This window comes from Lagenorhynchus albirostris, chromosome 8 (assembly GCF_949774975.1).
Source record: "Lagenorhynchus albirostris chromosome 8, mLagAlb1.1, whole genome shotgun sequence".
In the NCBI taxonomy this organism is placed as follows: domain Eukaryota; kingdom Metazoa; phylum Chordata; class Mammalia; order Artiodactyla; family Delphinidae; genus Lagenorhynchus; species Lagenorhynchus albirostris.
This window is the reverse complement of record NC_083102.1, coordinates 5,942,020-6,215,321: the sequence shown is the minus strand read 5'-3', so window position 1 is coordinate 6,215,321 and position 273,302 is coordinate 5,942,020. Positions and strand designations below refer to the sequence as shown.

Below are 273,302 nucleotides of genomic sequence, written 5' to 3'. Positions count from 1 at the left end.
AAGCCCGCGTGCAGCAACGAAGACCCAACACAGCCAAAAATAAATAAATAAACTTTAAAAAAAAAGAACTCATACAACTGAATAACAACAACACAATTAACACTCGGACTGAAAAATGGGCAGAGAAACTGAATAGGCATTTTTTCCAAAGAAGACATAGAGGTGGCCAACAGGTGCATGAAAACGCGCTCAGCATCACTAATCATCAGGGAAATGCAAATCAAAGGCAAAATGAGGTATCACCTCACACCTCTTAGAATGGCGTCGTCAAAAAGACAAGTGGGGGCTTCCCTGGTGGCGCAGTGGTTGAGAGTCCGCCTGCCGATGCAGGGGACACGGGTTCGTGCCCCGGTCCGGGAGGATCCCACATGCCGCGGAGCGGCTGGGCCCGTGAGCCATGGCCACTGAGCCTGCGCGTCCGGAGCCTGTTGCTCCGCAATGGGAGAGGCCACAACAGTGAGAGGCCCGCATACAGCAAAAAAAAAAAAAAAGAAAAAAAAACAGACAAGTGGTAAGAAGTGTTAGGGAGGGTGTGGAGAGAAGGGAACCCTCCAACACTGTGGGCGGGGATGTGAGTTGGTGCAGCCACTATGGAGAACAGTACGGAGTTTCCTCAAAAAATTAAAAATAGAACTCCCATATGACCCAGCAATCCCACTTCTGAGTATATTTTCAAAGGAAATGAAAACAGGATGTGCACTCCCAGGTTCACTGCAGCATTATTCACAATAGCCAAGGAATGGAAACAACCTAGGGGTCCACTGACAGATGAATGGATACAGAAGATGCGGTGTATGTTTACACACTGGAATATTATTCAGCCATGAGAAAGGAGGAAATCCTGCCACTCGTGACAACATGGGTGGACCTTGAGGGCATTATGCTGTGTGAAATAAGTCTGACAGAGAAAGACAAATACTATGCGATCCCACTTTTATGTAGAATCTTTAAAAAAAGCCAAACGTGTAGAAATATAGAGTAGAATGGTGGCTATCAGGGGCTGGGGCATGAGGGAAATGAGGAGATGTTGGTCAAAGAATACAAACCTCCAGTTAGAAAATGAATAAGTTCTGGGCATCTAACGCGCAGCATGGTGGTTATTGATACTGTGCTGTATACGTGAAGGTTGGTAAGAGAGCAGATCTTAAATGTTCTCACCAGGAAAGAGAAATGGTCATTATGTGACATGATGGGGGCATCAGCTGACACTACAGCTGGTCAGTTGTCATACTGCAATACGTAAGTGTATCAGATCAACACATTCTATGCCTTAAACTTACCCGCTGTTGTAGGTCAATTATATCTCAATAAAGCTAGAAGCGTAATCTAGTCGCAACTTCACCATGGAGCACGTCTTTTCCTTAGAATGCCACACAGCAATCCGTCAAGACTTTTCTAACCTCTGGGTTCTAACATCTCTTCTGTGCCCCTTGTGTCCGCATGATCTGTTCATTCATGCACTCTGAAAACAAACCTCGAGCCCCTGCCGTATGCCAGGCCCTGTGTTGGTCTCTGTATATTTGAAGAAATTAAGACACAGTCCCTGAGCTCAAGGAAGCAGATAAGAAGAGACAGACCTGTGAACAGAGTTATGAGCAGTGAAGGAAGGCCATGGGGGAATGGAAAAGGGGTTGAAAGAGGGGCCTTGGCATTGAGCCTTGAAGGAAGGAGCTCGGTGAGTGAACAAGGAGAGTGAGAGAGAGCTTTCAGACAAGGGAACGATGTGGACCAAGCCCAGGAGGCCCTGTGGGCCTGGCCTGGTTGGGAATGGCTGGAGCACGGGGCCAGGTGATGGCAAATTAGAGGGAAAGGGATATTCCAAGAACAAAAGGAAGGTCAGGGCTGGGCTGGAAAGGGTGTTTAATGCCAACTCAATAGTATGAGTGTTATCCAATAGGCAACAGTACCCCACCAACGCGGGGAAGGCCCGTGGTCAGATTTATTCTTGCAAAAGCATGAAGGCCAGATGGGAGAGGCCCCAGCGGAGAGTCAGGGAGTTTGAATGCTATTGTATAATAGCATCCAATAGAATAATAATAATTTCCAGGTACAAATCATGAGGGTTTAAATATAGACCAATGGTTCTCAACAGGAGGGCAATTTTGCCCCTCAGGAAAGACTTGTCAATGTCAGAAGACATGTTTATTTGTCACAACGGGAGCGGGGTGGGTGCTACTGGCATCTAGTGAGTGAGTAAAGGCCAGGGATTCTGCTAAACACCCTAGATGCACAGGACAGCCACGTAACAAAGAGCGACCAGGCTCGAAATACCAGTGGTGCCAGGACCCCTTTTGAAAACGGTAGAATTTTCTCCTTGTGAACCAGTCTTCCCTAATCAGGGATGCAACCCATGACGGTGGCTTCATTAGTCTAGAGAGCTCATCAGGCGACTTCGGTGGTGCGGCACCTGCGGAACTATTTCTTTCTCCTGGTTCTGCAGAAACACTCACGCTCTCTAGACTATCGCAAATTATCTCTGATGTGTTGTGACTTTTCCAGAAACAAAATATCAAGAGTTAGCAATGGGGAAGCTGTGAGCTGTGGCCTCTGGCCCACTAACCACAGACACTGGATCCATCCTCACCTGTCACGCTGCCCCTCCCCAAGACTGGATAATCCGTCCCCTACAACACGGTCGTCCGCAAGGCCATCATTTCTGCCCCTTTAAGGGAGGCAGGCAGCCCAGAACTTCAAGGACACAATCTTTGCCCAAGTGTTATCTGTAACTCTCACCAATCATTAACACCAAGAGGGGAGGAACCACACCTCAGAAATCAAGGTCATGTACAGGAGGGACCAGCAGCCAGACAGAGACTACGGTGAGCGGGGAAAACAGAGCAGGAAGCCAGGTAGCAGAGCCCAAATCCCAGAATTCCACACCTCACTACCCTTGGCCCCACGTGAACAACCATAGCTTCACCCGACACCTCTGCCGGCCCCATTCTTTTGTCTTTCCTTGAGGTGGTTCTTAAAGACGTTTCTCTCCACGGTCTCCATGGCATTCCCTCAAGTCCCCCTCTTCGTCCCACTTTTCCACAGACGTGCACAAGGGGCTCATGGCTCTAACCACCTCCTCCCAGACACCCCACCTCCACCCTCCTCGGCACAGTAGCAGATTCTGCCCAGGACTCACACCCCAGCCGGGCTCCTGGGAATACACCACCCATCTCAGCTCTGCAGCTCTGCTCCTACCTGGCCCCCCAGGGCTTTGTGGAGCCCTCAAGGTGGAGCAGCTCACCTGCCCTGAGCCACACACCTGCTAGGGCAGGGGGTGGGGGGATGTGAAGAGGGTGTGCTGGGTTGGATAGCGTCCCCCCAGATTCTTGTCCTTCCTGGAGCCACAGAATGCGCCCTTATTTAGAAATAAGGTCATTGCGGGCTTCCCTGGTGGCGCAGTGGTTGAGAGTCCGCCTGTCGATGCAGGGGACGCGGGTTCGTGCCCCGGTCCGGGAAGATCCCACATGCGGCGGAGCGGCTGGGCCCGTGAGCCATGGCCGCTGAGCCTGCGCGTCCGGAGCCTGTGCTCCGCAACGGGAGAGGCCACAGCAGTGAGAGTCCCGTGTTCCGCAAAAAAAATAGTACAAAGAAATAAGGTCATTGCAGATTTAATTAGATAAAATGAAATTATACTGGAGTAGGGTGGGCCCTTAATCCAATGACTAGGTATCCCTGTAAGAAGAGGAGAGACATAGACACGGGGTGGGGGGGCGGGGGAGAGGGGGGAATGTCATGTGACCACGGGGGCAGGGACTGGAGAGATGTGTCTACAAGCCAAGGAACCCTGGGACACCGGGGATTGCCGGCAACACCTGAGGCTGGAAGAGGCAAGCGAGGGCCCTCCCCTAGAGGTTTCAGAGGGAGCCTGGCCCTGCCAGCACCTTGATGTCAGCCTTCCAGCCTCCAGAACCGTGAAAGAATAAACTCCTGTTGTTTAAAACCACACAGTGTGTGGCGCTTTGTTACAGCAGCCCTGGGCGTCTAACGCAGGGGAATCTAAACAGAGCCGCAGGCCCTGAGAAGCCGGCAGTCCTGAGGGCCAGCTCCTTCTGAATCCTGCAGGATCCCAGTCGGGCACAGCTCCTGCGGCACTTATTCTGTGCTACCCTGTAACATTTTTATCTTTCTATGAACATTTTTTGTACTCCTTCCAAAACAACAGTGAAATGCGCACTTGTACGCCCTCCCTCCCTGCCTGCACAAAAGTAAGCGGTGGCCTCACCATCCTTCATCCTCCAGGAGTGAGCCCTGCAGGGGTACCTGCTCCCGAGGCTGTTTCTACCCTGCGATGCAACTACCTTGTGCCCGCGTCCTGGGGATGGCGCTCCAGAACGACTGTGTCATCGCATCCCCTCCCTCAAGCACATTTCCCTACGTCTCTGCCAACACTTGGCGTCATCCAGCTTTCTCATTTCTGCCAGAAATGGGTATAAAATTATATCTCTTTATATCTTTATATCTTTATATCTCTTTAGGCTTCCCCTTCTGTAAGTTACCCTGAGATTCTTCACTCGTGTTTCCATTGGGATGATTTCCTCTTTCTGGTTGATTTTTTAGGAGTTTTGTGTGTGTTTCTAGATATTAGTCCCTCTCGATATTTTTTAAAAAACAGCTTTCTTAAGATAGCATCCTCTTACTACACAATTCACCCATCAAGTAAATAATCGGATGGATTTTAGTATATTCACAGATATATACAACCCTCACCACAGTCAATTTGAGAACATTTTCATCAGTTCAAAAAGAAACCCCACATCCATTTGGTATCACCACCTGCACAACCTCCCCTCCTCAGCCTGAAGCAACCACTAATCTACTTTCTGTCTCTATAGATTTGCCTGTTCTGAATTCTTCATTTAAATGGAATCATATAATAAGTGGTCTTTCTTAACTGACTTCTTTCATTTCACATGTTTGTTGTTTTTGGGTTTTTGTTTTTTGCGGTACGCGGGCTTCTCACTGTTGTGGCCTCTCCCGTTGCGGAGCACAGGCTCCGGACACGCAGGCTCAGCGGCCATGGCTCACGGACCCAGCTGCTCCGCGGCATGTGGGATCTTCCCGGACCGGGGCACGAACCCGTGTCCCCTGCATCGTCAGGCGGACTCTCAACCACTGCGCCACCAGGGAAGCCCCATTTCACATGTTTTAAGATTCATTCATACTGTAGCATGTATCAGTACTTCATTTCTTTTGAATGCAGAATAGCATTCCATTGTGTGGATACAGCACATTTTGTTTATCCATTCATTAGTTGATGGACATTGGGCTGTTCCCACCTTTTGGCTATTATGAATAACGCTGCTATGAACATCCATATACAAGTTTCTGTGTGAGCATATGTTTTCATTTCTCATTCACTGAAGAGTGGAATTTCCGGACATACAGTAACTCTATGTTTAATCATTTGAGGAGCTGCCAGCCTGTTTTCCGAAGTGACTGCACCGTTCACATTCCTGAGGATTCTGTAGAGGGTTCTGATTTCTCCACATCCTTAACCAGCACTTGTTATCTGACGTTCTGATTTCTGAAATTGCAAACAAGTATTGGGTTGATTAACAGTTTTCTCCTTCCTTCATCTAGCTGTCAGTAAATACTGAAATGACTTGCAAGAAGCAGGAAGATAATGATGAGAAAGACAAAAGGCGTGTAATAATAAAAGAATAAGCCGTCAGGAATCGGTGAGCAAGGGAATGGTGTAGCTTGGTTCTCCAAGCCACACAATGTTCCTGACTGTTCTTTCCCTTTGACCAAGAGCATCCTCTCTGCCCAGTTTTGCCCTTGCCATCTAACTAAGCCACTCTAGTACTATCTCCCCTCCTGGCACGGGTACCTGCCCCATCCCACCTGCACTTCCCTTTTCCCTTCTCTGGGCCACAGCCTCAGCCCTCCCGATAGACTTTCTTCCCAGCCAACTCCTCCCTCCTTCCTGAATCCTGTCAGGGTCTCAGAGATGGCTAACATGACTTCTTCTGGAGTCTCAGCTCAGTGGCTTCTCTCTCCCAAACTATTCTGTCTCTGATTCTCCATTTACACATGGGTTAAATTCTCTGGTTTTTGTTTTGGTGTCCGTCTCTACCAGCTTCTGCCTCCGTCCGTATATCTGCTTCAGGTGAGACTACTTGCTGGTAAATTTCTCCTTTTCCTTATCTCCGGCCTCTGAAACTCACCACCTACTTTAACGGACCTTGGCACAGCACAGATCATAACAGAGGAAACACAGACAACTCCTGTGAAAGGTGTCCCTGCAGAAGGAGGATGATAGGGAAGCAGATCTAGGGCACAGGTGTTGTTGGGGAGAACAGAAGTGAACCCAGCTGCTAAAGTGGTGAAGGACTGGGCAGTTTCCAAACTTGGGTACTTGGGGTAACAGGCACCTTTTGGGCTGCAGCCGCCAGAGCCCCGTGCACTTCCTTGTACCACTGCCCTTGCCCATTGTGGAGCTCCTGAGCTGTAGGTCACCACCTTGGTCAGCACATGCCTCACCCTGTCCCTCCCTCCAGGGCGGGACCAGTAGAGCCATAAAGCTCAAGGAGTCAGAGACAAAGTCTGGCAGCAGAGGTGAGTCCAGAGCAGAGCACACAGGTATGTACTGATGGGGTATCCGGGGAGAGTCAAGCAGGGGTTGACTGGGAAGGAGGGAAGCAAGGGAAGATGGACATGGAGTGAAGGGTCAAGAGAAACAAGTACACAAGACACAGCCCAGAAGGTGTCACTCCAGGGCACAAGCCGCCCGGGGGCAAGACGGGAAATGTGCCGCGAGGAGGCGGCTTCTGTGCTTCGGGTGCTGGAGACGAGCAGTGGGGAGGAGAGGGCGCGTTTCACATCTCCCAGCATGGAGGTCTCACTGGCCACTAAGTTCTCCCTTCTCCCATGGCTTCATTGTCCACCTCACCCACTGCCCATTTGGACATTGGACAAGAGGATGGTCCTGGGAAAGGGAAAGGTTAAAGGAATCGCCAAGTTCGGCTTAAAGGACCGCAGGTCTCTTCCTCATCTCCCTCCTTAGCGGAGCAGAAAGCAATCTGGGGATAAGAAGTGTTGATGAAAATTCAGTTAACTACCAAGTTAAGAAGGAAAAAGGAGAATTTGATGCAAGTCAAACTGAGGATTAGAACTCAGGGAGCAGATTCTCAGGAAGCTCTGAGAGCTGCTCTGCCAGTTAGAAGTGGAAGGCACAGTCACATACATTTTCAAGACAAAAGGATCATACATCAAAATGCCATATTGACATTTTACATAAAGTTCACCAAGGATGCACAGTCCAGGTAAACACACAGGGAGCAAAGCCGCAAGTCACCATGACCCCCTGCAGAGCCGGGAAAGCACACTCTTCTTATAAGCAGTTGCATTGCTAGCGTCAGAAGAAAGGGGGAAAATTGATCGTTACGGTCCAGCAGGCACTCCCATCTTTGAGGACCTCTGGTTAATGTGTAACGCAGATGCACCTTGCATTTTAAGGAGGGAAGGAGGGAGGCCCAAACAAACACAGAGAGAGAATTCTATGTTTAAGTCTTTCTTGCCCTACCTTAACATGTAAATTTTATTTCATTATTTCCCCCCTTTAAGATCATTAATCTTTCAGTAGAAAGCATTTGGTGAGCAAATATTTGGTCCCCCAAGGCCAGGAGGGTTGCTTATCTGCTCTGGATCCACCATGTCCCCCAAGGCCCTGTCTTAACAGCCCAGTTCTTTCCGTCCTTTAAGGGGATTAGGCTAGTAGAATGCTTGGCATGGACTGATAGGCAACTCTAGGTTGTCCGATAAGACTTATGCCAATTTTACTCTGTATGTGAACTGTGCGTGCCCACTATTTTATATAGAGCTATAGATATGATCGGTAGTTTCAAGTCGTTTAGACATCGGTATTTTAGGTGGAGTTTTGAATATACATCGAGAGGCACAAGAGATTATTACTCTCTAAATGACATAGAACACAATCAACATGGCCAACAACAATAGCAAAGTCAGAAGCAGAGATTTAAGCTACGAGTCCCCAGAACTGAGCCATTTATTCAAGATTTCATTTAGACTAGAAAGGGAATTCCCCAGGGCAGAAATCTGGCTTCTTATGTGAGTCATTAGAAGGTTATGTTAGAGGACTCATCTGGTATGAGCATAACGCTGTCTGGATTATAGCGTAAGTTTTCACCTGCAAAGCAGTTTTAAAAATCAAGTGTCGTTTGATTTTTCAGCAGGACTTTCTCATCATAGAAACTTCAGAACTGAGTAAACTAATGGAATGTAGTAAACCAATATGGGGGTATAGGCCGATGGGGAGACTTTTTATAGATAATAGAAACATCTGAAAAGTCAGTGACAGAAAGTTATGTTGGGTTATCTCAGCCTTGTGTGGACTTAGGAATTGGATGACAAATCCAACCGCAGCTAAATTGCCCCTAGTCACTATATTCTGTGACAGTGTCACTAAAGAGTTCTCTTCCTGTCCTGAACTTTGGGGCAAAAACATAGCTAGAAATAAAACAATAACTTTTTGATAGAGAGACAGACTTTTGGTAAACAGTACAATTGAACCGGTAGGATGGGTCTTACAGGCCTGGTTTCGACTCTTGCTGTTGTCATCTTCTTCTCATCCTAGCTTGGTGATGCTTGCCTTAGTTGAAGCCAGAAACAGGGATCCAAGTCCATTCAAGTGGAGGGGTCTTTTTAAGACGAGAGGTGTGAGTCCATGAATTAGTGTCTTTCAGTTTGGCTGTGCATGGATTAGTTAATAATACTGATACTTGATAAGGTTCTTTCCATCATGGCTGCAAAGAATCTTTTATCTGATGTCCTTTCCAACAAACAAAATCTCTAGGTTGTAATCCACGATCCTTTGCACCTCCTGGGAGCTTGCTGTAAAAGTAGTTACCGATTTTTTTAATTGTCTCAGTAAGTCCCTGTCAATAATACAATATATTTCCTCTGCACCACTATGGGTGAAGTTTTCCAAAATATTGTTTTCCCCAGAAAAACCTTTTTTCAGACACCCAGCAGGTTAAAGAATGTACATGTTGGAGTAATAGCCATTGGGCTTCAGAAGACACTATAGGTTTCATTTTGTTTTATCAGGTCTAAACCATATTTGTGTGGAGGGGTCAAAATTCCCCCTTTTTGTTGCCATATCTGTTTCTCTCCTTTAGAGGTGATTTCTGGAGCCTGTAGAAAGAAATCTTTTATTGAGTTAGCAGGGTTAGCGGACAGCAGTGGACATTCCGGAGGCTGGACAGGACGAATATTAAAGCTGCCCATTTGGCGGCAGCAGCCGCAAGCTGGTTTCCTTTAGCTTCTGCAGCGTCAGATTTGGAATGCTGTGTTGTTTTCCTAATTGCTAACTGTTTGGGCAGTTGTATAATGATTAATAACTCTTCAACCTGTTTTCTATTCTTTTTAAGTTGTCCTGAAGAGGTTTAAAACCTCACTGTTTTCACAGCATTCCAAAGTTGTATGCCACTCCAAAAGTATAGCAACTGTCGGTATAAATATTTGTTACCTGGGCTTCCCTGGTGGCGCAGTGGTTGAGAGTCCGCCTGCTGATGCAGGGAACACGGGTCCGGGAAGATCCCACATGCCGCGGAGCGGCTGGGCCCCTGAGCCATGGCCGCTGAGCCTGCGCGTCCGGAGCCTGTGCTCCGCAACGGGAGAGGCCACAGCAGTGAGAGGCCCGCGTACGGCAAAAATTGTTACCTGGGCTTAGCTAGTTGACAAGCTAGAGATAAGGAGTTAACTTGGCTTGTTGTGCTGACTTTGTTTCTGGTAAAAAAAAGTTTTCAATTATGTCCATTGTGGACGTTATTGCATACCTGGCTCGGCAATGTCCCGTTCATCCCATAAGTAGGACCCATCTATAAATTAAATTAGGTCAGCTTTATCGATAGCAGCTTCTTATACGTCATTCCTGGGAACAAGAAGATAATCTGTTAACAAGATACGGTCATGGTTGTTTTCTTCCTGTGCTTCTGGAAGTAAAGTTGCAAGGTTAATGCTATTACATCAAACCAAGGTAGTATTAGGAGCAGAAAGCAACAACTTCATAAGTTAGCTGGCTTACAGAATTGTGCTGAGTGTGGTGAGAGTTTAAAAGAGACTCAGCTGAGTGTATGACATAAATAGTTAAAGGAGACCCTGTTACTATTTCTTCAGTAGCCTTACGAGAGAGCTGGTTCCGAAATAACCCTCATACCAGGTGGAAGTCCTTTTGCTACCGAGTTTAACTTAGTTTTGGAGCATAAAGCAAGTCATCTACAGGCATTTTTGTAAAAGCATCAGGTTAAAACAATAACTTTCTATAAATGACAAAAGACTTAAGAAGCATGGTTAGGGCTTCCCTGGGGGCGCAGTGGTTGAGAGTCCGCCTGCCGATGCAGGGAACGCGGGTTCGTGCCCTGGTCCGGGAAGATCCCACATGCCGCGGAGCGGCTGGGCCCCTGAGCCATGGTCACTGAGCCTGCGTGTCCGGAGCCTGTGCTCCGCAACGGGAGAGGCCGCAACAGTGAGAGGCCCGCGTACCGCGAAATAAAAATAAATAAATAAATAAAACAAAAAGCTCGCACTTCTTGAGTGCTTCCCAGGAGGCAGGCTTTGTTCTAAACACTTTATCCTTATTGTCCAACCGATTTTTCCATTTATTTCCATTTCACCGTTGGGTGAGTGGAGGCCCAGAGAGTTTAAGCAAGGAGCCCAAGGCCACACAGCTGTTCCCAATGGTGAGATGTACTAGCACTCGAAATCTGGCAGCCTGGCTCCAGAGCCACATCTTTGAACTTCTACGCTAAATTTCAGATTTTATCTACATAAAAAATATCGTGTTGTATCAAAAATGCAGTTTTGCCATCAATACCCATGGCACAATAGGCATTTTGTGGGATTTGAGGGGCACTGTGAATCTCCGAGTGACCTAAAGCTGGAGAGATAAGAGCTGTCCCGCAGATAACGCACAGAGAAGGGGAAAAGGAGTTTGCACAAGTAAGAAAATCTACGGGACTAAAAGAGGTTTACGGACCAGGGAGGAGACAGCAGAATTAAAGTCGAGGGACAGCAGAGACCAGAGCAGTGTTGGGAGCTGCGTGCGTCCCCTGCTGCCACTGAGGGCTGCCTCGAGCTGGGCGGGGACGAGCCAGGAAGTGAGTCTGTGGGAAAAACACGAGGCCAAGGGATATCGTAGTCCAAGACCCGACCTGGTGGAAACCCATTTCCTCCCATAAAACTAAGTTCATCTATTCCACTGCATTCCAGACCATGGGGCGGAAGACCCTGGCCCTCGGCTGGGCGGGTGCTGTCATCCTGGTGCTACAGACATTGGCCGTGGCAGAGGGCTCCCCACGGACCCCGGGCAACAAGGGCAGGGTGTTTGCGGACCTGAGCGCCCAAGAGCTGAAGGCCGTGCACGGCTTCCTTTGGTCCCAGAAGGAGCTGAGGCTGCAGCCAGCCAGCACGTTGACCATGGCCAAGAACTCCGTGTTCCTCATTGAGATGCTGCTGCCCAAGAAGCAACACGTGCTGAAATTTCTGGATAAAGGCCGCCGGGCTCCCGTTCGGGAAGCGCGCGCTGTCATCTTCTTCGGAGCCCAGGAGCATCCCAACATCACCGAGTTTGCTGTGGGACCACTGCCCAGGCCCCATTACATGCGACACCTGCCCCACAAGCCCGGGCACCAGGCCTCCTGGGCCTCCAGGCCCATGTCCAAGGCAGAGTATAGCCTCCTGAGCCACACCCTGGAGGAGGCCAGCAAACCCCTGCACCAGTTTTTCCATCACACCACGGGCTTCACGTTTGGAAACTGCCACGAGCGGTGCCTGACGTTCACAGACGTGGCACCCCGTGGCCTGGCCTCCGGCCAGCGCCGCTCTTGGTTCATCCTGCAGCGCCATATGGAAGGCTACTTCCTGCACCCCACGGGGCTGGAGCTCCTGGTGGATCACGCAAGCACGAACCCCCAAGACTGGACGGTGGAGCAGGTCTGGTACAACGGGAAGTTCTACCGCAGCCCTGCAGAGCTGGCTCAGAAGTATGACGACGGAGAGGTGGATGCGGTAGTCCTGGAAGACCCGCTCGCCAAGGACAAGGATGGAGAGAACCTACCAGAGGCAGCCCTCTTCTCCTTCTACCAGCCACGTGGGGACTTCGCCATCACCAAGAACGGCCCCCGCCTGGTGCAGCCCGAGGGCCCCCGCTACAGCCTGGAGGACAACACTGTGCTCTACGGGGGCTGGAGCTTCGCCTTCCGGCTGCGCTCGTCCTCAGGGCTGCAGGTCCTGGACGTGCACTTCGGAGGTGAGCGTATAGCCTACGAGGTGAGCGTGCAGGAGGCTGTGGCGCTGTACGGAGGACACACGCCCGCGGGCATGCAGACCAAGTACATAGACGTCGGCTGGGGCTTGGGCAGCGTCACTCATGAGCTGGCCCCTGGCATCGACTGCCCGGAGACGGCCACCTTCCTGGATGCCCTCCACTACTACGACGCCGACGGTCCTGTCCTCTACCCTCGAGCCCTCTGTCTCTTCGAGATGCCTACGGGGGTGCCCATCCGGCGGCATTTCAACTCCAACTTCAGCGACGGCTTCAACTTCTACGCGGGCCTCAAGGGCCAGGTGCTCGTGCTGAGGACCACTTCGACGGTCTACAATTATGACTATATCTGGGACTTCATCTTCTACCCCAATGGGGTGATGGAGGCCAAGATGCACGCCACCGGCTATGTCCATGCCACCTTCTACACCCCCGAGGGGCTGCGCCACGGGACCCGCCTGCACACACACCTGCTTGGCAACCTGCACACCCACCTAGTGCATTACCGCGTTGACCTGGACGTGGCAGGTAGGACTCGGGCTCGGAACCACCCTCCGGGCCAAATGTCCACATCAGAGCAATAACTTACACTCGTGGGAGATGGTGCTTAGACCCCCCCTGGAAGCGCAATACCAGGAGAGTTTACCCAGCCTGCATGCGTGCAACCTGCAGTGCTAGAAACCCGTGTGCCCCTGCAAAATGGTGAACGTGAATAGTGCCAGCTCTTCCCCTGGTGCTGCATTGACCCCCTAGGGGGACGGACCGGAGAGACAGGCGTGCACAGGGCGGGGGAGGTGACAATGCCCAGTGGTGCTTTGAGTGGATGCGGTGACGTCGGGAATACTCCTCGTGTCTCCTGAGTTAGTGGTGTCACCTTAAAAGATGTCACGGGCGTAATGACAGGATTTGGCCTGACATCAAATCACATGTTAGAAGAGCCCCCCGTGACCAGGTGGGCAGCTTCTTCTCACTCCGCCCCTCTTGCCCCTGGGCCCAGAGGGCACTGACATAGTCTCTTCCCCTGGGGAAAGGCCAGCTGCCCTTTGCTGGGACCAAGGCATAGTCTCTTCCCCTGGGGAAAGGTCAGCTGCCCTTTGCTGGGGCCAAGGCCTCAGCAAACAGACACAGAGCTCTGCTCTCAAGAGGAACTGTGCAGAGTCGCGGTGGAATCACCGCAGCTGCCGTGCCCGACTCTGAGCTGTCTGCTAGCTCCTCGGTCCCTTCCCTCCACCACCGTCTGGCTCAGTGCACGCCCCGATACCCTCTCCACTCCCGTGGTTTGTTGCTGGGTGTGGTCGGGAAGGAGGGCCCAGGGCGGAGCGCTTGACTCTCCTCCTTCCCTGCACACACTCAGGCGCCAGGAATAGCTTCCAGACCCTGCACATGAAGCTAGAAAACATTACCAACCCCTGGAGCCCGAGACACCGCCTGGTCCAGCCGACTCTCCAGGAGACGAAGTTCTCCCGGGAGCGTCAGGCGGCCTTCCTCTTCAGACAGACTCTGCCCAAGTACCTGCTCTTTACCAGCCCCAAGAAGAACCCCTGGGGCCACAAGCGCAGCTACCGACTGCAGATCCACTCCATGGCCGACCAAGTGCTGCCCCCGGGCTGGCAGGAGGAACGGGCTGTCACCTGGGCCAGGTGAGGGAGGCCCAGGGGGCCGGGAGGGCGGGAGGTTCTTCTCCGTGTCCCTGTGTTTCCCTGTGTCCATGCGCGTCTGTGTTTCTGTCCAGGAGATTCTGAGTCTATGCTGTGGTGTGTCTGGGCGTGTGTGTGTACGTGTGCACGTGTGTACGATCTTGGTCACGTGGCTCTGTGTTTCGGGAGGGGAAGTACAGAGCCCTGCGGAGCCCCGGAGCCTCTGTTGACAGTGCGTCCGGCTGACTCCCAGGGGATGATCCCGCAGCTGAGCGAAGGCGGTAACTTTCCCCCATCATTGGCCCTGAAGATGTTCCCTGGGAGCGGCTGGAGGCTACCTTCCTCTCTCTGCCCGGACAGGTATCCCCTGGCAGTGACCAAATACCGGGAGTCGGAGCTACGCAGCAGCAGCGTCTACAACCAGAACGACCCCTGGGACCCACCTGTGGTCTTTGAGGAGTTTCTTCACAACAATGAGAACATTGAAGATGAGGTACCAGCTCTGCCCTTTCCAGCCCCACCCTGAGACCAGATCCCCGCTTAGTCCCAAGATCTGTGCCCGGTCCCAGGATGGTGAGGGCCGGCCTGCTGCTTGGGGAGCAAGCCCGGTGGTCACTGGATTTGCCCCTTCCTTAAACATGGGGCTTAGGGGGGTTGCCCACCCCTTCCCCTCTGAACATCCTCAGCACCGCCCACCCCTCTCTCCTGTAGGACCTGGTGGCCTGGGTCACAGTGGGCTTCCTGCACATCCCCCACTCCGAGGACATCCCCAACACGGCCACGCCCGGGAACTCCGTGGGCTTCCTGCTCCGGCCCTTCAACTTCTTCCCAGAGGACCCGTCCCTGGCGTCCAGAGACCTCGTGGTCGTGAGGCCTCTGGAAAATGGCTCCACCTATGTCCAGCGCTGGATCCCTGAGGAGGATGGGGGCTGCTTGATGCCTCCCCCTTTTAGCTACAATGGAACCTACAGGCCTGTGTGAAGGCCCCCTCCCCCCACTAACTCCCACCTGAAGCCCGAGTGCCCCCCCTACCCCAAGCACAGACAGTAAACCCCCTCAGGCCTCAGCTCCTATGCTGCCTCCTGCAGAAGGCGTAGCAGATGAGGCCATACACCAGGCCGGGCGTGCGGCACACACACCGATGAGAAACACAGGCCTTGGCCTCCACCCCAGAGAAGACCTCCATCACTAAGGCGAGGACACTCACTGAAATACTAGTTGACCTATCAGATCAGTTTGGAGAATCTGAGGCTGACGGCTCCCTCTCGGGGGGCTGTGGGGGACCCTTCTGGGTGGCTGACAGGCATGCAATAGTGCAACCACAGGAAGACACTATGGAAAAATCGAGCAAAATTGCCAACACCTTTACCCTTTGACACACTGATCCAACTTCTCGGAGTTATCCTGGAGATCTACCTACAAACAGAGGAAGAATAGATGTACACAGTAATCCACTGCAGTACTGTTTGTACTGGCAGAGCCTGGAGACGACCCAAACGTCCTTCTACAGGAGAGAGCCTATAGATCTGAATAAAGTACGGAGTGTCCACACAGTGACAGTTTAGGGGATTGTAAAAGGAACGAATGAACAGGGGCATTCTCTAGACGGATGGGGAAAGATCTTCAGGATGTACTAAGTAAGAAAATACGTATAGAACAATATATAGATAGCATGCTAATCTTCGTGTAAGAGAGCAATATATGTATTCATAAAAACCCAAGAAAAATACACATGATTCTAATATAAGTGGTTACCCATCGTCTTCGTCCATTCAAGCTGCGGTAACAAAATACCGTAGTCTGGGGGGCTTTTAAACAGCAAAAGTTTATTGCTCACAGTTCTGGAGGCTGCAAGTCCAGGATCAGGGTACCAGCAAGGTCACGTGAGGGGCTTCTTCTGGGTCAAAGACCTGTGACTTTTCGGTACATCCTCCCATGGCAGAGGGGTGAGGGGTCTTCCGGGGTCTCTTTTATAAGAAGATTAATCGACTCGTGAGGGCTCCGCCTTCATGACTTAAGCACCTCCCAAAGGCCCCACCTCCTAACACCATCACATTGGACATTAGCGGGGACACAGGCGTTGAAACCACAGCACTGAAGACACAGGGAGAAATGGGATGGCTGAGGCAGGGAAGGGAGAAGAGATGCTCCATTTGGCTGGGTTTCTTTGTGGGCTTTTTTTTTTTGAGTGAAGAGAGCCTGAAGGGACCCACAGTGGGGCGGGCAGGGTGTTGGGGAGGGGCGGGGTCTCCTCCCTCCCTCTGGAGGTCGAGGGAGCCTCCAAGTGTCCCGGCCACAGCGCAGTCCCAGGTCGGTGGGTCCCCAGGTGCCATCACCCCCCACCCCAGTGCTATGTTGTTTTTATCTTTTAATCATGGGAACATATTACCTACTCAAAATAATAAAATCTAAGTTTTAAAAGAAAAAGAGAAGGAGGGAGGAAGGAAGGAACTCTTATTGCTGATTAACGGGATAAAGCAGCTGGCCAGGATGGACGGATAGACAGACTCAACCCCCCACAAAGATTTCCACATTCTAACGTCCCTGGGACCTGGGAATACGTCACCTTACACGGCAAAAGGAAGGCGTTCTGCAGGTGTGATTAAGGTAAGGATCCTGAGATGGGAAATTCTCCAGGTGGCTCGATATCATCACAAGGATTTCTCAGCGTAAATCTTCCATATTGTTCTTGGGTCTGGGGTGGGTTTTTTCCTTCTGAGGGTCCTTCCCGGTAAGAGAGAGACAGGGGGTCAGAGAGGAGAGAAGCTGCCACACGCTGGCTCTGAAGTCGGGGAAGGCGCAAGGAGCCAGGGGTGTCGGCGGAAAAGGCAAGGACGTGGATTGTCCCCGAGAGCCTTTATTAGCAACACAGCCCTGCAGACTCTAGACGGTAAGAGAATAAACGTGTTGCTTGAAGCCACTAAGCTTATGGCAGCTTGTTTATGGCAGCGATCGGAACCAATACAACAGGTGTGGATTTCCACCCAGACGACTGTGGCTGGAAGGAAGCAGAACAAGCGAATCCTCCGCTGCCCCCTCACCACCACCTATGTGTCCCCATCTCTGCTCGGAGCTCAGTCACCCAAGCGAGCCCAGGACCAGGATCTGCCGACTGGGAACCAGGGCACACAGGGGGAGGGGGCCGAGTCCTGGCTTTCTGACTGGATGTTAATTATACAGATTCCAACCTTTCCCCCAAGACAGAAGATCGTAATTGGTTTAAGGGGACCCAGATGAGAGCAGGTTAGAAACCAGAGGACAAGGGGCTCCTTCACATGTGTTTTGTTGTGTGTGTGGGACTGTTGCATCCCCACCCACACTGGGGCAGCTTGAAGACCAAAACCCATCCCTCACTTACCTCTGTGTCTCTTCATAGCAGGTCTGATGGTGTTCTGCATTCAGTGGCCCCCAGTGGTGCTTGTTGAGTGGCTGAGTCACCAACAGCCTAAGAAATGCAAACTCCAAATACACCTACTCCTCGTGTCCTCTTCCCCCCACCCTGTTCTTGTTCCCTGGCCCTAATAATTTGGGCCATTTCCCTGGCTACAGCACCGCCTCCCCACCTAATGAGACGGCAAGAAAACCTGAGTGTCACACCTAAAAAGGCAGCCCCAAGCACCCCAGAGTCTTCACCTCCCCCTCGTGCAGGCTCCAGACCCCTGGTGGTCCTTGCAGGCAAACCACTTTTCAACCTCCTTGCTTTGTGTGATAATACCACCTGTGTGATAACTGGCCTGCTCTTTTGAATTGCACGATTCCCTGTCCTGGGGCCACTTTGAGCTCCACATCCCATAATCTGGAATTTCTAATGGATGAAACCAGGGTAAATCTGATAAAAATGAAAACATACCAAGTGTAGATGTTGGATCCAAGGATTTGGCTAGAAAGTTAAAAGGACGCCTACCAGGGAACTCCCCGGTGGTCCAGTGGTTAAGACTCTGCACTTTCATTGCTGAGGTCACAGGTTTGACCCCCATTCAGGGAACTAAGATCCCACAAGCTGTGCGGGGCAGCCAAAAAAAAAAAAAAAAAAAACACCTACCAAACCCACAGGCTTATTTGCTAGAGCTTTCAAGGGTTGGTTTGCAAAAGTCACAGTATCCCCCCATCAATGCCTGAGAATTGATTCCGTGTTACAGTTACCCACTGCCACATAACAAACTGCCCCAATTTAGTGGCATAAAATAACAAGTAGTTTATTATGCTCCCAAACTCTGTGGAACAGGGATTCAGACAGGACACACCAGGGACGGCTTGTCTCTGCTCCATGATGTCTGGGGCCTCAGCAGGGAGGGCTCAAAAGTTGAGAGTATCTCAGAAGACGAGGAGGAACATCTGGAATCTTCTTCCCTTATGTGTCTGGCACCTGGGCTGGGATGACTCGAAGGCTATGCTCAGGAGGGACTATAGACGGAGCACTTATGCATGGCCTCTCCACGTGGCTTGGGCTTCCTCACAGCATGGTGGTCTCAGAGTAACCAAACTTCCTAGGTGGAGACAGGGCTTCAAGAGTGGGTGTTCTAGCAAACAAGAAGGAAACTGCATGCTTCTTATGACCGAGCTTCAGATGTCACATGACTTCACTTCTGCCATACTCTACTGGTCGGTGAAGTCACCAACTCACCCAAATTGAAGGGAAGAAAACACAGACCCCACATCTCAATGAGAGGAGCATTTATTCGTATATAATTTTTGTAATCTTGAAAAATGTTTAATTATCCAAAACTAGAAATTCTAATATATGACAAAATAAAACTCAAGACCAGGAAATATCAAAAGGGACAAAGAGATATGTCATACCTATATATAAAAAAGGATACTGGAGGGAATCCCCTGGTGGTCCAGTGGTTAGGACTCAGCGCTTTCACTGCTGTGACCTGGGTTCAATCCCTGGTGGGGAACTAAGATTCCACAAGCCTTGCAGAGCGGCCAAAAAACCATTTTTTTTTAAAAAGGACACTGGATGCATATCAACTAATCATAATGTATGAATCTTATTAGGATCCTAATCTGAGCAAAGAGAATCAAAATATTCATGAGACAATTGGGAAATTTGAACACTCATTGGATATTTAACGCTACTAAGAAATTATTATAAATTGTTTAGGAGTGATGATGGTATTGTGGTTATGTTTTAATAAGAATTCCTTACCTTTTATAGATAGGTGCTAACGTATTTACTAATAAAATGATATGATGTCTGTCACTTACTTCAAAATAATCAAGTAGAAGGGCTGTGGAAGAGTCCGTGGGGTATAAATGAAATGAGATTAACCACGTGTTGTTGAACCTGGATTCAGGAGGGTTTGTTTTATTCTTTTCTCTACTTCCGTGTATGCTTGAAAGAGGATGATACACCCTGATAAAAGAAACAAGAGATGAAGGAGATACAACATGTGTGCACCTAACAAGATTATCTCAAGTGCAGGAAGAAAACATACTTAGTACATAACTCAGAAACTGACAGGTCAAGCAGATGAAAACTAAGCAGAGATATAGATTATCTGAATAATACATTTAATAAGTTCAAACGTATATATTGATATAAACCTCTACACTCTACTTGAAAGTTGCTAGGAGGGTAATTCTTTTTTTTTTTTAATTAATTAATTTATTTATTTTTGGCTGTGTTGGGTCTTCGTTTCTGTGCGAGGGCTTTCTCTAGTTGCAGCGAGCAGGGGCCGCGGTGCGCTTGCCTCTCACTATCGCGGCCTCTCCTGTTGTGGAGCACAGGCTCTAGACGCACAGGCTCAGTAGTTGTGGCGCACGGGCCTAGTTGCTCCGTGGCATGTGGGATCTTCCCAGACCAGGGCTCGAACCCGTGTCCCCTGCATTGGCAGGCAGATTCTCAACCACTGCGCCACCAGGGAAGCCCCGAGGGTAATTCTTAAAAGCTCTCATCACAAGAAAAAAAAATGTAACTATGTGAGGTGATGGAAGTTAACTGGGCTTGTTGTGGTGACATTTTGCAATACGTACATGTATCAAATCATTATGGGTACAGCTAAAACTCATACAATGTTATATGTCAATTATATCTCAATAAAACTGGTGAAAATTTAAAATAAAAAAATAAAAGGATATGGCATGAGCAAATATGTGATGGGGATATTTCACCAAGTCTCAGCTTCCTACACGCAAAAGCTGGATCATAAGAACAAAACACTGCATCTGTGTAATTCAGCAATTACTATTTTACTAAAAATAAGGAAGACACGACCCAGGAAAGAGAGAAAAGCATTATCTTGAAATCTGCGGCGCCGCATCACCATATTTTATAAGAATACATACGAAATCAAGGGTATATGTCAAATTTAAAAATAAAGGGGGCTCAGGCTGTCCCTACGCTTCTTCTCCTCACCATCTTCATGCCCTCCTTTCGCCAAGGCTTCCCAGGCGCTGAAGACCCGTTCCTTCAGGCCTCCGCATCTTTGCTCCTTTGGGGAGAAAGAGCTGAGATTTCGCGGCGCCGCCGCCGGTTGGGCGCTAGGTGGCGCCGCTGCACTTCTGCGCCCACCCACACCCTCCCTCCCATCCCCGCCACGACGCCGCCCCGAGCCCGAGATCCCCTCCAGACCCGAGGCTCCTCCGCAGCCCTGCTGTATGCACCACTGGGTCCAAATTCAGCGTCCAGACAGGTGCACCTGGGGAGGCCTGGGAGTGATGGCAGGCTACAGAGTGGCCAGACGCCTGCCTTCCTGCAGGGAGTGTCTTCTCCAAAGCCCAGCATTCACGTCTTATTACATATTATTCACTTCCCTTACTCCTTCCTGCCCCCTCCTCGGGGCCCGTTTCTCCTCCAGGACCTCTAAGAATGTGCCTTCAGCTTATGTTTCCAAACCTCCTGGGTTGTCTCAGGCCGCCTACTGGCTCCATTCTGAGTCGGGAGAGCAAGCAACACGTTTGCCAGAAAGAGCACCGCCAAAAACTACAACAGGCCTCTTATTATCAGGGAAAGAAGCACCGGGTTGTTGCATTAGTGGGTTACTTTAATTCTGTAGATTAGTCTCACCTTGTCTGTAGCTGAAGTAACAGAACCATCTCCAACTCGCGAAAGCACGAATGGAGAACGTACTGCCGGCATGCAGGGCTGTCTCTACGTAACTGGCCATAATAGAGAGGGCATTTGGGCTGGCCATGAACTAATTCTGGAATCCTGGTACCACATGCGCATTAGCCACCTCCCGGTCCAGGGAGGATAACCAGGGGCAGGCAGGGATCACAGCAGTGGCTTTAAGAAGTGACAGGCTCCACTCTTTGGCAGCCTTCCAAGGTGTGCAGCCAGGCTCCTGGCCGACCAGACTTGGCCATCAAACTGAGTAGGTTAACAAGGGACAAAGAAATGTAGAGAATGCAAGCTAGAGGAGAAGCCTGCTTCCTCCTGGGCTGCCACCTTCCCCAACCTTCTTTTCTGTTTTCAAGGAGACATGGGAAAAAATAAGCCCATGGGTGTGGTTGGTTTTCCCTTCCCTCCCCTCATGCCTCGGAATGAAGGGCTAGTGCCGTTTCCACCTGGGAGATGGGCCAACGCTGCCCATTCCTGTTCTACCTGATCATCTATGGAAACTGGGGCGGGAGGGAGTGGACAGCAGACCAGCACACCTGTCATCTTTCTCTCCTCCCTTCCACACCTGCATCCAGCTGGTGGGAAAATCTGAGACAGTTTGGGGTGAGAGGAGACTCACGGAACAGCCCTCCACTCTCTGCTGTAGTCTCCCCTAAAGAGATTAGGGCCACCCCCAGTTAACAATTCGTGTGAGCTCTCTTGCCTTTGCTCCTGCTTGCCTACCCCTAACCCCAGGACTCCAGTGGGGCAGGTTCATTCCGGGTTCCCTGGTGCCGAAGGAATGTGAATTAAGCAAACAAAGTTTCACATTGTGCTTAATATTCCAGAAAACTGTCTGAATACCTTTTATTTTTCCAGCAGTAAGGAGGTAAATCTTTTTTTTTTTTTTACTGTATGGTTTTATTTATATGTGGAATCTAAAAAACAAATGCACAAACATAACAAAACAGAGTTATAGGTACAGAGGACAAACAGGTGTTTGCCAGAGGGGAGGGCAGCAGGCAGAAGAAAGAAAGAAGTGAGGGAGATTAAGAGATACAAACTTCCATTTGCAAAATAAATGAGTCATGGGTAAGAAATGCACCCTATAGGGAATAGTTAATAACTATGTGATATCTTTGTAGGATGACATATCCGTAACTAGACTTATGGTGGTGATTGGTTGGAAATGTATAGAAGTATCAAATTGCTGTTATGTAACAGAAACTAACATAATGTTGTAGGTCAATTACACTTCAAAAACAGACAAACGGGGCTTCCCTGGTGGCACAGTGGTTGAGAGTCCGCCTGCCGATGCAGGGGACACGGGTTCGTGCCCCGGTCCGGGAGGATCCCACATGCCACGGAGCGGCTGGGCCCATGAGCCATGGCTGCTGAGCCTGCGCGTCCGGAGCCTGTGCTCCGCAACGGGAGAGGCCACAACAGTGAGAGGCCCGCGCACCGCAAAAAAAAAAAAAAAAAAAAAAAGACATAGAAAAATAGATGAGATTTGTGGTTACCAGGGGCAGGGGATGAGAAAAAGGGAGATTGTGTGAAGGCTGTCACAAGGTACAAACTTATAAGATCAATAAGTACTAGTGATGTAATGTACAACATGATAAAAATATAATTAACACTGCTCTACATTATACATGAAATTTGCTAGGAGGGAAAATTCTAAGTTCTCATCACAAGAAAAAAATTTTTTTTTTTTTTTTTTGGTACACGGGCCTCTCACTGTTGTGGCCCCTCCCATTGCGGAGCACAGGCTCCGGACGCTCAGGCTCAGCGGCCATGGCTCACGGGCCCAGCCGCTCCGCGGCATGTGGGATCTTCCCGGGCCGGGGCACGAACCCGAGCCCCCCGCATCGTCAGGCGGACTCCCAACCACTGCGCCACCAGGGAAGCCCCACAAGAAAAAAATTTTTAATTTCTTTAATTTTGCATCTATATGAGACGACAGATGTTCACTAAACTTATCATGAATCATGCTTCAAACCTTAAACTTACACAGTACTTTATGTCAGTTCTATCTCAATAAAACTGGAAGAAAAAAATAAAGTTCATAATTGTAGTTTAAAACCATTATTCCAATTAGCCAAATATGTTTCAAGGTTTAAGGAGGTAAATCTTAAACCTTTCATCTTAACACCATTAAGGCAAGTTTGTTATAGGATTTGGACAAAGCACTTTTATAACAACTGATCCAATATTTAAAACATCAACAGTTTTTATCCTAGCCATTGTTTTTTAATTTTTGAGATTATCTGAACATTGTTTCAAAGCTTTGAAACTACTAAAAGACAAAAGATGATGAATGTCTGTAAAAGGAAAAGGAAGGTAACAAATCTTTTAGCATTAGGGGGAAAATCTAATCTTCTTAAACACAAAGAGTTACAGTTCAGTAGAAAATAACTTCTTGCAAAGAGGAGCCAGGAAATGTATTTGCTTTGAAACTTTTTACTTTTAACCTTCAATCTTCCTGAGGAAGCTGTTCACTGTGCTTAAAAAAAAACAAAAACAAACAAAAACTTCTTTTAACTTCTGATCATAGCTTCCTTGAGTTAAGAGGAGTGTCTTCAACATTAGCTGATATACTTATTAATGGCATCCCACATCTGAACATCATCTCTAACACCTGGAATATTCTATGATTAACTCATAAGTTAACAAAACAAAACTCACAGAAAGAAAGAAAGAAAGGAGGGAGGGAGGGAAGGAAGGAAGAAGAAGAAGAGATCCACTTTCAAAATGGTGGTGTGAGGAGCTCTGCAAACCTCCTCCGGAGCAAAACACTCATAACTGGTAAAAAATATATTTAATTGTATTTTTTAAGCATTTAAAGTCTCTGGGACCTCAGTTCCTCTTGCCTCAGTTTGCTTGTAGGTCAGAGATTTCATGCTGGGAGCAGCAAGCTGAGAAGACCAGAGCTATTGCTTCCACCCAAAGCCCCACCTTGTAAAGCAGGGGCGTCACTCAGAGAAGGAAGCCACTGTCTCTGCCCCCAGCTCTGAAGCAGTGGCTCAAATTGTGCCATGGAAAGAGAAGGCCATAAGAATAGAGAGCTATGATGTGAAAGAAAGAAAGAGAGAAAGGGAGGGGGGAGGGAGGATGGAAGGGAGGGAAAGAAAGAAAGAAGGAGAGAGAGGAAGAAAGAAAGAGAAAGAGAGAAGGAGAGAAGAAAGAAAGAAAAGAAAGAAAGAGAGAGAAAGAAAGGATGTAAGAAAAGGAGGAGGGAGGGAGAGAGGAAGGAAGGGAGGGAAAGAGAGAGAGAGAGAGAAAGGAAGGAAGGAAGAAAGGGAGGGGGAGGGAAGGAGGGAAAGAAAGAAAGGAGAGAGAGGAAGAAAGAAAGAGAAAGAGAGAAAGAAAGAAAAAGAAAGGAGAGAATAAAGAAAAGAAAGAAAGAAAGAAAGAAAGAGAAAGAAAGAAAGAAAGAAAAAGGCAAGCTGACTTTATTTAGAACAAAATGTTGGGGAAGTTCTAGCATAAGGGTGCTCTTGAAAACCATGGAGATTTTGGTGGTAAACAGTGACGAGAACACTGGTAGCTCCATAAGAGCAATGAGCTAAACTGCAGGTCAGCTAGTTTGTCAGAGAAAAAAAAGAGAGACAGTGAAGACTCCTCCAGAAGTTAGAACAAACCTCAAAGGCTGGCCTCAAAAAACCACTCCCACGTATGAGATTAGAACACTCCCTGACACCGTACACAAAAATAACTCAAAATGGATTAAAGACCTAAATGTAAGGCCAGGAACTGTCAGACTCTTAGAGGAAAACATAGGCAGAACACTCTATGACATAAATCACAGCAAGGTCCTTTTTGACCCACCTCCTAGAGAAATGGAAAGAAAAATAAACAAATGGGACCTAATGAAACTTCAAAGCTTTTACACAGCAAAGGAAACCATAAACAAGACCAAAAGACAACCCTCAGAATGAGAGAAAATATTTGCAAATGAAGCAACTGACAAAGGATTAATCTCCAAAATTTACAAGCAGCTCATGCAGCTCAATAACAAAGAAACAAACAACCCAATCCAAAAATGGGCAGAAGACCTAAATAGACATTTCTCCAAAGAAGATATACAGATCTCCAACAAACACATGAAAGAAAGCTCAACATCATTAATCATTAGAGAAATGCAAATCAAAACTACAATGAGATATCATCTCACACCAGTCAGAATGGCCATCATCAAAAAATCAACAAACAATAAATGCTGGAGAGGGTGTGGAGAAAAGGGAACACTCTTGCACTGCTGGTGGGAATGAATTGGTACAGCCACTATGGAGAACAGTATGGAGGTTCCTTAAAAAACTACAAATAGAACTACCATTCAACCCAGCAATCCCACTACTGGGCATATACCCTGAGAAAACCATAATTCACAAAGAGTCATGTACCAAAATGTTCATTGCAGCTCTATTTACAATAGCCAGGAGATGGAAACAACCTAAGTGTCCGTCAACAGATGAATGGATAAAGAAGATGTGGCACATATATACAATGGAATATTACTCAGCCATAAAAAGAAACGAAATTGAGTTATTTGTAGTGAGGTGTCTGTCATACAGAGTGAAGTAAGTCAGAAAGAGAAAAACAAATACCGTATGCTAACACATATATATGGAATCTAAGAAAAAAAAAAGGTCATGAAGAACCTAGGGGTAAGACGGGAATAAGGACACAGACCTACTAGAGAATGGACTTGAGGATATGGGGAGGGGGAAGGGTAAGCTGTGACAAAGTGAGAGAGTGGCATGGACATATATACACTACCAAACGTAAAATAGACAGCTAGTGGGAAGCAGCGGCATAGCACAGGGAGATCAGCTCGGTGCTTTGTGACCACCTAGAGGGTGGGATAGGGACGGTGGGAGGGAGGGAGGGAGACGTAAGAAGGAAGAGATATGGGAACATATGTATATGTATAACTGATTCACTTTGTTATAAAGCAGAAACTAACACACCATTGTAAAGCAATTATACTCCAATAAAGATGTTAAAAAAAAAAAAACCACTCCCATAAAGAGGCCCAAATTTAAACTGGATCAGACAGTGAGGCACTGTATACCCCAGGCATGGTTGAAAACAATAGAGCAGTCAGCCAGTAGTCAGTGGAGCCTAACATCTGAGTGTGATGCCAACAGAGACAGAAGGTTTAAGAGAGAGGTCAGGGGAAGAGAAAATCAAGCTACTCTCGTCCAGGGTGATTGTGCACAGGCTGAGTCTGCACCTTCTGAGGAGCAACATTAGAGCCTTCACACTACGGGTAAACACACTCCACAAAAATAACCCAGCAAAGTCACCAAAGCAACAAACCAGCAACAGCAAGAAGCCCGGGGGCGGGGGCAGGGGCAGTGTCCAGTATCAGTGCAAGTTTGTCTTAACTGTCTTAATGGTCTAAAGAAAAAATATATAAATTTGACTTCACCACTGTTAAAAACTTTTGTTCTTCAAAGGACTTTATCAAGAAATTAAGAGGACACGGGACTTCCCTGGTGGTGCAGTGGTTAAGAATCCGCCTGCCAATGCAGAGGACACGGGTTCAAGCTGCGGTCCGGGAAAATCTCACATGCCACGGAGCAACTAAGCCCGTGTGCCACAGCTACTGAGCCTGCGCTCTAGAGCCCACAAGCCACAACTACTGAGCCTGCGTGCCACAACTACTGAAGCCCGTGCACCTAGAGCCCATGCTCCGCAACAAGAGAAGCCACCGCAATGAGAAGCCCGCGCACCGCAATGAAGAGTAGCCCCCGCTCGCCGCAACTAGAGAAAGCCTGCGCGCAGCAACGAAGACCCAATGCGGCCAAAAATAAATAGATAAATTTATTTTTTAAAAAAAAGAAAGAAAGAAAATAAGAGGACAACCTACAGAATGGGAGCAAATATTTACAAATCATATACCTGACAAGGGTCTGATGTCCAGACTCTATATGTGTACGCGTGTGCACGCCCACACACACACACTTTATCAATAAAAAAAGACAAATAATTAAAACTGGGCAAAGCATTGAATAGACATTTCGCCTAAGAAGATGTCAGATGGCCAATGAGCATATTAAAAGATGCTCAACATTATATTAGTCATTAGAGAAATGCAAATCAAAACCACAAAGAGATACGATTTCACGTTCACTAGGGTGCTAAAATCAACAAGACAGACAATAACGCATGTCAGCGAGCATGTAGAGAAATGGGAACCGTCATACATTGCTGGTGGAAATGTAAAATGCTGCAGCCATCTTGCTATTTCTGTAGATTAACGATTGCCTAGGGCTGGAGAGTGTTGGGGAGAAATTTGGAGTGATTGCTAATGGGTGTACGGTTTCTTTCTGGAGATGCTAAATAATGTTCTAAAATTTAATGTGGTAATGGTCACACAACTCTGTGAAAATATTAAAAACCACTGAATTGCACACTTTAAATGGGCGGATTGTATGTCTGTGCATTATATTTTAATAAAGCTGTTATATTTTTTAAAAAAGAAGAGAGGGGGCTTCCCTGGTGGCGCAGTGGTTGAGGGTCCTCCTGCCGATGCAGGGGACGCGGGTTCGTGCCCCGGTCCGGGAGGATCCCACGTGCCGCGGGGCGGCTGGGCCCGTGAGCCATGGCCACTGAGCCTGCGCGTCCGGAGCCTGTGCTCCGCAGCGGGAGAGGCTGCAACAGTGAGAGGCCCCCGTACCGCAAAAAAAAAAAAAAAAAAAGAAGAGAGGAAGAGACGGGGCATAGAGAGAAAAAGGAAGGAAAGATTAGGGTCTTTTTGCTTTTCATCACTTCTTACATTTTCCTACAGGATCTAGAATTAGGAGTATTTTCTGCCCCAAGCCACAAAGATCTCCGATTCCACACTGGAATTCCTGGCTGTGATCCACGTCAACAAGAGGGAAGAAGTGTCAGCATGAGAGTGAAACCCACATGACCTGGCTGCTGGCCCTCCGAGCTGAGTGTCCGTGGCCCAGCAGGAGGCTCCGGACTGGCCGGTCAGGTCACTGCCAGAACAATTTATAGCCAAAAAGAATTTGGAGAGATTTAGACTTGACCATAAGCCTGAGCAGATGCCTGAATTCTCACCCTTAGGGAAGCTAGTTAGAAAGAAGGATGAGAAAAGGCAACTGATTACGGAATGGGGCTTTTCCCGCATCCACAAATCTTTGGTAAAGCCCAAAGCTGAAAACACAGAGTATCCCCATGCATTGGAGGCCCTGAAATTTCATGTACTGCCTTGACACCTTTGGGCGTCACAGGGCCCCAGAGGCCCAACCATGAGTTCCCAGCTGTCTCCTGTTCGCGCCCCCCAGCAGGCAGGAGAGGGTTCCCATACAGCTCGCTGCACTCCACCTGGTCCTTTTGGGTGCCACGTACCTGCTGCTTGCCGTCCTGAGCCCGGGGATGGCAGGAAATGGCCCACAACAGCAGGGCCAGTTTTCCTCAATCCTCATCCCACCCCTGCCTGGCCCTGCCCCAGTGGGGGGAAAGCAGACCCTGCCCATTCCCAGGCCAGGACCCATGGACCTGGGATCCAGCAGAAGTGGGAGGAAAAACTTTGAATTGGATGTCAGATAAGAGTTTTAAATCAACTCGACAGGGTGTTTAATACCCGAACATAATAAAAAATCAATGGTGGGGGCTTCCCTGGTGGCGCAGCGGTTGAGAGTCCGCCTGCCGATGCAGGGGACACGGGTTCGTGCCCCGGTCCGGGAAAATCCTACATGCCGCGGAGCGGCTGGGCCCGTGAGCCATGGCCACTGAGCCTGCGCGTCCGGAGCCTGTGCTCCACAACGGGAGAGGCCACAGCAGTGAGAGGCCCGTGTACCGCAAAAAAAAAAAAAAAAAAAAAAAATCAATGGTGGGATCTGCTCCCAGGTTAAGGCCAGGATGAAAGGCCCAGCAGACATGGCTGTGGGGAAACAGAAGCCCTGGGGCACTTAGCACAGAGACCCATGAAGTTAGGGACCTGGTGGCTTGGGTGACAGAGGTGCTAAGAAACAAACAGGGGCAGGCATTCCAGAGACGGCAGTTACAGCAGACACGTCCAGCCCGGGAGTGGGGGACAAAGGGAGGAAGAGGGGCTCCCAGACCCAGGGGCCAGGTTCACCCCTGGAAGCTGGACCCTGTGGGCGTCTGTCCACAGACGGAGACGGATGGGGATGACCCACCCCAATCTCCCAGCAGGGCCTCCCGCTGGTGGAACCTGCAGCGTGGAAGACACAGCCGCAGGGCCTGTCCCCAGAGAGACAGACGGAGGAGGGAGGGAGAGGAAGTGTCCCAGGACCTGCACGGCAGGTGGAAAGGCAGCAGGTGGAAGCCTCCGTTTCTTTTTTTTTTTTTTAATTTATTTATTTATTTTGGCTACACCAGGTCTTAGTTGCTGCACGTGGGATCCTCCTTGAGGCATATGGGCCTCTTAGTTGCGGTGGCATGTGGACTTTTTTAATTTTTTTTGCGGTACGCGGGCCTCTCACTGTTGTGGCCTCTCCCGTTGCGAAGCACAGGCTCCGGACGCGCAGGCTCAGCGGCCATGGCTCACGGGCACAGCCACTCCGCGGCATGTGGGATCTTCCCAGACTGGGGCACAAACCCGTGTCCCCTGCATCGGCAGGCGGACTCTCAAGCACTGCGCCACCAGGGAAGCCCCGGAAGCCTCCATTTCCACTTCTCGCCCCTTCTGGCTCAGACTGTTCAGTAAGTTGGCTCATGTCACGTTGGCCCCCAGGAAACAGGACCGGCGGTGCTCAAACAGGGCTGCCAGGGTGGTCTGACCCAAGTCACATCTATGAAGCTAGTGTCCAGGAGGAGGACCCTGGCCGCATCCTTTGGGGTAGGCAGACTGCAGCCTGGGCCGTGGGTGTGTCCTGTGATTTGCCTCCCATGTGGCCAGACTGGCCCACGGTCCTCTGGCGGCTCAGACCCCAGAATATAGGGGCTGCCTGGCACGACTCTACGTGTGTTTGGTTGAGGGAGAAGATGTACCGAAGAGGGAGACCATGTTATACACACCTTCCCCCATCGGATCCGTACCTGCCGAAGGCTTGGACCCCGGGATGGGGGGATTGGTCCTATGCATTTCCCCCAGCTCTGCTGGAAGCATTGCTGCGGGGCTCCCCCATGCCAGGCTCGGCAAAGCTGCTGGCGGGGCAGCGACAAAAGGAGAAGCACGGGAAGAAGGAGAAGCACGGGAAGAAGGAGAAGCACGGGAAGAAGGAGAAGCTCTGAGTGGGAAGAGACACCGCCCCACCAGGAAACTTCCTGGACCATCGAGAGAAGAGGAGAGAACAACAGGTTCCCCCTCCCTCCGCTCCCCCTCCCACGTAAAGCAGATTGTCATTTTGTCTGTGGCCCCTCCTCTACCAGGTGGAGATGCAAATAGGAAAAAGGGAGAGAGGACTAGATTGCTTTACAGAACGACAGAGGATGAAGCCAGAAGATTTAGGGAAACAGGAACCTGTTGCTTTGAGAGGCCTTCCAAGAATGGGGCACAGATTAAGGCAGCCCCAGGGCAGGGAGGGAGAGCTTCTCTGGGAAGGAGGGGCGGGGGAGGGGGTGGTGGGGGACCTCCTGGCCCACACGGAGGAACCCCTGTCTCAGAGCAGAGTCAACAGGTGTAGGGTTTCTTTAAGAATGTTCTCATTTTTCTCATTTCAATTATAAAAAGGAGAAAGAATTACAAAGCAGAGCCTTCCCGGTCATCTGGGTTCTGATTCCAGGGAAGCAGGACTCTAACCCCAGGGCCCCTCAGGCTGGAGCATCCTCCCCGGAGGTAGAGAGCCTGGGCCAGCCCAGCTCTGCCAATAAGCGCCGTGCGGTGCAACTCACACACGACTCAGTTTCCTCGGCTTGACACTCATTCCTTCCTTCCAGCCTGAGGGTCACAACTTCTGGACTGGGGGTACCCTTCGTCCCCCTCTCCCTTCCCCATAGACCTCATTCCCTCTTCCAGCTCTATCTCCTCCATACTCACTGCCCCACCGCCCTTGACCCTGGAGCTGTGCTGCCTGCCCTCTGGCTCTCCTCCCCCCACCGCATTCCCCCACCCCGGCCTTACAGGTCCCCTGCCCCCACCCCCGGGAAAAACCAAGGACCTACGTCAGTCTGCTGAAGTCCACCACTTCCTAGGTGACATTGACCTCCCCGCATGGCAGGCGTCTCATTCCTGCTCCCAGTTAAAGCTGGAGAAGCCGTCTTCCTGCTCTTGGTATCTGTGCTTCTCCCCAAAGCCTACGCGGTCTTGCTTTAGTGACGCAGGGCCACACTTATTACAGAGGCCTAGGCGGCAACACAGTGGTGTCCCAGCCACCTCCTGTTCCAAGTGAGGCCAGAGAGAGAAAGTGGGCCCCGGGTTACACACCGCCCATGACCAGACTGGGTGTAAACCTGTGTGTCCGGGTGCCAGGGATCTTTCCACCAAATCTCTGGAATTTCTAAACCTCCAAGACTCGTTTTTGCAATTTGAACTCTACTTGGGACATGGTTGGCCATTGAAGCTTGTACCAGCGGTCAGCAGGAGGAAGCAGCCGGCAGCCTGCCCACTCCAGCCCACTTTGCCTGTGGCTACAATGGCTACAAATCCATTTGTTCGCTGCGGCTGGCAGGTTAGGCTCCCTTGGTGTTCATTTCCCGCTCGGAGAGGCAGTGAGTCATCTCCCTCCCGCTTCTCCTCCTTTAACGATTGCTTTGAGACCAGAGTCTGCGGGAGGAGAGGTCACATGGAATCCTTTATTTAGTACAGAAGTTCTCAGCTTAGGGGCGGGAGGACCCAGCCGGGGTAGCTAGAAACAGCCTCATTAGTTCTGAGAACACACCCGGGCCAAAAAACTCAGTGCGGCTGGGAATTCCTGGAGTTCTCAGAGGTCCACTGACGTTCAGGACCCTGGAACGCTCATTTTGTTGCTGGCTAAAAGACGACTTGGGGTTGAGGTCAATTTAGCAAGCTGGGGTGCAGACCATTGGGAAAAGCCAGACAGCCCAGAAAAGCATCCCGGCTTAAGCAGCTTAACGCTGTGCTTCTTTGAAAGGCGTGCTGTCTGCCGTGTGTCCACCAGGTGGCACAGCACACCTTAGCTGTCAGCTCCCACAGGCAGCCCGGTGTTCACTGCTAACCTCACCGACACTGGAAATGCCCACAGGTGCAAGGCTAGAGCTTGACCAATAATGTGCTCATTTGGACTACCTAAATTCCGCCAAATTTAACAGAAAAATAAAACAGTGGCTTTGGCGAGAAAGAAGCTATATTTGTTTCTATGTGAAAAGCGCCCTGGGCTGGTGTAGGAGCTCCACGAAGGTGTGTGTCCAGGAGGCGGCCTCCTTCCTCTTCAACACAGACCCCTAGGATATGGCCTTCAGCCTCCTACTCCAAAGTGACTGCTAGAGCTCCAGCCATCACATCTGAGTACTATGCTGTAGGATAGAGGAGGGGAGAGAAATGCATGGCCCCATGCTCTAAGGAGCTTTCCCAGAATTCAGAGACATCGTGCAGTTCTACTTACAATTCATTGGCCAGATAGGGAGGCCGGAGACTGGAATCTTTTACCTTAACATCACTACCCCCAAATAATTTCAGGGTTCAGTTTGGAAAAAAGAATGTGAGAATGGAGAGCTGAAAGCAACCAGCAACCTCGGCCACCTATTAACATAGGACGCTGAAAATTCCTTTATGCCAACACAGCATACTTTCCAACCCCTTTATTGATATGATTCACAAATGTGTGTCCCATGTCCAGAGTCTTCTCCTAAACTCCAGGATCTGCATGTTTACCTAAATGTCCTACAAGAATCCAAGCCAGCTCCCCACCTTCCCACCCCGGTCCCCGTCCACCTGCTCTTCCTCCCGTGCTCCCAGCTCCAGGACTCCATCCTCAAGTCCCCCACCTATGCCAAGGACCGGCAAGCCATCCTGGACACCCTGCTTCCGCTACACAAACACCATCTCCATCTCTTTACCCTTAGACCTCATCTTCTCCACGTTCCTGGACCACACCTCAGAGACGGGGTGCAGAGGCCGCCAGTCCGGATGCGCCCGAGATTAGTAGGAAACACCAATCCCTGAGGAAATAACTGGAAGTCTTGGTGGGGCTGCAGAGAACTCCCTCCCGGGGGGCCGGGGTGCGGCAGGGGTGGAGAGGGTCTGGCAGAGACTGGGGGTCTAACTGAGGCACAGAGTGGCCCAGGCAGGGAGGAAAGGGCTCAGGCAGGGTGGCGGCTTGAGAGGAGGCCCAGAGAAGGGAATCGTGGTGCTCTGCGCTGGGAACTGCAAATTCCTCTGTGGCTGGAGCGGGAGAAGAAGGCGGGAGTTGCCACCTACCCTTCCGAGGGCCCTTGAGATTTCCTTGGGGCTGATGGGCCCTCGGCACTGCTCTCCGCAGGGCAAGACGATGGATCTGTTGATTGTACAAGATGACAGCCAGGAGGGTGGGTTCGAGAGGAGCAAACATAGAGGCAGAGAGACGATTTACCACGCAAAGTATTCATACCAGAGACAGAAGACGCCAACTCAGGCAGGGGCGGGAGGGTTAGAAGGAGAGGCAGATTCCAGAACACTCCAGGAAGTTAAGCACCGCGCATGGCGATGGGAGGTAGAGAAGGATGGAAGGGGAGCAGCTCGCGGGGCTTCCAGCCTGACTGTGGAGATGTGCCGGCACCCCCCAACCCCGCCGAGCGGGACCCCAGGGTCGGGGGAGGGCAGGGAGGAGGGGGGCCTGCTGTGGACGAGGAAGAGGACGTCGGGCCAGGAGCACTCACAGAGCTGGAGCCCTGGGTGGAGAAAGCCCCGCTGGGGGGGGCGGTGGGGAGGTGGACAGGCAGGGGTGCAGGGGAGCTGAGAAGCGGGATGGGAGCCTGGGGAGAACTCATTCCAGACAGTGGGGGCCAGGGGGGAGAGAGGGCTTGGACAGACGAGCCAAAGTGAGACACTGAGGCTGAGAAAATGAGAGACAGAGAGACAGGGACAGAGAGACAGAGAGAGACAGAGAGAAAGAGAAACCACAGAGAGACAGACAGACAGACACACAAACAGACAGAGCCTCTCACTTCAGCTCCTCACAGCCACTCGTATCTGTCGTTCTGAACTACTCAGGACTGTTTTGGTTGCAAGTGATAAACACCCAGCCTGAATCAGGTTGAGGAAAGAGAGACAGGCTTTGAAAAGCCATCTGGGTGGTGCTTCCAGCGAAGGCAGGTTAAAGGACCAGACCTTGGAGAAGGACAGATCCCCTCAGACCCGGGACCAGCCCGCCGCCAGAGGTCAACGTCCACGCCTTGTGCCTGAGCCTCTGCGGGGAGTCCATCCTCCCAGAGGGAGCGCTCCACGTGCAGGACTCGCGGCCCCCAGACTGACAGGAGGTGATGCTGTCCCCAGGGCCAGTTTACAAACTTCCCGGAAGGACATCTATTGGCCAGGATCCATGGACCGTGAGGCAGTGGGCAGGATCTGTAAGGAATCTGCACCCACACTCAACCTTACAGCTGGGGTAGAAAAGGGCAGCGCCCGGGAGAATGTGCCAGGCACCGGGGACAAGAAAGGCAATGGCGGCCCTAAGTCAGATGGCCCCGAGCAGAAGCCGCGTCCCCAACCGGGGCTCCTCTCTCCCGATGCTCCTCTCCCCACCCCACCCCCCCCCCCGGCTCTGCTTTCCTCCCCCATCCCTCTCCCTCTCCCCCTCCCTCTCTCTCTCTCTCACTGTCTTCCTCTCTTCTCCCCTCTCCTCCTCCCCTCCCCCCCCCACCGCCCCGGGCTGGGAGCCCCTCTGCTTCTCCCAATCTGTCTTCACTCCCTGTCTGCTTTTCCAGCCCTGTTTTCCTCTAGACTTTGAGGCCCTCGCACACTTACATTTTTGTTCCACCATGACATTTAAGATTCCCATGGTTACCTATGCCCAGAGCTAAACAAAACCCTAATCTAGACGGGGTCTGGCCAGTGCCAAGCGTGGCAGGGCCGTTACCTCCAGCTCCGGGCACTGGATTTCTCCTGAGACAGCCAAAGACAGCACTAGCTTTCTTGGCCAACTTGTCACAGCTGAGTCACACTGAGTTGTTTGTTTCCATAAAACATGTTTTAAAGGTTATAAGAGTAATCGTGTGCTCATTGGAGAAAAATGTGAAAACACAGAAAAAAAATCACCTATAATGCTTCATTTTGATACATTTCTCTTCAGTCTTTTACTTATGCAGATTTTAAAACACTGTTAAACAAATGTTGACTTAGTTTGTGAAACCTGCGGCTTTCGCTTAACGTTTTATCAAGAGCCTTCTGCATATCATTCAAAGTCCTGTGAAAATATTTGAATGTGTTACTGACTTTCCTTTCATGGTTACAAAGCCAATAGCTGACAGTTACTACTCTCTGTCGAATGCTTTTGCGGATTATTTTATTTGACAACCTACCAAGTAGCTTCCCCGGGAAGTAGGTACCCTTATTTTCCCTATTTTACAAATGAGGAAACTGAGGCTTAGACAGGTTAAATAATTTGCCACGGTCACACAGCTAGCAAGTGGCCGGTTGCAGTTTCAAACACAAGACAGCCTGATTCACAGTGTTCCCTCCACGTCACCTCCCATCTAGGCACTGGGCCCCACAGGTGTGCCCAGATGATGTCTGTGTGTAGTAGGAAGGTGTCATCATCTCCACCTGGGCCGAGCTGCGATGGAGGACAGGACAGCAATGGAGGGTGCTTCCCATGAGTAGGGACATGCTATATGTGTTTGACTTGGAAATCTTCAAATCATGAAGTTGCAATGTGGATCCAATGGCTGGAGTGTGGCTACACCACGTGGGCTGGGGGCACAGGGATGGACAGCCCTTCCCGGCACAGAGTCACAGAGTAATTCGGAAAACCAGAATTTGAATGAAACCACCTCAACTTTTAAAGGCTGTATATGAAAACTCCACAACAAACATCATACCTCATGGAGAAACTTTGGAAACATTCCTGTTAACATTGGCAACAAGATAAGGATGCCTGTTAGCACTGCTATTATGTAACAAAGAACCAGAGGTCCCGGTCAATGTTATAAAACAAGAAAAAGAAATAAAGATGTAGGAGCTGGAAGGAAAGAGCTACAAGTGTTGTTATTTGTGATCAATATGATCATCTACATAGAAATCTGAACAAAGTATTAGAACCGAAAAGAGGGTTATTGGATGAATGTAAGATCAACTTACAAAGATCAATAACACTTTCTCTATACCACAATAACCACCTAGAATACAGTACAAGACAGGGTACCATTCATAATAGCAACAAAAGCTATAAAATATCTTTAAATATGACAAAAAATACATCACTCTCAACAGAGGAAAATTTTACCTTCTATTAAATGAAATAAAAGATCTAAATAAATGGGACAGGGACTTCCCTGGTGGCGCAGTGCTTGAGAGTCCGCCTGCCGATGCAGGGGACACGGGTTCATGCCCCGGTCTGGGAAGATCCCACATGCCGCGGAGCGGCTGGGCCCGTGAGCCATGGCTGCTGAGCCTGTGCGTCCGGAGCTTGTGCTCCGCAACGGGAGAGGCCACAGCAGTGAGAGGCCCGCGTATCTCAAAAAAAAAAAAAAAAAATGGTTAAGATGGTAAATTTCATGTTGTGTAGTCTACCACAATTTTTGAAAAGAAAAATAGGCAAAAAAAAAGTCTCCCTCTCCTCGTATCCAGGAGGCAATCAAAAAAGAGTTGTTCTGCCAGGGACACCTGGGCGATTCTGTAGACGTGGTGGGTTGGGGGATGACCTTTGTCCATTTGCCAATTACAATGTTTCCGTCACCTGTGAATGTATGGATTTTGAAAACCATCACTAAGAGAGACTGGTACCAAGGCCTAGGATATCCTGGTCCCACAAGACACTTCATGGAGTTATAACAAGTGAATAGAAGAGGGCACGAATCTTCTCTTTTTCGGCAGAAACTTTCAACTTTATTTGGCCAATGTGTCCAACTCCGATATTGTGGTAGAAAAGCCTGAAGACCTGTCAACATGTGATTCGGCTCCTTGGCGGTCTTCCAGCCTGGAAACGGAGGGTCCTGGTTCTGCCTGGTGCAGGCCTCAGGCCACCCTGGACATCACAGAGCAATGAGGACCCTGGCTCGGGGAAGGAGGGGCTGCCAGGCCTGTCCTGGGCCCAGCCGCACCCTCCAGTTTTGGGGGCCCCTGTGACAGAGGCCTGAAGTCTCCGTTTAACCAAAAGATGCAGGGCCACGCTTGGCCACGGCAACAACGCATGAGGTGAGGGACCCGTCCAGCCCGGCGTGGTTCCGCCCCACACGGGGGACAGGAGTCTCCAGGGAGGCCAGGCCGCGGTGGAACAGACACCTTGACATCCAAAAATGTCTAAAAATCCCACAGATGGAATTTTTTTTAAGTGATAGTATAAACCTAACAGGAATGAGACATCGCCAGAGTGAGATACGGAATCTTCTTTTAGTCTTTATGTCTTACACTGTTTCACTAGAAAACTTTGCATGCTAGCTACTTTACAATATCTCTATGAGAGATCAGAGGAAGCCTGCTTCTCAATTCCCCTGCGAGGACAGGAATATTGAAATCCATCGTCATCACTGTCGATCGACTTGGGCAGAAAGAAGAGGTGCAGCTAGCCTCCCTGGAGAAAAGCAGTGATGTGTTTATACCCATTAAGTGTCCCGCAGCCTCACCTCTTTTTGCCTGCCTCTCCTAAGTGGGGAGAGTGGAGACAGGTGGGATGCTGGGTGCTGTGCAGAGAGACCACTTCCACAGAGAGGCTGAATGCCACTGAGGGTGGGATTATTACTCAATGTGTGCTTTATTGGAAAATAAAGGGATTTGGTTAAGAAAATCCATTCTGACTATTGTCTCTCTTAGAAAGTGGAACCTTGTACGGTTTCATAAACAGAACCCCAGTTGAGCCTAACTTGGGTCTCCGAAGAAGGAAACCTCCCCTGAGAGTGGTTCCGGAAAGGTGAGATTTGGACTCTGGTAGTTTCCTAGGGCTGCCATAACAAAGGACCACACGCTGGCTAGTTACACAACAGAATTTTCTTTTCTTACATTCTGGAGGCTAGAAGTCCGAGATCAAGGTGTTGGCAGGGTTGACTTCTTCTGAGGCTTCTCTACTTGGCATATGGCCGGCCGTCTTCTCCCCATGTCCTCACATGACCTTCCCTCTGTGTGTGTCTGGGTCCTAATCTCCTCTTCTTATAAGGACACCAGTTATATGGTATTAGAGCCCACCCCTATGACCTCACTTTATCTTAATAACCTCTTTAAAGGCTCTATCTCCAAATACAGTCACATTCTGAGGTACTAGGGGTTAGGCCTTCAGCGTATTCATTGGTTGGGGAGAGGTGGCATAGTTCAGCCCATAATAAGAGCTTAAGAAATGCCGCAGAATCTTGAACAGCTCTCGTGGAGCATTTATTAGAGAAAAGGCAGTGGTTAAACCACTCTAAGCAATGTCAGGCCCCACTGAAACTAGAGAGCTTAAACATGTAGAAGGACGAGTCAGCAGAACGACCTTGGAATGCAGGGATCACACAGTAGGAAGCAGTGTGGCCTGGAGCGCATGAGTGAGACCTAGGCACACTTGCAGAACCCTCAGAGCCAGCAATCCGCTTCCAGGGATTTCTTAAGAGATAATCAGAAAAGTTCCCAAAAATATTTACCCAAGACATTGTACTACAGCCCTATACAGAATATCAAAAATTAGATACCAACCGAGGATTTGTTGGCTAAATTATAGTAGACCTAATTAAATAACAATATTTGAATATTAAAATCGCTACAATTAATAAGAGAGATCTATATTTAATCTGACAATAGAATGGATTTTCTAAACAAAATCACAGGAATGATGTCCACAACTGTCAAGTGAATAGCAAGTTACAAAATGCAAATCCCTTTTATGTCAAAACTGTAGTATCAACATTTGTGTTACATAAACGAACGCCTATGAGGACATTCACTACTGTGCAAGCAACGGTTATCTCTGGGTGGTAGACTTTAGAGTGATTTTTTTCTTTATTCTTTACGTTTCACCTGAATTTTCACAAAATATATGAGTTACGTTTATGATCAGAAGAAAACCAAGAGGCATCCCCAGGGCATGACCACCAGGGAGCCTCACAGATGCTTCACCTTGTGAATTAACCACATTCTAGAGTCTTGTCTGCTTTGCCGGCTTAGAAACTCCACTTAGACCCTGCACCAATGAAGACTATATTCTGCTCTAAATGGTAAAACGCCCAACCAACTTTGGCCTAAACAGATAGTGGCTTATTTTTCTAACAGTCTCTGGAGGAAAGCAATTCAGGGCCCATGCAGCTGCTCATGGATGTCATAAGGAGCCAGAGGCCCCTCTATCTTCTTTCTCTGACATCCTCGGGTGTGACTTTTGTCCTTGTTGTCATAAAATGGCTGCTGTGCTTCCAGACATCACAGCCATGTTCTAGTAGATAAAAGCGGAAAGGGCAAAAACACTTTCTCCTAGTAAGGCTTTCCTTTCATTCTCCAGAAAACAAACACACTCCGAGGGACTTCCATCTACGGTGCATTGGCCAGAACTGTGGCACGTGGTTACCTTTAGCTGCGAGGGAATCAGGGGAAGTAAGAATTTTTAGGTGGACACATGGGATTCTATTAATAAGGAAGAATGGAAAATAGATAGGAAGGCAACTGTCTGTGATGCACAGTACCTATGGGTGATGGGAGCAGGGAACATTTGATATTTCCCAACTTACATAGACTAAGATATTAACCAGACACCAACGTCTTCATTCGCAGAGCAGCGGATCCCATTCCAGTGACCAGAATTCTCATGTTTCCCACCAGCACATTCTCCTTCCCAGTATCAGGGAAACAGGAAGTGAAATTATTCATCTGAACACTGCTTGATGAACGTGGAATCAGATTAAAGGCAGGTGGCTATTACTGGAGGATGTTTCACCCAAGCCGACCGGTTGTTCCATGACCTGATTGTTCATAGTACTCAGATTCAACGTCCAGTCCCCCGACTGTACCGGACAGATGCTGTCAGCTTTCATCTCTCTGATCCCCCATTTTGCATCTATGCCCAAATCCCCTTTTCTCCTGTCATATTATTTCTATAGCTCTGTTAATGCCATCTCTTTGGTTTGTGTTTGACCCAGAAGCACTCTTACCATTGGTCTGACAAATGGCCTCTTACCATTTGTGTTGATCGATCAAGCCCCCGGAGCCTTGAGGGGCTCCCCCACTTCCTCCCCACGGGGGTAACCCAAGGTTGAAGCTCTGCGGGCTAATGAGATCGGTGGCTTCAGGCCACTGGTGAGGGCTGCGGTGCCATTTGCTGTCAGCATCTCAAAATTACACCGTATAAGGAGTTACTGAAGTATTGGGCATCGTTTTGCCTGGAGAAGAAGAGGTTGAGGAGACGAAGGCATCTGCCTAATATATCTGAGTCATTGTCAGGGGGTTGGTGAAAGAAGAACTAGAACCAATGAAACAAAAAACAAAAACAAAACTTTTTTTTTTTTTTTGCCGGACGCGGGCCTCTCACTGCTGTGGCCTCTCCCGTTGCGGAGCACAGGCTCCGGACGCGCAGGCTCAGTGGCCATGGCTCACGGGCCCAGCCGCTCCGCGGCATGTGGGATCTTCCCGGACCGGGGCACGAACCCGCGTCCCCTGCATCGGCAGGCGGACTGTCAACCGCTGCGCCACCAGGGAAGCCCAATTTTTTTAATTTTTAATAAAATCTAGCCATCTTGCTATTTGTTAGCTGATTGGTGAAAAATATTTGTTAGTCACGTCTCTATGTCTGAGAGTCCGTTTCTGTTTCGCAGGCAGGTTCATTTGTGTCATATTTTAGATGCCACATATAAGTGATATCATATGGTATTTGTCTTTCCCTTTCTGACTTATTTCACTTAGTATGATCATCTCTAGTTGTATCCATGTGGCTGCAAGTGGCATTATTTAGTTCTTTGTTATGGCCGAGTAGTATCCCACTGTATATATGCAGGGAACTATATTCAATATATTCAATATCCTGTGATAAACCATAATGGAAAAGAATATAAAAAAAGAAGGTCTGTATGTGTATAACTGAGTCACTTTGCTGTAGAGCAGAGACTGGCGCTACACTGTAAATCGACTATACTTCAATAAAAAATAATAAAAATATTTGTTAGGAGTTAAAACAACACTTAATCAAAATAAAATTATATATCATACAAAGAAAAGAAAAGAAATAGAACCGATGGATGGAATTTGCAAGAAGACACGTTTAGCCTAATAACAGACATTGTCCAGTAAAGGAGAACGCGCTCCATTCTTGGTCAGAGGTCCATCCATCTGGGATAGAGTGGAGGGGATTTTCACTTCGTATGGATATAATGGAATATTCCAAGAGTAAGGAATTTATATTTAGCACTAGCCCTGATTCTTTCCCACAGTTTTTCCTTCCTATAACCTTTTTCTTATTTCCTTCATTTCTCTGATGTATTTAGTTATCTCTTTTAGAAATGTCTTTCCTGCTGCAGCCTCAACACTACGTCCTCTAGGTGATCCCAGGTCCTCCCCCCAATCCTGGCCTGAGTCTGAAAGTGTGAACACCCCTCTTCCTGATATTACAGCTGAGGCAATGTTGGGATGCACTACAGGAATTGTTATGAGATAATAATTCAAAGGAAAATGAAAAGGCAGAAAGCTATCATGTTTACGGAGTAAAGAACTGAGATGTTTGCTCAGATATTGGTGCTCACCAAATATGCCTGTGCCGGTTCTTCAGTGTTTCTCTGGGAGCTGGGCATGGACACTCAGCCTAGAGCCTGAGCTTCCTGTCTTGGCAACAATTTTATAAACAGCTATTCTCTGTATTGAATGCCTCTTGGACTGAAATAGCTGGAGCTGCTCCTTTTGCCTGCAACTTAAGTCTGCCCAATACCCCTGTTAGAGAAAGGAATAGAGGGAAAGCAGGCTAGACAGATCTAGTTCCCAGAGGAAGAGGAGAAATCCAAGGGAGGAAGACCAGAAGGGAAAGAAGAATGTGTTAAGATACACAGAAATGGAAATATACGTGCAGTGACAGATACAAGTGCCCAAATGATCCAAAAGCACCATCCATTAGAGCCCCAAGAAGATGTTCCATATAAGAGTAAAAGGAGGGCTTCCCTGGTGGCGCAGTGGTTGAGAGTCCGCCTGCCGACGCAGGGGACACGGGTTCGTGCCCCGGTCCGGGAAGATCCCACATGCCGCGGAGCGGCTGGGCCCGTGAGCCATGGCCGCTGAGCCTGCGCGCCCGGAGCCTGTGCTCCGCAACGGGAGAGGCCACAACAGTGAGAGGCCCGCGTACCGCAAAAAAAAAGAGAGTAAAAGGAAGACCATACGGCATCTGGCCTTGGATTGCTAGGAACAGTGACGTGAGGTTGAGAGATAACTGGCTGATGATATGGAATTGAGAGGCCGACTTGCTGTGAGGTTGATTCAAAGTTGGTAGGAGTTAGTAGAAGATGAATAGGAGACTGATGAGAATGGTAGGGGATAGTGAGGGACAGACTGGGTAATTATGTGATCTGGAGAATAAGCAGCTAACTCTACCCGGCCAGGCGGCCTCAGGTCGCAAACGTTCAATGTGTGATGTCCAGCAGAGTTAAAGCTCCTGGAAAAGCTCCTCAAATCCTTTCAAAATGATGCATAAAGGCAAAGGGCACATTAATCTGGCCTAAGACCATGTCAGCAAGCTAGGAGACTCCTCCCACATTGACTGTGAAGCGGCTGCTGAGGTCCCAAAAACACAGAACGCTGTCCAGAAATGATGGATTGGAATGGAGCTGTTGTTATTGTTACTACTGTTGTTAAAACAGACTGATGAGAGCTGGGCCTTGGGGTGAACAAAGGAGAGATGGTTATAACAATTCTATTTATAAGCCAGAAAAGTTCTTTGGGATATTTCTAGACTGCTGAGAATTTGGCGGACACCCCCATGCAAGAGCCAGGACACCGAACTACGTACATCCAACTAATTAAATAACCAACGCATCCACCTGGGTTGGTGGATGTGACTGATGTGCTCTGAGCTGCCGAGTGAGTGCCTGTAGGCAGTGGAATAATGGCCCCAGACAGACAGAGAAAATTTATAGCTCTTGGCACGTATTCTGACTCCTTGCTTCCTTCTCTGCATGTGTGAGGGTTTCAGGCTTTTAAAAAGAAGCTCAATTATAGGAATTCAATGGTCAGGAAAGGGAGCACAGAACAGTTCTTTCTGACTTCCCACCCACTGGGTCCAGAGATAGAAGGCTTCTCTATGACAGCTTTTCAGATTACGGGCTCCCTAAAGGATGGCAGGGAATTAGGCGCCAGCCTTGTGCAAGGGCCACGTGACGATTAGCCCAGAGGAGACCTCCAAGGGCACAGTGGAAACTCAGGAGGAGTCCGGAGCTGACTGGAGGGCACTTGTCTCTGAGGCCCTGGCTGAGTCATGAGGCACGTGCCTCTTGCTTGATGTGGAGACGGGAAGAGCTTACATCTTCTGACTCCCTTCTTCGGGAGACATATTTCTTTCTCTTTATCCAGGAAATCCTCCTATTATACATTTATTTAGCCTAAGACCCTTGTACTGAGTTGAATAGTGTCCCCCAAAAGTCCATGTCCACCCTGTACCTGGGAATGTGGCTTTATTAGAAATAGGGTCTTTGCAGAGGTAATCAAGGTAAAATGAGGTCATATTGGATGAGGTGGGCCCTAATCCAATGACTGGTGACCTCAGGAGGAGAGACACAGACACAGACAGAGAGAACATCGTGTGAAGACAGAGGCAGAGATAGGAACTGCGCAGCCACAAGCCAAAGACTGTGGGTAACAACCACAGCTGCAGGAGAGGCAAGAATCCTTCCTTAGAACCTTCAGAGGATGTGTGGCCTGGAGAGGACATTTCTGACACACAATGGTTGGTTAGCATTTCACTAATACCACCAGGTACCTAGCTACATTTAAAATTTCCTAATAATTTCAATTAATCAAAAGGATGGGAGATGAATATTAACGGCCCATATTTTTTTTAACATCCCCAAATCTCCACAGCAAAAGAGAACAGAACTGGAATAACAAAACCAAAACTTCATGGACAACATCTACAGCAAAAACGGCGACAGTGTATCCCCACGAAGGCTGCAAGTCGTAGGTGAGAAGAAGGGACCACCACACCATGCCAGAGAGACCTGGGCCTGTGAACTCGCAAAACTAACACCAGAGCTCCCTTCAAACCCAAACCCAGCGCTGAGGGGGAAACTGCTAAGAAAAGAATCTGAATTGATCAGGTCAGGGCCCACAGGGGCAGAGGGAAGAGAAGGCCCAGTTAATAGTGCAGAACGGGTGAGAAGACAGATCTCAGAGCACAGGAGGCCATATTTTATGAACCTTGGTGAAGAGAACAGAAACAAAAGCGCTGGAGTCGTGAAGTTCAAAACAGCTCTCTTGGTCCAAACTTCTCCTCCAGGAGTACAGAAAATTCATTTTACTTGAACATGAGCAGTGGAAGATAATTTCTTTCAAATATCACAGTAAGTTAATTTAAGAGAAAAGATGTGAGGGGTAATGAGATATCCCCACAGCCCACGAAGACACAGCAGAATGACGTGGCCAGACGCAGAGGAAAACTGGTCACTTCAAAGGGACTTTCCTGGTGGTCCAGCGGTTAAGACTCTGCGCTCCCAATGCAGGATGCCCGGGTTCCATCCCTGGTCAGGGGACTAGATCCCGCACACCACAACTAAAGATCCCGCATGCCGCAACTAAAGATCCCACATGCCACAACTAAAGATCCCACATGCTGCAACTAAGACCCGGTGCAGCCAAATAAATAAATAAATATTTTTTAAAAAAAACTTGCCACTTCATATTGCAAAATGAGCTAAAATAAATAAAAGGAAAGGAGTATGAAAGAACATCATGAATCAGAATTAGAAAAGCTCAGAAAGGAAGTTGAAGAAAAAGAGTGTGTGAAAAAAAAGGGGGGGAGGGAGAATGAGATACGAAGTAAAATGACTTTACTAATGAGGACTGAGCCAGACTCACAAATGCACATAAACACAGCGGATAATGTCTTAAGTGAAACAGATGAAAAAGGGAAATGTTTCAGTCAAAAGGAATGAGTAAGAAGATGAAAAGACTTCAAGAGAAAGTGGCAGGAGATATAGGCAAAAAATCAAATATTCATATAATAGGAAACCTCAAGAAGAAAACCAAAGCTATAAAACAGGATAGTACTCAAAATCAAAGTTTAGAGCCTTTTTCCTGAAGTAAAAATACTTGAAACTGCACTTAATGTCCACCCAGGACAGTACACAGTTCGCTGAGACATATGCTAGTAGAATGATAGGACCTTCAGGACGAAAAATGTCTTTGGACGCTGGTTAAATAGTCCAAGTCACTTATAAAGGAAAAAGTATAGGAGTGCAGTTGATGTCTCAGCAGCCATACCGTATGCCAGAAAGCAGTGGAGTGAAATATTTGCTACTCAAGGAAAGAAAACGGGAACCAAGCCAACCTTTAAGTGTCAAGACCATAGACAGACTGCTGTAAACAGTCAAGAATTCGGGGGCTGTTACTCTCATGAGCTCTTAATAAGGAATCCACGAGAGAGGAAGCTTCAAACAACAACGCTGACTGGAAAGACATCAGTGTGAAGCCGGGCAGCAAGCTTGGCACCAAGACTAAATGACAATAATAAGGGACAACATAGGGAAGGAAATGGCTGTGCTCCAACACGGTGGATATAACACAACTCTCACAAACAGGGGAGGGAGAGCGTGGGAAGGTACATGAGAAGCAGAATCAGGGACATCCCTGGTGGCACAGTGGTTAAGAATCCGCCTGCCAATGCGGGGGACACGGGTTCGATCCCCGGGCCGGGAAGATCCCACATGCCACGGAGCCACTAAGCCCGTGCGCAACAACTACTGAACCTGCTCTCTAGGGCCCGCAAGCCACAACTACTGAAGCCGGCGCGCCTAGAGCCCGTGCTCCGCGACAAGAGAAGCCACCGCAATGAGAAGCTCGCGCACCGCAACGAAGAATAGCCCCCGCTCGCCGCAACTACAGAAACCCGCGTGCAGCAACGAAGACCCAATACAGCCAAAATAATAATAAATTTTTTTTAAATAGCAAAATAACTCAGGAACCAACCTGAATAAGTTCTCTCGAAGATGGAAACGTGAGCATCAATAAGAATAATAACTACAAAAGATTGAAATATTTTTTGCTATCCATGAGCTTAAAATGTTCCTAAAGGCAACTCATTCTTTACTTTGGGGGCATGCCAGGGAACCATATTTTGAAAAGCCGGTAACAAAGGGAAAGAATCAAGCACTGATAGTGCCTTTAATCTATGAACTGCAGCTCTGGGTAACCAAAGAGTTGCTGAGAGTGTTTCTCTAATAAAAGAAGTCCGGCTAATAAATGGAATGGGAAGGTAGAATGAGAAGGTCACCATTCTTCAACCCGTGCTGAATGAATGAATATAAGCCGTGGTCGTTAAAGGCTGTAATATCACAGAGAGAGAGGCAACCAGCTACTTATGTGTCTCCTGTTGGAACTAAAGCACCGCCCACTAGGGGAGAATCCTGCCAGAAAACTAAACCTGAGTCTGATAAAGGCTCTAGCTTTAACTACCAACTTATGAGAAATATAGATGACAGAAAAAAAAAGTTGGGTGACCAACCTGATTTGCTAAGGACTTCCGGATTCGAGCACAGGGCAAACTGGGTTGATTGGTCACCCTAATATTAAGCTACATCACGGGGACAAAAATCAGCAAAACCCAGTTGTAGAAAACTCTAGGAAAAAAACAACCTAGATCCTTCGATCAAAACCAAAAAAGCAAGGGAAAAATATGGAGGGAGACGCTGTCTATTAAATGGTACTTTTTTTTAATTTACCAAAAAAGATTTACAAAAACAATATGAAAAGAACAAATCCATCATTTATAGATCACTGCCCGTACTCTTGGATCTCCCTCTGGCCGAGGAGCAGGTGGATGTCTGGTCCATGTAAGGGTGTGCCAATTGGTCTAACTGGACCCTCCTGCTATGGTTGGTCCATTCTGCTCTGAACTGAATGTTTGTGTCCCCAAAACTCATATATTGAAACCTAATCCCCAAGGTGATGGTATTAGGACGTGGGGCCTTTGGGAGGTGGTTAGGTCATAAAGGTGGAGCCCTCATGAGTGGGGTTAGTGCCCTTGTGAAAGAGGCCCCCCAAGAGCTCCCTCGCGCCTTCAGCCACGTGAGGGCAGCCATCTATGAACCAGGAGGCAGACCTTGCCAGACAGAATCTGCCAGTGCCTTGATCTTGGATTTCTCAGTCTCCACAACTATGAGAAACACATTTCTGCTGTCTACAAGCCACCCGGTCTGTGGTATTTTTGTTACAGCAGCCTGGATATCGTAAGACTCCTCCAGCCCCTCGCAGACCTCCGGGTGCTGGCGTCCGAACTCCTGTTGCTCCCGCATCTCATTCCCAGGTGCCCGCACAGAGCCCCCAGAGCTGCAGTTCTAGCGACCCCGCCCCACGCACAACTGCGCATCAGTGTGTGGCTTCAGCTGAATCGTCATCAGACTGGCCCCGTCTGAGGAGCCAGGGGACAAATGGGACCCAGGTTTGGATTCCAGTCTGTGGATTTCTCTTCTATGTGGGACAGTTTTGTGCCACAAAGATTTTAGAAAGTAACGTAGTGCTGGTGTTAACTACCGAAGCCCCTTTTCAAAGGGGCTTTTTAGAGCAAAGAGAATGCAACCTGAGTCCAGAAAGCCTCTGTCCCGGCTGGCTTTGCGGCAAGAAATGAAAGTCCCATCCTTTCAAGATTTATCTGGGGCCACCGTCTGGGTGTGTGGGTGGCTAGTGAGATCAGAATCCCAGGTGACCAGAGAGCACATGGGTGGCCCTAAAAGGAAATTTCTTCTAACTTGAGTTTACCTCAGTCCCAGGCTACAGTTCACGCAGGACGCTGGTCCCATGTGGGGCAGCTTCCAACGATCTTTTGGGGAGACGGGGTGGAGAGGACTTGGAACCAGAGACCTGACAGTTAGGGGAGCCTCTGCTACTGAAGAAAGGGGGAACACTCTCCCCAAATTACCAGCTGTACTGGACCAGCACAGAGCTGGAGGAAGGACAAGGCACAGACACACTGTGCCCCCATGAGTCAGGGGGCATCCTGCATCCAGGGAGAAAATCAGGAATTGAGAAAACTGCGGAGAGACCACACTGTGGAGAGGCTAAATGGGGGGGACTACCAGGTGGGTCACAGCTCTTTGTCACCACCCCCTAAACAGCGGGCCTCCCCAATCCCATCTGTGAAGACCCCACAGGGACGCCCCACCATGCAGCAAGTCCAAAAGGATGTGTGGGCTTCCCTGGTGGCGCAGTGGTTGAGAATCCGCCTGCCAATGCAGGGGACACGGGTTCGAGCCCTGGTCCGGGAAGATCCCACATGCCGCGGAGCAACTAAGCCCGTGTGCCACAACTACTGAGCCTGTGCTATAGAGCCTGAGAGCCACAACTACTGAAGCCCGCGTGACTAGAGCCAGTGCTCCACAACAAGAGAAGCCACCGCAGTGAGAAGCCCGCGCACCACAAAGAAGAGTAGACCCCGCTCGCCGCAGCTAGAGAAAGCCCACGTGCAGCAACAAAGACCCAACGCAGCCAAACATAAATAAATTAATTTATTTAAAATAAATAAATAAAGTGTATGATTCGATGTTTTTAAAAAAAATAAAATAAAACGATGTGCCTGTTTTCAGGCAAAAAGTCTGGGAGAGGACAGGTCATCATGGAGGAGAGCATCTCCACCCACATTGAAGAGGCGTCCCCCTAAATCCCAGCTCTGCGTGACCTGCACACACAGCTCTTACAGCTAAGAGTCGTCACCGGATGGGGCAGCATCGCATGTCACAGGAACGCCACGGACAAGTCTTCGTGGAGAAGTTCAGCTGCGAGGCTAGGCTTGGCAGGAGCGAAGGACTCGAGAAGGAATACAAGAAGCTCTGTTGGGCCCTCAGGAGGGGACCTTCACTATCTTCTTCCATCTCCCTCCCGTGTTTCCAGCTGAACTACAAGATACTGAAGGCCGTGGCTGGGTCTCATACAACCGCTGTTGGGATCCACCCAGCGCCCGGCCTGCAGCAGGCTGTGGGGCAGGAAGCCATGTTGCCCTGAACTCTCCGGCCTTTGGCAACTCTTCCACTGAAAATTAAAGGGGACACACTCTGTTTTTTAAGGGCCTTTTTTTTTTTTTTTTAAGGGCCTTTCTTGACTTTCTAACATTCTGGGTGGCGCTCAACAAAAATATTCCACTTGAAAATTATCCAGCTCTTGGTTGAGGTCAAGCTGGGGGAGGCTGTGGTCGTGAAAACCCCAGACAGTTGAGTTTGCTCTGCTTGGAGTCTAGGCCAACGGGCCAGGACCCTCAGCCGCGCTGCCCAGGCACCCGGGGGGCTAAGCAGGGTCTAGAGCCAGGGGGACGCCAGCCGGGGAGGACGGAGTGTGGAGAGAGAAGTGCTGGTCCCGTCGGCGTCCATTCCGTCCCCCTTGTCCAGCATTTAGTCCAAGGAGCTGCCTCTTTTCCAAGGTCGCTTGCAGCTCTTCCTCATTTTATGCATTTCCAAACCACGAACTGGACAGTGACTCAGAATATTCAATGTTGGCCAGTCAGTTGGCAAAAAGTTAGCAGGAGACCACGAGGACTCTGTCCTCGAGAAGCAGCCCTTTGCCCCTAACCCTTCCTCAGGGCCGTGTCTGATGTGAGGTGGTTCTCTAATAAGCAGTGGCTCCTACTGTCCCTTCCTGAACCCACCCCTTCCAAACACCCGAGGTCCCACGAGTCTGTGCCTCTGCGAGAGGGAAGCTAATTGGCTCGTGAAGAGAACTTCCTGAGACCGGAACAGCTCAGGCCCAAACCAAGCGTTGACTGCACGCCCTTCGGGATGCCTGTGTGGAGGGACAGCGGCAGAGCCGAGCGGTCCTCAGATCTGCCCCTCTGGGCTCTTCGCCTCCCACTCTGCTGTTTGCTTTGCATTTTCCTCACCTCCTCTGTAACCCCCATCTCTGCCCCTAGATGCCCTCATTATGCATCACTAATTATTATTGCAGGGACACTGTTTGCTAATCAAAAAGAAGGAAGGAAGGAAGGAAGGAGGGAGGGAGGGAGGGAGGGAGGGAGGGAAGGAAGGAAGGAGGGAGGGAGGGAGGGAAGGAAGGAAGGAAGGAAGGAAGGAGGGAAGGAGGGAGGGAGGGAGGGAGGGAGGGAGGAAGGAAGGAAGGAGGAAGGAAGGGGGGACTTCCCCGGTGGCACAGTGGTTAAGACTCCACGCTCCCAATGCAGGGGGCAGGGTTCGATCCCTGGTCAGGGAACTAGATCCCACATGCATGCCTCAACCAAGAGCTCTCATGCCACAACTAAGGAGCCCACAAGCCGCAAATAAGGAGCCGGCGAGTTGCAACTAAGGAGCACACCTGCAACAACTAAGACCCAGCGCAACCAAGTAAATAAGTAAATATTAAAAAAAAAAAAAAAAAAGGAAGGAAGGAAGGGGGAATTCCCTGGTAGTCCAGCGGTTAGGACGCTGCACTTTCACTGCTGAGGGCAAGGGTTCAATCCCTGGTCGGGAACTAAGATCCCATAAGCCACGCGGCATGGCCAAAAATAAAAAGAAAAGAAAAGAAGGAAGGAAGGGAAAAGAAAGCCAGCTTCACTGCAGCCCCCTCTCTCCGCTAGGGGCACGGGGAGCTCACTCTGGGTCTATCGGGTGCGTGTCTGGATAGCATCCCTATAGTCTGGAAGGGCCTCAGAAGGAGAAGAGTGGTGCCCCGGGCAAGGTCAGCTAAGAGCAGCCTGGAGACACTTGAACGGATCTGCCCGAGGTAGTGAGGGTAAATGTGGGGCAGGCCAGGGAAGTGGGAAAAAGAAGAGTCAGAGAAGCGTCTTCAGAAAATGGGAACTGACCAAGAGGGTCTTGGAAGGGCTAGGAAGGAGGTCAGCCAATGAGAAAGGCATCAACAAGGAAGCAGCCAAGAATTTAGGACTGGAATGTCTGGGATCATCTTTTAGGCTGTTTTCTGGGCTGTACAGTGAGATGACTTCCCCAGTGTTCACAATGACCTCCAAGATCTTTACTAATCAACCGCTACGTGCAACACCTTTAATTAGTGGTGCTTTGGGATAATGAAGAGGAGGGGTGTCCACCTTAAGCCCGAGTGCCCTGGAAGAGAGGTGGCAGCAGGCACAGGAATTACCACACACTCAGGGGACAGGTGTCTCACAGGTCACAGGGCAGCTAGCCTAGAGCAGAAGCCTCACCCCCAGGGCATCCCCAGAGACCCGGGGAGGCACTAGGCACACCCTACTCTCCCCTGGATGGGGCACCAGCCACTTCTCAGCACCCTAGGGGAAGGGCTCCCTGGGGGCTGGAGGACGGAGGGCCTCTGGGTCATGGCACAGTCACTGTTTAACCTCGTCCCCCCACGCTCCTTTCACCGGCCCTGAGAATAACGCTTCTTTATGGCCGCTCAGAGCCTCACATCAAGCCAAACTTCCCTGCGGGACAGTCACAGTTCTGGGGGCCCAGGGAAGATTGACTTTAACTAAAGCTCTCTACTCTCATTTTCCCATCTGCTAAGGGTTTCATTCCACTTAGGCCTCTTGAGACCATGAGATCAGCTTCACTTGACCTTCCTGGTGTCCCTGACCAATGCGTTCCCTCTGCTTCCCCAGCTGTCATCACCTGGCAGAACAGAAAGAGGAAGCCAAGCCGTTACCCTCTCCAGGCTGTTTCCCTAATGACTGAGTTTCTTGCCAGTTAGCATCTAAGCCTTTTGCAGCCAGACCTTATGCTATTGCTAATTTTAAAATAATGGTAAGACGGCTGAGCTAAATTCTTCTGCTCTGGTTTCTAAGCGATGGCTCTTGCCAACTTCCAACTCACTTATAAGGTGTGATTAGAAAATAATGAAGCTGATTATTTAAACAAATGCCTCAGAACACGTTCTTTTTTTTTTTTTTGAAAGACAGAAGTTTGCCAAAAAGAGAAGAAAAGGGCTTGACCTGTACTTAGACTTTTAGAAAATAAAGTATCAAGAATCACTTTATTTTAAATGATACAATAAGATGATCAAGATAAATTGAGTCTTTACGGGGTTTAATAACATGCACCTACGCGGCTTAAAAAAACCTGTTACTATTCAGTCTTTTACTAAATCTTATTGATTTTTACACCAACCACTCTTTTATGATATACAGTTATCTAAAATTGTTTCCAAATAGTGACCTTGAAAGGCCCTATGATTCAAATTTGTTCCGACAGTTTTGAGCACCTGAGATAGACGAGACCCACTACTTGTGTGCTTTTGACGGCCCCTGTGTGGTCGGACCACCGTGTGAGCCCTGGAGGTCACCCTGAGCAGCCAGGCTGAGCACCCTCCAGTTCCCACGGGACTGGCCACCACTGGGGAGAAAGGCGGATCCTTCAGACCTGAGGTTGAAACAGAAAAGCCCTACGAGAAATCGCTCTCAGCCTTGACCATCAAAGGACAAATGAGCGGCCACACAGAGGACCGTGGGCAGGAGCCCTCCACGCAGAGGCCCGTTGGGAAGTGGAGATGGAGCAAGACACACTGGCAAAGGGCCTGCCGTCTCCCCGGCCCCACGACAGAGGCCTCCAAGGGAGATGAGAAGATGGCCAATACTCAGCCAGTCCTGTTTCGGATGACAGACAGGAGAACAGGCAGGGTGTGTGGAGGCGCTGACAAAGGCCTGAGCCCAGTGCAATGCGAGGTTTAGATCCACTGAGGCACCTAGAGAGGACATCCTGGAGGAGGTGACGTGTGAGCTAGGACTTGAAGGATCGGAGAGTTTCTCCAGGCCGGGAAGGACAGAGCCTGTTTCCAAGAAGAGGGAAAGACAGGCAAATGCAGGGAGAACTCAAGCATAGTTAACAGGACGTGATCTCATGAGGCTAGAGTATTGGCCACGTGGCAGCAGGAGATATAAAGGCAGGTGAGTCTGGAAAGGAAGATGAGAACCCTCTGTGCCAGGCTGACGTGGAGGGCTCTGTCCTGCAGGCAAAGAGGAAGGAGCCATCTGTCACGTCAGGACCTGGGCATGCTTCAGCCCATCTGCTCCTGCGACGTGGGCAGGGGGGTTGCAGGAAGGGCCTGGCACAAGACCTGCTGCCCTGCACTGCGGCAGAACAGAGCCTGGAAAAGAGGCCTGCAGGGGCTGCCCCCGGAGGTATGGCCAGGCCAGGGACCAGGCATCTGAGAGGGTGATGAACTTGCTGTGATGGGAAGCAAAGGCAGGGGCTCCCCAAAGCTCAGGTGAGCGACGGCCATCACGGGATATCCAGCTGTGCCCCTAGATGCCCACCGGGAGGGATTCCAGGTGGCATCAGAGAAGTTCCCTGATCGTAACCCAGAGCAAGGACCAAGCCCCAGGCACTGAGCTGAGCCAACAGAGTGGGGTAGAAAACGTAAACCCCGTGGGTCCTTAGGGGCCAACCAGACCTCACGTCTGCCTATCAGCGGAGGCGGCTCAGGGAATGCCAGCTACCCCAGAGCCCCCTCCTCAGCCCTCACACCCCAAGCCTGGCTGCACAGGAAGTCACAGCCCCCAAAGTCAAGCACACGGGCCCTTTGGATATTAAGGATTCTACTGCTGGGCTTCCCTGGTGGCGCAGTGGTTGAGAGTCCGCCTGCCGATGCAGGGGACGCGGGTTCGTGCCCCGGTCCGGGAAGATCCCACATGCCGCGGAGTGGCTGGGCCCGTGAGCCATGGCCGCTGAGCCTGCGCGTCCGGAGCCTGTGCTCCGCAACGGGAGAGGCCACAACAGTGAGAGGCCCGTGTACCGCAAAAAAAAAAAAAAAAAAAAAAAGGATTTTACTGCTAATCGCTCCCCAAATCCAGAAACGTTCATTCAGTAAACTGTTGCGTGCTCGCTCGGGGGAGCCACTGCGCGTGGTGCTGGGGGACAGAGACAGGGACGGTGTGGCGCAGAGATGACAAGCCCCTGGATTTGGCAGTCCAGGGTAGGGAAGGCGGGGTGGGGAGAGCAGAGGGTGCTGCAGGAGCATAGAGGGGGCCCCAGCCCGAGGGAGGGGGCGCACCAAGCAACTCCTGGAAGAGCCACCCAAGGACCAGCAGGAATTCACCAAAGGGCGCTCCAGGCAAAGGAACAGAAGGTACAGAAGCCTGCAGGGGAGAGAGGTCCTAGAAATCGCAGACACCTGCAAAGGTCTCCTAGTCCCTGTCTTGCCTAAGGGAGATGGTGTGCCCCAGGCTCGGGCCAGCCCGGGGGACTCAGACTGCCCGGGTTCATGCCTCAGCTCCACCCTCAGGAGCTGCGGATGCTGGCAGGTTCCGCGAGCCTCTGGGCCTCGGGTTTCAGGCAGTCAGAATAATGCTCACCGCAAAGGATGGGCTCCATGAGTATCGATGACTCTTACTTGTCACTGAAACGTGAGAGCTGCCACTGCCTGGACGGAGAGGAGCGGGGGTCCACGTGAGGACAGGGCGGGGCGCACTTGCACCTGGACTCCGGGCAGTGGCTGAGTCACGCGGCCAGGAGGCACCACCAGCACCTCACTCCGCTCCTGGACCTTTAGGTGCAGAGGTGGAGGTGGGGGAAGGCAGGCCGGGCCTGCCCCGCGGTTCCTGTCCCCCGCCCCTGACCAGACTCCGGCTCCAGGCTCTGCCACCTGCCTTCCTGGGCATCGGCTACCGCGTGGACCTTTCCTCGCCCGCCACGGCCCCTGCAGTTCCCGCCCCACCCCTCTGGCCCTCTTGGTTTGGGAGAACCCTCCAGTCTGCACAACAGCCCACCCCCCGCCGTTGGTGACTGGCCCTGCAGGAGAGGAGGGGACTGCACCCTCGCCCTGCCCCCCCGTCACCAGAGTCCTGTGGCTCCAGGAGCCCAGGTGACGGGGGGGCGGGGATCAGGTCTGGGGCAGCGGGCAGTTGCCACAGAACCGGGCAGTGCAGGCCGGAGGACAGGAATGGAGTAGAGCATGGTGACCCGCGGGTCCAGGGTGAAGGGCCAGAGCCCCGCACAGATGCCCCGCTTCTGCTCCGCCAGCCGCAGGAGGCCTTCCCCAGCCCTGCTGGCCAAGCCCAAGGGTCTCCGTCCCGGGGAGAAGGGTTGTGCTTCCTTCGTTCATTCAGGAAACATTGCGTACATCCCAGTGCCCGGCACTGCTCGGGGGCCCTACAGTCACAGTAGCCCCACCCACAGGGAGCTGACAGTCCAGAGCTCACTGCCTCAGGCCGGCAGGGGAAGCGCCCTTCATTTGACCATGGAACCTGTCCTAGGGTGCAGCGTGGCGGCACAGTGGTCCCCACACCTCCTTCTTCCCTCTCTTCCTGAGCCCCAGGAACGAGATGCCCCTTAGGCATCCCTTCTCCCAGCCTCCCAGGCTACTGGCTTCTGATGGTCCTTCATCTTCCTTCCAAAGCATTTTTACTGATTTCTATTTAAAAAAAGAAAAGATGAGGCTGGACCTTAGAAGAGTGGGCAATGCATCAATGCATGGTGAACAAAGGTGGTCCCTGGAGGGAAACAGCCTGCTGTACCCCCAGCCGGCCCCCAGCATTACCACCCACCCCTCCCAACACACCTGGGAGCCCGCCTGGTCCCAGGGACGCAGCAGGACCCCATGAGGGCTGGGGCCCCCCTATGGGTTCTAGGCAGCCTTCAGCCTTGAGCAGACCCTGCCCGAGAACTTGCCCCCGCCCGACAGAGAGCTCCCGGGTCACAGGCACAGCTGTGTTTCATGGTACCCTTCGTGCGCTGGGTGGAGCACGGTCCCAGGCTGGCAGGAGGGGGTGTGCTTCCACCTGGCCAGGGCAGGGGAGGGTGGGGCAGGCTGGGAACGCAGGCAAGCAGTCTCCTCGCTGGGCTCCACACTGGGCTGCACTGCCCATTCACTGCACCCCCGCCGGCCTCTCAGGTCCCCCAAGGCCCAGGTCCAAGCCCATACCCTGCGGCCGGCCAGCGTTAGCCCCAATGCTGTGCCCTGAGGGTCACTGCGGCCCCTCCAGTGAAGCCCGGAGCTGCGCACGACCACCTACCCGCAACACTAACACTGGTCAGTTGCCGACCCTCCTCACGTGGACCAGCGGCACCCACCTCTGCGGGGTGTTAGGGGTTAAATGACACAGCCGGGCAGGTGGAACCATCGTGAATGGAGCCACTGTGACCGCTGGCCTCCGCCCCCTCTCAGATCTCAGTGGTGGCTCCTGGTAGGGACCTGGCACTGGTGTCCTGGCCATGCAGAAAAGCTCCTTCAACCGGACTGAGCAGCCCAGCCCCTGGGCACCCACATGCTTCCATCGAGGACAAGCACAGAGAGGCTTCCCCTCTGCTGGGCCAGCCCCCACCGTGAGCACAGACATGTGCGTGTACACACACACACACACACACACATCCCTGGAAGCGCACACATCAGGCCTCCAGGCCCAGGCAGGGCACTCCCCTGGTGGCGGGCAGCTGACTGTGGACGCCGGCATGTGCCCCAGAGAATAACCAGCGTCAAACGTGATACAAAGCCTAGGGAGTGCGGGCCCGGGTTTCACCTCCTCTGCTCCCCACGCCCACCAGCACGGGGCCCTGACTCGCTGCGCCGGCCCTCAGCCCCTCCCGCAGGCTGTCCCAGGCTCCCCCAGCCCTCACCGCCACACCTGGACAGAGTGCTGCGAATCGGGGCTGAGCTCCCAGATGAAGGTGCTCTAAGGACGGGACAGATGGTAAGAAGGATGGAGAGAGTGCCGGAGAGCGGGGACTTGGCCCAGCACCTCGGTCCCCGCGTGCCAAGTGCAGCGAGCTTCGTCTGTCATTTCATTTCTCACCATCAACCTCACGGGGGCCTCTGCCCGTGTCCGGGGCTGAGATCCTGACGGCGTCTGCTTGCGCCCGTAATCCGTGAGCTGACCCTGAATCTAGGGCATCCCCCCAGCTAGAACCCCACCCCACGCCCACACACATCAATCCACCAGGGAGGCCTGCGTGTGCGCTCCCAAACCATGAAGAGATGCACGCTCACGCTCACGTGTACACCGCGTACACACGTGCCAGATTCCGTTGCACAGAGCTGCCCTTTCTGCCTGGCCCACGTCTCTGGGTCACCCCTCCCCACCACCGGGGTCTATTCCCCCACCTCTATCCCCCGTGCCCATCTTCCGTGCCCTGTCCCCCAGGGCACGCTGAACTCACAGGGACCCCTCCCTGGTCCCACCCTCTGGTAGGGGAGCCAAGGCCCTGCTGCAGAACCACCAGGAACTTCTCTCCTACCCGCTCTGGAAACAGAGCACCCTCCAGGTGGCTCAGAGACCAGGGTCTCCTGCCAACCCCCTCCCCATCCCGGGCACGGGCAGTAATGGGCTCTGTTCAAAGCAAGGCTAACACACCCACCTCGGAGGGTCAGGGATTACAGGACTAAGCGACCCTGGAGGCCTTGGGCAGCACTGTTGCCCATCGGCCCCTCCTGCTGGCTGACAGCCGCCCTACCACGGCCACTGCACGGCAGCTCCTCTGAGACGCTGGGTGTTCGCGCAAGACCAGAATGGCACGTGGCACGCAAGACCAGAATAGCACGTGCACACGCGCACACTCACGAGCACACGGATGCACACGGCCACCGCCCTTCACTGGCCCCAGGACATCTGTTCTGACTTGCCCCTCCGATACTGGGAATGAGCCGCCTGAAACTTCCACCCTCTTCAGGCAGCTCCGCTGGTCGGGGATCACAGGTGACCAAGTGACGGAGGTGACGGAGGTGAGGCCCGTCTGGAGCCAGACACCAGGGGGCGGGGGCTCTGGTCAGGGTAGAGAAAACCGGCGTGCCCAGAGTTGGTTTGCTGTGGGGGGCCAATTATATAGGATCCGCGTGAGTCTGAGTCAAGGTCAAGAGAAGGCCAAGTTGGGGGCTTGGCCAAATACAGCCCCAGGTTAAAATCAGTACGGGCTGGGCTCACGAGCTGTGTGAGGGAAGAGTACAGCCGCCAGCAGTCAGCCTGGGGCCAGCTCTGGGGGCCAGTGTGCCACCCAGCAAGCCACCATGACCCTGAGGGGCGGGACCCCAGGCCTGGCATCCCATTAGGACAATCTCTATATGTAAAAGAGTCCAGGTGGCTCTCTGCCATCCTGAATCCAGGACCACATGGAAGCAGGGCGCTCCGGAGGCCAGAGGTCCTGGAGGTGACTTGTGTCAGCCCCGAGGGAGCACCCCGACGGCACAGACTCCACACCCAGACGTCGGAGCTGCCCCTGCAGGCCCTGTGCGCACAGACAGATCGGCCTGGATTCCCTCAGAGAGGCCAGTGCACCGGACACTATGAACGTGAACACGGGGTACAGCGTGCTGATGGCGGCACCCTCCCAGCACCCCTGGAGTCTCCTCAGGATAATTATTTATTATTCATAGTCATCAGCATCTTCATTAATTATTCATATGATCCTTAATTATTATCCTTAACAATAAGAGCAGTAAATAGCAGAAAAGTCCTTGAGGTGCCTGAGGCCCAGGGCCGGGTGCCTCCGGCAGTTAGACCGGCTACTGCCCCCAGGGCAGTGAGGGGACCACAGACCCCCATCTACTGCCCGGCCCTGTCCCTGCCCCTCCCCCCCGCAACGGGGCCCAGGGGACCGCAGGAGGAGATGGTCCCAAGGGCTGGAGGAGGAGCTGTGCCTTCCTATTCCTCTCCCGTCAGCGGCCAGGGCCTCCCGGGCAGGGCCTCCACAGGAGGGGCCCAGGCAGCGCACTGAACCCTGGGTGAGCCATGTGTCCACACTGGTCAGCCCCACTAACTTCCCGGGTCTGAGCCGTGTCTGTGCAGGGGCTGGGAGGTGAGGGCCCCCAGCTGGCCCGGCAGGGAGAGGCGTCGAGCAGGGCCGTCTTGGGGTAGCTCCTCGCACGCCATGAACTGGGAAACCTGCAAAGAAACCGGAGTGTGAGAAGCTAGAAGCCAAGGGGCAGGGGAGGGTCAGAGGATAGAGAGGGTCAGGAGACCCTGGTGACAGACAGAAGAGGCCTGGAGGGCACAGGAGAAGGGCCAAGGCAGACAGAGCACGACTCCCACGGGCTCTGGGGGAAACGCGCTCTGGGTGGGCAAGAGCCAGACCGGGCATCTGGGGGCCTCGGGAGCTTCTGCCTGACTTGGGGAGAGCCTGAGGCCACAGCCGCTCCCCTCCCCAGGGAACATGGCCGCTGGGTTCAAACCCCATCCAGGATAAGGGGCCCTGAGCTGACACAGAAGCTGTACAGAGAGAGACAGGGTTCTCTCCTCCAATCTAGAACTCAGGGACCTAGACACAGAGGCAGGCGGGCGGCCAGGCCTCGGAAGGCCAGGCAGGGTACCAGGGCCGGCAGGGGGGCTTTGTGGGTGCTGGCGAGTCTGCTGTGAGATCCCTGCGGAGGAGGCTGTGAAGGGAGACTGGTACATTGGCTGCCGTGGGCCCTGGTGTCTGCAAACAGGAGCAGACGCCAGAGGGAGGGAGGAGCAGATGCCAGAGGGAGGGAGGAGCAGATGCCAGGCCACCTCTTGTCGCCAGAGGAGCCCCATTCTTGAGACCCAGACACAGCTGTCCTGTCAGGAGGCCAGGAACACAGGTGTCCACTTAGGAGAGGACAAAGGGCAACAGAGGCCCATCCCTGGCAGGAGGGGAGAGATGCGGGCCGGAAGTGCTACCCTGGGGCTTAGCCAGAGCCTTCAGGACAACCCCGCAAAGCGCTGAGCATGAGAGTCAACGGTTGGCAGCAGAACCTGACCCAGAGGGTATCAGTCGCAGCAGGGGCTTGGGACCCTATCCCAAGGGCACGCTGGCAGCCAGCACCCACCGCCAGGCCCCTGGCTCAACAGTCCCTCCACCCACAGCCATGACACAGGCACCCTGAGTAGATATGGCCATTCAGGTGACACTAGGGGAGCGAATGCCACTCGGCCTGCTGGCTTCCTTGGCCCAGCTGTCTGGGGGCTTAGTTGGGGGCTCTCCTGCTGTGCTCTGTGCTCGCAGCTCCTAGGGCAGCCCTCCTCCAGGAGTACAGCCTGGGATGAGGGCAGGAACAGGGTGGGAGGCGGCTGGGGCCCAAGGCCAAGCAAAAAGGGCAGCAAAGCCGGTCTGGGGTGGAATCGGTGCAGAAGAGGCAGGGCTGGGGTGCTTGGAACTTACCTGAGAAAGCGAGTCCAGGGCGAGGGTGGGGATGGGGCTGACGGGCAGCAGAGGGGAGGTGGAGGTGGGGCCGGGCCCCGGGGTGGTCACAGCACTGTAGGCAGGCGGGACCAGCGTCACCTGCCTCTGCAGCAGCTGCAGGACAGTGGCCATGTCTGCACTCAGCCGGGTCTCCAGCCTGGGGCGAGAAGGAGGAGGACGCCCTGGGTCTCAGGGAAGTGGAGACACCAGTGACTGCAACTTCAGGACCACCCTCTGGACAGCCAACTGGTCAACCCCAGGTCCACTCTTCATTCTAGGTGTGGCAGCCCCTGGCTCGGCTCTGAACACAAGGAGAGGGTCAAGCTGCTGGACACGTGGACAGGCCTAGACAGAGCAGACACCCACTTCACCCTACAACACTGCCCGAAACCCACAGGCCACACTGCAGTATGCCCATGCCCCACCCCTACTAGCCCGCACCCCTGGACACACACAGCCGGGCCCAGGCTGATCCCAGGGACCACCCTCACCTGTTGAGCTGCCTCTGGAGGGCATCCAGCCTGCTCTGCACATCGCCCCGGGGCCGGCGGCCAGGGCTGGAAAGAGGGATGTTGAGGAGGCTGGGGGCGGGGGCGGGGCAGCGAGGCAGCTCCTGGTACTGGCGGCCCCGGCTGTCCCCCCAGAAGCTGAAGATGTTGGACACTCCTGAGAAGGCGCCTGGAGCCAGAGAGCTGGGTTGAGGCTGGGACAGAGGCCACGCCCCGCCCGCCTGCCCAGGGGGCCCTCGCCCTACCTGACAGTGGGTTACAAGTGTCGCTGCTCTTCTCTCCATCCTCAGTCAGGGGGTCCCCACCCGGCGGCTCTCCGGGGGGCCTGGGGCTGGAGAAGGGCACCAGGCGGAGGGGGCTGGAGCTGCGGCCTGGGCCCTCATCCTCACTGCTCTCAGGGCTGGAGGGGCCGCTGGACAGGCTCTCCCCCCACGGCCCCCCCTGCCGGTCCCGGCCACTCAGCCCTGCCCCCGCCCGGCTCGGCCCCAAGGCCGACACCTCCCCTGGCTGTTCCGGGTCTGTGGGAAACAGAGAAGGGGCCTCAGAGCAGGTAGGAGGTACAGAAGGGAGGGGAGGGGAGGGGAGGGGAGGAGAGGGGAGGGGACTGGAGCAGGTCTGGGAGACAACTATGGCTGGACGCCCTGGTTTGTCCCCAGTTGTTTCTTCTGCTGTCTTTCCCCCACTTTCAAGAGGACTGAGAACTCGAGGGCGGGACCAGGTCATCTGTGACCACTGGCTGCCCAAGCACGGGCAGTGGCACTGCTGGGAGGGGCTCTCTGGGACCCCGGGCCCTCAGCCCCCGTGCTGGCCTCCTTGCCCTCCTTTGTCCTGTCTTTCCTCCCCTCATCAGTCCAAAGCAGTGCCCACCAGGACACCAGCCCTGTGAGGACCAAAGAAACTTAGGCACGGCCCTGCCTTGGAGGGTGGAAGAGGGCTTCCTGGAGGAGGCGACATTTCAAGTGGGCCTGAAAGGATGGGGTGATGGGGTGGGGGGCGGGACACTGAAGGTAGGACCGGAAGATCTGTGTAGCCTGGGGGGAGCAGACCCGCCGGACCCGCGCTCCGCCCTCAGCCCCGCCTCCTCTAGACCCCGCCCCCACCCGCCTCCCGGCTCACCTGGACCCGCCCCCTCCCCTCCCCCCGCCTCACCCCTGTCAGTGCGCCTGCGGAAGGACAGCTTGCGTTTGCGTTGCCGGTGGAAGCCGCCCTCCAGCTCCGCGCTGCCGGGAGAGCCGGGGATCATGTTGGTCTGGAACCGAGAACGGTGTCAGGGCCCTTCCGCGCCCACCCAGCCTGCCCGGTCCCGGCCAGACCCCCTGCCGAACAGAGAGGGTGGGGTTGGGGGTGTGAGCTCTGCCCCAGGACCGGGGCTGAGGCTGGGACGTTCACAACCTGGTCTGACCCGGATACCATTTGACAGACAGGGAAACAAGCCCAGAGAGAAGGTCACACAGCGAAGGGGAAGCCACCCAGCATGCAGCGCGGCCCACTCACATCCCGCAGGTTGAAGGTGATCTCCAGGCTGGACCAGAAGTGGTCGGAGAACTCGGGGTACATGTCCAGCACCTCCAGCAGGTCATCCCGGTGGATCTTGTGCAGGTCACAGTAGGTGAGGGCCCGCACGTCCCCGTTGGACTTCCCAGGGCGCGCATACAGGTTCAGAGGCTCTCCGAAGATGTCATTCTTCCCTGGAGGCCACCGAGAGGGGGGCTCAGCCCCTGGGGCGGCAGCAGAGGCAGCAGGCACCTGACTTCCAGGCATTCTCACCCTGGCCAGGCGCCTCCCCTCAGTCTGGTCACCGACTGCCGGGCCCCAGCCCGCAGGGCCAGGGAAGCATCAACCAGCCCATCCTCCCCCAGCTCGCAAAGGCGGGGCGTGCGGGCCAGCCAGCAGCTGCCCGTGGCCCTGGCTTCCTCCTTGGGTTCTAACTCCTCTGGTACCCCCCAAAGCCCACGTCCCAAACACCCTCCTGGCCAAACACTGCACCCCCCATAAACAATGTTCTTCAAACTACAGATCAAACACAGTAGTGAATCAAGACCAGCATTCTGTTTACTGAAAGAAAACAGGATAGCACAGCTTAGCACAGCATAGAACAGGAAACACCAGAATGTAGTTAAGGCGACCGTTGTTTAGCAAAACTTTGGTTTCAGTTGTGTTTGGGGGTGTTTGTGGCATAAGCATGTGTTTATGCCGAACTGAAATAAAAAATCTATAAAGACCCCCCCCCCCGTTGGCACATCTGCCCTGAGGTGTCCAGGGCCAAAGGAAGGACAGGCAGAGGGCAGGGAGTCCCAGTGCCCAGGTACACCTGCCCACGTGCACAGGTAGGGCAGAGAAGGAGCGTGAGGGGAAGAGCGGCAGGACTCCCTTTGCTTTGGAGGTGAAGGCTTGGTTGTACTGCCTGAGGCTGCACAACCTTCCTCCACTGTCTACCCTGGAGCATCTGGATTTGGTCCTGTTTTAAGGAACAAAAGTGTCACTGCCCGTGAGAGACCCTGAAGGGAAGCAGAATCTGGAAACCCCCCGAGTCCTTTCCACCGACCCCTTGGAAGGCCTGAGCTTGGGTGAGTTAAAGGAGCCCAAGGTCCCTGTGGGTAGTCCCGGGGCCACAGCTCCTAGGGCTGTGTCCTTAACGGGCTGGGTGGGACCCCTCCAGGCCTCGGTCCCTGCCGTACCCAGGATGGCCACGACAATGTCGCCCCGCAGGATCTCGATGGAGCCCCGGGAGATGAAGTAGAGGGCGGTGAGCAGGTCCCCAGCGTGCACCAGTGTGTCCCCTGGCGGCGCGTGCGTCGTCTTGAACTTCATGGCCAGGGCCCGCAGGCAGCCCTTGGTGGCCCCTCGGAAGGGCTTGCAGTGCTGCAGCAGCGAGCGATTCAGGTGCAGGCAGATGTCGGCCTGTAGGCACTCGGGGAAGCCCTTCAGCACCTGGAGGCAGGGGGCAGCTCAGCATGTCCTCTCCCAGGACCCCACTCCCACCCCCACCCGGAGATCCAGCGGGGAGCACCAGGGCGTCCGGTATCAGGAGAAGGACCTGGGTGCCCACTCCAGCTGCACCCCTTCCAGCCGTGCCCCCTTGGGGACGACGCCTCACTGCTCTAACCTCCACGTTCTAACGCGTGAGGCTCGGAGACCAGCTCCTGCCTGGGGCTGTGGTAAGGATTAAACACGATCACCCACAGCCTGGTCTAGCACCTGCCCCAAAGCGACCGCCCACCCAGTAAACGAGCTCCATGGGCAAAAGGAGGGCAACGTTCCTCTCAGGGTCCTGCCTGGCGCTAACTGGGACCACTTGAACCACGGAGGAGGGTGACTCTGGCGGTCTGAGACGTGCCCGCTACATCAGGAGGAGTCCCTACCATCACGCGGCTCCCTCCAGCCCACCATCAACCAGAGGCCAAGCCCAGCGGCCTCACCGCATTCATGTCGATGCCATTGGTGTAGGACCAGGCGTGCTGGAAATACTCCTCGAGGCGCTGGCGCAGCGGGTTGGGGATCTGGTGGAAGCGGATGAACTCACGCACGCGGAGCATCTGCGTGTGGTAGCGCGCCGTGCCCGAGTACAGCCGCTGGATGATGGCCGACACGTTGCCGAAGATGCTGGCGTACATGAGGGCTGGGGGCGGGGTGAGCGGGGCCGTCAGCGTCTGAGGGGCCCCGCCCGCCCCTGTACCGGGTCAGCAGCACATGCAGTCACGTCTCATTGTAAGCACACACGCGAGATGCACAAACACAAAAGCCCAGGCACACACACCCCTCGGCTCTGCCCTGCGCCTCTGCCCTGGTGTCCCAGCCCCAGACATGCCATGTGGAGGCCCCTGGGGTCTCTAAGGCCCAGGGCCCCGCTCTGGCTCCTCTAACACCCACCCTCTCCTCTGTCTCGGGCCCTTCCCAGACCCCGGGCCCCTGGCTGGCCCCCGCGCCCGCCCCAGGGGTGCACTCACAGCCAATGAGCATGACACAGATGGAGAAGATCTTCTCCGAGTTGGTGTTGGGCGAGACGTTGCCGAAGCCCACGCTGGTGAGGCTGCTGAAGGTGAAGTAGAGGGCGGTGACGTACTTGTCCTTGATCGAGGGCCCGCCCAGGCCGCTGCTGTTGTAGGGCTTGCCGATCTGATCGCCCAGGTTGTGGAGCCAGCCGATGCGGGAGTCCATGTGCGGCTGCTCCATGTTGCCGATGGCGTACCAGATGCAGGCCAGCCAGTGCGCGATGAGCGCAAAGGTGCACATGAGCAGGAAAAGCACGGCCGCCCCGTACTCGGAGTAGCGGTCCAGCTTCCGTGCCACGCGCACCAGCCGCAGCAGCCGTGCCGTCTTCAGCAGCCCGATCAGCTATGGGGGTCGGCGGATATTCAGTGGGGGAGGGGGGCAAACGAGGAGCGGGGGCGCTGCAGTTCTCGCGGGACATCGGAGGCGAGATCCCCGAGGAGCTCTCCCCGGGACCTCCTCAAAATAAAAGCGCCTCCCACTCACTGGGCGCAGCACGGAGCCCATTCACCTTCGTGCCAGCTCTGTGACAAAGGGCTCACGGTTCCCAGGGCCAGAATGAGGAAAGTGGGGCTCGGAAAGGTGCACCCCCCTCAGGTGCCCGGCCAGAGCTCCCACTAGCTTCCAGGGCACTTCCATGTGAAGTAAAAGACAGTGGCCACTTTGGACACAGACACATTAGGAAAAGGTGAGCCCTCTGGACCGCTCCAGCTGGGGAGTGGCTCACATGGAAAGGGGAGCAGGTGCGGGTTAGCTGGGGCTCTGCCATGCGTCTGCCACCCTCCCTCTGTCCCCACCCATCCCTTCACCCCACCACCCGCTGCCCTCCCCTTGCCCCTGCCTCCTTGCCAACCCACCTCTTCAGAGCCAGAGCCGAAGATAAGCAAGTCAAAGGGGATGGCGGCCACCATGTCGATGAGGAACCAGCCCTTGAAGTAGTGCACGGCGATGCGGCCGGGGTGGCTGACCACCTCCTCGTTGGCGTTGACGTAGGTGGTGCGGAAGTTGATGAGGATGTCCACGATGAACATGATGTCCACGATGAGGTCCACCACAGCCAGCGGCTGGCAGGCATAGCCACAGTCGGGGGCCGGGGGACCCTCTTCCGTCTCCTTCAGCAGGAAGGCGGCCGAGTAGGGCGTGAAGACCGCCGTGTAGATGACCAGCAGCAGGATGAGCCAGTCCCACACGGCCTTGAAGGGGCTGTAGTGCAGGATGGTCCAGCGGTGAATGCGCGGCGCCTGCAGCTTGTACTCCGGCAGCACATCGGCCCCCAGCGACAGGACCTGAGCCGGCGGGGAAGGTGCAGGTGAGGGTATGATGTCCAGCCAGGGTCTGGGCAGGGAGGACAGACCATGGGGCCCTCCAGGGTAGGAGCAGCTAGCATCTCTGCTGGGCCCTCCAGAGAAGAGGCCACGCAGAGTAGGCGGGGAAGCCCACCTCAGACAAGCGGACACGGCCACTCACCAGAGTTCCTTCCCCACGTGGCACGGGACCTCCTGGCTGGCTGAGTCCAGGGCACCGAGCAGTAACACCCACAAGCACTGCTCCCCACCAGCAGTACAGACCGATAACTATGGATATAACTCCCACCGTGAGATCTTACCCACCCCCCCCAACACCACACACACGCGCGCACGCGCGCGCGTCCCACATATACTACAGTCTCTGTCCAGATAATGCTCTAAGGACTACAGCTTCCGGCCTGGGCGATGTAAATGGTGGTGGTCACTGCAGCTCCTTACAAGTCCCATTGCTGGTGGCCCAGGGACTGAGGGCCTAAATGTCCCCTCATGCCTCTGGCCCAAGGATATCAGCCACCCAGCCTCAGGCCCTTTGGCATCCCGGAAAGAGAGACCATGACACTCACTCCCCCTCCCTCCTCACCCTGGCCCAGGGCAGCCATTCAGAAGTGACCACCCAGCCCCACACCGGCTCACCTCCTGTCCTGCCCCTTCATCACCCAGGCAGAGGCAGGCTCGCCATCCGGACCAGGTGGCAGCAAGTCACAACCCTCTTTCCCCCCAAGCCAAACTAGAGGAGCCGAGACCAGCTTTCTCGCGCTGTCCCAGGAGCCTCTATCTGTCCCCCTGCGGCCTCCTCCTGCCCCTCAGAATCCCCAAACTCTCCCAGCCTGGCCCTGCCATCCCTGGGCAGCCAAACCCTGGGCGGGGCCTCACCCGCCCCCTTGAGAGCCAAGGTTGCCGGCCCTGCGGGAGCAGCGCTAAGCGCCAGGGCCCCGCATCCTCAGGCCTCTGTGCTGGGAAGGGCCGTGGTGGGTGGAGCCGCAGACTCCCATTCATATTCAAGCTGGGGACCCCCTGGAACCACCCTCACCAGATGGACTGTGTGGAGACCCTCATTAGTGGAAGTAACCGGAAGTTAAGATGGACCATAGTTACGGGTTTGGCCACAGGGGCTCCAGAGGCACAGGATGGGTGGGGTGGGCAGCTGGGGCCTGGGGCAGGAGAAGGGGCACGTGGCTTCTAGGCCCCCGCTTCTGCCCTGCCCTCAGCCCGAGCCCCTTGCTCCTTAAGGCAGAAAACATGGGCGGTGAACTTTCAGGGGTCAAGTGGGGACTGCAAAGGGCCCTCAGAGACAAGGAGGCAGGAGAAGGTTCCCGGATGGGGCTCCTCACCACACCTGAGAGGCCAGGGCCCCGGAGGCGGTGCTGAACCACACCTGACAGATGGGATCCTGCCCCCTACCTGAGTCCACCCACAGCAGGACCAGCACCGCCCAGGACACGAGCACACATGCCGGGGGCAAGGCCAGGGCACGAGGCCCGGCCCCGCAGCCCTCCTCTTGTGGGGGCCGGCCGGGCTGCTCAGCTCTGCAACCACCAGCTCGCCACACGGCCTTGCCGGTATCTAACCTCCCCTGTTACATAACCTGTTGTCACACAGAATACTGAAGCTCATTTAAGCCAAACCCCGGGCCTCACCTGTGGCTGCAAAGAATCCCCTCCCACACCTGTCCCCCAGCTGGGAGGGTCACAGGAGCCACAGCAGAGAGTTTAGGTGCTGGTGGTGGCGACAGGGGTGGGATTCTCAGACCCACCGTGAGCCGCTTCCAACTCCCCGGGCCATCCTCCCTGAGCTGGCTTCTGGCTCTCTGCCAGAAGCCCCCCAGGGGCTGGAGACGTGGCTCCCAGGAGGTGCCCATAGAGTCGGCAGCCTGGGGGACCACAGCGTAGCCACCAGCACCTCAGGCTGCCCCAGAAGAGGTGGACCCGGTGCCCGGCTCAGCCTGCCCTCACCACTCAACCAGTGGCCTCTGACCCCAGCCTCCTCGGGTCCCAGCCCCCCAACCTAGACCCCCGAAGCAGCCCACGCCTCCCTCGCCCGCCGCAGGGTCCGCTCACGACACACAGAGCGCTGGAGGGGTGGAGCCCCTGCGCCTCTGTGCCAGGCCCAGCTGCTGCCCGCTGGCTGGGGGAGGTGGGGTGGGGGTGGAAGCCATCCTCTCCTCCCCCGTCTCCCCGCCATCCCCTCCGCGCACCCACTTCGCTCCTGTTCTCCCCTCTCCTCCTTGTGCGTTTCGAGCTAGAAGGCTGGGCCACGGAAGCCCAAGGAGAAGGGAAGCACTGGCAAGAAAAACACTGTCCACCTAGGCCCAGCGGGTCTGGAGCAGAGCGAGCAAGCCGGAGCCAGGAGTGGGACGAGCGGGGCCACAGATCCCAGGGCTCCCAAACCATCCTGCATCTCAGAAGCCCTCTCCCGGCCTGGAGCCAGAGCCCTCTGGGCCGCATCCAACTCGGTGCCCCCGCCCCGGAGGGAGGGGAGGGGCTGGGGCGGTCACCTACCTCCTGGGCCACCAAGCTGGAGATGCGCACGGCCCGCCTCACCCGGCCTTTCTGGGCCCTGGGCTGCAGAGCCCCTGTCCTGCTCGCCTTCCCCGCTGGGGCCGCCATGGAGGACTTGGCTCCCCCCAGCTTGCCTGCCCGGGGCCCAAGGGCCCAGCCAGCGCCTCACCTGCACCTCAACAGCAGCCTCGGCCCAGGCTGCGCCCCAGCCGCTGGCGGCCTGGCTCCCAGGGCAGCCTCTGGCACGAAGCCAGGGTCACTGGGGCTGGGCCTCGGGGCTGGGGTCACCCTGGCAGTGAGCGCGGACAGCAGCCCGCCTGGCTCAGGCCGCCCATGGCCCCCTGGTGCCGGCCGCGCTGCCAGGGTGCTGCGCTCTGCCCGCTGCCAGCCCAGCAGCGGCAGGGCACCGCGGTAGGAACCTCGGCTCCTCCAGCCGGCCCCTCCTCCTCCCAGGTCCCCACCCCCGCCCCGCCGGCACCGGGCTCCCGCGCCCCGCCCGCCGGCCAGAGGCCCCCTCCCCCGCGGCCCCCCGCTGCTCCGGGCTCCCGCTGCAGCCACTCCCGCGGCCCGTGCCCCTCCCCCTCCCCCCGGCAGCCCGGCCTGTCACCGCAGATTAATGGTCTCCCCGACACCCCCGCCCGCCGGTCCAGTGCCCAGCCAGCCAGAGTCAGACAGACACCCAGAGATGGAGCGACCGGCCGGCCACCAAAGAGCCAGGAGCACAGGCTCACGCTGTCGCGCACAGACCACAACACGACAGCACACGCTGTGGGCACAGGGGCAGGGCTCCAGGTGAGGACGAGAGAGGCAGAGGTGGGAGGGGGTGAGGCCGAGGCAGCCAGATATGGGGCCTAGGGTGGGGGGGAACGTTCTGGAGTCAAGGCCAAGGGGCCGGAGACCTGGCAGGGACCCAGAGAGCCAAGGCGGCAGCGGAGCGGGGCCAGGAGGAGGGCTGAGGAGGCCCACGGCAGCGCGCGGACAGCTCCCTCACTCGGGCGGCTCAGGGAGCCCCAAGGAGCTGGAGGGGGCGGTGGGACTGAGGCGAGCCAGGCGTGGCCCGGGAGCCCCCTCCGTCCCCGGCTTCTCAGTCCTGACCTTCCCCCACCCCACCCCCAGGCCAGGACGGGAAGGAGCTGGGATGGACTGGGCAGTGGGGCTGGCTTGCTGCCAAGAGGGGGCAGGAGACCAGGCTGGCCCTGCCACTGGGCAGTGTTGGGCAGTGCCCCCCCCGGGCTGGCAATCTTCTCTGGTCTGGAACTCGGGGACTCGACCCCTCTTGTATCTGTGCGCCCAACTCCATACCCTCCCCTCCCGACTTGGGAAGGAAAACTCTCCTCTCCCATGGTCTGGGGACAGGGGTGGGCACCTCTAGGCCACCCTGGCCCTAGCACCGGGTTCCCACCCTCTGCCTGGCTCATCACACTTGCCTAGAAGAATCAGGACCCCCAACCTTGACCTCTGTGGCCCCTTCTAACGGGAAGCCTCCCGTTGGTTTGCGCCCAGGACTCTGTTGTGCCCCGTGGCCACCTTCTCCCACCCACCCTCACCCTGCCAGGTGCCCGGCCTCAACTGCCCTGTCCTCCCTGAGCCCCATCCACCTGTCCTCTGTATCTGCTCCTCCCATGGGCACCCCCTCCAGTCTCCCTTGCTCCAGGATCTCTCTCGTCCCAGCTCTGAAACGCCACCCTCACCCCCAGCCGGCACGTCCACCACCTTCAGGAGGCCCTCACTGACTGCACCCTCCACCCCCCCTTTTGACCACAGTCCACTCCCACTCCACTCCCTCCAAGCTCCTCCCACGTGAGCGGAGAGCCAGCGAGCTGGACACCTACCTGGGTGACCTTCTCAGTGACATTATGGGTCCGCTCCTTTATCTTGGGGGCTATGATCTCCCGGTCGCTGGTGGGCGAAGCCAGGAAGGGGTCGCCCTTGAGGTCCACAAAGTTGAGGGTGATTTGGGGAATCTTGCTAATGGTGCGGTAGCGCACGAGGTCCGAATCTGATGTGGAGTTAAGCAGGCCGCTGCGCAGGGGGTGCATGGCCCCTGGGGTGGAGGGGAAAGGGGGTCAGGGTGGCAGGCAGGCAGGGGCAAAGGCCGTCAGGTCGACGACACAGAGCTGAGGTGGAGACGGGCCCTGCAGGAGCCAGGCCGTGGGGTTCACTGAGGCCAGCTCAGGAAACAGGAGTGGAGTCCCTGAGAAACAAGTGAGGGCAGGCCCCTCCCCACCGTAAGGAAGCACGCCTGACGCAGCTATGAGATGACGAAGGGGAAAGAGCCTCTATGCGGGTCTGTTCAGCAGGCACTGGGAGCCTGCCAGAGGCCCAGATGGTGGCAGGGACCCAGATGCCTCTCCCGCCTTCCCGACTCCCGTGGGCATCCCCGCTCCAGGCCAGCCTGGGAGAGCCAGCTCCTCGGGGCCAGCACCTGCTCTGAGAGTGGAAGAATGCAACGGGATGAATGCACGTTTAATGGAATAAAAGGCTACTTAATGGGATTAAGTAAGCGCTTAATAGGATTTCCATCTCCCAGGCACACAGGACAGGGCGGAGAGGGAGGAAGCTGAGGGCCTGGAATGGACAGGCCCGCGGCTGAGGACGCAGCCGGGCAGTTCCTGCAGGGGTGGGGCCGACCCTCACCGGTGCTGGCGTGGCGCGGCGGCGGCGGGGGCAGCGCCCCAGCGCGCATGGCCTCGATGTCGTCGGCCGAGGAGGCGCGGCGCACGCTGGCGCAGCTCTCTCGGGAGCGCGTCCGGGCCAGGCTGCAGCTGGAGCCCGAGGCGTCAGGGTTGAGGCTGTGCGCCCGGGGCGACGGGTGCGGGCCGGGCGCGCAGGCGGGCGGCGAGCCCGGGCCCACCAGAGCGCGCCGCTCCTCCACCGGCCCGAGCCCCGCCACGTGGTTGTCCATGGCCGTCACCTCGTCCAGGGCCAGCGACTCGCTGCTGGGCGCCGCGGGCGTCAGGTCCATGTCCACCACCACGGCCCCCGGGGCGCCGGCGCCGCCTGCGCTACCCGGCCGCACCGACGTATCCCGGGCGGTCAAGGCCAGCAGCGCGGGCAGCTTCAAGCGGAAGGTCTTGGCGCGGCCTGCGGGGAGAGGGGAGGTGCGTGGCGCCAGCAGCCCGGGAGAGGGCCAGGCCTAGCAGCTGCAGCCCAGTCACCAAGGGGAGGGAGGAGGGAAAGTGGGAGCCCCGAGAGCCGCCGGCACCCCTCCACCCCCACTCCTACTGCACAGAACTCAAGTCTCCAGAAAAAGTCTAGAGTGCCGTCGTATCTAAGACTCCGCCAATAATAAACCACCATTTCTTGAGCCTCACATCACCGGCAGTCTCTACATAAACCACCTGTGGCTCTCACAGCTGCACCCATCGGGTATCATTACCTCCATTTAGACTTGAGGAAATTTAGGCGTCAGCGAGTTATGTGATTTGCTGGAGGTCACACAGTAAATGGCAGGGCCTGCATCCACATGGAGGAGTGATGCCACGGGTTCCCGCCGTACCCTGCCACCTTGGAGGTGGTACCCATGGAACAGGTGGGGCCAGTGTTACTAATGCTGCCACTTTAGAGCTTGAGAAACCAAGAGGTGGTTTCCTTTCCCATGACTCTGAGGGAACATTTAAAATTAAACCCAAGTGGGGCTTCCCTGGTGGCGCAGCGGTTGAGAGTCCGCCTGCCGACGCAGGGGACACAGGTTCGTGCCCCGGTCCGGGAAGATCCCACGTGCCGCGGAGCGGCTGGGCCCGTGAGCCATGGCCGCTGAGCCTGCGCGTCCGGAGCCTGTGCTCCGCAATGGGAGAGGCCACAGCAGTGAGAGGCCCGCGTCCGGCAAAAAAGAAAAAAAAAAATTAAACCCAAAAAGGACACGCAGGGGGAGGAGGAGATGTCTGAGCCTTTGAGTCATGGGGGGATGAGGTGAGGCCTCCACGCCTCCAGCCACAGGGAGGAGTCCCCTCACATCCTCTTCTCAAGTAGCCAAGGCCACGGCAGGGAGCTGACCCGTCCGGGAACAAGGACCAGAGAGAGAAACTTCACAGAGTTGAGTCCATGAGAGACGGGGCCTTCCCATGAGCAGAGGGGGCTGCCCCGAAGTAGCCAGGGCCATCTGGGAAGGGTGAATCCCCCATCCCTGGGGCTGGAGAGAGGGTCACTCCCAGGGGATGCTGTGGTGGGACTCCAAGCGGGTAAGGCTATGAAACCAGCCATGCTCCTGCCCCAGGGACCTGTGAATCTGGGCTCAGTCACTCCACCGCATCTGTCCATGCTGAGCTGGAGGGGACCAGCCGTGTCCTCCATGTTCCCTCCCCCATCCCTGAAGGGATCCCCTCCGCATCCCTTCCTACAGAGCACTGCCCTCGGGCAGCCTCACAGCCCCAGGGAAGGGAAACCGTGTATTCCTGCACCAGCCCAAGAACACAGCTGCACTTACCGGGGGCCAGCCAGCTGGTGGGAGGGGCACGGTGATTGGTGTCACGGTCTGGGGACCCCACCATGTCCTTCTCCATCACCACCTCAAAGTTAAGGATGAACATGATGACAGCCCCATCTTCGTTCTTCACGGGTACCACATCCACTAGGCACAGGAAGCAGCTCCCTGCAAAGCGGAGACACGGCCGCTGTGCTACCAGGCGGAATGCACCCCCGAAACCTGAAGGGGCCTGTCCACTTCTGCCTCCCCCACGGCTCCCACACACAGTCCTGCCCCTTCTCGCCATTGCCTCCTGCCCCACCCCCTCCTCCTGCCACCTGCCGGCCAGAGCTGCTTCCCTAATCTGGCCGCTCCAGCTTTCCGCTTTCAAAGCTCTCCCTTTCCCTCTCTGCTTGCCTCGGTTCTCCAGCCCTCTCTCCCGAGGTGCATTCTCCTCACACGGCCTTCTGCTCCTTTCTTCCTGGGTTGTCTCACCTTTTTCCCTATCCTCTCGCACTCTATCTTTGCTTTTCCTCATGCAAGGCAGTGCAGCCTGGAGGTTAAGCCCACAGACTTTAAGCCCAGGATCTCAGGGTTCAGATCCCAGCTCTGCTGCCTTGTCATTGATGCATTTTTCTTACGTTTTTAACCTCCCTGTGCTTCATTTTCCTCATCTATAAAATGGGAACGATGATAATTCGTTCCTCATGAGTTGTAAAGATTAAATAAGTCAACACGTGCCAGCTACCTAGGGCAGTGCCTGGCGTGCGCCGAACACTAGAGACAGGTTAGCCATCACCCTCTGTCTCTCTGTCTGTCTTTGCTCCTCTTCGTTCGTACCCAACTGTTGTGTCATCCACAAGAAGATAAGTTCAGAACTTGAGAGCAAGAGCTTCAAAACCTTTACAGCAATTGGGCATTGCCGCAAAACCCAAGCATGTGATTTTTGTATTTCACACAAGTATTGGTCTGTGACACGTTAGAAACAAAACTGATCCTTCACCAGAGTTGAGAGGCGCTGCTTCTAGATCTTTCATCTGTCTCTCGTCTTTTTCTCTGTTCTTGATTTTTTCTTTCCCCTCCCAATGTCTCTCTCTGGCCACCAGGCCCCCTATTCCAGCTGCTGTCAGTTCACCAGGCCAATGTACCTGTTCCGCCTCTGCCTTTGACCAACGCACGGCCCCCACACCCTCCTCTCTGCTGATTTCTGAAAGAGACCCTGGTGCGCTCTCAGGCTCTGCCTAAGGCCCAGCTCAGAACCCCCGCCTCCAGGAAGCCCTCCTTGATGCAACAAGAAGGGGCATTAACATTCTGTTCCTCCATGGACCTGATGGGGACCAAGCATGTTCCTCATCTTCTCTTCCCAGGGCAGAGACTTCTTTCCTGGTGCTCATCTGTCTTCTCTGAACTGCCGGGTCCTAACTCACCAGCATCTGTGTCCCCTCTGAAGGGCCTAGCACCCAGAACAACGCACCAGGGAGCAGGCGCTGGCCAGTGGTGTTGGTGATGGGGTGGGGCTAACGGCGGGGGAGGAGTCAAGGATCAGGGCTGGTGGAGAGGACATGGCTGGGGTGAACTGAGTCAAGGCCAACCAGCTGGAGGGGCCGAGGGCCAATGAGCCCTGTGGGCCAGCCCTGGGAAGTGCAGCCGCAGGTCCTCCACAGACCTGAGAAGGCCAGGCGTAAAGGGCCTGATTCCTAGGAGATGCTGGCCGGGCTCCGGGGCGATTGCTATAGGGACAGGGCCGAGAGGGAGCGGCAGGGGAGCAATTCTAACTGCTGTGGGATTAATCTGGTGGAAGGAGATCCTCTGAAACCAACGGAAACAGGATGGCACTGGGATGAGGGGAGCTGGGCCAGGGCAGGGGCTGGCCAAGAATTCTCTGCCCTACCCCAACGCCCTTCCACTCACCGCGTCCCAGGCCCTCACGGCTTGGCCCACGGGACCGGAGCTGGGGGGCTCTTTCAGGGTCTCTTTCCAGTAGCTGCTCCTGTCCCCTGACCTCCAGCCTCTGACATGGCCTGGCTGAAACACTGCCGTGGTGTTGGGAGCTGCAGGAGGCCGGGCCCAGCTGGAGACCGTCTGGCACCTAGACAGCCCGCCTAGAGTTTATGCCCTAATATGGTGATGGCCGGCAGCAGCCTGAACAGGGACCGGCCCTCATAGGGACTAAGGAGAGGCCAGAGACCAGGAAACCGTAGCCCTGGAGACCCCCCCCAACACCCACCCCCTCGGAGCCCAGCGATCCAGGCCCCTGGTCTTGGTTCCTCGCTGGGAAACTCGTCTCACATAAGTCCAGAGTCTGGAACCCTGATGAGCCCAACCCTGCAGGATGGCCTGGGGATCCTGCCCCCAGGGCACGGCCTCAGGATTCTGAACTGGAGGCCTCAACACCCCGTGCCCACTTCAGTTCCAGCTTCTCAGCAAGAGAGGCCAGAACTGCATTCTGCAGCCTGGACAGCCCAGCACCCTGACATCCCAAATTGCGCCCCCCTTCACGCCAGGCCGCAGAAACTCCAGATATAAGCCCTCTTACGGCACAGGCCCACTCCCGGCCCTTGGACACAGACACACACTCACACACGGAGCCCCCTTGGTCCTCTCCCTTGGTGGACATTCAAGGAATTTTCCCTTTCAAATAACCCTGTAAAAGCCCTTGTTATACCGAAAATGTGAACTGGAGCCCTGCCTGATGGCTGGGGGGAGGCGGGGTGTTAGGCTCCAGCTACTATTTTCGAGGGGCCACGAAAGGAAGGAAAGCGGGTAGCCCCAGGTCAGCCAGGGCTCCGAGAGGCTCTGCCTCCCGCCCATACTGCCTGGCTGGCTGGGTCTTCCGTGAGCTGCCGTATCACCCACCCCTAGCTCTTCAGCCAGACCTGCCAGGGGACCCCATCCCATCACTGGCTGGAATTCTGGCGGGGGGGGTCCCTGAGGGCAGCTGGAGGTCAGCAGGCCAGGGGTGGGGCACAGGGACAGCCAGAACTGAGCAGCGGCACATCGCGGCCTGCAGGCTGCGGGGCTGTGACCTTCACACAACTTCTCAGCAGAGAAGAAATGTTCAGAGTCAGTGTCTGGGCCGCCTCCCCGGAGCCCTGGGCTGGCACCGCACGCCGGGACCAGTGCCTCGCCCCCCATGAGCCCTGCTCCTACGTACCCCAGACCCCGCTCTTCCCTGACTCTGTTCCTCTCCCGCCTCCGCCCCGCCCCACCCCCGCAGAGCAGCTCCGCGGAGCAGAGGCTGACTTGAGCCCAGAGCTGGCGGAGGCTGCAGTTCCGCCGAGAGCCGCTCTGTGGCAGGAGCGGCCCGCGCTCCCGAGACAGCCGGAGTCTGGAGCGCCCGGGGAAGGAGGGAACGGGGAGCGGAGGGCCCCTGCCCGGCCCGCAGAACGGCTGTGGGGCTCCCGGGCGCGAAAGGGCGGGGCACAGGCTATGGAGTTAAGTGGCCTTTACTCATTGCATCAGAATGACTTTGGGCGAGTCACCTGCCCTCCTCCAGCCCCAGGGAGCTCATCTGCAATACGGGACGATGACCACGCCCCACTGGGCTGGAGGGATGAATGACAGAACACTGTGAAGCCGGAGGGCCCAAGGGAGGTTTTTTTGTTTGTTTTTGCTTCTGTTTATTTGCGGGTTTTTTTTTTTTTTGCCACGCTGCGCAGCTTTCGGGATCTTAGTTTCCCCGACCAGGGACTGAGCCTTCGCTCCCTGCAATGGAAGCGCGGAGTCTTAACCACTGGACCGCCAGGGAAGTCCCCCAAGGGACATCTTGGTAACTGGAGAAGGAGGAGAGGGAGAGGGCCCTTGGGGCAGCCTGGCTCACGTGGCTGCTGCTGAAGAACACCCGGCTCACACCCCCCCCACCCCCCCACCCCCGACCCAGCCCCAGCTGAAGACATCTGGGCACCCAGCCTCGGCCTGCCTCCTGGGCTTGGGGCACCCTGGGCCCTGTGAGAATGAAGACCGGGAGAGGAGAGGTGGTCATGGATTGACAGCCCCACACAAGGACAGGCTCCTCTGCGCCTCGGATCCTAAGGGCCGCAGAGGTCATGCAGCTCACCACAGGCCACTGAGGAAGGGGCAGGGGGGCAGTGGGAGGGCCTCAGGGGACCAGGTCTGGCTACCTTCCAGGTGCAGCCGGTCCAGTTCCTCCTGACCCCGGGGAAGGGAGCATCTTCATCAGAACGCAACGCTGGCTTGCTTTCACCTGGTGCCAACCCACACCCGACAGTGCACCTGGGGCACCGTCCCTGCCCTGCACCCCAACCCACCCACGGTCCCAAACCCAGCTGCCCACCTCTGGGAACCCCTGGCTAGTCGCCAGGCAGGAGCCGCCGTCGGCTTTCGCGGGGGCAGGCCTTATCTCTTGGGGCAGCACCGGGCAGGTGGGGAAAGGGAGGCCTGCGGGTGACCTGAGTGTCCTTGGACAAGCTCCCCAGGTCAGAATCTCTAGTGGCTCGTCTGCACACTAGGTGTCATCGAGCTCCTTTGCAGGGGGCTCTTCATCCCCCTGGAGTATTCACTGAGCACACGCACGTGAAGCGTTCAGGGCCTCGTGAACAAGACAGGCGTGGCACCCACCCTCACGGAGCCGGGGAGTCAACAGGACCCCCAGTTTGGAGTCCGGGATGAGTTGGCAGAGAGAGGGGTCCTGGGGAGCTGAGCCGAGCTGATCTGCCCCGACCCTCAGGAGACCTGGGCGATCGCTGTGTGACTGTGGGCAGGTCAGCCACCTCTCTGGGCTTCAGACTCCCTGTGGGTACTGCAGGGACAAGTGACTCGTACTCTGGGTACCAGACGAGATGACAGATGGCCTTGTGGAAGCATTCAGAGCTGTAACGAGGCGGGGTGCCGGGTCCTTGCAGGGAAGGTGACCTCGGGGAAGCAGCCATCCTCGCCCCGGTCGCTGTCCTGCCCTGCTGGGGCAGGAGGCTGGGGCTCCAGTCGGCCTGTCCGCCCCCAGGCAGAGGCTGTCTCCGACGGCGGCGGCCCAGGGCTGTGCAGTGTCAGGTTATATTTAGCCTGGTGGCGGCGACAGGAAGATGCAGCAGGAGCTGCTCCTGGCCAGGGGCCACCGTGTCGCTAACGTCGCTCTCTCGGGCAGTGGGGACCTAAGGAAGGCCAGGGACACTACAGGCCCAGGGGACAGAGCGGGGGAGCCTGAGAGGCCAGCCAGTGAATGAGTGTGCACGTGTATGTTCGTGTGTGTGTCTGTGTGTGAGAGAGAAAGAGAGGCCAATCCTATCCCCATGGCTCCAGGAGCTGAGTGGGACAGACTTCCCCAGGAATACCCACTTCAGGGCTGGGGCTGGGGAACCACGATCCAGACCCCAACTCACACAGAAGGAGCATCTCCAGACAGACCCCCCCACGAGCCCCTCCAGCCTAACACCTTCCCAGAGATGTATAGGGCCATACGGGGGGCCTCAGGGCCTCTGTGGGTCATCCAGGTGCCCGCCCAAACCCATTGCATGTGGCCTGTCTGTGCTACCTTTCCCAGGGGCCACTGTGATGGCCTCGGGAGAAGAGCTCTTTCTAGAAAAGCTCTGGGGCTCAGCCTTACTCGACCTCCTTTGGGGCTGCAGCCTCACAGTCTGTACACTGGGAGTCACAGCCCCGGGAAGGTGAAACGAGGCCATGTTTATTCGGGGAAAGCTTCCCTTACGGCATCGTCGCACTCCCCACCTCCCTGAGGCCTCCACACTTAGCCTCCCATCCCCGGACACGCAGGCTGGCCCCAGTGCCCCCTCCAGTGCACCCCAGCTTCACAGGCCCTCCCACTCCCCACGGCCCCACCCCGCTTCCTTCCAACTCCTCCCGTCCCTCTAGGCCCCCGAAGGACCCGCTCTACAAAGATTTTCTGGCCACAGGGACGTCTCTCGCTGAAAACTCCTCTAACACTGGCTCCTAATGAGAGAGGTAACTGTACACTGGCTTCTGGGGGAGCTTCCTCCCTCTGCCCAGAGCCGGAGGCCTGAGGCCAGCGTTGGGCTGGCTTCACGGGACAAACTGGGTGAACAGGGGTCCAGTCGATCATGGACTGGGGCAGGGACCTGCCCAGATGGCAGATGGGGACAGGGCCATCTCCCCATGCTTTAAGCTCCCTTTCAGATCCAGGGGCACTGACTGACTACACTTTCAGGACAGGATTGGCCCATTTCAAACCCACCCTGAGTCTGGACAGCAGTCAGAACCCTCAGAGGAATGAGGTGGCGTCTTCTGCTGAAGCACTATTCAATCTAGTCAACAGCACGGAACACGGAGGCTGACGGCCCAGGAATCCGGGGAAGGGGGCTGGGGTATCTCTGAGCCTCAGACCCCTACCAGCCCTCTTCTCTGTGACCCTCACACAGCCAGCCACGGGCAGCAAGGGCACAAAGGGCCGAGGTCCGCTAGGGGACAGTGGGGGTCCCTGCCCTCCTCCAGGGCCCCGCAAGCTTCTAGAGTGCCGCTCCCACCTTGGCTCCCGGCGTACCCCAGAAGGCCTGTCCCATCGGTCACCCAGTCGGCCGCAGCTTCTCAATCATTAATCCGAAACTTGCAATCCCTCCCTGACTCACCCACCTCACAGGACTCCAGCAAATAAATACAAGTGCATGTGAAAGCCTGCTGAAAAGGCAGATGGAACGTTCCAACGTCAACGCATATGGCAATGACCCAAACATACACAGAGAAAACCAGCGTTATTCACAGATGATAGGATCATCTCCCTAGAGAACCAATAAAATCAACAGATAAACAATTAGAACTAGCTCATGAGAGACTTCATCCGGTGAGGCTGCCAGATACAAGATCAGCCCCCTCTCCACCAGCAGAAGGCTATTAGAGTAGGTAGTCAGAAATAAGATCTCCTTCGGGCTTCCCTGGTGGCGCAGTGGTTGAGAGTCCGCCTGCCGATGCAGGGGACGCGGGTTCGTGCCCCGGTCCGGGAAGATCCCACATGCCGTGGAGCGGCTGGGCCCGTGAGCCATGGCCGCTGAGCCTGCGCGTCCGGAGCCTGTGCTCCGCAACGGGAGAGGCCACAACAAAGGCCCGCGTACCGCAAAAAAATAAAAATAAATAAAATAAATAAATAACATCTCTTTCGTAATAGCAACAAACACGATGAAGTGGGGACTTCCCTGGTGGTCCAGTGGTTAAGACTCCACACTCCCAATGCAGGGGGCACAAGTTCAGTCCCTGGTCGGGAAACTAAGATCCCACATGCCGCATGGCATGGCCAAAAAAAAAAAAAAAAAAAACTATGAAGTGTCTAGGAAGTGACCAAGAATGCACAAGGTCTCTATGGGGGAGAAAAAAGAAAACCTTAAACTAATAAAGGATGCAGAAACCATCTGATAAACGGAGAGACGCTACAGACTCTCAGATGGGACAAATCTTAGAAAGATGTCAATTCTCCCCAAATTAACCCATAAAACCAGTCTAGTTCCAGTCAAGATTCTGGTGGGGTTTTTCTTCCCAGGAACTTGATAAACCTTCTCTAGAGTTTGCAAAGGAGAAGAGAGGTCCACAAATATGTATGTCAACCTTTCAAAAGAAGAGCAGAGAGGGAAGATTTGCCTTTGCAGATACTGAGACATACTAACTGCCGTATATTTTTAATATGGTTTTGATGCAGGAACAGACAAATAGTTGGAACAGAACAGAGAGCTCCAAGACAGACGCATGGATATACGGCAAATTAACCAGTGGCAAAGGTAGCCCCACAAGTCAACGGAGAAGAACAGGCTGTTTACTAGATGTGTTGGGAAAATCGGCTCAGTAAACAGAAAAAAACACACCTTGATCCCTGTCTGACACCACAGACAAAGGTAGGGTCAGGATGGATTAAAGACCCAACTGAGAAAGGTAAAACAATTAAGGTAACAAGAAAATGTAGACCTCTGCAACCTCAGGACAGTGAAGGATTTCTTAAACAAAACTTCAAAAGCATGAAGAAAGCTAAAAATCCATGTATTTGTTTGTATCAAAGTTAAGAATTTTTGTTGGATAAATTTGACAGACGACCGAAGGGGAGCAGATATTTACGAACTCTTGATTCAACGGGGATTAGTATCCAGCATACACAGTGGATATTTAACTGTATGCATTTGTGTTTCTAGAATCAATAAGCCACTCTTGCAGATCAACAAGAACGAAAGACAGCAGCTTCATGGAAAAGTGAGCAAAGGATATGAGCACGGAATTCACGGGAAAGAAACCTGAACGGCTGCCTACAAGATGTTCGACTCGCGTGAAATCAAAGAAATGCAGATTAAAGCAGAAAGATATCACTTCCACCTATTAAACTTGCAAAAATGAGAAAGGTGGGTAACGCCACGTGTGGCCGGATTGCAGGGGAATCCCGTGCTCTGCTCAGGAGGGTGGCAACAGATGCAGCCCTGCTCACGCACAGCCGGACAGTACTTGGTTGAATTAAGTGTCCACATACCCTGTGATCCAGCAGTTCCACCCCTGGGGAGAAAATCCCAAAGACATCCTCACATGAGTCCCAAAGGGGCCAGGCATGAGGAAGTTTACTGCAGCATCATTTATAGAGGCAACCTGGAGGGCCCTCCCCAGGAGAGTGGACAGGTAAAACGACGGGGGAGCACACCAGAGAACACGGAGCTATAGGCTCAAGATCAAGGAACAAGCTGGCTGGACTTAAAGGCGGACTCCTGTGCAACAAAAGTGAACACCAGAATACAATATATAGCACATATCATTTACATAAATTAAGCCCATATGCAGTCAGACAAAACACACGTTTTGCAAGAACATATGCAAGCAACACATTCACAGGAAGTACATTTGAATGGCTGCCTAAGGGGAGGGTAACGGGACTGGGGAGTGAGAAAAAAGGAAAAGGAGAAAAACCAATGAGAGAGAAAGAAGAAACCCGTAACACAAACACCCCTGGTTTCTATGATTTGTGGAAGAAGCGGGAGCTGGCCCAGCAGAAGCCCGTGGAGAGAGGCAGAGAGGCAGGCCGGGGCGGAGCAGGGCACAGGGTGGTGGCCGTAGGGAACAGGGATGCTGAGACCCTTGGTCAGCTCACTTCCTTGGTTGACTAGAACCTGCGGCCACATGGGTGACGCCCTGCCTGATGGCGAGTAGAATGCCAAGAGCCTCGGCACCCGACACTGCTTTGCACCTACACTCTTATCTGCCGAACCTCTCCCAGCAGTACGCGGGAGGACAGGTGTTTTGATCCCACTTAGCAAATGAGGAACTGCAGCTCTGGGAACCCAAGCTAAAAGCCAAATTTCCTGGGGCTCTGAGCCCATCATGACCCCAAAGGGCCCTCTGGGGCGAGACAGCCTGTGCAGTGGTGTTCCGTGTTGGGCAGGACTCGAGTGGAAAGAGGAAAACTGGACTGGAGTTCCCACTCAGGTACCTGCCGGCTGGCTAAGACCCCGTGAGTTCGGCACCTGTAAAATGATGGCAAGGAGGCCCCATCTAAGGACCACCTGCCACAAAGCATGCGTCCCAGCTTGCAAACTATAAGTGCAGTCACAGGGGCTTCCCTGGTGGCACAGTGGTTGAGAATCCGCCTGCCAATGCAGGGGACACGGGTTCAAGCCCTGGGAAGATCCCACATGCCGCGGAGCAACTAAGCCCGTGCGTCACAACTACTAAGCCTGCGCTCTACAGCCCGCGAGCCACAACTACTGAGCCCTCATGCCGCAAATACCGAGCCCATGCGCTACAATTACTGAAGCCGGAGCACCCGGAGCCCGAGCTCCGCAACAAAGAGAAGCCACCACAATGAGAAGCCCGCGCAAAGTGAAAAAGACCCAACACAGCCAAAAAAAAAAAAAGGGCTTCCCTGGTGGCGCAGTGGTTGAGAGTCCCCCTGCCGATGCAGGGGACACGGGTTCGTGCCCCGGTCCGGGAGGATCCCACATGCCGCGGAGCGGCTGGGCCCGTGAGCCATGGCCGCTGAGCCTGCGCGTCCGCAGCCTGTGCTCCGCAGCGGGAGAGGCCCCAGCGGTGAGAGGCGCGCGTACCGCACACACACAAAAAAAGTGCAGCCGCAACAGTGAGGGTGCCAATGAGTGCCGCTGCCACCACCCCCTCCTCCAGCTCTGCTCCCCCATCCAGCCCTCCTCCGTCCCTCTATGAGGCAGGAAGGCTGAGAATCCCCAGATGCCTTCCCTGTACCCCACAATGTCCCCCACACGGCAGGGGTGGAAGACTTGCAGCTCTCTCAGTGGCCACCTCAGGCCACCTTCCTCTGGCCCCAATAGCCTCCCCAACCTCTAAGACCCCTCCCAGCCCTGGCATTCTATTATTCTAAGGCTTTTCACAGAGGGAGAGACCGAGGCCCAGAGATGGGAAGTGATTTGTCCAAGGTCACACAGCAAGTCTATAACTAAACCAGAAATTGCTCCCAAGGCTCTGACTCCTGGTATAGGGTTTCTGCAACACAGCACACTGCCCACCACATTCATTCAGTCCTTCATTCAGCGGGAGCATGAACTGAGCTCCCACTATGCGACAGACACAGAGATACAACAGAGAACAAAGCAGGCCGCTGTCTACCCTCCCAGAGCTTCCAATCTAGTGGGGGAGTCAGACACGGCAGCCTTGCCCGGAACTGTACGTGAGGGAGACGGTGGGTTAAAGAGAAGACGCTGCCCAGCCCTCAAGGTGCTTCTACTCCAGTAGACACGCGACCAAAACGGAAAGAAGTCCGTTCAAGGCCAACCACAGTGCACAGCGTGGAGATCTTTATGGGCCCCTGGACTAAGGACAGGAAGGGACTTTAGGGGGACAGCGGTTCATCCAGAGCCTCTCCCACACTCATCACCTGTCCCAGGTGTCCCTCTGTGCCCCCTCTTCTGGCCCTGACCCCATGGGCCCCTCCCCATGTCAGGGAGGAATGATTCTGTGAAACTCCTTCACACTGAGGGCGAGCTATTTCCACACTCCTCCCTGCTTACAGGGGAGGAGTGATGAGAAGAGAATGTCTTTTTTTTTTTTTTTTTTTGAGAATGTCTTTTTAAAGAAAAAGGTTCGTTCTCCACCCAAGCTAAAGGTTCCCAAATAGAGGCATTTCAAGCACCCTCGGGGAAGATGTTTAATCGTGAAAGGACTTTCCTGGACCCCTTGAAGTCCCACCACCCTGGAAGCCACCACTGGGCAGAAAAGAGGCTGAGGCTCACCCGGTCTCACACCCCCATGCTGGCCCTCCTGCTGCCCACGGCCCCCCTCCCCAGAGCCCGAGGCCACTGTCAAAATCTGCTCCCATCCCAGATGCCTCTGCACAAATATTTACATAGCTCCTCTCAGGGGCTACGGCAGACACAACACAGAGGAGCCACCCGCCCGACACTCTCCAGACCCCAGAGAAGGCCAGGAGGGCCCACACCCTCGGTCCTGGCAGGCCCGCCCGGCCCCCAGGGTGGGGCTGGGACAGGAAGCCCCCGTGCAGGCCAGGGCACCCTGCTCCGGCTCAGCTGCCCTCCCTGGAGCCACGGAGCGAAAGCGAGGCTGGGCTCGGACGCAGCCCCCGAGCCCTGCTCCCGGCCACCACGGTGCAGGTGTGCGCACCTGCCGGACTCCTGACCAGAAGGCCCGAGGTGGAGGGGCCCCTCGATGGCTTCCCCACCGCCCCTAAGTAAAGTGCTGCCTGTGTCTAACCTCATTCCCCCGGGGCTCACCCCGGCCTGCTCCACCTCAGGACACAGAGCACACGCAGGGACCAGCCTCCATTTGACCTGCCTGCCAGCCTCAAAGTACCCAAGGGCTCCTGCAGCAGCCATCCTGCCTGCTGGGGGCCTGGGGGCCTGAGGATCACAGCTTGGAGGGGACAGGGCTGGGAGGGGAGGAGTGGATGTCTGAGCTTGGGGCCGTGATGGAGGAGGGGGTGGTGTGGGAGGGTCACAGTGCAGAGTCAGATTTCAGCGACCAGGGAGGAGGCAGTGAAATGGCCTGGGGTGTGCGGAGAGTCACTGGTGCCAGGAGTACCTGCGCAAGCACCTGGGAGGCTGAGGTCCGAGTCTGGGGACCACAGACCAGTGGGTGTGGGGTCACCTCTGGGGCTCTGGCTCCCCATGGGCTCTGGGGAGCACGCTGGCCCTCTGTCCCCACCCCTCCCCCAGCCCACAGCTCAGCTGTTGCAGCGGGGGGCCCTCTGACCCTGTTACCATGACAACCGGCCTGCAGCTGGAGTGGAGAAGCCAACAGACTCTTCTCTAGAGACACCCCCATCCCCACCCACGCACAGCCTCCCAGGGACACAGGGACATGGAGACCAGGCCAGGACAGGCAGAGGTACGGGGAGCCAGACAGAGACTTGGAGATGGAGCCCAGAGAGGCGGGGGCCACCGGGGCAGAGGGAGAGAGGCAGGGAGGAAGCCTCGGGGGTACTGAAGGGGGGGAAGAAGACAGCTGCAGGGAGAGGGAGATGCAGACCGCGGGGGACAGAGCCGGCAGGGAGGCTTGAAGCAGAGACCACGGCACAGGCGGCGCTGAGCATGGCAGGGGCGGGGCAGAGAGGTGGGAACAAAGAGCAGAGAGAACACGAGGGCCAGAGGGCAGGGGACCTCCCGAGGCCTGGAAGAGGAGGGGAGCGTGTGAGGAGAAGCCATGGTGGAAGGGCCCGAAGCCTCCCCGGGGCAATGTGGGAACGCAGGTGTGCACCAGCATCACTTCCTGCCGAGGCACGGCCCAGAGCCCCAAGGGGTGCCGCCACTGCCGGCCCCAGGCTGCTGGGCCCTGATTCCAGCTGCACCTTACTCCCAGGCCTGACCTGAAGGAGCACGGACACGGGGCCAGTGAGGGCCTGGCACCTCGCGTCTCTCCCTCCAGCCCACACCCCCCAGTCTGGCCTCCCCACCTCCCAGCAGTCCCAGCAGCTAAATAATGGGGCTGTCTGGCTCCAGGCCCTGAGGCTGCACAGAGCTAGGCTAGAGGCACCGACACAGCACAGCTGTCCACGGTGGTGCCTGCCAGCAAAAGGCCCCGCCTCCTTCCCAGCCACCCACCTCCCTGGGGCTAAAGCCCAGGGACCTGCTCTGCCGTGGCCGGCCCAGGCAAAGACCCTGAGAAAGGCCTGGACAGAAACAAGAGGTGGCATTGGGCTTCCTCACATCTACACCCACACACACACTCACACCCACACACACACACACACACACACACACACACACACACACACTCACTCACACACTCACACACACACTCACTCACACACACTCACACACACACACCGCCCGGGTCAGGCACAGAGATCTGCCCAAGGGACTGAGCAGAGGGAGAGGGAGGGGAGGCAGAGGAAATGTCTGCACCCGAGGCCTCAAGTGCCAGGACAAGTAGCGGCCCACATAACCTGGGGGCCAAGGCCAGCCTGCTGGCCACCAGGAGACACCTGATCCCCATGGAAACTAGGTGAGAGCAGAGAAGGGGGCAGGCCGAGATGGCCGGCATAGGACCTTCTGGGTCACAGCACCATTTGGAGCAGTAACCTGGGGTGGGGAAAGCGCTTGAACTTGGGTGGGAGGCCTGGGTTCTAGTCCCACACTCCCTCCACTGATTCGCTGGTAACTTGACCTCTGCTTCTCAGGTTTTCCATCTGTAATTTGAGTGGGCTGGATTAAGTGATCCCCAAGGTCACCAAGATTCCATGAGAGCACCTCTGCAGAAGGGGTCCCACGGCCATCCTCTCCCAAGGGAGCCAGCCTGGGGCAGGAAGGAGGGAGGGCAGCTCCTCACACACACTCCAGGGAAGACAGAATCACCCAGGCCCCTGCCGCCGAGGGGTCCGGCGGGCACACTATCCCAGAAGTAGAAACGGGCTCAAGGCAGTAACCAACTTGATCCGCATCACAGAATTTCTGGTGTTAGACCTGAACCCAGGACGTGTGTATTCACATTCTTCTCGTGACACCAATGGTTTGCGAACTTTCAAAATAAAAGTGCGCGTAAAGTAACGTGCGGTTTAGAGACATACCTTCAACCATTTTGCCTCCTTTTTAATACATGACAGCAGAGCAGACTGGACAGGGCTCTGATCGGACAGACAGGGTTCCATTCCCAGCTCTGCACTCGCTACGGAAGTTTCTTAATTTTCCTGAACTTCAGTTTCCTCAACCACAAAATGCAGAAAAAAGAGTATCTACCTCCCAGGGTTGTTGTGAAGATTCCATGAGATGATGCAAGTGAAACATTCGGCCCAGTGTCCAGCGCATAGAAGGCACCCACTGATATTAGCTAGTACTAGATAGCCAGGCAGATATAAAAGCACATCTGCTCTGATGAAGGTTCTGGGGGGATATCAGTGAAGAACCAGAAAGGAGGCCCTGCCTTCAGAGTTTGCATCTAATCTCCCAGCCAGAGGCCCATTTGCCGTGAGCAAACCCTCTTCCACAGGTCCCCAGTGACTGTCCCCGACTCTGATTCTGTCCAGGGATCTCACAGCTGGGCACCCCTGCAAAAGCAGGGTCATCAGGGCATGTAATCCTTTGCAGCCAACCCTGAGCATAGCATACAGGGGAGGTTCCAAGGGACAGGGCCAGAGGCACACGGGGGCTGCTGGCTCACTGCCCCCAGGAAGAGACAGAGAGCGCTGTCTACAGCAGGTAAGCTTGCTGTGGGCAGGAACCTCCTCTGTCTTGAGCACTGCTCCGTCTCCAAGACCTTGCTGCACGTGGCTCACGGGGTTCGGTAAATGCTCATCAGATACACCCTGGTGAGCGACAGGGTTTGGGCACCGATGGGCAGCCCTGCGGCACCTTCCAGAGCCCCCTCCCCAGCCTTCTGATACCTGCAGGTCCCCCCAAGCCCTGCGGCACTGCCCTCCCTGAGCAAAGGCCACCCCACCAGGGCAGGGGCGGTGTGGGAGCAGCCCCGCCCATGGCTCTGTTTATCCGCTCGCTGGAAGACAGCGCAGCTGGGCGGGGAGGCGGTGGCTGAGCAGACACCTGGCGCAGGAAGGGGTGGCGGGCGGGGCGCTCAAAAGATGGGACAAAGGGAACTGAGGTTGTGGGGAGAGGCACACACCTCCCGCCAGGTGCAGCTGAAGAGCAGAAGAGAGAGGGGGCAGGAGAGGGGCGGCAGAGAGCCAGCCAGAGTCCTGCAGCCCTTCCCCGCCTCGCCCTCAGCGACGACTCCCCAGACCAGTCAGTCACCTGGCAGAGGCGAGGGTAGCTAGAGGCCTTGTGGGCGGAGGTCGGCGCCCAGCCACCGGCCTGGACTTCCATTACCTCCATCCATGCACGCACCTGCCATCCCGGTGCTGCCGTCAAACTCCAACCCACCTAGCTCAACGTGCCCACATCTGCCCAGGGAGGAAGGAACCAGAGACTCCAGACCACAACCAAGCAGCCCCTTGGGGACCCCGTAAAGCACCCCACCAGAGTGCTCGGGGTAAAGAGAGCCAATACCCAGCCCGCGCCTCCCACCTGGCGCACCCCATAGGTCCCTGCTGAGGTCACGCCCCCCTGCAACAGGCCGGGGCTCCGGCCAATCGCCGGCCGCCCCCACCCCACCGACCCCGACCCCCACCCCCGGCCTTTCGGCCCCGCCCCGCCCCGCCCCGCCCCGCCCCAGCCCGCGCCTACCATCTTTCCGGTAGAAGGCGATCTCCACTTTGCGCTCCTCCGCGCCCAGCAGGGCCTGCGCGATCTGCGCGGCGGCACGGCGCTGCGTGCGCGGCCCGTGCAGGAAGTCGCAGGTGCACGGTCGCTGCATCACCTCGGCCCGCGAGTAGCCGCACAGCTCGCAGAAGCCGTCGTTGCAGTAGATGACAGCGCAGTTCTCCACCCGAGCGTTGGCGATGATGAACTTGCGGCCTGGGGGGCGGGGATAAGCAGGCACGTGAGCGGGACCCCTGCCCCCAGGGTTCCCAGCCCTTCCCCGCCTTCTCTTGTCCTACACAGTTGCCCGCCCGGGGACTCCCCGCCCCAGGAAGCACAGCGGGCCTGGGGTCCCCAGCAGGGGACGAACGCAGCTGTGCCCCGACACAGGTGCTTTGGCCGGCCCGGCCCGGCGGCGCGCCCCCTCCCCCGCCCGGCCCGCGGGCTGGCTGCGTGGCTTCCCCCGGGCGGACAGCCAGCGGCCCGCCGCCCCCTCCGCGCCCGAGGCCGAGGCCAGCCTTGGGCGGGTGTCAGCAACGCGTGTCAGCAGCCGCGGCGGAGGGATAAACACTGGGCCTGGAGAGGGAGCCTGAGAAGGGCCAGAGATGGCGGCCAGCATTCCCTTTGCACCGCTCCGGCTTCTCTTCCTGACCCCCGCTCTCTAGACTGGGGGGCGCTCCCTGGGCACTCCTTACCCCGGGGACCCCTAGGAAATCACTCCCCCAAGTATCTGTGGACCCTGCCAGGTCAGTACTTCCTAGGACTTCTGCGACCCCTCCAAGGGCAGTCAGGAGCTGGGGAGTGGGCGCGTCAAAGAGGACGAGGGAAGAAGTACCACGTGAGCACCTACGATCCTTTCTCTCTTTTAATACTCTGACAACCCCATCGTTATCCTCGTTTTGTAGATGAAGAAACTGAGACTCAGAAGAAGTTCTTGCCCTCGTCTTGCAGCTTGTAAAAGATAGAGCCCGCTTTCGAACCTAGGCCTGGCAGCTGGTGAGGAATAAGCGGGGCACTGGCGGAGGCCCAAGGTCATAGGGAGCAAGGAGAGGGACCTGCAGCTCCAAACCCTGGCAACACCTGGAGCCCAGCCTGGCCTGAGAGAGGGGCCCACTTGTAAACAGACCCATGAAAGCGGCTCTCCAGGGATGTGAGACCTTCCTCAGTTCGGCCCCCTCAAGGGGAGGCCCCAGTGGACCCACTGCAGCTAGACTTGGCTCGTTCCCTCCACACATGCCCCAAGAGCCAGGCTGGTGGGTGAGCAGCAGGCGGGCGGCAGCCCCAGCTTGTGTCAGGAGAGATGCTCTGAGGATAGAGGTTTTTATAAACACAGAAGTTTCCGGCCACTTTGGCCTTTCCTGCTGGGGCTTTGGGTAGCAGTCGGAACGCTGCCCTCCCCCTTCCTAGTGGGCATAGCCCTCGGGCTGCAGCCCTGGGCAATCACATGTGCAAGGCCCAGGCTGCTGCACCAGGATCTGGCCTCGTCCTGCCTTCCCCTCCCTTACCCTGGCCTCCAGGAAATTACTTTTTTGAAGTTGGGTCATCTTTAGGTCAGTTCCCCAGGCCCCCCAGAACTCTCAGGCAGCCATCAGCCCCACAGGCAGGGCTCCCGGTCACAGGAAAAGACTCCTGACTGGGCCCGAGGCGGTCCCTCGTAGCAGCCACATACCAGCCACGTACGCACCATCTTCAGAGAGGAAAAACCACCTGGGCCCCGCTCCCAGGCCTGGAGAGGAGAGTGAGTTTCTTCGAAGGCAGGCCCCACCCCTGCCACCCCCCCACCACCCCGCCTCCTTCCCTGAGCTCCTAGAATAAGCGAGACAGAAGGGACCTGAAAGGCCCCTCTGGCCGCCCCCTCCTTCCCAGATTCGGAAGAGAGTCACTCAAGGTCACGCAGCAGTCAGTGGCAAGGTGGGGCCAGAGGCAGGCCCCCAACCTCCAGCCTACAGAGCCTCCCCGAGCCTGTGGGAGTGAAAGCCCCGGCCTCACTGCCCTCCACCACCGCAGTCTCCTCCCCCTCAGGATCACCCTGTTCCTCTGCTTCAGACAATGCTGCCCAGCGCACTGACCCCTCCCTTCCCCCACCACGGTCACAAGCACACGTTGTCCTGTGCTCACAGGGTCATGGGCAAGGAATGTCACCCCCTCCCAGAGCCCTTGGCAGTCACACCCACCAGGGCACATGCAGCCTTGGGGACAAACATGCATGCCAGGAGGGTGCAAATACCCACACACAGAACATTCACCTAGCCCGGGACACTTCTGGAAGGCTCCCCTACCAGGCCAGCATTAGGGCTGCTGTAGTCCCCATAAAGGGGCTCAGGACAGGAAAAGCAACAACATAGGGTCATCGCCTGGAGACTGTTAGGCCCCCAAAGGCCAGCTTCAGCCCTGGCTCCCTCTCACCCCAGGGCCCACAGTTCCCAGCCTTGTCAAAGATACCTCCCCACCGCCCGTGCAGGGTCAAAGGCATGGATGACACACAGACACCCCACACACACCAAAGAGCGTGTTAGGCACTGACCCTACATACTTGGCTTTCAGTCTCCGGCAACACAGTCTGGACGGGCACATGCACGGTACTCTTCGGGGCCCACAGTTTGGGCCAGATACATTCTCCCCTTCTTGCGTCCACACAGCCCCATTCACACATCCAGGCACCCAGAGTTAAGGATACCTGCACACTCCCATCCCACCTCCCTTCCCTGCACACTCAGGTTGTCACATACACACACTCCCCGATCCCGGAAACCTAAGCTGAGCTTCCTGCTGCGCTCCCCAACACCAGGCCCCTTGGCCCCAAGCCCACGGCACCCAGCACCAAGCCTTGACCCCGCGACCCCTGGCCAGCGCCTTGGGGTCACCAGCCCCCGTAGACTCACTAGCAGGACGCACACGGCCCGGGCACGCCCCCCCATTCACACTCTGGAGAGCTCGGCCCGCCCCCAGAGCCCCCTCCCCGCCGGCCCCCTCCCCCACTCACTCTGGCCCTCAAACTTGCGGATGATGGTGTCCAGGAAGGTGTTCTGCGGCGCGACGTGGCCCCTCCGCACCGGCATCCTGAGCCCATGGGCGGGCCGGGCGGACCCCCACCCACCCCGGCCCGGCCCGGCCCAACACAGGCTTCCGGTGGCCCGGCCCGGCCGTGGTCCCCGCACCCCGCGGCCAGGCAGAGCACGGGCGGGGCCCGGACTGGGGTGCGGGCGCGGGGTCTCCGCTCGGCGCCGGCTCCGGACCGTGGGCCCGGCCTGGAGCTGCCTGAGCTCGGGCCGCCCGGCCGCCCGCACACCTGTCTGCCGGCCCCAGCCGAGCCGCGGGCCCCCCTCCGCCGCGTCTCCGCGCTGCGCTCCGCCTGCCCGAGCGCCGGGCTCCCGGCTCCCGCCCGCTGCGCCGACAGCCGCTCCGGCGCCAGCGGCTGGGGCTGCGCCTGCTGCTCGGCCCGGCCGCGGAAGGGTTAACGCGGCGCGCGCCCCTCGGGCTCCGGCCCCCGCCTCCCGGCTCCCTCCCGCCCGCCGCGCGCCCGCAGCGCCGCCCTCTCCCCCCACACAAGCCGCGCGCCCGCCCTTCCCATTGGCTGAGCCGAGCCGAGGGCTCCCCCGACCCCAGCCCCTCGCTCAGCCCAGGAGCCCCCGGGACTCGCGCGCCCCAAGAGGGGGAAGGGGCCCTTAGGTAGGGGAACCGTGAGGACAGGTGCGACGGCCGGCTTTGAGGCGGCCAAGGAGGAGCCTGGGGATTCCGCCCCCGCCCCGCCTCCCCCCCCTCCCCGCTGGAAGGACCGAGGGACCTGACTTGAAGGGAGAGGGCCGGTCCTTTATGCCCTGGTCCCCCACCGCGCCGAGCACGGGCTCCTACACACAGCTTGCGCTCAGTGCCCGCTGCAGGTGACACGGGCGAGGCCTGGGCCCTGGGAAGACGAGCCCAGGGTCAGGGGAGACCCGAGAAATGTGAAGGGCAAGACAATCTGGGGGCCTAAGGCCACCGAGATTTGAAATAAGGGTGGGTGAGATTTAGGAGGGGCACGCACCCAGAGCAGGGGCGCCCGCCACCCAACGCGCGCGCACGCACACAGAGCCCTCCCTGGGGTTACTCCAGGCCCTTCTGCCCAGAGCGGGACATTGTGACAGGAGTTTCAGCCTCCTAGCCTCGGGATCAAAGAGAGGCCTCTGAACGCGAGGTTCCAGCCTGGGGATCCCCTTGTGCGAACGGCCCGCCCTCCCTCTGCTGCGCGGGGCCAGCGGTGCAGGCCCAATCGGCGGACTCGGGGCCCTGCGGCGCTGCGGCGGCCCAGCCCCTCGGAAAACCCTGGCCTAGCCGCAGGCCCCTCCCCGCGGCCGGCTGGCTCACTCCAGCTACAGCTCCCTTATTTAGGCAAGGAGGCCTGAGGATGCTCAAGGGCAGGCAGGGTGTCTGCCTGCCGCCTGCCCACCGCCTGCCTGGGTCTGACTGAGGGTCTCCGGGGCACAGTGTCCCCGGCCTGAGCAGCCAGGCGGGGCCTCAGGACGGCCAGGGCCGGCAGGCGAGTGTTGACAGCTGAGCTGGCCGGTGGGGCGTAGTCGGCAACTGAGCTGCCCCCCGCGGGTCCCCTCCCCTGCAGCCCAGATCAGAGACGGGCCAGATGGATGGGGCCATGTGGGGGCCCCTGAGGGTTTGCAGCTGCCTCTGTCCTTGGAGCAAGGGGGTGGGTCTTGTCACCGGGGAGAACCATCCTGGGATGCAGGGTGGGGGGGAGGGGAGGAACAAAGGGCAGAGAAGGAAGCAGAGTCTGGCAAGAGAAAGGCCCAGGGGAACAGGTCTTGGTGAGACCACCCTACCCAGACTTTCACCTTCCACCCAGGAGCAAAAAGAGCCAAACCCGGGGCCAGATGGGGCGACTGGCCAGCAGATGACACCCCTTTTTAATTTGCTGGTGGGTGGGCAGTGACTCAGGGAGGCAGCCAGTGGGAGAGAAGGGGGTGGTTCCACCAGCTGATGCTAAAAAAGACCAGAGGCTCTTATCTGTACAGTCATCCCCTCGGCCCGCTCCACCTCCGGCAGCTTCCTCACTCACACTTCAAGATGCCCCAGGCCTTCTGTGGCACAGACTCCCCTTCCCCTGTGACCTGGCACCAGGCACATCACCCGTCTGGGTACTGCGAGGAACCTAGTTGATGACTGGTCCAGCTCCTCCCCCGCCCCGGGACCACCCCCTGGATGCTGCTTTGACTGCACTAAGTCCAGCGTGATTAACCTACGACTGGGGTGTCTTCCCCTCCAGGTCAAGGGATTGAGAGAGTGAGAAGGGGCCTGCAGTGAGAATGGGCATGGGAAGAGAGGCAGTAGAGAGGGGCATCTCATCTAGCCTGGCCAGCTGTCCACACTGAGGTTCCCATGTTCCCAGGACAGGCCTCTGCTCTTATCCCTCGGGGGGATGAAGGAATCAGAGGGACCACTGATCCTCCCAACAGAGAGGAGACTGGACACAGAGTAGCCCTCGTCCTGTGTATTCCCTCCCTCTCTCTCTCTCTCTCTCTCTCTCTCTCTCTCACACACACACACACACACACACACACACGCACACACGCGCACACACCTCAGAAGTCAGAGCTGAATGCAGATCTCCGCCTTCCTGGAGGCTGAGGAGAGAGCCTGAAGGAAGCCTCACGGAGCCCCTCCCACAGCCAAGCCTGGGACAAGCAAGAGAGACTGTGAGATGGGGATGAGCTCCCCCAAAGGCATCCTTCGTGGGGCCACAGGTACCAGCCCCCAAGAGGTAACGGGCAACAGAGGAGCTGATAGAGAAGCCTCCCTGCCACCCCCTCCCCACCTCCACTAACCTCAGATCCCTCAGAGAGAGGAAAGTGCTCAACCTTAATACCCGAGCCGCCAGAACCCGCCCCGGCCCCGCTGGGGCTCAGTGAGCCATTTGCAGGAATCAGTCCTAGGAAGAGCTACCCCCACCCGGCCTGTGATGTGACTGTGCTGAGGCAGCGGGAGGCTGTACCAACTGTGAGACCCAGAGGCACTTCCCAGCTCCTAGAAAGAGACAGTTTGGGGAGAAAAGCCTTTGGAAAACATCCCGCCCACCCCACTCTCCACTCCTGTTCAGTGTGAGGTATCCTGTCCTGGGAAGTGAAAAGGGATTGAAGCCTGACCCTGCCGGTGTACCCCCAAGGGACGGGCCAGGCAAGATGCAGCCAGAATGGGACCCAAGAGAGCAAGTGACAATCACAGGGGGCCAGGAAGCAGTCCCAGGTAGGTGGGCGCAGGAAAGGCAGCTCATGGAATGGCTCCTCAGAAACCCACGGGGAAGAACGCGGGGCCGCCCCCCGCTGTGCCAGGGGAGGCTTAGCCAGCACAGCGGGCCTGTGAGAAGGAAGATGTTCTCAGAAATGAGCCGGGGTTGGAGGAGAGGAAGATCAAAGAAACAGGATGTTTCCCCTCCGGAAGTGGGTGCTCAGGGCTTGCTGAGAAGAAGAGAAGGGACGGAGGGGGGGGACCCACCACAAAGCCCTGGCCAGGAGCCAGAGCTCTGTCCATTCGTGGCCACCTGCAGCTCCACGTGCAGTGATCGTGTCAACTCCCAGCCACAGGCAAGGGCTTCTCCCACCCACCTGATACCCTCCACTGATGGGGCTTTTCCCCTGCCGTGGTAATATCCAAAGAAGCAAGTAAGGCACCGGAGAACACCTAACTTTCAATTCTGGTTCTGCTACTAGTCGCATCTACAGATGTTTACTGGGGGCCTCATATGTACTGGGCCCTCTGCGAGATGCTGTGAGGGACAGGAGGGACGAGCCAGGGCCCCTCCTCCAGGGGTTCACAGAACACTGAAGCTCGGGAGAGGTGGTGTGCAGACAGAAGCTGTGCCATCTGAGGTAAGCGCCGTGGGAGTGCGAGGAGGCGTTGATTAGTTTCCGCTGGAGGAGTCGGGGCGGGGGGCGGCCTTGTGAGGGGACAAGGTTTCAGAGCGAAGGTCCTTGAAGGTTGAGGTGGGACAGGGCAGAAGCACTGCAGGGGCGGGGACAACATGAACAAAGGCATAGAGAGCAGAGGATGGAGATCAGATCTGGGGACAAAACAGTTTGGTGTGGTGGCGGTGGGTGACAGGCTGGAACCATGAGCAGAGGGCTGAGGAGTGCGGGTTTTCTTCTGTGTGCGAAGGAGCAGTGGCGGCAGCTGACATGTATTGTCCTTGAATATAGAAGTCATGTCTGTCTTTGCACAGATCCTAGCATATGGTCAGTGTCTAATAAAGGTCTGTTGAATTAATGAAATGTGCATGATAGTTTGGAGAGACTGAGGCAGATATAAGGTGTTTCAATCATCCCAACCCTCAACGACTTAAATCAATGACAGCATTTATTTTGCCCATGGGTCTGCCATTTGGGCCGGTTCCACCAGGACCTCACTTGTGTCTGTTCCACTCAGCTTGGGACTGAAAGGCTCATTCACTCACATTTGGTGTCTGATGCTGGCTGTCAGCTGGGCTCTCAGGACCGGGGCCAGAATGCCTACATGAAGCCTCTCCTCGTGGCTGCCTGGCTTCCTCACAGCGTGGTGGCTGGGTTCCAAGGGCAAGTGTCCCAAGAGAGGTCCAGGCAGCAGCTGTACCACCTTTAATAACAACCTACAAAGTCACACAAAATAACTTCTGCCGTAATCATGGCCCATCAGATTCAACGAGAGGAACATAGACTCCTACTTCTCAATGGAAGAGTGTCACTGACGTAAGAAAAGCATGTGCAATGTGATCTACTGGCGTGAGCACCTTGGAAAAATATAATCGGCTACGTGAAGCTGTGCAGTAGTCCAGGGAGAGATGCGGGAGACGTGAACGAGGTCAGAGGTGATGGAAAAGGGCCCGTTTGTTGGGTCATTGTAGGAGGATCGCTCAATCTCACTTTCCTTACCTGTAAAATGAGGAGACCAAACAAGCTGATCTCTGAGATCCCTTCCAGTCCCAACAGTGAGTGATTCTTTAATTCTACACAACCACATCCTCCACCCATCAGCCGACTCTCCATTTTCCCTCAATACCCGCCTCCACCTCCACCTCCTACCTTTGTTCTCTGATCGAGGTGCCCTTGAGGCCAGTGGTTACTCCACAGATAGGACCCTGGTCCATCCTACCTGTTTATTTCAGACTAAAAATAAGTGGAGTGGGAGACACCTTAAGGGCAGGTGAGAAGACCAACAGACCCATCCATCTTCCACTCCACCTTGCCGTGTGCTCCTCACTGGAGGGTCTCTTGAAAACAGACAGACATACAGCACGGACTCCACCACAATCTAACTGGGGAGAGAGAACCAATGGGCATGAAGTGTCATGAAAACGATCTGGTGTGACACTGTGCTGTTGACAGTATGTGCAAGGGAGTCCAGAGGAGGGAGGGCTCTGAGTGGGCGGGGGAAGCCAGGAGGGCTTCCTGGGAATACTGGGCCCTCCTGGATTGTAAGAGTTTTCTCAGGCACAGAGGAAAGGAGTGAACGTCTTCATAAAACGAGATCCCATAGGAGTCAGGTGTTGAGTTCTCACATCCATCTACTTACCCCCAAATGACAAAGAGGAGGGGCCAGTTTAAGTTTACTCTGCCTGAGAGCTTAACAGCCATCTGTCCCTTTGATTTAAGGGTGGGGCTCAGCCTTCTCAGACACAAGAAGGGACTTAAGCGAGGCTCCAAAACGCGGCAAGTAGCAGAAGCTCCGGAATTATTATATAGGTGCTGATGGGGAGGGACAACCTGATTAAAAGCGGGGGGGGGGGGAGACTAGGGCACTCGTCTGGAGGCTGAATTTTTCATATATTCTTTAAAAATAAGTATTTACAAAGCACCTACTATGTACCTGACACTGTTGGAGGATATAGTTGTGGTGGGTGGTGGTTGTTAAAAAATGCCCTCAGTTTGCAGCACAAGTGCACGGTTTTGACGTAGATTGGGGGGTTATTTTAGAGTGTCTTTGAGAGGCTGAAAAAAATTAAGGAGCAAACCACGCTTTGGTGCCACTCCGCCAGGGAAGCTGGCCCGGCAGGAGATCCCAAGCGCTCTTGGCTGCCCAGGAGCTCTGTCTCTGTCCAAGGTGCTGAAAGCCCTTCATGCCAGGCTCAGCAGAGAACGAGGGAGGGCAGCTCAGGGGACCAAGACTGGGGCTCTCCTCCAGACACAGTGAATTAGACAGTCACCCCAAACCATGGAAATGCTTCTGGAACTGGACAGCAGCTCCAGGAGGAAGCATCTGGTGAAGCAAGAGCTGGCTTTGCCAGTCGGTGCTGGGAAGCCTGAAGTCTCTCTTCCAAACGTCCAGAAGGTGCCTCCCTTCCTCACCTCCATACAAGTCATCAAGGAAAAAATATGAATCCTCCTCTGACCTTTACGCCTGCACCTCTCTCCCTTGAAGGCTTCTGTTGCTTTATGAAATATTAGAGCCAGAAAGAAACACTTTCATATTTTAGGTGAGAAAACAGATTCGGACCAGTACAGGCCCTTCCTCAAGGTTGTGCTACAAGTGAGAAACAGAAGCAGGTCCCCCAGTTCTCAGTCAAGTGGTTTCCCCATCACGTACACCAGGCCCGGTCAGGGATCATATGCCACATATAAAAAGAGCTAAAAGAAATTGAGAATTCAAGATTGTGTGTGTGTGCGTGTGTGTGTGTGTGTGTGTGTGTGTGTGTGAGAGAGAGAGAGAGAGAGAGAGAGAGAGTGAGAGAGAGAGAGAGAGAGAGAGAGAGAGAGAAGATACAAGACCCAGAGACCTCTAGATACAGAGGTGGCTATGTCAGCTCTCCAGAACTATTCCTTGTTCATTCTGCTAAACTCATCAGGCAGAATTTAGAGCCTACCCCAGCCTGGGTGGGAGAGATGAGTTTGGGAATGCTAACCCAACACTAGCTCCATATCCTGAAGGGTATCCATTCCACCCCATGAATCATCAGCCAACATGAAGGACCAGAGAAGAGAACTCACATCCAACCAGGTCTCTCACTCCATCATCTCCCCAATCTACTCACAAACAATCATCTGTCACTTTCTATGTGTCCCATGCTGTGAGGGACCCCTAGAGAAATACATGGCATACAATCCAGCCCCCGGGCCTTAAAAAGTTTGCAATTAGTTGGGAAGAAAAGATGCTTACACGTGAATAGACAATATTACAGCAGCCAAATACAAAGAACGGCAGCCAATACGATGAGTCACATGGTCCTAGACCCCAAGCGCCAGGTAATGGTTCAGACAATGAACGCTTTGACTTCAGAACAGGTTGAGATCATTTTCAGGCTGGAAAGGGAAGGAAAGTCTTCACAGAGGAGCAGGGCTTGAGAAGGACATGGCTGAGCTGAGAACAGCGGTCAGGACACTTCATCTCTGTCCCTCTGAAGGATATCAGTCCAGCGTGGGGCCTTCTTATAGGAAGAAAAAGCTGGTGAGGTTGTGAAAGTGACAGCAGAAGCCAGTCATGGGGCAGGGGCCCAGAATGTCCAGGAAGCCAGGATTCTGTCTTCCTCCCCTGGGGAAGAAAAAAGAAGGGCTTGGAGCGCTTCCTCTTCTGGGGAAGGGGCAGAACACCGTCTAAATCAGGCTCCTATAAATCAGAGGTGGACCAATTCCTGCAGCAGCCTAGACTAGAATTAAGGAAGCCAGACAACAGAATGAGGACCCAGGAGAGTCCCGGATCACCGTCGACAGCAAATATACCAGGAATGGCTCGTTTGCTGGTCATTGGGCATCAGGGGGCTTATAATTTGGTTGGGAGGATAGGAAAAAAGACAACAGAATGACTGAAGGTGTATCGGGGTTTGGAATCAGGGTCTCTCTATCTCACAAATCAGTAGCAGTGATATAAAGTCTTCTCCTCCCACACTGGTTTGGAGAGAGTGCCTGCCCCCACCCCGGGCACCTGAGAGGCAGGGGGAAAGGATTCTTCCCAGCCAATCCCCAGTGATGGTTGCTACAGAATTTCCATGCTGGGCACACTTTTTGCTCACAGCCCTAGTTCCCGAGAGACCAAGCACCACAGCAAACCACACCAGCAAACTGGGCCAGACTGAGGGACTGAAGGAGAGGAGGAGAGGGGAAGGGGGTAGGGCCCGTCAGACTGAGCCCTGACATCCATGGCCTTCTACACAGGGCCCCCATGGCCTTCTACATCAGGCCCCCATGGCCTGACATAGGGCCCCCATGGCCTCACATAGGGCCCCCATGGCCTGACATAGGGCCCCCATGGCCTTCTACATAGGGCCCTCATGGCCTCACATAGGGCCCCCATGGCCTCACATAGGGCCGCCATGGCCTCACATAGGGCCCCCATGGCCTTCTACATAGGGCCCCCATGGCCTTCTACATAGGACCCTCATGGCCTGACATAGGGCCCCCGTGGCCTGACATAGGGCCCCCATGGCCTTCTACATCAGGCCCCCATGGCCTCACATAGGGCCCCCATGGCCTTCTACATCAGGCCCCCATGGCATCACATAGGGCCCCCATGGCCTTCTACATAGGGCCCCCATGGCCTTCTACATAGGGCCCCCATGGCCTCACATAGGGCCCCCATGGCCTGACATAGGGCCCCCATGGCCTCACATAGGGCCCCCATGGCCTTCTACATAGGGTCCCCATGGCCTGATATAGGGCCCCCATGGCCTCACATAGGGCCCCCATGGCCTGACATAGGGCCCCCATTGCCTTCTACATAGGGCCCCCATTGCCTTCTACATAGGGCCCCCATGGCCTTCTACATAGGACCCCCATGGCCTGACATAGGGCCCCTGTGGCCTGACATAGGGCCCCCATGGCCTTCTACATAGGGCCCCCATGGCCTCACATAGGGCCCCCATGGCCTGACATAGGGGACTCCATGTTCATCAACCGAGAAGCCTCAGCCTGGCCCCAAAAACTCCTCGCTTTCACTCTGGATCCCAGGAACAAAGGACATTTTCAAGTCCCCAAGGATGTGAAAACATTTATATCCACCCTGATGTTCTCAGTCCAAATTAGCTTTGGAAGGTCAGGGACCAGAAGGAGAGGCAGGTCACGGACTGAGCCCCAGGTCACGCTGCCCAAGGGTACATGCACACGCAGACACACAGACACATGTACATACACCCTCAGATATACACACACATCCATGCACGATCACGAATACTCATACTTACACACACACACACACACACACACACACACACACACACACACACACACAGAATGCACTCAGGGCTGCAGTTCAGAAGCAAGAGTCTAGACCTCAAGGAGAATCAAGGCCTGGAGACACCCAGGTTTCCTTCCGGAAGTTAGTGCCCTCCCCCCAGGAGCTCCCAGAGGTCGACGGTTGCTGTCACTCCCAGGGCAAGGTGTTGGGATTCTCCCATGACTTTCTTACCAGTCTGAGAGCCAGGAAGCAGAAGTCTGCAGAACAGGGCCCATGTGCCCTAGGGAGCCCACCTGTGGGATGGGGTGGCATCTACAAGCACCCTAACCCTAACCACGACTCCCCAGCAGCTGCCAGAACTGCGTCCTCTCACGGGAGCCAAGGGGCACCTGCTGCCCACACCCCGGGCCCTGCTGGACGTGCTCCCTGCGCTTTCAACTCACCACACCCCTGGGGTCTGTGCAGAAGCAGGGGGGTTCCCAAGGGAAGGTCTGGGGGTGGGCTGGTCAGAGTCATCATCAGGAACTTCAGGCTTACGCAAACGAACCACTTCAGGGTCCCAGAGGGGTAGTGTGGACCCACCACCCAAGCTGGGCCAGAGGCACACGCCACTGTCCCTCCAGCAGGCTGGGTCTCATTGTCTGAGGGTCTGGGTGTCTGAGCTCAGGCCTCTGCTCCAATCTCTTGTCTCCAGCTCTCTGCTGCCTCCATGTGGCTTCCTCAAGAAAGGCCGGGCTGATTGACGCTGCCCCAGTACCAGCCAGGAGCCCCTTTCCGACAGGCAACGTCTCCCGAAGCCTGAGCCCTGAACACCCCAGACCCTGTCCAAAGCCCCTCCCCAAACACCCAGCCTCCGCCTTGCAGTCTGGAAGCTCAGCAAACCTCTCTGCTCCCAACAGGAGTTACATCCTGAGGAGGACAGGGGCCTCCCTGGGCCACAGAGGGCTACCCCACTCCCCTCTGCCTGCTTTCCGGCCTCCCTTCCCTCGGCTTCCCACCCAGGCTTGCCAGCAGGCAGGAAGGAAGCTGTTCATAGTGGGGAGGGTGGGGCACTTCCAGCTCACACTGAACAACCCCGGTTGAGCTATAAAGAGCAAGGGCCTTCCGCTCCTTCCCCCTCCACCCGCCACCTTCCACAGCCCCTGCACACACCCCAGGAGCCAGGCCCTTCCCTCCCCCAAGGTCAGCGCATCCCCCAAGCCCTGCGCAGCTTCCTGCTCCAAGAGGGAAGTCAGGAGCAAGGCTTGTTGCCTTCTGAGGGGGCAGGAAGGGCCAAGGGCCTGGCTACTCACCCACAGAACGTCTGTCACCCTCCGGGACCAGGACTGATGGGGCTGGGGCTGGGGGCTGGGCTGCCCCCCGCCCCCGCAGTGGCAGAAAACACCGCCACTGTCAGAGACCGAAGGGCTAGATTCCCAAACAGATCCTCTGCTGGATTCCTTTCAACAGATTCCAGCTTGAAATACCATAATTTGAAATTAAAATTCTTGGGAATTCCCTGGCAGTCCAGTGGTTAGGACCCAGTGCTTTCACTGTGGGGCCCAGGTTTGATTCCTGGTCGGGGAACTAAGATCCTGAAAGCCGTGCAGCGCGGCTAAGAAAGAAATTAATTAATTAATTTAAAATTCTTTCCTACCGGTGGAAACTTCAACTCTGCGGGTTTTGAAATTATTGTTTTTTCAGCAATTACTTTTTTTTTTTTTCTGGCCATGCGGCATGTGGGATCTTACTTCCCCTCAGTTCCCTGACCAGGGATAGAACCCCGCACCCCCTGCAGTGGAAGGGCGGAGTCTTAACCACTGGACCGACAGGGAAGTCCAGCAGTTATTCTTTAAAATGCAATAGCTAAGAAGAGCAGTCAGCCGCTGAGCCTTAATGCCCAGTGGGGATGGCTGGCAAAGAGAAAGGCAGGGCCTGGGGAAGGATGGGAAAGGCCCCATCCCAGAGGTGGAAGAGTCAAAAACCGTCGGGCATGCCAGAGTCCGTTCTGATGAAAGTTAAGACACGCGGGGCAGCGCCCGCCAAAACTCCAGGAAAAGCGGCCGAAGGGAAACCTCCTTGTGGTAAAAACCTCACCTCTGATTCTCTAGCTCTACTTTCTCTCCCTGTCTTCCTAAAATCCCTGCTGTGGCTCCCTCTACCCAGATCCCCACCCAAATTTCAGGGCCCCCTGGTCCCCGCCATCAGTGCAGCTGCACTGAACTGTCCCCAGCCTCTCTGTGGCCAGAGAAGGGCCCCTCTTGCCTCCTTCACCAGCCCACCCCGTGCCTTCTGCCCACCGCGACCCGCCAGCCCCGCTGACTCCCTTCCCAGCGGCCCCTCTCCAACTGCCCCTGGAACACTGTTGCGGGCCCCCGGGGGGCTGCACACATCTGCAGCTGAACAAGCCGATATTCACAAAACACCTGCTTGGGGCAGGAGATGCAGGCCCGAGGAGAGCAAATGAGCAGAACTTGCCCTGTGCTTCCAGAGCACACAAGTTCATCTGGAAGAGAAATCGGACAGGGCAAGCTGCCCGAGAACCGCCGCTGGGAGGAACCAGAGCAAGAGATATTCCTGTGGCCCGGGGAGCCTGGAGAAGGGGGCTGGAGGAAGGCCTCACAGAGGAAACATCACGGGGCCGTGTGCTGGTCGGATCCTCCAGGAAGTACACCAAGAAGGAATTGGAAGCATAGGAGATTCATGCCTGCAAAAGATAACGGGGAGGGAGGGAACGCCTCTGGAACAGGATGCAGGTCTGACACCTGTGAAAGGAGAGGTGGGGGGAGGACCGGATGGGAACAGCCTCAGACCACAGGGAGCCCTGAGATGGTCTCTTCAGGCCAACAGGAACGCGGCAGGAAGACCACCTGGAGAGGCCCCTGGTGGGCAGCGACGTGAGCCCACGTACCTCGGGGGCTCAGGGACTTTCTGAAGCCTTGGGGGAGCATGTGGTCTTGGGTTGGCTGCTGGGCAGAGTCTGAGGGCATTATACCTGCATCTCCTGCAGCAGGTCCTCCTGGGCTGCCAAGGCTGGGCCATGAGGAAGGAAAAGAAAGATCTCCTTTAGTCAGAAGGCTAAGGGAGAGGAGGAGGGGGCAGCATAAGCAAGGGCCCAGGGGCAGGAAAACACAAGGGCAGTTTGAGAATCTGTGAGGAAGCCCATTTGTCTAGAACAGAGGGTATGAGTAGCACATCTGGGAAATTGAGGGCTGGGCCAGTGTGTTGACCTTGATTTGAAGGTCTCGGGGGAGCCAAAGCATGACGTTAGCCCTGATTTCGAGATGAATCTGGCCGTAGTGTGGAGCGCGGATGGGAGGGGAGACCCCAAGGTCCGGAGTCCACAGGGAAGGGCTATGGTCAGTGCTGCAGGCGAGAGGTCGTGAAGACTTCAGCACCTGATGCTTGTTGCCACCTTGTCCCAGGGGAGGCCAGCCACAGCTCCATGAACTGGAATCCGGAAAAAGGAGTCATTCTCAGTCACGTGCGTGTTAGGTGGTGGCTGAATGGGAGCCAGAAGTGGGGTCTGTCTGCCTCAGCGCCTCAGCCATGGTGGGGAAGAGTACCTGAGAGCTAGGCGCCTGGCTCCCATCTCCTGCCTCCCTGAGAAAGGAAGGCGAGCGGGGTGGGGCCTTGGGCTCCAGGGCCATGGCGGGCAAAAGCCGGGATGAGCACAGGCCCTGTGCTTCCACATTTCACCTGCCCCTTGGCTGACGGAGGGGCAGCCAAGTTTTCTGGAAGCCCAGGAGCTCAGGCTTGTCCGTGTCTACAAAGCCCCCTCACCCTCCTGCCTCCAAACTGGCAGACCCCACCTTCTTGGTGTGATCCCAGAGCTCCCAGCACGGCCCGTTCCTTCCGGCTGGTCCGCCTGCCCGCCCCCCACCCAGGCCCACACCAATCATATCCTCCACTGCTTTTCAAAGTAGTCCAGCCAACACAAATATACATGTTTGTTTGTCTGCCGGTCTGCCTCTCCCTGTCTCTGCCTATCCCAGTCTCTCAACTTCCGTTTCTTTCTCACAGTTTCTCTTAGTCTCTGTGGTCTCAAATCCGCCAGGCTTGGATCCCTGTAGACCCAGGAACCCCAGCTCACGGCCTTTCTCCAGCCCCTAGATGGCTTAGAACTACAAACCCCAGCATGCACTACTCCTTGAGGTGCCTGAAAAGTGCCCATGTGTACCACTTGCATTCTGGGAATTTAGTTTCCCTTCACCCCCACCACCCCCACCCCGCTCTTGCTAGGGCCCCAAGATTTCCCCAGTGGTCAGTCTCTGCCCCAGCCCTGACTGCTGGGTCTGCCTGCTGACCGACCTCCCCCAGGGAAGCATGCGTCACGGCATGACAGGGTGGGCGTGGAGGCCCTGGGTGGTAGCTTCCTGCCCTTTTGTGTCCCCCACTTGAGTCACAGGGGGCGGGGGTTCCAGGAAATTGGGGCTGGGATGGAAAGGGATACCCTAATGCCAGACCCAAGGACAAAGGGTCACGGTACCCTTGCTGAGCCTGTACCCCCAAGAACCCCCAAAGACTCAAAGGTAGGGGTCCAGGAGCCCTTAGATGTAGGGAAGGTGGTGAAGGAGGGCACCGGGGTGACCCTAGAGGTCCCTGTGGTCACTAAGAGCAGGGACTCATCGCCAGCCACTGCCCCAGTGCCCCCCTTCTGTCTGACCCCTCAGGGCAAGGCCAGCAAGGGTGAGGTGGAAGACCTGCCCTCTGGTCAGATACCACAGAAGGGTCTTGCTGGCGCTCTGGCTAGCCCACCCCACCGTCCCCCTGCACCCCAGCTCCTGCACTCCGGCCCCAGGGGTCTGCCAGCACCTGGGTTCCCACTTATCTTCCCTCGTCCTCAGAGCGGAACCCAGGCGTCCGGCCCTCCACCCTCCGGGCCTGCGGGCATGGAGCCGAAGCTTTCGAGCCTCCCAGCTGGGCTTGTTCCTGTCCCATTGTGTGTGGGACAGGGGCGGGGCGAGGGCCAGCAGTGCAGAGCCCCCTCCCACTGCCCCCTCCCCTTCCTAAGGAAAAGGCTGAGGCTGTGCCGGGAGCCACAGAGCAGACGCGGCCGAAGCCGACATGGGCAACTTGAAGAGCGTGGGCCAGGAGCCCGGGCCACCCTGCGGCCTGGGGCTAGGGCTGGGCCTCGGGCTGTGCAGCAAGCAGGGCCCGGCCTCCCCAGCGCCCGAGCCCAGCCGGGCGCCGGCACCCGCACCCCCGCCCGCGCCAGACCACAGGTGAGGGCTGCGGAGGCTGGGAACAGGCGGCAGGGGGGCAGGTCAAGGCCTAAAGGCCCAGCTTGGAAGGGCTGGAGCCTGCAGCCCAGGCAGGAGGGCCAGGTCGCCCACCCAAACGGCTGTCAGCGTGGACAGAACAAGATGGTCAGGGAGGCTCAGACAAGAGGCCGGGATCCAGGCCGGCAGGCGACAGGTGAAGGTCGGGGGTAAGGGTGCCGGTTCACCAGGTGCGAATGGCCAGGGTTTGAACCCCGCTCTGCTGCAAGAGCTGTTCGACTTTGAGCAAGTTACCTAACCTCTCTGAGCCTCCGTTTATGCAAGATATGGAGATAGCAGTACTTGACCCCATGGAGTTGCTGTTAAGTTTCTAGTTCACAGCAAGACTGACAGACAGCCATGATTATTTAACAGGAGTGGAAAGGAGCTGGGGAGAGGTAGGTGCAGGGGACTGAGAGGACGGGGGAGAGACTGAGGCCCTCGGGAGGAACTGTGAAGAGAGCAGCTAGGCCCTTTTCCCCTGCTCCAGACCCCTCCTCCCACTGGCCATCAACCCCCAAACGGACCCTGCAGCCCCAGACCCCAGCAGCGGCGCCCCTGGGGCAGAGGTCCCTGGAGAGAGTGAGGACGCAGCCCGAGGCCAGGTGGGGTGACAGGCCAGCCGGGGTGGCCGGGCTGCAGGCAGCTCTGCGCGGAAGGGCGAAGGGGCCGGGGGCCTAGCCGCACAGGCACGCGGGAGGCCTGCGTCCCTCCCTTCCTCCCCAAGGCTGGGCTGGCAGCCCTGGGAGGAAGTGATAAGGCCTCTGAGGCCGGAGGGAAATCTGGGCTGAGGAATCCCTGCCGGGGCTTCCTGGGGCTCCGTCCCCTCCAGGCCGGGCTCATCTCAACCTCAGGGGGCTGGACACCCCACGTCCAGAGGAGGCGGTGGGGATGAGGACCCGGCCTTGGGCCAGGGCCTCAGGATCCCAGCGCCGCAGCCCCGGGAGCCCAGGGTCTGGCTGAGCAGCCAGAGGAGTGCGGGGGGCCTGGGTGGAGAAGCGGCAGCTCTGCCCGTGCGGCCCTTGGCGAGATCCTTCACTTCGCTGAGCCTCAGATCTCTCATCTGTAAACGGGGTGCAATAGTGCTTACCTTCCAAGGCTGTGGCGAGGGCTGGGAGGAAGGGTGAGCTAGCACGTGGCAAGCAAGCAGGCAATCACTGGACACTCAGTGCTGGCGGAGAGGTCTCTGGGGCACGTCCAAAGGGTCACACGCTTCTCTCCCATGACCCCAGCCCGGCTCCCAACAGCCCCCAGCTAACCCGGCCTCCAGAGGGGCCCAAGTTCCCTCGCGTGAAGAACTGGGAGGCGGGGAGCATCACCTACGACACTCTGTGTGCGCAGTCACAGCAGGTAAGGCCTGGAGACACCCCCCCTCCCCCCCGCCCGTCTCCCAAGTCAAGGTCAACATGGCTGAGGCCCGTCCCCTCAAAGGGAGAGGAGACCGAGAAAAGCCTGACGAGCTAAGGAACGTGCACTCTCAGCCTCCCTAGCCCAGCCCAACCTCCCGGCTATTTCCAGTCTTGGGGGGTGGGGGGACCCAACGCACACCTCCCGGGACCCTCCTTCCCTCTGCCCCAGACTCTGCCTCCAGGCCCTGCCCCCCAGCCCCGATCTGGTCCTGATCTGATGCTCCCTGCTCTCTCGGCCACCACCCCCCACCCCGACCCAGGACGGGCCCTGCACCCCCAGACGCTGCCTGGGCTCCCTGGTGTTTCCACGGAAACTGCAGAGCCGACCCTCCCAGGGCCCTCCGCCCCCTGAGCAGCTGCTGAGCCAGGCCAGGGACTTCATCAACCAGTACTACAGCTCCATCAAGAGGTAAGCCCTCCCCCGAGACCGCAGCCCACCCTCGGCCCTGGTCCTGCTGAGACCTAAAGGCAGGTGGCCCTTCCCCCGGGGCCCCTCGCATTCCCCCCATCCTGGTACCACGTGGGGCCGGAGCTCAACACCGCCACCCTCGCCAAACCCTCACCAAGCCGGGGGGGCCCTCCCCCGCCCACGGCTTCCTCTTGCTCCCCTCTCCTCCCCAGGAGCGGCTCCCAGGCTCACAAGGAGCGGCTTCAGGAAGTGGAAGCCGAGGTGGCGGCCACGGGCACCTACCAGCTTCGTGAGAGCGAGCTGGTGTTCGGGGCCAAGCAGGCCTGGCGCAACGCCCCCCGCTGCGTGGGCCGGATCCAGTGGGGGAAGCTGCAGGTGTGGCTGGCTAGCCAGCACCCAGTGTGGGGACAGGGGGACACGGGAGAGGAAAACATGGGGTGCGACGCTCCTGAGGCTTCCCGGGGGGTTCCCGAGCAGTGGGGAGACCCCGCCCATTCCCTCTACCCCAGGGGAGCCCACAGCCCAGCAGCCACCACCTGGTCGTTAAGCCCCATAGCAGCGCCTTGGCTGTCTGGGGGGGAGAATCACCCAGACGGACAGAGGGACGCACTGAGTAGGTGAGGACAGCTGAGCGGTGATCCCGGGGGGGTACGGTCAGAGCAACAAGAGCAGTCTTCCAAAAAAGGCCCCCGGGCTTCCCTGGTGGTGCAGTGGCTGGGAGTCCGCCTGCCGATGCAGGGGACACGGGTTCGTGCCCCGGTCCGGGAAGATCCCACGTGCCGCGGAGCGGCTGGGCCCGTGAGCCATGGCCGCTGAGCCTGCGTGTCCGGAGCCTGTGCTCCGCGGCGAGAGAGGCCACAACAGTGAGAGGCCCGCCTACCACAAAAAAAAAAAAAAAAGAAAAAGGCCCCTGCTTGCCCAGCCCAGCGTCCTCACCCCAAACACACTGCTCCCTCCCAGTCCCCCGGAGCCTGGGCCTCACACCCTCCTTCACACACCCCGCCATGTGACTCAGCTCCCGTGGGCTACAGGAACAGCCTGTGGCCTGGCTCTACCAGAAGCGAGCCGACCCACAGGGGAACTGGATCCGTGACCTTGGCCTCCTTAGTTGTAACCGGACACCAGAGAATTTGGAAAAAAGCCATGTGCGGAGTAAATCCCAAAGGAGGCGCAAATAAAATCAGAACAATCCTGCCTGACACTTAACAAAACGCTTTAAGTTGTTCAAAGCTCCAGCTCAACTCTGAACCCACCAGAGGTTCCGTATTTGACCCCGCTGTTGGCCCCAGGCCAGCCACTGTCACCGCTGCCCCTATCACCAACACGAGTCCCCTCCTCCCTGAAGCAGGAAAGGGACCTCCCAGCCCCTTGCTGGGACCTCCACCCCACCAGTCAGGATGACTCCTCCTTGCTTCGGAATGTCAGGATGGGCAGAGTCCCCGGAGGCCACCTACTGCAGCCACCCCCCTTCTCATCATCAGTGTGCTCAAGGAGAGTCAGAAGACTGGCGGGGGTCACCTGCTTTTGCTTGAGCACCATGAGAAATGGGGAGCTCGCCACCCACACCCCCAGGCGGCATCCCCATCATTTGGTGCCCTGCCCCGATCGTCAGTTTGACAGTGACTGGGTCCCTCCTCTGTACCAGGTGCCGAGTCAGCTTCCGTAGGGATGGGGAGACACTTGCCCCGGCGAGCAGATAAGGAACAGGCCAGACTACGCCGGGTGTGTGGGGTGCAGGGCAGGAAGGGTCAGTGTGGGTGCAAATGGTCAGGGAGGCTCCCGAGAGGAGAAAGAACCATGGTTCGCAGCTTGTGACCCGCCCCCCGCAGCCTTCGAAGGCTGCAGACAAGGTCACTAGTCCCTGCCCCGCGTCCTTGCCTTCTCCTGGGGCTGATACTCAAGACCCCCGTCTCCCTCCTGTCTCCCTGCCTCGGATGGCTCAGGTGTTTGACGCGCGGGATTGCAGCTCTGCACAGGAGATGTTCACCTACATCTGCAACCACGTCAAGTACGCCACCAACCGGGGCAACCTCCGGTGAGTGCCCCCCACCCTGCTCGAGACCCCACCCCCTCCCCCAGGCACAGGCAGTGAACTTGGGCTCTGACCAGCTCTTGTCCCCACGTCAGTTCGGCCATCACGGTGTTCCCCCAGCGCGCTCCGGGCCGCGGAGACTTCCGCATCTGGAACAGCCAACTGGTGCGCTACGCGGGCTACAGGCAGCAGGACGGCTCCGTGAGGGGGGACCCAGCCAACGTGGAGATCACCGAGGTGGGCGTGGGCGGGTGGAAACGGGGAGGCCAGCCCGAGGGCTCTGGGAGGAGGCCAAAGGGTCCAGTCAAAGAGCGGTCAGCGCCGCAGGGAGAGGAGACCTCACTGAGACGAAGGACGGGAGATACCAAAGAAGCAGGTCCCTGAGGAGGGCACAAGGTTGGGCCCCTCATTCCCATCTCCGGCCCCTCTGCCCGCAGCTCTGCATCCAGCACGGCTGGACCCCAGGAAACGGCCGCTTTGATGTGCTGCCCCTGCTGCTCCAGACCCCAGATGAGGCTCCAGAGCTCTTTGTTCTGCCCCCCGAACTGGTCCTCGAGGTCCCCCTGGAGCACCCCACGTGAGCACGGGAGGGGCCGGGACGGGTGGAGGAGAGGGCTGCCCAGGGGCTGGCCCGGTAGGCAAGGCTCCACAGGGCTGATCCCACGCCCTCACGCCCCCAGGCTGGAGTGGTTCTCGGCCCTGGGCCTGCGCTGGTACGCCCTCCCAGCAGTGTCCAACATGCTGCTGGAAATTGGGGGCCTGGAGTTCCCTGCAGCCCCCTTCAGCGGCTGGTACATGAGCACGGAGATTGGCATGCGGGACCTGTGTGATCTCCACCGCTACAACATCCTGGAGGTGAGGACCTGTGGGGCGGGGGCCTTGGGGGCACGTATAGGATGTCGGCAGCACGGAGAATCTGAACAAGGTCAGGTCCGGTCGGCCTCCCGACCTAGAGCTGCAGAGGAGGGCTCTGGAAGCACCAAGGTCAGGGCAAAGGGCGGTATGTACCTGCGTGCGAAGATGCAGTGGTTTTTCTGGGACAGGAGCTGTAACTGTAACCTTCGTCAGTTTCTCAAAGCATATTTTGATTCAAAACATGGTAAAACCCATTTTAGAGATGAGAAATGAAGGCCCGGGGCTGAGATGTGGCCGGCCCCAGGGTCCCTCTCTGCCCTGTGGAGCCTTTGCAGGCAGGAACCTGAATCAGCCCCAAGTGAAGCACTCAGGCCTCCTGCTGGCTACCCACCCGCCCTCACCCCTTCCACTCACGAGCTGGAGACAAAGATGTTCTCCACCCACCCTCCCCCGCCCCCTGCCAACCACTGCCGCACACCCCTGCTCTCAGGACGTGGCCGTCTGCATGGACCTGGATACCCGGACCACCTCATCCCTGTGGAAAGACAAAGCAGCCGTGGAAATCAACTTGGCTGTGCTGCACAGTTACCAGGTACACAGGCCCCGACTGGCCAGGAGCACAAGAGATCGGGGCTGGAAGAGAGGGAGGCACTCAGAGACTGGGCCGGGGGTCAGAGAAAGCTGGAAGGAGTCTGAGCGCCACGGGGCGCGCCGGGCCTGTAGTCCCAGGCGCTGTAATTATGGGAACCTAGCTGATTAGTGCATGCTCGGTAATTCTGGCCCCCAGGGCATACTGCGTATTGCAGTTTGTGGGACCCACTGGATTCTGGAAACTCTAATTCCAGGACGAGGGCATGCTGGGCATTGCCATTGGAGGAAACTAGTGCCTGCTGAGTACTTCTATGTGGTCTCGAGGGTTTCGGCTATTTGGGTGTGGGAGGCATACCGAGAGCACAGACTGGAGCTCCTTTTGCCTGCTGACCACGCGTGCCGCAGTTAGGGGCGACACTGGTTCAGGGAAGACGGTAGATGTTAGGTTTGGGGTGACGGAAGCGCAGGGTCTGTGGGCTGAGTCTAAGCCCGTCCCTCACCCCAGCTTGCCAAAGTGACCATTGTGGACCACCACGCTGCCACGGCCTCCTTCATGAAGCACCTGGAGAACGAGCAGAAGGCCAGGGGGGGCTGCCCTGCCGACTGGGCCTGGATCGTGCCCCCCATCTCGGGCAGCCTCACCCCAGTCTTCCATCAGGAGATGGTCAACTATGTCCTGTCCCCTGCTTTCCGCTACCAGGTGCCCACCCCACTGGCTCTTGCCCACCATGCCAGCTCTGACTGAGCAGCCCCAGGGGCCTCCAATCTTCTGTTCTCTCTCCTTACCTCTCCCTCCACTCCTGCCCCCCCATCGCTTCCCTGTAGCCAGACCCCTGGAAGGGGAGCGCAGCCAAGGGCACCGGCATCACCAGGAAGAAGACCTTTAAGGAAGTGGCCAAGTAGGTTCCCTGGGAGTGCTGCCCTCCCTCCCACATACCCAGACCCTCCCCCCATCGCCAGCAGTGGTCTGGGCACTCCACCCCTCCACACCCACCAAGACCTTGCTTGGGTCACTCACCTGGGGAGGCCCCGTCTCTGTGCGCCCGGGACCCCTTCACCCCACCCTTGCCCACAGTGCGGTGAAGATCTCTGCCTCACTCATGGGCACCGTGATGGCGAAGCGAGTGAAGGCGACGATTCTGTACGCCTCCGAGACCGGCCGGGCCCAGAGCTACGCACAGCAGCTGGGGAGGCTCTTCCGGAAGGCCTTCGACCCTCGGGTAGGACTGAGCCCAGAGGTCAGGGATCTGAAAAGAAGGGGGGTTCTGCCCCCACCTTCAGACACAGCCTGGAGAACAGGAGAGGGTCATAAGGCAGGGCCCACGAGGAACCCCGGGATCCTCAGGGATTCAGGGATCGAGTCGGGGCCTGAATCTTGCCCTGCCGGGAGGACTAGAATAAAAACAACCAGAGCAGCGCAGCACAGGTCCCCAGGACATGGTCTTCTCCTTGCCCACAGGTCCTGTGCATGGATGAGTATGACGTGGTGTCCCTGGAGCACGAGACGCTGGTGTTGGTGGTGACCAGCACCTTTGGGAACGGTGATCCCCCAGAGAATGGAGAGGTGAGGCCTGCCAGGAAAGGGGCCGCTGGGAACGAAGGGAGACTCAGAATTGGAATGGCTGGGCAGGACCCCCAACCCCATGATGGAAAGCAGAGATGCCGTGAGAGTAGGAGCGTGGACCTTCCACTGGGACCCAAGGGCCTACACAAGCCACACTCCAGGCCCACCCTTGCGGCTGCCCCCCCACACACACACACACAGACACACCTGCTTAGCTGGGTCCCCAGGTCATTTCCATTATCAGAGCAAGTGTTTAATACACGGAAGGCACCTCCTGGCTGGCCAGGCACTGACAAATGGGAAAGACGGCACTTAAAGCGAGATCTCAGCTTTGTCATTTCTTCTTCTCTTAACAAAAGAAAAGAGCACTGCTCAGATGCCCACAGAGATTAGGAAACTTCACTTTCTGAACAAATCTTGAAAGGAATAAACTGGAGTCCCACCACTGAATCCTTTCCTGTTAATAACTGTCCTTCCTGCTGCTCTGTCTCTGGCCGTCCCCAGGAACATTCATTTCTGGAGCCCCTATCTGCTTCTGTTTCTAAATGCCTTCTTAGTGCTAAGTACCTCCTCACGTCCCCTAGAGCAGAATGCTCGTGGAAGCCTTCTCCCCTGCCTCGCTGCCCATTCAGCCCTGCTTCTGATCTGCCTTTTAAAGAAACCAGAGTCACTACGTTCTTTTAGTATAAAAGTAATAGTTACCTCCATGTGACCCACAACCCCATCAAGACAGAGAACACTTCCATCACTTAGAAAGTCCCCCTTGTCAACTCCCCAAGTCAATCCACCTCTCAGTCTCCCCACCAAAGGCGACCACCGTCCCGATTCCCGTCGCCTGGTCTAGAACATCATAGAGAGGGGAGCACGGTATTCTGGCTTCTTTCACTGCCCCCCGCTTTGGAGGTTCATCTCGCTGCTGAGTGACTCAGTGGCTCATTCCTCTCCATGGCTGAGCCACGCCCATGGCGTGAACAGTTTATTTCTCTCCTTCTCTGCTGACGGACACCTGGGCCGTTTCCAGCGCTTGGCTATTGTGAATAAAGCTGTTATGAACATTTCTGTACAAGGCTTTTGTGGCCTTATGTTTTCATTTCTCTTGGATAAATACCTAGGAGTGGGACTGCTAGGTCAGTGGGTAGATGTTATGTTTAACTTTTTTTTTTTTTTTTAATGAAACTACCGTACAGCCAAACCGATTGAACTGCACCCTTAAGTTCCGTGCGTTTCAATGTGTGTACATTCTACCTCAAATGTTTCTAAAGGGAGCAAACCTAGGAATTTGCCCTACAGAAAATGGTATATATTTACTAACAACACAAACAAGAATATTTAGAGCAGCACTGTTCATGATATCCCCGCGCTGGAAACAGTTCAAATGACTCTCAGCCATAGAACGGATAAATACATCGTGGTCTATTGAAATGCAGTGCAGCCATGAGGGTGAACAAAATACAACCACACACAACAAAATACAACCACACCCAACAAAACAGATGAATCTCAAACATCACGCAGAGGGAAAGAAGCCAGACACGAAAGAATCAGACCATGGGACTCACTTTGTATCAGCTTCAGGAAGAGGCAGAACAATTCCGTGGGCTTTTAATCAGGAGACCGGGTGGTTACCCCAGAGAGGGGGTGGGGAGTGACTGGGGTGGGGTGACACCAAGGTGACTTCTAGGACGCTGGTGACGTTTCTTGATGGGATGCTGATTACACAGGTAGGTTCAGTTTACGCAAATCTGTAAAGCTGTGCATTTATAAGGTGGGTGCTTTTCTGTATGTACATTACACTTCAAGAAAATGTTCAAGAAATAAAATTAAGGTAGTCCATGCTAATTACGGTGAACCTGTAGGCTCACCGTCTAAATGCGTCTACAGTTAACCCTAGGATATTATGGCCTTGCCGCGTTTTGGGTTTTCCTGTGTAAAGATTGTCGTGTGTGGTTCTAAGCTATTTCCGTGGCAGCGTATGATACGGCCCAGCTTTCTAGAAGATATCAGTGCCACTAGGGATCAAGGCAATGCAGGGAGACTGAGAGCCATTTCCCACCTATCAGATTGGACTGGTCACATCCAGTGTGGACAGGACTGAGGAAAGAGCATTCCTCTATCCTGATGCTACAGGACCATCTGACCACGCCACCAAGCTTTTAAACCCTCTGACTCAGCAGTTCCACTTCTAAGGACTACCCTGCTGAAATATGCAAAGGAGGAAACAGGCGTATATGAGGGTTCCAGCACTGTGCCTAGACCATCCAGATATCCCCAGGCAGGGGGAAGTCTCCATGGTACCTACAAATGATGGGATGCTGTGTAATCATTCGAAAGAATGAGATCTGGGACTTCCCTGGCAGTCCAGTGGTTAGGACTCTGTGCTTCCACTGCAGGGGGCCCGGGTTTGATCCCTGGCCAGGAAACTAAGATCCCACAAGCCGCATAGTACGGCCAAAAAAAAAAAAAAAAGAATGAGGTCAATCTTGGTGTGTTGACCTGGAAGGATATCCATGATAGGTTATTGACAAAAAGCAGGTAAACATAATAGGATCCCATTTTTACTTTAAAAAATAAACTATAGAAAGTTTAACATCTGTCCATGGTACACATGCCTTGGGGGATGAGACTGGAGGGAAGGGAAGGGTAGAGTTTCTCTTCTATTACTTTACACGCTTCTGTAATGTTTTCAAAAAGCCAATACCTCTCTTTTGAAATGTTCAAAACAAATTAAAATTTAAGGTCATAAATAATAATAACAAGGGCCAGTCCAGTGTAGAATGAAATTTTGTATAGTTTGAAATAAAACAAAACTAATCGTGATGCCAACGTTTGCCCTCGCCAGAGTTTTGCGGCAGCCCTGATGGAGATGTCGGGCCCCTACAACAGCTCTCCTCGGCCAGAGCAACACAAGTGAGTAGGATGGGAGTTTTGGGGGCGGGGGGACAGGGAGGCATCTGGAGACACAAAAGGAAAGGAGGGGGCTTCCCTGGTAGCACAGTGGTTGAGAGTCCGCCTGCCGATGCAGGGGACGCGGGTTCGTGCCCCGGTCCGGGAAGATCCCACATGCCGCGGAGCGGCTGGGCCCGTGAGTCATGGCCGCTGGGCCTGCGCGTCCGGAGCCTGTGCTCCGCAACGGGAGAGGCCACAGCAGTGAGAGGCCCACGTACCGCAAAAAAAAAAAAAGGAAAGGAAAGGAGGTCTAAAGAGTTCTCCCACGGCTCCGCACTCATTTTCCCAACGAGCTGGAGGACAGCTGAGCGGGGCCTCAGGACACCCTCTTCCTTGCGACCCCCCAACTCCAGGCCCCGGGGCTCTAAGGGGCCGTCAGTCCTGAGGTCTCCTTCAGAGACAGGAGGGGAGGCAGGGCCTGGAGGCTCAGAGACCCCCTGGGGCCGCAGCCCCGATCCCAAGCCTGTTCCGGAGACCCTGAGGCTGTACCCTGGCCGCGTCTGGGCCCCGCCTGGTCTCCAGTCCCCTGTGACACCCCGTCTCCCTCCTCTCTTGCAGGAGTTACAAAATCCGCTTCAACAGCGTCTCCTGCTCAGACCCGCTGGTGTCCTCCTGGCGGCGGAAGAGGAAGGAGTCCAGTAACACCGACAGCGCAGGGGCGCTGGGGACCCTCAGGTCCGGGGAGGCTCGGTTAGGGGAGCCACGGGGGAGGGAAGCTGCCTGGGCCCCGGGGAGCGGGGGACGAGGTGGCCTCCGCTGACGGCTCCCTGCACCCCAGGTTCTGTGTGTTTGGGCTGGGCTCCCGGGCGTACCCCCATTTCTGCGCCTTTGCTCGTGCGGTGGACACGCGGCTGGAAGAGCTGGGAGGGGAGCGGCTGCTTCAGCTGGGCCAGGGCGATGAGCTGTGCGGCCAGGAGGAGGCCTTCCGTGGCTGGGCCCAGGCTGCCTTCCAGGTGAGCCCCCGGGCCCTTCCCGACGTCTCGCTCCTGCCACCCTGCCCCCCGAATTCTGAGTCACTCCAGCCTGGACATCTGCTCCCAAGACCTGCCGTACCTACGGAGGCGGGGTCCTCCCCGATGCCCGGACTCGTTGGGTTCTCTGGCCCCGTCCTGTTCCTCCAAAATCCACCCTCGTTTTGCCACTGCACCGCCAGCCCTTCTGGCTGAGTCCCGAGTGGTGAGGGACGACATGGCCCTGACAGCACGGGTGGAGCAGCTAGGGCCTCTGCAGGCGCAGGCCGCAGCCTCAGGCAGGCACGGGCTGCCCGCCCCCTCCCCCATGGGCACAGAGGGAGGGGTGCAGGGCAGGATGGAGGGAGAAGGGAAGGATCAAGAGAGGGTTAGTCAGAGGCGAGGGCTGAAGCTGAGGAACTACAGGAAGTCAGAGGCTAGGCAGGTTTGGGGCCGCGCCTGGACTGGAGGGGGTCCTAGGCTCGGGGAGTACAGGAGGGGCCAGCCCAGGGCCATGAATTCCCAAGCCTGGGCTTCCTCCAGAACAGCTCTGCCTGGTCTGGGGATCACGCCTGGAGCTGAACGGGCCTCCTTCTCGCAGTCCTAACACTGCTCCAGGGCAGCGCTGGCCCCGCCAAGGTCCCCAGGCTTGAGCTCAGCAGGTCTGGACTGATGGGAAGGAGGCGGGCATCCCAGCAGGAGGGCCGGCCAGCACAGGTGCAGTGTTTGCTGGGGAGAAGAAGAGGGAATGGGAAACAAGACTAAAGAATCCAGACAAGGGACTCGGCAGGAAGCTGGGAGTGGGACAGGAGAAGGGAGGAGAGGGCATGAGGCCTGGGGACACCACTTTAGAGACACAGGGCCAACGGGAGGAGCATCCAGCCAGAGCAGGAAGGCTCTGAGCTAAGCAGGGTGGGAGCAGTGGGGGTAGGAAGGAAGGGAGGGGGCCAGGGAAGGAAGGAAGAGATATAAGACTTTACACACACAAAAGAAAGATTAACAGCACTGGTGATACAGGTGGGAGCAGCCCGTCATGGGTGAGCCCTAGATTTCAAGCTGATGGCCGGCCTAGCGGCTTGCCAGGCTTGCACCTGAGCAGAAACAAATAGGATACACGCCCTCCCAGGGGTCCTGCCCCAGGGGCCCCCTCTAGCCCCTGGTGTGCAGTGCAGGGGAAGACAGACCAGCCGGAGACCCCTCCCAAGGCCACCGGAATTCTGTGCCCACTCCAGGAGCACCTAAGGGCTTTATAAAAGCATGTCATTATCTTCAGCAGACCCTAAGGAGGTGTAAAGACGGGGAAAAGGAGGCCTGCAAGCTGTTAAGTCTAGGAGTGAGAATGTGAACACAGGTCTGAACGCGTAGATGCGTTTGCTGAAGCTTCCGTGTGCCAAGCTCTGTGCTCCTTGGGACACAAGATTAACATTCACCAGGTTAACTAACAAGTGGACGTGACAAAAATACATGCAAAGGAATAGCTAACACAGCGGCCAAGACACGAAATGGGCTGAAGGACACGATGCCATCAGTCTCAGCCTCCGTTTCGGTTCCACTCTCCCTCCTGCCCCCGGGGCTGCCTGTCCCACAGGTGCGAGCCTGAGACGGGCGCCTCTGCTCCAGCAGCCCCAGGAATGGGAGGTGGCGACTGGGGCCCCAGCAGGCCCAGCTCCATCTCCCGCATCAGCGCCCCTGAGCTGCTCGCCACCAGGCCCTCCCTGGTGGCCAGAGGGCCTCAGCCCTCACCTCCTCACCCCCCAGGCCTCCTGTGAGACGTTCTGCGTGGGGGAGGATGCCCAGGCCGCGGCCCAGGACATCTTCAGCCCCAAACGAAGCTGGAAACGCCAGAGGTACCGGCTGAGCGCCCAGGCTGAGGGCCTCCAGCTGCTGCCAGGTGCGGCCCTGATTTCACCCTGACTCTGCTGGACCCCCAGCTCCCCCTGGGCCCGGGACCGACTCACTCAGGGGCCAGGCCAGGGTCCCCGGCTCCGGCTCTGTCTCATCTGTCCCCCGCCCCGCAGGCCTGATCCACGTGCACAGGAGGAAGATGTTCCAGGCCACAGTCCTCTTGGTGGAAAACCTACAAAGCAGCAAGTCCACGTGAGGAGGACCAATCGGCCCCACCACGCCGGCCCCCGCCCCTCGCGCCCCAGACCCTGGCTCCGCCCCCCTCCTGCCCAGCCCTCCTATAACTGCCCCCTCTCCCCACCCCCAGACGGGCCACGATCCTGGTGCGCCTGGACATTGGAAGCCAGGAGGGGCTCCAGTACCAGCCGGGGGACCACATAGGCATCTGCCCGCCCAACCGGCCGGGGCTCGTGGAGGCGCTGATGAGCCGCGTGGAGGACCCGCCGCCACCCACCGAGTCTGTGGCAGTGGAGCAACTGGAGAAGGGCAGCCCAGGTGAGGGGCTCCATCCCTCTGGTCCCCAGGGTCCCCTCAGGTTCAGGATCTGGTGGAAGGGGGCCATCTCCACTCACAGGCGCTGTGCCACCTCCTGACGGGCTGGCCTTGTTGCTGGAAGGTCCACTGAGGGCGGCTCCCTTCTCAGAACTCCCTGACACCCCCCCTCCCGCGGAAGGCCACCCCTCCCTCTGGGCTCCGTTCAAAGGCTTCCCCACTCCCCCCACCCCCGACAGCCTAGCCCGCTCTGTAGCTGGCATCAGGTCTACCTCATGCTGCACCAGTTCCTGGAGTTCAAACAAGCTGGGTGGGGAAAGGCAGGAGCCCAGACCACCCCAGTCCAGCAGGGGCCCTCAAACACACACACACACACACACACACACACACACTCACACTCACAGGGGCTGCCCATACAGGCCCACCACCACTATTCGAGGGCCAGGCCTCTGATAAGACACCGTGAGGTGGTTAGTCCCCCTGTGCTCCCCAGGCAATGCAATTCCGGCTCGGCCCCTCCCTCAGAGCACCCTGTGCCCCCCCCAGGTGGCCCTCCTCCCGGCTGGGTGCGGGACCCCCGGCTGCCCCCGTGTACGCTGCGCCAGGCTCTCACCTTTTTCCTGGACATCACCTCCCCGCCCAGCCCTCAACTTCTTCGTCTGCTCAGCACCCTGGCTGAAGAGCCCAGTGAACAGCAAGAGCTCGAGACCCTCAGCCAGGTGGGGGCCACCCCAGTGGGGAGCAGGGGCCGGTGAGGCAGGACGGGCCAGGAGGGGAGCCCACCTGGCTATCGTGCTGGGGCTCTAAGACCCAGCTCTGGAGTTCCTACTCATCTCTGAATTCTCTCGCCTTAAAGAAGCACGGAGGGGACTTCCCTGGCGGCCCAGTGGTTAAGGCTCTGCGCTTCCACAGCAGGGGGCGTGGGTTCAATTCCTGGTTGGGGAACTAAGGTCCCACATGCCACGCAGCACGGCCAAAAGGATGAAAAAAAAAAAAGCACGGAGAAGGTGCTCAAGAAATGTTTGTTGGCCTGAACTACTGAGCGGGGAGAAACCCCAGGAGGCTCAGCTCCGGAGGGGTCAAGAAGGGAGGTCATGAGGCAGGGCTAGCAGGTTCCAAGCTCACCGCCCCCTGCCCCCACCAGGACCCCCGGCGCTACGAGGAGTGGAAGTGGTTCCGCTGCCCCACCCTGCTGGAGGTGCTCGAGCAGTTTCCATCCGTGGCACTGCCTGCCCCACTGCTTCTCACCCAGCTGCCCCTGCTCCAGCCCCGGTACTACTCGGTCAGCTCAGCACCCAGCACCCATCCAGGAGAGATCCACCTCACAGTAGCTGTGCTGGCATACAGGACCCAAGGTGAGGCTGGGAAGCAGGGGCAGGGCCAGGAGCACACCGTGACCCCAGGATGGACCCCTCACCGGCCCCCTCCCTCCCCAACCCCCTAGATGGGCTGGGTCCCCTGCACTATGGAGTCTGCTCCACGTGGCTGAGCCAACTCAAGGCTGGAGACGCCGTACCCTGCTTCATCAGGGGGTAAGTGAGCACTGCGGGGGAGGGGGGCCGGCGGGGCACCAAGAAGAGAGTGTCTGTCCAAGCAGGGGTGGCAGAGTGCGTCACGGATGGCCGAGGACAGGTGGAGGGATCGGCAGGCAGTTGCACAGGGTGAGGGTAGAAGCTTTGGTGAAGGTGTGATTGGGAGCAGGGACGCCCCACTTAACATATCCAGGACGGGGCACCCACTTCACAACTCTGGCTAAGTTTGGGGCCTTTCACTAATTTGGACTTAGGGTCTTATCTTGAAACTGCAGTTCCCAGAGACGGGGCTGGGATTCGATCCAGCAGGCTCTGTTGCTTTTAGACGGTGTACTGTGTCCCTCCCTACATCTCTGGGGTCAGTCTGATGTTGGCAGGCAGGGTGCTTGGGAACTGTGCCCCATCCGCATTTAGTCCGGGGAGAACTGGTTAGGTTACCACAGTAACACTGAGCACTGGAGGAAAGGGAAGGATCTCAGGGTACCCCTCCCTCCTGCTGTGTTCAGAATTGCTCCATCCAGCACCCAGGAGCTGGAAGTCTCAGGTGGGACAAAGAAGTGTTCCCAGGATGGTACCAGCTAGGCCTAGTGCCCCAAACCCATCCAGCAGGCTAAATTACAGATAAACTGCCAATCTAGTGAGTACAAACCAAATGCCAACGTCGAGGCTATGGTTTAAAACAAAGACACTCAGCGAACCCATGATGAACTAAAAGGCTGTCTGTCCTTCCCTCCCCCATACTTTCTATATCTCCTGAACTGAGACATCAAAACATTCTTCAGTTCAAATTTAAGCTTTATTTCCTTTGACCCAACCTCCAGAAACCACAGGTCCAGGAAGTTTCTGCCAATCAGCAGAGTTCTTTTATTAAACACTTTGTGCTTACTGTGAGCTAGACACAAGCATTAACTCATTTTCAGTGGAAGTTGAGTTCTCCTCTCCCAACCCTGCTGAGATTGATAAGAATGGGGGATGTGGGGAAACCAAGTGGGCCTGATGGAGGGTCTCTTGGCTAGGGCTCCCTCCTTCCGGCTGCCGCCTGATCCCAGCTTGCCCTGCATCCTCGTGGGCCCGGGCACTGGCATCGCCCCCTTCCGGGGATTTTGGCAGGAGCGGCTACACGACATCGAGAGCAAAGGTGAGGCTGGGGCCCACGGGAATGACTGGAAGGCAGGAGGGAGTCACACAACTTAGGGGCACAAAAGAGCAGGGGGCTAGAAGGCAGGAACCAGGTAGGAAAGAGGGCAAGGAACAGGGCCACAAAGGTGAAAAGAATTTTATTAGACCAGGGGGTCGGGGACCTAGAGCCAAGGGCAGTGCCCTGTTGGTCTGGCTTCCTGGTGCCCAGCACAAAGTAGTGTTGGATTGGATTAACAACAAAGGGAACCCGGATGTCTGGAGAAGATGGGGCTGGGACTCAGAAGACAGATATGCCCCAGGTGGACTCTGGACTGTGTCAGAGGTCACTTAGGTGTGTCTGAGACCCAGGGAAGCTACAGGGTGTTCAGTTTGGGCATGGGGTGCCCAGGGGAGCTGGTAAATCAAAAGAAGGGAGCTTGTGACTAAGAGGAAGGTGTAGAGGGCAGGAACTGAAGGTGTGGGAGAATATGGGCTTAGAGCAGGGAAGGGGCCAGGCAGTCTCAGACTGCAGTGTTGGATGGTACAAAGGGCATGGAGTCAGAAGCCCCAGGCGTAGCACAGCGTCACTACTGGCCATGCCACCAGAGGGAAGTCACCATCTCCTGTGACCTTCGGCTTCTCTGTAAATCAGCGTCAGGCAGGATCTCTGTGAAAGCATCCCAACCCTCCTAGAGGCCAAACAGCTGAGTGGTTGTTTCTGCCGTAAAGGGTGGGCCCCTCAGCCTGGGTGAGGGTAGCCAGTGGGAGGTGTCGCTAGGGCTGTGTCCCCAGGAGGGGGTTGGGGGGCTCTCCCAAGCCGCAGTGATGCTTGCAGGGCTGCAGCCTGCCCCCATGACCTTGGTATTCGGCTGCCGGTGCTCCCAGCTCGACCATCTCTACCGCGAGGAGGTGCAGGATGCCCAGCAGCGCGGGGTGTTTGGCCGCGTCCTCACCGCCTTCTCCCGGGAACCCAACAGCCCTAAGGTGCGAGACCCTGAGGGGGCAGGGGTAACCCGGCGCGCCTAGGCCCAGGCCGGCCCCGCCCCCTGCAGTGCGCACCCATCGCTCGACCCCGTGGCGCTCAGACGCCCGCCCCCACTCGGCTCCACCGTCGTGCCAAGGCCCCTTTGGGTCTCACCCACCCTCACCCATGCCCCGCCCCTTACTTGTCTCCGTCCCTTGAGACCCCACCCCAGCGCACCAAGGCCCCACCGGGTGCGCCGGGTATCTTTCCCGCACCCAGGACCCGCCCTGCCCGCTCCCCCCGGGGCCTGCCCTTCCCTGCCTGGTGCCCCGCCGGGGTCTGCCCCTGACCCCGCCTCCCCTCAGACCTACGTGCAGGACATCCTGCGGACGGAGCTGGCTGCTGAGGTGCACCGCGTGCTGTGCCTCGAGCGGGGCCACATGTTTGTCTGCGGCGATGTCACCATGGCAACCAGCGTCCTGCAGACGGTGCAGCGCATCTTGGCGACAGAGGGCGACATGGAGCTGGATGAGGCCGGCGACGTCATCGGCGTGCTGCGGGTGCGGAGGGGCAGGGCCGGGGGCCGCCCCCACTCCCGCTGGCAACTCCGACTTGGGTTTTGATCTCCCGCCCTCTTTCCCCCGCCAGGATCAGCAACGCTATCACGAGGACATTTTCGGGCTCACGCTGCGCACCCAGGAAGTGACAAGCCGCATACGCACCCAGAGCTTTTCCTTGCAGGAGCGGCATATGCGGGGCGCAGTGCCCTGGGCGTTCGACCCGCCCGGCCCAGACACCGCTGGCCCCTGAGAGCCCTCTTGCTTTCCGCTTCAGTTTGCGGAGAGAGGGGCCGTCAGACCGGAACCAGCCACCTCTCCCTCCCCTCCGAGGTGCCGTCCCACCTCTGTCCAGAGTCTGCAGAGACTGGCCTGATTCCCCGGGAATATCTCTTTCTTTGTCTAGGTCTGTTTCCCTACCCTAGGTCTGAGTAAATCTGGAAGGCCGTCTCCCAGCCGTGGTATTCCACAGCCCTTTTGTGTTATTTAGGTGAATTTTAGATTCCCCTCACCTCTCTCGGAAGTATCTTATCTTGAAGCCTGATCTCTAAATCATTGAAATATTTATTACTGACGATTCACCATAAGAGACCAGATCAGAAGTTATGAGAGCTACTAAGATGCCTAACCCAGCGCTGTCAATTACAGTTACAGAATGAATGACAAGCTTTGTCTTTGAACTCGTGCAGACAGTGCGGAGGTGGTAATTCTTTGACAGGGAGTCCTGGAGAACAGTGGTGGTCCCCAGCCAATCACGGGCAGTTCTTCTGTGTTGCTCCCTGATCTGGACTGAGAAGCAGGTGCAGTCGTCAGCTGACAGGAGTGGGGATTCCAGGACTAAGGCCGCAAAGCTGTGCAGCACAACCATGAGCAAACTTTACTGCTTGTTTCGGACAGGACGAGGGGCCAGACCCGCTTCCTCAGATGTCACACTGACGTGAACTCCGAAAACGTCAGGCCTCTCTAGTCTTCCCACCCCCAGTCCCCATGCCCTTCCACAAGTCCCATGGGAACCTGAAGTCCAGATGTGTCTAAAGAACCTACTGGGGCTTCCCTGGTGGCGCAGTGGTTGAGAGTCCGCCTGCCGATGCAGGGGACGCGGGTTCGTGCCCCGGTCCGGGAAGATCCCACATGCCGCGGAGCGGCTGGGCCCGTGAGCCATGGCCGCTGAGCCTGCACGTCCGGAGCCTGTGCTCCGCAACGGGAGAGGCCACGACAGTGAGAGGCCCACGTACCGCAAAAAAAAAAAAAGAACCTACTGCCTTTCGGGTCCAGCCCCTCGTGGCTCCCTTATGTGCAGCTTGGCCTCCATCTTGGCTCTGCCCTCCAACGTGAGGTCACTTGGGTACTTCCTCCCAGGCGACCACTCCAGGACAGATAGTTGTCTCTTAGCCCCTCCGTGTGAGGACTGTCTCTAAGACATGTTTCCCGATGCCTTGGGCATCTCCTCTCCTACCCTTTCTCTCTTCTCCGGGGCGAGTTCCTCATTGACTCCCAAGTTCCGCCCAGCTAAAGCATCCATGGGGGTCTTTAAAGAGGGCTCGGCGTGCCCTTCCACTCTACCTCGTCCGATCTCCTGTGGCTGGAGAAGCAGCCAGGGAACCTGGGGGAGGAAGAACTCTTGACAAGCAGTCCAGGGGTTTAGGTTCCAGAGATGGCCATCCCCACCACCGTTCCCATACCTCTGAGTCTGAGTCCACCCAGTGTCCTACTCGTTGCCCTGCCTCCACCCCAGTTAGACAATACTGGCCGTGAGCAGCCCTCTCAGTCAGTGGCCTGGCCTCTCAGCTAGTGGCCTGGCCAGCCTCCTTCTGGGTGTCTGTGGGCTCCTGAAACCCTCCAGCGAACAGATTCTGGGTCCTCTGGGTTCTCCACTGCTGTCTGGGGCTGGAAGCAGGACTGGAGCCTGGTGAGAAAAGCCATCAGCTGGGCAGTGCCATGATACCTGCAGTTCACCCAGGGTCTGTCCCCCACACACCCTGACCGCCTCACCATCACTGGACCAGGATGGCTTCTCCTCGTCCGGCGAGAGTGTCTGCGGCGGGCTGGCCCAGGGCCTGGACAGGGAGAAGGCTGAAGCCTCGCCCCACAGTTCCTGCTGCTGCTGCCGATGGAGCTAAATGGAGAGAAGAAGAATGAAGGGCTCCCTCCGGCCCTGCAGCCTGAGGCCCCGCCCCCGGGCTCGGTGCAGAGGGTGCTGAAATCTCCTCCCCCACCCTCAGCTTGGAGCCTGTCCCTGGCTGTGCGGGGCTGTGGTTTGGTAGGAGTTTGCCTGCCTCACTAAAAGCAGAGCTGCGTTCCACCCCCAGCTCCACTGCTTGCCATCTGCGACCTCGAGCTAGTCACTTCACTTCCCCTAGCCTTAGGGCCCTCATTTGTCAGATGAGGACAATGGGGCTTCCCTGGTGGCGCAGTGGTTTAGAGTCCGCCTGCCAACGCAGGGGACACGGGTTCATGCCCTGGTCCGGGAAAATCCCACAAGCCGCGGAGCGGCTGGGCCCGTGAGCCATGGCCGCTGAGCCTGCGCGTCCGGAGCCTGTGCTCCGCAACGGGAGAGGCCACAACAGTGGGAGGCCCTCGTACCGCAAAAAAAAAAAAAAAAATGAGCAGTGACTAGCCAGTGGGCAGGGCCGTTGAGAGGATTCCAGGAGGGGAGTGCGAACACCCACATGTCCTCGCATCCTCGCCCAGTGTCCCTCGGCACGAAACCTGCACCTTTCTTTCCCTTTCTGCCCCCTCGCCCTCCCTTCGTCTTGTCACCAACAAGGGCCACCTCTTAGTTCCCCTCACCCTCTTCTGAACTGTGTTCTTTCCTGCTGGGTAATTCCTTACACTCCAGCCCCTCCACACTCTCCATTTTGTTCAGCTGCTTTCTCCCCGCATTTCTCTTTCTGGCACCCCTCTACTCACCTGGTGCAGGTAAATGGCGTGGAGACTCAGCAGACACAAGCTCTGGGAGCTGGGCCAGCTTCTGGCCCCCACTGCCTCCTGGGGACACACAGCTAGAACAGAGGGCACAGTGGATGAAAAAAAGACAGGTCCCCCCGTCCCCAAATGCCCCAGGGAGGGCCAGGCTTCACCTCCCCTTTCTGGTCACCCCCGCCCCCATGCCCCTGCACCCTTCTCCTGGAGGATCAGCCCCACCAGCCCTGCTCCCTGCGTCTCAGTCCCCCACCCCTCACCTTGAGTCCTGGGTCATTCGGGAAATGGAGGCCAGGAGGCTGGCCGTGGCTGCAGCTGGGCAGGGGACTACGGGGCTCAGGTCCTGGGGGGGCACGAGGGGCTGCATGGAGAGGTTGGCCGGGAAGGCCTCCGGCTGGGCGCAAGAGAAGAGAGAGTCAGAAGAGAGGACAGGAGGGGAGGCGGAGGTCTAAGGAAGGCAGGAGAGCGGGCTGAGCTAGTGAGTGCGTTAATACAAGAGGTGAGGCAGAGGGGGGAGGGGCCGGGGGGAGGCAGCAGGGCAGGCAGGCTTCGACTCACCAGAGGGGAGGAAGAGCTGCTGAGGATCCCAGGGCTGGGGGGGCTGCGAACCGAGCTGGCGCCCCAGGCGGCTGCATCTTGTTGCACCCGGCCTCGAAGGTGCCCCAGGAACTTGGAGCTGTGGCTTGGGGGGCACCGTTGTGGATGAACCAGGGAGAACCTCATCAATGAGAGCTCAGTCTTCCCGTCCTCAGCCCGCTCAGACAGTGAGGCCTCTGTCTGTCCCTCTTTTTTTTTTTGGCCGTGCCACGTGGCTTGCGGGATCTCAGTTCCCCTACCAGGAATGGAACCCAGGCCCTGGCAGTGAAAGCACCAAATCCTAACCACTAGGCCACTGGGGAACTCCCGTGAACACCACTTTTATAGCTGTAGTGGGTGCCACCTGGGGTAGGCAGGACAGGAAACACTAGCCCCCCATTCCTTCTTTCCAGGTGAACTGGAAAGAATGGGGACTAGCTCAAGAACACCCAGAAACACAGCCGCAGAACTGGACCCGGGTGCAGACTCAGCACTAGGATACGGCGGGACCTCAGTGTTTTGCCAAACCTGTTCACACTGGATACCAGGGCTGGCCTGACTCCAGCCCTGTCCACTGACCGAGACGTTCCCATTTACAGGTGTTATGACGTGCTGGGAACTCTGGTAGGGCTCTACACATGTCATCTCACGTAATCCTCATAAGAGTCCCACGCACTGTCCTCATTTGACAAATGAGGGCCCTAAGGGGAAGTAAAGTGACTAACTCGAGGTCACAGGTGGCAGGCAATGAAGCTGGGGGTGGAACCCAGCTCTGCTTTGAGCGAGGCAAGCAAACTCCTACCAAACCACAGCCCCGCACAGCCAGGGACAGGCTCTTACCTGAGGGTGGCCATGGCGCTTCACATCCATAAGGGCAAAGGAACAGATGTCCCCAACCGCGGCCACATCTACAGCGAAGTGACGAAAAAAGTCAATGATCTCCAAGGCGCCAGGGCGAAACCAGAAGAGCAGAAACAGTGGGGCGAGGACAGGGGACAGGAGCTCCTCCGTGAGGGAGACCTGGGGAAGCAGGGCTGAGGCTAAGAAGGGGTTGCTGAGGGCAACCAAACTCGCCAAGCAGGAAACCTCCAACGCAGTCATTCCCCGACGCCCGGGAGGGCCAGCCCTGAGCCCCTCTGTCCCCAGACACCGCGGGCAGCCAAGCCTCCTCCGCAGCCCCGCTACGGGCGTGACCCTCACTGCTCGGTGTTGCAGCAGCCGCGCCATCTGCCGGTAAGAGCTGGTCCTGCTCTCTACCGGGAGGTAGTGCGTGTGCGCCAAGGCCGCCGGCAGCAGGATTTGCGGCGAACGACCTTGGCCCTGCCCGCCCGGAATGAAAGACCTAGAGGGCGGGATGGGGATGGAAAAGGGGCCTGCCGTTTAGAGGATGTGCGGCTGGGATGCAGGGCTGGGGGGCCACTAGCGGTGGAAGGGGTAGGGATGCGCGGGAGGCTCAGCCCCAGGACAGAAGAATGCCCCTCCCCGGACATCTCCCCCATCGCACCTGGCCACTGGCCACTATCCCGAGCGCGGTCATGGCGGTGAGCACGTGCTCCACGTAGAGCACATCCTTGTCGTAGACGGTGAGCACGAGCAGCGCGGCGAAGAGCGCGCCGGCGAAGAAGACGAGCTGGCGGACCAGCAGCGCGAGCACGGGCGCGGGGGCGCGCAGGAAGGCGGCGGCGGGGCGGGAGGCGCGGGCCAGGCGCGCGCGCAGCTCGTGCGGCAGCTCGTTGAAGTGGCGCAGCTGCTGGCGGGCCAGGCGGGACCAGCGGCGCGTCGCCAGCGCGCCGGGCTCGCGCCGCAGCAGCTCAGCGCGGCTGTAGAGGGCGTGCAGCACTTGCCAGGCCAGCACCAGAGGGCTCAGCGCCAGGTTCACGGCCGCCAGCAGCAGCACCGTGCGCCGCCAGCGCGCGGCCAGGGCGGCCCGCCGGTCGCTGCGCTTGTAGGCGTCGGGCAGCTCCTAGCCGCCGCGGAAGAACGAGAAGGGCCCGCGGGAGAGGAGCAGATCGAGTTGGGCGCCAGGCCGCATTTGAGGAAGGCCGCCCTGCCTCCCCGGGGCACGGCGCGGCGGGCCGGCAGCAGGCCCTTGTTGGCCAGCGCCACCTGGTAGTTGGTGTAGCGCAGGATGCGGTGGTGGGCGTCCAGCTCCGTCAGCGGCCTCGGCTGCCCGCACAACCCTCCGCTCCTCTGCAGCGCCAGGAGGCGGGACTGCACCTCGGCCCAGGGCACCGAGCTGAGCTCCTCCTGCGGAGAGGGGACGCCTGAGCGCCAGCCACCTGGATTCCTCTCCACGGCGATGCCCAAACTCCCCGTGACCAGAGATGTATCCCCGCCGTCCTCACCCAGTGTCTCTTGGGCACGAAAGCTGCCACCTTTCGCTTTCTGCCCCCTCGCCCTCCCTTCGCCTTGCCACCAACAAGGGGCACCTCTTAGTTCCCCTCACCCTCTTCTGAACTGTGTTCCTCGGGCCCCTGCGCCTCCTGAGGCCGTGAGTCATGTGCTTCCCAGGAAGAGCTCATAAACCAACTCTACATGTATCTGAGCTCAGCTCCGTAAGAGCAGGTTTTCCTGGCCACCGCTCGCCCACCCGTGCCCGCAGCCCTACACATACAAGGTACAACAGAGCTGCAGGTAACAAGGCAGTCTCTTTCCCGTTCCTGGGGTACCAGCCCGCTGGGCCCGGAAGCCCCCAAACTTTTACCTCAGCATGCTTTGAGACACACACACACACCCCGCCCCATCCCACTCGAACAGATTAACCTTCCTAAGACAGTGGCCTTGTCCCCGTCGGGGTGGAGGCTGTCAGATCTCACTTGGAGCTCATCTGCAAACCTCATTTTAGCCCAGTTTCACCCAGCCTCCCCAGTCCAGCTTAGTCAAGTCCCTCCAGGCCAGCCTCTCCAGTCCATCCCAGGGTCTCCCTTTCCCCTGGAAGGAAGAGGGGAAAGAAGGAAGGAGAAAGAGGGGTCAGGCACCTCCTGGAGGAGCAGTGGTCCAGCTCCTCAGCTTCCCTGCCTCCATCCCCAGCCCTCGCGACTCTTTCCTGTGCTATGGCTTGTGCTTCCGCACTCAGGTGGGCTTTCGAGAACCTCTCCCCTTTGCTGCACAGGAGGGCTGTGTAAAAGTCTCTGCACTTCTGAGAGGAGCAGAGAAAGCTGGCTGCTGAAAGTAGCCTTTGCGCCGTGCCTTAAAGAAAGAACTTGGGGGGCTTCCCTGGTGGCGCAGTGGTTGGGAGTCCGCCTGCCGATGCAGGGGACGCGGGTTCGTGCCCCGGTCCGGGAAGATCCCACATGCCGTGGAGTGGCTGGGCCCATGAGCCATGGCCGCTGAGCCTGCGCGTCCGGAGTCTGTGCTCCGCAACGGGAGAGGCCACAACAGTGAGAGGCCCGCGTACCGCGAAAACAAAAAAAAAGAAAGAAAGAAAGAACGTGGGTACAGAGCCAGAAGGAGCATGAGCGAGATAGGGAGGAAAGAGCAAAGCGTGACCAGGGACAGTGAAGGGGCCGACGAAGTAGCTTCCTGCAAACAGGGGCCAGAAAGGGGGGTGGGCTCACTGACGGGGGCCTGAACACTCAGTTGCAGGCTGGTGGGTCAGTCTCCTTACTGCTGCCCAAAGATGCGCATTGCTTCCCCTGCCCCCTTCCTGCCTGGGGTTTGGAACGCCTCCCCGCCTCCTATCCTCCCCAGCCCAAGCCCAGTTCCTCCTGCTCTGGAAAGTCAGGTGACTGCCCTTCCTCTAAAGACCCATTGTTTGGACCACAAGCACGTGACTGTGCATCATCTTCCATAACCATCTACATCAACTAAGCTCCACAACAGGAAGGACCTTGTGTTCTAAGGGGCGGTACCCCACCTCCTAACATTATTCGGGGCCAAGGGTAGGTGTCTCTAAGGGCTTCTGCCCTCTTCCCAGTGGATCCTTCTGTCAGTACAGCTCCCTACTCCTTCCCACCCTCCGCCCCCTGACATGGCACGCCTCCACAGACACGCTCACCCAACTCACTGGGGGGATGTGCAGGGCCTCCCTGGAAAACACCTGGATGTCCCAGTAGCTGAAGAGTTTGCAGACCGAGCGAAGCAGCTGGAAGAGCCAGACGGCAGCCGCCAGGATCAGCAGGAAGACAAGCAGGAGCAGATCCTGTGCCAGGCGGGACAGACGGAAGAGAGAAAGCAGTGGCCCCATAGCAAGGGAGACCTGGCTTGGGGAGCAAGGGGGTCCTGGAGAGGGGACCCAGCCAGACCGGTGGTTCTCAAAGTGTGGGCCCTAGGGGTCCCCAGACCCTTGTGAGTGTCTGCAAAGTCAAAACTTTTCATATAATATTAAGGTTTTCTGCCATTTTCATTCTCCTTCTCCCAAGAGTACGCAGTGGCCTTTTCCAGCGGCTACGTGACATCACGGTCAGTCGATGGAATGTATGTTTGTCCGTTCTTAGGGACAGCTTTAATCTCTAACAAGGTGGATCTAGATAGGATTCTCATCAACAAAAGGTCTCGGGAGTTGGGTTCTCAATCAATTTTAAGTGTATCAAAGGTGGCCTGAGACTAAAAACTTGGAGAATGGCTGATCTAAACCAAGGAACAAAAGGAGGGGAGGCTTTTGTCTTTGTCGGTTGCTCTCCCCCATCACCTCCCCCACCAGCTGTCACTCACCGCTGGGCACACTGGGATGAGGGTAGGTTAGCATCTGACAAGGTCACTTGGCTGTGGAGCGACCCAGGTCTTGTTCGGTTTTTTGGTTGGTTGGCAAAGAGAACGCTGTAATCCACGCAGCGAAGAAGGAAGGTTGTGAAGGTGACAATGAAAGTGAATCGTCTGGGACAGGAGGGAGTGCAGTGATGAGGCCTGCGGGCTGGGAGGGCTCCTGCCCCAGCCTCCGGGCCCGCCCGGATTAACCCATCCTGCTGAGCCCCTAGGTTGCCTGGGAAGGCACTGGAGGCCCAGAAGCAGCAGGTACTACTGAGGAAGCAAGGGGAAGAGCTTGGGGTCTGGGACAAGCATCTCACCCCAGCTGGAAGACATCCTCCAGCAGGATACAGGCAGGGCCACTCCTCTGGTGGCAGCTGTGCATGGGGCAGGGCGCCGAGAATTAAGCCTGAGGCATGATGGGCCTTTCCTGAGGACGCCGACTCCTAGCCCCCAAGTCCCCAGCCCACTGCCTCCCGTCGCCCTGTCTCCCGTGCCCCTTCTGCCAGGCAGAGCACAAAAGGATATCTTGGTGAAGAAGCTGTCCAGGTTCTGGACGTGGTGCCAGGAGCCTGGGCACAGAGGGGAGAGCGTTGGGACTCACCTGCCTCCGTGCCCTCAAGCCTCTGCCAGAGGCCCAGCCCAGGGGACACTCTGGAGCCCTGAGGCCCTCCCCAGCCCCTCACCTCGGAGCCCTTCAGGCACGTGAAGCAGGGGCTGCTGCCCCTCCCCATGGAGGGCTGAATCTTGGGACCCCTCAGGGTCACAGTCCTCCAGCCTCTCAGAATCCTGCTCAGGGATCAGAGGGCCTCTCCGCAGCCCAGGAGGGTCCTGGGGGCATCGGCATGGGGCAGGGGCAGGGTGGGAACCCCAGGAATGGGGAGCAGAGATGGGCATCATCGCGGGCCGGGCTGCGTGGCGGGGGTAGCGGGAGTGGGGAGGGTACTATAGCGAGGCTGAGAAGCCCCTGGGGCCTGCACCGCTGGGTAGGGGGGCCCCGGGGCTGAAGGAGGAGCTGAGGAAGGCGTGCTTTTTGTGTGAGGTGCAGGGGCCAGAGAGAAGATGGAGACCCTCCCTCCCCCAGGTCCCCGACCCGGAGGAGGAGAAAGAGGAGGCAGTGGCACGGGGAGGAGGGGCACGGATCCACGCCCCAGCTGCCCCCGGTCCCCACCCCCCGCCCATCTGCCTCACCATCAGGCCAGCGGCATCTCCTGAAAGCTTGGAAAGATGGGAGCTGCTGCTGTTTCCGAAGAGGTCTGCGTTGCTGAGCGGGGACTTCAGCAACCAGGACGGTGACAACAACAGCCCGGTGACCCAGTTGGGGCAGGCCTCAGGCGTCCCAACTCGCAGTCACCAGCCCGACCACCCACACCCCTTCCAGGGCAACCGCGGCCAAACCTCTTAGGGCCCCGCCTCCATGCCTGGCAGGGCAATACCTGGAGAGGCAGGAGCAGACTAGCGGCAGATGGAAGGAGATCCCCCCGGTCCCACCTTCAGACCCCCAGCGGACTTAAAACGGGAGGCCAGAGAGCAGAAGCCGAGAACAAAGACAGAAAGAATCTAGTTAGGATTATAGGGCTATGGGGCCAAGATATACATCTTTAGTTTCTTAAAACCTTATCTCAGAATAAAACAAAACAACTTATCTCCCCTCCCTCTATACACACACACAGAGTGATCCACAGAGAAACACTTGAAGACCAAACACAAAAAGAAAAAAAGGAAACGAGAATGGCTGCATGTTTTGCTTGTATGACAGTGCTAAGGAATGGAAAAGGGGAGACCGTCTGACTTTGCAGCCAGGGTGGGGGAGACTGAGAGGGAGCAAGTGAAGGGAGGAGAGGCAGTTATTTGGGACGAGAGGTGGTTCTCGGAGATTTTACAGTAGGAAAGTGGGTTTCCTTGGAAGCTCCAGTATGTTTGCTTATTTATCCTCTTGAAACCCCCTCTACCAAGTTCTGATCCAGTTTTGGGAGCCCCCTGAGATGCATCAGGGCTGACCCAGCAGAGGGCAGCTGAAGGTCAGGAATTTGGAAGGGCAGGTAATTTGGGTGCCCCAGGGATGAGCTGACTGTGTTGAGTTCCTCGTTGCCACCTCAAGGAGGAGGCGGAAGCCCAGGCAGCTGGTATGGTAGCTTGTCCAATACCATTCTTGAGGCCCTGAATCATCAGGTTTCCTACTGAAGTCCATTCCTGAGGTGCTGACTCAGCCACCCATGTGTCAGGGCCTCCAGGGCTTAAGCCCAAGTGCTGATGTAGGGACCAGTGTCCAAGACATGGAAACAGAGGAACAGAGTACATCCCAGATTGCCCACTGGAGGAACTTAGAGGAGGAACCTGTGCTTCCTTCCTGGGAGGGGAATTGTCGTGGTAGCTCAGGACTTGCATAGTTTTATCCCCGAGCAGGAGGCAGAGCTATGAAAACAAGACTCCTGGTGCCCAAAATGGAATCCCACACTGCAGAGGGGCTAGGAAATTCCCATGATCTCTCTGAGACACCTGTCAAAATCAGATATGTGGGGTTTCCTCTGGTCTCTCCCCAGCCTCACTCACCCTGATATTCCACCATACTCACTTTAGGACCCTCCCATACAGCCTCCTCACCCAGCCCAACCTCAGACTAATCCTGACACGTTTTCCTACCCAGTTTCACTCCAGATTCATCGATGAACAGCCTCCCTACCACCGGCCCCAATTCACGTCAATTTATTATTAAGGACACTCTTCCCTGCCAGGCATTTGGAGGGGAAGGAGGGGACGGATGAATGAGACAGAGCCACTACCCAAAAGGAAGTCACAGCCCAGTGGGGAGGCAGCTATGCAAACAAGTAATTACACAGAAGAAATAACTAAGAGTGAAACAGAGGTGTAAGAGCTGTGCGGTGGCAGCTTCAGGCACAGTCAGCCTAACTGCGGTAGGAAGGCATCTGTGGGGGAGATGGATTTAGGGTCGCGCCAGCGGTTCTAAACCATTGAGTAGGGGCAGTTTATCAGAATCACCAGGGTTTTTTTTCCCCCAAATATATGTGGCTGCCGTCCCCGGAGCTCCGACTCGCCTAGGAGAGCGGGGTGGGTGGCAAAGCACGTGCACATGTTTTGAAAAAACTCCAAACGGTTTTTGTCCGTTAGTCTCCCAGAACCAGCGGTCTACACTCCCTGGAGACTCCGGAACATCTAGAGTCCGCCAGGAGCGCCCATAAGAGAATGACCCGGAGGTCAGCAGCTGACGCGTTACTATGGATACCCCAGGGCGGGGGGACGCACTCTGCACACCCTCAAAACGTCACCCCGTAGCCGACTCGGACGGCGTGCACAGGGCAGGGCCCGCCCGGAACTGGGGGCGGGAGACAGGCGACTCTCTGCAATCACAGTCCCAGAAGGGGGGCTAACAAGGTTTTCTCCAATCACAGCTTGCAATGAAATTGATGCTTCTTTCCACCAATCATCGCCGAGTCGCGAGGGGGTTGTCGGGATGGGGGCCGGAGGCAACATGGAGCCCTCAGTGGAGTAAGGGTGAAGCTGCTGTTGCCGGCTGCTCCTTTTCTACCCCCACCATGTTGGTGCACTTATTTCGGGTCGGGATTCGGGGTAGCCCTGTCGCAGGCAAGCCACTACTATCCCTCCGCTTCCAGACATTCTCGGCCGTCAGGTAAAAAGGGACAAACCTACTGGGAGCGCGGGCCATTGACCTGCCGGCAGGGCGTGGGGACCGCCGGGAGATGGAGTCCCGGGCTCGCGCAACGCCTGCTGGGAGTTATAGGCCGGCCCGGCCCGGGGTTGAATGTCACTCCCCCGGGGATTGGCCTCAATTATTTAAAGCGAGACCTGGGTGCCAGCAGGAGGCTCGGCGCGTCTGTATCTGCATGTGTGCTGGACGGAGGGGGCGCTCTGGCCGGTGACCACGCTAGGTCTCTTCCCACCAGCGGGCGCCGTGCTGCACAGGTGTCGGGCCCCCGTTTCCGGCCCCAGTCCTCGTTCTTGGAATTGGTCTGGCGATGTGGACAAAAATTATTAGTGTCCGGAGACATTTAGTATTGCTGTTGTTCCAAAAATTCAGTGTGAACTGAACAAAAATGGTTACTAAATCGGGATAGTTTCAGCAGAGATAGTCAGTTTGGTAACGCGTATGTATGTGTTCTTGTATGCTCTATACACGTTCGTCTCAAGAGAGAAAGACACAGGTGGGAAACGAACATGTACCCTGAAACTGCCACTCCGCTGTAAATGCTTTATGAGAAGCGACTGATGCCTTTCTAATCCTGGAGTGAAGAACCCGAGAGCCAGGCAGGCAGCAGATTCGTAGGGGCGGGTGGATGTGGGCTTGTGTCCTTTGGAAAGCCTGTCTGACTGATGGAGGGCGAGATGGGCGGAGCTGCAGCTAGAAGTACCGGTGCTGGGAAGTAATCTGCCAGTTCTTGGCAGTGACCAAGCACTGCTTAGACCTTAGTTTGGAGAAGATGAGAAAAGCTGGAAAGTGGCCATGGTAAATTATTAAAAGGCTTGAAAACAGTCCTTAGGAAAAGAGTAAGGGTGTCGATGTTTTTTAACCAGAGCGAAACTCCAGAAAAGACATCAAACAACGTTTTACTATTTGTGTGTTCATAGTGTAGTGTTTTTAAAACGTCAGGCCACAACACAATAGTTCATAAAGTGAATTTAGTGAGTCTGAATCATTTAAAAGTGAATATAAAAAAAAATAAATAAAAAAATAAAAGTGAATATAATGGAATACGTGTTAAAAACAAAGTAGGGGGACTTCTCTGGTGGCGCAGTGGTTAAGAATCTGCCTGCCAATGCAGGGGATATGGGTTCGATCCCTGGTCCGGAATGATCCTACATGCCGCGGAGCAACTAAGCCCCTGCACCACAACTACTGAGCCTGAGCTCTAGAACCCATGAGCTACAACTACTGAGCCCACATGCCACAAGTCCTAAAGCCCGCATGCCTAGAGCCCGTGCTCCACAACAAGAGAAGCCACCGCAATGAGAAGCCTGCGCACCGCAACCAAGAGTAGCCCCCGCTCGCCGCAACTAGAGAAAGCCCACGCGCAGCAACGAAGACCCAATGCAGCCAAAAATAAATATATTAATTAATTAATTTTAAAAATTAGGGAGGGAATTCCCTGGTGGTCCAGTGGTTAGGACTTGGTGCTTTCACTGCCGGGGCCCGGGTTTAATCCTTCGTGGGGAAACTAAGAACCTGCGAGCCGCACAGGACAGCCAAAAAAAATGAAGGGAAGTACTGTTTTGTGAAGCATTTCAGTTTTCTGTGACATTGTGCCGGATCGCAAAGTAAAACATATTTGTTACTGTTATCCACAGTAAGTCTAAAGCTTTGCAAACGCGGCAGCAGCGAGTCAGGGCAGCTTGTTCTGCATTTCTAATGAGAGCATGTGCTCAAGAAACATAACCATTTGCTGAACGCTGTTATGTACCAGAGCTCTGCTAAGTGCTGGGGATACGGTGGTGAATAAGATAGCGCTTCCCGCCATCAAGGAATATATGGTCTAATGAGGAAGAGGGGCATTTACACAGGGCAGAAGGACATTGAGCTTCTCCGTTTATATTTTGGATAGATATATAGTACACAGTGGAAGACAGGCAGGTGGATGGGGTCGGGGGAGGTGTAATATAGAGTTGGCAAGAAGCCCAGGCCTCCCTGAAACAAGGGAAGGTTGAGATGGAGTGTGTAGTTAGGAGGGTCTGGAAATATGAAAGGCCATCATAGTAAAGAAGAAACCTTTCATCTATTTGTTTTTTAAAAGCCTCTCCTCATCAATAATCTCATTTGGATCTTTGATCGTCCTACCATATACTCTTGGCCAGATAACTTATGCTTCTAACAGGCCTCCCTATAGCCACTCCTGTCATTCTCCAGCTCACTCCCCTCTGCAGTGATCTTTAAAATGCAATTATGGGGACTTCCCTGGTGGCGCAATGGTTAAGAATCCGCCTACCAATGCAGGGGACACGGGTTCAATCCCTGGTCTGGGAAGATCCCACATGCTGCGGAGCAGCTAAGCCCGCGAGCCACAACTACTGAGCCTGCGAGCCACAACTACTGAAGCCCGCGCACCTAGAGCCCGTGTTCTGCAACAAGAGAAGCCACTGCAATGAGAAGCCTGTGCACTGCAAGGAAGAGTAGCCCCCACTCGCAGCAGTGAAGACCCAACACAGCCAAAAATAAATAAATTTTTTGAAAAAATTTTTTATTAAAAAAATGCAATTATGATTATGGTCCTCGTTGCCCTCTCAAGTCCAGGTGTTTTAAAAGGACGGTAATGGCTCCCCCCACCCCACCCCCAGCCTCCAGCCTCGGCAAGCTTTGTCGTTAGTCGTTTGTACCCACACGCACACTAAAGCTTAACTACCGCAGCGTAGTTACTCGGTCTGTACCGTTCACCCCCTCTTCCTGTTCCACAGAGCAGGGCACTGACGCACAGTAGGCTGCGGCCCTATGTTGCCATCTGCAGGTACCGGAACTGCAGGAAAGGGGTGATCTTGGCCTATCCCAAGATGACAAGATACTACGTTATTTGGATTTTATTTCTTTTTCTTCCTTCAGCTGACAGAGAGGGAGTCTGTCACCCTTTCCTTCCTTGCCTTGTCACGTAAGCGCTCAAGGCCAGGAAGGAGACAGGGCGATGGGATATATAATAAGCTTCCGACCAGTGGTCAGAGACTTGGGTCCAGGCCTGGCCCTGCCACACATAACCTTGGGCTCATCACACATGGCAGCATAGGATGAGCCTGGATTCTGGAGTCAGACAGCAGGGCTCCTCTCTTGTCCTAGTTCTGCTGCCTGGGGACAAATGATTTCAGCTCTCAGCCCTGCAGGATTTTATCATCTATCAAGTGAGAATACTGGCCTCTCCCTCCCAGGGATGTGAGGATCAAACAGAGTGGACTGATGACTTGGTGAGGTGGGGGGGCACTGTCCCTCTCCGAGCTGCATTCACTGGGAACTTCTGTGTTCTCCGCTGTAAGAGGAGCGCCGTCCAGCTCTGGTGTCCTGTGATTCTGAGAGAGCAGGGGTTGGAGACGGTCACTGGCTGGGGCCCGCCGTCTGAGAGGCGAGCCAGGGAGAACACCTTTACCACTCGATTGCTCTCCACTGGGCGTGTTCATCTCAGAAACCGAGGTTGCTTCAGAGCCGCCCTGAGAAGGGCAGGGTGGGCCGTTGCGAGAGGAGCTGCTGCTCTCCAGAGGGCTGAGCCGAGAGCTCGGCCGCTTTGTTGTTCAGCTGGGGGCCAGCTGGGCCCTCGAGCCCTCAGTGCCCTTCTCTCCCTGCAGGTCCCGCGATGGCCGCCCCAGCTCCTGCCTCCTCGGGGCCGTGGCCCGGCTGCAGCCCCAGCTCCGGGCCTGCCTCCCTCGAGCCCCCCCAGCTCCCGGCCGCAGCCCCTCTGCCTGGCTCTGGGTTGGGGGAGTCCTCCTGGGCCCCGTGATCCTGAGTAAGTGCCCCCGCCGCGGCCTTGTGGCACTCTGTGAGGCAGAAGCGGCCCCTCCGGCCCGCTCTGGACCCCGTGTCGTGGAGCCCCGCTTCAACTGGAAGCTCTTCTGGCAGTTTCTACGCCCCCATCTGCTGGTCCTGGGGGCAGCCATCGTGGTGAGGTTTTCTCCCGCCCCGCCCCACGCCAGGGACAGGGAAGAACCCAGCCAGGGGTTCGCGGAAGCCCCAGCCAGAGCCGCCTAGGGACAGCTTTCCTGCCTGGCCGAATCTCAGAGGAGACCTCGGGAAGCAGCGGGGCTGGGGGTCACCAGGAGGACCTGCACAGGGCAGCTGGGTGAACAGGGTCCAGGGGTCCCCTGGGGCTGGCAGCTGGGCTTTAACTCTCCGAGAGACACAGGAGCCCCCAAAGCGTGGGCAATAGTGGGAGAGGAAGGGCTGGGGTTAGGGAAGAGCGTGGTCCCCCTGTAAACGTCTGTCTCCCACCCCCCAAGCTGGCACTGGGCGCAGCACTGGTGAATGTGCAGATCCCCCTGCTTCTGGGTCAGCTGGTGGAGATCGTGGCCAAGTACACGAGGGACCACGTGGGCAGCTTCCTGACTGAGTCCCGGAACCTCAGCACCCACCTGCTCATCCTTTACGGCCTCCAGGTACAGCAGAAGGGAGGGCCCGGGGGCCGCCAGCGGAACCGCGCGGGCGCCCCTGAGATTCTGGCCTCTCTCCCAGGGCCTGCTGACCTTCGGGTACCTGGTGCTTCTGTCCCGCATCGGCGAGCGCATGGCTGCGGACATGCGGAGGGCCCTCTTCAGCAACCTGCTCCGGTACTGCCAGCCTCGGGATGTGGGGTGCGGTGGTGGCGGGGACCAAGCGGCCCCCCGGGGGGACTGGTGAATGCCTAGGGGCGGGGCCTCATACTGAGGTCGTGTCTCCCTCTTCTCCCCCACCCGCTGCCCCCGTGTCCTACTGCCAGACAAGACATTGCTTTCTTCGATGCTAAAAAGACAGGGCAGCTGGTAAGCCGATTGACGACTGACGTGCAGGAGTTTAAATCATCCTTCAAACTCGTCATCTCCCAGGTCAGCGCCCAGGTCCCCCCACGCTCACTCACACGCGCATGCTCCCTAGTGCGGATGCAGCAGGCCAGTCCTGCCCACCCCACCCCCCGCCCCACCCTTGGGCCCTGCGCCCAGGCTCATGCCGAAGCGAGAAGCCTGCTGTCTGGTGAGGGTGCGGGTGAGGGAAGAGGGACGTTCACAGCAGGAGGTGCCACGGCAGCGTCTGGGGTCGAGACAGGCTGTTTCTCTCCCGTTCTGAAATCCTACGTCCCCGGAAAACCGTCCCAAGAAGGAAGGCTCAGACGAGCCTGTCCTGGCCCAGCTTGCCCAGAGCAGAATCACCACGTTGCCCCCGGAACGCCGGGCACGCGGACAGGAGAGGGCGCGATGGCTTTCTGCTCTGTTCCTGATGTCCTCTCCTCTTCCCCCCGCGTTGTCACTGACCCCTAGCCGTCCCTGGGCGGCATCACCAGGCAATTCTCTCTTTTTTTATTTTTTGGCCGCGCCTCATAGCTTGTGGGATCTTAGTTCCCCGACCAGGGATTGAACCCGGGCCCCGCAGTGAAAGCACCAAGTCCCGACCACTGGACGGCCAGGGAATTCCCCAGGCGATTCTCTTTCTGTTCAGTTTCTAGAGCAGAAGAGAATAAAAGTGGGATTTGTCCCGGGGGAGGATGCCTCGGTCCGCAGGCATTCTCCTCACGCCTGCGCATCAGGAAGGGGTTACGCTCTGTGACCAGTGGACTGTCGGTTGGCCTCCCAGGGGTCAGACCTATGGCCTTGGCCTTGTGAGTGGAGAGCTAGCTGTAGCCAGCTGACTCTTGCCGAGTTCCCCACATCATGTTGCTGATGCCAGACGCCCTCCTGTCCGCTCCCCAGGGGCTGCGCAGCTTCACGCAGGTGGCCGGCTGCCTGGTGTCCCTGTCCATGCTCTCCACGCGCCTCACCCTGCTGCTGATGGTGGCCACGCCTGCCCTGATGGGCGCTGGCACCCTCATGGGCTCAGCTCTCAGAAAATTGTCTCGCCAGTGTCAGGAGCAGGTACCAGCATTCCCGCCCGTCCTCTTCTCTGCCCTGTACTCCTCTGTCACCCCTCCGTGTCTCCATCCCGGCTCCCTGACTCCTGGACTCCCCGCAGGTCGCCAGGGCAACGGGTGTGGCAGATGAGGCCCTGGGCAATGTACGGACCGTGCGAGCCTTCGCCATGGAGCAGCGGGAAGAGGAGTGAGTGCCGGGCGGGGGTGGAGCCCAAAGCGGTGGCAGGGGGCGGCCTCCCCAGATGCACCTCCCCCCACCCCGCGCAGCCTGCCTGCTTCCTGAGGGCTGGGCTCGGCTTCTGTCGCAGACGCTATGGAGCGGAGCTGGGGGGGTCCCGCTCTAAGGCAGAGGAGCTGGGCAGAGGCATCGCCTTGTTCCAGGGGCTCTCCAGTATCGCCTTCAACTGTGAGTGAGCGAGGCCCTGCCGGGGGTCCTGGGCTGTGGCTTGGGCTGAGCTCGGAGGAGCGAAGGACGGGTCCCAGCAGGGCGGGCGACGGGCAGCTCTCCACCTGCTCGAGGTCCTTCACATGTCTCTCGAGGGCCAGTCAGCCGGCCTCTGGAGGCTGCTGCCGCCGGCAGGCAGTGGGCAGGGAGACCCAGTGTCACAGCCGAGCCGTGTACAGCGCGCTGCTGGGCCGCCCCCGAGGGAGCCGTGGAGGTGCCCCCAGCCCACTCGTTGCCAGATGACGAGACAGAGGCAGAGACCACTCAAGTGACTTACCTGAAGTCCAGTCAGTGGGGAGCACAGCAGGGACTGGCACTGGGGACCAGCACGTGGGCCAGGCTCTGTCCTCTGCCCTCCGCTGCTTCCTCCTTGAACCCCTGTCCTTGCCCCACTCAGGCATGGTCTTGGGCACCCTGTTTATTGGGGGCTCCCTCGTGGCCGGACAGCAGCTGACGGGGGGAGACCTCATGTCCTTCCTGGTGGCCTCGCAGACAGTGCAGAGGTGAGTGTGGGGCCGTTCCCTTTCCTAAGGGGCCCGGCTGGGCCAGGGGCCGGGGGTGCCAGTCTGCTGCGGGGACAGCTACCAGGTCCCCTGGCGAAGCTCAGGGCTGGCGATGGGGAGCCCCTGCCTTCGTCCAGAGCCCGCTCGGGGCTCCCAGCAGCCCCTGCAGCCTAACTCGCTGACCGTACACTCAGAAACGCAGTTGCCATCTTCACCTTCCAGACAATTCTTCGATGAGCCTTTTTTTTTGTCCTTTTTTCTTTTTCTTTGGCCACACCACGTGACATGTGAGATCCTAGTCCCCCGACCAGGGATCGAACCCATGCTCCCTGCGGTGGAAGCATGGAGTCTTAACCACTGGACCACCGGGGAAGTCCCAAGCCTTTTTCTTTTTCTCTCTTTTTTCGTGGCTGCGTTGGGTTTTCGTTGCTGAGTGGGAGCTACTTTTAGTTGCAGTGCACAGGCTTCTCATTGTGGTGGCTTCTCGTTGCAGAGCACGGGCTCTAGGCACACAGGCTTCAGTAGTTGTGGCTCGCGAGCTCTAGAGCGCAGGCTCCGTAGTTGTGGCACACGGACTTAGTTGCTCCGTGGCATGTGGGATCTTCCCAGACCAGGGCTCGAACCCATGTCCCCTGCATTGGCAGGCAGATTCTTTTTTTTTTTTTTTTTTTGCTGTATGCAGGCCTCTCACTGTTGTGGCCTCTCCCATTGCGGAGCACAGGCTCCGGACACGCAGGCTCAGCGGCCATGGCTCACAGGCCCAGCCGTTCCGCGGCACGTGGGATCCTCCCAGACCGGGGCACAAACCCGTGCTCCCTGCATCGGCAGGCGGACTCTCAACCACTGCGCCACCAGGGAAGCCCGACACGCTTTTTAAGAGCTGGCCTCCCACCCTCTGCCTGACCTTCCCCTGCAGGTCCCACCCTGCTGGCTCACTGGATCCCATCTGCCCGCAGGCACCAGAGCTCCCCGCTGGCTCTGCCTCAAGAGTGCCCAGGGTGGGCCTGCTCCCCTCCCCTGTCCCTTCCAAGCTAAGTTCCTAGCAGCTCCTTCTGCTGTTTCTCCTCACTGTTTCCCCGCCATATACCATGTATACCAAAACACATAAAACATAAATATGTGTTAGATAAACAATTACAGTAAATATGGTAGAATAAATAATTGAAGAGTGGGGGGGCTCCCCTGGTGGCGCAGTGGTTGAGAGTCCGCCTGCCAATGCAGGGGACACGGGTTCGTGCCCCGGTCCGGGAAGATCCCACATGCCGCGGAACGGCTGGGCCCGTGAGCCTTGGCCGCTGGGCCTGCACGTCCGGAGCCTGTGCTCCGCAACGGGAGAGGCCACGACAGTGAGAGGCCCGCGTACCGCAAAAAAAAAAAAAAAAAAAAAAAAAAAAGAAAAAGAAAGAAAGAAATACAAGTTAGATAAGCAATTACCGTAAATATGGTAGAATAAATAATTGAAGAGTGAAGACCTGTGTTAGCAACCAGCCACGTCCAGAAGATAGAACATCAGCTCAGACGCCCCTCTGGGTCCCTTCCTCGTTATTCCCGACGCCGACGGTCCTTGTGTCATGGCTCTGCCCTGTGGCTTACCACCTGTGCGAGTGTCCGCCGTTTCTTCCAGAATCCCTCACCATCAGCCTTATTAATATTGTCCTGGGCAGAATGGAGCTAAGCTGGAGGCAGGCAGGTAGAAAAGACTCCCTTTCTCAGCCCCAGACCCAGCATTCCACAAAGACCAGATACCACCCATTTCTGCTCAGTGCTTCCTAATCTGGGCCCATTCAGACCCTCTCTTGTCCTGGGCAGCCTCACCCCTCCTTCCCGCAGGCCCAGGAACTGATCCCTGGTGGCCTTGGGACTAAGAAGGTCTGGCTGTTCCGAGGTGGAACTTGGGCGGCCCCCTGCTGCCCCTCCCCCGGTGCTGACCCAGACGAGCACCACTGGCTCCCTTCACGGTCACCCTACCGTGCTCAACGGGGCAGGGGCAGGGGCAGAAAGTCTCCCCCGGCGGACGGCAGCCCCCCGTCCCAGGCCTGGCCCCGCTCCCTCAGACTCGCCTTGCCCTGGGCCCCTCCCCTTCATGGCCTGCGTCCAGACCCTTTCCTTTCCTCCCCGCTGCACTGCCTAGCCCGTTGGCAGAGCCGTGTCACAGACTTCAGAGAGCCTGTCTCGCAGGCTGCTAGGTGCTAGGTGGGGCGGCTTCCCCAGCCACAGGCCTCAGGCGCAGACTAACTTGCTGTCCTGGCTCTTCTCGGGAAGTTCTCCGGGCGTTTCCTTGTGGGCTCCCCCCCTCCCCCACCCCCGGTGCTGGGAGAAGTGAGATCCTAGGGAGTCAGTCTTGCCTCCTCTTCTCTTCGAGAAGAACCCGCATGCACAATCGGAGACGCACAGTCACGGGCTGGCCTGGCCCGTGACTAAGCGGGGGGCCGGTGACTCAGGAGTAGTGACTCACCTTCCTCCTAGCACGGCAGCCCCGCACGACGATGAGGAGGTGACCCACCGTCTGGACAGATGGACACTTGCCCCTCTGCTCACACAGGGCGGAGCCCGTGATGACATGTCCTCAGGGAATTTTGAGTTCCCTCTGTGGTCCAATGTCTTCTGTTTCCTTCTTTCTCTAGAAGGAGTAACATGCTTTTTTCCACCTTCCTTAGCCCTTGCTTCCCCCGGGAGTGGACAGCGCTAGGTCTGACCCCCTTGGTGGGCCTCACAGCCCCTCCCTGCCGGCTGCGGGCAGCGTGGAGTCCGGCCCCGCCGCGCCCTGCGCCTGCCTTCCCTGTTTCCTCCCTGGAGCCCGGCCCTCAGGTACTGATGACTGTCAGCCCATCCGGGCCAGGAGGGAGCGTGGCCCTGAAAGGAGAAGTTACTTGCCAGGAGACCTCCCCGGTGGTGCCGGATCCCAGGGCGCCTAGGGCCCCAGTTTTCGGGAACTACCTCTGCGTTTGGCTTCCGGCCGCCTGTTTCCTCGCCTCACCCAACACATCCCCCACGCAGCTGAGACCCAGACCTGCCCCTCTGGCGCTGGCCCGCCTTCTCTCAGGCCCTCCTCATCCCCCTCTTTCAACCCTCCTCTTTTACTCGCAGGTCCATGGCCAACCTCTCTGTCCTGTTTGGCCAGGTGAGTGGCAGAGCTGGGTGGGTCCAAGGATGTGGATGCGGTGCCTGGGCTGGAATCCCGTCAGCCACTGATGTCACTTGTGTGCCGTGGGAATTGCGTGTCCGGCGGAGGGGATACGACAAGCCCCTCCCCCGCCGCCAAGTGGGAGTCCAGGAGGTGCTGCCCATTCCCTGGGACCCCGTGCCTCCCTCACGCAGACTTTAACCCCCCTCCCCAGGTGGTGCGGGGGCTCAGTGCAGGCAGCCGGGTCTTCGAGTACATGACGCTGAGCCCGCGCATCCCACTGTCCGGGGGCCACTGCATCCCCAGGGAGCACCTGCGCGGCTCCATCACCTTTCACAACGTCTGCTTCAGGTCAGTGTCAGTGCTGGGCGCAGGGGTATTTCTCTGCGGGTTGAGGGCAGGAGAGGGAGCCTGTCTGGGGACCTGTGGGTCAATGTCTCCCTCTAAGTAAGCCCCCCTTGGGGGTGCAGGGAGACTTTGGGAGGGACCCGGGCAACAAGGGGCCAGGAACCTGGTCTGACTGAGGGTCTCTTGGTTCCTCCCAGTTACCCCTGCCGTCCCGGCTTCCAGGTGCTCAGAGACTTCACCCTCACGCTGCCCCCGGGCAAGATTGTGGCCCTGGTGGGCCAGTCCGGGGGAGGTAAGAGGAGCCCGCCACCCTCCCACCTGTGACTTCTCCCTGTGGGAGCCACTCATTGTGGAAGGAGGGGCCCCTCCACTGCCACCGGGGGCGTCCCTGTCCCGGACATGCTCCAGAAACCAACGCCCCCCTCCCGAACCCCCAGGAAAGACCACTGTGGCTTCCCTGCTTGAACGCTTCTACGACCCCACGGCGGGCATGGTGACGCTGGATGGGCAGGACCTGCGCACCCTCGACCCCTCCTGGCTCCGGGGTCAGGTCATCGGCTTCATCAGCCAGGTGCCTGCTTCTCTCAGTCCCTGCGGCCCTCCCCCTTCCCAGCCCCGTCACCTGCTGCTCTCCTGGGGGCACGGGGGTGAGCTGGCTCTCTTCACCAGTCCCCAGCGTTCACTGGGGTCCCAGCGACTGCAGCTCTGCCCTTGGAACCCTGTTCCTCGATGTAAAAGGTCCAAGCAGGTGGAAATGGGGTGGCCGTTTTAGGATCCCTGGGTTCTGTGGTGTCCAGAAGGTCTGGACACCCACACGGTGTTGCCGGGCACTGCTGGTGGCTCACCCACCAACCAAGGCCCCGCAGCCCCGCTCTGAAGCTCAGCCCCACTGCTTTCCCAGCGAGGTCCACCTCCCCCCACCCCCCATGTGTGGATAGAGGGCGCCCTTTTGGCAGGAGAAAGCCAAATTGTAAAACCCTTCCCTGCCCATCTCCCCAGAGACGGGGGACCCTGCCGGGCCAGCTGGCCTTGCTCTCCCAGCCGCCTTCCTGCTCCCTTTCTCAAGGGGCTCCATGCCATGCAGGAGCTCGGCTTCTTCCCCCTTTGATGGACCTCTCTGTGTTTGACCTGTAACTTTGAACTGCCTCTACCTGCCCTCCAAGTGGTCCTGTTCTGGCCGAAACAGCTTCTGCTGATGCGCCCCTCAGAGGTTCAGGGCAAAATCAGAATGTTTCCGGTGGACCCTCCACCTCCCACCCCCAGGAGCCAGTCCTGTTCGGAACAACAATCATGGAGAACATCCGTTTCGGGAAGCTGGACGCCTCTGACGAAGAGGTTTACGCAGCTGCCCGGGAAGCCAATGCACATGAGTTCATCACCAGCTTCCCCGAGGGATACAACACCGTCGTGGGTGAGTTCAGAGACAGCATCCTGCTGGGGTCCGCGGGGCCCACGTGCGAGGCTGGGATCCGGGGGGCAGGAACACAGTCACAGCATCGGGGAAGACCAGACAACAACCATGGCCGAGTGGGACAGAGGCGACTCTGTGGGGACAGGGGAGACGAGGCCCATGCAGTTCAGGCACAGGCAGCCTGCAGGGACAGGAGCGTGACGGAGGGCAGGGGCACAAGTGATCCGTGACGTGGGGACTCTTCAGAGCTCGCCACGTCAGCTCCCAAGACCTGACCAGAAGCAAGGGGGTGTTACCTCCTTGTAATTGTTTATCCTTCAACGAAAGGTGCTCCCCCTGGCTCTCCGTAGGGGTGGGTTTGGCTGAGCCAGTCTGTCTTCTGACTTACCCAGAAGAGGGCTCTGGTGGTTCTGGAGCGTTGCAGCGTTGCAGCACCGCACTGGAGTCTTCGCAGTGCGGCCTGCACCTCGTGTGCTCCTCTCAGAGGCCTTTTTTTCAGCCTTTGGGCTCATGTTTATCATCCAGGGTCTCTTGGCTCTGTTGCAGAATGTTCCAGCATATCTCACGGCACAGGCATATCCAAGGTTCTCGACTCCTCTCGAAACCTAGTCCTGAGCCTGGCTGAGCTTAGCCTTCCGAGTGGCGCCCCCTCTGTGGGTAGCCGTCCTTCGTGTTCCGTGTTACTCACTGCTCGGATTCCTGCGGACCCCGCCCTGACGGGAGGAGCCGGGCCCACTCCTCTCTCGTGCGCGCGCCTTGTACCCCTGACCCCGTGCACTCGCGGGCTGCCCGGGGCTGCAGCCTGCCCCCCTGCTCTGTGACTGCAGAGTCACCTGAAGCTCTCTTTGGCAACCAGGCTGCCACCTCTGCTGTTCTCTGTGGGCATTTTGGACCCCACTATGGTCTTCCCAGAATGCCCAGGTGGGTTTTGAATCCCACTGTTCTGCCACCCCCTACCCCACCGCAGGAGTCACATCTGGATCCTGGATGTCCCCACAGCAGCAGAGAGCCAGGAGGCCAGGAGAAGGCGGCTAGCGCTGCAGGGCCAGGGCAGGGGCTGGGACCCAGGCCCGTCACGGCTCCGAGCCCCTGCCCTGGTGTGTGGGTGGAGCTCAGCGACACCTCTGGGCATCCCTGAGCCCCGCTGCGTTCACGACCCGTCGTCGTGTGAGTGCCGTGCACGTTTGCACGGGGACCTGGGATCGTGTTGCCGCCAGGCATCACCCTGCCCTCAGAGGCAGGACGAATGCGCACAGGGCCGGAGCAGGGCCCTGAGGGGCCAGGTGGGAAGCGCCAGACGGCCCCGGTGACCATCTGCAGGGCCGCCCCCCAGTGCAGAGCTGAGCGCCACTCCAGGCCCCGCCCTATCCCCTCCCTCCCCAGGCGAGCGGGGCGCAACCCTGTCTGGAGGCCAGAAGCAGCGCCTGGCCATCGCCCGAGCCCTCGTCAAGCAGCCCTTAGTGCTGATCTTGGATGAGGCGACCAGCGCACTGGACTCGGAGTCTGAGAGGCTGGTGCAGGAGGCCCTGGACCGCGCCAGCGCTGGCCGCACCGTGCTGGTCATCGCCCACCGGCTCAGCACCGTGCGTGGGGCCCACCAGATCGTCGTCATGGCCCACGGCCGGGTCTGCGAGGTCAGCTGGGGCCTGGGGAGCAGGTCAGGGGGCTCAGCCATGGACACAGTGGAACGGGCGGCTCAGCTGAGCTGTGTGAGGGTCTGGCCTGGCCCTGGGGCCTTGGGCTCATAGTCTGAAAGCAGCACCCGTGTGGATTCAGGAGTTCCTGCCCTTTGATAAGCCCTGGCCTCTCGGGGCCCCAGCTTCTTCCTCTGTCCCCTGGGGTGGGGCAGTGAGTAGAGCTGCAGCGTGGCTCCCAGGATCAAAGGCGGAAGTTCTCAGAGACGTGTTCGCTGCTGGGCGAGGGGCCCAGGGGCTGAGGCACAGAAGAGGCCGCACCAGGGACCCTGATCAGGGCCCAGGCAGGAGCAGCCCAGAGGCTGTGTCTGCAGCAGGGCTTGGGGGCTGTATGGGGCCCGGCTCACAGCCCCCTGGCCACTCGCGCTGGGCGAGGGGCACTGGGCCTTGTAAGAAAGACAGGGGGACCCAGATGCTCTTCCACGATCTAGCTCAGCTGACAAATACAGATGCGCCAGTGGCAATCCGTAATCAGCTGTGCTTTGGTTTCATACTCGCCTCAGGACTGACGCTGGCTTAGGTGAAGCCGTGCACAACGGCTCATAAGAAGCTGGCCCTCCAAGGGCTCTGAACTCTGAGCTGGGTTGGGGTGACCGTCTGCCCCTCTTCCTCTCTCCAGGTGGGGACCCATGAGGAGCTCCTAAAGAAGGGCAGGCTCTATTCGGAGCTCATCCGGAGACAGGCCCTAGATGCCCCGCCTCCTGAGACGCCCAGGGGCCACGGGAAGCAGCACCCCAAGTCCTGAGAGGTCTGGTCACCGCCGTGCATCCATGCCCAGGGCCAGGGCTCAGCTCGGGGGGGATCCCGGGCACCGAGCCCCCAGGTGGGCCAGCATGCTGGGGTGGGGGCTACTGCCATCGCTCCCCTGCTCGCAGCGAAACCCGGGCCAGGCGCCGGGCTGGGGGAGGTTGGGCGCACTCCTCCTGCCAGAGCTGAGAGCCCCTGGCTGCACGGCGGGCCCCTGCTCTGTCCCCTCCCTTTGCCAAGCCCTCCCCAACCCCTCTCCCAGCCCTGCCGAGCCTCCCCCTGTACCCGACAGGCTAAAGGTGTGCAGGCCGCAGCTGCAGGGAATTTTCACAAGTCAGCACTGGGGGTGGGAGTAGGGACTCGCCCCAGGATTCGTCCCACACCCGTACCAGGACCTCGGCCTCCTCTGCGGAATCCCGACAGGCCTCTTAGGGCCCTGCGAGAAGGCGCCCACCCACTGAGCCAGCCCTTCACACCCTCAGCCCACATCTTGGGAACAACTTCCCTTCCTTCTCCTTGTGCCTTTACACAGTCCTTTCTCTAGATTGTGCCCTCCCCCCATCTAAACAGGACGGGGGCCTAACAGGCCCCCTGGCTCTTGGGGAGGGCGAGGAGGGGCGGGCAGCTGTGGTCTGATCCACAAGAGGTTCTGCCCCAGCCCCGTGCGCCTTGAGCCCGTCATCCGGTGAGATTGTGGACCGCCACCCTCTATGTGAGGACACTTACCTCTGAAAGGGACAGAAGAGGACATGCACCGCAAACTCCAGCCACGGGACGTCCAGTGCTAACAGTCACCACAGCACTGAGGAGCGGCTCATGCTAAGCCCCTTGGGCTGACAGAATACAGAATCCGTCCAGCAAGGAGCGGTCACTGCCCGACCGGCCCCCCTGGCATGGCCAGACGGGGTCCCTGGAGCAGGTGGGACCAGAGCCTCACTTTGAAAGAGGATAGGCCAGCTGCCCAGGTGGCACAAGCCCTGTGACCCCAAAGCTGTGAATGGGGTGGGGCTGGACTCTTGTCCGCTTCTGGGGACCTAAGAGCAGCCAGGGTTTGCCCCCAGCCCTGGTCAGCTCCTAGAACCGGGCACCCCTCCTGCCTTGGTTCTGCTCGTGTCACATCCCACCAGGAAACCTTCCCCCTTCACAGCCACGTCTGGGCTGAGGACTCCATGAGTCCTGCGCCCTGGCTTGAGGAATAGGGGCCGCCCATGCTGGACCTTCAAGGCCAGCCAGACCTTTTGGATTTATCCTGTGGCATAGAAGGACGATGCCATGTTTCAGGGGTTGGCAGCAGGGGCAGAACCAGCAGGGGCAGCTATGGCTGGAGGCCAGCCTGGAGGAGGCTGCAGCGGCTCAGCTGAGAGTGCCCACAGCCTCTTCTGGGTGTGGTTTAGGACCAGGTGCTACTTTAGGGAAATATCCCAGGGCCAAAGCCACCCTGGTTTCATGCGCTGCTTTCTTAATGATGAGAGGCCGCACCCCAGGGCAGGCCTGGCCCGGGAAGCAGAGCACGGGCTAGCTCCAGGTCGCTTTGCCACTAAATGCCTCCCTAGTGAGGGCAGCCAAGGGCAGGCCTCAACTCCCCGGCCGAGTCCACGCTGGCCTGCCTGGCCCCTCCCGGCCGAGGCCAGCTCGTGCTCTGCCAGCAGCAGCCGCGGCCTCCAGCCACCCAGACGTCTTCTGGCACCAGATTCTAGGTCTCTCCTTACCTCTGCAGGGTGGCCTCTCCAAATCCTGCCCCCCGCCCCCCGCATCCCCTCTTTAGGGAAGTGCTGAGATCCATGGCGAGCCCTGAGCTGGAAGGCCCTGCGGTCAGCTGCACACTTGCTGTGTAGCCTTAACCTCAGCCTTGGCTCCTGCAGCGATTCCACGCAGACCGTAAACCTAGCTGCACTTAATTTCGCGAGTTTCTTTTAAGAGTTTAATTAGAATAATCTGTGGTAAAGCACTTAGCCTCAGAAGCTGGTTACATCTGTGCAATAAACCACGTTATTCACTCCTTCAAGGTGTGTGTTCATTAAGCACCTGCTGTGTGCCGCCCTGTCTGCCGGGGTGGGGGCGGTGAGGACATCCCTGCCCCCGTGAGACCTGCGGCGGTCTCATCAGGAGGACGGACAGGAGGCCAGGCGATCACAGCGCCACGTGATCATGTTCAGTTGGCGAACTACGTTCCACTCACTGCCAAGAGCCCGTGGACCCTCACCTCTAATGCTTTGTGGAGGGGCACGGAGTAGAAATAAATTGCAGTAAATAAATTAGTGGAGATAAATCTGCTTTCTCTCAGGCCTGCAGTGCAACTCCCAGCTCCACGGGGGCAGGTGAGCATTTAACCAAACGCAGGGCTTGACGCCAGTGAGGAGCAGCCCTGACAGTCCTCCGCGACAGCGGCAGCGCTCAGCAGCTCCCTCCCGTCCCTTGTACCTTGGATTAGCAAGACCCCCGAGTCCCGCTTGAGGCCTTGCACACTGCAGCTCTGCCTTTCGGAGATGTCCTCTCTAGCCTCTGGGAGTCCGCCCCAGCCCGACCCAGCGTCTCCTCGGCATCTCAGTCAAATGCCCCGGCTCCGCCCCCTCAAGGCCAGTGTCGCCATGCTGTGATAGGCACTGTGGCCCAGGGCACTCCAGCCGGTTTGGGGGCAGCGTCTCTCCTCCTTTAGAAAAGCCCCCATGCAAAACAGGCACATTCCATGTTACTGATGGGAGCGCACAGTGGTGTAATGCCTACGGTGGGGAATTTTCTGCTATCAAATTACCCATGCAGTTGCCTCTTCTTGACCCAGCAGTTCTATTTCTAGGAGTTTATGTCTGTACGATGTTACTGAGAGCACCACTGTTTGTAATGGAAGACTGGAAACCCCCAGTGTCCATCAACAGGGGTGTGGTTATATAAATGATGGTACATCCACATAAATGAAATGCTACGCAGCCATTTAAAAAATGAGGACGTTTTCCAGGTACTGGATACCACATGGTCTCCAGAATGTTGTCAAGTGAAAAATGATGTGACATCATAGGGCATCCATGTTACCTGGGGGGGCGTCACACGGGCACCCGTGTTATACTTGAAGGACGACAGGTGAGCCCACAGTCATTGTGGCACAGGCCAGCCCCCCAGACACGAGGACCTGAGCATGGGGAGGTGGGAGAGAGGGTCACTGGGGACAGACCACCTCTGCACGTGGGGCCGGAGGAGACCCTGGCACCCAGAGTAGGCCGGGCCGCTGGGGGCTCAGAAGAGTCTGCTGATGCCAACTTCCCACCACCTTCCAGCCTGGTCAGGAGCCAGCTCCGCTCTGCGGAAGAGCAGATGATCTCGCGAGAGGTTAGGGGGACGGGCGGAGAGGGCAGAGGACGGGGACGGGGCCAAGGGTCAGCGACTGACCCTCAGGCCCGACATACGGGGGCTGCAGCTGGGGACCTAGAGGGCCCCGAGGGCACCCCCGGCCCCAAGTTCTCTCTCGGCTCCCCTCAAGCCTACCCGGGATCGCTGTGGCTTCCTGCTGGCGCCTCTGGTCTCCACAGCCAGGCCTCCCCCCGACGCTGCACTAATGGCTCCGCCTGGGGCCCCAGGGACCTCCCCGCCCCCCAGGCTGCTCTGCCAGCCCCCTTGCCCCCTCGCCGCTGAAACCCAATCCTCTGCTGCAGCTCCGGCTCAGCAGAACCGCCTCCAGCAGAGCCGCCCTGCTTGCCTCGTCGGCCGCACCCTACCTGGTCTCTGCCTCGGAGCCCCCAGTTCAGCACCGCGCCCAGCAGAGCCACAGCCAGGTCCTGGAGGAGGCCGAGCTGCACCGGCCAGGCCAGTACCTCCCCACCCTCTCCTCTCCTGGCCCGACACCCGCGTGACCCCTGCCTGACCCTCCGAACCCCCCTCTCAGCCCCTCCAGTCCTCGGACCAACCCTCTCTCCTCCTCCTAAGCCTCTGTAGCTTGGTTCCCCCTGCGCCCTGGGCTCCGGCCATGAAGCGCCCCTCAGGGCTGGAGGAGGCCCAGTCGCCGGCCTCAGACATCCGCGTGTTTGCCAGCAGCTGCTCGATGCACGGCCTGGGCCACGTCTTCGGCCCGGGGGGCCCGATGGCGCGCCGGGGGCTGTGGACCACAGCCGTGCTCCTGGCACTGGCCACCCTCCTCTACCAGGTGGCTGGGAGGGTGCGCTACTACGGGGAGTTCCACCACGAGACGGCCCTGGAGGAGCGTGAGAGCCGCCGGCTCACCTTCCCGGCCGTCACCCTGTGCAACATCAACCCGCTGCGCCGCTCACGCCTCACGCCCAATGACCTGCACTGGGCCGGGCCCGCACTGCTGGGCCTGGAGCCCACCGAGCACGCCGCCTACCTGCGTGCCCTGGGCCGGCCCCCCGCGCCGCCCGGCTTCATGCCCAGCCCCACCTTCGACGTGGCCCGGCTCTACGCCCGGGCCGGGCACGCCCTCGAGGACATGCTGCTGGCCTGCCGCTACCGAGGCTGGCTGTGCGGGCCCGAGAACTTCACCACGGTGAGCCGGCCGCCCGATCCGTCCAGCCAGGGGCCCGGGAGCGCCAGGCGGTCCCTGCCGGGCCTTGCCGACCCACACTCCCCCAGAGCCAGGGAACCTTAACAGCCATGCTGGGGGATCCTTTCCTTCCCCACCCCACCAGTGCCTTTCTGTTCAGCCAGGAAGCTGTCCTCCTCGGGCCCCTCCCTGCTGTTCAGCTGGACTGCAGCATGCAAGGTCACGCCTTCCAGCCAGGGGCACTCACCCCGGCTGGCTCTGGGCCCAAGGTCTGGTCTGTGGAGAGCCTGCTCCTGGGGGGTGGGGGGATCTGGTGTTCTAGGGCAGGAGACCCTCCTCTCTGCCAGGGGGAGGGTGCTGGTTTCCCCGCTGCCTCTTCCACACGCTGCCAGACCTGAAGGGGGGCAGCTGGGCCCCTCTTCCTCATGCCAGTCTCCAAAGAAACACTTGCCCTGCAGGCCGTGCCCTGGGCTGGGGGCGGAGGTGGGAGCGAGGAACTGGAGGGTCCAAGCCTGTCCTTTCCTGTGGGAAAGGGGCAGGGTTAGCTGGTCACAGTGCAGCGAGGGTCCAGCTACATGTGCCGGTTGAGGGAGGGTCTCGGGGCATTAAGATGTGGGCTTCAGTGTTCAAAGAAGAGACCCAGATAGAGGATGGGGCGGGAGGGGTCCCACGGTCCTCGCACTGGCCCAGGGGAAAGGGCCGCCTGAGCTCCTGGTTCCCTGGTGAGGTCTGCCATCTGTCTGCCCTGCCCCAGGTCTTCACCCGCATGGGGCAGTGCTACACCTTTAACTCTGGCGCCGAAGGCGCAGAGCTGCTCACCACTCCCAAGGGCGGCATGGGCAACGGGCTGGAGGTGCTGCTGGACGTGCAGCAGGATGAGTACCTGCCCGTGTGGAGGGACACGGGTGCGGGGGCGCACGGGGAGTGGCAGGTGGGGTGCAGAAGGCCCTGGGGAGGAGTGGAGGTGCGGGGGCGGCCCCAGGCCTGTCCTTTCCCGTGGGAAGTGGGTGGGTTTAGTTGGTCACAGCCCTGGGGAGAGGGGGCTGCAGGAGGGGGCCTCTTGGGACTCAGGGTCCCCCCTTCCCTGCAGAGGAGACGCCGTTTGAGGTGGGGATCCGAGTGCAGATCCACAGCCAGGAGGAGCCGCCGCTCGTTGACCAGCTGGGCTTCGGGGCGGCCCCTGGCTACCAGACCTTTGTGTCCTGCCAGAAGCAGCAAGTATCCTGTCTGTGCCTCCGAAACCGGGCCCCGCCCCCTCCTGAGCCCGCGCCACCTCAGACCCCAGCCCCAGCTCCTCAGAACCGGGCCCCGCCCCCCTCCTGAGCCCGCGCCACCTCGGACCCCAGCCCCAGCTCCTCAGAACCGGGCCCCGCCCCCCTCCTGAGCCCGCGCCACTTCAGACCCCAGCCCCAGCTCCTCCTGAGCCCGCGCCACCTCAGACCCCAGCCCCAGCTCCTCCTGAGCCCGCGCCACCTCGGACCCCAGCCCCAGCTCCTCCTGAGCCCGCGCCACCTCGGACCCCAGCCCCAGCTCCTCAGAACCGTCCCAGCGATCTCGCGTTCTACGCGGCCCCCGCTTCTCCCAGAGCCTCCTTAGCTTGTCCGCCTACAGCTGAGCTTCCTGCCGCCGCCCTGGGGTGACTGCAGCTCTGTCTCTCTGGACCCCGACTTTGAGCCGGAACCCTCTGGTCCTCTGGACCCCCCCAGGCCCAGCCTAGGCCCCAGCCCTCCCTATAGTCTAATAGGGTGTCGCCTGGCCTGCGAGAGCCGCTATGTGGCTCGGAAGTGCGGCTGCCGAATGATGCATATGCCAGGTAAGGGGCTGGGGGCAGCGGAGGAGGGGGTCCGGGGAGGCGGGGAGGCCCGGGGGGCGCCGCTCCTGAAGCTGTCTCCTCTGCCCCCATGCAGGCGGCGCGCCGGTGTGCAGCCCCCAGCAGTACAAGGACTGTGCCCACCCGGCGCTGGGTAAGGGGCAAGCCTCTTCCGCATCCCGTCCCCACCCCGCTCTACCCGCGACCCCGACCCCGTGGGGCGGGCGGCCCTGACCCAGGCGCCTGTGGCCCGCAGACGCCATGCTGCAGAAGGACGCGTGCACCTGTCCCAACCCGTGCGCCAGCACGCGCTACGCCAAGGAGCTCTCCATGGTGCGGATGCCGAGCCGCGCCGCCGCCCGCTACCTGGCCCGGAAGCACAACCGCAGCGAGGCCTACATCGCGTGAGCCGCGCAGGGGGCCGGGGGCCCGGGGTTAAGGCGAGCACCGAGCCTCCGGGCCGAGCCTCCGTGCGCAGCGCCCAGGGATGGGACACCAAGCTACACATCATTACCGGGCTCGGGGACTCTGGGCAAGCTGCTTAACCTTTCTGACGCCAGCTCTTCCGAAAATGGGGACAGTGACACCCCTCCCCAGGGCTCGCGAAAGGACTCAGAGACCAGAGACTGGGGCACCTGTTCCTGCCAGTAGCTGGCACTGGGGGCATCCAGCGAACACTCTTGGCCTCTCTTCCTCCAGGGAGAACGTGCTGATGCTGGACGTCTTCTTTGAGGCCCTCAACTACGAGACGGTGGAGCAGAAGAAGGCCTACGAAATGTCGGAGCTGCTCGGTGCGTGTGTGCGCGTGCGCGTGTCTGTGCATGCGTGTGCGTGTCTGTGTGTGCGTGTGCGTGCGTGCGCGTGCGTGTGCGTGCGTGCGCGTGCAGGCAACCTGCGGCCTGGGGAGGTGTGGGCAGAGCAGGTAGCAGTGAGCTGACAGGTGACCCGGTCTCCACAGGTGACATTGGGGGCCAGATGGGGCTGTTCATCGGCGCCAGCCTGCTCACTGTCCTTGAGATCCTGGACTACCTCTGTGAGGTGGGTGGGCCTGGGCTCCAGCTGTGGGAGGCGGGCAGAGTCACGCCGCAGGATCCAGGGGTCAGGTATGCGCTGGCCACCTCCAGCACTGCTTCCCCCAGGTGTTCCGGGACAGAGTCCTGGGATACTTCTGGAACCGAAAGCGCTCCCAAAGGCACTCCAGCGCCAACCTGGTAATAGCCCCCCCCTCCTCCCCTGCCGTCTCCACTGTGGGTGCTGAGCCCCTCCTCCTAAGTGTAGAACACCCCCCCACCCAGCTGAGAAAAAGTGATGGGGGAGGGGCGTGCAGTGACCTTGGCTGGTCTCTGGGAGGGAGCATCCCCGCCGCCACCACCCCCAATCTCTGACCCTCTTCCCACAGCTTCAGGAAGGGCTGGGCAGCCAACGAACCCCAGTTCCCCACCTCAGCCTGGGCTCCAGGTAACAAGAAATGGCCCCCTAAGGTCAAGGGAGATGGGGCAGTTCCAGTCCGGAGGACAGGGGCAGGGCAGTGGGTGAGAGGCCTCCCATCCCAGGGCCGTGGTCCGTGTCTCCCCAGGCCTCCCACCCCTCCCTGTGCCGTCACCAAGACACTCTCTTCCTCTCAACGCACCTGCTACCTCGTCACCCAGCTCTAGATGGGGCGTCTGCGTCTTCAGGGCCGCACCCTGACATCCTGGACGTGGCCAGCCCGCACGTGTCTGTCCACCTTCACCCAAATAAAGTTCTAGTGCCTCAGCCTCAGCTGTTCCACTTACAGGCAGACCAGCCAGGCCACAGTCAGCCCTACTCGGGCACAAGACCTCTGCCAGCCATCACCCAGCAGACGTGATGTCTGAAACGTTAACCTCCAGAAATCTCTCGACGAGAGAAGAATAGTAAGCGGGCATGGGTCACTTGAACCTCAGTGTGAATGAGTTTGTCAAACCGACATCTCAGTGAACGGAGCCCAAAGCCGGGTGTGAAGGCAGAGGCGGCGGTGCTAGGACAGCCGCACTTGGGGTCCGATCAGGGAAGGGCTGGCAGAAGGCTCTGATCCAGAGCCCGGCAAGAAGCGGCGGAGCAGGTGGGGAGAAGCTGGCGTGGCTAGCCCGCTTCCAAGAACACAAGCTGCTGTCCTGTCTTAGGCATTCGTGACTTTCTCAGACTTGGGACCGAGTGTCAGCCTGCCCGCCCCGCACAGGAACCGCTCCTGCTTCCGCAGCCTTTGCACAAGAATTGCAGGCCCCAGCTTGGGGGGGGAGCCCAGGCCCTCCCTTCCCACCCCTGCCAGTAAGCACACGCCCAGGCCCACTTTCTCAGCTCCTTCTCAGCACCCTAAATCCTGGAAAATGACAAATAAGGGAGCCGGGGAGGGGGTGCTCCCAACCACCGCTTTGGGTGCCTCCTGTCCCAGCCTGAGGGCCTGGGTGTGGGGGGCATGAAGAGGGAAGTGGCAGGGCGGGAACACGTGGGACAAGAACCATAAAGAAAGGCCCGGCTCTTTTCTCCGCATTCTGGTGGAAGCCCATCCTTGCTCTCAGACACTGGGAGCCTAACGCCTCCTGGGCAGAGAAAGGGAAGGGCACGAGCACATACGCACACGTGTGGTGGCAGTGCCTAAGGGTAAGGGTCTGGTGCAGACCTAAGGGTAAGGGTCATAGCCTCCAACCCCCAGCCTCCAGCCACTCAGAGTAGCAGAGCCAGGGCCGGACAGCTGGGTTGTGTTGGAGCTGGAAGCAGGGTTGCAGAGGGTGGGGAAGCGAAACAGAGCCTCAGGCCCCCCCAGCACCACGTCCCCCCCGCCCCCCCGCCCAGAGCCACTTTTCCAGCACATCAGCCAGACTGTGGGAAACGAGCCAATTTATGAAATTAAATAAAGTCCACAGAGGGAGTGAAGAACATGGGTTAGGGCACCTCCACCCTGGTTGGGCCCAGCACAGCTGGAGCTTGGCACACCGTGCATCCCTGCCTTTCCTCCCCTCCCCAGAGGGGGCTTAAATAGGCCAGGCCCCAGCCTGGCCGCCGGGGGCCTGGAGCCTAGGGGGGGCAGAAGTCGGAGAAGTAGGGGTGCTGCAGGGCCTCTTCTGCTGAGATGCGCTGGACCGGGTTACACTTCAGGAGGTTCTGGACGCACAGAAGAAGGCGAGGCAGGTTCACGCCCAGAGCCCCGCGCTCCCCGGGTCCCTCCCGACAAGTGCCCCGGCCCCAGCCCCGCCCCCGCACCCTGCCCTTGGTCACCTGCAGCAGGTCCCTCCCTGTGGCACTGAGCTTGGGCACGACGTTCACCAGGGACGTTGTGGCTGGGTACATCGGGTAGGGCTGTGGGGGGCAGGGTGAGTCAGCCAGGGGTGCGGGGGCCTGGAGGCTGCTAGAGCCAGGACCTAAGGGGCGCCACTGACGAGCCACGCATGAGCCCATTACCCATCACACCTTATAGTCCGGCAGCTTGGTCATGGCGGGCCACTGCTCCTCGGTCGGTGTCCCCAGCAGCGTGTCCACGGGGTCAAGGATCACTCAGGTGGAAAGGGGCAGGTGAGGGGCTCTTCCCCTGGGGAAGGGGGATTCCTCATACCCACCCCTGCCCCCCTCACTTTATCCCCCAGCTCACGACAGAAGGCGGCCCCCGGCCCACACGACCCTCATACGCAGTCCCAGCTGCGTGCCGTTTTCTGCAGGCCAGGTTCTGTATAGCCGTTAACGACTTTGACCTAAACCCTGAGGTCCATGGTCCTGATGAAGCGGTCAGCGGTCCCCCGCTCTCACTAATCGTCCCCCTGCTCCTTTTGGCTCCTTCGGCCTAAGGACTCGGCTCTCAGTTGGAGGAGTGAGCCCTCCTTGCCTACAGGCTGCAGGCTCTCCAGCTGGCGGCGGGCACCCTCTGCCCTCAGGAGAAGCCTGACCAGGCCTAGCCCAGCCCACCGCCGCCCTCCCTGCCTGCACGCTGAGCTCCAGGGGCTTCCAGATCCCCTCCCAGAGGGCCTGAGGTGAAGGGAGATGGAAGAATATCGGAAGATCCTCTTCAGCTGGTCATCTACGTCGTTGCCAGGAAACAGGGGCCGCCCCGCGTTGGCCAGCTCTGGGAGAGAGGCGGGGGGCGGGGGTGACAGGCGAAGAAGCCCCCCCCACAGCCCTGCCCTGCCTCCTCCCCACCCAGGGGCCCCACTCCCTTCCCCAGAGGGGACCCTCCAGACCCTCTTTGTTCACTCAAACGGGAGACGGAGTTGCCCCCGCAGACCCCGGCGTGTCACCTGCGAAGATGCAGCCCGCCGACCACATGTCAATGGACGTGGAGTACAGCTTGGCCCCAAAGAGGACATCCGGTGGGCGGTACCACAGCGTGACCACCTGGAAAGGACCCCACCACAGGGACCCCCAGTTTGAGGGCTGGGGAGGAGAGCACTCAGAGAGGAGTCCCGGAGGAGCTGAGGGATGCTGGCTGGGGACTCCCTCCCTCACCCCCACTTCCCACCCCGCAGCTCACCTCAGCTGAGTAACAGCGAACAGGGATCCCAAAGGCGCGAGCCAAGCCGAAATCAGCCAATTTCAGCTCCCCATTCTGAGGGGGAGGGGCACGGAGAGGGGCTCTTCCACAGTCTGAGGGCAGCCCCCCGCTCCCGCCTTCCCGTCCAGCTCCCCTCATCCCACGCCAGCCTCCCTGAGGTCCCGTCCTCTCGCCCAGAGGTACCCTGTTTATGAGCAGGTTCTGAGGCTTCAGGTCCCTGTGTAGCACGTTTCGGCTGTGACAGAATCCCAGGCCTTTTAGCAGCTGGAAGAGGAACGACTGGGGGAGGGGCAGGGAGGAGTTCATCAAACCGTCTTGAAGCGGGCCCAACGATGGGTCACGCTCCCCTCTGCTTTGCCTTGAAACCCCAGCAGTCTTTCAGCACCAAGCTCGGCCCAGCATCACCCCTTCATTATCGAGGACCTACTTCGTTCTTTGCTGGGTACTCGAAAGGTGAACGGGGGCCCCGGTCCCCACCTTTCCAGAACTGACAACTTGGTGGGCCTTCCTACCTTTCCAGCCCACACTGATCTCTCCCCTACCTGGCCTCCTTTGAACACGAACATCATAACCAACAACGTATATGCTGTGCTGTATTATTATTCAGCACTTCTTTGCCCTGGAACCTGGGCCTAGAACAGTGCTTGCCACACCACAAAGCATTCAGTACGTATTTGTTGAATGAATGAATCTCTCTGAACCTCATTTTCCTGCCTCTCAAATGTAAATCCTGTCCCTGACATCAGAGTGTTCCCTTCAGGTCAAAGCGATCACGTGAAAGTGCTTTTGCTAAGATGGAAGCTCTCGGAGACAGAACCAGGGTTTTCTCCTCCCCTCGTGCCCCGAGTGTCCCCGTGCAGGGCCTGAGAGCACGTCCACTGAATCCGGACGCCAACCCCAGCCCCAGTATCCTCACCTTCACAATTTCAGGATCTAGGTCACCATTGCAGCTGTCGAAATACTTCTTAAGGTCCTAAAAAAGGGATGGGGGGGTGGGGGATGGGATAGAGTTTAACCTCAGTCTGGGTCCCTATATCCTCCCAAGGCTACTGTCCCTCAAGTCCCCCTTTCACCTGGTCACAGAACTCAAAAACCAAAGTCAGCTTCTTGTCGCTGTGCAGGACGTCGTGGAGCCTAGGGAGAAGCGAGTGCTCAGCCAGGCAGCGCCGCAGGTCTGCACCTACTATCCCAGTGTCAGCCCAGCCCATCTCTGAAGCCCCCACCACCGGACCACACAGGCAAGGAGGACCCCACCCATCTACACACCTGACGATGTTTTTGTGCTTCAGCTCCTTGAGTAGGCAGATTTCCCGAAGGGCAGAACTCGGCACTCCCTACACATTGGAGGGGGCCAGGTGGGCCACAGTCACATCCCACCCAGCCTAGGCCCTCAACCCCTCCCTGGCCCCAATACCCCAGTCCTACCTCATCATCATCATCCAGCCTCACCCGTTTCAGAGCCACGATCTCATGAGTCTCCCGGTTTTTGGCCTTGAACACTGTTCCGTAGGTGCCTAGAGGAAGGAGGTCAGGGCTGAGGGAAAGGATGGGGCACCCTTCCCCAACCCAGGTGGTCCCTGCCGGGAGAGCAAGCAGCGTGGGGGTGTGTTACTTCTGATGCCTGGAGAAGTGGGGGATGTGGCAGGGAGGAGCCTGCAGATGGCTCAAGGGTGTCTGCAACAGGGAGAGGCTGCAGCTGCTGGGTGAGGAGGTCTACAATAAAGGCCGAGCTTCTGGAGGGTCTGAAAGTAGGGAGCAGGGGTCTGGGAGAGGAATGAGGGCCGGCAGGAACGCTGAGGTTGGAGGTCTGCTGCGAGAACTGTGGGTGAGGTTCTGCAAGTGGCGCTGAGGACAGGGGTAGGATATGCAGCACGTGCAGAGGTCGGAGGCGGGTCTACAGGGGGTGCTAAGGTTGGGAGGGGGGCGTCTATGGGAAATGCTAACGGGGGAGGATTGGTGTCTGCAAGGAGTGTTGAGCTCAGGGCCAGGGCTGCAGCCAGTGCTGAGGTTGGAGTCTGTGGGTATTGCTGACGGTACAGCAGCCCGGGATGCAAGGAATGCTAAAGGGTCTGCAGAAAGAGATCTTGCAAGAACATCTCGTGGTCCCATTACCTTCCCCAATCTTCTCCAGCTTCTCGTATTTCTGCATCGCGGCAGCCGCGCGAGGACCCTTGCGGGCCCTGGGTTCTGAGACTCCGGGCCCGGCGTTGCAGAGGAGGCGGCACCCCAGCCTCCGGTCCTGCCCCGCCCCACTGCCTGCGCATGGGCTTCTCGGGCTTGTAGTCCTAGGGCGCCAGGTTTCCCAGTAATGTCCGGGGCCTTAGACAACAAGAAGACTACAACCCCCAGCAGGCTGCGCTCAGGCGCTCTGCAGCACTTGCCTCCCGGGACTCCTGTTCGACCGCGGAGTCAACCCTTGGACTTCAAGTCCCAGGAAGCATCGCGTGTCCGTTTTCCCGGCTCCCCGCCGTCGCGCGCGGCTCCCAGTGTGCCCTGCTAGTGTTATTCCTTTTCAGCGCTTACAACCTTCTTTTGAGAAGGACCTCTCCGGGACTACACATTCCAGAAGGCAGCAGGGGTGGGGGTAGGGCGCTTTCTAAGGTTTGGGTTTTTGCGGCCTGCATCCTGAGCCCAGGTGGCCCTGCTCTGCCCCGGTTGATGATATTGAGGTTCCATCGACTCCCTGACAATCTCAGCACGGGTTTCCACCTCTCCCTAGGCCATCTGGTGACCTCAGGATTGATTGGGGAATGGCTCTGAGCCATATCTTGCTGACGATGACTTCACAGGGACCAGCTGACCGCAGGGCTGGAAAGAGAGGCAGGTGTGCCCCAGTGGAGACTGGATTCACCAAACGCCAGAGACTCCTCTCTCCTGTGAGACCCATTTGTCGTCTCGGAGCCCACCCAACTCCAGCCTTTCGCTACACTCTGATATCCCGAGGCAAGCTGGCTGGACACTGGGAGGGTGTCCCCACCCCCGGCAGAGCCCGGACCCACTGGAGTCGGCCAGCGTGTGGCCGAGGGCTGGCAGGTTGGTTACTGCCCTCAACAGACAGAAGGACAGGCAGAAGCTACGCTTGAAGCAGCCTTGACCTCATCCCTTAAGGAGTTGATTATAGATTTTTCTTGCGCTTCTCTCTGTCTCATGACTGCATTCTTGAGGGACGTGACCTGGATGATAACTGCCCCAAACAGCACTCCTCAGCGCCGGAACCAAAGTTGGTGCTAAACATTGGTTAATTAACTCGTTTATATCTGAACGTTTTCTGCATACACATTACAGTGCTTCAGCCGGTGGCAGACTAAAGAAGCGAAACGTATATTCCTTATCTGGAACAAGTTATAAGTTATTAGAAAACCAGAAGTACACACAGAGATCTTTAAATGACAGGTGATGACTATGAATAGGGTTCGAGAAGGAAGGTCACCGCAGGGAATCTCTCCGAGGCAGAATTTCCCCGGTTCGTAAAGTCTAAGTTCAGGGTAATGGGCATCCATCCCCGCCATCACCCCTCTCGCGCTCCCCGCCCCCCCCCCCCCGCTCCTGTCCCTGTCCTCCAGGCAAAGACAGGGGCTTTCTTGGAGGCACTGGGGAAACTGCGGGTGGGAGGCGGGGGACGCCCGCGGCCGCGAGAGAAGCTTGACCCCGATGCATTTATATTTCAACTTCCTCCGCCTCGAATTTCCTGATCATCTTTGTGCCTCCTTTTTCCTGCCTGGGATCCCCAGCATGAGGCGGGCCCCTTTCCGCCCAGAGGTGCCTAATGGGGCCAAGAAACGACGTCCCCGGGGCGTCCGTGCGGGGAAGCCTGGGGCGGCAACCTCGCTGGGCAGCGCCGAGGGACAGCCGGGGCGGCCTCCTCGGCGCTGGGCTCCCAGTGCAGGGCCTTGCCTGGGAGCGCGCCTCCGCCCCCGGGTCTCGGCCCCCACTCCGCGCCTCCCAACCCGCTGCGGCGGGGCCGCGCACGGTGCGCCAGGGGGCGCGCACGCAGGGGGCTGGCCTGCCTGTGGCGCGGGGGAAAGTTGAGTTGGGAGAAGTTGGGAGCGACGGGGGCGCGCCCCAAGGTGGGCACGGGGGAGTCGTCGGGAGCGCGCGAGGGCTCCAGAGAAGGGGGAGAGACCCCGAGACCCCTGCAGCACGAAGTCCAGAGGAAGCGGGTAAGCGGAGAGGTGGCGGAGGGGGAGGGCCAGGGCCGCGGAGGGAGGAAGGGAGGGGAAAGGAAAGGGGGGAACTCGGCACTCGGAGCTGGGAGGGAGTGGAAGTGCAGGAAAGGGCGGAGACTGGGGCGCGGGGAAGCGAGGTCTTGGGGAGAAGGATGGGGAGGCGAGAGGAGTGATTGCTGGTAGTAAGCGGGATCCAGGGTCCGCTTCTTAGAGTTCCCTAAAGCGAGGGTGCCGCGCCCCCTGCCACCAGGAGGGGGTACTCTCTGGGAGGCGCCGCCGGCCCTCCCAACTCCTGGACGGACTCCAAGACGACACCCCTCCCCTTTGGTCCCCTACTCTATCCTTCAGCCCGTCCAGGGTGCCCTGCCTAGGTGTTGCCCCAAGCCTCTGCCCCCGATCTCGGGGTTGGGAGGCGGAGCCGGGAAGGGGTTGGCGGGTCAGGTCAGGACAAGGGGTCAGGCAGAAGAGGGAGCAACTGGGTGGGGATGGGAAAGGCGAGCGCGGACAGTTCGACCTAGCTCCTGGGGGGCTGGCTGGGTGGGGAGCTCTGTGCTGGGTGTGGGGGGCGGCGCCGCCTGAAATCCAGGGTCCACTTTTCCCTCCTCCCTTCGCTCCCCAGTCCCGCCAGGCCCACATCGAAGAGCTGTGGAATGTGCGAATTCACCTGGGGGGTGGTTAATGCCCCCCAAGGGGGTCCGGAGTGCTAATCCCTTGGGCAGGGGAGAGTTGCTAATCCTCCGGGCCGGTCGGGGCTGGTCCCCGGAATGTGCCCCCAGCCCGGATTATCGGCATCGATGCTCTGGACAGAGGCTGCTTTGTGTTCTGGGATGGTGGGGGCGGGGGCGAAGGGGGGGCGGAGGTAAAGGGAGGAGGGGAGGATGGAGGAGCGCACTGAGGGCACAGCCTGGAGCGGGGCGTGTGGCGCCGGCAGGTGCCGGCACTCCTTCCCAGACCGGGTTTCCTCCCCCAGCACCCCTCTCCCCCGCACAGACTTGCCCTGGCGGAGGGCCTGCTAGGGGGAGGTGAAGAGGGCAGTCAGCTGAGTTGGAAGGCCGGCCAGGAATGTGTCGCTCCGGGCTCCCCACCCCGGACTGACCCCCAGACCTACATTGTTTGACCCTGCACTGACCTGTCTTACCCCCGAGTTGGCCCTAAATCCGGTAACCCTGATCCCCCAGTGACACACTGGGGAGCTTCGGTACTTTTGCCGTCGCAGAGCCTTGGGTGTCCCCAGCACTGCCCCCACTAGGAATAGGTACCCCAGTTGGCACTGGTCGGGTTCCCTAACCGCAGCTCTTTCGCTGCCCTCCCCCCGCACGGTGTCCTCCCCAGACACCCCTACAGTCACGGTCAGGAGGGCGTCAGCCCTGCCACTCAGATTTTCCTGGCCCCAGGCTTGGGGAGGGGAGGGATTGGACGGCTCCTGAGGGCAGAACCTCGGAGTTTCTGTGCCCACCCTCCTTCTGGTCGTCACGTGCCCCTCCCCCATTATAAAGTCGTGCCCGGCCTGTGCCTGCCAGCCTCCCTTCCTCCCTCCCACTGAGTGAGTGGAGTTGGGCTCCTGCCCCTCCCCCAGGGAGCCTCCCCCCCCACTTCGGGGCTGGGCTTTTTTCAGAGGAGGGGGGCCCATGAACAGCCCCGTTGCTTGCTGTTTTGGGCTCTCTCCAGAGCTCTCTTTCTCCCTTCCTTCATACGGCCATCGTCTCTGCCTCAGGGGTGTCTCACTCCCCCCAGCACAGCCCTCTCTGGTCTCAGCCCGCCTCAGTGTGCCGTGCCACCGCTGGGCCACCGCTCCCACCGCTCCCGTTTCTGGCTCGGCCTCTCCTCCCTGCTTCCTCTGTCTCCCCTCCCTGATCGCTGCTTTCTCTCCGGGTCTGGGCCTTGACTCCTGTCTGCCTTTTTTTCCCCCCAGCATCTCCCACCCCCGGCTCTCTCCCCCTCACTCCGCTTAGTCCCTTGGCCCTCTGTGGCCTCCTGTGCCTCAGTGCTTGCCTCTGTCTCTCTTTGTTCCTCTCTTTTCTTCCCATAAATAACTCTCTTTGCTCCCCCCACCCTCCAAGGGCCACTCTAAGGCCTTTCCTAGTCTGGGAGGATCCTGTGCAACCAGGAGACCCCTCGTGGCCGGCGGGCTTCCGTGAAGCCCCGTGCCCTGCCCTCCCCTGGCTGTGCAATGTTGGGGTGCCCCTGCAGGCCTGGCACCTCTCTCATGCAGTGATTGCTCCTCCCCCGCCCCCCCCAGGTTATGCCGCCGCCTTGTTGCCCTGAAAGCCGCAGCTACAGCGAGAAGGGCTAGGATTTGGCCATGAGCAGCGCCCCCCGGCGCCCCGCCTCGGGCGCAGATTCCTTCCGCACTGTGAGTATTGCCCGCTGCCCCTCTGTCCCTCTCCACCATCACCCCCGGGGCTCTGGCCAGGGTGCGGGTCTGTGTCAGACAGGGGCGTGTGTGTCCGGAGAGGCCTGGGAGGGGAGCCTGTGAGGGACTTGGGAGGGGCACCGCCATCCCCGCTCCGGGCCTTGCGTGGGGCACTGGGTCTGGGACAGGTGTCCGTTGGGGGGGTGGGTGTCAGACAGCTTCTGGTCCTAGGGAGGGAGTTGAGGCTCTGTGTCCTGAAGACCCGGGTTGTTGTTTAGCCTCAGCGAGAGAGGAACTTTGGGAAGCCTGGGTCTCTAAGCCAGCGACCCCCCCCTCTGACTGGGTCTCATAGGCGGCGCCGGTCTGCTGCAAGGTAGCTCTGGGCAGACCGCTGCACCCCCGGCCCCACGTGCCACTCAGCCCCGCCCCTCCTGGCCCCCACGTGGCCACCGCCCCACGTGTACCCCTCCCATCTTCCTGGGAAGGCTAATGATTAACCCCAGTGCCATAATCAGCCCGTTATTGGTCACCTTGGCCCAGCGGGACACGTGACCAGGAAGAGGCGCCGGCTGGTCCCCTCCCCCTCCCTCCCGAGTTCACCCCTGCCCGCCATGGACTTCCTCCTTCAGCCTCAGGTGCAAGGGGTTCTTGACCCTCCTCCCCCCACCCCGGGCTAGCCCGCGTGCTAATTCTGGTGAGAGTGAGGCCCAGTGCGGGGGGAGCCAGGCTAGAGCTGCGGAGGTGGGCTGGGGAGAAGCAGACTCCTCACCCCTGCATCTTCTCCTGCCCAGTATCCTTGCCACCCCCAGCTGCTCGTGACCCCACCTCCGAGACTCTCCAAGGCCCGCCCTTCTTCCCAGCCTACCTCCCCCTTGCTCTTCCTTGCTCTGGTACCCCTGCCCTTGGAGATCTCGATGCCCTTCAAGTCCAGAAGCTCTCGAGCAAATATTTAGCGGTGCCTGGAGCTGAGACGCCCGGCGGGGGAGGGGGAGGGGGAGGGGTGTGGGGGGGGTTGGACCAAGGCCGTGGGCTGGGCGGCCGGCTGCTCAGCTAGGCTGAGCTCTCCAAAGCGCCAGGCCACCGCAGTCCCGCCGCTCCTGCAGTATGACTCAGGTGGGGGGGAGTGAGGGTGGGGGCAGGGCGGGGCCCCGCAGCGGCTGAGGTCCCGGGCTCCGGACTCCCAAGGGGAAGCGCCGCATCCCTGTCCAGGAGCTGGGCTCTAGTTCGATTCAGACCAAGCCCGGGTCAGGTAGCACAGCCGCCTGCAGAAGTTACTTTTCAGGCTTAGTCGCCATCCCTGAGCACAGGGGCTGCGTTCACTACTATCAGCCGTGTGAACGGCCCAGATCACACACCCGACCTTGACCTGCGGGCTGGACACACAGCATTTCTGCTGAGGCTTCCAGGGCAGACGCTTTCCACATGCCCTAGAACTGACTGGAATGCGCCCAGCCAGTGTCCTGAGAGCCCGGAACCCGGGGGACGGGCCGCTGGGCGGTGGGTGCCGAGTCCCGAGTCCCTGGCACTCGAGGGGAGGGCAGCCGGGGCTGGGGGTGGTACTGGACTCTGCCGCTAGGCGGGGTGGGGTTTCGAGGAGCGTCTCCCGTGCGTGCGTTCTCACCGCCCCTTCTTTTTCACAGCCGGAGCCAGAGAGCCTGGGCCCTGTGACGCCAGGCTTCCCTGAGCAGGAGGAGGATGAACTTCACCGCACCCTGGGCGTGGAGCGGTTTGAGGAGATCCTGCAGGAGGCCGGGTCCCGAGGAGGGGAGGAGCCGGGCCGAAGCTACGGGGAGGCAGACTTTGAATGTGAGGGGGCTCGGGGAGGCGGAGCGAGCGGGGGGCAGGGGTGCTCTGGCTGCCAGGATGGAGCCAGGATGGAGCCGGGGGCCTGGGGGGGGGCACTGGGGGCCGGCCAGCTGAGTGGGGAGCCGTGCCCGCCGGCAGCTAAGCGCCCTCCTCCCTGCAGACCACCGGCAGTCCTCCCACCACATCCACCACCCGCTGTCCACCCACCTGCCTCCCGACGCCAGGCGCCGAAAAGTACCCCAGGGCTCAGGACGGAAGCCGCGCAGGCGCCCTGCAGCCTCCCCGACCGGGGAGACCCCCACCATCGAGGAGGGCGAGGAAGAGGAGGATGAGGCCAGTGAGGCCGAGGGGGCCCGGGCACTCAGCCAGCCCCCTGCGTCCACACCCTCTTCCGTGCAGGTGAGCGGGGGCGGGGCTCCTGGGGATGTCTGCGGTACCCCTGGCCTGGCCTCACCTGCTCACACGGGTCCCTGTTCTAGTTCTTTCTCCAGGAGGATGAAGGTGCGGACCGGAAGGCGGAAACAACCAGTCCGTCTCCCCCTCCAATGCTGCCCCACCACGAGGCAGCTCCCCAGGCCACCAAAGGGGCCCAGACTGGGTAAGTGTCCCCAAACAGGGACCTCCCGGGCCGGCACCAGCGAGTTGATGTGGGGAACAAAGCAGGAGCCTTGAGGTCCTCAGACAGGTTCAGAAATCCCAGTCCTGCCGCTGCGACTTGACTTTGCACGAGTCACAGTGTCTGTGAGCCTGTTTTCCCATCTATAAACCAAGAATAATAGAAGTTTTCTCGCAAGGTGGTGGTAGGGGTTAAAGGGTGGTGTGAACGGAAGTTTAAGTACGGGTCCGCCCGGCACGGAAGAGATGTGTGGTCTAAGCCGTCTTCTCCCACCCCCTGCCATCCCCCCGCCCGTGGCTTCAGGTAGAGCAGCGTCAAACCCCGGATCAGGGGCTGGACGGGTGACCTCCACGCACCCCTGGGACCCCAAGGGTGTGAGAGCAACAGGAGACCCCCTCTTGCTCTTGGGGAACTAGCTGCCAGTCTACCCTGCTTGTGGTCTCATGAAATGGTATCAGAACAAGTTACCGTGCCAGACGACCTGGTTCAGGTGTAGTGTCGGTACTAGTAGGTGATTGGAGTTTGGGGTTGTTAGCCAGAGAAGCTTTCTTGGAAGAAATCACTTTGAACTGGGTCTCAAGGTCACTACTGTCACCTCCCTGTTGGTTTCTGGGTGCCAGGCAGTGCGAAGGACCCGGGGAAGTGAAGGGCGGATTGCCCCTCCAGGGCGGCACAGGCTCGCTGGGGAGATAGCACAATGTGGCTGGAGCTGGGTCCGCGTTGGCCGTCTGCACTGGGGGCGCAGGCCTGCAGGTGGCTGGACGGCCAGGAGGAGGTGGCGGAGCCCCAGAGAGAGCACAGCGTTGCGCTGGAAAAGTGGGTCAGATTTGTGGGCAGGGGTGCGAGCAGAAGCGAGGGCACGGAAGGTAGGTTGTAGGTGGAGAAAGCCTGGCAGAGGAGGGACTTGTCATGGGGGCTTGGAGCTGTGGGAGGTGAGATGTCGGGAGAACGGTTTGGAATGGTGCGGCAGGGACAGGGACCCACTGGCAGTGGCAGAGAGAAAGGAGGCATCGCAGCTTGGGGGACGGGAGCAGAAGCTGGAATCTGTAAGGGACAGGGGTTCATATCCTCCTTGACTGTTGGGTAGGGGTGGGGTGTCTACAGTTTCAAAGGCCCATTTCCATGTACTTTACTCCATTTGGTTAGAAACACGGGACCCTGTGAACCTCGAGTCCATTGTTAGGGGTGTGCCTGGGAGGGGAAGCAGGTCCCACTCTGGGTACTTTTCCGGACTTCACTCTCCCCACACCTGGGAAGGCTGCCCTCAACTCCATTTTGCTGCTGAGCTGATGTTCCGGGTGGCTTGTGTGATCGCTTGGGGGGCACAGCCAGTAAATGGTCGAGCCGGATTTAGATGCGGCGGTCTGCTTCCAGAATCCTCTTTCACATCCGCACCTACCGAGGGTGGGGAGCGAAGAGGGCTGAGGTCCAGCGGGGTCCCCTTCCTGGGTCCTTCCTGTGTGGCTCCCGGCCGAGGGAGAGGGGCCAGCCTTCTCAGGCTCATGGCTGCTTTGTCTGTCCAGAGCCCTGGTGGAAGAGGTGGCGGCTGTGGCCAGTGTCACAGCGGGAGGTGATGACGGGGGTGCCTCTGGGCGCCCCCTGGCCAAAGTGCAGCCTGGGCACCGCAGCTACAATCTGCAGGAGAGGAGACGCATCGGCAGCATGACTGGGGCTGAGCAGGCACTGCTGCCCCGGGTCCCGACGGACGAGAGCGAGGCCCAGACGCTGGCCACGGCCGACCTAGACCTCATGAAGAGTGAGTGCTGGGCCTGGGCCAAGCCCGGAGCTGCTGGGAACGAGGGTGGGGGTAAGAGGAAGGGGCGCTTGATCCTGTCCCTCCACCCCCCACCCACAGGTCACCGGTTTGAGGACGTTCCTGGGGTACGGCGACATTTGGTGCGGAAGAATGCCAAAGCATCTGTGCAGAGTGGCCGGGAAGGGCGCGAGCCTGGCCCCACCCCTCGGGCTCGGCCCCGGGCCCCCCACAAGCCCCACGAGGTAATTTCTCCGCTTCACGGTCTTGCAGCATCTCCCCATCCGTCTTCTTACCACAGCCCCCGTCCCTTCTCAGACCTGCGGTTATCTCGAGCACCAGGGTTGCCATGTATGGTTTTGAAGGTTGTACACTGCACAAGAGTGCAATATACACATCTTCAAACAGCATTGATTTTTTTTTAATTGAAATATAGTTGATACACAATATTATGTTAGCCTCCTGTGTACAACATAACGATTCAACGTTTAAGCATATTACGACGTGTACTACGGTAAGTCTAGTAGCCGTCTGTCCCCAGACAGTTATTATGGTATTACCTGCAGTTGCTGGTGTGGGCCTTACAGTTTTGGTTCACATCTTAGACAGGTCGGCTTCCCTTTCATGCCCGTTTTCTGGCAGCTGGCAGCGAGGTGTTTGAAGACCGTTTGGGCCAGAGGCAGCTCCGTGGAGCAGCGTGTTTCATTTTTCAGAATCCAGTCACCTCTGTGCTCATCCAGTCCTCCCGTAACCTGTGAGGATGATGGCCCAGGCGGCATCAGCCATACATCGGGGGCAGTGACTGGTCAAGGCCACTCAGTTACGTAGCGATGTTGCCCACCTTAGACCTCAGGGCTCTGGTCCTGAACCCTGACCCTCCCAGTGGCTATTTTTGGTAACCTTTTTATTGCGGTCGAACAGACACCGTAAAGCACACTCGGGTTAAGCAGACAGCTCTGTGACACTCTGCACGTGTAAATACCTGGCCAACCCTACCTAGATATAGGACATTTCCCACACTCAGGGAGTTCCCTCGGGCCTCTGCCTAGTCACCACCCTCAGAGGTGACCGCCCTGTGGTCACTCTCAATTAGTTTTGCCAGTTCTTGAATGCATATAAATGAATCCTACAGAATTCCAATGTAGGACTTCCCAGGTGGTCCAGTAACCACTTCCCATCGGTTCGATCCCTGGTCAGGGAAGTTCCACATGCTGCGTGGCGAGGCCAAAAAAAAAAAAAATTCCAGTTTGTGTGTGTGTGTGTGTGTGTGTGTGTGTAGTGACCATTCATCAGACGGTTACTAAGAGTCATATACTGTGCTAAATGTTTTGTATACTTTTTTTTTTAGCTCCCATTAGAGCCCTTTTATTATTATCATTAGTTCAGTTGATTTACAATGTGTTAGTTTCAGGTGTACAGCAAAGTGATTCAGTTATACGTACATGTATATCTATTTTTTTCAGATTCTTTTCCCTCGTAGATTATTATAAAATATTGAGTATAAATCTCTGTGCTATACACTAGGTCCCTGTGCTGTACTCTAGTAACGGGGGTGGTATTACTCCCATTTCACAGATGAGGGACAGTCTCAGATGGGTTAATAACTCGCCCAGGCTCCATGCCTGTGCCCTCCGTCCTGCCATGCCCTCTCATCTCACCCCAAGGTGTTTGTGGAACTGAATGAGTTGCTGCTGGACAAAAACCAGGAGCCTCAGTGGCGGGAGACGGCGCGCTGGATCAAATTCGAGGAGGATGTAGAGGAAGAGACGGAGCGCTGGGGGAAGCCCCACGTGGCCTCCCTCTCGTTCCGCAGCCTCCTGGAGCTGCGCCGGACCCTGGCCCACGGTAACCCACGCCCCACCCCCTGCCCATCGTCACCCCAGGAGTTCCCTTCGCCCGCCAAGCCCGTTCTCTGAGGACCACACGGTCCCACGTTTGTCTTGAGCAACAGGGTGTGTAATGTCACCAGAGCCCAGGAGGGAGCATCTCCTGTCATGATATCACCTGTCACGATGCCTGCCGTGCCTCGGGCTCTGTCATTGGGTGACTGCAGGGCAGGACTGACCCTCTCCTCTTGCCTGGCATCTTCAGCAAGCAGCTTCTCTAAGTGATATTTTCAGATAACGGAAGCTGGTATGTTTTGGATGCTACAGTGTTGTCAAACAGTTTTAGTGGAACGCTTTGGGAAATTCTGGAGACTCTGGGGAATGTGACCTAACCTGTAGCAGGGCTGTGTAAACGACTGCATGAGCGCGGATGCAGGATTCGCGAGCGCTGTGTCTGATGTTCTGCCGTTTGCTCGTTTCCTCCTTCCTGTTGGGGAATCGCTCCCAGCTGCTGTCAGCAGGCCTGCTTCTAAGCAGCTGAGGACTCAGAAACCTGCTGTCAGAATTATTTCCAAACTAGCAGAAACTAACTCGGCTCTGAGTGAGGCTTGAGGGCTTGGGGTAAGGCGCCGAAGTGCGGGTGCTTTATCGCCGGGCTTTGCCATCTTGGTTTCGGCTGCTCAGGGGGCCTTCGGTTCTGTTGGGTCTTTAGTTCTGTGTTCCTGTGAGTTGACCTTGACGGAAAAATGACCTGGTGACTTTTGAAAGGACCTTCATTTCTATATGAAATGGCAGCTCAGAGCAGTGACGGGGTGGAGAGACATAGAAACTGTCCTTGAGCAGCTGCTAGACTTGGAGGGGGACGTGTTCAGATGGCTCCAGGGCTGCCATGGGGACGAGGCCACAGACCGGCTGTGTCGCGCTCCAGAGGGCGGAACTAGGGCCCTAGAGTGAAGTCAGAGGATGCACTTGCTGGCAGTGAAGAGCAGTCTAGGCCGAGGGGGTGGCCCGGGGCACTTCCTGCTGCGTGCTTCCCGGAAGGGGCATCTGGGCAGGACCCGGCCCCGGTGGCCTCTCTGATGGCAGGGGTTCCCTGGCCTCTGCTGAGCCCCACAGGCATTCCTGCGGGGAGAGGGGGGCTGGAAGAAATGGGTCAGAGAGGCCGTGGGACTTGGGCCTCGGGCAGCGCTGGGCCCTGCTCACCGAGCCCTGGCCGCACTTACTTGACTGCCCTCGCTCCCGCTCTCCCTCCCTCCCATCCCCGCCCTTGCATCTTGCCTGGGGATGAGGGCCTCTCGCGGTGGTCCTTATTCCAGGGGCTGTGCTCTTGGACCTGGACCAGCAGACCCTGCCTGGCGTGGCCCACCAGGTGGTGGAGCAGATGGTCATCTCTGACCAGATCAAGGCCGAGGACAGAGCCAACGTGCTGAGGGCCCTGCTGCTGAAACACAGGTGAGGCACCGCCCGCCACACCCTGCCCGCCCGCGCCCAGCGCCCGCCCATGCCCAGCGCCTGCCCATGCCCAGCGCCGGCCGCCGGCCTTCCTCACCTCCTGCCTGCTGCCCCACTAGCCACCCGAGTGATGAGAAGGACTTCTCCTTTCCCCGCAACATCTCGGCCGGCTCCCTGGGCTCCCTGCTGGGGCATCACCACGGCCAGGGAGCCGAGAGCGACCCCCACGTCACCGAGCCTCTCATTGGAGGTGTTCCCGAGACCCGGCTGGAGGTGGAGCGAGAGGTGAGGGGAGAAAGTGACCCTGCCTGGGTCAGGTCCAGCCGCCACTGTGGCTCCGGCTGCAGGACCGCCAAGCGAGTCGGGCGGGAACGGGCGGGGCCGGGGGTGGGGGGTAGCCAGGCTGAGCTCTGCTCTCCTGCATCCCCAGCGTGAGCTGCCTCCTGCAGCTCCTCCAGCTGGGATCACCCGCTCCAAGTCCAAGCATGAGCTGAAGCTTCTGGAGAAGATCCCTGAGAACGCCGAGGCTACGGTGGTCCTTGTGGGTATGTGGGGCGAGCTCGAGGGGCAGGGTACGGGTGGCCGGGCCTGCCTTGGGGGCGCCCCTGCGCTGGGGGCCGGGAGGCGACTGCTGCTCCCGTGCCCATGCCGGCTGCACACCCCCAGGCTGCGTGGAGTTCCTCTCCCGCCCCACCATGGCCTTCGTGCGGCTGCGGGAGGCAGCGGAGCTGGACGCGGTGCTGGAGGTGCCGGTGCCTGTGCGCTTCCTCTTCCTGCTGCTGGGCCCGAGCAGTGCCAACATGGACTACCATGAGATCGGCCGCTCCATCTCCACCCTCATGTCCGACAAGGTCAGCTGCCGTCCAGCCCACCCAGCCTGGCCCTGGCCCGGCCCCCGTCCCGCGTCCTCACTAGCCCCGTCCTGCCTCGGCAGCAATTCCACGAGGCCGCCTACCTGGCAGACGAACGGGAGGACCTGCTGACGGCCATCAACGCCTTCCTGGACTGCAGCGTGGTGCTGCCGCCCTCGGAGGTGCAGGGCGAGGAGCTGCTGCGATCCGTCGCTCACTTCCAGCGGCAGATGCTCAAGAAGCGAGAGGAGCAGGTCCGGCTGTTGCCCCCGGGGGCTGGGCTGGAGCCCAAGTCAGCCCAAGATAAGGGTACGGGCCAGTGCAGGCCGGGGGCCGGGTCTGGGCTGCCGGCTGGGGGCTTGGGGGTTAGGCCGGAGGGTGGTCTGTTGTACACGGAGGAGAGCGGGACGGGAGGAAGAGGGCTGTGACGGGCGCCCTGACGGAGGCCCGGGTTGCAGCGCTCCTGCAGATGGTAGAGGTGGCAGGGGTGGTGGAAGACGATCCCCTTCGGCGGACAGGCCGGCCTTTTGGGGGCTTGATCCGAGATGTGCGGCGCCGCTATCCCCACTACCTGAGCGACTTCCGAGACGCGCTCAACCCCCAGTGCCTGGCCGCCGTCATCTTCATCTACTTCGCGGCCCTGTCTCCTGCCATCACCTTCGGGGGGCTGCTGGGTAAGGAGAGGCTTCAGGTCATGGTGGGGAGCGCACGGGTCCCCCCGGCCGCCAGCCGCTGAGCTGGCTCTTGCCGCCCTAGGAGAGAAGACGCATGACCTGATTGGAGTATCGGAGCTGATCATGTCCACGGCAGTGCAGGGCGTGATCTTCTGCCTGCTGGGGGCCCAGCCGCTGCTGGTGATCGGTTTCTCGGGGCCCCTGCTGGTCTTCGAGGAAGCCTTCTTCTCGGTGAGGGGCCACGGGCTACCCGGGCTGGTCCTTCCTGCCCAGCTCAGCTCCCCGTTCTCTTCCCCGAGCACTCCCGCCCTGTTAGCCTGCCCCGGGCTCCGAGCCTGACTGCCCACCGTGCCCCAGTTCTGCAGCAGCAACGACCTGGAGTACCTGGTGGGCCGCGTGTGGATTGGCTTCTGGCTGGTGCTGCTGGCCCTGCTCATGGTGGCCCTGGAGGGGAGCTTCCTGGTGCGCTTCGTCTCCCGCTTCACCCAGGAGATCTTCGCCTTCCTCATCTCCCTCATCTTCATCTACGAGACCTTCTACAAGCTGGTTAAGGTGGGTGGGCCTGACGGAACCTGGCCCAGGAGGGGCCGGGCTTTGGGACTGGAGGGAGCCGGGGGCGTCCTGCCCCTTTGTTCTCTGAGCGTGAGGCCGGGCTGCCCCATGGAGCCACGGAACCTAGGCTGGTCCTTCCTGCTGCCCCCACCCCTTCCCCGCCCACCCTCCCTCCCTGTCACCAACATATACATCAGAGCTTCAGATCAGTCTTAAAGACTCACTTTTTTGTTTTTTTTTAAACTTGCAAATACATTCTTGCAAAAGTAGTATGCGTGCTTCACAGCATATAAGACGTATATTTCACAGTATCTTTTGTGAAACAAATTTTCAAAAATTTAAGATGTGAAAAGGGGGATCCTTATGAGCTTACTCTGCAATTATTTCATTACCTGTGAGGCTGAATATCTAGGTGGATGGCTCACATATCTTTAATAACGAAGGTAATATGTGCTTTTGTTTTTTTCTTAATAACTATTTATTTATTTATGGCCGCGTTGGGTCTTTGTTGCTGCGCGCAGGCCTTCTCTAGTTGAGGCGAGCGGGGGCTATTCTTCGTTGCGGTGCGCGGGCTTCTCATTGTGGTGGCTTCTCTTGTTGCGGAGCACAGGCTCTAGGCGCGCGGGCTTCAGTAGTTGTGGCTCGCGGGCTCTAGAGCGCAGGCTCAGTAGTTGTGGCGCATGGGCTTAGTTGCTCTGCAGCATGTGGGATCTTCCCAGATCAGGGCTTGAACCCATGTCCCCTGCATTGGCAGGTGAATTCTTTTTTTTTCTTTTTAATATATTTATTTATTTGGCTGCATTGGGTCTTTGTTGCTGCATGCGGGCTTTCTCTAGTTGCGGCAAGTGGGGGCTACTCTTTTTTTGTGTGGGGGGCGGGGAGCTACCCTTCGTTGTGTTGTGCGGGCTTCTCATTGCGGTGGCTTCTCTTGTTGCAGAGCACCAGCTCTAAGTGAACGGGCTCAGTAGTTGTGGCTCGTGGGCTCTAGAGCGCAGGCTCAGTAGTTGTGGCTCACGGGCTTAGTTGCTCCACGACGTGGGATCTTCCTGGACCAGGGCTTGAACCCGTGTCCCCTGCACTGGCAGGCGGATTCTTAACCACCGTGCCACCAGGGAAGCCCCTGTGCTTTTGTTAAAGTGGCGAACAATCCAGAATGTCAAAGGGAAAGGCCCCCAAGGTGACAGACAGGGTCACGGTCTGGGCATCAGACCCACGTCTGTGTCTGTGTCAGGATCAGGAGAAGATGTGCCCCCGAGGTCCACCACGCTCCCTGTGTCGCTCCTCCAGGCCTGGCTGGAGCCTCGTCTGCAGCTGCTTTCCCGAATTAGATCAACCCCTCTTTTTTTTGTTTTTTAATTTTTTGGCCATGCCGGGTGGCATGTGGGATCTTAGTTCCCTGACCAGGGATCAAACCCACACACCCCCTGCATTGGAAGCTCAGTCTTAACCACTGGACCGCCAGGGAAGTCCCAGACCAGCCCCTCTCTTAATTGCTAGTTGTCTTGTGCTCACATCTGGTCACCTCGGTCATTTTCTTAATCAAGACAAGCTCTTTGAGGGCAGGCCAGCCACCCCCAGCCCTACCTGTCCCACTTAGCATATAGCTGAGTCCCGGATGTCTCACCAGTTAAGCTGATAGAATCCTTTGTCCTCTCCCCAGATCTTCCAGGAACATCCCCTCCACGGCTGTTCAGTCTCCAACAGCTCCGAGGCAGACAGTAGCGAGAACGCCACATGGGCTGGGGCAGCAGAAGCAGCCACGCTGGGGCCGAGGAATGAGAGCTCAGCCGGGCCGTCCAGGCAGGGGAGGCCCCGGGGCCAGCCCAACACCGCCCTGTTGTCGCTGGTGCTCATGGCTGGCACCTTCTTCATCGCCTTCTTCCTGCGCAAATTCAAGAACAGCCGGTTCTTCCCTGGCCGGGTGTGTGGGCTGGCGGGCCCGAGGGAGGCGAGATCTGGGGGCAGGAAGGGGGGCGACTCGGAGTCGGGGCTGCAGCGAGGTGTGGGGCCTCTGAGCATGGTGCTCGCCCACAGGTGCGGCGAGTGATCGGGGACTTCGGGGTACCCATCGCGATCCTCATCATGGTGCTTGTGGATTACAGTATCGAGGACACCTACACCCAGGTACGGCGGAGCGCGCGCAGCAGTGAGGCGGTGCTGGACTCTGGACATTCCCCTCCAGGCCCCCGAGTCCAGAGCTGCCTCTAAACTGGGCAGACACCAGGCCTTTCCCACAGCACGCCTTCGGCGTCCACCCTGCCCAGTGCAGCTCAGGGCACTCCCTCCAAGGTTCACCTGCCCCTGGCCCCACCCTCTGCCCCGCAGAAGCTGAGCGTGCCCAGCGGAATCTCAGTGACAGCCCCAGAGAAGCGGGGCTGGGTCATCAACCCCCTGGGGGAGCGCAGCTCCTTCCCCGTGTGGATGATGGTCGCCAGCCTGCTGCCTGCCATCTTGGTCTTCATCCTTATCTTCATGGAGACACAGATCACCACGTGAGTGGTCCTGGCATAGGCGGGGTGCCGTGCAGACGGCGACCGCCTGCTGCGTGGAGGGGCTGGAGCCCCCGGCAGGCTGGCTGCTGGAGCTGACTTTGTAGGCAGCAGAAAATCCCACTGACGTTTGCTCGGATGGGCACAGTACGGGCTGGGAGCTGTCCAGGAGGGTGGGGAGGGCCAGATAGGACTCAGTTCTGTGATGGGACCCTCGCCCTGACGGAAGAGGCAGGGACCATCAGGTTCCAGAAACAGACAGAGGTGACTGGGCACTCTGGAAAGACACAGTTGTCTGCCAGGCTGGGCCCGGGGCTCAGTGCGTGCCTGTCTCCGCCCAGGCTGATCATCTCCAAGAAGGAGCGCATGCTGCAGAAGGGCTCCGGCTTCCACCTGGACCTGCTGCTCATCGTGGCCATGGGCGGCATCTGTGCCCTCTTTGGCTTGCCCTGGTTGGCTGCTGCCACCGTCCGCTCCGTCACGCATGCCAACGCGCTTACTGTCATGAGCAAGGCTGTGGCGCCCGGGGACAAGCCCAAGATCCAGGAGGTCAAGGAACAGCGGGTGACGGGGCTGCTGGTTGCCCTGCTTGTGGGTACGTTCACCTCTTGCGCCCAGCCTTCCCGGAGGGGTCTTAGGGCCACTGGGGTAGAGAGCCCTGGGGCCAGCTGTTTCTTCTCCTCCTCCCCCAGGCCTCTCCTTGGTCATCGGGGATCTGCTCCGGCAGATCCCCCTGGCTGTGCTCTTCGGGATTTTCCTGTACATGGGAGTTACCTCCCTTAACGGGATCCAGTTCTATGAGCGGCTGCACCTGCTTCTCATGCCACCCAAACACCACCCAGACGTCACCTATGTCAAGAAGGTGAGACCTGGCTCGGAAGGGCCTCTGCCCCCTCCTGGTCTGTGTGGGTCACCCTCCAGCCCCCCATCTGCCCACCCTGGCCAGCCCCCATTCAGCCCGTGCAGACCCAAGGAGGCGCTTCTGTCCCACCCCTGTGGAGGGGAGAGGGGTCGTCGTCCTCTGGATGTGGCAGGCCTGATGGCCCTCCGGGGACCGGGGCGCTCGGAGGCTGGAGAGAAGCCTGGGCTCACCTGTCTTGCTCTGCACCCCCTCCCCAGGTTCGGACCCTCCGTATGCACCTGTTCACAGCCCTGCAGCTGCTCTGCCTGGCCGTGCTCTGGGCCGTCATGTCCACAGCTGCCTCCCTGGCCTTCCCCTTCATCCTCATCCTCACGGTGCCGCTCCGCATGCTGGTGCTCACCCGCATCTTCACCGAGCGAGAGATGAAATGCGTAAGGCTCCCGCGCCCCTCCCCACCCCACCGGCCCCACCTCGGTCTTGCCAAGGGGTCGCGCTCAGCACCAACTTCCGACTCTGCCCCACCACAGCTGGACGCTAACGAGGCAGAGCCGGTGTTTGATGAGCGGGAGGGCGTGGACGAGTACAACGAGATGCCCATGCCTGTGTAGCTGCTACCTGGATGGACAGCCGAGGGACAGATGGACAGAGGGAACAGGGGCTGGGGGTGCTCGCCCCGTCCTCCTCCCTCATTTTTATTTAAGTGAATAATTTAAAGTCCCCTTACCAGCGCCCCCGCAATAAAGTGCTTCGGCCCCCACCTATCCCCGGCCGCGTGTGTGTGTGAGCCGGGTATGAATGGAAGAGGTGACGGATTCCAGCCCGCTCTGTCCCAGAAACGAGATGTGCAATGGGGAAGGAAAGGAACTTTAATGACAAATCAAAGCAGAGGGAGCCAAAGTGCAAACTGTCCATCCCCCAATGGGGGGGCCATCCTGAACCCATGTGCACGCCCTCACCCCCCTTCAGGCCCCCAGCGGAGGCCCAGGGCCTGAAGCTTCTGCCTCAGGTAGCTCTTGAGCTGGGGCAGGCCTCTCTGTGACTCCAGTTCCTCAAAGGGTAGCTGCAGGGGGAGAGGGTCGCAGGTTACCCCAGGGCCTGGCCGGCCAGGGGAGGGGTACTAGCTGAGTGTGTGGGCGTGGGGAGGGCTCTCACCGGCAGGAGCTGGTAGCCCATCAGGCCCAGATGCCGCTCCCGCAGAGCCCGTGAGCCCAGCAGCACTCTGCCATCCCGGCAGAAATGCCACCGTTCCCGCAGCATCAGTACCACCCTGGAGGAGAAGTGACTGGTTCAGAGCTGCTGTCTATGAAGGCAGGCAAGGCTCTCCCACCCTCTTCCCTTACCTTTGGGCAGGGTCACGGGTTGTGTAGGGACAGGACCGGGGAGGATATGGTAGGAAGGGGTCCTGGGTTCTCACGGGGAGCACAGCACCAGAGCTGCTGACACAGAGCAGGAAGTCTGCAGGGCATGGAGAGAGAGAGCTGCTGGCCTTCAGCGAGGCTCCGCGTCCTGGCGAGCCGCCGGCCGCCCGGAGCTCACCTGTGCGGTAGCCTGGAGGCACGGTCAGGTCCTGCCGGTACTTCTCCTCCCCCAGCAGCTGGCGCAGCCCCTCGGCTACTATATCCTTGTGACTGAGGGGGAGAGGAACACCGGTATCAGGAAAGCCCCCAAGACACTGGTTCTAGCTCCCTCCTGCCTAGTTCCACGGCCCCGGGAAATGCCTTTGCTGCTCCGCTCTTTCTGACTGCCTAGGGCGCAGCAGCACACACAGAACACGGTGCCCCGGGTTGGCCTACCCCGCGCTTCTCGCGGGCCGCTCCCCTCCCCTCCCCAAAGCTGCCCCATCCACCTGTACTTGCAACGGGCACGGTCGGTGATGAGTGGCTGGGGGAAGATGGGCACTTGTTGCCTTCGGGGAAGGCGGGGACCCCGATATCCTGGGAGCTCCAGCTCCACGGCCGTGTCTAGCAGGGAGAGGTAGCGCCGCACAATCAGGGCGTGAGGGGTGCCTGCAGGAAAGCAGCACAAGGCTTACTGGGTTGCACACCCCCACCCTGCTTCCCCTGCCCACTGGCTCCCCGGGACCCTGCCAGCCCTCCAGTCCGCGCACCACTGATGTGGCTGATGAAACCTGGGGAAAAAACAAAGTGCAGGGCTCGGAAGGGCAGGCACCGCAGCTGACACAGTGACATCAAGATGTTGACAGTTGCCAGGGGGGCTGCCCCTGCTTCCCGAGCCAGGATCCTCTCAAGGCAGGGCATGAACTGCTCTTCCAGAGGCAGGTAGTTCAGTCGCCCAAAGGGCAGGACCAACTTCTGTACCACCTGCGGAGCAAGGGCAGCCCATCACCCAGCGCGAAGCGGTTCTCCAGTATCCTTTACAAGCTGGACCTCAGGGAGGCTTGGCCTGCAAGCTTACAGCATCACCATAAAGGCAGAACAATCCCTCTACACACACACCAGAAGCTCAACAGTGTAAGCACTGCTTGAGCTCCACGCGATTTGTCTTCAAACAAGCAGAGGAGACGTGGCTGTGGGTTCTGTCCCTGAAGACTTAGCAGAGTGGGATCAACCAAGTTAAGACAGGGGCTGAGAGTGTTTGCGGGGCTTCCCTGGCGGCACAGTGGTTGAGAATCTGCCTGCCGATGCAGGGGACACGGGTTCGAGCCCTGGCCTGGGAGGATCCCACATGCCGCGGAGCAACGAGGCCCGTGAGCCATGGCCGCTGAGCCTGCACATCCGGAGCCTGTGCTCCGCAACGGGAGAGGCCGCCATAGTGAGAGGCCCGCGCACCGCAATGAAGAGTGGCCCCCACTTGCCACAACTAGAGAAAGCCCTCGCACAGAAACGAAGACCCAACACAGCCAAAAATAATCAAATAACTTAATAAACTCCTACCCCCAACATCATCTTTAAGAAAAAAAAAAGAGTGTTTGGAGAAGTGCCGACAACCCAGACATACATGCTGGGGAGCTGGACAAGCCAGCGAGGGTGTGAGCAAAGGTGGAACCCCACGGGAAAGAGCAGAGAGCCTAACTGGGTTGTCTGCTGCAGATAGAAGCAGCCAATCAGGCTGGGTGGGGGTTAGGCCTGCCAGGTGTCTTAGGATGGGATGAGTAGGAGAGGAGCATGGGAAGGTGGGAGGTAATCCCACCTTGCTGTTGAGCTGGGCTTCCTGGGCCACCAGGAAGTGGGCAATGGCTTCCAGAAGCTGGGGCTCCCGCAACCGGTGGCGGGCCAAGTGCTGGGCCAGGAGCACCATCACGTGGGGCGTCAGTTCCTCTGGCCTGGCCTCTGCGAAGAACAGCTCATCACACCGGACCCTCAGGTCAGACCTCAACTAGATTCCACCAGACACCACCTGCCTCCGACTCAGCTCCCCTCCTCCCATGAACCTTAACCCCCTCCAGCACCTGCCAGGCTGCGGATGAGGTGATGCTGTGGATGCCGCTGGAAGCGGGGGCAGCTGAGAGCAGCTTCCAACCTTAGCCCACCGCGAAGGACAGGCTGCAGAGGGGGAGGTGGCTTCGGAGGGAGGCGGAACCTTTGCTCCTGCTCCAGGGCACACACCAGGGGCCCATCTGATGGGAAGCCTGAGGAGGAGAGGGTCAGAGGAGGCAGACCTAGCAACCGGGAGTTGCTCTGCTCTGCTCCAGTCCTGGTTTAGTTAATGAATCCCCAATCCTTCTCATCTCTGTTTTCTGGGCTGGAAGGTTTGCTACAGAGCACGTGGAAACACTAGAGAAATGTGAGATATCACGTGCACTAAGGTATCAGAACAGTCTGTGGGGAAGGCCTTATACAAAGAAGGCAAGTGAGTTCTCATCTCTTGCCAGTGGTAACAAATTGCAGGGGCTTCCTAGAGCGCTGTATTAGAAGGGACCTGGGGTGGCACCCTAGCTAAGCTGCAACACCTGCTGCTTGACTCGTGATGTCTGCCACGGATACAGGGGAGCAGCAGCAAGTGTGGCGGCGTATGTGCCGTTCCTGGCAAGGCCGAGGGGTGCGTTCTGTCCGCGATCTCGGGTCCTCTGCTGTTTCTCTATTCTTCCGTTAACGCCCACCCACCCCCCAGACACCGTCCTCACCAAGTAAGACTGCAAGGTGCAGACACACGTGGATGGTGTGAATGTCAAAGGAGGGGCAGTTTCGGATGATGAGCTGACTCAAGTCCTGAAGTGTGGCCTGCTCCACAGGAGGGGGTCGTGGCTGAGACCCCAAGAGCTGGCCCAGGCGACGGAGTGCCACAGGGTAGTGGTGGGCGCGCACCTTGGTGGGGTTCTGGCCCAGCCAGCGCAGCAGCTCCCCAGGGCTCCTCGCCTGTTCCAGAAGCCGCTGCAACCCCTGCACAGGGCCTGCATGGGGGGCTCCTCCAGGAGGCCGGTCTCCCCATTTGTTGGGCCCCAGACAGTAGGGCTGTACTGGTGGGAGCAGCAGCAGGCCAGACAGCCGAGCACTGGAGGCCTGGGCAGAGAGCAGGACTCGAAGCATGGAGTTGGGTGATGGAGACCCTGAGGGGTGGCCCAGAAAAGGGGGTGAGGTATTCTCCAACGGTGAGAAAGACCAGCTATCTACTCCTCACCTCGCTCCCCATCCGGTGGAGCCTGGGGTCAGAGCAACCCTGACTCATGTTCACCCTTCTTTGTGACTGCTCTGCTCCACTTCCCAACCCGCCCCTCTCTGCCTTCTTCCATCCTCTGAAACAGCAATCGTAATCCTTCAGTGTGCTCAGCGTAGGGATATTTACAAAGCAATTCCACATGCATTATCCCCTCTCGTCCTCCTTACAGGCCTATGAGGAGGAAGGCAGGGCTGGCATTACCTCGATTTCACAGGTGGAGAAACCAAGGCCCAGAGAGGCGAGGGGGTTACGTTAAGCCCGAGGTCACGAATCTGGTTAGTGGTCGCGCCCAGCCTGGAGCCCAGCTCGCCGCGACGATACGCCCTCCCGACCACCTCCCCCTCCCGCAGGAGGCGGCGGCGGCACAGAGGGTGGAGCGCGGGCTCCGCAGCCGGACGGTCCTGGGTTCCATGCTGGGTGCTCCCACTTACCAGCTGCGTGACCTTGGACAAGTGGCTTCGTCTCTCTGCCCAAGTCTCCTCGCCCGTGAAACGAGAACGCAGGGCCCACCTTGGAGGGCGCCCGTGGAGCCCGAGGGCTCAGCTTTGCCATGGCGCGGAGTCGGCGGTGTCAGGGCCCTCCCCCAACGCCCACCCGGCCCGGGGATGCCAGGAGACCGTGGGCACGGTCGCCAACACCAACTCCCGCCGCCCTCCCGCGGCCCGCCCCGCAGGCACCACCCCTACATGGCTCCCCAGGCCCCGCGCAGATCGCTCCCTCGGTCGGTCTCGGGGCCCGGGGGCCGAGCTCCCCCCGCGGCCTCCTCATCAGGGGGGCACCGAGTCCGCCATCTTCCCAGCAGCCCCCGGATCGCCGCCCAGACGCCAACCGCGGCACAGTCCTCGGCCAGCAAAGACGTGGCTCCCGTCAGTCCCCGCGCTCCAGGTCGCCGCGCGCCCCGCCCCCTGCTTCCGGGAAGCTGCGCGCGCGATGGGGCGGGGCCGGGGCGGGGCCAAAGGGCTAGGGGGCTGAAGCTGGGATGAAAAGGTGACGGGCAGTCAGCGGCCGGGCTGGGCAGGTTGGGCAGAGCGAAGTGCCCGGTCGGCGCCCTTCATGCCTTGTCTCCCAGTGGGCAAGAGCTCCCCGGCCCCCGGGCCCGCACACGCAGACATACACCAAGGGTGAAAACTTCACAGTTATTTAATCTGCACATGTTCCAGAGAACCCCCTCCACCCCTCCCAGCTCCCCTTCTCCAGCCCCTCAGTCTTTGAGTCCCTAAATCAGCCCAAGGAGCTGTCAGGGACTAGAGGTGGCTGGATTCTCAGGCAGAACACTAAGAAGGGCCCAGGGGCGTGGCCCGGCTGTGCCCAGGGCCCAGGCAGCGACAGCAGCTGTCTGACCCGGAGGAGCCGACTGTTGGTGGGCGCTGAGGGCCAGCTGCCCTGGGGGGCGGCCCAGAGCCGTGGAGGTCGCAGGGAGGGGCCTCCGCTGGCCCCCGGAGTGCTCTGCGGCGCAGGGCTGGGCTCCAGGGTAGTGGGAAGAGGCAGGTCGGAGAGGCAGGCCTGGGCAGACAGCAACTCCCACCGTGTCGTGGGGAGCAAGGTCCGGAGGGGCCAGCAACACTGCCAAGAGCCCGTGGAGGCACTACGGGCGGTACATGGCAAAGGCCAGGAGACTGAGGAGCAGGGTGAAGCCGGCCAGACCCAGAGTGGCGGTCAGGGGAAAGAAGGGCCGGTACTGGATCTGGCAGTACCAGAGCAGCAGCAGCAGCAGAAGCAGCAGGGGCAGCAGCAGGCTGCCTACTTCCAGCCCGGAGGGGCCTGGCTCTGACCCCGGTGGGCACGGTGGGTGTGAGGGACCCACCCGAGTGGACACGTGGCAGTGGAGAACACAGTTGGGAGGGAGGTGAAGGCTGCCCAGGGTCTGGGTGTCGTCTCCTAACAGTTGCCCTTGGTAGATGAGTCGCACGTGCTGTTCCCGGCCAGGAAATTGGGTCCTGAGGAGAGAGCGACCTGGGTAATAGAGCAGGTCTCAGGCAATCCTGGCCCCTTGCCCGTAATAACTCTCCCACCCTCACCTCTGTCCTCCACCTACCACCCAAGTCAGGGCCTCTAAGGGGGCCCCTCCTGCTTCAGGGGAACAATACGGTGTGTGATTTGGGGGCCTCAGTTCCCTCATCTATAAACGGAGGGATAAGTCTCAGATATTGATATCCTCAGTGGCCCTTCTAGGTCTGTGATCATTCCCACCCCACTCTTTAGCACTTTATTCCTGTCCTCTCTTCCCGGCTTACCTTTTCAGGGAGCCAATGGTGTCATGGGGCCAGGCCCTGGCCACCTGCTCTGAATCGTTGAGGAATTTCAGCCGAAGTACTAGGGGCTCCTGGGGGGAGTCTGGAGGTGGCGGTGTTGCTGGGAGCCCCACGCCAGGTTCTGGCTGTGCAGCCTGACCTCTGTGTCTCAGGCTGGGGGTCTCAGCTCCTGGGGCCTCCCCTCTGATGCTGTCGGTGACTGCCATGGCTTCGCTGGGCTGTGTCGGTGCTGGGGTCCCTGACGGCTGGGGCAGTGGATCAGCGCCCTCGGCAGTGTGTGTTGAGACCCAGGCGAGAGCCAGCACCAGAAGGCAGGCAAGCACCGCGAAAAGGATGGTCACCTCATCACCCACCCCTTCGATCAGGGCCATGGCACCTGCCTTGCCCGCTGCGCTACCGAGCTGGAGAGGCACAAAGAACCCATGAGGGGCTGGCTCACCCGCCAGGAGCCCTCTGAACTTCGGGGGGGCTCCTGACCCCCCCACCACAACTCTCCCACAGTCCTCAGACCTCTGCCCACATACCCGAGCCCCACCGTGGGACACGGACCGCTCTGACACCCAGTTACCCCAAACTTGCCCCATGTACCCCTTCCCATCACCAAATCCCAAGTCCTAATTTTTTGTAACCTGAGATCAGGTCTTCAACCAGCTGCCCAATTCACCCAAACCCTATTCCGAGGTCAGGGCCTTGACCTTCTAAGCGACTCTCCCCTAAATTCAACCTCCACCAAACTTCACCCCAAAGCTGACCTATTCTTCCCGTCTAGGTCATCCCAAAGTTTATCTACTCCTTCGTCTATTTCACCCCAAGCTTATCTACTCTTCCGTCGCTGAAGTTTCTCCAAGGGGGAAGAAGAAGGTCTCTCCACACACACACCTCCCGGTTACCATTTACCCAAACCCCGACCCGCGGCACGGGACCGCTTCCCAAGGCTTCCCCACGCCAAAAGTCAAACTGCGCCCTTTGGCAAACTGGAACCTCCGAGGGCTGCCACCCCCCACCCAACTCGGCCCCTCCTGGTGCACTCAAACCCCACCCCGAGGCGGCCCGACCCCGCGCCTCCTCTGGAAGCCTCTCCAAACTCAGCCTGCTGCAGGACCCCAGATCTCGGCCGGGAATCCGAGACTTCGCCCTCCCCACCCTGATCCTCTATCACCCCTCCCATCTTCCCGCCCCCCACACCCACCCCCGAGTGGCGGGAGGGCGATCCCGGGGCGGGGCGAGCGGGGGCCAGCTGAGGTGGCGGCGGGGTGGGTACGGTCAAGGCGCAGGGACTCACCGCCTGGCTCCGCCAGCCCCATAGCGGACCCTCAGGCACTTCCGGGCGGGAGGTGGCGAGGTCGCAGACACCTGAAGGCACCCCCCCCCCCCGCCTTCCCCGCTGCCGCTGCGCCGCCGCCGCAGCCCGGAGTATTGTGGGTCTTGTAGTCCGGCGCGGTGAGCAGTCCCCGCCCTCCGCCCTGCGGACCCACGTGCGGGCTCGGCTGCCGGGTCTCGGTGCCCGCAAATCGCTGAGGGGCTGGTGGGGGCGTGTCTGGGGGTTGTTCCAGCCCGCAGAGGTTTTGGGCGGCAGCAGCATCCTCCCCCTCCCCCTCGGGCAGCCAGGGCATGTATCACTCCAGAAACTAGCGTCAGCTGGAGCGTGTCAGAGCACCGGTGTTTCGAGATACAGCCTTTGGGGAGCTCAGGTGGACCCTACCCCGGCCTACTCTTAAGTCAGAGTGGACGCCGGAAGGCATCCTGGACCCTCCAAATTGACTCTTCAGCCCAGAGCCCAGTAGCCTTGGGCTGCCCCACCAGGCTGGCTGAGGATATCCATCTTCAGGGCTGGCCACCGCAGCTTGGGCTGCCTTATTTACCTGGTCCCCTTCTCCACTTTGCCCCTGTAAGACTGTGCAAGAAGCATGGACTTTGGAACCTGGCACAAATGCTGATCCCTTATCCCGTGCTTATCAACTATATGACCTTGTGTGCGTTATTGAATCTCTTTGAACCTAAATTTCTTCGTTCCTAAAACATACCTCATAAGACAATTGTAAGGAAAAAATTAGGTGTTTTATTAAACAAGTGTGAAAACTATGTAGGGGATCTGTCACACAGCGATATTTGTTCACTTGGTATTAGAACACTTCCTCCACCCAAATCTGGCCTCAGAAATTAGGTCCCTAGAGTATTGCTGTACAGGGGATGTTGAGCCTCGGCCTGGCCCGGGCCAGTTAATTTCCATGGGTTTTCCCTCCCTCTGGGCTTCTATAGCCACAGAGAGGCACAGAGATCTTACATCCTAGATTGTATAGACCAGTCTTGATTAAAAGTAATGCACCCTAGTGTTCTGACAGCAAATGCTTACTTGTGGGAGCAAGCACTCCAAATGTTGCCTTGGGACAGTCAGTTTAGATTTATAATATAAAGAACTAACTTATTTCTAGTTCCTTCCTTCCCATTTATTCATTTATTCTAGAAATATTTTTTAAATGTATACTATGTGCTGGGCACTGGGTGAGATGCTGGGAGTACAGTGAATCAGACTCTATCCCTGCCCTCTTGTCGCTCATATACTAATAAAGGAGACAAGTAGCCCACCAGTGCTAAAACAGGAATGTGCTGGCTGCCGGGGCAACATTTCTGAGGGACTCTTTACCCTCAACAGCTCTACTGGGAGGTACCTGGTGCAACTGCTTGATGTCAATTCTAACTAAGCTTCTAAAAGATATGTTAGATATTGCTCTTAGACTTACAGAACATAGGGTAGGTGATTTGTTCAACCACTATATTTTGCAGATGAAGCCCAGAGAGGGTGCAAGACATTCTGAAGGTCAAGCAGGTACGTAGAACCCACATCCCTCAGGAGTTTGGGAGGCCCCCGGTGTTGATTAGCTCGCACCAGCTTCTTTGGAAGGTACAAGAAACTTAGGAATGGTGACTGGGTTGGTACTGGGGTAGAGTTGTGTAGGTAGCTGAATGGTGGGCAACTTTTTGCTGGGAAAAGACCCAGCTTGGCCTGGGAAGTGGAAGGATAGGTAAAAAGGATGACTGTGCCGGAGGACGTCGGGGTGTAGCCCTGGCAGGCTGATTGGCTGGGACCAGTGCTCTGCAAATGCCCCCTCTTATGGGGTTCAGAAAAGTTGGGGGGGGTGGCTAGCAGAACTGCATACAGCTTTAGCAATGGGGATGCAGAGGAACTAGGACGTTGAGGGAACTCCCTGGCCCCAGGAGTGGACAGGAACACAGTATAGACAAGGGAGAGAGGACAAAGAAAATTGAGACAGTCATGTGGACTCTGGTGCGTGTCTTGAATGGGGTGAGTGGGAAAGAAGGCACAATATTTGATTCCTTTCTCTTCTTCCTTCCCCCTTTCAGTGGGGTCCAGCTGTGTTCACTGGTCCTCTCCCGGTCCGGCAGTGGGTGTCTTTTTGGAGAGGCTGGAAGATAAGTGTGGGGACGCTGTTGTTTAAAGTGTCATTTCCAAGGGCCCCGCAGATGAAGCTCTCCTCAGGAAGAACTGGAAATAGAATCCGGGAATGCAGATTTCCAGCCTAGGTGCTGCAGCCGGCAATGGAGAGTCCAGGCAGGGCCTAAGAGAGAACCCTGGGTCGGCGTGGTCTCTAGGGTTGACCTCAGGGCCCTGGGACAGGGGAGCCTGTGCCGCACTGAAGGCAGGGCGTTGTAAGGGAGGCGCAACTGGGCCTGGCCTGGCGACCCTCCTCGGCCAATCAGCCGCGTTCATCAGTACCCTCGGGCGCAGGGCACTGTGCGGGCGCTGCCCAGAGATCGGACGCCCCACCCAGACCAGCGCAGGGAGGCGAAAGCGACAGCCGGGGCCGGGAGGGGGGCAGTGCAGCTGTCCTCTCGAAGCGAGGGGCCCTCGCGGCGGGTGTAGGTGGGGCCTGGAGAGGAGGCGGAAGGGCCGAAGCTGGGTGGGAGGGGCCCGGCCGCTGGGGCTGGAGCGCGCGGCTCGGGGGTGGAGGCTGCAGAGCCAGCGAGCAAAGCGAGGGGCGGGGGCGCTGGGGCCCGCGCGCAGGAGGGGCGGGGGCGGGGGCGGCGGGGAGGGGGGCTCGGGCTGCGTGTGCTGGAGCCGGCGGGGGCGGCGGTGCGTGCGCATGACGCGGGGGGAGGGCCCGGGCCGCGCGCTCCCGGTCCCGTTGTTGTTGCCGCTGGAGGCTGCTCCCAGGCAGCGGGATCGCGGCGCCGGGAAGCGCCCGGCAGCGGTGGCCACAGCGTGCGCGGCGGCGCCTCCCGGCCTCGGCCCCCGGCCCCCGGCCCCATGCACTAGCCCCGCGCCGCCGGCTCCTTAGTCCCGGCCCCGCCAGCCCCGCGCGCCCGCCCGCCCGCCGCCGCTGCCGCTGCCGCCGCGCCGCCCAGGGATCCGGCCGGGCCCGCCTCGGGCCCCGCGGCTCCGGAACCATGAACTTCCAGGCGGGCGGGGGGCAGAGCCCGCAGCAGCAGCCGAGCCTGGCGGCGCCGGGGGGCGGCGGCGGCGGCGGCGCGGGGGGCGGCGGGCAGTTCGGCGGCGCAGGGCCGGGGGCCGGGGGCGGCGGCGGCCCCTCGCAGCAGCTGGCCGGCGGGCCTCCCCAGCAGTTCGCGCTCTCCAACTCGGCGGCCATCCGGGCCGAGATCCAGCGCTTCGAGTCCGTGCATCCCAATATCTACGCCATCTACGACCTGATCGAGCGCATCGAGGACCTGGCGCTGCAGAACCAGATCCGGGAGCACGTCATTTCCATCGAGGGTGAGCTGAGCCGGGGGCTGCGGGAGCTGGGGCGCGGTGGCTTCTCCGGCGCCGGCCGGGGCCTTTGCTGGCCCGTTCCGGCCACGCTCTCCCCGTTGGGGGTCCTCGCGCGCCTGAGGTCGGGGCCACGCGGTTTGCTGATCGCTGGCGCTGCAAAGCCGGCGGCCAGGCTTCGCCATTTCTCGTCCGGGAACACTTTGGGGCTGGGGGCAGGTCCCGTGCCAGGGGACAGGTTTTCTGATCTTAGTGCTCCAGGGCGTGAGGGTGGTGTCGCTCCGGGGACGGGTGCGCTCGGAACCACAGAGGTTCTGGGGTCCAGAGGCCAGGTCTGGTCAGGCATGGCCGGGTAGGGTGGGCGCGGCGGAGGGCCTCGGCGGGCCGGGAGGTGGGGCCGCTGCCGGAGAGGCGTCTCAGCCGCTGTCCCGGCCCTGCCCGCAGCGGAGCGGTGGATCGGAGCCTCCCGTTAGTGGATGGCAACATTCCCGGGCCCAGCGCCCGCGGGTCCCGGAGGGTGGCGCTCGCCGAGGCTCGCTCTCCCGACGCACACCCTCCACGCTGCCGCGGCCCGGCGGGCGCGGGCCAGGCCTGGCGCGGGGCTTGGGCGCCGGGGCCGCGTGGGAAGCCCCGGCCGGACCAGCGGCGCGTTCGCTGGGTCCCCCGCGCGCCGGGCACCCGCCGCTGCTCTCCAGGGAGCCGCTCGAGAGGCGGGCTCGGGGCTGGTGGGCGCTGACCGACCTCCAGGGACACAGCGCCAGGCGTCGGGGACTAGAACCCCGGGCCACTGAGCTGCCCAGCGCTCCTTTCTCTAGGCTCTCGGGCCCTGGACTTCGGCTACTGAGGGGCAGAGGAAGTGGGTGCACGCTGCTGGCAGATGTACCACGACCCCGGGTGTGGTGGGGACGGGCAGCACCGGCAGACACCCCAGCGGCGTGGTGACCTTTGAACGCATGTGGGGCAGATGGGCCTGGCCCTGGGCCATCTGCTTCCTCCTCCGGCTCCATTTGCAGGGGGACGCCCACCAGCAGGTGGTGGGTTCGGAAATGCAGGAAGAGTGCAAGGCCTTTTGCTGATGACTTGGAGTTGTGGGCAGGGCCCTGTCCAGTACTTGGGCCTCAGAGTTAGGGCCGCACTCCCATCTTTCTCTCATTGTGTGAGGCTCTTGGGGGTGTCCTTCACCTGAACACCCCGTTTCTGCTTTCAGAGGTCCCCGTGGCTGAGGAAGGCATAGTTGGTCTTTTGGGGGTAGGGGAACCCAGTTTAGAGCTGGGGTCCTGCTCTTTTCGTGTAGCATTCCCGTCTGCCTTCTTTCTGTCCTTTTCCCAGCTCTCTCGCATCGCATCTCTTTCCTCTGAAGGCTGAGTTCACTGTGAACTAATTAGGTGACAGAAAAAAACTCATTAGCATGGATCTGAGTAAATGGCCTGAATCATCGGTGTGGCTGGGGACCAGGAGATGGCATTTGTGTGAGCCAGGGGCCCCAAAGAGAGGAGATGACCAATATTTCCTCCTAGATCTGAAGGGGTGGGGGGTGGGGGGAAGAAATGCCATTCCCTGCAGCTTCCCTGTTTCCCCAGAGGAAGTAAGTTCCTGACCGCACCAAGATGCCTCCCCCACCCCTCACAGCCCCTTTTGGAGGGGGTGGGACAGCCCCAGGAGGGGTGAGGGATGGCGTCCAGAGCAGGGAGAGGCAGAATTGGCCGGATTCCACGTCTAACTCCCGCTTCCTTAACAGTACCCCCGCCCCCCGAGCTCAGGAGGTCTCTGGCCCGGCATCTTCCGTTGATGTGGAGGCCAGAGTTCCTGGGACATACTTGGGTTTTCACCCCCATCTTGAATTCAACACGATAGGCGGAATTTCCCCTTAGAGCCCTCCCCCGTGACCAGCTTCCCCATTGCGGTTTGGAAGTACCCCACATTCCGTCTGCTTAGCCTGGAAGCTTGGTATCACCATTGCGGATCCTGGGACCCAGTGTTTCATTGTCACCAGGGCCCAGCTGCTCCTCACACATCCGTTCCCAGCTCTCCTGGTCCCTACTTCCCTGCTCTTTCTTGGCAAGACCTCCCACCTCTTTCTTCTTCTCCCCTTTTTTTTTCCAGCCTCTCTCTTGGAACCCATCTTATTACCCACCTCACTCTTGCTTTCCCACTCCTGTCGCCCCAGCTTTTCTGCTGTAGGCAGGCATCAAAAAAAAAAAAAAAATCCAGAAAACTCCTTCTCCGATTTCTGCCGTATATCCTTCCTCTCCCCATCTGCCAAACCATATTGCCGCCGTCCTGCAAAGCGGCGTCGGCACCTTCTCTCTCTGTGGAGGGAGGGCAGCAGCTTCTCTGGCGGGCGTTTCCCTGCTCACTCTCTGAGCCTGACCGAGGCCCCTGCCAGGGCCCAGCGGACTTGGGTCGAGACTGTTACATAAACACATTCATCGCCTGGGAGGCTGATCCTATGTTTACTAGGGGTGAGCCTCTTAGGGGAAAGGGATGACATTTTCCTAGTGTGTAAGAAGCCTCATTCAGTAATACTTTAGTGAAGGGTGCGTTTGAGCTTTGAAGGTGACTGCGGAGATGCGGTCGGGATGCATTTGGGACTGAGGAAGCGTGGTGGCACCTTGCCCTCCTGTATTCTCTCTGTCTGCTTCTGTCAGCCCCTCTCACCCCGTGGCCAGGGCAGGAAGAAGCAGAGGAACTTTGAGCTTTCCTGTGTTTCAGGACAGGATCTGGAGGGAGGGAGTTCCTTTTCCCACCAAAGTCCAAGGAAAGAGAAAACCTGTCCACCCTACGGTCTTAAGGAACGAGCGGAATGTCACCAGGAGCTGGGACGGAGGCATAGACAGCCTACTGCGTGCGGAGCCCTTGAGCCACTCTCACCTCCCTGGTGGGTACACCGAGGCTCAGAGGAGCGAGGGACCTGCAGCGAGGGGTGCTCTCGGGGCTTGCTCGGGTGTCCTGGCTGTGTCCTAGAAAGAGGACACGAAGGAACCAGGCCTTGGTCCAGATGGGGGACAGTCTGGGCATACAGAACGCAGGGGTGCTGGGCCAAGTGAGCCGGAAGCCAGGATGAGGTGTTGGGAGAAGCAGCCCTTGGGGTCCCAGCAGGTGGCCTGGAAAGGCAGGCTTGTCCCTGAGTCGATGTGAGCCCGGGGAGGTCTGCCCAAGGGGAGGCCCGCATGGAGGGCCTGGAAGCGGACTGTGGCCCCGGGAGGCTACTGCTGCGGCAGGAACCCGGCTTTGTCAACTGGGTGACTTGTTCCCTTGGCCCTTGGTTTTCCCCCAGGGGTTTTTAAGCAGTGAAATTCCTCGGAGAGGCACCGTCTGCCTGCCCCTGTGGGCTCCGGGCTTGGTAACATTCTGAAAGGACTCAGGTAAAAAGAGGTGCGGGTTTTCCTGTCTGGTTCAAAATTAGGCTGAAGAGAGAAGGGGGTCCGGACCTGTGGGCAGGGCAGTCGGAGGGGGCAGCCTCAGCATCTGCAGGCTTCCCTGCAGGCCTGCCCAGGGCTCTAGAGTTTGTCCCCTGTTTCGTCTGTGTGCTGTGACTAGATCCCAGCAACAGCGCTCTGATGCAGAGAGCAGAGTGGTGTGCGTTTTGGAGACAGAGAAGCCCTCTCCTGAGCTGATTCCCTTCTGCCTGCTCCTCGGGGTGGGCGTCCCCCAACCTGCTGCTAATTCTCGCCTGTGGGACTTGCTCAAGTCTGCGTTTCTGAGGCTCCCTCCCGTGGGTTCGGGATGGGGGCCCAGGGATCTGCATTTGTAACTTCCCCGGCCCCTTCTGGGAATTAGCTGGTTTGGAGAATGAGTGCCTGGTGGGGGACTGGTTATTTAGGACTTTGCACAGAAGAGCTCTAGGAGTTCTGAAAAAGAGGATATCAGTGTGGGTGCCAGTGGCCTGGGAAAGCTGCGTTTGTTCCAGATACATTTATTTAGCGCCTACTGTGTGGTCCAGTCGCATCTAGCGCAGTGGAGAGCAGGAGGGGAGAGAGGGGGCTGAGCCAGCGCTCTAGACCCTGGAGGTGAATGGATCAGCGTGTAGGAGGTGCCAGAGGGGGGATTGGGAGTGGCAGGAATAAAGGCCGGGTTTTAAGAAAAGCAGGGCGGAGACGAGAGACTGGGGAAGCCTTGTCAGGACCCCAAGCCGGAGGGAACTCGGGCAGCCTCGAGATGCAGCCTCCCCACCCCCCACTCAGTCCTCCTTCACTGCGCTCCAGCTCTCTGCCAGGTGGAAGGCACCGTATAGATAAGACGGTCCTCGCTGGTCAACACCCTGTGGCTGACACATACCCTAACTTTCCTCTACCAGTTATTTCTTTAACTGAATGTGTGCCTAGGCGCAGGGTCTGACAGGTGCTCCGTGCAGAGGGAACAGGTTGGCAAAGGCGGCAAGGGTCGGGGTTCGAGGAACAGCAGGCTGGTCTGCGTGCCTGGAGCGTTGAGTCCACGGGGGACAGGCGGGGGGACCCTGGTTCGGGAGTTTTGAATGCTTTATCCTGTATTAATTCACTTACACCTCACCTTGTTCCGGAAGACCATACGAGGGTGACCCTTAAGCCTGCAGGAGATGGGCTGTCACGAGAGGGTTGAAGTAGAAGCCAACCGGCAGGTCGTATTTGAGAGCCGGTTGCATTTGAGAACTTACTCTCTGTGCAGTGCCGGCTGGATCAGAGGGAGAAGGCCACGGGGAGAGCAGGCAGGAGAGGTGGATTAATGAGCTCTTAGTGTCCACGCCGTACATTTGACTGTGACCCCTCCCTAGCAGCTGTCAGTGGGCCTCTGGCCTCAGAACCTCAGGAATGGAGGGGGAAGGAGGCCCTAGCTTGGGGGAGGCAGGCCCGGGGCCCTGAGAACTCCTGTGTCTCCGCCCAGCATCTCCTGAACACCCACTTAGGTCCCTTTGGCTTGCCCCCATTCTCTTCTTAATATGCAGGTAACTCGAGATTAGTTGAACCAGAGAGCATTCCTCCTGACGCCTAGCCAACTTCCACCACGCAGGCCAGGGGTGAGGGGCAGCTAATTTTGGTGCATGGAGCTGAGCTCTAGGGTTATGGAAGCGGGAAGGGGAGGGGACCGGGATCTCCTGCTTTGAGGATGGGGACCATGGGCTGCGCAGTGTTCCACCAGTTAACATTCCTCACCTGCCTGCTGGAGATGGTCACGAGGCCTCTGCAATCCTTTGCAGTCTTCTCCGGTTTGCAGGTATCATCTCCATTTTGCAAATGAGATCTCCTAGGACTGAGACGGAGTCACTTCCCAAGGCCGCACAGGAGCGGCACAGCCGGGGACTCTGCCTGGTTTTCCACCTCCAGGCCTCGTGCTCCTCCCCTCACATGGATGGGCTGACTGAGCTTTGCTGGGCCAGGCTGGACACCCAGTCAGCCCTTCTGGGTGCCTCTCAGGCAAGGTTTTGACCTCGAGTTGAACTTTTGGAAGCTTTTAGAGTATCACTTAAGGGTGACCCCGAGCTCTTCTTTCCTGCCATGGTTTTCTTCTGAGTGTCTTGAATCCCCAACTGGCTCTTGGAGGGGGGCTCTCCCTTCTATGAGCAGCATGGATGTTGTGCGTAGGAGAAAGATGCTTGGTCAAGAAACACTCCAAAATATTTGAACATTTAAAAAATTTAAGTATATATATATATTTTTTTAATAACTTACTATTTTTAAAATTAATTAATTTTTGGCTACGTTGGGTCTTCATTGCTGCGCGTTGTCTTTCTCTAGTTGCGGTGAGCGGGGGCTACTCTTCGTTGTGGTGCGCGGGCTTCTCATTGCGGTGGCTTCTCTTATGGAGCACAGGCTCTAGGTGCGCGGACTTCAGTAGTTGTGGTGCGCGGGCTTCAGTAGTTGTGGCTCACGGGCTCTAGAGCGCAGGCTCAGTAGTTGTGGCTCACAGGCTCTAGAGCGCAGGCTCAGTAGTGTGGCTCACAGGTTCTAGAGTGCAGACTCAGTAGTTGTGGCGCACCGGCTCTAGAGCACAGGCTCAGTAGTTGTGGCGCATGGGCTTAGTTGCTCCGCGGCATGTGGGATCTTCCCGGACCAGGGCTTGAACCGGTGTCCCCTGCATTGGCCGGCGGATTCTTAACCACTGCGCCACCAGGGAAGCCCCTAAATATATGTTTAAATGACAGAAATTATGCATGCTGGTTATAACACATTCAAATGTGGAAAGGAAGTCGAAGAAATGTGTGTGCCCCCCACCCCTCTCCAAGGTACCTGCTGTTGTCTGTCTGTCTGATGGGTGTCTTTCCCATCTGCTTTCTCTCCTATATATATCTACTGTCTACTGCTCTATGATTGATGACACTCTTGGTGTTTTACAGCGAAAGTGGGACTTCTGTGGGAAATACTCCACTGGGAGAAGGGGAACCAGAGTCTCAGTTTCAAGAAAGGCATCTGCGTTCATGCACCCATCTGGCAGCTCCCTGCGGGGCAGTTGGGATACCTGGGTTCTCATTCCTGTTCTGCCACCGACTGGCTGTGAGAACTCGGGCAAGTCATAAAGGCGCCCCCAATCCCCCCGGCCTGTTCTCCTAGAACCCAGTTCTGGTTTCATCTGCACAGCTCGCTGTGACCCCGCCTTCGAGCATTTGGACCATCTCAGTCTTGGGTCCCTGGTCCAGGGAGGGCAGACTCCATTCAGTGGGAGGTTCTGAGGCTGCCTTCTTGTGCGCAGCATATGACACACGCTGCCCGGGAGCCCTCCAGGAGCTGGTCGTCGCCTCTGTTCCTGAGTTTCCTCAGGTAAGGAGGAGGGGTAGTGACAGTGTGATGGAGTTAGGCGCGGCGGGTGCCGACAGCGGTGCCTGGTACAGAGCGAGCGCGCAGTGCGTGCTCGTGGTGAGCTGAGGGGCTGCGTGCAGTTGATCCAAGTCTCCTGGTACCTAGATCTTTTCACACTTGTCTGATTATTTCCTTTGGACAAATTCCCAAGTGGAAGAAAACAGTGAGGCTGTCGGGCACGCACGACCTTTTGGGGACTTTCTCTGTGCGCCACACTGCCCTGCAGGAAGGCCCTTCCCGTTTCCCTGGGGCAGAGACTGCCTTTTCCCTGCCCACCCTGTCCACTTGAAAGGTGAAGAGAAATGATTTTTGTTGTTGTTTTATCTTGTGTGTATCTGATTACTAGTGAGAGTCAACATGAAACATAATGTTTTTGGTGGTTGTGTTTTGTTGAATTCCCGTCATATCCTTTATTCATCTTCCTCGTGGTTTGTTACTCTTTTTCTTAATTTGTGTAAGATAGTTTTGTTTTTGTTTTTGTTTTTTTTTGGCTGTGCGGCATGTGGGATCTTACTTCCCCCACCAGGGATTGAACCCACACCCCCTACAGTGGAAGCACAGCGTCTTGACCACTGGACTGCCAGGGAAGCCCCTGTGTAGGACAGTTTTAATATGCAAACATATATCAGGCGTACATTGCCGATTGCTGGAGGGGAGCTGGGGTCTTGATCTCTCTGGCGGCACTCTGGCCCTCCCGGGGCCCTGGGCACCGAGGTGAGTGAGCCCACAGCACATGGTCCCAGAGAGATGTCTATGCCTCTGCTGTTGTCGTGCCTGTTTATAGTGTGTATTTGCTTTCTCTTTCTTGTTTGTCAGCACCCCTCCTTGCCACTGTTGGTGCACCCGCCCACAGCAGTTTCTCTTTTGCCTTTTAATTTGATGCTTTGTTGCCTTGCGAACCTGGAGCCCAAGCTGGTAGAGTGGGATTCGAGCCCAGTCATGGCCTCTCCGTGTGTGTCTGTGGGTCTGTGTGTGCGGCAGGGCTGGGAGGCCGGGAGAGCTGGACCCCACTCGGGGCTCCTGCTCTGCTCCTGGTGGGAGCTCCCGGCCCCTCCTCTGTGTGTGGTCTCTTCCAGGGAGGGGCAGATGCACTTCCCTGCCCAGAGAACTTTTTTGGTTAAACAGACCCTAGGTGAAGGCCCTTTGCTAAGAAGCACTGGGATGATTTGGTGGCTTTCAGTCCCTCTGAAGCCCCACTCGTCCTGGTTATTGCTTCTAGACTCTTCTAGACTGTTTTAGGCTGGATGATGTGGTAGGATGGAGCCTGGTGTCATTCCTTCTCCGTCACAGTCTGTACAGGGTAGTGGGTACACCCGGCTCTGGAGCCAGGCTGCCTAGATGTACATTCCTAACACGTAGTAGTGGTGTAACCTTTCTGTGTCTTGGCTTCCTTGTTGGGTGAGTTCCGTAACCTTTCTGTGTCTTGGCTTCCTTGTTGCTCATATGAGTTTAACAAGCACCCATCTCATCGTGTAGGTGTGACAGTGAAGTATATTACCGCGTGCAAAGCTTTTAGACCAGCCCCGGCCCCTCGGAAGTGTTCACAGGGGCTCCAGCCTTTGCAGGGCTGTGGAGAGGACTCAGGGAGGGAGTGTCCCTCATGGCACCTGCAGCGGTGGCTCCCCAGTCATGCTCCCTGAACCCGAGCGGGCGAATGGGGGAACCTGGCGGGGCAGAGTTTGGGGTAAGTTGGCTTAGCCTGGCAGGCCCCAAGGAGGGGTGCCAGGTCCGGACTTGTCTGAAGTTCCAGCTGATTGGAGCAGACCCTGGCCCACAGCTGGTCACAAGGAGTGTGTCACACAGGCACCCAGCATTGCTTTCATCTGATTGCTTGCCCGTCGATTAAACTATTTCCTCTAATTCAGCACCAATTACACATGTGAGTCGTGTGTAAATTTAAATTTTCAACTAGCCATATTAAGAAAGCAAAAAAAAATTATCTTTAATAATGCGTTTTATTTAACCCATTGTATCTGAAATATTATCATTTCAATGCACAATTAACAAATTAATATAACGGGGCTTCCCTGGTGGCGCAGTGGTTAAGAATCCGCCTGGTTCGATCCCTGGTCCGGGAAGATCCCACATGCCGCGGAGCAACTAAGCTCGTGCGCCACAACTACTGAGCCTGCGCTCTGGAGCCCGCAAGCCACAACTACCGAAGCCCGCGCGCCTAGAGCCCGTGCTCCGTAACAAGAGAAGCCACCGCAGTGAGAAGCCTGTGCACTGCAAATGAAGAGTGGCCCCCGCTCACAGCAACTAGAGAAAGCCTGCGCACAGCAACGAAGACCCAACACAGCCAAAAATTAAATAAGATAAATAAATAAATTAATTAATTAATATAACAATTTTTAATGAGACATCTTACATTCTTTTCTCAACTAAGTCTTCAAACGGTGTTTCACCCGCTCAGTGCCTCTCCATTTGGACTGGCCGCATTTCAAGGGCTCAAGAGCCGTGCGTGGCCAGTGTCTCTGGTATTGGAAAAACAGCTCTAATTTTAGCCTATAAGGTAACAAAAGAATTCCTGTTCGTTGGAAAAATTGAATACAGAAGTATATCCTTTTGGATTCATCTTTCTAAAGTATCATATTAAAATTTTTTAAGTAACGTGCCTTTCACGTATATCCTGCCGTTTTCACTCAGTCATTCAACAAACACTCCTGAGTACCTGCTCAGGCCGTGGTGATGGGTAGCAGATAAATCTATTTAGAAGGGTTACTGAAGTCACAGTAGTTTTTTGTCGCCGTGGATTTTCTTCAAACGCGGAAGCACAACTGCTGCTGAGGGGGCTCGGCCCCGAAACGTGTTCCCGTCCAGGGGTTCTCAAGTTCTGGAACTGAGGTTCACACGGTTTTGCTCAAGGCGGAAGGTGGGGAGTGAGCCCAGACCCCGCTCTTTTGCAAGAAGCTGGAGGAGAGGGCGCGTGTCTGTTGGGGGGATCACGTCCAGGCTCTTGTTAGTCAGCGTCTTGGTTGAGAATGGGTTGCCCACGGGCCCCAGCGTGGATCATGTCCAGACTCTTGTTAGTCAGCGTCTTGGTTGAGAATGGGTTGCCCATGGGCCCCAGCGTGGCTCGCGTCACTTGGGTTTGGCGGTTTCATCCCACGTGGCTGCCGCTCTGCCCTACTTACGTCCCCGCCCGCCCCCTCTGCATCACAGCCCGAGGATAATCCTGAATTAGGGTGAGGCGAAGGGAGATGGCAGGGAAAGGCTATTCCATCTGCTTGGGGGCAAGGGCCGGTGGGCCCGACCTGGAGTGGACGTGCCGGACAGCGAGCCTGTTGCTGGGCAGAGCTCGTGTGAACAGCACAGTCCGTGGACTGGCTGGCCTCTGCGTATCCTCCTGATGCTTGATGGACTAAAGTGCTGGATTGTGAAGTGCAGACCACCAGGGAATAGGGTGCCGATTATTCAGGCCAGCCAGCCGGCCAGCCGTGCAGACTGTAAGCCCAGCCCTCGCTCTGTGGACCAGAGAGGGTGGAAGCCACCTACCAGGGATTCAAGGTCACTGCTGAGCAGCAGGGTGGTGAGGCCCCGGGCCTTTGCACTTCACCGTGGTACTCTCCTTCTAGCTCACAGGAGAGGTGGGCCGGGTGATCCCGGCCATGTCCCCTTCAGCCATGACCCACAGCAGTTGTGCCAGGATGTGTCACCAGCAAAGTCACAATATTCCCCTCACCGCATCCTGGTGTCTTAGGCAGGAGCTGTTTTTTGGAAGCTTTTTTTTTTTTTTTTGGTTTGTGTTTTGTCTTTACGCTGAGTAACATGTATATAATAGCGAAAATTTCGTAAACGTACACGTGCTCTCTGAAAACACATGGCACAGAATAAGGCCGCTCTCAGCCAGCAGCCTGGGTTGGCCTCCTTGCTCTGTCTCTCAGTCCACTTCCGGGCCCTGGAATAAGGAGACCTTCCCCTCCCCGCTCTGCTTGGAGATGAGATGTTTGTGGAGCCGCCCAGGAAGGAGCATCCTGTGGTGCTGCGTTCACCAACTCCCTCTGGTTAACCTTTGTCCGGGGAGCCAGCAGGGAACCTGCCAGTGGGCTGGGCTGGGCCGCTCTCTGCCTTTAGCAGGCCCTTGGTGACTGACATCTTGGATGGGATGTCCTGAGGCCCCTCCAGCCAACCCAGAGAAGACAGAGCCCATCACCCTGCAGAGCTCTCATTCTCTCCCAGGCTGTCACTCTCGGGTGGGGGGCGGACACGCCATCCTGAAACTGTGTTAACAGGCTCTCACCTCCCTTCCTGGGTATCCCCCATCCCCTGCCGGCTGTGGCCCTTGGGCCTCGCTTCTCTCGGTGGGCCCTGAGCGCACGGCAGCCCCTCCAGGGCCCTTACTTCCCTTTACCTGCGAGAAGAGCTGGGATCTAAACCTGCCTCTGTCCAGCTCCATCGCCCACCTTTCCCGTTCGAGGCTCTGGTCTGTTGGGTGTCCCTCCCCAGCCCCTAGTCTCCCCTGGCCTGGTCCCTCGTGGGGCCTGGAGCAGTGGGTGCTCTCCCCCCACTGGCCCCAAGCTGGTGTCGGCCTCATCTGCTGCTTTCCTCCTGGACACTGAGCCCATGGCCAGTGGGCCTCGGGCCCCCAGCCCAGTACCAGCCTGGCAGGTACCAGTGACCAAGGGCCCTCCCTGCTCTGTACCCAGCGCAGGGGCCCTGTTGGACCTGGAGGTGGCTCAGGGAGCCCTCGCCTGTATCACACTGCTCCGTCCCCTCCAGGGCCACGGTGCTGCCCGTGGGGTCCCCTCCCAGCCCGCTGGCCCCGAGCAGCCAAGGGCAGGGGGCCTGTGGGCTGTGAGGCCCCTGAGGTGGAGCTTTGCAGCCCCCAGAGCAGGGTGGGGCGGGGGCTGTCTGTGGAGGGGCCTAACTTCTCTCTCTGAGGCCTGTGCCTCCCCGCAGAGTCTGGGCCGCCAGCCTGTGCCTCGCCGGCACTGGGGTGACCAGGAGGAGGGGCGGTGCGTGGAGTTCTCTGGCCTCTTCCTCCAGGGCTCAGAGCTGGGCCAGAGCTGCTAGGTCCCCGAGAGCAAGGTGTCTTGCTTTCCGGCGTGTGCTTCTGACTGGTCGCCCTAAAACCCGCGACCTGCCCGGGGAGAAAGCTGCCCTGGGTTGCGGCCCCGGGAGGCGGCCACGTTCTGCCCCAACTGTGTGACCCTCGCCTGGCGACAGTGGGTGTGAGGCCAAGGGAGGGACACCGGCCACCACCTGTGTCTCTCCCATGGGTGCAGGGGGAACAGGCCCCATGCAGGTTCAGGGCAGTCAGTTGTGTCCACGTTGGGAGCACCAATGGCATAGATACGGAGACCCTGACCCAAGTCCAAACAGCTTAACACAGACCCACTGAGGGGGCAGGGTCCCCGGGGGGCACGGGAGAGAGTCCTTCCCCTCTGTCTGCAAGAGAAAATCCGTCCTGGAGAGTGAGGGCTGGGTGGTCCAGGCGGAGGGAGCTGTGTGCAGCCGTGGGGTGGGGGGAGGAGCGGGGAGGCCCTTCTGAATTCTGAACTGGGTGCCTTGGGCATTGCCACTGCCTTTCCTTCCAGGGTGCCCCCTGAACTCGATCAAGGGGAACATTGATTTCTGCGGCACGCGGGAGTACAGGTCCCAGTGCTGCCTGGTGCAGCCCAGCTGGGAGTGGGCTGCGTGGGGTGTCCCTCTGCTCCAAGCAGGAGAGGATGGGCTGGGTGATGCTGAGTTGGCACCGAAGAAAAATTGTGTTTCCGAAAGAGCGCGCCGCACGCCAGGGCCTCGATGGGGTTTCTACCCAGTGACCCAGCGTGGAGGGACGTGGGGGGAGCCCTGTGGCGTACCTGGCTGCTTTGATAGGCACCGCGAGGCGCTGTTTTACCAGAGTCGTGATTTTATTATGAAAATTGCTGGCGTAGCGTGTTTTTAAACTATTCAGATGCGCCACCCCACACTCCAGCACTTTGTTTGTGCTGCAGACATCGCAAGATTGACAGCTCTTGCTTCAGGTGCCAGGGAGCCGCAGGGTTCTGAGCGAAGGGTGGCTGCATCTCATCTGGCATCTCAGAAAGAACTCGAAAGAATAGCTTTCTGTTAGTGCTTATGTGCCAGGCTCTGCCCTCCGTGCTTGCTTGTCATTCTCGAGACATTCCTGGGGTGTTATCATCCCCATCTTGAAGATGAGGAGACTGACGCACCGAGATGTAGAGGAATTTGCCCGAGGTTGGTCGCCTCACAATGGCAGAGGCAGGACCCGGACCCGGGGAGTCCATTCTCAGATTCTGTGTTCCGAGCCGGCATGCGCTGCTGCACCACGAAAAAGATACAGCTCTTAAAAATACAGAAGAAAGTTAAAAGTGTATTGTCTAATCTTGGGATAAGAGGTATCCCCTTAAGCCAGACAGGAAACCCAGAATTTATAGAGGGAAAGACAGACAGATTTTTCCCCAAGCCTTTTTTTTTTTTTTTTTTTTGTGGTACGCGGGCCTCTCACTGCCGTGGCCCCTCCCGCCGCGGAGCACAGGCTCCGGACATGCAGGCCCAGCGGCCATGGCCCACGGGCCCAGCCACTCCGCAGCACGTGGGATCCCCCCGGACCGGGGCACGAACCCGCGTCCCCTGCATCGGCAGGCGGACTCCCAACCACTGCGCCACCAGGGAAGCCCTCCCCAAGCCTTTCGTTTTGAAAAATGACCACCTTGAATGATTCTTAGTTAACATTTACCCCATTTGCTTTCCCTCTGTTTCTCACACACACATATTTTGGTGGAGGTGATGGTCAGTAGTTGTGGATGCTTCCCGCCAAGCACTCCAGCAGGCATTTCCTACGAACAGTCCTTCTACATAACGTAGTACCAGTGTCACACCCAAAAAGATGAGTGAGAACTCTCAACCATCGTCGACTAGCTCATCCATAACCAGATGTCCTCAAGTAACCCCCACGGGGCTTATATAATAACCTCTTTGTTTTTCCAAATCAGGATGGGATCAGGACGGCACAGGATCCATCGTGATGCTTTTCCCCATCACACAGACTCTTTTTTTAATATTTAAAAAAATGTATTGAAGTATAGTTTATTTACAATGTTGTGTTAATTTCTGCTCTGCAGCAAAGTGACTCAGTTATATATAAATATATTCTTTTTCTTATTCTTTTCCATTATGGTTTATCACAGGATAATGAATATAGTTCCCTGTGCTTTACAATAGGAGTTGTTTATCCATCCTATATATAATGGTTTGCATCTACTAATCCCAAACTCCCAACCCTCCCTCCCCCACCCACACCTCCTTGGCCATCACAAGTCTGTTCTCTACGTGTGAGTCTGTTTCTGTTGCGTAGATAAGTTTGTTTGTGTAATGTTTTAGATTCCACATATAAGTGATATCATATGGCATTTGTCTTTCTCTTTCTGACTTACTTCACTTAGTATGATCATCTCTAGGTCCATCCATGTTGCTGCCGATGGCATTATTTTATTCTTTTTTTATATAAATTATTTTATTTTATTTTATTTATTTTGGCTGTGTTGGGTCTTTGTTGCTGCACGCGGGCTTTCTCTAGTTGTGGTGAGCGGGGGCTACTCTTGGTTGCGGTGCGCGGGCTTCTCATTGCGGTGGCTTCTCTTGTTGCGGAGCACGGGCTCTAGGCGCGTGGGCTCTAGTACTTGTGGCACATGGGCTCAGTAGCTGTGGCGCACGGGCTTAGTTGCTCCGCGGCATGTGGGATCTTCCTGGACCAGGGCTCGAACCAGTGTCCCCTGCAATGTCAGGCAGATTCTTAACTACTGCGCCACCAGGGAAGCCCCTCTTTTTTTTTTTTTTAGTACATCTTTATTGGAGTATAATTGCTTTACAATGCTGTGTTAGTTTCTGTTGTACAACAAAGTGAATTAGCCACATGCATACATATATCCCCATGTCCCCTCCCTCTTGAGCCTCCCTCCCACCCTCCCTATCGCACCCCTCTAGGTCTTCGCAAAGCACCGAGCTGATCTCCCTGTGCTATGCGGCTGCTTCCCTCTAGCTCTTTTACATTTCGTCGTGTATATACGTCGATGCTACTCTCACTTCGCCCCAGCATTCTTGTTTATGGCTGAGTAGTATCCCATTGTATATCTATACCACATCTTTATCCATTCATCTGTCGATGGACATTTAGGTTGCTTCCATGTCTTGGATATTGTGAATAGTGCTGCTATGAACATAGGGGTGCGTGTATCTTTTCGAATTATGGTTTCTCAGGCTATATGCCCAGTAGTGGGATTGCTGGGTCATATGGTAGCTCTATTTGTAGTTTTTTAAGGAACCTCCATACTGTCTTCCATAGTGGCTGCACCAACTTACATTCCCACCAACAGTGTTAAGAGGGTTCCCTTTTCTCCACACCCTCTCCAGCATTTATTATTTGTAGACTTCTCTTTTTTAATATAAATTTATTTATTTATTTATTTTTGGCTGTGTTGGGTCTTTGATACTGCACGCTGGCTTTCTCTAGTTGCAGCAGGCGGGGCCTACTTTTCGTTGCGGTGCGCGAGCTTCTCATTGCGGTGGCTTCTCTTGCGGGGGAGCACGGGCTCTAGGCGCGTGGGCTCGGTAGTTGTGGCTCACCGGCTCTAGAGCACGGGCTCAGTAGTTGTGGCACACGGGCTTAGTTGCTCCTCAGCACATGGGATCCTCCCGGACCAGGGCTCGAACCCGTGTCCCCTGCGTTGGCAGGTGGATTCTCAACCACTATGCCACCAGGGAAGCCCTGTAGACTTTTTAATGACGGCCATTCTGACCGGTTTATCACACAGACTGTTGAAGCGTCTGGGGGCAGTTTTCCTGTAGAAGGTTGCGCTCTGATTCAGGCGCTGAGGCTGCTTGGTGTTATTTAACTTGTGCCTGTATCCCGCCTGCTGCCTATGACCTGAAGCGAGCTCAGGGGCTTGATGAGATCCAGGTTAAACCCTTTTGACAGGAATACCTCCTATTGTGTCACATCAGGCCCTGCTGTTAGTGATGTTAAGGACATGATTACCAGATGTCCTAATCCTGAAGGCCCATTGCCTCCCCCTTTGTAATTCATCAGTAATCTGTAGGGTGAGACTTTTGCACCTTGGAAGTAAACTGCTCCCCACAACTTTCAGTCAGTGGTTTTCAGTGCCTCAGTGATCGTGCCTGAATCTGTTCTGTTGGGGCTGCCACGTGGTGATTTTCTCATCTGGACATTCCTTCCGCAAGTCTTAGCTGGTACTCTTCTGTCAAGAAGGCCGCCCCCACCCCCTTTGCCTTTTTTTAGGAACACTCTTGTTTCATGGATTTTTGTTGTGGTTCTTATTGTTCAGATGTTATAATCAATTATAAAATTAACAGATTTAATTACACTTTTGTAGAATAGAGTAGGAGAATTTGCTTGCCATGTACATATGCCAGATAAATGGTTAAGATGCCTATTATACAAAGAATTCCTCTAAATTGTTAAGAAAAAGGTTTTTAAAACCCCAAAGACAGGGACTTCCCTGGTGGTCCAGTGGGTAAGACTCCATGCTCCCAATGCAGAGGGCCCGGGTTCGATCCCTGGTCGGGGAACTAGATCCTGCATGCGTGCCGCAACGAAGAGTTAGCATGCTGCAACTAAGAAGTCCGTGTGCCGCAACTAAGACCCGGTGCAAGCAAAAAACAAAACAAAACCAAAAAACCCAAAGACAAGTGGACAAAGAATAGGACCAGGCAGACAATTCAGAGAAGAGGAAATGGAAATTGTTGATGACCATGAAAAGATGCTTAGCCTCAGAGTCATCAGGGAAACACAGAGCTGAAGAGCAAGGTACTGGGTTCCTCGTTCAGTAGCAGAAGGTGAGCTGATGACTCGATGCTGGTGAGAGTGGCGCAGTGGGTGTTCCCATGTGTTGCTGGTGGGGGAATGGGGGGGGCAGTGAATTGCTGCCTCCTATTTGGAAAGTAATCAGGCATTATCCATGAACATGAAAAATTCATATTTTTCTTTGAACCCAACTTTTCTACTTTGGGGCATGTAACCTGTGGAAAGAAAACACATAGGTGGGACTTCCCTGGTGGCACAGTGGTTAAGAATCCGCCTGCCAATGCAGGGGACACGGGTTCGAGCCCTGGTCCGGGAAGATCCCATATGCCGCGGAGCAGCTAAGCCCATGCGCCACAACTACTGAGCCTGCGCTCTAGGGTCCGAGAGCCACAACTACTGAAGCCCACGCGCCTAGAGCCCGTGCTCCGCAACAAGAGAAGCCACCACAATGAGAAGCCCGCGCGTAGCAACGAAGACCCAACGCGGCCAAAAATAAATAAATAAATTTGTGAAAAAAGAAAAAGAAAGAAAGAAAACACATAGGTACACAGGTGTTGATTACAGCCTTGCTTGTAGAGGTTTAAAGACAAAAAAGGAAGCAACTTGAATGGCCCTCAGTAGGGCAACGGCTGGATGACGGATGAGTGAGGCCTGTACCCAGGGACTGGGGAGGCCTGCCAGCGTATTGTGTTAGTAGCGGCTCCTTGCTCCCAGGCCGGGCATTGTGGTGAAACGCTAAGTCCAAGTCCTAGCATTGGGGCTTTGGGGACGGGAGGGGACACTCATTCTGGAAGCTTCCATGTGAAGGAAAGGGAAGGGGGCAGAGGATCAAAAGCAGCTTTCCCAGCGTGTTGTGAACGTGCTTTTATACTGTCAAATATAATTCTAAAAAGAAGGGCAGAGTGCGTGTTTATTAGACGAGTCCCAGCCCACTTTCTTCTTTTGTGTCCCGCGCAGAGCTGGAGTTGGAAAGCTGTTGTGAGCCCCAGTCAGGCTGTGTGGTGACCCAGAGCCGCTGCAGGTGTGGAGGCTCGGGGGCCTTTGGGGGCCCGGATTCAGCCGGGAGAGCGCAAACCCACGCGTTTTTCTGGCGAGCCATTTCTTCCCTCACCCAGCCCTCATCCCTAGGTGAAACACTCTTCTGTTTCTTCTGTTTTCTTTGTAGTGTATCCTCTACAAACATTTTAGGAAACAGGGTGAAATGTACATTTTGCAGAAAAATAGAGGCAGAAAAAAATCACTGCAGGTCCTAACTGCCAAGTTGGCCTCTGTCCTCATTTTGATATGTTCCTTTTTCCTTTATTTATTTTATTTATTTTTTTGATATGTTCCTTTTTCCCTGCGTTTTTTTACCTGGGTCCATGTTACGTACAGTTTTGTATCTTGCTTTTTAAAAAGAATGATCACAAGTGTTGCTGCTGTGCTGAGTAAAAAAGTCTCTACAGATGTTATTTTATTATTTACTTATTTATTTGTTCATTTATGGCTGTGCTGTGCAGCATGTGGGATCTTAGTTCCCCGACCGGGGATGGAACCCGTGCCCCCTGCAGTGGGAGGTGGAGGCTTCACCACTGGTCGGCCAGGGAAGCCCCTGCAGATGTTGTTTTAAGTGGCTGCCTGATGTCCCACCATCTGGAGACACTGTCGCTTACTCCCTTGTTTCCGTATTGGTGGACACTCTGGTTGATTTCACTTTTTTGGAAGTGCTGGACTTCTTTGGGCCTAAACCTTTGTGTCCATGTCAGACGGTCTCTGTTGGAGTCCCTGTGGCTAATTTAGTACGAGGGGCAAAGGGCTGAGCTGCTGGGGAGAGGGGTTGGGCACATGCACGCTTGCCAGCACTAGGCCTCACGGACACAAAAGTCATGTTAAGGCTTTGGTAGGTGAGAAGTAGAACTTCATTTTTTTTTTTAATTTTATTTATTTATTTTTGGCTGCGTTGGGTCTTCATTCCTAGTTGTGGCGAGCGGGGGCTACTCTTCGTTGCAGTGTGTGGGCTTCTTATTGCGGTGGCTTCTCTTGTTGCGGAGCACGGGCTCTAGGCACGTGGGCTTCAATAGTTGCATCACGTGGGCTCAGTAGTTGTGGCACGTGGGCTCTAGAGGGCACAGGCATCAGTAGTTGTGGCTCGAAGGCTCTAGAGCGCAGGCTCAGTCGTTCCAGCGCACGGGCTTAGTTGCTCTGCGGCCTGTGGGATCTTCCTGGACCAGGGCTCGAACCCATGTCCCCTGCATTGGCAGGCGGATTCTTAACCACTGCGCCACCAGGAAAGCCCTGGAACTTCATTTCTAATTTCTGTTTCTTTGAGTCCCAAGTGAGAGCGAGTGATTTCCACGTGAATTGGCTGTTTGTACTTTCTTTACTTTGTCAAGATTTTATTTATTTTTTTAGCGACATCTGTGCGCTTTGCATGTATTAGTGATATTAACCCATCAGCATAGTCATGTTTTTGTCCACGTGTTGATTTCCCTTTAGTTATATTTCTCTTAGGTTTTTTTTTTTTACAATCTTTTAAAAAATCGCTCAGGACCTTATTTTTATGCAGTGAATCTATCGATCTTCTCTATCCTTTAAATCCAGGAACCTTGTTGCAAACTGTGTCCTGCCTCCCCCTCTCCCGGGGTCCAGCACAGCTTTCCCTGCGGCTTGGCCGTAGCTCCTCGCAGACTCCGCGGCCAGTGGGCTTCCCCGGCTGCCCGGCCAAGCTGTGCAGGGCTCGGCGAGGTTGGGGCGAGCGCTGGTGGCTGAGGTCTGAGGCCTCGGGGAGGAGGTGGGCTGAGTGAGGCCGTTGCACAGAGGAGCACAGGTGAAGGTGCCGGGAGGGGAGGTGGAGAAGACCCGCCCGCGTGGGGTCTACAGGCTGTGGACGGGCGTTTGTGAAGATGGTTTGCAGGGACCCCTCCACCTCTGCCCTGCGTGTCGTCCCCACTGCCCAGTTGTTGCTGACGGGCCGGGGACCCTTACTCTCTGCGCAGGGGTTCTGCTGGGGGCCCCTCGTCGGCTCTGCCTGTGGCGTAAGTTCGAAGCACGGCAGCTCTGCACACGGCCTTGACCTCTGCGCCCGTCTCATCTCGCAGCCGAGGGCCGTGGGGAGGCTGCAGTTGGCCACGTGGCCTCCGGGGCTCCCTCCTGGGTGGCCTCCCTTGAGCGCCCATGCGGTCACCAGGGTTCCCTGACGCTGTTTCACAGCGATGGTGTGGCCCGGGGGCCCAGGCCTGAGAGCTGATGGGCCGGTGGGGCGGTGAGTCCTCAGGCTGAAGACAGATGAGAGTAGAAGTAAGAGGAAAGCCTGGGTCCCTGATGCCTCTGAGGTCGCCCGTGCAAGGTCTCTCGCCGCCGCAGAGATGCGCTGCGTCGCCTCCTACCTGCCGGCCGCCCTCGGGGACAGCACCTCCTCCAGCGCCAAGGACATCAAGAAGATCCTGGACAGCGCGGCACTGAGGCGGACGATGACCGGCTCAACAAGGTCATCTGTGAGCTGAACGGAAAGAACAATTGAGGGCGTCATTGCCCAGGGTATTGGCATGTTGGCCGGCGCGCCCGCTGCCGGGGCTGTAGCCATCTCCACTGCCCCAGGATCTGCAGAAAGACGAGAAGGGGGAGGAGGCCGAGGAGTCAGACGATGACGTGGCATTTGGCTTGTGCCACTAGAGTCCTGCTCCCCTGCAAATACAAGCACCCTCCGCCACCTTTTTTTTTTCTGGCTGTGCCACGTGGCTTGCGGGATCTTAGTTCCCTGACCAGGGATCAAACCCGGGCCCCCGGGCCCTCGGCAGTGAAAGAGCGGAGTCCTAACCACTGGACCACCGGGAATTCCAAATAAAACCCTTTTTACATTAAAAAAAAAAGAGGAAAGTCTGAAACCCAACTGCCAGGCGCCAAAGCTCTGATTGCCACTCCCAGTCGCTCTGTGATGCGGGAGTGCTGGTGGGACTGGGAATGCTTGCTGGTGTTGAGCAGAAGAGTGTGCAGGTGGACCGGCTGCATGGGACAGGGGTAGCCCTGTGCCCCCAGGGGCCTCATCGGGTTGTCCCCACCCCACTCCAGTCCTTGTGTGGCCCAGGCAGCGCTGGGCAGTGGACCCCCTGCGGGGGGAGGTGGGAAAGGTGTGTCTCACAGTAGGAAATTAACTGTCACATGTTGCTGGGTACCTGAAGGGCTCAGGAAGATGGCAGTCGCCCAGGGAAGTGTCTTCACTGCGGGAGGGTGGTCTGACCTCAGGCCCGGGCTGGCTGCTCTGGGCTCTGTCTAATGGCGTGAATGTGAGGTGTGCCGAGGGCCCCTCAGCCCCAGACAGCGCCCCTTTGGCCTGTCGAGGTGGCTTCTCCTTTGTGAATGCCATGCGTACCTAGCAGGGCTGGCTCATGAACCAGTGTCAGCCCCTCGTACTGATTCAGGGCTGGGAGAGTGGGATATGGGGGCAGGAGTTTGTTTGGAAGGTGGGTGATGAGGAACCTTGGGGAGTCTTTTGGGAAGGAGGTTCCCTTGCTGGGAAGGGCAAGGCTGGGCCGCCCCGATGTGGGTACCAGGGCTCAGCAGGCCTCAGGGCTCGGGGCCAGACAGGTGGCCTAGGTTGGAAGGTCAGCTTCAGCCACCTACCAGCCCTCACCTTAGGCACGTTACTTGGCCGCTGTGCCTCAGAGTCCTCATCTGTAAAACGGGGAGATTAACAGTACCTTTCAGGCTTCCCTGGTGGCACAGTGGTTAAGAATCCGCCTGCCAATGCAAGGGACACAGGTTCGAGCCCTGGTCCGGGAAGATCCCACATGCCATGGAGCAACTAAGCTCGTGTGCCACAGCTACTGAGCTCACGTACCACAACTACTGAAGCCCGCGCGCCTAGAGCCCGTGCTCCGCAGCAATGAGAAGCTTGCGCACCGCAAAGAAGAGTAGCCCCCGCTCGCCACCACTGGAGAAAGCCCACGCGCAGCAACGAAGACCCAACGCAGCCCCCAAAAAACCAACCAACCAAACAAACAAAACAGTACCTTTCAGGACTTCTCTGGCGGTCCAGTGGTTAGGACTCCAAGCGTCCACTTCAGGGGCCACGGGTTTGATCCCTGGTTGGGGAACTAAGATCCCGCATGCCGCGAGGCATGGCCAATAAATAAATATTTCTTTAAAAAAGAAGACCAGTACCTTTCTCAGAGGGGTTAAGTGGTTTTGTGTGTGTGAAGTGCTCCGAGTAGAGCCTCTCATGTTCAGGAAGTGGCCGTTACTATCGGGTGACCAGTGCCGTCCCCTGTGGCTGCTGCCTTGGCTGTATAGGGCACCAAAATGGCTCTGCCGTCCCCAGGGCTGGCCGAGTCTGGCTCTGAGCCACAGGGCCAGGTATCTGTGACCTTTCTGTGCCCGGGAGCTCAGGCCCCCATGAGGTGAGAGCCGATTAGATGTTAGCATCTACAGAAGACACGAGGTGAACTGGGGACAGTGAGAGGAGGCCGGGACGTCCAGGAGGGCTTGTGGTGGCAGTGGGCCTGAGCTGAGTGTATACCGACGACTCCCGCTGGGCTGGCGGCGGGGAGGGAGGTAGCCTCCACGTCCAGGCCCTGCTGGTGTCAACCTGGGTCTGGCCTGAGAGGTCTGTGGCTTCCTTTGATGGGGAGCCCATCCAGAGGCCTCCCGGGGTCTGGGCACGTGTGTTGGATGCTCGGGGCAATGGGCAGGCTTGGCCTTGCCAGTGGGGCAGAGCCCTGGGCCTCAGTGGAGGCCCTGCTTTCAAAATTGATGATGGGAAATCAGATGCTTTTATTTATTTATTTGAAACTTTATTTTATTGAAGCATAGTTGATTTACGATGTTGTGTTGATTCCTGGTGTACAGCAGGGTGATTCAGTTACATACGTACCTATATTCTTTTGCATGTTCTTTTACATTATTATTATTTTGGCCACACTGAGCAGCATGTGGGATCTTAGTTCCCCGACCAAGGATTCAACCCGCACCCCCTGCAGTGGAAGCGCGGAGTCTTAACCACTGGACCGCCAGGGAAATCCCTCCTTTTACAATTGTTTATCACAGGAGATTGAATATAGTTCCCTGTGCTATACAGTAGGACCTCGTTGTTTATCTGTTCTATATAAATAGTTTGCATCTGCTAATCCCAAACTCCCAATCCATCCCTCACCCACCTGGAATTCAGATGCTTTTAAACTTTTGTCCATTAGACTCTCAAACTACCTGTCTTTGTTCTTAGTAGTGTACACTGACCCTCAGTCCCCCTTGCCCTGAGACCCAGAGCTTGTGCATCTGTACTGGGGTTCCCAGGTGGGGGCACAGCTCCTCCGTCTTACAGCCAAAACGGCGCAATTATTTGAATACTGTGTGGTCTTCCCTTTATGAAACTATTTGACTTCTGTAAGAAAGATGAAGCAAACGTTCATTAGCCTGTTGATGCTGCTGATATGGAATGAAGGCATTTTCAAAGCCTGTTGGACTGGAAGAGGCAGATTTTTAGCTCATGGGATTTGGCTGGACCGTTGCTCAGTTTTGAAGGTAGAGAACAACCTTTAAAGACGGATGAGGGCTTCCCTGGTGGCGCAGTAGTTAAGAATCCGCCTGCCAATGCAGGGGATGTGGGTTCGAGCCCTGGTCCGGGAAGATCCCACATGCCGCAGAGCAACTAAGCCCGTGTGCCACAACTACTGAGCCTGTGCTCTAGAGCTCGTGAGCTACAACTAGCGGGGGCGCATAGTTCATGCTCAGCAAAGATGCACGTTCATTCATTCATTCACTCGTTCATTCACAGAATCATTGCACACCACCTGCGTGCCCTGCCGAGTTCTAGCGGGGGAACATTAAACACACCAGAAAAATATCCCAGAGGGATGAGTGTTAGACGAATGTTGTGACAGCTGTGGACAGCTGAAACTTGTAAGGAGGCCGGTCCTGCAGGCCGCCCGTGTGAGTGGCGGGTCGTTGGCGGGGGCGGCCCAGGGTCTCTGCGGGCTCCCTAATCCCCAACCCGGTGACCTGCAGAGAGGACAGAGCTTGCTAGAGACCTGCGGGCCTTGCGATCCTCCGGGTGTGACACTCGTCGCCTCCCTCAGCTCAGTGATGGAAGGGCTTGGCCAACCCGCGTGGCCACTCACCGCCGGGCCACTGCTGGGGTCCTTACCGCCTTGCTCGCCGCACAGCCGGAGGCCACCTGGCTGCAGGAAGATGTGTTGCTGCCACCTCGTGGGCAAGAAGATGCCGACCGGCGTCGGAGGGCCCTGCGGCTCTTGGGACCACTCTGGCGGCGGGAGGAAGCCGCAGCCTTTGGCTTCCAGCAGAAAGCCAGCCCCTCCTGGGCTCTGAGAAGGACCTCCACAGGCTCTCTGCGGCTGCTGCGTGGCCTCACCAGGGCGCGCCTCGACACTTATCAATGGATCACCTAGCAAATATTTGAGGGAGACTAGGTACAAGGTTCTGTGGGATTCCTGCGCCAGAGGCCGCCCTTCTTTTTCCCCCCACCAGTGCACCGCTTCTGTGCAGTGCCTCACAGCTCATGCCTTTTTTATGCAGGGGTCTTTCTCTTTCTCCCTAGACACCCTGGGTTCAGCAGTGCACCCCTGCTGCCCTAGGCCACAGCTGCACACGCAGGCGCCCTCCTCTCTCAGGTCCGAGCAGCCAGTCCAGCTCAGCCAGCTCTAGAGACTGCCCTTCTCCTTCTGATTTGCCTGCGCTCAGAACAGAAGGGGGTGCTCAGTGCTCAGCCTCTGCGCGCTCAGCCTCCAGGGAAGCGTGTCCATCCTCACCCAGGATGCACGCTGCAGGCATTGCGAGAGAGTGCGTCTTTAATTCCCCCAGAAGCTTCTGTGGGGTCTCGCCCCTACACGACAGGTTCAGCCTGGTGTTTCTGATGACCTTAAGAGTCAGAGAAATGACACTAGGGCTAGTTTTATGGGATTTCTGTACGGTTTACGTGGCCCCAGCCCGATGCTTTTTAGGATTGTCCTAGTTTCCTTTGGGCTGTGTTGAGTAGTAAGCTGTTTGTCACATGTCTCTGGAGTAGAATCTTGCAGATGGAACACAGAGACCTTGTCCCTGACCCGGGCGGGGGTGTGTGTGTGTGTGACACCAACAAGGAGACAGGTGTGTGTCTGCACCGATCTCCTTTCTGGGGTCTTTGGCTGATGTCCTGGGACATTTATGTGCAGGCAGGTGCCCTTCTCTGTCTAGTTTCCCTGAGTCAGGAAAGGTTTCTAGGAAGCAGGAATAGGAAGGAGGCAGCCCCATGAGGAAGAGGAAGCTGTCCCAGGTTTGGGATTGACCCAGTCTGAGCATTTCGCCTGGACCGATTTTGCAGGTACAAGGGGAGTCAGGCGCTGGTGTGTCCTCTGAGAATGTGGCATGTTTTTTCACCTCCTGGACTGGGCACTGCTGCATGTCCTGTAGCCTGTGTGTGTGTGTGTGTGTGTGAGTGTGTGTGTGTAACTGGGGGCCTTTTACTCTCCTATCCCAGCCTGCTCCTCGCCCCCTGAGGCTAGCCAGTTGGGTTCTGAAGCAGCCCATCCCCTGTTCGGCACCTTGTCCCCCGTCCCCCCTCAGTCCCCACTTGTCTCTGATAGCTGCTGTCCTGTGCTTGCATTTTCATTGGCTTGGGGGGAGGGTTTGGAATGAGCAGGCTTCTTCTCTGGGGGAGGGGTAATCCCCTACGTGTGAGAGAGGACAGAGAGACAGATACGAAGATAGGGAAGTTCAGCGTAGGAGACTTAAACTTGGGAACGTGAGTCAGGATTCCTGGGTTGCATTCCTGTCTCCACGCCTGAAGGAGCCTGGGAAAGGCTCTTGTGCAGGAGCGACTCTTACGTGGGGGTGTGCATCCCGGAGAGGAAGAAGTCATCCTCGTTGTTGTTAATAACTAGTCCCAGGAAAATACGCAATCAGGCCCGGGGGCCTCTCCAGGCCTGGGAGATCCAGCCCAGGACTTGGGAGTTTCCAGCTCTGGGTTCCCCAGGAGCACCTAGGATGGAGAGGCCCTGCCTTTCTCAGGCATTCCCCCACCCCAGCCCCCTCAGGAATGTGCCACTTTTATCTCGTACTTTGCTTCTGACCAGGACCCTGGAATTCTAAAGCTGAGAGGGACAGGAACGTTGGGAGTTGGGTTGGACTGGGGGTGGAGGAAACCTGGGTGTATCACGTCTTTAAAGGAAAGGCAAGCCCCACTCATCCTTGCCACCTGCCTCAACTGGTTTCTCCTGATCTGCTTGGGGTCCTTGTGGATTATGGTAAACTGGCTCATCTCCAGCGCCTTGGAGGGGACTGATGTATACACTGCAGTGGAGAGCACAGCACGGCAACTGCCTGCCCCCTGCCCCCGTCCTGAAGTCATCCCTGCATTTACTGAGTGTCTGTTGCAGCCCACACACGTGAAATTCACAGGGCATCGGTGCTGAGCGTCAGGCTCCAACCAGTACTGCAGTCTGAAGCTTCACCTCTGCACAGCCTCTGGACAGGAGGTGAGAACCAGCCAGCGGGTGGAGGCTGGAGACTTCAGGGGCTCAGAAGTGAGTCACTCGTCCAGAACTGTATGGTCCAGGTCCAGAGGTTCTCTTTCGATTTTCTGCTGCCCTTGGGCAGGACAACACTTAACCTACTACAGATGATTTTATAATCTCCAGGGAAGAAGACAGCCTCGGTCATTAACAGAAGAGCTGACTAAAACATACAGCAACTCGGATTTGCGAGTTTCCCAAGCTAAGACAGGATTGCCTCGTAGAGGCTCCCTACTTTCCAGATAAGGAGACTGAGGCCCGAAGTCGGCATAACTCCTGACTCATAATTTAGGCTTTTACTGACTCCCACCCTGGTGGGTCACCTTCTGGTTCTTCCCTGGAGAAAGAGCAAATGGCCTGCTTCTCTGCAAAACCGAACTCAGTGTGTGGTGTGCCGAGGACTGTTACTTATTTGGCCTGCTCTTAATGACATCTCCTCACCTGCCTGCCCCAACCGAGGAGGAGCCCTGGGCTGGAATTTCCTGTTTTCTCAGGGCTCGGGGGCTGCCCCAGCAGGCTGGCTCTCCTGCGGCCGCCGTTCCTGGGTGTTCCAGGCCAGGCTTGCCACGTCTCTCTCGGTGTTGGGCTGGCTCCCGGCCTCTCCAGGTCTGGGCTTGCCGGCTGCGAGGTGGAGGCGTTGAGGGACTCAGTCGGCCGACACCAGGTGCCCAGAGGCCGGAGGTCAGTGCGCCTCGGCCGCGGCCCCGGCCCGGGCCCAGCCCCGCGCCCCTCACCATGGGCCTGGCCCTCGCCCGCGGGCCCTGAGCATGGAGCGGGGCTGGCCGCCAGGGGACAGCCGCAGCCGGGAGCGGCCCGCCGCCTGCCGCCGCGCCCTCAGCGTCTGCGACTCGCTGGACCTGCACGGCGCCCCGGCCGGCCGCGCTGCCTCTGCCCTGTGCGCCGTGCGCGAGCAGCCGGCGCGGCCGCAGAGCGTGTGCTCGGGCGGCCCGGGGCCACCGGCCGCTGGCGTCCGCGGCCTGCTGCTCGGCCTCCTGCGCCCGCGTCTCGGCCGCCGCGGCCCGCCCGACGGCCTCCCGCCGGCTCCCCGGCCCGCGTCCTCGGGGCGCCCCGGCTCGGCCGCGCCTAGCCCGTCGCCCAGCCCCGCGCCCAGCCCCGCGCCCAGCCCCGCGCCGGCCCGGCGCAGCCGCCCCCGGCGGACCCAGGCGCCGCGGCCCACCAGCATGACGTTCCTGGAGGTGAACCGCCTGGAGCTGGCGGCCGAGGCCGAGGGCGCTGGCGCGGGGCTGGGCCGCGCGGGCAGCGCGGGTTTCCTGCGGGGCGCCTCGCTGTGGAGCAGCCAGCGCTGGCAGGTGCTACGCGGCGGCGGCGGGCGCAGCTCCCCGGGCCCCCGGCGCGGCCTGTCGGCGCTGAGGAAGAGCTTCAGCTTCCGTCTGCGCCGCGGCCAGGAGATCCGGCGCGCAGAGTCGGGGCTGCTGCCCCGGGCGCGCACCCGCAGCGACGGCGACGCCAGCTCTCTGGGTGCCTTCTCCAGCCGCCGCGACCTGCTGCTGGGCGCCGCGGCCCCGAGCGCCGCGCCAGAGCCGGGCCGGCCCCACACTGCCGCCGGCCTCTGGAGGCTGCTCACCAGCCGCTTCCGCCGGAGGGAGCCCGCGCCCGCGCCCCCCGAGCCGCTGTGGAGCCGCCGGGCGGCCGCGGCCCCTGGGCTCCTGGGCGCGCCAAGCGGTAAGGGGGAGAGCCCCGGCCTGCGTGGCCTCCCTGGTTGGAGTCCGGGCTTGAGGGCGGGTGTGAAACAAACCGGAAACCTACCTGGGAGAAGCGGGCCTGTGCCTTGTGGGCCTGGGGGCTAGCCGGGGCTGGCCGAGTGGGATCGGCGCCGGGCAGGCAAGGCTCTGGGGTCGCCAGTGGGTCTGGAGAAGGTGTCTGTGGCAGAGGTGGCCTTCCAGGTGGGTCGGGGCAGGACCTCCCGCCCGTGGCCCTAGCGTGGTGGAATGAGAGCGGGTCGGAAGGGCCCCTTATCACTTTGGGTGCCTGAGGAGTTGGGGCCCGGGAGGGGAGGGATGGAGACGCACTCGGAGCCAGCGGGCTCTGGGTGGGAGCCTAGAACAGCAGCATTTCTAGCTCCCAGGCGAGGCTCGAGCCCTCACCTCTAGCTGCCTGTGCAGATGAGTTTGGGGAATGCTTGTGGACCCGACCGTCATAAGCACTGTTTGAGACAGCCTGGGGAGGGGGAGCAAGCCCAGCCAGAGAGGCTGGCCCAGGCCCAAGCTGCCGGGAGCCGATCGCAGGATGTCCATTACAACCTAGAGGATAAAGGAGAGGGGGGCTCTGCGTGGCTGGAGCCCGGCAGGAGCTGAGGATGGACTGGAGAGGAAGAGCCCCGGAGGTGGGTCTCTGGGACACAGAGGGTGGTGGCCTCCTGCCCAGGAGGAGCTTGGGGACGAGGGCCGCTCCCCATTGGACCTGCCTCTCACAGAACAGGGCCAGGTAAGGGCTCCTCCCTCTTCAGCCTCCAGGAATGCGGTAGGTGGCCGCACCCTGCAAGGGTGAGCTGTTCCTACTCGCAGCAGAAGCTGCAGCCTTGCCGCCCAGCTTGGGTCTGGCTGAGACCCACTGGAGGCCTCTCACCAGGTGGGGGGCGGCAGGCCGAGTGTGGCTCGAGGTAGCAACTACGCACCTTGCTGTAGCAGTAAGAGGAGGGATCGGGGCCAGGCCAGTGGAAGTGGGGGCTGGCATCGCTCTGTCCCAGCTGCGCAGAACGTTCCTGCTGCTTCCCAGGAGACCAGGGCGTGAGTGCTGTTTTCTGGCCTTGGCCTGTGAAGGGGCAGCATCAGAGGCAGCAGGTGGTGGATAGCAAAGGTGTGTGTCCCACCCCAGTCCTGACAGGCGGCCTTCTCTCCCGCAGACTCCTTTGTGAACAGCCAGGAGTGGACCCTGAGCCGTTCGGTGCCGGAGCTTAAAGTGGTGAGTGAGGCCCATGGGAGGCCCGGCAGCCCAGGGGCTGGGGGTGCGGGCTGGAGTGGTGGGCCGGCGTTGCTTCCCCCGCTTCCAGTCCCCTCCGTCTCTAGGCTTGGTCTCTCCCGTCACCCCTCTCTTCCCTGTTTCTCTTTGCTCGCCCATCCGCAGCACTGGCCCCTCTCCTTGCTAACGTATCAGCCTTTCCTGCCCCGTGTCCTCCGTCCTGCCCTCTGACCGCAGCTCTCCCGCCTTCCTGTCCCGCAGGGCATTGTGGGGAACCTGTCTAGTGGCAAGTCGGCCCTGGTGCACCGCTATCTGACGGGGACCTATGTCCAGGAGGAGTCCCCAGAAGGTGAGCGTTACGGGCCTGCCTTAATGGCCGCCGTCCCTCTTTCCAGTTGTCCGTGCGGGGGCTGCAGCCCTTGGCTTTCTCAGCGCTCCCGTCTTCTCTGTTGGAAGCCGTGGACTTCTTCCGTTTGGCCCCCGTGGGCTCGCTCTTCTGGTTTTGGGCCTGACCGTGAACTCTGTCCTAGGGGGTCGGTTTAAGAAGGAGATTGTGGTGGATGGCCAGAGCTACCTGCTGCTGATCCGAGATGAAGGAGGCCCCCCTGAGCTCCAGGTGATGCCCCTGCCCCCAGCCTTGGCCTTTGGTGCCCCTTTCTTGAGGTTCCCAGTTGGGACTGGGCAAGGTTGCGTGTGGGGAGAGGGGTACGCAGTTCACCCGTGCCCAGGTGAGGGTGGTAATTGTGCTCGGTCCCCCCTAGTTTGCTGCCTGGGTGGACGCGGTGGTGTTTGTGTTCAGCCTGGAGGATGAAATCAGCTTCCAGACGGTGTACAACTACTTCCTGCGGCTCTGCAGCTTCCGCAACGCCAGCGAGGTGCCCATGGTGCTGGTGGGCACGCAGGGTGAGCGGGCCAGCAGGGGTGACGCGGGGGCTCTGGGCCCCCAGGTGGCAGGTACAAGAAAGCCTGGCTGCCCCGCCCTCCTGGCGCTGGACCAGCCCTTTCGTGTCGCCCTAGAGCGGGCGCCTCCTCTTTGCCCCGTACGCACTGGGTCTTCCCCAGCTAAGATCCTGCCATCCGTGTGGTGGTCGTGTCCACATTTTGAGATGAATAAACAGAGTGTCTGGCTCGTTCCCACTCAGTGAGTCGGTGGCAGAGCTGGAACGAGGCCCAGACACCCGTATTCTCGTGCTCCGTGTCGTCCGCTGCCCGGGCTCTTTGCCCAGCCACCCTCTGACCGAACGGCCCACCGGCCAGCAGCCTCAGCTTCTCAGCAGGCTGAGTCAGTCCCCACTCTCCCGTCTCCAACAGACGCCATCAGTGCCGCGAACCCGCGGGTCATCGACGACAGCAGGGCCCGCAAGCTGTCCACAGACTTGAAGCGCTGCACCTACTACGAGACGTGCGCCACCTACGGACTCAACGTGGAGCGCGTCTTCCAGGACGGTAACTCGGCGCCAGGGACGCTCCCCCAGAGGGGGTCAGGCAGGCGGGGGTGGGGTGGGGGGGTGGGGTGGGGGGGTGGCGGCTCTAAGCTGGGCTCCTCGCTCCTCCCCACATGGGTAATTGACTGTGCTGTCCCCTGCAGTGGCCCAGAAGGTAGTGGCCTTGCGGAAGAAGCAGCAGCTGGCCATCGGGCCCTGCAAGTCACTGCCCAACTCTCCCAGCCACTCGGCCGTGTCCGCTGCCTCCATCCCGTCCGTGCATATCAACCAGGTGCGGGCAGCCTCCCCCCGCCCCCCGCCACTGCACGCCCCGCCCGCCGCGGCCCTGCCTCCCATTCTGTCTGTCTGCCTGCCTGTCCCCACCTCGTCTGGTCTGCCGCCTTGCAGATGGTTTGAAAGCACTGGCTCGAGTTCCCTTAGCCTGCACGACTGGCCTGGCCTCCTCTGTACCCCGTGGTGACTGCCTTCCCGCTAGTTCCCGTCCCTGCTCGACACTCTCCTTGCCCCGCAGCTCTGCAGCAGCTGAGGCCGCCTAAGCATTTGCTCTGGTCACCCACGTTAGCGCTATCTCAGTGCCCGCTTCCCGTGCAGCCGTTCTCAGGAGGCTCTGAGCTGAGCTCGTCCCTGCTGGCCCTCACCTGCTGGCCCTTCTCTCGGTGTTTGCGTTTAGAAGGGCAGCACTTACCCGCAAGGGCCAGTGGCATTTGTGACGTGTGGGGTAGTGGGGGTGTTCTGAGCCGGGTCCTGCCAGGGTTTCTCCTGTATTACCACTTGGACACCCGCCCACTTCCTGGGCCTACTGCCTGGTTGTTTTTTGGCCCTTGGCAGGCAGGCCAGTACTTGCATCTCCCCGCTCAGTCCCTGCTCGGCGGATAAGCCCTGGGCCATCACAGGTGTGCGCACTGAGTGGTCGAGCCGACAGCCACTCCTTTACTTCTGCCAAGGGCCATCGTCTTTCTGAGGCCCCCTGGCCCACCAGTGTCCTGATGACAGCCTGAGCCCTCCCTTTAGCACTTTAGACGGCGTCAGGGCTTCCCCTGTAAGCACTCCCCCGTGGAAGAAAGGAGGCACAGAAGGTCTTTCTTCACTGTCTCTGAGCGGCGCTGCCTCCGCTGCAGAACCAGCTGTGCACGGGGGCCCTGCCCACCGAGGGGCAGCAGCTCAGGTGTCTTGCTCCCTTTGTACGGGTTAGGATTCGAGGAGGCTGCCAGAGCAGGACACGTTCTCTATTTAGTGATCATCCAATGGGCCGTTAGCGGGTGGCCTTGTCACACTGTGTTTCCCGAGTCCTGGAGTGGACAGTGCTGAGCACCTGCTGTCTCTCTGCGGAGATCCTCTGCCGCCGCTCCCTTACCTGCTGCTTCCTCTGGAGCAGTCTTAGCTTAGCTGTTCCGCTCTCTGCCCCGGCCCTCCTGTATCCTGTACCCTGTCACCCACACTGCCTAGAAGCAAACCTCATCCTCCCCTTGCACTCTGAGGCCCGCCCTGGCCTCCTGCAGTCTTGCTCTTTGTCACTGACTTGGGGAGCTCATCCAGGGTGACCTGCCACCTCGCGTCACACCCACCTGTGAGCCAAGACTCCACAGTTCGTTCTCTTCTGGCCTCTGTCACTGACTCCAACCTGCTAGCCTTTGCCTCCGATTCAGCTCCCGGGCTGACCCTGAATGGCCCCTGCTGGGGCCCTAGTGGGGCAGCCCAGTGTGGTGACCACCGGGTCCTGCTGGCCTCCAGGCCGTGCTACCTTTCCCCTTGGTACCACCCGTAGGAGCTAGTGGCCCCTCTGCTGCCCCACGAGCCCCCGGCCAGGTCTCCGCACCGCAGGCTTCCCAGCTCCTGCCTGCCACCCGCCCCTGCGCCCCTCCCGGAGCCGCCCTCAGCAGCCCTCTCTGTCCTTAGGCCACGAATGGCGGCAGCAGCGCTTTCAGCGACTACTCATCCTCAGTCCCCTCCACCCCCAGCATCAGCCAGCGGGAGCTGCGCATCGAGACCATCGCTGCCTCCTCCACCCCCACACCCATCCGCAAGCAGTCCAAGCGGCGCTCCAACATCTTCACGGTACGTGCCCGCCCCTCCCGCCTGCCCGGCCGCCTTCACCAAACGGGCAGGGCCGAGCCGCCAGCCCCCGGCCAGGAGGGAGCAGGCAGGACGATGCCACCTGCCGACCTCCATCCCCACTGACGCGCGCCTCTTCCGTCGGCTCCTTACCGGTGCCCCCCGTCCACACCCAGACTCTTCCAGACTCTTCCTCCGAGCCCACGGGGCCGCCCTCAGCACATCCACACAGACCCTCCTCCCGGCCGCACACACACACCCTCCCTCTCCCCGACCTCGTAGGGCTTCCTGGCCAGCTTGAGGGATCTCTGGACGCGTCTGCTCTAACTCTGAGGCACCTGTGATTCCGCAGTTGTGGACTGAGGCCCCGAGATTGTTTGCCTGAGGCTACAGGAAGCGTTTGCTGGCAGAGCTAGAATGAACAGGGCCCAGGCCTCGAGTCCAACTGCCCGCTCTTTTCATTCTCCCACGCTTCCCACCCGCTGCTGCCATCGGCCTAACGAAGGCTTAGCTGTCTTTCCCCAGGCCTCCGTCTCCTGATTCCCTGCCTCGGTCCCCCCACAAGCTCTTCCTCTCCCCTTCCCCGCAGACCCCAGCCCCAGGGTCCCGTGTGCCTTCCGCCGTAGGGGCCCAGCCCGTCAGCTCTTAGGTGTCCTGAGCCTGCATCTGACACGCAGTGCCCATCCCCAAACTCACCGTCCAGCTGGGACTTGGCTGGACCATTCCGGGAGTCTTGGGTCAGACACAGGTGGGTGAGCTGCCCGTGTGGACTCTCAGGAGATCGCCCTGTCCTTCTGCGTCACTCCACCTGCCTCTTTCTGAGCATCAGGGCGTGGCTGTCAGTCCAGCCCACCAGGTCAGGCCCCGGCCAGGCTCTCAGGAACCCCGTCCAGACAGAGCCAGTGCTCCCCAGGCCTCGCCCATTCATCCTCGCCTCCGCCTGCCTGGCGCACTTCTGCCCAGTCTGCCTGCCTCTGTCCGCCCCGTGCCTGCCTCGCGCCCTCCCCGGCCATGCTGACTGACCCCCTCCCTGCTGCCAGTTGCTACCGTGCGTTACAGCCGTCCCGCCCCCAGCCCCCAGCCCCAACCCTGCCTGGACTCGCAGCTCCCCGTCTCCCGTGCACGCCCATTGAGACGCACAGCGCCTTGGGCTGCCTGCTCACGCCCACGCCTCCTGCTGCTGCCGCTGCTGCTGCCGCCGCCGCCGTAGAGCCCGTGGGCGACCTGTGTTTGCAGTGACTGCTATCCACGCCCTCGGCACCTGCTCCCTAACATCCAGCCTCAGTCACCTGCTCCCTCCACACCATTCTTCACCTCTCGCCTTCCTCTGCCGCTGGTCCTGCACCACCCCAGGGCACGCGCTCTTCCCTCTGCCACCCGCCCGGGCCCAGGGCCCCCTCGCCAGCGCCTTGGCGCTCCCCGCGCTCTGCTGCCTGCTCTGCGGAGCAGAGCCCGCCTCGCCGCGCGCGTCCTGGGCACAGCCGGCCCCGGGCCCTTTCATTCTCTCCATCTTCACCGTGGCAACCTTATTTTTTCTTTCCATTGTTTCCATGGTGACCTCACTTGCGCCATTGTCCCCAAGGCAGCCTCAAGACGTGTCCGTCTCTAGAGGTGCATCTCGGGACCTCCCCTTCTCATCATCGCCGCCGGGGCCACCCCCTTGCCCTCCTCGTCCTCCCCAGCAGGGCCACGCCTGTTCTGTGGCTGGCGCCCCCGTGACTCTCCCGCTGGACGTGGCCGCTGGCGTCCCCCGTCTCCCCCATGACTTCATGTTACTCGTTTTGTTGCCACTCTTGCCTGGCTTCCCGTCCCGGGGGGGGCCCCTCTGGGCTCCCAGGGATCCTCTGCTGGTTGGGGCCTCTCTGCTCACCAGCCTGGCTGGGACAGCCTGCGCCCCGCTCCCCACGACCGGCTCTTCTGTCTGGGGACCCGGTGGCAGCGGCCCATCCACCTTCCTCCCCCTGGGCCGAAGGGGCAGAGGCCGTGGCACCCAGGAGAGGCCCGGGGCGGGTGCTGACGGACGGTGGAGCCGCGGGCGGTGGCCCTTGGCCTGCCTCTTCCCGCTCCTTTGGCTGTGCTGCCCCCGCGCTGCGGCTGCGGTCCTTTGCCTCTTCCTTGTGCCCTTGGCTCCTGGCAGCCCGGGTGAGCAGGAGGGTGTAGGGCCCGGAGTGGAGAACACTCCCCGCTGACATGGACTGCCCGGCGCCACCGCTGCCGCCGCCTGCCCGCCCCCCACACCCTCTCCCCCTCCTCTTCATCCCGCCGCCGCCTCTCCCCAGCCGCCTGGGTCTCTGCCCTCACCAGTGCTGACCGACTGTGCGGGGCTTGAGTATAACTTGCCAAAATCTTTATTCTTTCGATATTTGCAGATATGTGCCACTGTTTCCAACTTTTCATCAACAAAAAGGCCTTTCCAACTCCTTCCAAATTAGAAGACCAGGTGGTGACACACAGCACCTCTGGACATTCTCCCCTGTGCGGGGCCGGAGGCGGGCCGGGCCCTGGGACTGCTCTCAGATGAGAAGCGGCCGCCGTGCTCCCCACTCCAGAGACCCACAGGAACCTTTGTAACTAACCCCCACCCCCAGGGAAGGCTAGGAACGCCGGAGCCCGCGGCTGGGGGCTGCCAGGGACCAGCCCTGCTGGACGCGCTGCGCCAGGCTCGCTGCATGGAGAAGAAGGGAGCTCGGCCCACGCCCGGCGCCGGCCAGCGACGAGGCCCAGAGGCCGGGGCGTCCGAGCGCCCGGCCGGCCGGCGGTCCAGCTGCTCCTGGGGGAGCTCCCCCGCCCCTCCCCTCCTCTGCTCCTTCCTGCATGGACTTCTGCCGTTCCTGCTCCGCTCCGGACGCCGCAGCCACGCCGCGCTTGCCTTCCCCTCTCTTGGCCTCCCATTTCCTAGGATCCGCATTCGGGCGGGCTCTGCCCCAGGAGCCCGGCAGGGGCGCAGGGCCTCTTCTGGCCTCTCTCCTCTCTCTCTCCATCCACTGTGCCCCTCGGGCTACGCCGCCGTGCTCGGCGTAACGTGCCATGTGGTGTCTGTGCCGCAGACGGGCCGCTACCCGCTCACTTCTGGACTTTGCTCTCCCTGGTGGTCATGCCCTGTGCTCCCGGCCACGTCCCTCAGCCCCACCGTCCACCTCTCCTCGCCCCTTCCCGTCTCTTACGCCCCAGCCCCCTGGGCTGCGCGCTCCTCACGCCCTCGGTATCTCGTGTCCTTGCTCTTTTGTAAGGGGCGGGCCCGGCCCAGTGACCTGTGCTGCTCTGTATGGTGCCGTGTGTAAGAATAAACCCGTTGGAATACTCGTGGTCTCAGTTCCTTCCCGGTCCCGCCGCCCCGGCCCCGCCCCACTGCTAGGGCCCGCCCAGGAGGGGGGAGGGCGGGAGGGCTGGCTGGGGATTCCAGGTGGGCTGCTGACCCCGCAGACCCTGGGCCCCTTTAACACGCCTCTTCTGTTCTCTTCCAGTCTCGAAAGGGTGCCGACTTGGACCGGGAGAAAAAAGCCGCCGAGTGCAAGGTGGACAGCATCGGGAGTGGTCGGGCCATCCCCATTAAACAGGTCAGCACTCCCTTCCCCTGGGGCTGGAGAGGAGCTGAGATGAAGCCCAGGAAATGTTAGATGATGGTTCTTTTCGGGGCCTCTGGAAGATGGTGAGAGAGGCCAGCGCCCTGCCCCTGCCAGGCCTGAATCCTTAACAAGGAGAGTTCTCTTGCAGAGAAGAACTCACAGCACAGCGGGGAAGGGTGGCCGGAACCCTTACGCTGCCAGTTCCTCCTCACCACCACAGGGAGGCAGCAGAGAGCCGCCTGCCATCCTCAGCAGCACTTCGCTGGTGGTGGTTCTGGAGGTGGGCGGCCCTGGAGGAGGGTATGGTCTCTCTGGCCTCCCTCCCCTCCTCCCAGAAAAGAGAATTCTCAAAAGAGTACCCTGAGGAGTACGCGTTGAAGGGCTTACCGAGGCCTCTTCCTACCCTGGGTTCACTGGCCCAGTCTTACCGTGTGAGCCTCTGTAAAGACGAAACTTAGTGGAGGGGACACGTCCTGGTAGGGCCCCTCCCTCACCTCCTTCCTGAGTCACTGCCTGGCAGGGCTGGGCCACCCGGTGTTGGATCCTCCCAGACCTCCTGTCGTGGGTCTCTCTGCTGGAAAAAGACGTTGAGTGATGGAGGGGTCTTTGTGCAGAGTTGCTGGTGTGCTGGGCAGGCAGGGCTCTAGAACTGCTGAGCCGGCCTGGTGGTCAGTCCGCTGTACCCACAGGATGCTGCGCTTGGCCCAGATCTTCTTGGGAGCCGGTGGTTAGAGATGCTGTGTCCACGGGGGCTGTGATGTCAGTTTTTGACCACAGAGGAGACTGGTGTGGCTGGAGCACCTGAGGTCAGCCTGGCCAGGGCCCTGTGGTCAGGTTTGGCTCTCCAGGCTGGGGCTCCTGGAGCCTGTAGGTAGTGTGACCAGAATCCTGGTGTTAGGGATGGGGGTTTCCACTGGGTTTCAGGAAGGGTTTCGGGGCCCAGAGGACACAGTGAGGAGCACTGTGTCGCCCCGCGCCCTCTGTGCTTCAGCCCTCCCCTGAAGTGTCACCACAGTGACGCCCAGCAGGCACTGCTCTAGGTGGGTCAGCCTGCCCGGGGGCGCGTGGAGGGCCTGGGAGAATGGCAGTGGGCACTCTCCTCCCCGTCCCTGTGTGTGTTTGGGCACAGAACTGGTCCATAAACCTGTTGATGGTGTGATTGAGTGTCTCTGGGGCCGTGCTGACCGAGGCCTCCCACGGGGCCCTCGCCAGGCCAGGCAGGGGACTGTCACTCCCCGCTTTGGGGCGTGTGCTCTGAGTACACACACATGCGCATGTAAACATTTAACAGACAACGCTTATCCCCACCCCCCCGCCCGTGCTCTGAAATAAGTTAGCCCCAGACGCCCCCTTTCCTGTCTGGGGTCGGTCTGATTTATCTGCTCCCTGAGTCCCCCACGTGGACGGGAAGGCGGGGCTGTGAGGTGGGGGGTGAAACCCGGCCAAAGGGGTCAGCTAGGGTACTGGAGTGTCACAGGCCCCGAACCTCAGGGACACTCCGGAGGAGGCGGCACACAGCCAGGAAGCTGCCCGCTGGAGGCAGGTGCCTAGCCGCGCCGACCTCACGGGGGCTGGGGGCGTGCCTGCCGTTGGGACCGCGCGTCCTTCCACCACTCTCCCCTCTCCGGGCCAGTGGCCATTCCTTGCGCGCTCCCCTCCCCCCCCCCGCCCCCAGGGCCGGGCTAACCCCTTTCCCGCTCTCCTGTCCCGTTCTTCTCCCCATTCCGTTCCTCTCCTCTCCCCCCCTCTGCTCCTGCTGGGAGTGGAGATTGCATTTCAGTTGCCATTTGCATTCCCAATCAATCCGGACTCCGCAATTAAGCCGGCTGGCGGAGCTGGGAGGGAGGCGGCGGCGGGAACGGGTCCTCTGGGGGCTGTCGCCTCCGCACCGCTCCCATTCCGCCCCAGATTGCTTCCTGCTCCGCCGTGCGCAGCCGGCCGGCCAGGGAGGGGAGCAGGAACCCCTGGAGCTCGCTCGCCTCCCTCGGAACGGGCTGTGACCCGGACGGAGGCGCCGGTAGGGCAGGGCGGAGCGGGCCGGGCCGGTGAGAGGCGGGCTGAGCCTGTGGGCGCGGGTCAAGCCCCAGCGGCCGAGATCCCTCCTCCCCCGCCCCCCTCCCGGCGCTCCTCCCACTCCCCCCTCCCGGCGCTCCTCCCACGCCCCCTCCCGGCGCTCCTCCCACGCCCCCTGCTAATGAGCGTCAGAGCAGCGTCGGAGCGTCATTACCGTCGTCCGTGGCGCCGGGGTCTCCTCCCGAGAGGGGCCCAGGTGACGGAGGAGGAAGAGTTCTGGGTAGAAAAGGGCTTCCCGCTTACGCCGGCCTCTTCTGCATCCTGGCTCCTGATTTCCTGCTGGGGGCGGGGGGGGCGGGGAGCGGGCCCTGTAGGTGGGTCCGCGCTTCCGAGGAGACTGAGGCCCAGACAGTGACACGACTTGCTTGATGTTAAGAGCTAGTTGGTGGCAGAACGGGGCACGGAGTCAGGTTTTCCTTTCCCTTGACCAGGAGGGAACCTGGTGAAGATGAAGGGACAGAGGAGGGAGGGCGGGCTCAGGTGTGAAAGGTTTGAGAACAGAGGCCCTTGGGGAGCAGGTGGGAAAGGAGGGAGTGAGATGGGGCGCAGGCGAGCCAGCCGTGGCGGCCACTCCCAGGGGAGCAGGGTAGGCCTGGGCCGCCTTCTCCAGAGTCTGGCCGGCAGTCCTCAGGGCCGTGGTCCACAGTCAGGGGAGAGGCGGCGGCTGAACTGTTTCCACGTTCCTGGCCTGTGAGGGGATGGCTGCCACGCCCAGAGGCTGGTCGCCAAGGCTCCTTCGCGGACCACGAAGCAGGGGCCGCGGTGGCCTGGGCCGTTCCAGCCGACCTGTCGTCTGCTGAAGGTCCCGTTCACACCCTTGGTCTTCAGAAGCTCTTTGTGAGGAAAAGGGGGCCAGATAGTAGCAGCAGTGTCCTTAGGTGGCCTACGACTCAGTGGCCTGACTTCCCGCAACTGCACCTGTCTTTGAGGGCAGGAGGATGAGGATAGGGGAAGGGAGTGGGGGAGCAAGGATGTGAAACACCTGTGATGTTATCGCCACCGCAGTCCCTGTTGTGGGGAGAGATGGGGCGGGCATCCCAGCCCACCTGTTTGTTAACCTCATCCCCCTAAGGGCCGAGCCTTACAGTAGGAAGCCTTAGCGGGGTAGGGGGCCATGGATCCGGGGTTTACCCCCCCGCCCTCTCTCACAGTGAATCTCTTGACCCCCATTTCCGGCTTGTCTGAGGGCACGGCCCTCCCCTCCTGTAGGAGAGGTTGGCACAGGGGCTCTGGCAGCTCCTCTGCGACCTGCTGGGACTTGGCGTGCTGCCCGCTCTCGCCCAGCCGGGGCAGTCCCGCTGTGAGGGGGGGCTGCCCCCCAGGAGTTCTGTCTAGGAATGTCCAGGGAGCACTGCCTCTTCTCAGCCCTCCCGAGTTTGGGGAGGGGGCCCCACAGGGGTGATACCGGTCCTGGGGCACCTGCCGCCTGTGCACGTCCGTGTCCCGTCCCGACCTGAGCTCCATCTTTGGCCGTTCTCCCGTGCTGTCTGCTGTTTCCAGGCGAAAGCCAGTGGGTGAGGGACCGTCGGGGGTTGTCATCAGGGGAGGGCAGCAGAGGCCGTCTGGGGTGTGGGTGGACGCCTCGTCTGCCTCGGTGAGGTCCACCCCCCGCTCGCAGCACCTCCGACACCGCACGGTCTCTGCTGGCTCTTCCCCCGCCCTGTCCACCAGCTGTTCCCCAAGCGTCTGCTGCATCCCAGGAGTGTCGCAGTGCTGAGGGTGTCGAGGAACAACACGCCCAAATCCCTGCCCCTGGGGAGCCCTTGTTCATCCTGGTGCCCATCTAACCTCCACGCCCAGTGTCTTATCAGCTCACACGGGAGATTTGGGTGCTGGGCTGTATGGCTGGGTCTTCCCACTGCCTGCCTTGGGGGAGACTGGGCCATTCTGGGGACAGCTAGGGGCTTTTCTGCTCTATTTGGGGCTGCCACAGAGGGTAGGAGGCCCGGGCCCTCCTGAGGTCTCTGTGCTGTGTTCCACCCCATCCCTGGAGACGGTGGGTGGGAGCAGCACTGCTGGGAGGCCATCTAAACCCCTGCCTCCTGTTGCTGACGTAGTTCCCCAACCTGGGGGAGAGGACACCCCCCTGCCATGGGACGGTGTCCATGGTAACTAGAGAGGTGGGCTCCAGGCTGCTTCCTGAGGACGGTCAGGGGCAGCCGAGTTCCATAGATGGGTTCATCCGCCTGGCTCTCCCTGGTTCAGTTTTAGTCCCGTGTGGCCTCTCCATGCAGATAAGCACAGTGACCCGGGAGGACGGGGGGCGGAGGATGCTGTGACCTGTGGACACTGAGACCTTCTTCATAGCTGTGACGTGTGGGCCTGGCTTCTGTCTCTGATCCGGCCTCTGTCTTCAGGGTATCCTGCTCAAGCGCAGTGGCAAGTCCCTGAACAAGGAATGGAAGAAGAAGTACGTGACCCTGTGTGACAATGGGCTGCTTACCTACCATCCCAGCCTGCACGTGAGTCCGGGGGGCCGTGCCTGGGGAAGGCTGGGCGCGGAGGATGAGAAGCGGACGTGGAAGGGCTGACTCCAGGTCCAGAGGGAAGCGACCTTAGCTCGGAAAGACCTTTCCTCGAGAAAGGGCCTCGCTTTGGTGGCTTGGGAGTTGCACAGACCCTGAGACCCAGGCCCAGGCTGAACACTGCATGAAAGCTCACTCCCTTTCATTTTTTTTTTTTTAATATTTATTTATTTTTGGCTGTGTTGGGTCTTCGTTGCTGCGCGTGGGCTTTCTCTAGTTGCGGCGAGCGGGGGCTACTCTTGGTTGCATTGCGCGGGCTTCTCACTGCAGTGGCTTCTCTGGTTGCAGAGCACGGGCTCTCGGTGCACGGGCTTCCATAGTTGTGGCACGCAGCCTCAGTAGTTGTGGCTTGCGGGCTGTAGAGCGCAGGCTCAGTAGTTGTGGCGCACGGGCTTAGTTGCTCCGCGTCATGTGGGATCTTCCCAGACCGGGGCTCGAACCCGTGTCCCCTGCATTGGCAGGTGGATTCTTTTTTTTTTTTTTTTTTTTTTTTTGGCGGTATGCGGGCCTCTCACTGCTGTGGCCTCTCCCACCGCGGAGCACAGGCTCCGGACGTGCAGGCCCAGCGGCCATGGCCTCCGGGCGCAGCCGCCCCGCAGCATGTGGGATCCTCCTGGACTGGGACACGAACCCGTGTCCCCTGCATTGGCAGGCGGACTCTCAACCACTGTGCCACCAGGGAAGTCCCGGCCGAGCTCTTTGGAGTAAACTCACCCCTGGGGACGGTCACCTCTGGGCTAGGCTGGTGTGCGAGTCAGGTGCTACATCCTATACTCTAGTTGTTTTAAGAGCTGGATTGGGCCCGTTCACATGGAATTGCTCAAGCTGGGGGGGGTCGGTGTTGCCAACAGTTGTGTCTCTGGGAGCTGCACCGTTGGGGTTACGCCTGGGCTCCTGGGATGATGCGGAGCGAAAGGGCAGTTAGGCCAGGGCTGCTGGGGTGGCGGGCCTGCACAGGCCCCCTTGGGAAGAGGAGTGTCGGGGGTACTGTTGGTAGGGCAGAGGGGTCTGGAAGGGTGTGGCCGATGCCCGGGGAGGGGCTGGGGCACGGTGACGGTAGCGTGGCCCCCATGGCCGCTCCCCCACCCTTCCTCCCTCCCCTCCGCTCGCTGCGTGGCTCCGGTGCACAGCTGTCCCCAGCATCCATCTCTGTCACCACCCTGCTGTGGGGCTGATGAGTTCTCCCGTGAAGCCCCTGAAGCGCAGCACGTGGGCTGGCTCCACCCCCGGCCCGGAGGCCCCAGGCCTGCCTCCGAGGGTCCTTCGCCGGCCTTTGAATCTGCACAAGGTGTCAGGGGTCCCCGACCTGAGACGTGCTGGGGTCCACGGTTCGGCCATAGCTCCCTCCTGAGAGCACCGCCCAGGACGGCTGAGAAAGCTCCCAGGCCTGGTTTGGGCCTTCCAGTGAGGCCAGAGCCCAGCCTGGCCCTCGGGGTGTCTCTGGACCTGGCCCTTCCCCTCAGCTCAGGGCCTCTTACTCCACAGGGCGGGAGCTGGTACCATGATGCTGGGGCTGAGGGGGTTACAGACGAGGGGCCACGGCTGGGGGCCGTTGGGGACTCAGCACAAAGGCTCCTGGGTGCCGTCCTCTCCCCGGTTCTGGCCTCTTCCTCGCCCAGGACCTGGTCCCGCTGCTGAGTCCACGCAGGACAAGAGGCAGCAAGGCTACTGGCAGAGCCCTGACGAGAGGCGCCGTCCGTGTCTTAGGGAGCGGGGAGCATCTGCGGGTGCAGCGCCCCCGGCCAGAAGGAGCAGGACCACAGTGTTTCCCAGCAGAGAGGGTCTGGGCCCTCCTGGCTTCCAGCGTCCACAGCCCTGGCAGGACACACGTGGCCCTGACCAGGCACCTCCTGGCTGCTGGGCTGGGAGCTGGCCTGTCTGAGGCCTCCGTTTCCCCACCTGTGTGGCAGTGGCCTTCACCCTCCTCTCTGCTGCATCCTTACCCGTTTCTCCTGCTTCACGCTGCCCCCGGCTGGGCGCACTGTGCCCCCTGCTGGTCCCATGCCCCCCCAGAGGAAGGAGAGGGATGGGAGCGGGGTCTCGGCACAGGGAGGAGAGTGCCCGGTGTTGTGTTCGGTTGTGGTTTCAGAAGGGAAGGTGAAGGCCTGAGGGATTGCTGTTTTTACAACAACTTAACAAACTGGAGAGCAGAGGCTCGGTGGGGTTTGCCGGATCATCAGTCACCCAGCCAGTGGCTGGGCTGTGACTTGGCCCATGACTTTGAGCGTTGCCCAGAGTTTTCTGTAGTGCCAGGAGCGCCTGCCTTCGGGGCTGCCTGCGAGTCACTGGAGAGTTACCACTGGGGCAAGTAGGGTGGCTGGGGCAGCCGGCAGCCCGCGCGCCCGGCACGGCTGGGCGGCAGACGCTCTCGGAGTCCTGTCCAGCGCTGTGCTGCCCGTGAGCTGAGTGTGGCTCAGTGTGTCGGGCCCGGGACAGGGTCTGGCGGCAGGCACTTCCAGGCTGCTGCTGCTGTCTTGCGAGGTGAATTGAAGAGGCTGCCGCCTCTGCTGCCCCCCCACCCCCACCCCCCCCCCGGGGCCGCAGGACACGGTGAGGAGGTTGAGAGCATGGCCTCCCCATCCGTCAGCCCCTCACTGGCTGCCCTCTGGCTCCGGGGTCAAAGTGCACGTCCTTTCCCAACTCACCACCTGCTGGATGCCCCGAGCAACCAGCACGCGCAGATGGCGGCCTCCCTGCCCTGTAGACGCTTCTCATTCAGGAGACACGAATCAGATTCGAAACCGTGGTGACAGTGAAAGCACGTGCGCGGCCCCGGGGGCCTGAGTTCCCTCCCAACAGAGGCCGCTGGCCTCTTGGTTTCCGTCCTTGGTGGCCGCCGCCCTCCTGTTGCTATAGCTCTCCCACCTCCGTCCCCCCTTTGCCGTGTTTTCCAACCTGAGCAAGCTTCCCAGCTGCCAGCAGTGAGCAGGGACCCTCCGTCCCCGGAGCTGCCCGCTTCCCTTGGAGGCGCCAAGGGAGCCAGAGAGGAAGGCTTGGCCGGGAACTCCTGGCCTAGCCCGGCCTTGCCCAGGAGACCCGAGGGCAGTGGTGCTGGGGACCCGCCTCCCGACGGGGGCTGGCGGGACGGGCCGGGCTGCAGAGGAAGGGCTGGTGGGCAGGCCTCGAGCCTCACGCCCAGCCCCTGCCTAGCCCCAGAGAGCCCGCCACAGCCTCTCCCGTTTTGCAGCCAGCGAAGCCATTCACACAATCACCTTCTGTTAATTCTATCTGCAACATCAATTAAATTGTTTGTAGAAACTAATTGAATGTGGCTTAATCACACATCTTAATAGCTTTCCACACTCTGAACTCGTTGTTAATTCCAGTAATAAAACGAGATGAGAACGCTGGCTGGGTAATTAGCGAGGAGGCTGGGGAAGAAATTGCTGTTTGATGGTGGGTAATAAAGGCAGCCGTGGTGACCGCTCTCCCACTGCCACTGCCGAGCCCCCCGTTCTGCTGACGGAGGGAAACGCCGTTGCTCTGCCCCGGACGCCCCGTCCCTGCTGCTGCCTTTTGAGCTCCTGCCGCACTCTCCTTGGGGCCGGGCTCCGCCTCTGGGCCCGGGCCTGCAGCTGGCCGGGTGCTGGCCTGCTCCCCACACCCCCCGAGCAACCAGTGCCCGTCCGAGGTGGTCGGAGATGCAGAGGCCGGTGCTTTCCCCTTACGTTGGTTGCTGGCTCCTTGGCCCTGAACAGAGCCCCTCCGTGTGGCTCTTTTTCTTGGCCTGGGGTCAGCTTTTCCCGCCGTGTCCCAGCCTGGTTATCCCAGGGCCGTCGTGGGGCCTGAAAACTGCTGCAGCTGCTGTGACCTCCTTGTGAACTAGAGCAGCCCAAGCCCCTCCCCCAGGAAAGGAACTGCAGCTGTGCCTTCGGCCCAGCCAGCTGTTGACAGTCGTCTGGAGCCGCTGAGCTAAGATGTGACCGTGTGCAGGGTCCTGGGTGCGTGCGGAAGCCGAGTCGGTGGGCCGTCGGGCCTGGAGTGAGGAGGGCCAGGAGGGTGGCGCCACACGGTGGATGCTGGGCCGAGAGCAGGACCAAAGGGCCAGCGGCCACCGGGGGGGGGTGGGCCAAGTTTGCTGGAGAAGGGACCAGGGGGACGGAGCTCTGGCGGCGCTTGGCAGAGCGGGGGTGAGAGGTCGTTGGAGGAGAGGGGGTCCTCCTGTGGGTGGAGCCCACCCTCACCAACTTCTCAGTGATGTTGTTCTGTGCTTCTGAGACATGAAGCAGACCCCCTCGGAGCGGAGGGTGCCTGAGGCCAGGCACCCGGCACTGTCCCTCACGCAGGACTAGGTGGTGGCCGGAGGGCACGGACGCAGTGCAAAGCTGCAGGGAAAGGAGCTCCTCCCCTCCGGCTAGCTGTGCCCTTGTTGTCTTTCTGGAGGGCCATCTGCCTGTGAAGGTGTCAGAGCTGCTTGGAGAGTAAAGAGTGAGTACAGGCCTGGCCAGGCCTCCAGGAGCCGGGCTTGACTGGTGAGGCCAGCATGCTAGTATCGGCGGTGCCCCGGCCTCCCCACGGCCCTCCTGCTATAGTCCTGCCACAGGCCCTCGCGCTGGTCCCCTGATGACCCGCCCTGTGGTGAAGTCCAGCCCGACGCAGAAGTGCAGGAGCAGGGCTGGCGCTGGGTGCTCTGTTTCCTTGTTCTCACTTCTCTTCCTAACGGGAAGCTCCCACGTTCTCTTGGCTCCTCAGGACCAGGCGACCCTTTCTCCTTGATGTCCTCTTGCTCATTCACAGGGTGAGGGCAGCCCCTGAGCCCCTTGCCAGCCCGCCCGGGCCCTGCTTCCCAACAGGCAGCACTCCCCATCGGCTCTTTTGAGCAGAGGACATTGTCCCTCTTCCCTGAAGCTAAACGTTGAGAAGGTAGGAGAACACCTGGGTGACCAGGAGTGATGCTGCAAGTGGGTAGGGTGAGAGGGGTGGGGCCTGGAAGGACACGAAGACTCCATCGAGCCTAGACGCTCAGGGAAGCGCCCTGGGTGCAGAACATCCCAGAGGCGCCCATCCTGAGTCTGATCGGTGGAATTCCGTCCGAAGTTAAATTGGTACCACTGGCCCAGCTTCTGCCCCTGGAAGGAGCTTTTGCCACATTTTACAGAGGACGTTTGCTGGGAACTGCCCCGGAACTCGCTGGTGCCAGGGGCAGGGAGGCAGGAGTCGGCAGCCTGGAAGGACAGATCAGAGCAGCAGGGAGAGCGGGGCCCAGGCCAGGCGGGCCTTACGGCAGGCAGCCAGCCAGAGGGCAGGCAGGGCTGTGCTCTGCGTCACCCACCTCCCGCGCCCCCCGGCCCCTCCAGGTGCCACTCCCTGGGGTGGGGTGGGGCGGTCCCAGGCCGAGGTCGAGACAGCAGATGGTGGGGCTCGGCACCCAGTGGCTCCCACCCTCAGGGTCCCTCCCCACTCATCCACTTCCAGGGCCCTATCAGTACTGACTTGAAGGCAGGGTTTGCTCCTGGGCCGAGGAGGAAGTTTGCCTTCCGTGCAGAGCCTTGGGAGCCCAGAAAGCCTGGGCTTGAATCTGGCTGTCACCCGCTGATTGTGTGACCTGGGGCAGGTTAACCTTTGTAAGTCTCGGTTTCTCCACCCGCAAAGTGGGCATCGTAACACCGTCCTCCTAGCTGTCGTGACGATCCCGTGAGGCGGTGTAAGAAATGTAGACGCGATATACAGCTGTGGCTTAGTGGACGCCTGGCACGTGGCTGGGTGGGCGATGTGATGTTGTCAGTGGTTGTTACTGTTCCTGCCGTTGGGATACTCACTGGTATCTGTGGAACCGCGGACTTGTCTCAGTATCCCTAAGAACAGCGGAAAGAATCAAAGGCTTCCCTTTGACTGTTCAACAGATATTTATCGTCAGGTGCCGTTCTAAGGACTGGGGGCTGCTCTAGGTTTTATAAGTTCTCAAAGTCCCAAGTGGTGGTGGGAGCTTCTGAAAGTAGGGCTGAAGTCCTTGGTGACCAGCCACCCGGGGCCCGGGGCAACCCAGTCGTCCACATCCCACGGAGCCTGTCGGTTCCTCTCCTCGGCCACGTGCCGTCTCTCCCTAAATCCCATCTTGGTTCATTCAGTACGTGGCCTCCTTTTTGTTGCCTCCTGAGCCGTCTTCCCTAAAGGAGCCCCGAGCCTCAGATCTTGGCTCTCCACCCTCTGTCGCCCCTGCGCCGCTCCCGGCTGCGCCCCGCACCGAGCCGCACGTGGGCAGCCTTGGAGGTGTGCTGTGCGCGCCACAGAACTCGGGCTGTCCCCCTCCCCCCCCAGCAGCGCGGGGGAGAGACCCAGGAGTTGGGAGGGTCAGAGATGAGGTGCTGCCTAAGAGTGACCCGTCCTAACGAGTCTTCCTCTGTCTCGTCCACGTGGCCCTAGGACTACATGCAGAACATCCACGGCAAGGAGATTGACCTGCTGCGGACCACGGTCAAGGTGCCAGGGAAGCGTCTGCCCCGAGCCACGCCGGCCACGGCCCCCGGCGCCAGCCCCCGGGCCAACGGGCTGGCCCTGGAGCGGAGTAGCGCGCAGCTGGGTGGCGGAACAGGTGAGGGGGCTGCTGAGGTGGGAGGGGGCGTGTGGCTGCCGTGGCCCCGTCTGTCTGGGCGGGTGGGGCGCGCCGCGACGGGGCCCGGAAGGGAGGCGTGTGGGGCTGCACCCCTCCCCAGCCAGGTCCTCAGGGCTCCACACACGCCGGCCACCCGGTGTCTTGCTTCGGGGTCCGCTCAGCCAGCACAGTTGCCACAACGCTGCCCTCGTGCGGTTAGTAGAGGTGGCGGCCGGTGGACCGCCTGGCAGGTCAGAATGGGGACAGATAGCCTCGTGCTGACAGGTGGCATCAGCGTCGAGCCGAGGCAGGTGATGGTGGGGACACCGGGGCCCTCTGGCACCAGGGCCACATCTCAGTCGAGTTTGCCGGACGGGCAGGGAGGGAGGCGGGAGGGGACAGAGCTGCCTGGGGCGAACCTGGTAACCGTCCTTAGGTCTGCAGTGAGAGGCGGGGGTGGGGGGGGGTCTTTGCTCAGAGAAGACTGAGTTTAGAGAGAAGCTGGAGGCTGAGCGGACTCTGCGCCGTGTCCAGAGAGGTGGAGCCTCCTGAGTGTGCGCCTTGTTGGAGGTGAGGGCCCTGGGACGCCGGCACCCCGCCCTGCTGCGTGTGCCACCACTGCCTCCCAGTCTGGAGGCGCTGCGAGGGGCGGGTGGCGGGCACTGACCCCGCTGGCAGAGGGGTGCTGGCTGCAGTAGATCTGAAGTCGAGACTATCCTCCCCATGTTGTGTGGATGAGGAAACAAAGGTTCAGAGAGGTTAAATAACTTGTCTGTAAAATCCCACAGGAAGTGGTGGAGCTGGGTTTGAACCTGCGCGTGCCTGACTTGGGAAGCTATGTTCTGTTCTCTAAGCCCTTGAAATAGACAGAGAGGGAGCTAGTGGACGGAGGGAAGGAAGGAAGGAAGCTAAGGACAGAAAGACAAGAAAGATGGGTAGGGTGCCAGGAGCGACCTGTGGGGCTGCACTTGGGGGCGGGGAGGCGGGTCCTGGGTGTTCTGTGTGGGGGGTGGGCAGGGGGGGCCGCTGGGGAAGGGAAGGGCCGGGGCGGGGCTGGGGACCTCGTGGAGCTGCCTGTGGACTGGCTTGGGGTTTCTCAGATGACACCAGAGGGAGCATGGAAGGGGAGCCTTTCCTTGCAGGCAGGCAGCAAGGGGAAAGCTAGCTGTTCCCTCAGAGGAAGGGAAGCCCTAAGACACTCTGTCCTGTCACATTCCCGGTCCCTGAAGACCTTCACCTGGGGAGCGTTAGTGGTGCGTGGAGAAGGGGGTGCGCGGCACACTCACCCACGTAACTGCCAGTACCCGCAAACGCTCGCCGACGTCCCTGGAACACGTGGCCAGGCGCCACCGGAGCCGCGTCCCCTCCGCCGCGCACCGACCTCGCACACACTCACACATGTCTCCGCTCACCGGGCGATGTTAACATCTCATTATCTTTGTTACTGTAATTACATTATCCGCTGCTTTATGCAGAATTATTCTCCGAGGACTAATTGATGGCTCCATGTTTAATTCATTAATCATTAGCATCAAATTCGACAATTACAGTGCACACTGATTGTGGGATTGCAGGCGTAATGAGGGGAGAATTAACAAAGAAAAGGGAAAGCGCTTTCCCTCTCTCGGGGTTTTGGGTTGGGGGGCTTGAGGAGGACCTTGGGCCTGTGCTGTCTTTGGGTGGGGCTGGGGGGAAGGGGGCATAAGATCTGGAACCCGGGGCGCCGGGGGAGATGGAAGCAGGCCAGGGGTGGCGAGAAGCACAGCATCTGAGAAGTTAAGACCCTAGGCTGCTCCCCTGGAAGGTTTCCTGATGGGGGTCGGTGCGGGGGGACCCCAAGAAAGGCTAAGTTTGCAGGGACCTGTTAGGCAGGGTGGGAGGAGCTGGCATGGGTGCCACACGCATGTTAACAAGCACTTAACCGTGTGTCTGGTCCTGCCGGGGGTGTTATGACAGATACAAGAGAAACACAAAACCTGCCCCCACCATTCAGTCTCGTGCTGTCCCCGGAGCGAGCCTGTTCCTTTACCTTCTAGTGGCTTCCGCGCGCATCTTCCTGTCCCTTGGATTCCAGAAACTTGACCCCTGTGCTTGCGGGGCTGGTCGGGGCCTGGTGTCGGCCGCTCGCCCCTCCCTCCGCTTGTTCAGCTTCAGGGCGCGTCTCTGCCTGTCACTAACGCCCGGCACCTGGCCAGCTGCCCAGCTCTCAGGGCAGACCTCCCTCGGCCGTGGCCTTCTGGCCTCAGGCCCCACCCTGTCTCAGGTCGGCTGAGGTGAGAGGGCAGTGTCGCTGTCCACAGCTGGCCCTGAGGCCCGGGGGCCGCTGCCACCATCTCCCCATGGGTGACTCGGGCCCGGGGAGGGCGCGCACTGCTGCCCCCGCCGCCCCGGAGCCTTCGGTTCCCCTGGCTCTGCTGCTCTTCCCCGATGGGAAACGAAAGATTAATTTTCTCCAGCCCCAGAGGATAATTACTAATACTAATTAGACATAATTACTTGAATTTGATACACTTATTCCTCGTCAGAACGGCAGCAAAGCTGAGGCACGGCAAATGGCATACGTGGCCTGGAACGGGGTTCGGGGCCTGGCCAGGAGGGGCAGGGGCTGGGATAGCAGGGGAGCAGCTCGGCAGTGATGGGGGGACTGTCCCACTCACCCAGCTTCTAGCTCCTGATCACAGGGAGGGGACAGAGGTGTGGACCCTGGTGTTCATGGAGACAAGGGGGGGGGTGTGAAGTCTGGGCCCATGGGAGGCCTCCAGTTCTCCAGTGATCCTGGCCCGGTGCCTGGTGAATCCAGGAGCCCCTCATCCTGGGTCAGTATCCTCATCCTGGGTCAGTATCCTGCTGGGATTTCTCAAGCTCTGCCCGTAGCTGTACTTTCAGGCAAGTCTATGGGTGCCCTTCCCCCGGCCTCCCCTCCCAGTCTGACCCTTCCGCCCCCCCCCAGGTGCCCCCCACTCGGCCAGCAGCCCAGCCTGGGCCGGCCCGCGCCCAGAGGGGCTGCATCAGCGCTCCTGCTCTGTTTCCAGCGCCGACCAGTGGAGTGAGGCCGCTGCCCTGCCCCCAGGTATGCAGGACCCGGTGAAGCCGCAGCGGAGGGCAGCCGGGGAGGCTGAGATGGGCAAGGGGGCGCGGCGGAGCCCTCCAGGGCTTGTGGCAGAGCCAGTGCCACACCTGGGGCATGGAGTTGGGGTGGCTGCCCCTGTGCTGTCCCCAGGCCCGCGCCAGCGGTTGGCGCTAGAGACCCTCCCTCTGCAGCTCCCTGCCCGCCCACCGCTGTCCCCAGGCGGCGCTGGCGGCGGTGTCGCATCCCCATCAGCCCCCTGCGCCGCCAGCTCATCAGCCTCTCCGCGGGGGGGGGGGGGGAGGTCGGAGGCTGGGGGCTTGAAACACGTTCCGAAGGCGGCAGCTAGCCCGCGTGGAGAGGGGTCCCCGCAGACAGGATCAGGGAGCTGTCCGGAGAGGTGCTTTCTTCCCCGCGCTGCCCCCATTGGCTGAGGCCCCACCCAGTCTGGGTGGTCAAGAACTCTCCCTTCCCACCTCCGCCTGCTCTCCCTGGCCTCGTGGTCTTCTTCCCTTCATCAGCGTCTGTGCCTCGTCTTCCCCTTACTTCTTCCCCCGCCTCTGCAGCGAGCACCTCCGCGCGCTCTCCTCACTCACCCGTAGCCCCACATCCCTCAGCAGTCCTGAAGGCTAGAGGGAAATGGGCGCAGCCCGGCCCTCCTCTCCTAAGTGAGGGTGTGAGAGGGAGGAGACTCCCTGGGCACCGGGCACACTGCTGCTCCCGCGTCCCTCCTGCTGGGCAGCAGCGCGTTAGCTCTCCTCCCCGACTTGCCTCCCAGAGACCCTGCCCAGGCCCGCATCCCAGCAGGAATGGGCCCGGCCCGGCCTGAGCTCTGACAGCAGGAAGCGGCTGGGCGCCCACGGCCCCGGGCCTGCGTCACCTGCCCGGCCAGGCCCAGGCCTCCGGCCGGTGGATGTACAGGCCCCAGAGGGCAGCCAGGGGCCCTTCCCGGGTCACCGTCCTGCGGCCTGTGCTGGCCTTGGTGGGGCCCCTCTGTTGAGTCTGGCAGGCGGAAGGCAGGGAGGGCGGGCGCGTGTCTGCCTCTAATGAAGTTTGACATTTAGTGGTGCGCGTCGGGCGGGGTGTGGGAGACGGAGCTTGATTAGCGCGCTCTAATTGACAGTAATTAGGCAGCTCCCTGATTGTTTCTAATTCTGCTATTAATTGTGAGGAGCGGGGAGTGTGATTGAGGATAAATTTGGTGCGGAGCTGCTGGCTCTCCAGCCCCCGGCCGCCTTCCGCCCTCCAGGCTGCAGAAGCCGGTTCCCTCCGCACCTTCACTCTGCCCTGCCTGCGGTTCCCACACGCTCCTCTCCACCCTCCCTTCCTCCAAGGCCGGGGGCGCCTTGGGGCCTGTGGGCAGAGCCCTCCCGGGGTGCGGACAGGGCGGGAGTGCCCCCCTTCCCCCTGCCCCGGCTGCAGTTCAGGGTGGAGCCCCCAGCACCCGGGGCAGGGCCTGTGCTGGCCCCTCCCCTCCCCCACACTTCTCCACCTCTCCCTCACCAGCCAGTGGCCCAGCCGAGGTGCTCAGTTCCAGCCCCAAGCTGGAGCCTCCCCCATCTCCCCACTCCAACCGGAAGAAGCACCGGAGGAAAAAGAGCACCGGGACCCCCCGACCAGACGGCCCCAGCGGTGCTGCTGAAGGTTAGGGGGACCCGCGAGGGAAACGGGGCACAGGAGGCGGGCAGCGGGCCTTGGGGATAGTACCTGAAGGGTCCCCCTTTCTGTATTAGGTTGAAAGCACTCTCTAATAGTAATTTCCAGTAAAGCAGCTCCACCGCTCTGGTCACCCCAACCTGGTATCTTAGAAGAGCTCTTTCTTCTGCCTAACTTAGCGCCTTCCTGTGAAAACGCGAGCTTACTTCTTTCATTCTCACAGAAGGTAGAAGACAGCAGGCCGCTACTCGCCCCGCAGCTCTTCCCAGGGGGTGCGGGCAGGACCCGTGTTTTCTGTGTCTCTCGTGTCACCCGTTGAGTTTAAGCAGTGCTGGGCGCGAAACAGGTGCTTCACACGCGTGCGTGTTCGGCGGAGCCTCTCCTTAGTCGTCTTCAGGCTGAGGAATTCCAGCTCCTCAGCTATTTTTCCACAGGTCCTTTCTCGTAATCCCTTATTAATCATAGCGCTGCTTCTCTGATCTTCCCGAGTATCTTCAGAATGTGCCTCTGCTCAGTGGTTGGAGCGTCCTTGCTCCTAAATAAGGTTAACCTACATGGGTGCACAGTTGCTGGTTTATACTCTGATGGTCAGGGTTAGGGGCGTGGCTCGGTGGGGGCGATCATCTCTAAGGGAAGGAGCCACCTTTCCCAGCCAACCGGTGACACAGGGGTGCTCAGCGCTCACGGCACGGGGTGCACCTGTACCAGGGAACTGAACCCCACAGACTGTCACCGTTACGTAGTTCAGAGATGGTTGGAAGTGAGGTGAGGTGGAATGGTGGAGCCTGGGGAAAGAAAGGTACCAGTTTCTCTACGAAGACAGTTCCGTTAAGGGCGCCTTAGAGCAGGAGCCCACCAGGAGGACTTCCCTTGGCGGGGGGTGGGGGTGGGCGGGGAGGGCATGGCCAGTGTCACTGGGGCGGGAGGCTGCCCTGGCAGGACGTGTGGTCTCACTTGGGCCTCCTCACAGGCACCTGTCTCTCCAGCCGCAGACACCCTCGCACTGCTTGTTAGGAACCGTTCACCCACGGGGCGGTGACCGGCGGGAGGGAGATCCACGTGATGTCTCCTGGGGGGCCTGGGGGAGCAGAGCTGGGAAGAGCTTCACTGCACTGCTTGGGAAGTGTCTGTCACTGCAGATGTCCTCAGGTTCCTATCTGCTCACACATCCGAGCTAGTCTGTGGAGGAAGCCTCTCCTCCTCTCCCCATCCCCGTGCCCTCCCTGCCTGCCTGTGCCAGGGTAGCGGGGGAGGGGCCCGGCTCCCAGGAGCCCCACGCTGACGCCGTCAGGAATATTGGGTTTAATGAGCTGCAAAATGAGGCGGCTGCAGCTGACATGTACGGATGGTGCCCACCCCCGCCTTCGCCGCCCCCCCAGCACCGTCTCCTAACGCCCCATCACATCCTCCAGATACTCAGCTCTGCTCTCCCCAGGAAGCCACCCTCTGCTTTCCAGACCCATTCCCAGCAGTGCCAGGGATGCCAGAGCCTCGCTTGCCCACCTTTTTCTCCCAGGCTCCGCAGGCGGCTAGGACGGAGGTCTGGGGGCTCCACACGGCGCTCTGCCCCCGACTCCCCGCGAGGTGCCCTGGAGAGAGCGGTCCTCGAGGCTGGGGTGGCTTGTCCCTGCACGTGCGAGCCGGCAGGGGCCCTCTGCCCTCACGCCGGCGCGCGCTCCTGTGCCCGCAGAGGGGGAGGAGCCGTTCGAGTTCGTGGTGGCGGGCGTGTCCCTGCACGTGCGAGCCGGCAGGGGCCCTCTGCCCTCACGCCGGCGCGCGCCCTTGTGCCCGCAGAGGCCGAGGAGCCGTTCGAGTTCGTGGTGGTGTCCCTCACCGGGCAGACGTGGCACTTCGAGGCCTCGACAGCAGAGGAGCGGGAACTGTGGGTGCAGAGCGTGCAGGCCCAGATCCTCGCCAGCCTGCAGGGCTGCCGCAGCGCCAAGGACAAGGTTGGCCCGGAGGCCCGGGTGGGGTGGGGTCCCAGGTTGGCCTCGCGACTGACCAGCCACCCCTGCGTCTCCCCCCGAGGCAGACTCGACTGGGGAACCAGGATGCAGCTCTGGCTGTGCAGGCCGTGCGCACCGTCCGTGGCAACAGCTTCTGTATTGACTGCGACGCCCCCAGTGAGTGCCGGGCCGGCGGGGCCGGGCTTGTGGGTGGCTTAGAGAAAGCGCGACCAGCTTTGTGGAGGAAGCGCTGCAGGAGGCCTCTCGTAGGCCGAGAACAGCGGCACGGAGGGCTTTCCTGGTGGTCTCGCTCTGGTTGCCCATGGGCTTCATCTTGCTTCCTCTCCGCACCTAGATCCAGACTGGGCCAGCCTGAACCTGGGCGCCCTGATGTGCATCGAGTGCTCGGGGACCCACCGGCATCTGGGGGCTCACCTGTCCCGGGTCCGCTCCCTCGACCTCGATGACTGGCCACCTGAGCTGCTGGCCGTCATGACTGCGATGGGCAATGCCCTGGCCAACAGTGTCTGGGAGGGGGCCCTGGACGGCTACGCGAAGCCAGGGCCCGACGCCTGCAGGTGAGGGCGGGGGCCCTGGCGCTGGCCGGCAAGGGCGGGGACGTGGGCGCTCCTGCCAGGTGGGGAGAACTGGGGGTGGGGCCGGGCAGCTGTGACAGGGCTGGAAGGGTTAATTAAAGCCCGGCGTTGCTCTGCTTGGCAGTGGGCCCCTGGGGGTGCCCCTCCCCCTCCTGTCACTCAGCGCCTCACAACAACGGGCCCTTTCTCAGCGTTATCAGCAGGTCAGGGGGGCCAGCGGGAGGCGCATGCGCAGGGCCCTATCGCTCTGTGGCGCGAAGGCCACGGCCTGAGCTCTGAGATGGGGAGAATGGGTGGTAGATAGGGTCGTGCGTGGGCCCCCAGTGTGGGCCCCCGCCTCCTTTGTTCCTGCAGGGCCAGATAAGCTGCCACCCGCGCCCTGCCGGGAATCTTCCTGCCCTCTCGGCCCCCAGGGGCCTCCCCCGGAGCTCTCTTCCACTTCTTCCACACCCTCTGTGCCGCCCGCTGCCCCCTGACGCCCCCGGGTCCCTCAGGCTCGCCTCTGCGGCCCCTTCACCCCCGTGACCCCCGGCCCGGCCCCTCCTGTGCTCGCAGAGAGGAGAAGGAGCGTTGGATCCGGGCCAAGTACGAGCAGAAGCTCTTCCTGGCCCCGCTGCCCAGCTCGGATGTGCCGCTGGGGCAGCAGCTGCTCCGAGCGGTGGTGGAAGACGACCTGCGGCTGCTGGTGATGCTCCTGGCCCACGGGTCCAAGGAAGAGGTGAACGAGACCTACGGGGACGGGGACGGGCGGACGGCCCTGCATCTCTCCAGCGCCATGGCCAACGTCGTCTTCACGCAGCTGCTCATCTGGGTGAGTCGGGGCTCCCGCCCCGCAGGTGCCCCTGACCTCCCTGACGTCCTCCTCACCCCAGCCCTCTGAGAGCCGCCTCTCCCTTTTCTCCCCGGGAACCCACACCTTTCCCGCCGTGTCCCGCCAACCGTGCCAACCGTGCTTTCTTCTGCAGTACGGGGTGGACGTGAGGAGCCGGGACGCCCGGGGCCTGACCCCGCTGGCCTATGCTCGCCGGGCCGGCAGCCAGGAGTGCGCAGACATCCTGATCCAGCATGGCTGCCCCGGGGAGGGCTGCAGCTTAGCCCCGACCCCCAGCAGAGAGCCTGCCAACGGCAGCAGCACCTCCGCTGAGCTGCACCGAAGCCCTAGTCTCCTGTAAGGTCCAGGAAGAGGGCAGAGGGGCCACAAGGACTCCAGGGCATGGGGACCCACCTCCCTACGGGCGCTGGGAGAAACAAAGACACAGAGACTGAGAAGCAGGGACACGCGGAGAGGAGGAGGAGCAGGAGACGGGAAGAGCCAAAGGGAAGAACTAAACGGGAGACACAGAAGGGTCCGAGGAGACGCCAGGCTTGGAGCTGCAGCGGAGGGGTCGGAGGGGTCTGGCCCCTGCCCTCCGGCGCCACTGAGAAGGGACAGGACCCTTTGGCGGTGCTGTGAGGAGAGGGGGGCAGGACCTCGCCCTCCTCCAGGTTCCTGCCTTCTCGTGCCGGCCCCCTGGGAGCCTCCTCCTAAAACGGAGCCTGGGTGGGGCAGACGCTGGGGGGAGTGACCTGCGAGTCCCATGTAAATGTGTACATTGGAATATTTATGTTTGTGTACATATTTGGTGTGTGTGAGATGTGCCAATAAACCAGACTGTGTGTGTGGGGCCTTCATCTCCCCTCTCATCTCCCTGCCGTTCCGAAAATGCCCCTCTCATCTCTCTCTTCTCCTTTGTCCCTGTCCTCTCATCTTTGCTGTACTTTACTTTAGGATACCCCATCCACCCCCCCACCCCCGTCCAGGAGGCAGGCTGGAGGCTAGGTGACCCCCACCCAGCCTCCTACGTGCGTTTCTCTCAGCCCTCTCTTGCCAGGGGCGTAGTTGAGTTTCTCAGCAGCACCGGGAGGAGGGTCGAGCCTGCCAGGAGGAGGGTCGAGCTCCGTGCTCCCCACTCGAAGCTTCCTGCTGCTGCCCCCCTGCCCTGCCGCCTCCACCCTCAGAATGGCTTTCTGTGGGTCTCCTCATTTTCATCAGTATTCTGTCCAGTGACCTCACAGCACAGCTGAGCTGCCCACGGTTCACCCGCAGAGAGGGCAGGAGCACAGCCCCCCTTCCTAGGTGTCTGGGAACCAGCCCCACAGCCAGGGGTTCAGGGAGCCACGCGGGTCCGTGCCCAGGGGGGAGAGTCCTGAGGACGGGATGGGTTGAGTGGCAGCGCTTCTCTGAGGAACTCATCCCTAGGCTTTGCGTTTGAGGAGAGGGGAGGGGGTGGGTCACTGACAGCAGAACAGCCCCCTTGGCAACCCCTTGCCAAACTGGAGGCAGAATCCAGAGCTTCTGCTTTTCCCTTGGACTATCCCTTAGTTATTCTAGAAATAAAACCTGGGAGAAACCCCTCTGTACCTGTTCTTGAAGGGTGAGAACTGCTAAGTTAGGGTCCCTACTCCCTAGGGAGCCCGTTGCTTCCCCCGTTTCCTGGAGCTGCTCTGCTGGTGGCCCTTGTACATTGGGTGTGGCGGGCTGGCGCTCTGCACGGCCCTTGCCTGTGTGTAGGGAAATCAGCCAAGTAAAGCTATTCAGAGAGGAAACCAGATTTTACTGTCTTGGTCCTTTCGCCAGGCTGACAAGAGCCTTAAACAAGGATAAGGGCAGAATAGAGACAGGGCCATGGGTGTGTGTGAGACTGGGCTCCTGGGCTCAGAAAATACTAGCAATAATCACCTCCAGGTTCCCCAAGGAAAAGAAGCCCCTTGGGTGGCTGAATGCTGCCTGGTATAGTTTAGGAGGCTTCAGAGGTAAATGCAGGACAAACGGGCAGATGGAGGCCTTGGTCTTGCTAGTTCTCCCCGCCCCCCCTTCCCCTCACTGGGGGCAGAGCCAGGGGGCCTCGGCTCCAGCCCAGCTAGACGTGCGGACCCACCCGGATTCCCGGCATCAAGACAGCCGCTCCTGGGATCCTCGACCTCTGCCTGGCTTCTCTCCGAAAAAGAATCTCACCCTGTAGGTTCCCCATGTGGGTGAGTCAAAGGTAGCAGACAGCCTTGATCTAGATCAGGAATGGGGCTGGTCTGGACTACATGTTTTCAGCCTGATTCTCCAGCCTTGCTGGAATTTAGCCAAAAGATAGCGAGGACCCGGCTGTGTGTGTCCCAGCCAGGGCGCCGTGTCACCATTGCTCGTGACCAGTCACACCTCCAGGCTGCGTTCCGTTTGGTTGCCAGAACCAGCTAGGAGGAAAGAGCTGCCAGGGAAGGGCTGTCTCGGTCTCACTGGAAGAGGCAGGCAATAGACGTGAGCAACTAGACAGCGGCTGGCTTGCAAACCAGGAATGGGGAACCACAGCAAGGTGCCCTCTGACGCAGGTGAGGAAGCTGGCCGGGGGCTGGACTGAGCTGGACTTCCCTCCCCTCTCTGACCTGGCCTCACTCACAGCCAATTTTTTTTTTTTGTTCTACTCCACCTCTCCTCCCAACTCAATGCAGGTCCTGTTTCTTCCCAGGAAGCCCCGTTAACCACGATACCGACTTCAGCTGGTTTCTGTGGTAACTCTGTCCCCCCGATGCCTGTGCGGCCTGGCTCCACAGCTGGTCCAGGATGGTAGCCCGTCTGTGAAGGTGGGGGAATGGCAAACAGCTTCAGCTTGCCTCGTTTCCCTCTCGGTCTACTCTGTTTCTTGCAAGTGCCCCTGAAGCCTCATGTCTGTATGTTTACTTCGTCCACCATTAACGCTGTTCCTTAATCTGCTCACAGAATTCCAACCCCCAAGCCTCCTCCACAGCACACACCCTTCCAGAGCCGTCAGACACATTCCTGCCTCGTCCAGGTCGCAGTGGGCCCTCTCAACCAAACTCATTTTATAGCAGAAGAGGACTTGGGATCCCAAGCTTCGTAAACGGTGCAATGGACGGTGGGGCCGGGGGTGGGGGGAGACCACAATTAATGCTGTTAGAGCACTAGAAATGAGTCTTTTTACTCCAGGCCCTGATGTCTGGAATATCAAAAAGCAGCAGAGATGGACTGAGCTGCCATGTCCTCTACACGGGAGAGGATCTATTAATGGGCTCCCAGGTGATGGGGGTGAGCCCCCGGCCGGCCCCAGTCCCTCACACGACTGATAACCTCCACCTACTTAGACACGGCCAGACACGCCCCATCTAAGCTAGGGTCAAGTACTTCATTTCCCCTCAGAACACAAAAGGGAGTGAACCCTCTAACTGAAGTCTGCAAACTCTTGCAAAGAGCAGAAAACAGAGATGCAGAAGCTTGCCTGTTTAATGGGAAAGAGAAAAGCGGTGCCGCGTCAGGAGCGTGAGAGCTGGAGGCGGGGACGGTGGGCAGCACCTGCGGCGGGAGAGGATGTTAGTGGAGGTAGATTACAGGAAGGACAGGTGGGTGCTGAAGGGTTTCTAACGGGCTAGTGACAGTTCCACTTCACTTCTTTGCGCGTCCTGTACTATAGACAGGCGAGGCGGTACCCACCCTGGGACAGTGAGACGGAACCAAACTGGCTGAGGATGGAGGAAACACACAAGCTCCCCAGCCCCTCTCAGGGGTGCAGACAGACAGAGGCAGACAGCTCCATATATACAAACTCCACACAAAATAAATAAGGAGCCGCCATCAGCTTGGCTAGGCCTCACCCCGGCTTCCTCCCACCCCCGTCAGAAGCGATTCCAGGGCGTCAGCCAGGAACCTGCCGAGCCCTAGGGGTCCAACTCAGTCCCAGCAGCTCCTCGACAGGAAGAACCTAAAGCCCCTTTAGCCCTGAAGCCCCAGTCCTGGGGGTCTCTGGAGTGGCTCAGGGCCAAGTGCCAGGAGAGCCCCCCTAGAGCTACGTGAATTGCCGACTGAGCGCCGTCCGAGGGCAGAATCACAGCGGGAACCCCTCTGGTCCCCAGGACCCTGGCCCAGTCTCCGAGCAGACTCAGGACGTCCCCGGGAGCCCCTCAGGGCCGGGCGCCCTGCTCCATCTGCTGGTGCTGGCTCCGCGCCGCGAACCTGCTGACGTGCACGGGTATGGGCACGACAATCTTGGGGTTTCTTGCAGGCTCCCCAGAACGGCTGCCCCCATTGCCAGCTTTGATGCGCTTCCACTTGGCCCGCCGATTCTGAAACCAGATCTTGACCTGCACCTCACTGAGCTTGAGGGCGTGGGCGATCTGGGAGCGCTCGGTCAAGCTCAGGTATTTCTTGCAATGAAACTCCTTCTCCAGCTCCAAAAGCTGCTCGCTGGTAAAGGCTGTGCGGCGCCGCCGGCTTTTGCCCCCAGGAGCCGCGACTCCCGCCGCCGCCGCCGCCGGCGCCCCCTCCTCAGCTCCAGTCCCCAGGCTTCCCGTTAGCTTCGCTTTGGGTCCCAGGAGGGCCCCGGGGCCCCCTGCAGAGCTGTCCAGGAAACCGTCGTCCTCGCTGTCACCGCCCGAGCCCCCTTCGTCCTGCTCGCTGCCTGCTGGGTCTCCCGCCGGCGCCTCCGGCTTCTCCTCATCCGAGCTGTACACCTTCCCCTCGGCTGGGGGGAGTGAGAGCCAGCGGGTGGGGGAGAGGCGGCGAGGAGAAGGCGGACAGGTTGGAGGCGGCACGTGGAACCGTGGCCAGGCGTGGACCGCACGACAGCGGGAGGAGACACACACGTGGAGGGGATGAGACGGGGCGGGAGGGGAGACATCCGGGGTGGGGGGTGGGAAGAGGTTCGGGAAGACAAAGAGATGGGAAGAAAGGTATTAACCAGCACAGACTTCACTCCGCAAAGTGGGGGCGGCAACGGGCATGGATCAGAAAAGCACCGTCCCCAGGACTGTGACACCGCCACCCCCCACCCCTGCGGCCTCGCTTCCCCTACCCGCTCCCTTCCGGCCCTCTCCAGACCCACACCGAGGGCTTGCCACTCACTGACGCCCCCTCCAGACCCCGACGGCGCAGCCGCAGGCCAGAGGGAAGCAGTGCAGAACCTGGCTTGGGGTCCTTTCAGTGGCTAGAGGCAGGAGTGAGCAACGTTGGGGAGTTCACTTTTGCAGGAGAGAGGGGGAGACCACAGCTGCAGCCTTTGCTATTCTCCTAGGACTCCTCGCTGGCCTAGTGGGAAGGGATACGTGCTCACCTCTGTTCCACGCCTCCCTCCCTTCCCTCTTCCCTAAATCTGGAATCTTTTTTTTTTTTTTAACCTTTTGGCCGCGGCGCCGCATGCCATGTGGGATCTTAGTTCCCCGACCAGGAATCGAACCCGTGCCCCCTGCATTGGAAGTGCAGAGTCTTAACCACCGGACCGCCAGTGAAGTCCTGGAATCTCAGAATCTCATTTCCAGATGGAAACTTCAGGGTCATCTGAGTCCCTCCCCCTGCCGCAATCGGGGTCCAAGAAGTGTTGCCCACGCACCTGCGAGTCAGGAGGTTTCTGTACCCACCTCCCCAATTCTCCTTTACCAGACCATCCAGCCCAGAGCAGGGAGCCTGCCCCGCCGCACGCCACCTTATCAGTTGCCGGATTTTTCGTCCAATTACTGAGCCCTCCAGGACCCTTTCAGTCCTTCTCCTTAACTTTAAAAAGACATCATCTCTTTTCCACCCTCCCTCTTTCCCAGCCAAGGTTGCTGAGAAGCACGAACAACTGCTTTCTGCCCAAGTTCAGAATCCTGAGGACCCTGAGCTTGGTGTCAGTGAGGGACCTGGAGGGAGTATGGAAGGAGGAGGGAGAAACAGAAGTTCAGCAAGGGGGGGTACAGAGAGGAAAACGGAGAAAGAAATCTTGACTCAGCAGACGACTGAGCATTTGTAATCCCAGGCATATAAACATTTTCATCCATACATAATTCTAAAATTTAATTCAGCCACTGGTTTTAATCTTACCTATTGACACTTTTGTCAGGACTGCAAATAATGCATTACGAAGGTTTTCAGTGTTTGAGTTTTACAAACTCCCTTGTTTTCTGCCCAAAGGACCAATAAACAGTGGAGCAACAAAAAGTCAAAAGAAAACCAACCAGTAGAAAAGAGAACAAAACAGGTAATCCGTAAACTGAACAGTCAGCTCCTTACCAGTGGACTTCACTGTGTAAAGGGGGGAGGACTTTGCAGACGTGGCGGTACATCTATCCACACCACCACATGTCACGTGTACACTCCTAAGCACACTGAGGTTGAGACTATAACCCAGAGCTAAGTGACTTGGGGCAACAGTGAAATGCTTTATAAGAGAACGGGGCTGTGCACGTGTGTGCGCGGCTGGACGGCATCCCAATGCTCAGAGCTTGGCTGGAGCTCCTCTCTAAACCCTGCCATCTGCCTGCCCCCCTGCAAAAACTGCTCAGGGCCTCCAGGACTAGACCAGTCACCTTCAGCTCCCTTCCCGGACCCCAGAGCTGTCCTTTCCCCTCACGGATGCAAGCCACACCTGTTCCTTTTCCTCAGGAGCCACGTTTGTGTTATTTTCCTTAGAGGCCAGTGTTCAGGCCCTGCCCAGATCACCCACCTCCATCTCAGTCAGTGTTCTCATCTCACACCCCAGGGGTATCTTTATGCCTGAGCCCCTGCCTCTTCTTGGAGGGCTTCATGCTTTATCTGACCTTTGCAAAACCCACGTGGCGCACCCTGGTTTAGCCTCACCCAGGCTTCCCACGCTGTCCCTGCTCGTTGCTGCCACCGGCAGGTGGGCTTCGTTCGCTAACAGCCCACCCAGGCTCCACCGGCACCCAGCTCTGTGAGCTGTCAAGAGATACATCCACTGCCACTGTCCACAGGTGACGTACCCCTCATGATGCTCGCCTCCCACCACCCCGGGCTTTCTTCCTTATCTAGCCAAAATCTGTCATTTCTGCAAGATTCAGATCCTTGGGTTCCCCTTTCACGTCATTAAGGGCTCTTTCCCACACCATTTTCCTCTTCCCCAGGACTCAAGCGTGATGTGTCCCAAACTGAACTCCTGAGACTTCTGAGCCAGTCCTTCCCCATCTGAGCCCCCGTCTTTCCCATCTCGGTTAATGGTAACTCCGTCTTCCGTGTTGTTCAAACCAGACCTTCACTCTCTCTCCCCGCCCATGCCCGACCCGACTTCTCACCACCTCCTCTATGTCCAACTAGCCCGAGTCACCCTCGTCTCTTACCCGGTTCATCAACATTTTCTCCTGCTTTTGCCCCTCCCCCCACCCCTGCCCCAGTTATTCTTCTGTTTGAAACACTATATTCTTCACCTAGATTTTTGCACTGACTCATTCCCTATGTCCTTCAGGTCTTTATCAATGAGACCTTCTCTGATTATCCTTTTTAAAATTAAAACTCCCAATACTCCCAATCTCCCTTCTCTGCTTTACTTGTTGCTATAGTATGTGTCACTAACTTTATTAACTTATTTTATTGGCTGTCTCTTCCTATTAGAACATAAGCTCCATGAAGGTAACCATTTTTTATTTTATTTATATTTATGGCTGTATCCCCAGCATCTAGAAAGTTACCCGCACAGAGTAGGCACTGCATAAATATTTGTTGACTGAATGAAAGAAACTATTGCCAAGCACTTTCTCCCTCTCCATTTCTGTCCCTCCTTTCTCAAGCCTCTCCTAAAATATTCCCTACAGCCCTGCTCCCTCACCCCAGCTCCGGGCATAAGACATTCTCTCCATGAATATTATTCTACCCACTTTTCAGTGTGCCCTCTGATCTCACATTCGCTGTAGAGGAACCCATATGTGGTAGGAATCTATAGGATCTTATGCTAAAGGAAATCAAGAACAACCCCCAACATCATTACTAAATCCTCTAACTTTTAATTTCTGATTTTTAAAACATGGTTTGCAGTAAAGAGTAACAGAAAGAATAACAAAAGCTTGTTACAACTCAGCCCAGTGTTGCAATACTTTAAACAGCTGCTAAAAAGGCAGAAACTGGATTTCAGGGCTTGAAGGATGAAATCATTTAGCACAGCTCCAAGCAGCCAGGGGGCGTCCAGTAAATCTAAACTGATGATGACTGAGATGAGGTTCCCAGGTTCCTGATCTGGCAGGGCCCTCCTGAGATCAAACCATCCATCCCTCTGTCCTCAGACAGATTCCGTAAAATCAAGCCCACACGAGTGCGCCACTCCCAGTGCCGCTTTTAAAGCCATATAAATAAGAAGCACAGGTCCACAACCTCTCTCAGTTACTTGATCCCGGTGGGGTCCTGAGTGGCAGGGGCAGAGTGCCCCGCTGAGCCTTTAGAATCATGACATTGAGGGCTCCGATAAGCAACTCTTCTAAGGCGGTGGGGGCGGGGAAATAGATGAAAGCAACCGACAGGGGAAAACACAGCTCCGCTCTTAGAGGAGAGGGTCCGGGGCCGTCAGTGAGGCTGAGGGGGAGGGGGAAGGAAAGGCACAGCAAGAGGAGGACTAGGGCACGAGGGGGGCAGACATAGCGGCAGAAGAAGTAGATGATGAGTCAGAGAACCTGAAAGGGCTGAAAAGTTTAGGGAGAAAACAGAAAAACACCGGGGCACGGGGGAAAGAGAGTAAAAAGCTTTCGGAAAAAACCCAACACGCCCTACATTTTTCCACCCTGAACAGTGATGCGTCTGCAGCCCTGCTGTTTGTTCTCTGCTCCACCGACAGATGGAGCACTTTAGAATGCAAGGCCCAAAGTGACGGAAGCTATTGTGAGGGCTCCGACGAGCAGCACAGCAGGTCGACCCTTTACAATACAGCGATCCTGAAACAGCTTTACTGTTTTCTTCTCACGAATGAGCTAAAAAATAAATGCAAACTATTTTCTTTTATCCAATTCATAATGCATACTAATAGTAAATATACTCAAAACAAAGATGGCGCCTAGAAAAATGGTTTTGGCTAAAACTTGACAGAAGCACATCTTGTTGATAAAATTTCTATTTGTAACTTTTTTTTTTTTTTTTTTAATGAAGCCCAATGGCTTCTTCTTTTTTTTTTTTTTTTGCGGTACGTGGGCCTCTCACTGTTGTGGCCTCTCCCGTTGTGGAGCACAGGCTCCGGACGCGCAGGCTCAGCGGCCATGGCTCACGGGCCCAGCCGCTCCGCGGCATGTGGGATCTTCCCGGACTGGGGCATGAACCCGCGTCCCCTGCATCGGCAGGCGGACTCTCAACCACTGCGCCAACAGGGAAGCCCCCTATTTGTAACCTTTGATTTAGAATAATTGGACCTGGTAGATATAATGTCCATAAAAGTACATTTCTAACTGCAGATGCTATAGTTGATTGACGTGAACAAAAAAACTTGATCAACAAAACAAGACGTAGAAAATTTTCAATGGGAAATAATGATCCTGATGAGAAAAATTCTAGCAAAAGGAAAAATGTTTAACTGGAAACAATTTTACTGTGCTAGGTAGGAAGGTAGGCCAAACAGAGAGGTTCTGTCCTTTGTGTATGAAAATGACATTATTGGTAATATAAGAGTACATTGTTTTATACATAAAATAGATAATCAATAAGGACCTACTGTATAGCACAGGGAACTTTACTCAGTACTCTGTAATAACCTGTATGAGAAAAGAATCTGAAAAAGAATAGATATATGTATATGTATAACTGAATCACTTTGCTGTACACCTGAAACTAACACAACATTGTAAATCAACTCTACCCCAAGATAAAAGAAAAGAAAAAAAAAAGAGTACATTGTTTTCAGCTTGTTCCCTGTGGGTAAGTCTACAGTCTGTGAAGACTTTGGCGTCTATCTAGGGGAAATGACACTGAAGCAGACTGGTTATTAGGAAACATGCAGAGTTCTCCTGGTAGATGCTATTATCCTAAGAAGCAGAAATCGCAGGGTTCGAACCATGATTACTTATAGAGTCCACTCCAGGGGTGTCATTCCACCCCAGAGAGAAGCACTCAGACTCCAGGGGCACCCTTGCAAGGGGCTTTCCTTCCGAGAGGAGAAGCCCTAACTTGGTAACGAGTCAGGTCAGACTGGGGAAGAAATCAAGGGCAAAAGAATCCGTGGTAGGTGTTCTCCAGTAGAAAGAACAAGTAGCACCAGACTCGTACCATCTAGAGAGGGCGTCTGCGGCTGAGGTCACCAAGGATGCTGGGCCTGGGTAGTGGAGCGGAAACCACCCCCAGGACTGGAGAACCACTTTAGACAGAGCCCCTGTGCCATTCGGCCCTCACGCAGCCTGCTGTGGTCCAGCTGACATAAAACACAGTCTTCATTACGCACTGAGGAGAAGCCTCTCCCCCATTACACTCAGTTCTGTCTTCTCTTCCCTCCATTTAAAGAGCCACTACCCTCACACACCCCAAACCACTCTCCGGACAACTACCCAGCTTCCTGAATACAGAACCAATTTGGGTGGGGTAAAAAAGTGGGAAAAAACCCAGGTCACCCCTCAAAAAAGAGGCATGTCTGCCACCACCCTCATTGCATCAACACGCCCAGTGCGTAATTATTTCTTTGTTTCCTTTGGAGACGGTCCTTTCTCCCGTCCTTGATGGCAACTAGCCCACTTTCAATGTGCTTTTCATTCATCCTCATTAATTTCATGCCCACATTATGCTACTACTCCTTCCTATAATTTTAGGTACAAGAAGGAAAATTCACTTTCTCTCTCTCCCATTTCCCCATGACTCTTCAGCATTCTTTACTCCAAATGGACAGGAGAACTTCCTCTACATCACTCCCACCTTCATGACAAGTTCATGGCGACTTCCCCACCGCCCCAAGCTCAGAGCTCCTTTCATGGCATATTAACATCATCATTGCCAAGAGCACCCTTGTATGACCTTTAACTTTCCCAAGCACTCTCACAATTATTCCTTCATCTTTGAGCAACTCACTGAAGTACAGCTGACCTATTAGTAGTAGTAATGGGAGGTTAGTAACCTTATTTTCAGGTGAAAAAACTGAGTTTCAAAAAGATGAAATGGGGCTTCCCTGGTGGCACAGTGGTTAAGAATCCGCCTGCCAATGCAGGAGAGATGGGTTCGAGCCCTGATCCGGGAAGATCCCACATGCCGCGGAGCAACTAAGCCCATGTGCCACAACTACTGAGCCTGCGTTCTAGAGCCCGCGTGCCACAACTACTGAGCCCACATGCCACAGCTACTGAAGCCCGCGTGCCTAGAGCCCGTGCTCTGCAACAAGAGATGCCACCACAATGAGAAGCCCGTGCACTGCAATGAAGAGTAGCCCCCACCCGCCGCAACTAGAGAAAGCCCGTGCATAGCAATGAAGACCCAATGCAGTTAAAAATAAATAAATAAATAAAATAAATAATAATAAAAAAAGAATCTGCCTGCCAATGCAGGGGACACGGGTTCGAGCCGCAGTCTGGGAAGATCCCACATGCTCTGGAGCAACTAAGCCTGTGCACCACAACTACTGAGCCTGCGCTCTAGAGCCTGCGAGCCACAACTACTGAAGCCTGCGCACCTAGAGTCCATGCTCCACAACAAGAGAAGCCACTGCAATGAGGAGCCCATGGACCGCAACGAAGAGTAGCCCCCACTCGCCGCAACTAGAGAAAGCCCGCGTGCAGCAACGAAGGCCTGATGCAGCCAAAAATTTTTTAAAATTAAAAGAACAAAGATGAAATTATTTCTCCCAGGCACACAGCTAGGCACAGAGCCAGGTCTGGAATCCTGGTCTCCTAAACCTCCAATCAGTGCTCTTCCCATCCTTTCCAGTACAATATCTTCTCTTCCCTCCACCTGCAGTAGAAGCCCTCCCCAGATGCCTCATCAGACAAGTGGGCTTCCTCTCAAACCCGGTTTTAGTTTAGACCGCATCCCTTTCACTTATCACCCAGAGCTCCAGCCTAATCATCAACATCTTCCCTTACCTTTCGTGGAGAAGATTCTTAAAATCACCACAGAAGAGGCCTCACTCACCAAACTCCACCTTTGTCCTTTCACAGGCTATTTTTCCCATCGTTCCCAAGACAAAATTCCCTTCAAATCTTTCTGCTGTTTCTTCTGTCATTATTTGTTTGTATGATGTAATCTTACCAGTCACCTTTTTTTTTTTTTTTTTTTGCGGTACGCGGGCCTCTCACTGCTGCGGCCTCTCCCGTTGCGGAGCACAGGCTCTGGACGCGCAGGCTCAGCGGCCATGGCTCACGGGCCCAGCCGCTCCGCGGCATGTGGGATCTTCCCGGACCAGGGCACGAACCCGTGTCCCCTGCATCGGCAGGCGGACTCTCAACCACTGCGCCACCAGGGAAGCCCATCACCATTTCTTTTATTTAGAAATGTATTTTCTCATTTAAAGAATAATACTGCCCATTTATGGAAACAGTTTTAATACCAATCTTCTCTAGCTTCTGCTGTACAAGCGCCTCTCACCCCTCAAGGACAGCTCTGCCTTGTCCAGGAGTCAGCCTCACTGAGGAACAGACATCTTCCTCCCACCGGCATCTCTGCCTGCCCTCCGCATTACAGAACCCTCTCAGAGCCTCACTCCCAGTATCCAGCACCCCTGGCACTGCTTATCGAGCCAGGGAGAAGGCTTTCCTCCCTAATACTGAAAGGGAGTTAAAGGCACATTCTTTTCTTTGTTTCTGGTTGATAGACATCTGTTCAGGGTTTGTTTTTGCCTGCCCAGCACCACTTACCTGCCTGTTCACTGATGGCATCCCCTTCCTTTGGCCACTGCTCCCCATCAACTGCCCAGTAGAGGGGGGCTGTCAATTGCATTTCTCCACCTTCACGACCACAAGGACGGTGACCTGGAGCTGACCAATCCGCACATCCGGTCTCTCTGGGGACTGGACTCGAGCTAGTGAGTCAGCTGTCCTAGGATTCTACACGTGCTAGAATTCACTGGGGTCCTGATCTGGGATTATAAGAATTTAGCGCTGCTTATGCTTGTGTCCTCCCCTTCCTCTCATCAGGAGAAAATGAGGCAAAGACAAGAGACAGGAGCCAGACTGAGAGCAAGAAAAAAAGACCTAACGACACTGTTTGCATTTTTGGATCCACGTGAATCAATAAATGCCCATTTTAGCTTAATTTAGAGCTGAGCTACTGTCACAAGCAACCCGAAGAGTTCTGACTGCGGACACTGCTCTAACTAGAAGGGACAGTACTCGCGTGACTCCAGGGAGGGCAAGCCTCCCCACCTCGCTCCCACACCAATCCCATCGGAAATAATTTTTCCAAAAAGAAACCCAGGTCATCCCTCAAATTAGTCATGATAATGCCGCCGAAAACTTCACAAGTCTGAAATGTATCTGGACTTTAAAAGATCTCCACAATCCATCCAGTGTGAATTACTTTAATCCAATAGCTGTGCTCCTAACGCTGAGCTGAGATCAGATACATGAGGGAACAGGAATTCTGAGGAAGAAAAAAGGAGGGGTGTTTTCTTGCTTGTTTGGGGTTTTATGTTTGTTTTAACAGAGAGAAGGGAAGTACAGGCCCCAGTGGCACACAGAAGGGCTTTGGGCAGCCATGTCCACAGAGTGTCTACACAGAGTGTCTCACCAAAATGTGAGACAGGAAAACTGAAAAGAGGGAGAAAGAGCTAAAGACAAAACTCCAAATCTACCCGTATTAGGTTCATGCAATGTTCTCTCCCGGCAAGTCCCATACAACCAGTTCTCGGAACACAGCGCTATTTCTAATCTGTCCTTTTCAGTACAGAGAGTGCCACCCATCACAACTCCTAGTAAAGAGGTCTTCCCCAACTTAACTCCCAGGAAAGCTTAATTCCCATCCATTTCCAGTACACGGACAACACAGGATTTCTTGCACACCTATTACTTTAGGATGCTGGACAAATATCTTCTCATTTAATCCTTAACTCTGTGAGGTAAGAACTGTTGCCCTTATTTTACTGGTGAGAGAACGGAGACTGCAGAGGTTAGTATTTTGCTGTAGATCACGAAAAGGGTGGTGCCTAGATCTGCATCCAAAGCCTGCGTTCGTTCCTCTGGGCGACACCACATCTCTGTCATCACTGAATGAAAAAGAGACCGAAACCCACCATCACCCTATCATAACTTCTGTACCAGATGGAGAAATAATACAGAAGACCAGGAACTGATTTCACAGCACAAGTCTTCTTTTTGGGCACTGCTTCCTTCCTCACCACGTCAACTCGGTCACAATCGATCCCCGATCTCTTTGGCCTAGATAAGATCTACCCCCACCTTTATCAAATGTTTCCCTCATTCAGTATGATGGCTGTAAACGGCCAGAGCTCAGGTAACACCATCCGGATCCCAGATGATGAGGCCTTTTCCATCCTAAAGCCCAGCCCTGATTTCATCTCAAGATGTAGGCATCCCAGGCGCCTCCTCGTCAGTGACCCCGATAACTCAGCGCTGAGAAGTACAGAATCTCTTCTCCCAATCCCTTTGCTCAGGATGGCTTTTTTTTAAGGGAACAATTCATTAATAAAAGTATCCTTACAGATAAAAACAGAATTGTAGAGCTGGAGCGACCTTAGAGATCACCTAATTCAAACCCCTAAGTTTACTGATGAGGAAGCTGGGACACACAGAGGTGTGATTTGGCCAAGACCAATCAGTTCCATACTCCCAGTATCTGCGCATAATTTATAGGATAGTCATCACCTATTCCAGCACAAGGTGCTTCTTCCCTTCCCTCCTGGGATAGTGTCATCCTCCTCCCTCCTAGTACACGGTTGCATCACTTCTCTTCCCATTGCTTCCAATACAGAGTTCCAGCTTACCCAATACTTCTACTTTAATACCACTTCCTCCATAATTCACAGTCAAGAAATCCATCTCCCATTACCCCCAGTGCTTTCTCCTCATAACCCTAGTCTCTGTTAGTCCCAGCAGCCCCCGCACTCCATGCCCCGCCCCCAGCCCTCCCCCCTACCCCCCGCCCACCCGCCCACCCCCCCTCCCCCCCTCCCGCATTTGCTTCTAATACAGACTTCTCATTTCATCACTGGAAGAGTATTCCTTTCCCTTCCATGATGGGAAGGGGATGAAGGCGCTGCCTCATGACTACCTGCCATACAGTGCTGTCTCTTCCTACTAACACTTAATTCAACTCGTGAAGGTCACTCTCCTATCACTCCAAATGCAAGCATCTCTTTTCCCTAGCACTCTCCCAATCAGCACATCAAAACTTCTTCCACATTACTCTAAGCTGTAACTTTCTCCCAGCATGATCGTATCGCCAGTGAAAAACCCCAACCTCTTCTCTACCACTCCCGATCCAGGCCTCCTTTATCACCATCACAGCCGTGGGCACCACCACGGGCATACAGCGCTCTGTCCTTTTCACTGTTTCAGATGAGGGGTTTCCTCTGTCCGGCCCCGGCCTGGGGCATTTCCCATCCCCTCTAGGTAAAAGTTCTCCCCCAGCAAACTCTTTCCTTCTCATCGTTCCCATTTAAGCTTCTCTCTTTTTGTACATCTACCCCACTGCTTCTCTCATTGCTGTTTCCTAATCCCCAATCCGTTTCACTGCAAAGATCCTCTTTCCCCGTTATTTCCAAGGCAAAATCCTTGCCTGTAGCTTCCCATTGTATTGCATTGAGAGTAACATTACTGTCAATGCAAAGCACTTTGCTTAGATTATGTTCCTCGTTCTTTCCAATTAAAACATTTCCCGCTCATTATTCCAATTACTGCCTCTCTCCCGTTATTCCCAGTACCGACTATTCATGCCATCACTCTGAGTCTAAGGATTATGCTCCTAACCAGCTAGAATCTGTACCTCCATAGCTGCATTTGTCACAGCAGAGACCCCTCTGTCTTCCAACCCTCCCAAGTGCTACCTTCACTGTGGCACAAGGCATCTCAGGATCGCATTCCAAACCTCCAGTAACGTTTTCCGCTGTCATTTCTGAGATCTCTCTCTCTCAACCGGGTCTCTTTGGCAGCCTGACAAGGCCTGTGAACCCCTTCTTGGAATAATGCTTTTAGGTGCATAACATAAAACACACAGGATTACGTTAGAAGCCAATTACATAAAATCTAGTTATCAAATATTTTAAATGCATTTGAGAATAATTTATGTTTCTTTCCTAAATCATTAAACAACAAGATGTCACCAAAGATTGTAAATTTCTATGAAAATATCTGTGATTTCTATTGTGACAAAAATCTCAGGTACTGGGGAAACTACCATGGTTTCTGGCCTACCTTCATAATTACAGGAGGTGCCAAATTTTAGTGAGAAGTTAGTAGAAATAAAGATGTAATTTTTTTCCCACCCATAATTAACAGATCTCCTCACAGGAGGTCCATGGAGTCTGTGTTAACAGCCCGACTAAACACTGAGTCTAGAGAAATAAGCTTTAATTCTATGAAAGTGAAAGGAACATTAAAAATCATCTGAACTGGGCTTCCCTGGTGGCACAGTGGTTGAGAGTCCGCCTGCCGATGCAGGGGACAAGGGTTCGTGCCCCAGTCCAGGAAGATCCCACATGCCGTGGAGCGGCTGGGCCCGTGAGCCATGGCCTCTGAGCCTGCGTGTCCGGAGCCTGTGCTCCGCAACGGGAGAGGCCACAACAGTGAGAGGCCCGCGTACCGCAAAAAAAAAAAAAAAAAAAAAAGAAATCATCTGAACTAAAGCTTTTATGTTACAGGTGAGGAAACTGAAGCCTAGAGAAGTTATAAGACTTTGAATCTCCTGTAGTGTTTTAAACAATACTAAGGCCATAACAGACACACAATAAACGTTCCCTGAATTGAACTAAGTGGCTTGCCAAAGTTGTACAGCTAATGATTGACAAAGTTGAGACCTGGACCCATGTGTCACGACTTCTAAGTAGACGTTCCTTCCATCACATTAAGTTAATGCAATATTTGCCTTTCTATACGTGTCAATGGAGCAATCGCTCTCCCTGTTTACTCCTCCTCAAAATCTCTAGGAAAACATGCTCTCCATCACTCCCAAGAAAAAGCTCCTCCTGCTTCGAACAACAGAAGTCTCTGATCCCATGTCACATTACCCCTTCCTGTTTTTCTCTCAGTAAATATATCTTGTCATAATGGACACCTATTCAGAAATTGATGGTCATCTACAATGTTCGCTAGCTATAACCAGGTACTTGACTTACAGCAATCAGCATTCAGATATCATGCTCCCAGGAAGTTTCCCTAGTCTCCTCGCATGATTTCCATTATCATTGCCAATCTCTCTTCAGAAATTAGCACATCTTTTTCGGTTTAGTTTTAAAAAATAATGTTCACTACACTGCCATCTCCCAGCTTTGTCCCATCATGTTCTCTTTTCTATACCATCTCAACCACAAATGTTCTTTTCTTCACCATGCTCAGTACTGGCATTATCTTTCATATCAACCTCTCACTGGATTTGTACCGTCAGTCCAACAATTACATATGGAGTGTCCACCATCCCTCAGCTCTTAACTATTTGTTTTCAGGCAATCCAACCCTCTTCTCCCTGAATGAATCACTGCTCTAGACACCTGCAATTTAAAGTTTTCTCCTGCATTTCTCCAAATGGCCAGCTCTTTTCATCATTCCCCAGCACACAGCATCCTCTTCACCTGTCCTCTCTGTGATGTGTATTCACACCACATCCTTAAGTTAGCTTTGATAACTGTCAGAGCTCACACACACCTTCACACACAAGGTCATCTCTCCCTGTCCCATTCAAGGCAGAATTCTCTTTTTTCCTGTCATTTGGGGCTTACTGCTCTCTTCTCTCCGTATTCCTAATACACCAAGGACTTCACTATCCACCCATTTCAAAGCTCCTTTTCCCTCATCACTTTCACGTGACTGTTCTTACAACTCTCTCGATCTGATACGTCGAATATGGTCCACATGCGGCTATGGACCACCTGAAACAGGGCTAGTTTGAATTGAGATGTGCTGAATGTGTAACATACACACTGGGTTTCAGACTTAGTATGAAAACAGGATATAAAACAGCTCATGAAAGTTTTTATATTGATTAATGCTGAAATAATATTTTGGACACGCTGGGTTAAATAAAATATACTGTGAAGTTAGTCTCACCTGTTTCATTTTACTATTTGAATGTGGCTAGCAAAATTATTTTAATTACATAAATGACTTGCTAGACAGCACTACTCTGGGCGCTTCTGTTGATTCAGACTTTTAAATCTTCCCTACTAATTCAAAATTCTCTGTTATCACTCCTCCTAGGACACCTCTCCCAGCTACCCCCACTGCTCCCACACGCCAAACCTAGAATTATTTTCCATATACCATTCTCAATACCTTTTCTACCCCATTATTTCTGTACACAGTATTTCTTTTTGCCTGCTAATAGAGCTTCTACCCCTGCCATCTAATCATAATAAAGTTCTGTTTCCTTCTTCATCAGTTCTAGTACGGTGCTATCTGTCTCAACTCTCAGAAAAATTTTTAGAAATAGTCCTTCTAATTCCCAAAAAAAAGAATTTTGCTCACCGTTCTCCAAATTGGCCTATCTTCACTATAATTTCATTAAAAGGGCTAGTAATTGTAAAACGCTAGACAAATGTAAATTAATAATTTCAGACTCATGTCACCCATTCAAACTAGGACAGCAATCCTTCCCCTGTCATTTTAAAAATGTCGTTCCTTCTCCAAACTCTACTATGTTGAGGTTTCAACCCCTTTATTCAATCTGAGAACTCTCTCACTTCATGCTAAATACTCTAATACAATTCCCCAGATGGAGTGTTTGTTTTCCCACCACTTTCAGCATGCATGTGTCATCACTCCCCAAACTGATGTGATGTCTAACGTTTCTGGAATTGCCATGTCTTTTCTTGACTACGTTAGGGAAAAATCAAGACTGGGAAGGTGGACGGGAGCGGCGAGGAAGGGTTGAGAGTCTGCGCTGAGAGGGATAAGAAGCTGCGGTCACAGAGAAGCCCTCCCACTCATCATCCCCTTCGAATGTTCCTTCTGACACCTCTCCTCACTGCTCAGCCCCGCAAGCCCCACTGTAAACCCTTTATGTGTATCTCTTCCCAGTGAATGACTGCCTTCATGCCAGCACCTCTCAGAACTCTTCCTCTGTAAGGCCTCCTTCCCATCGTTCTTAGCAAAGAAATTCCTTGTCTTTACTCCAAGGACAAAGTACAATCTCTTTACTGCTTCCAATATTCCCTCCAGTGATGAAGATCTTTCCTTCAGCATTCTCTATATATAACTTCCAGTTTCTTCTCACTCCCAGTATTGAAACACCTTTTTAAAAAAATTACTCCTAGTGTTGACACTTTCCCTTCTTTCCTACTAGTATATGTATTTAGTTCCTTCCTAATCCTCTCAAGACAGAACTCTTTCACATACACACACACTTCTGTTCCAGAAATACTGTTCCCTTTTCGTGTCACCAACGCTAGAAATCCCTTGCACATGCCTCTTCCAAGAGGTGGCCCTCTCCTTTCTCATATGCTCTTTGGATAATCTGGGTATACAGCTCATTTGTTCATCCTTTCCTCTATTCTATTCCTCAATATTTCTCTTCTGTTCTTTTCCTCTGTTTATTCCTCTCTCTCTCTCTCTCTCTCTCTCTCTCTCTCTCTCTCTCTGTTTGGTTTTACTGCCAATATTCTATCTGCTTCAGAAAAGAGCCCCCATTATATGAATGGGTCAAAATAAGAACTGAGGGGAACCTGAAAGAGTAGGACACGTTGCTTGTTCTCCCATGGTCTGGGGATAATCCCCCCAGCTCCCCTCCACTGGGGTGTCTTCCTCTCTCCTCCTGCTCAGCTCATCTCTTCCTCGGGTGTCTGCTTCTCCCACTGCCTCCAAAGCCATCCCTCTGACGCCTGCCTCGCTCTCCTTTCTGCCTTAGGACCACCCTATTCAAAACATCCCGCTGATCCTTTCCTCTTCCCATCCTCCTGCCAGCTGCCCCTCCTTCCCTCCACTCTGGCCCCTTTCATCTTGTGGGCATCTCCTCCCACCTTCCAGTTGCTGCTCTGTCATTTCCTTTAGGTCCTCCTCAGGAGATGCTGCCTAGACGTCAGTCACTGGCTCCTCCTGGTCCAACCAGGTACAAAAAAACCCAACAGCTGAATCCCCAAAGCCAAAGTGCCCAGGGCTAGAGGGGCAAAGAAGAGGAAGGCGGACTCTACAGCAGCCCTTGGGGTCTGGAAGAGGGCCCAGGAACCTATCCTCAGGAATTGCTCTCTGCCGGCAAAGGACAAAAGGGCTCTTGGCTTTCCTCCCTGTCTCCACTAGAGTCAGCCCCCAGGCCTCCTAGGTCACTTCCACCTGCTACCCTGGTTAAGCGGAGGCAGGTTCATCCTGCCGCTAACGAGCTTTAAGCTCGTCAGGATCGCCACACTTGCAGGCAGCCCGTTTCTTCTTAAATAGGGCCCACCCACCAAACTGCGTAAGCTTTGGCTCTCAGCACACCTGAATCTGCTCCTGGATGGCGGAAAGCTTTTCCAGCTTCTGGAGGTTAAGGATCAATAGGGAAGCCTGTTTAGATTGATGCGCAACAGGGTTCAGTTCGGAAACACCTTGCCTCTATTGAGAGGGAGTCCTCCTGTGGAGGGTCCAGGATTCCTGAATCTCTCTTAGCTGAATCTCACTGGCTCCAGAATCTTAGCTGGATTCTGGACTCCAGGCGTTTGGGCCACACCCAACTCAGCCCAGCCTGTAGCCTCTTTCTTGGCCTCCCAGTCAACCTTGGTCCAGCAGTGCTAGGCCCCCTGCTAGCTAATGTTCCCTTAGGACCCCTACTTGGTTCCTCAAGGCTTAGCTCTAAATCTGCCAATGAAAAGTGACCTCTACAACTGTGAGAGAAAGAGAGCCACCCTCACCGTCAGCACCACTCTAAGACCCTCCCTCTGCCCCTGCGCTCACAGAGCCCGTTTGCGGTCAGTACAATCGTCTCTTCAGAAGCCCTTAATGAACTGACAGCTGCCCCACTGTACCCTCACCCAGGGGTCTTGCTGGTGTCCCCAGGAATCCCACACTGGCAGCTTCTCTATTCCCAACAGAGGAGAAAAATGAAGGGATTCTGAAAAGGAGACGCAGGAGCTGAGGCTGGAGGACTAGACTGCTGGGAGGAAAGGCACTGCTCTGGCGGGAGCGATGGCAAGTCTCCGGTGAGGCTGCAGGCACTCTGGAGACGCGGCGGGGCGGCGGTGCTGGGGTCTATGGGAGCCGCGTCGGCAGCGGAATTGGAGGTGGCTCCGCAGAACCCGCCATCTGGGGGTCTGGGATTCCAGGGCTCCAGGCAGGTGCCGAGACTCCGAGCAGGCGGCTGCCTGGGACTTCCAGGTGAACGAGCCTCCCGCCCGGCGCCCTGGTCGCCCGGCACTTACCCGGCAGACTTGGGAAAGTCTCTGAGAAGTGCAGAGGCGGGGGCGGTGCGGGATCTGCCACTTTCTCCCGGGCGGGCAGCAGCTCTTCGGCTTCCAGCGCGCCCTCCGGGCGTCGGCCGCCCGGCTCGGGGTTGTTTCTCGTGGCAGTGGCGGCGGCGGCGGCGGCAGCGAGCTCTGGGGGCCCGTAGAAGGCGTCGGGCGGCTCCGCGAAGCTGGGCAGCGCGGTGGTCAGCGCCACCATCGAGGGCACGGCCTGGCCCAGCCCCGCGCAGAAGGTGTTCGTCAGGCGGCCGGCAAAGGAGGCTAGCGGGGCGAGGGGCGGGAGGCCGGCGGGCAGCGGCGCGGGGGCCAGCGCCTGCGGCAGCACGAGGGGCCGGTAGGGCATGAACATGGGGTAGCCAGTGTAGAGCAAGTGGCCGGAGCGCGGCGGCTGCGGCCCGATCAGGGAGTCGATGGAGAAGGCAGCGCCCGGGCCCCCGCCGCCGCCGCTGCCCCCGGGGGCGCCCCCGCCTCCGGCTCTCTGCATCGTGCCCGGAGCTGCGGCCGCCCCAGGGCGCTCCCCTCCGAGCGCCGCCGTGCGCCCCGCGGCTCGGGCGCCCCACGCGGACACGCAGGGCTCGCTCCCTGGCTCCCGGGCCGAGGTGCCGGCGGGGCGCGGGCTCGGCGCAGTGTGGCTCCGGCGCCGCACTCCCTCTCTCTCTCATAAGGAGGGAGGGGGCGGGCGAGCGGGAGGGCTGGGGGTGTCGCCCTCCGGACTCATCCATCTTCCTCAAATTACGCTTCACTTCCTCCCTCCGCCCGCAGCCGCCGCGCCCGGCTCCCGCTCCCTCCGCAGAAGCCGTTCCCAGCGGCCCGGCCGGCCGGCCCGGGACCCCCGCCCGCCCCCCGCAGCCCAACCAACTATTATTAATGGAGATTGATGAGGCCGGACACGCCGCTTTGTGAAAGTTTGCGGCCGACGAGAAGGCAGCGGCAGCTGCTGGGCCGGTGCCCCTCCCTCCAGCCGGCCCGCCCCCCACTCTGCCCACCCAGCTCTGGGCGTGGACTGGGAGCTGGGCCCGGCGTGGACCGAGCGCGGGGCGGCCAGCGAGGAGAGCGCAGCGAGGGCGCGGCGGCGGCGGCGGCGGCGGCGGCGGCGGGCGGGCGGCCGGCGCGGCCGGACCACAGAGACCCCCCGCCCCGGGCCGCCGCCCTCTGTCGGACTCCGGGCCAGTCCCCCAGCGTGCCCCCCGCCCCCGACGCCCCCCTCCCCGGCCCCTGGGGCGGACGACAGGGCGGGCCCGAGAGCAAGGCGCGGCGGGCGGACGGGACCTCGGCGCCCCCCGGGGCGGCGAGGCGGGGACGGCAGGGGGCGCGCTCCTCCGCGGCCGCGGCGGCTCTGGGCCCCTCGGCTCGGACCCTTTTCCTCCTCGGTAGCCCGCATTCACACTCTCCCCCTGGTGCCTCTTGGCATTGGCCTTTCCTCACTCCCCCTCTGTCGCGCACTCCCTGAGTCCCTCACTCAGGCCTCTGCGGGTAATTTCCTCGAGTGCCCTCACTATAAGTCAAGTACTTACCATTCCTCTCACCCTTCTCCCTCCATCTTCCTCCCACCCTTCCCTTTCCTGCCCTCGTTTCTATCCCTGTTCCTAGCTGATGATTCCCATTTCCCACTCCCTACCCCATCCGCTTCATTCTATTTACCCCATTTCTCGCCTAAATCTGTATCTCTGTCTGTCTGTCTGTCTGTCAATCTCGGTCGCCCTCCCTCGCTCTCTCTCCCTCTCTTCCGCTATTAATTTCCCTGATTGGCTCCCCGACTCCAGCGCCGCTGATGAGCCCTATTCATTCCCGGGCCTGACACTCTCGACCTGCCCTGGCTGATTGCTGGGGGCTGGCCCCAGGAGCGCTGATGAGCCCCAAGGGTCAGCAGCGCTAATTAGCCGCTAATTGCAGATGACTCTGCTCACCTCCCCCATTCTCCGACACAGAAATGGCGACGCCTTTTACCCTCCCCGTCCTCCTGATTCCCAGAAGTAGACTTGTCAATCTGGAGGCAAAAGTCATGGGCACTTTTGCTTGATAGCAGCCTCAGGTCAGTGGGCAAGAAAGACTTAAGACAGGCAAGTCAACAGAAGAAGGGTGACCGGAGCTTCAGGACACAGAGCAAGCTGGCCAGCTAAATGAGGGTCATCTGGTCACTGGGAAACTGTTATGCAGGCGGGGCCAGGGAGAGCCAAGCAAGCTGAAATGAATAGCCAGGCAAGTTTAGGAAGAGGCAATCTAAACAGAAGAAGTTATTTGGTTTAGGTGAGGAGGAAAACCTACACCAGAGTCTCAGCGTTCCAAGAGAGAGCGGGGCAGGTAGGAACTCTGCATCTCGGTGACCTCTGTTCACATCAGGAGTGTTGTGTTGGCCTGTGAACACCACTCATGTCAGGCTGATGTATTAAAGTCAGCACCCTGAAAAACACTGTCACCAGAGTGGGACAGAAGAGGGTGGGACCCTAGAAGGAAACCTTCTTTGGTTATGCTTGACTGACAGTGCATCAGAGAGGTAAAGGGAGAAGAGGGTGGTTTCCATGCAGTCCTGATCTATCTTGGGCTCTACACTGAACTCAGTGAAACTTCTGAGAGACAAGTCTGGCGGGAAGATGGCTCCAGGGAGAAAGAAGAGGTGCCTTAACTCAGGTCTGGGAACAGTATCCTAAGGGACCATGGTAACCCTTGTCCATCCTCCTAAAGATATTCTTCAGAACCCTTTGTAAAACTAACCAAGCATTGCACGGTACCAGTATGGAAGACCAGACTTCAGAAGTGTATTGTAGGGCTTCCCTGGTGGCGCAGTGGTTGAGACTCCGCCTGCCGATGCAGGGGACACGGGTTCGTGCCCCGGTCCGGGAGGATCCCACATACCGTGGAGCAGCTGGGCCCGTGAGCCATGGCCACTGAGCCTGCGCGTCCGGAGCCTTGCTCTGCAACGGGAGAGGCCACAACAGTGAGAGGCCCGCGTCCGGCAAAAAAAAAAAAAAAAAAAGTGTATTGTAGGGACTCTCCTGGTGGCACAGTGGTTAAGAATCCGCCTGCCAATGCAGGGGACATGGGTTCGAGCCCTGCAGTTTGAGCCCTGGTCCGAGAAGATCTCACATGCCGCGCAGCAACTAAGTCCACACGCCACAACTACTGAAGCCCACATGCCACAACTACTGAAGCCCGCGTGCCTAGACCCCGTGCTCCGCAACAAGAGAAGCCACCGCAGTGAGAAGCTCGCACACCGCAACCAAGAGTAGACCCCGCTCGCCACAACTAGAGAAAGCCCGTGCACAGCAACGAAGACCCAACACAGCCAAAATAGTAATAAGCAAATAATTTTTTTTTAAAGTGTACGTTACTTAAAAAGTGAGAGGTCAGTACTTGGTGTGATGGATTTAGTGTTGGGTACATAATAGAGGCTTACTGGCTGGAAAAGTTACCAAGGGAACTTTGGGCCACAATCACTGAAATTAAAGCTGTATGAGCAGTAACACCACCAATCAAATAAAGCTGAAGGAAGAGCCATTTTTAAAGCAACTGCATTCACTTTTTCAGGTAATAAAATCACCTAGTACAAAATTCCAAAAGCTCAAAAGGATGTTGAAACACCTCCCTCCCACTAGTCCCCCCAGTAAAAGGCCACTTTAATAGGCCTGTCACTCTTTGGTGGGATAGAATGGATCATGCATTGTCAAGGACTCAAGGTTAAAGACCCTCTGATCTTGAAGATGTGTGTCACCCAGTTCAAGCCAAGAGCTTACTGCCCAGAACTATACTCAGTAAAGTGGAATTCTCTGCACAAGCTGGCACAGAGAGTCCAGGCTTAAAGCTTGTTGCCAACAAATCTCAGTGGGCCACCAACTCTGAAATGAGGCACGTGAGACCTCGGGGACTTGGTATTGCCCTGGTGGTGTATTTTATAATCCTGTATAAAATAAATACTGTATAAAATAATACTGTATTTTATAATCCATTTTCATCCTCGATCTGTCCCCTTGCCGTGCTGGGGTCATGAAGTGTAACTTCTGCACAGTCCTTGACATTCAGTAGCTAAACGAGAATAAAACCCTCACATACAGAGTGGCAACTGAAGCAGCCCATTTCCTGTCCCTGCCCCTTTCATGGACCGTGGAACTGAGGCTGCATGGTAAAAGGAAAAAAGCCTTAGCTGGAGTAAAAAGACCTGAAGTTAAGTTCCTATTCTAACCCCTCTCTGGGCCATGTGACCTTGGTCCCTTTTTGACTTAAGAAGTCCCTTTTGACTTCTCCATCCATGAGAGATGGAGAAGTCCCTTTTGACTTCTCCATCCATGAGAGAGACAGCAATTAATATCTACTCTGCCTTGTCAGACAGCCAGTGCAAGGATCAAGTGAATATGAGGAAATAACCTTCCAGATGAGTCCTTCCTGCACTAAACTGACAAAGAACAGCAGGGCGGTCAATTATGGAAGTTCCCCAAGTCAGTGGCTCTCCAGTGCTTCTTACTCTCCCATCAGTACCAAGGACAGAAGCTGTCACCATAAACCTGAACAGAGCTGGCTCCTTTCTTTACTGAGAAGAAAACTCTGCGGTTCTCCTACTGAAACCCTGAACAGGCCCATGTAGGTAAGCACCTCCCCTCACTGTCTAAAATGGAAGGCTACAAGTGCTTCTTTAACTGCCCACGTGCTGGCTTGTCCCATCTCACTACTCCACCAGTTGGGGAAATGCTCCTACAGAGGAATTTTATTTTGAATCTACCCTCTCTGCTTGCGCCTATGTCGACCCCCTCATCTGGCCTCCCCTTCACAGACTGGAAACCAGCACCCAGAAAGAACGAAGTATTCTTACGTCAAATCCAAATATACCTTCGCCTTGGCGGGACAGTGTCCACTTACGGTGGGGAACGTCGGGCTCTGCCGCGGGTACCCTCTGGTGGCAGCAGCGCGCAACTGCGTCACCTCGAAAGAGGTGCGGAGTACTGCAGCGCCCCCTGGCGTTAGTCTAGGAGACGCGCCGAGGGCAAAGGAACACCACCAGGTGAGCGGTCCAAGGGTGAGCGCGCTGGGCGCTGCAGGGGACTTAACTGTGAGTGCACTGGTTGGGCAGGGGGACTGTACACGAGAGTCTTAAAGTCTAATATGCACACACGTAGGTTCATGTATGTTGGTTGTATCCAGGTACTTGAACCGTGTGTATCGTGTTAAATGTGTGCCGATTGTGTGTGCGCACGTGATACACGCGGGTAGGTTGGTGGTGGGGAGGTCCGCGCCTCCAGTGCAGGGCGGAGTCCTCACGGAGGCGTGAAATTGGTTTGGAGCAAACACATTACGGAAAGCAATTACCGGGGAGAGGTTCTGGGCCCGCGGGGACCCGCAGCCAGGAGGCTGAGGAGGAAGCGCCCTGGCTTGTAAGAGTGTCTGGATGTCTAACCCCAGAAGGGACCTTCCTAACACTGCCTTGCTAAGGGGAGAATGCGTGAAGTTGGGCAGCAGCCTCTCATATTGACCACTCCATATTGCCCTTCTCCTCTTAACGCCCTCCATCCTTAAAAAGGCATCTGGCAAGGAACCAGTGCTCTCCAGATATGGTCAGAAACACTTCCCCCTTCTAATCACTCTTGGAGAGGCACCCCACCTTCTGTGAAGTCTTCCCAGGCCCCCGCCCCTATCCTTGTCTTCCCCCTCAGGCCCTCAGCTCCTGCTACCACATGTCTTTTGCATTCACTTCATTGCCCCCTTGTATTTGAACTCGTTATTCACACACCTGTTTCTCAGACTACATGGAAAATTCACTGAGGGTGGGAGCAGGTCTCATTCATAGCTGTGTATCTAGTGCCTAAACCATGGGG

The 273,302-nt window shown here is 57.7% G+C and overlaps 12 protein-coding genes across 43 annotated transcripts; 6 read left to right on the top strand and 6 right to left on the bottom strand.

Moving 5' to 3' along the window:
* Window positions 1–11,232: 11,232 nt before the first annotated feature.
* AOC1 (amine oxidase copper containing 1) lies at window positions 11,233–14,901 on the top strand. The gene is made up of 4 exons (XM_060155893.1): window positions 11,233–12,811; window positions 13,638–13,923; window positions 14,281–14,413; window positions 14,632–14,901. Exons 1-4 carry the CDS (start codon window positions 11,233–11,235, stop codon window positions 14,899–14,901), a joined length of 2,268 nt encoding a protein of 755 aa, XP_060011876.1.
* A 43,440-nt stretch (window positions 14,902–58,341) lies between these two features.
* KCNH2 (potassium voltage-gated channel subfamily H member 2) lies at window positions 58,342–91,483 on the bottom strand. Of its 3 annotated transcripts, XM_060155890.1 has the most exons (15): window positions 91,386–91,483; window positions 88,388–88,618; window positions 72,864–73,028; window positions 71,075–71,521; window positions 70,270–70,481; window positions 65,490–65,918; window positions 64,590–64,977; window positions 64,062–64,261; window positions 63,321–63,573; window positions 62,137–62,330; window positions 61,792–61,891; window positions 60,888–61,160; window positions 60,625–60,811; window positions 60,113–60,290; window positions 58,342–58,875 (listed from the first exon to the last, which is right to left on the bottom strand). In XM_060155890.1, the coding sequence occupies exons 1-15, from the start codon at window positions 91,459–91,461 to the stop codon at window positions 58,747–58,749; spliced, it is 3,462 nt and encodes a 1,153-aa protein (XP_060011873.1). In that variant the 5' UTR covers window positions 91,462–91,483; the 3' UTR covers window positions 58,342–58,746. The 3 variants fall into 3 exon arrangements, with proteins under 3 accessions (XP_060011873.1, XP_060011874.1, XP_060011875.1); XM_060155891.1 differs by lacking the exons at window positions 70,270–70,481; window positions 71,075–71,521; window positions 72,864–73,028; window positions 88,388–88,618; window positions 91,386–91,483 and adding an exon at window positions 68,438–68,805 and having other exon boundaries at window positions 62,137–62,360; XM_060155892.1 differs by lacking the exons at window positions 70,270–70,481; window positions 71,075–71,521; window positions 72,864–73,028; window positions 88,388–88,618; window positions 91,386–91,483 and adding an exon at window positions 68,438–68,804.
* Window positions 91,484–105,536: 14,053 nt separating this feature from the next.
* On the top strand, window positions 105,537–123,572 carry NOS3 (nitric oxide synthase 3). Of its 5 annotated transcripts, none has more exons than XM_060156364.1 (26): window positions 105,540–105,726; window positions 107,010–107,112; window positions 107,432–107,580; window positions 107,793–107,955; window positions 109,524–109,615; window positions 109,708–109,849; window positions 110,050–110,189; window positions 110,293–110,467; window positions 110,958–111,059; window positions 111,564–111,758; window positions 111,884–111,957; window positions 112,134–112,278; window positions 112,518–112,622; window positions 115,462–115,529; window positions 116,127–116,243; window positions 116,347–116,521; window positions 118,277–118,409; window positions 118,537–118,615; window positions 118,731–118,918; window positions 119,462–119,634; window positions 120,060–120,270; window positions 120,360–120,447; window positions 121,464–121,585; window positions 122,402–122,550; window positions 122,896–123,090; window positions 123,179–123,572. In XM_060156364.1, exons 1-26 carry the CDS (start codon window positions 105,569–105,571, stop codon window positions 123,338–123,340), a joined length of 3,603 nt encoding a protein of 1,200 aa, XP_060012347.1. In that variant the 5' UTR covers window positions 105,540–105,568; the 3' UTR covers window positions 123,341–123,572. The 5 variants fall into 5 exon arrangements, with proteins under 5 accessions (XP_060012350.1, XP_060012351.1, XP_060012347.1 ...); XM_060156363.1 differs by having other exon boundaries at window positions 106,995–107,112; XM_060156366.1 differs by lacking the exons at window positions 105,540–105,726; window positions 107,010–107,112; window positions 107,432–107,580; window positions 107,793–107,955 and adding an exon at window positions 108,479–109,302.
* On the bottom strand, window positions 121,222–133,840 carry ATG9B (autophagy related 9B). The gene is given in 19 exon segments (XM_060157547.1): window positions 121,222–124,993; window positions 125,080–125,203; window positions 125,998–126,022; window positions 126,024–126,089; window positions 126,270–126,403; window positions 126,568–126,794; window positions 126,892–126,901; window positions 127,426–127,605; window positions 127,786–127,937; window positions 128,098–128,598; window positions 128,601–128,832; window positions 130,592–130,726; window positions 131,229–131,400; window positions 131,592–131,652; window positions 131,796–131,843; window positions 131,958–132,182; window positions 132,185–132,453; window positions 133,273–133,366; window positions 133,825–133,840. Coding segments are annotated over 19 exon segments (2,793 nt in total). The 3' UTR covers window positions 121,222–124,871.
* Window positions 133,841–134,755: 915 nt separating this feature from the next.
* On the top strand, window positions 134,756–152,840 carry ABCB8 (ATP binding cassette subfamily B member 8). Of its 4 annotated transcripts, none has more exons than XR_009541882.1 (17): window positions 134,756–134,920; window positions 138,565–138,877; window positions 139,213–139,368; window positions 139,445–139,539; window positions 139,689–139,794; window positions 140,653–140,814; window positions 140,912–140,997; window positions 141,119–141,216; window positions 141,653–141,758; window positions 144,846–144,879; window positions 145,097–145,233; window positions 145,428–145,522; window positions 145,668–145,801; window positions 146,494–146,641; window positions 148,025–148,275; window positions 148,955–149,158; window positions 152,727–152,840. XR_009541882.1 is itself a non-coding variant. In XM_060156370.1 (17 exons), the coding sequence occupies exons 1-16, from the start codon at window positions 134,826–134,828 to the stop codon at window positions 149,078–149,080; spliced, it is 2,142 nt and encodes a 713-aa protein (XP_060012353.1). In that variant the 5' UTR covers window positions 134,756–134,825; the 3' UTR covers window positions 149,081–149,083; window positions 149,375–151,087. The 4 variants fall into 4 exon arrangements, 2 of the variants coding, with proteins under 2 accessions (XP_060012353.1, XP_060012352.1); XR_009541881.1 differs by lacking the exon at window positions 152,727–152,840 and adding an exon at window positions 149,375–151,087; XM_060156370.1 differs by lacking the exon at window positions 152,727–152,840 and adding an exon at window positions 149,375–151,087 and having other exon boundaries at window positions 148,955–149,083.
* A 182-nt stretch (window positions 152,841–153,022) lies between these two features.
* On the top strand, window positions 153,023–157,109 carry ASIC3 (acid sensing ion channel subunit 3). Of its 7 annotated transcripts, none has more exons than XM_060156374.1 (11): window positions 153,023–153,571; window positions 154,323–154,473; window positions 154,659–154,786; window positions 155,180–155,381; window positions 155,476–155,532; window positions 155,635–155,782; window positions 156,078–156,169; window positions 156,337–156,416; window positions 156,518–156,589; window positions 156,778–156,836; window positions 156,955–157,109. In XM_060156374.1, the coding sequence occupies exons 1-11, from the start codon at window positions 153,038–153,040 to the stop codon at window positions 157,031–157,033; spliced, it is 1,602 nt and encodes a 533-aa protein (XP_060012357.1). In that variant the 5' UTR covers window positions 153,023–153,037; the 3' UTR covers window positions 157,034–157,109. The 7 variants fall into 7 exon arrangements, 6 of the variants coding, with proteins under 6 accessions (XP_060012357.1, XP_060012360.1, XP_060012359.1 ...); XM_060156377.1 differs by having other exon boundaries at window positions 156,932–157,109; XM_060156375.1 differs by adding an exon at window positions 153,729–153,837 and having other exon boundaries at window positions 153,204–153,571; window positions 156,337–156,589.
* A 1,111-nt stretch (window positions 157,110–158,220) lies between these two features.
* CDK5 (cyclin dependent kinase 5) lies at window positions 158,221–162,143 on the bottom strand. Of its 3 annotated transcripts, none has more exons than XM_060155888.1 (12): window positions 161,992–162,142; window positions 161,305–161,393; window positions 161,146–161,213; window positions 160,953–161,013; window positions 160,796–160,852; window positions 160,063–160,158; window positions 159,859–159,933; window positions 159,626–159,722; window positions 159,384–159,453; window positions 158,808–158,868; window positions 158,616–158,696; window positions 158,221–158,501 (listed from the first exon to the last, which is right to left on the bottom strand). In XM_060155888.1, exons 1-12 carry the CDS (start codon window positions 162,026–162,028, stop codon window positions 158,415–158,417), a joined length of 879 nt encoding a protein of 292 aa, XP_060011871.1. In that variant the 5' UTR covers window positions 162,029–162,142; the 3' UTR covers window positions 158,221–158,414. The 3 variants fall into 3 exon arrangements, with proteins under 3 accessions (XP_060011871.1, XP_060011872.1, XP_060011869.1); XM_060155889.1 differs by having other exon boundaries at window positions 161,329–161,393; XM_060155886.1 differs by lacking the exons at window positions 158,221–158,501; window positions 158,616–158,696 and having other exon boundaries at window positions 158,842–159,453; window positions 161,992–162,143.
* Window positions 162,144–162,411: 268 nt separating this feature from the next.
* On the top strand, window positions 162,412–180,040 carry SLC4A2 (solute carrier family 4 member 2). 2 transcript variants are annotated; one of them, XM_060156357.1, is made up of 23 exons: window positions 162,412–163,342; window positions 166,285–166,398; window positions 168,039–168,204; window positions 168,365–168,603; window positions 168,684–168,802; window positions 170,344–170,576; window positions 170,676–170,818; window positions 172,238–172,418; window positions 173,716–173,851; window positions 173,971–174,136; window positions 174,282–174,396; window positions 174,518–174,702; window positions 174,786–175,011; window positions 175,161–175,376; window positions 175,459–175,607; window positions 175,734–175,928; window positions 177,589–177,849; window positions 177,963–178,052; window positions 178,254–178,420; window positions 178,759–179,012; window positions 179,110–179,279; window positions 179,537–179,710; window positions 179,807–180,040. In XM_060156357.1, the coding sequence occupies exons 2-23, from the start codon at window positions 166,348–166,350 to the stop codon at window positions 179,885–179,887; spliced, it is 3,717 nt and encodes a 1,238-aa protein (XP_060012340.1). In that variant the 5' UTR covers window positions 162,412–163,342; window positions 166,285–166,347; the 3' UTR covers window positions 179,888–180,040. The 2 variants fall into 2 exon arrangements, with proteins under 2 accessions (XP_060012340.1, XP_060012339.1); XM_060156356.1 differs by lacking the exon at window positions 162,412–163,342 and adding an exon at window positions 163,881–164,039.
* Window positions 180,041–180,127: 87 nt separating this feature from the next.
* On the bottom strand, window positions 180,128–184,772 carry FASTK (Fas activated serine/threonine kinase). 5 transcript variants are annotated; one of them, XM_060156360.1, is made up of 10 exons: window positions 184,583–184,772; window positions 183,364–183,786; window positions 182,689–182,868; window positions 182,430–182,569; window positions 181,387–181,600; window positions 181,126–181,285; window positions 180,816–180,907; window positions 180,620–180,734; window positions 180,432–180,546; window positions 180,128–180,339 (listed from the first exon to the last, which is right to left on the bottom strand). In XM_060156360.1, exons 1-10 carry the CDS (start codon window positions 184,662–184,664, stop codon window positions 180,232–180,234), a joined length of 1,629 nt encoding a protein of 542 aa, XP_060012343.1. In that variant the 5' UTR covers window positions 184,665–184,772; the 3' UTR covers window positions 180,128–180,231. The 5 variants fall into 5 exon arrangements, with proteins under 5 accessions (XP_060012343.1, XP_060012344.1, XP_060012342.1 ...); XM_060156361.1 differs by lacking the exon at window positions 184,583–184,772 and adding an exon at window positions 184,328–184,559 and having other exon boundaries at window positions 181,126–181,240; XM_060156359.1 differs by lacking the exon at window positions 184,583–184,772 and adding an exon at window positions 184,328–184,558 and having other exon boundaries at window positions 181,132–181,285.
* A 246-nt stretch (window positions 184,773–185,018) lies between these two features.
* On the bottom strand, window positions 185,019–187,587 carry TMUB1 (transmembrane and ubiquitin like domain containing 1). The gene is made up of 3 exons (XM_060155885.1): window positions 187,431–187,587; window positions 186,131–186,549; window positions 185,019–185,833 (listed from the first exon to the last, which is right to left on the bottom strand). Exons 2-3 carry the CDS (start codon window positions 186,517–186,519, stop codon window positions 185,482–185,484), a joined length of 741 nt encoding a protein of 246 aa, XP_060011868.1. The 5' UTR covers window positions 186,520–186,549; window positions 187,431–187,587; the 3' UTR covers window positions 185,019–185,481.
* Window positions 187,588–190,555: 2,968 nt separating this feature from the next.
* Window positions 190,556–246,972, top strand: AGAP3 (ArfGAP with GTPase domain, ankyrin repeat and PH domain 3). Of its 10 annotated transcripts, none has more exons than XM_060156347.1 (18): window positions 190,556–190,880; window positions 219,756–219,814; window positions 220,073–220,160; window positions 220,342–220,427; window positions 220,573–220,714; window positions 221,123–221,257; window positions 221,400–221,527; window positions 223,153–223,311; window positions 226,773–226,865; window positions 231,305–231,409; window positions 237,836–238,004; window positions 240,955–241,074; window positions 242,578–242,715; window positions 244,522–244,676; window positions 244,760–244,850; window positions 245,029–245,251; window positions 245,825–246,080; window positions 246,235–246,972. In XM_060156347.1, the coding sequence occupies exons 1-18, from the start codon at window positions 190,556–190,558 to the stop codon at window positions 246,439–246,441; spliced, it is 2,679 nt and encodes an 892-aa protein (XP_060012330.1). In that variant the 3' UTR covers window positions 246,442–246,972. The 10 variants fall into 10 exon arrangements, with proteins under 10 accessions (XP_060012330.1, XP_060012332.1, XP_060012337.1 ...); XM_060156345.1 differs by lacking the exon at window positions 190,556–190,880 and adding an exon at window positions 217,521–218,575; XM_060156351.1 differs by lacking the exon at window positions 190,556–190,880 and adding an exon at window positions 218,778–218,796.
* A 2,336-nt stretch (window positions 246,973–249,308) lies between these two features.
* Window positions 249,309–268,000, bottom strand: GBX1 (gastrulation brain homeobox 1). Its single transcript, XM_060156344.1, has 2 exons — window positions 267,460–268,000; window positions 249,309–250,773 (listed from the first exon to the last, which is right to left on the bottom strand). The coding sequence occupies exons 1-2, from the start codon at window positions 267,983–267,985 to the stop codon at window positions 250,214–250,216; spliced, it is 1,086 nt and encodes a 361-aa protein (XP_060012327.1). The 5' UTR covers window positions 267,986–268,000; the 3' UTR covers window positions 249,309–250,213.
* Window positions 268,001–273,302: the final 5,302 nt, after the last annotated feature.

Bases quoted from the DNA above. Each gene is read 5' to 3' on its own strand.
- AOC1 (XM_060155893.1), top strand. From the start codon at position 11,233: ATGGGGCGGAAGACCCTGGCCCTCGGCTGGGCGGGTGCTGTCATCCTG. The intron at 12,812-13,637 runs GTAGGACTCGGG...GCACACACTCAG, and splicing joins CGTTGACCTGGACGTGGCAG to GCGCCAGGAATAGCTTCCAG. The intron at 14,414-14,631 runs GTACCAGCTCTG...TCTCTCCTGTAG, and splicing joins ATGAGAACATTGAAGATGAG to GACCTGGTGGCCTGGGTCAC.
- TMUB1 (XM_060155885.1), bottom strand. From the start codon at position 186,519: ATGGCCCTGATCGAAGGGGTGGGTGATGAGGTGACCATCCTTTTCGCG. The intron at 185,834-186,130 runs GTAAGCCGGGAA...CTCTCTCCTCAG, and splicing joins ACCATTGGCTCCCTGAAAAG to GACCCAATTTCCTGGCCGGG.
- GBX1 (XM_060156344.1), bottom strand. From the start codon at position 267,985: ATGCAGAGAGCCGGAGGCGGGGGCGCCCCCGGGGGCAGCGGCGGCGGC. The intron at 250,774-267,459 runs GTAAGTGCCGGG...CACTCCCCCCAG, and splicing joins GACTTTCCCAAGTCTGCCGG to CCGAGGGGAAGGTGTACAGC.
- KCNH2 (XM_060155890.1), bottom strand. From the start codon at position 91,461: ATGCCGGTGCGGAGGGGCCACGTCGCGCCGCAGAACACCTTCCTGGAC. The intron at 63,574-64,061 runs GTGAGGCCGCTG...CCCTGCCTCCAG, and splicing joins ATGGCATCGACATGAATGCG to GTGCTGAAGGGCTTCCCCGA. The intron at 61,161-61,791 runs GTGAGGCGGGGG...TGTTTCCCACAG, and splicing joins CCGCAGGCGCACTGACAGGG to ACCCGGAACAGCCAGGGGAG.
- SLC4A2 (XM_060156357.1), top strand. From the start codon at position 166,348: ATGAGCAGCGCCCCCCGGCGCCCCGCCTCGGGCGCAGATTCCTTCCGC. The intron at 168,604-168,683 runs GTGAGCGGGGGC...TCCCTGTTCTAG, and splicing joins CCACACCCTCTTCCGTGCAG to TTCTTTCTCCAGGAGGATGA. The intron at 170,819-172,237 runs GTAATTTCTCCG...TCTCACCCCAAG, and splicing joins CCCCCCACAAGCCCCACGAG to GTGTTTGTGGAACTGAATGA.
- CDK5 (XM_060155886.1), bottom strand. From the start codon at position 162,028: ATGCAGAAATACGAGAAGCTGGAGAAGATTGGGGAAG. The intron at 161,394-161,991 runs GTAATGGGACCA...TCCTTCCTCTAG, and splicing joins GCTGGAGAAGATTGGGGAAG to GCACCTACGGAACAGTGTTC. The intron at 159,934-160,062 runs GTACCTCTGGGC...CCTCCCCCTCAG, and splicing joins AGAACCTGCTCATAAACAGG to AATGGGGAGCTGAAATTGGC.
- ABCB8 (XM_060156370.1), top strand. From the start codon at position 134,826: ATGTTGGTGCACTTATTTCGGGTCGGGATTCGGGGTAGCCCTGTCGCA. The intron at 138,878-139,212 runs GTGAGGTTTTCT...CCACCCCCCAAG, and splicing joins TCCTGGGGGCAGCCATCGTG to CTGGCACTGGGCGCAGCACT. The intron at 139,540-139,688 runs GTACTGCCAGCC...TCCTACTGCCAG, and splicing joins CTCTTCAGCAACCTGCTCCG to ACAAGACATTGCTTTCTTCG.
- NOS3 (XM_060156363.1), top strand. From the start codon at position 105,569: ATGGGCAACTTGAAGAGCGTGGGCCAGGAGCCCGGGCCACCCTGCGGC. The intron at 116,522-118,276 runs GTGAGCCCCCGG...CTCACCCCCCAG, and splicing joins GGGCCCAGGCTGCCTTCCAG to GCCTCCTGTGAGACGTTCTG. The intron at 121,586-122,401 runs GTGAGGCTGGGG...TGATGCTTGCAG, and splicing joins ACACGACATCGAGAGCAAAG to GGCTGCAGCCTGCCCCCATG.
- FASTK (XM_060156358.1), bottom strand. From the start codon at position 184,448: ATGGCAAAGCTGAGCCCTCGGGCTCCACGGGCGCCCTCCAAGGTGGGC. The intron at 181,601-182,429 runs GTGGGATTACCT...CTTGCTCCGCAG, and splicing joins AAGCCCAGCTCAACAGCAAG to GTGGTACAGAAGTTGGTCCT. The intron at 181,286-181,386 runs GTGCGCGGACTG...GCTTTCCTGCAG, and splicing joins TTTCATCAGCCACATCAGTG to GCACCCCTCACGCCCTGATT.
- AGAP3 (XM_060156345.1), top strand. From the start codon at position 217,660: ATGGAGCGGGGCTGGCCGCCAGGGGACAGCCGCAGCCGGGAGCGGCCC. The intron at 220,161-220,341 runs GTGAGCGTTACG...ACTCTGTCCTAG, and splicing joins CCAGGAGGAGTCCCCAGAAG to GGGGTCGGTTTAAGAAGGAG. The intron at 246,081-246,234 runs GTGAGTCGGGGC...TTTCTTCTGCAG, and splicing joins TCACGCAGCTGCTCATCTGG to TACGGGGTGGACGTGAGGAG.
- ASIC3 (XM_060156371.1), top strand. From the start codon at position 153,038: ATGAAGCGCCCCTCAGGGCTGGAGGAGGCCCAGTCGCCGGCCTCAGAC. The intron at 153,572-154,322 runs GTGAGCCGGCCG...GCCCTGCCCCAG, and splicing joins GGCCCGAGAACTTCACCACG to GTCTTCACCCGCATGGGGCA. The intron at 156,170-156,336 runs GTGCGTGTGTGC...CGGTCTCCACAG, and splicing joins CGAAATGTCGGAGCTGCTCG to GTGACATTGGGGGCCAGATG.